Source organism: Periplaneta americana, chromosome 9, assembly GCF_040183065.1.
Source record: "Periplaneta americana isolate PAMFEO1 chromosome 9, P.americana_PAMFEO1_priV1, whole genome shotgun sequence".
NCBI classification, from domain to species: Eukaryota; Metazoa; Arthropoda; class Insecta; order Blattodea; family Blattidae; genus Periplaneta; species Periplaneta americana.
This window is the reverse complement of record NC_091125.1, coordinates 67638887-67927244: the sequence shown is the minus strand read 5'-3', so window position 1 is coordinate 67927244 and position 288358 is coordinate 67638887. Positions and strand designations below refer to the sequence as shown.

The window sequence follows — 288358 nt, the reverse complement described above, 5'->3', positions numbered from 1 at the left end:
CATTAGATTACTCGCTATCTTGTGAATGCGGGCGTGGCATGCGCAGTGGCTCATTTTGGGGACTTTGATTATGCCGTCGTTCCGTTTTCTTTTTTTTTTTTTGCCACTACTGTACACTGAGAATTAGAAAATGAAATACACATAAAGAGAAACAACTTACTATAGTCCCGTCGCTCTTATTTCCGGCAGCCAATCACGTTGCAGGTCGGCTACATTTAAACGTGTGAGTCTTGTCATTCGCTATTGATGATGTAATGAATTTCCTATGGCTCGATAAATACCGCCATTTTGGCTCTTTCGTTGGCATTCGCAGAAATCACACGAGGACGTTATTTGCCGTTCAATTATTTGCTCAATTACAGTGCGTTTGATTTATTATCATAGGAGCTACAACATGATAATGTTTAACGGTGAAGCAAATAGATTCCTCATCTGGTAACTCGGCAACAAAGAACAAAAATGGCGAACGATACTACCTACCTAGACTTTATAGAGCCTTCACTTCCTAAGACGTAAGCAAAGGGGAGGAGTCACACCGGAAATAACAGCGACACGACTATAGAAATATATTTTAAGGATTTAGTTTTGTCAGAAGAAAAACTACTTTTTCTCAGAAGTAATATTTTTTACTTAATGTGTTTTGCATGTAAACCGACGATATCATCTAAACTTGATCCCAGATATTTGATCGACTGCGATAACTACGTTTTCCCTATAGACGTGATAATTGAGAAAGCCGTCTAGTTTTCTTCAATTTGTAAATATCGTCGTTGTTCCTGCAACAACTTCTATGTGCAAAATATAAAATTTGTCAGTAGGAAGGAAAAACACATTTATTCATCCTATGGCAGCCGTACATAGGAGACTGTGAATTCTTACATTTTTGAAACAAAGAAATATAATTACATATAGGAGATATGTCCACACCTGTGGAGTAACGGTTAGCGCGTCTGGCCGCGAAACCAGGTGGCCTGGGTTCGATTCCCGGTCGGGGCAAGTTACCTGGTTGAGGTTTTTTTCCGTGGTTTTCCCTCAACCCAATATGAGCAAATGCTGGGTAACTTTCGGTGCTGGACCCCGGACTCATTTCACCGGCATTATCACCTTCATCTCATTCAGACGCTAAATAACGTAAGCTGTTGATAAAGTGTCGTAAAATAACCTAAAATAATAATATAGGAGATTTTATTATTTGCTGTATCACTATTTAAGTTATTTAATAGAGCAAAAATCTGAAAATCGGTAAATATGTCACATAGAAGTTATTGCAGGAACAATGACGATATGTTCAAGCCCGTCAGGATTTACTGACAAATATGTTGTGATGACGCTTTACATAAAGAGAAACCTACCGTGAGATGAATTGCAGATAATGTCACATTAACTAGACTATTAGCCTACATTCCTAAGTGTTGATAGTAGACAGACTAGTCAAAAACTTGCTGACTGAAGTGAACGTACCTGTGATCATGGCTTGCACACTGATAGTCTCCGAGTCACCACAGAATATGCTACTATGCTCCACATCTATCTCCCAGGGACCACGAGCATCATCTGCACTATGATCCACACGTACCTAGAAAACAATAAAAATTACTGTGTTAGACCAGTTTAATTTAACTTAAGGAAAATGGGATGAATAAAATCTAAGTCGTACGTACAGTACCTATGATTTTCGCGTACTCACAACGAACCTTGCGAATGATTATATGTGCTCAAAAGATGTAGGTTACTTGCCTCACTTCATATTGTACTCTATTACTGAGGAGGAGACTTGAATTTAGAAAAGAAAAGGCCGGAAATACGTAGTCTATCATAACTTGTGAGAGATGAGATCTATTTATAAGAAATACGATATATTAAGCAAAATTAATAATGGAATGACATTATCGATACTATTCGAATTTTTGTTTGTTTGTGTAATTATAAACTTCTCGAAAAAGATGATACATTACAATTGGTCTACAATAGCTCCATCATTCTAATGTCATTGTTTAGATATGCATCTACGATCTAGTGTTTGAACTTTGAATCAATTTCCAACAGAAGAATGAAAGGTCACAGACGACTTGACTCCTTCTGTCCTCTTATATAAGATCGCTGATTCTCCACCACAAAACCAGGTATGCATTTAAACCTCAGTGCTGCTCTGTGCTTCCCTTGCTTGGTCATTTCTACCGAAAATGACAATGAATACATTGTAAGTACTGTATTTCAAAACAAAATTCTGCGAACAATATAAGAAATACCTGTGATTGAGGATCTGGCTGATATGTACGTATATTATCAGTCAGTAGTCCTACATCTCACTTGATGATATGTCTGATTGGTGTAATATGTATCTAGTCAGCGATGTATGCATGGAGAGAGGAGGAACTGGCCAATATATTCGCATTATCTCCTGGCTTAGTTGTCTCATGAGTGATGCCTAATTGGTGTCACTTATGAGATTCAAACCCGTTTTCGCAGTTGACTAAACAACAATACAAGAAAGAGGATGGAAAACATGAACACCTCAACTTCACGGTTGCCTGAAAATTGATACAATTCCCAATTTTACTTATTAGTATAAGATGTAACATTTTTGACGTGAGCCACTGTACTCGTATGTGCCATTTGCATGGAAATGTAATACATTCACCTCTGCAATCCAGTGGCCCGTATCATTACGGCGGCTGATGAGAGTGAATTTGCCCCCGTTCGAGCGCGTGCATTGCGCCGACTCTTGAACCGCTGCCCTGCACACCAACGCGCTGCACAGCGCCACTAACAAGTGCCACGAGGAAATTTGTCTGGTGACCATCTTCATTTCTGAAATCGGTTACAACTGATTTTATTTCGTAACAGTGCGAAATACACAAAAAGTACAAGAAAAGTAAAAGAGATAAACTTGCGAATTCTAAATGAGGCAGTAGAGCAAGTGGACAGCTCCAAATACGTGGGGTGTACTATAAGCAGTAACATGAGCTGCTGCCAGGAAGTCTAAAGGAGAATAACAATGGCAAAGAAAGCTTTTAAGAGAAAAAGGAGCATCTTCTGCGGACCCCTGGAGAAAGAATTAAGGAAGAGACTGGCGAAGTGATTGGCGTGGAGTGTAGCATTGTATGGGGGCATAAACATAGACATTATGACAAAGTGAAGAGAAGCGACTAGAAGCATTCGAAATGTGAATAAGGAGAAGGATGGAGCGTGTGAAATGGACAGAGTATAAGAAACGAAGCTGGGATGAAAATAGTGGATGAAGAAAGAATGATGCTGAAACTTATGAGGAAAAGGAAAAGGAATTAGCTGAGTCACTGGTTGAGAAGAAACTGCCTTCTGAAGGATGCGCTGGAAGGAATGGTGGGTGACTGGGAGAAGAGTTCGGGGCAGAAGAATATATCAGATGATAGACGACATTAAGATGTATGGATCATATGCGGAGACAGAGAAATGCAGAAAATAGGAAAGACTAGAGAATGGTGGGTTTGCAGTGAAAGACTTGCCCATGGACAGAACACTATGAATGAATGAATGAATCCTTTCCTACGTGTGCCCTCCAGGATCGGTTTCATTTGTCTTACACTTTAGCATTCTACGGATGGACACAAAGCGAGATTCCTGTATTGTGGAGTTCAGAACTATAAAATTCAAGATATTTCTAGCTATGAAAGATTTAAGTCTAAATGTTTTGTATGTTTATATGTATTATGTATGTATGTATACTTGTGTATGTTTGTGTGTATATAATGTGTGTGCGTGCATGTGCATGTAATGTGTGTATGCCTATGTATGTACTGTATATATGTATAGCTGTATGAATGATTTAATTACTATAAAATACCTCTCGAAATGAGGTGATGTTAGATTTTGGAATATGTGAAACAACCAGAGAGATGCTATGAAGCAAGTTTTTTTTTTTTTTTTAGTGCTTCGGTTTCCCTTACGACTATTCGTTCCAACACTGCACCATTATGGTCATTTATTATCTCAATGGCTCAGAAAAGTATTTCTAGTTTAAGAATGGCGTTACAAAATTATTGTAATCACAAAATTGGTACCGTTACTTACAGGACGAGATGCGAGACACTCCCCGTAGCGTGTTGTAACTTGCACACAGGCCTCTGCATTGCGTTGTCACATGTACTTAAATAGTTGTCAGGAGTGCAAAAAGTTGGGCATCTGTTCTGTATCAACCAGTCTGGATCTGGGATTACCCGAGGATTGGCTCCTGTAATAGCCATGCTGCAAGACTGTAAGCACATGAAGAAGACACTTTCAAAAACCACTACTGTAGAAAATGTCAATATTTTCAGAGTTTAATTTTCGCATGGAAAAGGGGAAATCCCGTGTGTTTTTGTAGTGATGTCGTACGGTAACGCATGCTCTTGCACACATGGAAGTTTTTTATTACGTTGAATTGCATTATTATTCGAGGGTCACTAAGGTGAAACGGGCAGATTTTCTCGTAACATTGACGCAACTGCGCCTTTGAATGCTAATAACTTAATACCTCTATTATTTATTCCGAAAATAAAGATGTACATTGTTTGAACAATAACCCAGAAACATGTAATAGTTTTCCTAAACTTGCAGCTTTCAACTGCTTTGCGACAACACCGTAAAAGATTGATCGGATAGGATTGCAAGTGAAATACGTAAATAAATGACGTTTTCTTTTGTCCGTCTCTTACAGTTTAGGATTTGGAGCTATTTCTGTTTGGGTAAGCAACTGCTTTGTTGAGATCATGATGCAGCAACCTCAGCAATCGCAAGCATGTGACGTCTGGTTCAAATAAACATGTTTACACGATGATATATGAAACTTATAGGAAAAAAATATGAAGAGAAAAATAATTGTCATTCTAGTAATAATGTACCCAAAGTAAGAACTATTAATGCCGAATATTTTCTAAATCCTGCCATTTATCTCGAATAGAGTACTTGAAGAAAGAGTCACATCTGAACAAACGTACATACATTTAAACTAAAAATAATGACGAATTGAATGTTTCCTGGATAATTTTATAACGTTTGAAGAGTGTAATATTTACATGTAATTTTATAAGGAACATAATTTTTAACCACACCAGATGAAAATTATATAGTCAAATTAATTAATGGAACTGATTAATTTTAAAATACTCGTAGTCTTCTTGCTTTCGAAATCTAAAAGTAGGCCTATATATATATATATATATATATATATATATATATATATATATATAGTCGACCTGGTTGGCAAGTTGGTATAGCGCTGGCCTTCTATGCCCAAGGTTGCGGGTTCGATCCCGGGCCAGGTCGATGGCATTTAAGTGTGCTTAAATGTGACAGGGTCATGTCAGTAGATTTACTGGCATGTAAAAGAACTCCTGCGGGACAAAATTCCGGCACATCCGGCGACGCTGATATAACCTCTGCAGTTGCGAGCGTCGTTAAATAAAACATAACATTTAACATATATATAGGCCTATATATATGCCTATATTTCTAAATTATAGAAATCAGCTCAAAGAATTTGAGTGACCACAAGGGTCCTGAATACAATAAACATGTATAAATAATGTGATGTGGTACATTAAAGAAAAAAGAAAGTTAATTGTTGAAGGCAAATAATATAAGTGGATTAATTGAAATAGAGATTATGATGTAATATTTGAAGAGAATCCTTGATAATGTATATAAGAATAGACATTACATAATCAAAAGGAATGAGAAGTTCCTTAAGATAATTCCATGTGAATTTTGTAATCGAACCTCTACTGCCAAACAGCAAACCAATGACAGACCATTGTTTAAGAGGGACGTTTTACTTTTGAGAAAGATACGGCAGACAAGGTTCATATATAGACTTCTTCTCAATATCAACTTCGGTGGCCTGATTTAGGTTTCTTTCGAAACGGATAGTAGGGTCAAGAACAAGAGCCCGTTTTAAGCGTCCGTTAATAGCAACAATGTCTCCCCGTCTAAAAGAACCATCTGATGATACACAATGTACTTCCTCATGAATCTCCCAATTTAAAGTTTTTAACGCTGTCGCCAAAGCATGTCGTACACGATGATGTCTAGCATTGATCAGAAGCTCGCCTTTAGGGCATTGTCCAAACACGTGCCCAGGTGTTTCAAGCTCACTACAGTCTGGATGACGGCAGCGGGTTGTGCTTAGAGTTCTGCCCGGTATTGCGCGAACCGCCGAAATATTGCTTGACATTTTTAAAGCATTGGTCCATTCTGAGGAAGATAGGCCCTTTCGATTATAATACTTAAGCACAAAAACTCACAAATTCCTCATTAATAGCTTTTTCCCTTGAAAACACGGCTTACACGACCATTTACGCTCACAAACTGTGGAAAGGATGTACTATATATTTTATTTAATTTGCGGACATGTCCTTCGTCAAAATAACCACTCGAAGTTAGCTGGAAGTTTGCAATTGGTAGCTGGTTCGGTTAATGATCCGATTAATGTTATTCCTTGGAATTCAATACTTCTGTTTCGTCCACATGTACCTGACTCTGTTCATTACTTGTTCATGAAATTATCAAAGTTCAGCTTTCGGTGGCTCTAGATTAATTATCATCAGTTCATTTTCAAAAATTGTGCGTGATGAGGTCAGTGTATTCAGTGTTGTATATTTGTGAACTTTAGTTACAAATAATGGTTTATGAATCTTTGCGTGGAAAACTTGATGGAAGTTTCGGATTTAAATTAAACGATTGTGGAAAGGTGACGAATAGAAATCAGTGTTTGGTAAGAAATAAGGAAAATCGTTCAACTATGGCGAAAGCACAAGTAGTCACCAATATAATCTTTTCCAAGATGGATCTACGTCTACTAACATTGTTGATTCAGTTCACCTTCTCAAAAGTTGAAGCACCTAACAGTACTTAAAGCGTGTATCATCTGTTAAAAACTGAAATAACGAATAAACTTGTGAAGTATGGAAGTATGATCAACGTACTGACGTGTTTGACAAAGAGATGTGACTAAATCAGTGTAAACTGGATTTTTTTTACTTTTTATATAAATATAATCAGTGTCACTGCTTTTTAATAATTATTTTCAATATACAGTGAAACCTCTCCAACCTGGAAACGTATGGTTCAATCTAAATTTGTCCAACCTAACGGGGTGTCCAAGGTAAGGAACGTATAAATTCTTTAGCATGCAATAGAAAGGAAATTACTGTGCATAATGTTAAGGAATTACAGTATTCAAACATTTTGTCATTTAGTTCATCATTAATAGTTTTGCGAACTCTTTTCCTTTCCCCGCTGCAATTCTGTTACCTTGCATTTACAGTAATATTGAGAACTTATTGTTCCAAATGTTTGAAACTGTTGATTCAGAATTTCCAATCTATTCTGCAATTTTCCTACAACTAACACCATAACGCAAACGATCAATAACTTCTTTCTTCCTTTCAGTGGTTAATTCCACCAACTTATAGGCCTACTTACTCATGTTGAGGCATTATACAAACTGCACAAACTGACTCTCAGAGGTAAACATCTCAACAGAGAATGATTTCTATACTGCGGGCCTACTAAAATAATTTCGCATCATGAAGTTTACTGTTATGAAAAATAATGCCCCTTCACTCCACACTCAAATTTAGCCACAGTACAGTTACAAAAAAGACGAAGTGAGTAATGCCAGGAATGTAGAAAGAGGTTCACAGTTGCTGTACTGTACAAGGAAAACACCTTCTCATTCCACTGTGCTAATGGTCCTTGTAAAACACAAGGATTCAATGAAACTCTCTAAACAGATAGCAGAAATACACAATACAACAAGAGATTCGTCCAAGAAAGAATTATAAGAAGTGTCCAGGTTCCAGGATTGAAGGGTGTCCAACATAAAGGATATATTGGACACGTAAAAGCATAAAAATTTGTCCGCTCCAAGAAAATATGTCCAATATAGTGAGGTGTCTAGTTAAGTCTAGGAAAACAGAAAGGGTTTGGAATTGAACGGGTTACATCAACTGCTTGTTTATGCAGACGACGTGAGTATTTTAGGAGAAAATGCACAAACGATTAGGGAAAACACGGGAATTTTACTTGAAGCAAGTAAGGAGATAGAATTGGAAGTAAATTCCGAAAAGACAAAGCATATGATTATGTCTCGTGACCAGAACATAGAAATTTATCGTTTGAAAAGGTGGAAAAATTCAAGTATCTTGTAGCAACAGTAACAAATATAAATGACACTCGAGAGGAAATTAAACGCAGAATAAATATGGGAAATGCCTGTTATTATTCGGTTGAGAAACTTTTATCATCCAGTCTGCTCTCGAAAAATCTGAAAGTTAGAATTCATGAAACAGTTATATTACCGATTGTTCTATATGGTTGTGAAACTTGGACTCTCACTTTGAGAGAAAAACAGAAGTTAAGAGTGTTCGAGAATAAGGTGCTTAGGAAAATATTTGGGGCTAAGAGGGATGAAGTTACAGGAGAATGGAGAAAACCACACAACGCAGAACTGCACGCATTGTATTCTTCACTTAACATGAGGAACATCAAATTCAAACGTTTGAGATGAGCAGAGCATGTAGCACGTATGGGTGAATCTAGAAATGCATATAGAGTGTTAGTTGGAAGACCTGAGGGGAAAAGACCTTTGGGGAGGCCAAGACGTAGATGGGAGAATAATATTAAAATAGATTTTATAGAAGTGGGATATGATGCTAGGGACTGGATTAATCTTGCTCAGGGTAGGTACCGATGGCGGCTTGTGTGAGGGCGGCAATGAATCTGCGAGTTCCTTAAAAGCCATTTGTAAGTAAGCAAATTGTTGTCTATTTTACGTTAATAATTAAGGTTGTAGTTACCGGTAGCTATAAAATTGACAGAATCTATTATGTTATTGTGTACCGTATAGTGGAATGTGTGTCTATTTAACATTGGAATTTGAATCTGTTAGTTTGTTATTTGTGTTGAAATCTTTATTATTGTCCTCTTTGAAAGATTTTATTAAAGCTAGTGATGGATCGTTCGCGAATGAACTGACTCTTTTGAACGACTCTTTCCTTTGATATGGTAACGAGCTAGGTCGCCCATTGAGAGCTGGTCGTTTGTGAGCCACTTTCAACTTTGTCATTCATTGCATGATCATGTGACTTCTGAATTGTGTAGAAGACAGAGAATGAATAGCTTTGGAGAGACCACGCCGTATGCCAATAGCGGACAGATGTGGAACCAATATCACGCGGCTTTCGATCAGCTGAATTATACTATATAACGTCTTTGGCTGAATTGTGGCAAAACATATGAGCCGTTCAGAGCAGAAGTGGTGTAAGTCAAAAATGGGTAATGAGGGTTAAAGTAAACATTCTGTAAAATACAGCGCAAAGTAGCAATTAATATTCAATTTATTTAAACTATTAGTAGTCAGTGGATAGCAAGAAGGACATATTAATTGCTACTTCGCGCTGTATTTTACAGAATTTTTATTTTAAACCTCATTACCCAATTCTGACTTACACCACTTTTGCTCTGAACGGCTCATATATACAGGGACATCATTTTATTTTTACTTCAATTTTTATTATACCTGAGTTTTTTAATGTACTTCACTCCCACCCCTTCTATTAATGAAGTTCAACCGTCCTCCACACAGATCCAAGACCGCATATACAGTCATAGTAGCCTTACGGTCATAGTAAACAGTACGTTCCAAAAATATGTTTGCGTTTTCCAGTGACGAAAGAGCTTTCAATATTGAATCATTTTCGCACAGGTACTGTCGTCCATTTGCCTACGTCGTATCCCGGCTTCCCCCACCAGCCTTTATTCGCCAGCTAGTGGCTGGGCTGTCTTAGCTCTTTTCTGAGAACATTAATTTCTGTTAGGAATTGGACGTCTACTTAATATTATACAACTGTTTAAAATAACTTAAATAAAAGGGCCTCGTTAAGTAATTAACTGTCACGTGATTTCCTCCCTTTCTACTACCCTACGACATAACCACTTGGACGGACAGTAGATAGTATATCTGAGTAATTTTATCTTTTCGAATCGGGCATAATGAAGATTGAATTTACAGTACGTAAGGTACTCTTTTATAGAGTAGGTACAGAATTATTTCAACGTGAGTTACTAGCACGAAGAACGAAACTGGTAATTGGAATTAGATGCAATAGTCTATAGTGCGATAATATGCACATTAGAACTGAAGGCTGTATCGAAATGAACGGCCACCATTTTAAAAAATGTGTTTAAATATCCATGTTATGATTATTTTTCAATTTAACTTAATCCTCTACATTGTACGCTGTAGACAGTATATAATATACACTACATAATGAATACGTTCACATGGACAGCTCAGTTCGTGAGTAAAAACACTCATTGTTAATACTGCATTGTATTTTGATTAAACAAAAACCTAATGAAAATGATCAAACTCAAAAGCGCAATATTTCCTAGTTTACGTAAATGGATGAACTACTTTTCTTCCCTCTTATACCTAGTAAAGTGATTTGTTTGTATATTACGCCAGTATCATCGAACTCCAGTCATGGAAGGGGGTAGCAAACGGCGTTGATCCAGAGGTATAGGCAAGTTAGTATTAAACATGTTAGTAAAAATAAAATGATGTCCCCTGTATATATATATATATATACAACACGAGTATATAAAGTTTAAGTTGCAGGCTTTGTGTTTTCAACTATTTTTTAACTTCATGCGATTGTATCTGATATCCTTCTGATTCCTAATGTCATTAGACTATTATTGAAACATGTGACATACCCACCTCAACCAGCTCGCAATCGACCTGACTCTTTTGAACAACCGATGAGCGCTCGTGCCGAAGATTCGGTTGGACCCATTGGCCATTACTAATAAATTAATGCAAAGGATAACTCATTCATTCAGTGTTCTGCCCAAAAGCAGGTCCTTCACTGCAAACCCAGCTTCTTCCAATATTTCCTATTTTCTGCCTTCCTCTTTGTCTCCTCATATGATCTATATATCTTTATGTCGTCTATCATCTGATATCTTCTTCTGTCCTGAACTCTTCTCCCGTCCATCATTGCATCGAGTGCGTCCTTCAGTAGGCAATTTATTCTCAACCAGTGACTCAACCAATTCCTTTCCCTCTTCCTCAGTTTCATTATTATTTGTTCTCCACTCTTTTCAACACAACTTCATTTCTTATTCTGTCTGTCCATTCCATTCCATTCTTCTCCATATCCACATTTCAAATGCTTCTAGTCGTCGTAATGTCCATGTTTCTGCCCCATAAATTCCACACGCCATACAAAGTACTTCACTAGTCTCTTCCTTAATTCTTTTCCAGACGTCCACAGAATATGCTTCTTTTTCTATTAAAAGCTTCCTTTGCCATTGCTATCCTCCTTTTGACGTCCTGGCAGCAGGTCATGTTATTGCTTATACTGCGTGTTCAGTTCAAAGTGTGTCATGGCTCGTTGTATGACGTCATGTGGCTAGCCGATGAGCCTAGACAATTCAATCTTCCTACACTTCCGCAGAGCCATATTACCTATGTGCCAGAGAAGTTGCCTAGCAAGTACGGCGTTCATTCTGAAGAGTACTTACCGATACGTAGTAGTGGCAGGGATGTGAACTGTTTGGAAACACGTACTGGGGTGAGTTTTTTTCTTACTGTCGGGATATGTGGAGAGGGTTAAGACGATTACTTACGTATTTGTTGACATTAACTTCGACGGTCAGCATGGACACAGAGCATTTGATTTCTGTTGTGGAATGTTGCCGTACGCAACCGATGATAACAAATACCCTGCGTACGACTTGCCCGCGCAAAACACAGTTCGAAAGAGGCTATGGTAGCACACAGACCGTACAGACCGCCATCTGTTACTACGACGTTCAAGTCATGCCGTACATGTTCTCAAGTTCAGATTGAACGCCTTGATTAATAGGCAACTTCTCTGGCATAAAAGCTGAAACTCGCATCAAATCGCTGACTCACAACAGTGACGTCATGGCACACTTTGAAATGAACACCCAGTAGTATACTCCAAATGTTTTGAGCTGTCCACTTGCTCTACCGCCTCATTTCGAATTTGCAAGTTTAACTCCTTTATTTTTCGTCCTATGGGCATGGTCTTCGTCTTATTTGCATTTATTTTCACCCCATACTGCTCACAGCTGACATTTAGCTCCAGTAGCATATCCCTTAGTATCACGCCTCTTCTGTAACAACGCCATATCATCAGCAAATCTTACGCACGCCATTCTTCTTCCTCCTACTATCATTACTCCCATACGAAAAACCCACTGATCGTCCTAACATTGTTACTTCTGTTTTCGCATTGAAACTCAAGAACTTAAGATGGATAGATTCAAGAAAAAGTATTTGGCATAAAAAAACATTCAGATGGAGCATGTTTCATTATTATGGAAGCAAATAAGTTTCAAAATAGCTGGTACCTATCCTTCATTGAAAGATGAAAAGAAATTGGCTGAGTCACTGGTTGAGAAGAAACTGCCTACTGAAGGATGCACTGGATAGAATGGTGAACGGGAGAGTAATTTGTGGCAGAAGAAGATATCAGATGATAGACGACATTAAGATATATGATATGGATCATATGCGGATACAAAGAGGAAGGCAGGAAATAGGAAGTACTGGAGAATGCTGGGTTTGCAGTGAAAGACATGCCCTTGGGCAGAGCACTATGAATGAATAAATGTTCTTCATTGAAAAAAATCTGAAAAATTGTACAACTGTAACGTATCACTATTTCTTCAGTGATTTCAACATACAGCTCTATGTCTTTACCTTGCAGTCTTCTGCCACCTGTTGAGCAATTTTTGAAGTGCTTGACAAACATGGATTTTTGTTCTTTTTAAGATTGTAATTATTTGTGATGAAGAAAAATATTGAAATTTCAGTGCTGAGTTGAACAGCTTAGTGTTATGGCTTACCTTTCTTTGGTACATTTTTAAGAACTAGGTTACTAATTTCATCTGGCCCAGGAGACTTTGAAGATTTTAAAGTTGTGATATTTTTTTTTAAGAATAGTTTTTCTGAAGAATTACCAATTTATGACTCCTGTGAGATGAATATAGTGATTAACAGTGGTTTTAGTTTGCAGCCGCAAACACTTTCAACATAAAAATCGTTCGTTAGTTAGCTACAGCGTAGTGTTATATTCTAATGCCCTGTTGTAGTCCTTCTGTCCTCTATTTGTTTCAGATGTAACACTCTAGAGGTCCATGAAAGCAATACTAGGGAAACGACCATTTTTCTATTAATTCGTCCTGGACCTCTCGCAGGTTATGTTGGTAATTAGCGGATCAGCGGGGCTTTAAAAATGTTATGGTGGCTCACCAGTGAGACAAAAATTTCACTAGTCACATGGTGGAATTACAGAAGCGCAATTAAAAAGTAGGAATTTTTTCATTACATTAATTAGGCCTAGTAACAAGAAGGAGGTCACCGGCATAGCTCAGGCGGTAGCGCGTTTGCCTGCTGATCCGGAGTTGCGCTCGAGCGTGGGTTCGATTCTCGCTTGGGCTGATTACTTGGTTTGATTTTTTTCATCCGTAAGGCGAATGTCAGGTAACTTATGGAGAATCCTAGACTTTATCTCACCAAATACCATCTCATCACCAATTTCATCGACACTAAATAACCAAGTAGTTGATACAGCGTCGTTAAATAACCAAAAGAAGGGAGTCTACAACAGTGCATTAGAATATACTGGCAAACATCAAAAGATTTTTATTTTGAAATTATTTGTACTTGCAAACTAAAGCCACGTGTCCATCATTATATACATGTCACAGAAGCCAGTTAAGCTAAAGAAAATGTTGCTTTTTGTATGTAGCTTTCCTGGAGAATTACCACCAATATTTACCATTATTGTAGTAGTTTAACCATATTAAATAACTGTGGAACGTGTGAATATAATGAATGCTGAGGCTAGGATTATTAAGATTAATGTGACAATGCAGACCTACAAATATCACTTGTTCAACCACACTTATCCCTTACCACCTGCAAAATAAAAATTACATAATACCAGTATTTTAAGTTAAATATTTTATTTTTAAATTCCACAAACAATCTCAACTAATATGTCAAATTTCATCATAAAAGATTTTTTCCTGAGTTCTGTTTTTCTCTGCACTGTCAATGCACCCATAATATCTTATGCCTTTCATTATTTTAACTTCAATGCATCTACGATCACATTCTTCAATTGATTCAAAACAGTTGATTGCTTGCACTCGTAGGGAAAAATCACTCCCAATAACTAGGTCATTGCTATACTAGTGATTAGTCGATCCAAAACCGTTCTATAGCGCTGATGGATCATTTATTAATATCACCGTGATCGTAAATGAGTTGTCCAGTGTTGCCAGGTTTTTACGAAAGAAAATCCCTCAGATGGGTTGAAAAATCCCCCAACATTAGAAAAAAATCCCTCTTTGGGTGGTATGGTCTAAACTCCAAAATACACATTTTAAAAACGAATTAAAATAATAAATTAGAACAAGACAATGTTCCTAATAAATATCACAGTGCAACAGAGCACTCACCCTCAGATCGGCATATTATTGATGATCCTGTTCACATTCTTCTTCTCCAGTAGATTTACTGGCATGTAAAAGAACTCCTGCGGGACAAAATTCCGGCACATCCGGTGACGCTGATATAACCTCTGCAGTTGCGAGCGTCGTTAAATAAACCACGATTTAATTTTCTTCTTCTGCAACCAGCAGCCCAACTATTTTGTTGTCTCTTGAATCCTTGTTGTAGGCTACATATTTTCATTGAACAGTTTCGTCATTTCGTCGGTGATTGGATAGTTGTAATACTTTTTGTTCATGTTGCTCATGTCAAGTTTCACCCGCACTAGAGACGACACTGTTTTTGCTGATAGTTTATTTCTTTTCTTCGTTTTTATACCACTAACCATTGAAAATATGCGCTCTACAGCTGAATTAGAATGGGGCAAAGAAAGGCAAATTTTGGCTAGTTTTTCTACATTTTTTAACAAAAATTCAGAATTGAAATTGACATTCTTCTCTTCGCTTCCAAAATTTAGATAAGCAGTTTTCTCTTCAGAAGAAAAGTAATTGGGTAAAAGACTCCATTCATTTAATACTGATTAACAAGTTACTTGTTACTAGCTTTTTCCTTTTTTACCTTCTTTTATTTTCTATCGAGGTATCATAACACTTGTTCACATTTTTTTAGTTCCCCGCCCCCTCCTTTTGTGTGTCTTTCATCAATTTTATAACCACTTCACGCCCATCTTTTTTATTCCGTTTGGTTTAGTGCCAACATACTGCTAATGACTTCGGGTTTTTCTTAATTAGAATCTCCACCGAAGCCAGGAATCAATCGATCAGTCATACAGAATAGCTGTACGCAACGATCCCAACAGTAAGTTTTTTCCTTGCTTTCCTTCCTTCCACCTGAAGACGAAGGGAGAACCACCCTTCGAAACGTTGTCTTAATTTTTTTATTGTGACAACCAGCAATGGAAAAAGTCCAAACCCCTCACCTAAACATTAATGATCCACCATTGCTTTCCAACCCCTCATTTAGATAATCATAATCTGAACTATTACTTTGTCATCAGATGGCTTTCTTGTAAAAACACAGGTAATTCTGGGGACATTTTTCAACTGTAATGCATTTTTTATGCGAGGGCGTGGAGCTGTGTCTTTCTAATTCACTCTTACCGGCCGATAGTTCCTTTTTGTAACACAAACATTTTACTTTATAAGGATCATTAGATTTAGCCAACCAACCTTTAAAATGAGGTTCCTCCAACCATGATTCAACGTATCACGAATGATTGTTTCCGCCAAGATTTCTCACGTTTAGATAACTCTTTTCTGATTTCACTTTTTTTTTTTGTCGTGGACAGTCCTTGAGGATCACTCATTGTACCAATAAAATAAACACACGCTTAAAAATGTCAGTAATTTAAAACTAAGAAAATAAACACAGACACTTAAAACTGAACTGAAACTACAGTATATTCCTAACGTACTCATGTTCGCAACAATCTACTCTCTACTGAAGTATTGATTACTGAATCGATTTGAAATATAAAGCGGGAAGACGTAAACGACAATGGTAAATGGCAGCCAACAAGCAGTAAAATTAAAAAAGAAAAACGTAAATCTCATTGGTCGTTTCTATTTGAATCACATAACTATCTGAATTAAAATTATATGTTAGAACAACCCATTGTTGACAAACCATATTATATTAAGCATATAATAGAGTTTTCAGTGTTAAATCACTTGTGTCTGCTTTTAACAAAAATTGAGGAACTCATTTTATATCTCAAAAATAAAAATATTTAAAAAGTGGAATATTGGAGTGGTGTGAAAATCCCTACATTCTGTTTCATTCTATCAAAAATCCCTCAATTTGGCAATACTGGAGTTGTCGCATGTCCCTGCTTCACAGAAAACGAAGTGATAAACCAATTTTCATCCCAATTTTTTATTAAAATATTAATGAGTGGAAATTAACATTCCCCCCCAAAAATTAATCAACTACATGGCTAATAAGCCATATATGGTTATCAGGGTTCGAATGTTCTCATTTCCTATTTAAGAACTCTACTCTTTCTTTCATTATAGAGAGATAGTTTTGTTATACTGAAAATGTAAATTAAAAAGATTTGTAGTATTTAAAACATTAAAACAGTTCGAATATAAATATTTAATTAGTTACTTGTTTGTTGGGTGCAAATAGTTTGTAGTAACAGAAATTCTTTATAAATGGTCATTTTTATTTGTCAATTTTGATTTTGTATGACGTCGACATCTACTGAGCAATTTTTCTCATATAATATGAGTCTTCGCGTGTCGTAGTATCGATACGCGTTGTATTTTTCTGCCATCTACGGACAGAGTGAAGAACTAGGTGCGATGGTAGCAACGAGTTAGAGATTACTCTGGCAATCACAGTAGAGTGTTGCCAACTCTGTCATTTTATGCTTAAATCTTCTAAAGAGTGTCCCAACAATAACGCCGGATTTAATAGTGTGAATAAATGCAACAAAAACAGATAACAGAACAGATAATAGTGTCGCCAACCTAATGACAAAACATTTTGTTGAATTCGTTCTTGTTGGGACATCCTTCATTTGTCTATGGTTAAACTATAAAACGCAACGAGTTAGAAAGAGAACTTTCTAACGCGTTGATAAAACGTCTTTGGACGTAAGTATTCGCTGTGCTCTCTCTATGGCAGGAGCATTGCGAGTGCTTCCTGTCCTTCGAAAGTCAACGAGTTAGTAAGATAACTCGTTTATTAAATTCAACTCGTTCATTAAAGTACTTTTATGTTCGAAGTTTCAGTCAGAATATACAGGGCTGCCAACACTCAAAGATTTCTAAATTATAAATATCACTAAGGCATCACTACAATCGCCTGCAGAAGTGAAAGCACGGGAGCCGGGAACCGATATAACTACGTCGTCTTTGCCGGGAACTTAGCTTGACAGTGAATTTATTTTTTTTTTCTATTTACTGGAAATATACAGTAAAAATCAGGTTCTGAGGATGGGGAGGTTTGAGCCCCCTTAGCCTCCCTCCCTCCCTCACGTAGATGCTCGACTGAACATAAAATTACACCGAACTGAGTGTATTGCAGTGCAATGCACATTCGGTAAATTAATCGTGACTATTATACTTTTACTACGTCATACTACTTTTGACTAATAAAACGAAAAGGAACGATGTGTTTCAACCAATCATGGCTGCTTATCCTACAATTATTATCATCTCCCTAGCATTTGTTTGTTTTTATCATCTCCCTAGCATTTGTTTCTTTGTTTGATAACATTGTACTTTCAATCAGTGTAACTTTTAAAACGATTCATGTTTATTTCATCATCCTTAATTAAAACTGTTCTACAATTTATATTGTTTATATTATTTAGGTTATGTTACAGCTTCTGCTGTATGAGATTATGAATAGTCACGTATTAGAGATTGTTTAATATATTGATAATTGAAGTGGAACTGAATCAACAAAGCCCTCTTGACTAGTAATCGTCCATAGAGTTCAATGAAGATTGTATAGGTCTAGTCGGTACAACTGGTATCAAGAGAACAGCTCATCATAACACATTACTGCTATCTAGCGGAATGTTTGTAATGATGAGATGGTACAATAATAGTCTACATTTGAAGACAGTTTGATGTTTTCGTAAATCAATTAATATTTTATCGTACTAGTATTAGAGTGCTTTATTTCTTCTAATCTTTATATACTTTCTTCTAATCCTGTAATAATTAAATCCCACTCGAGTTTTGAGTTTCTCTGAATAGACTTAAATCAAAACCTCTAGTGAGCAGCAGCGGCTCGTCGTAAAGAAAATAGGTGAAGTGCTGTTCACATACAGAAATGCATGAACAGTTTTGCTAATATAATGAGAAGGCCTACTATTCGTAAACTACGTACAGATTTACTAGTTCTAGAACACATGCAAACAGGAAAACTAATTTATTTCAGGACTCACCCAATTTCTTGCATACAAAATGAATCCTCCTATCTTTTAAAGCAGCAAACCTGTCGATGATGTCTTCATAAAATGTCTGACTTTAACTGAGGGTGGGCAGTATATCTCTATGCAAAGCTATGAGGCTAATGATGAAAGTCCCTCCTGTGATGTAGCATTCCGAGTGAAATTTTCAATCCTTTCAAAGAGGAAAGCTTCTTTCATCGGAATAATTTAAGTTATTTTATACAACTCCTCTATTTTTAGGACTTTTTAAAACAAAGTACAAATGGAACTGTAGGACGTCCAGAATTTAAAACATCTTTTCCATCCTCATGTTTATGTCTGCAAAACGGCATTTCCAATATATTACATATATGTATCCGTGCCATTTTCAGGATACATATTTCGTACTCATTTATTAATATTTTCTATGTACTGATACCTAAGTATTTGCATAATAGCACTATAGTGATTAAACATACAATATACATTACGATGTAGGATTAATACACTATACTAATATACTCTAAATACATTAACTAATAAGTTAATAAGTACTAAACTACATGTGTACATTTACGCGCGCGTTAAACTTTCAAGAGCTGGAACAAAACTGGCAAACTCATGAGAAGAAATAATACACGCGGCGAAAAACAAATTTTAAACTTTACGAATGTATGTGGCGTGCATTCCTGATAAAATAACATATATCCAGCTAATTTACCGCTGCATGGGTGGCTGCTTAGACACAAGGAATGAGGATACTTTTCTCGAGTCAGGTAGTAGGCCTACATACTGTAAAATTTCACAGCCCTTCAATAGCCCCCGGTCTTGGAGACCAGCTTCAACCCTTCTGTAACGTTAGGTCTGCAAACTGGTTACTCCACCTACAACAAGTCTGACAGTTCTCCGTAACTGAAAGACTCAGAAACGCACTTCACTCATACAATCTTTCTTTAGTGCGTGATGTCACGTTACCATGGAAACCAAGTGGTGTATGAGACTGGGAGCCCAAATATTTTCACCTCTACATTATTATAGGTTCCAATAGACACAGCTCGGCGCTCGTAGCAGTGGACATGAATCTATTCAGCGGACGGTTACAGGTACTATTTATATAACTAAATACTGTTCATAACGACTGAAAATAAAACTTTTTTTATTTTAGAAATACGGAACCGGTAATAACTAGAATTAATTATTAATATCAGATAAAATTGTGTTTTACACGTAAATAGGTGAAATGGTACTTCACCTACTTCACCTGAATAACCGCCCCTGCTAGTGAGATTACTGTAGATAATCATAGTAGGCTATTTTTAAGATGGCAATTTTGCAAATTCTAACTTATTTCAGCACTAATGCAGCCTAATTTGCGTCTGCAATTTTTTGGTATATTCTTGCATTTTTAGGAATGTAATTTGATTTCGATTCAGTTTTTCGATGGAAACTTTTTTTTTACACTTAAAAGCTTATTTTCTACTCACGTATACGAATTACACAATAAAAAAATATTGAGGTAAACAAATATTTGATGCAAAATATATTACGCCGCTGTGATACGTAACGTGATATATCAGCGCGCGCGCGAACTCTCCACGTGCTTTCGGTATAGACTGTTAATATAGAAATTTGGAAATTAGTTTCCGTTATTATGAAGAAAGGCATTCAATTCTATAAAGTAACGCATTTTTAATACGAGTATATTGATGATTAGTCCGATTTTTCCATACAAGAACTATGTGGAGGTAAACATTTGATATTATTATATGAAAACTGTATTACGCAGTGGTCTTATGCTGCTGCCTGTGCAATTCACCACGCTACAGCACAGATTTCGATCTCTGTAATGACAAGTGTTTCTGTTCATTGTTTTTGTTCAGGATAATATTAATAAAATAATGTTAATGTTTTTATGCTTAGACACGTATAGGAGAGATAATTTTGTAGGGCTACGAAAGAGCGAAACAAATATCGGCATTACACACGAAATTGTATAGGTATGTTAGGTTATTACGCAGGTTCTATTTGCATGAAACGCGACAGTATGGCCTAGCCTAAAGGAAGCCCGCCTACTTTAGACAGTAATATCAATTTTGTGAGAATTGCTTTGTGATAACTTATAACTGTATCCTGAACGTATCACGAATCTCAGTTCATGATTTTATTATATTTCACTTCTGTCTAAATTATCATAAACGATCAACATCTCGATAAGAATTGCGAACTATTTTCTAGCACTTACATCAAAGCTAGCAAATAGGAGAACATGTATTATTTGGTACAATGGTATGGCAGGTGGTAAAACTCCACCTTTTTCTTTATCTCAATATTTTTCCTATTTGGAATTCGGTATAGCATATCTTTTTCACGATGAGTTGGCAGCGCTGATCATGTTCTATTTCCCATATTTGGAACAAGGTTGAGGATTTTATAAATCATCTTATGTGATTTCGTTACGAACCTTGACGTATATAGTGTATCCAAATGGATGCAGATAATATTGGAGGATTTCATACGTGGAATAGAGAGACATCTAGCGCGTCTGCAAATCATTACTTCAATATTCCTCATTTAGTGGCAAACAAATCGGATTCTGCTGCAAACATGAGCGATCGTATTTCCATTAGAAATTCATATTTCAACGTTCGAATTCACAGATAACAGTTTGAGTAGGCTATACTGTTTACGTCTTTTGTCGTGTGTTATGCGTGTTCTTTTACTTTATTCAACATATTATCAGGTAAGGAGTTGATACTTACTTATTGACTTTATAAATGCAAATGTATTTACTGAAATTGTAAATATAAATGGAGCATAATGAGAATTATTGCGATGCAGTTTTCACATATGTAGGTACAGTATTATGACTGACAATGAGCTTATTGTAAGGTGGAATAATTGATACGCTTCAAGCGAACAAATGCAAATTAATTAAATATACAATAGGCCTATGTGTTGTCTATTAGGGATGTAAGAAAAATCACGACAATTTTGTCTTATCATTCCAGCTGTCATTAAGCTCCAGTAGCACAACCATTAGTATCGTCTCCTCTTCTGCTAACAAGGCCATATCATCAGCAAATCTTACGCACTTTATTCTTCTTCCTCCTAGTATCACGCCTCCAAGTTCTGAAAACAGTTCTTCACCAAATCCTCCAAATAGATGTTGGACTTCTTTTTGATATTCCTTTTCCTATCTTGACTTTAACTCGTTTCATATAAAGATTACTGAACAGCTTCCTCTGTTTCCAATCCACATCAATTTTTCTTCAGGATCCCCATCAGTTTATTGCAGTCCACTCTGTCAAATGCCTTTTCTAAGTCCATAAATATTAAATTACATTTCTTTATTCTTCTGTAGGTGTCTTTCGCCGATTGTTCACAGCAGTCCAATTGCATCTCTCGTACCTTTTCCCTTCCTGAAGTCAAACTGCTCTTTCAACTGTCCTTCCATCTTAGAATATAAACATCGATTCAATACTCGCAAGAGAATTCGCCGAGTGCGATATCAGGCTGATAGTAGGAGTGTGGTCGTGACAGGACGTCGCCTCGGTACTTTTTTCTGCAACCTGGCAGCGCCCTGCTACTTTATTTTTACTTCGTAAAATAATAATGGTCTTACTTGCGTCTTGTTCAACTTTTAAGTCTAATGACAAACGTTGCACAATGTTATTGTATGAAGTCGTATTTTACTGGACTCATTAATATACTAAACTTATACACATTTTATTTTAGTAATAAAGAACCCGATTGTTGTAAAATGAATACAGTAAAAATACCGGAAATTGTTTTTAAAACATTAGCTAAAACCAACTCTTAAATATGTAAATCACGCATTGAAAGAAAAAAAAATTGCACAGACTGTACGCATAGGCCAAACAATAGCACTTGCAGTCATAAAAGGTTTAGGTTTTGCCCGCCGATCACCATCCTTGCCATACCTGCAGTAATCCGTATGTTTTCCGTTATATTTGGTAGTGTGCGTAATAGACTTGATAGAAGGGAAATGGCTAAGTTTGAATACGGTGTGGGCCATTGCTTTGTCTCCAATTGTAGCCAGTACACGTTTTTTTAATGTATTCTTCTATGGGCGTTGAAGAAGTGAGGGTGATTAGTTATTACTTATTAGTGATCGAAAGTGAAAACGAGCTCCGCAAACAAGGGCACGAACTACTTTTCTAAAATACAAAAATCAAATTAAATCAAACTTACAATGTGCCAGTAAATTGTGGAAATGACTGCGACCCGGAAGTTTGTAAGATGTGTTAGATGAACTGACAATTTGTCTTGCAACTTCAGGAAAGGGACTTGAAATAACTCGGGCTGACAAATTAGTCAGAACAATGCTTCGAGTTGTTGAAAACCCTGGAGAAAAAAAAATAAGCGAAAAAGGCTTAGGAGAGCATGACATACTTAGGGCTTTATTTAACAAATAATAAACAAAATAACTAGTGTAAACAGATTGCAGTTCATTACAAGTGTTGTCAATAACTTAAGTGCCGGTTGCTTAACCACTACTGTGTCACATAGAAGCCAAATTGAGGCGGGTGAAAAAGAACGTAAAACATATAATAAATAATAATTAATCTATTGACAGACTTTGAAATGTTAAATCCCAACACATGCTCTGAAAACATAGAAAATAAAGTGAGATATGGTGAAAAAAGTATCGTTAAACTGTGTCCACAATTTTGACTTGCAAACATAAGAACAATACTAAATGATTTTAGTGAGTACTTAGATTAAGTGGACAAGAAGCTTCCTAACACTTTGATCCCCTTAATAAATGCAGTTAGGTCCATTCCGTGCAGCACAGCTGAGTGTGAACGTGGATTCAGTGCTATGAACATAATCGTTAATAAACTCAGAACAAAACTTTTGATAGTTAATGTTCCGTCTGTTCATAAAACTCAACGGATCACCATTTCCTAAATGGAACACCGCACCATACGTTAGATCACGGTTATTGTATCACTGTTAAACAGACGATCCCGATCACGGTAAACAGAAAAGACGAACAAGAGGAGGAGAGGGAAATATGGAAGTTCTTTTGATTGGGTATGTGAACAGAACGATTTAAACAGCCATTATTTAATTTATCTGTATGTCATAACTATTGATCAGTACGAACGAAGAGGAAAGAAGAAAATTTGAAGCAAAGCAAATTTTCAAGAGAGCCGCTACATTGTAATCCACGTCTGGGAATAGTAATGAGTACTGGACTCATTTAAAAAGCTGTGTGCAGATAACAGGAAGAAATAATGGGATACAGAGAAGATGTGAGAATTAAGAAATCTTGGGCCACAGATGAAATGTGGAGAAGATGGAGGAAAGGAGAAAATGGAAAAACATCAACACAAAAGAAGGTAAAAGAAATTACAGGAAACTAAACAACGAACTATAAAGAGAATCTGATAAGGCGAAGGAAGACTGGATGATATCGCGAAGTAAAATGTTTGGACGTAAGAACATGGAATGGATGTGGTTGATAGAAGACGAAATCTGAAATTAAACAGACAAACAAGGAACACTGAATAGATGGACGAAATATGTAGAACAGCTATATGAGGCAAGGAGTTAGAAAAGGCGTTTGACAGAGTGGACTGGAATAAACTGATGGGGATCCTAAAGAAAATTGGCGCGGATTGGAAAGAGAGGAGGCTGTTCAGTAATCTTTATATGAAATAACGTGTCAAAGTCAGGAGAGGAGAAGAAATGTCAGAAGGAAGTGAAATTTGGAGAGTATGACTAGGTTGCCCTTTATTACCTACCCTGTTCAACATCTACTTGGAGGATTTAGTGAAGAACTTGAGAGGAGTGATAGTAGAAGGAAGAAGAATGAAGTGTATAAGATTTGTTGATATGGCGTTGTTAGCAGAAGAGGAAATGATACTGAGGGATATGCTACTGGAGCTAAATGACAGCTGTGAACAGTATGGGATGAAAATAAATGCAAATAAGACGAAGACCATGCTCATAGGAAGAAAATAAAGAAGATAAATTTGCGAATTCTAAATAAGACAATAGAGCAAGTGGACAGCTTCAAATACTTGGGGTGTACTATAAGCAGTAACAAGAGCTGCTCCAGAAAGTCAAAAGGAGGATAGCAATGGCCAAGGAAAATTTCAATAGAAAAAAAGAGCATCTTCTGCGGATCTCTGGAAAAAGAACTAAGGAAAAAACTAATGAAGTGTTTTGTGTAGAGTGCAGCATTGTATGGGGCAGAAACATGGACATTAACGACGAAGTGAAAAGAAACGTTTAGAAGCATTTGAAATGTGAATATGGAGAGGAATGGAGCATGTAAAATGGTTAGACAGAAAAAGAAATGAAGCGGTGTTGGGAAAAGTGGGTGAAGAAAAATTGATGCTGATCAGGAAGAGGAAAGGAATTGGTTGGGTCACTGGCTGAGAAGAAACTGCTTACTTAAGGATGCACTGGAAGGAATGGTGAACGGGAAAAGAATTCAGGGCAGAAGAAAATATCAGATGATAGACGACATTAAAATATGTGGATTATATGAGGAGACAAGGGGGAAGGTGGAGAATGGTGGGTTTGCAGTGAAAGACTCGCCCTTGGGCGGAATACTATGAATGAATTCAAAGTAAGTAAAAAAAATGTGCTCTGGTATTGAAACTCATGCATTTTACTTAGATGTTTCTGCAGTCATCGTAACCTGTAACTACAGCCAACTTTCAAGTGAACTAACACAAGTAAAATTAGTTTGAATGTTTTTTTTAGAATTTATTTTGTTTATTTACTTAGTTCACCCAACTTTCAAAATGACAGAGCAATATCAAATACAGAAAATATAGAATGATTTAACAAAACAAAACTAAGAACAAGAGATATAATAAACTGACAAATAGGAAAACTGAAATAGCAAATGGAATATCACAACATTAAGTTTAACTTTTTTTATAATTCAGATAATTGTGTAAAAAATCAAACAAAAATCGATAGCACTACCAATACTTCTGCAGAGTCCCAACAGAGATGTGATCACAGTGATGAGACTGATGGCTATTATGAATAGCATACCTAGAATTAGACTTGCCAGAAAGATGTTTGAATAAATTTCAGTAGACAAAAACAGTAAGTCGGTAATTTTATATGTGTGTGCCTCTGTTAGTTACATTTATTACTTGACACTTGTATACGTAAGTATGTATTAAATTACTTCAGTTTTGTCTCATGAAATAACTCATTGGTTAATTTTTAAATCTTAATGGGATTTTGTAATAATCTAATAAAACTCTCATTTTTTCTTTTCCTCCATTTGATGACTTACACTGATTGGCTTCTGAATCGTCCATATATTGTACCCTTTCAAGTCATCATCGTTTATGTAGCGCAGACGAGGAAAGATTGGAGAATGCTGTTTTTGCAGTGAAAGACCTGCCATTTGGCGGAACACTGTGTATGTATGTATGATTAGTTGTGTCATAGATTTGTTTTTCTTGCATATAATTAGGAGAGTGCCTTGCGGGGTGGCTATGCGGTCTGAGACGCGCTCTTAAGTTTCGTGAGTTCAAGTTATGGATGGTTGTCCTTCGTTAATGTTCTGTCCTGTATATGTCTTAGTGGTGGTCTCTAAGCTCTGGTGATCATAGGCTAGGGAGGCCCACATGTTTGCTGATGTCTAGTGTGTGCTTCCATATTGACTGTAATTAGAATAAATCTCCTGCTCTAGTATAGACATTGATAAAGGAAACAACAGAGGAAGCTAAACAAGCAATAAAGAAGAATAATAGTAATGTCAATGTGGAAAGAAAAATGTGTAAGCAAACGATATACATTACTAATAAATATAGATAAATTATGTAAAAGAACGAATCAGATTATCAAAAGAGTTGGAAAAATATTCCACTCCAAAAATTTGTATCAACTACATGGCTAATGAGCCACTTTAGGTTAATCTGCAACCCGCAACACGTCAATGCCTATTTAAGAATTCACCTGCTTCTTTCAGTATAGAGAGATAGTTTCGTTGTACTGAAAAAGTAAATTAAAAAGAAATGTACCATTAAACTACTAAAACAATGCAAATAAAAGCATTTAATTAATCACTTATAAATGTTTATTGTATGTAAATGGCTATAGATTAACGAGATTTGTTTTTAAAAAGTTATTTTTTTATTGGTCAATTGTAATTTTTTATGGTGTCGACATCTACTGAGCAGTTTTTCTCTTGTAATTTGTACCTCTGCGTGTCAGATGACACTCGCGTTACGAGACAAGTATTTTTCTGCCATCTACGGACGGAGTGGAGAACTACGTGCGATAGCAATCATACGAATCGTGGTCTGCATTCGATATTTTGAAACAATATTGAGTAAGGCTTTTAAAAATAATGTCTGTGATTTCGTAATCAATCTTAACATTTTATATCGACGGGCCAGTTGAAAAGGAAAACAACTCAAAATATAAAGCTTTGATAAAGCTGCATTTTAGGAAAATCCAAGGATAATTGAAATTACTCCGAATTCTGTTAACGATGTTTTATATATTCTATAATTTCCAAATTAGAGAGTGTGAACTGGATTTTTCACAGCAACGTGGAGCTTTGAAATGCAGTGTTTTTAAAACTTTAAACTTTGAGTTGGTTCGCTTTTGGACTGGATTAAGTACAAAGTGCATATATAACCGATAATGTCCCATCGCCAATTATTTAAACAGACATTAGAAGTTAGAAGTTTCACAGCAATTTCCACTCTTCAATTCGAAGACTGTAGAGATACTATTTGTAATGATTAAAGTTTAACAAATTTATTACATATAGGCCTGTTAAACTTGTATTAGCGTTTTAATATTTGAATCAGTTGGTGAAGAAAGGAACGAAGTCCAATTTTACATTTTTGCAGGTGGCAAAAAATTGCATTATTTTAAAATTATATTTATTTTGGTAAAATTATATCGTTTATATCGATTACCTAAGCCTTTCTCTATAATAATAAGACAGAAGTGCATACAAACGTGCAATCATTGTAATTACTGCAGTGTAGAATCAGTTTACATACACTAGAACGATTACGAATTCTAAAGTACTGTTGTCTGCTTAAGCGTCCTCTTGATGCAAACACAAACAAAGGTATGTTGTGTAATACCCTAGATCTAGGGTAATACCACAGTCTAATATATACAGTCACGAAGCTCAGTACTTACTAAATATGCAAACATAGATAATTGCTCACCACCAGGATCGCTACTATCGCCTCATCAAAGAGACTTTCCCTAGCAGACCATAAAATGTATTGTACTTTGGATATCGTGTTCTTTTGAAAAAATTAACACCTTCATTCCACTATTGAAATATGAAATACACAAGGTTTATATATTATTTTCATAAAATATATATTATATTCTATAAACTCACCTTCCTGGATCTTTCGTAAGAATAATAACTTTAACCTATTTTTCTTACAAAGTACTACAAACGTCTCCTTGTCCCATATTATTATTCAAATTATTGTATTTTAGCCATTTCACAGTTTACATAGCTTTTCAGAAAAATGCGAAATACGGCACAGCCAATGCTTTTTCGATCTAGACCAGGCCGTAATGTTTGTTCGGGTTTTCTATTTCAGTGTATGGAGCTCAGTAAAATATTATATTATACCTTTATTGCTTATCATTGCTAAGCTTTATTTAGTGCAATTTGTCCATAAGTTCCATTTACTTCTTGTTGCATAATATGTTGCAGAAATAATTACAAAACTGTGTTATTTTAATGTGAAGAGAATTTTACATGTTAACATAATCTGTTCGCGTCAACATTTCAAGTTTAGAATGGAAGCTATTTTGAGGTTCAATAAAAACGACTTTATATTGTAATTTTAATTTAGCACATCTACCTTCCTTAATTGTAGACAGAAAATTTACCATACTACTCCTAAGAAATTAGTGTACGTACGATTGCGTTACTTTGTCTCTTAAGTAGTAGATAAATACAATAATTCAGTACTCAATTGTATTAAAATACAGACAAATAGAATGTGACGGGTGTCATACACGACGAATATAAGTTAAATATAACCTATAATTTTCATATGACATAACATACATATGTAGTGACAGGGCATTGGAGACCACTAAAATTAGACAGAAAGGGGCAACTGGTACAGTAAACATAACCTATAATTTCAACATATCTAAATATTCGTGCGGTGCAACTGAAAATTATTGAATCGTGCATAAATGAATGTACAAGAATTTCGCAATATTTAATCGAAATAAAGGCAGGTATTACACATACGAACAACGTAATTTTCACACCAAGAATAATATTACACCTTAACTAGCAAGGAATTATGTCTGAAGTGTCCCCTAACCATTGTTTTAAATTTTATTAATGCAATTGCACTACATTTTAGAGAAATATATGTTACTCTTTATGCATTCCAATTAATTTATATGGTTGAAACGCCGCCCTTCGTGATCGGGTTAAGCGAGTCACATGGTCTGCCTTACGGCCTGTATTAGATCACGATGGCAGTGACACAGTCTATTGTTCCTAATACTCACAGCGCTCCAAGCGGCTAGCAACTATCGCGAGAAATGCAACTCGTTGGCAAAAAATCATCCCAAGCTTCGTGACTGTATAGTAGACTGTGGTAATACACAGTAACAAACGGCTGCATTCTGTTTCCTCAATTGTTTCTTGCCAAAGAGCTCACAGTATAAGAGATATTCTGCTCTTAGAGTGATGGTATAGGTCGCCAGTCATCTGGATTATGCTCAACCCTTAGTTCACGCATTAAACCATTAACGTCTACAGAGAAACACATATTTTCATATAAGTTACATCATGTTTTATGCAGGAAATAATATTACATTGCAACCCCATTAGAAGTGCCAGACCGGTCTCTACCTGGGATTATCTCGTTATCGTGTCTAATTCTAGAAGAAAAGATAGATTTATTACCGGTATCTTGATAACTGACAAAGACTTGGTTAGATGGTATAACAAATAACACATTTGCATCTCTACATCTTGTAAGTATGTAAGTAATCGTCAAAGACGTTATAATAGTATGTAATCGTGTGGGACAAGGGTAGCCAACATATGGCACGCGTGCTACCAGGTGGCAGGCGAACTCATTTTCGATGTAGGATATCTAAAATATGTAAAAATTGTGACGTGATGTGTCATTTTAAGCATTGTTTTCAGAATCTACGCGTGAAAATGGACTCAAACATGTATTATTTTCACTGAGATAAATTTCATGTTGGTAGTGTTATTTGTTAAAATCAAGACATAAGTTTAACCTAAATATTCATTCTTATTATTACTTAAAATCTGACTCATATTGATCAGCATGATGATGATGGGAGCCATGATCCATCAGAAAATTTCATTTGTCATGTCAGTAGATACAGGTACTTTGACAAATCTGTATGACTTGAGACTTGACAAATCTTATTCTATTAGCGCGAGAATAACATGGCGAAGGAGTAGAGTTCTACCAGATCCACTTTTATTATGCTACAAATTAGTTGAAGTGGTCACATCCCCATTTGCAAATTGTAGAGTGGAAAATCATAAGGGGCTAAGTATCAAATTAATAATTTTGAAGTAATAGAAAAAACTGTTTAACTTTATTCCTTATTCATAAATTGAAACCAAAAACCAATACATGTATACCTCCAAACTTACAAGAAGATTAAATGAAACCATGAACACATTTGGAACATTAAACATATTTAAAAAAAAAATAAATGAATTCATTATTTAGGGAAAGAGCTAAGTTGAGTACCATTTTCCTATAATAAGCCTAGGGACTAAGTTCTGCAATTGAAACACCAGTAGCCTATATCACATTTTATGAACACAGTTCTTCATAAAAGTCATGATACTGTTCCTCTAAATATGGCAGCATTGCTAATAAGTATTTTTTTCTCAGTACTAATCTTATTTACGAAATGTTGTCCATGAAATAAGGCACTCCGAATATCATTCATCATCACTCCTTTCTTGGAAACGCGGATGCGTCCCCAGACCTCCATATCAGAATGTGTGTTCTTCATTAACACAATGCCTTGGTCTTCTGACGAAACTCTTAGCCATGATCCTTGTATATTTTCAGTTGATTTGTATTGATAAACATGTCTGCTGTTTGCTGTATGTTCTAGAAGTCAGAGTCTTGCATTTCAACTAATCGAAATGGCTACGAAGGCCTTGCAGACAGGACAATCTTATTAATATATTGGTATATATGCAGACATTACTTTTTTTTTTCTTCTTTTTTCTATTTGGGCAAAATCGTGGCCACACGCCAGAAAGCTATGACCACTCACCAAAAATTTCAAGTCATTGATTTCAAACATTCTTACTGTTACAAGAAAAATCATTCTTATTCTGATCTGCACAGTCGTCACGCCAGATTATGAGGTTCTTTTTGTGTGTTATACCTCTATTGATCAGCCGCAACAAACATGATGCAATCTCATTTCCTCCGCGACCTGCTACTCCCTCATGCCACATACACTTAAGCCCGGTTCAGACGGTGCTAGTTTCTGTGATGGATTCCAAGGTGGCTGCGCTGATGGCTACCCTGCGTGCTCACTTGCTGGCTCCCATGTTGGCTACGGTGATGGTGGCTCATGGAGCTGGCTCTTTTCACAGTTCAAATTGGAAAATCATCTGCTGTTTCATCTGATGCCAACACTCATGGTCAAAAAGAAACTAAACCGTGAGTGGAAAACAACTAAAGTCCTACATTAACAATAATAAATGTCGTAATAAGGTAATTAAGCCATAAGTGTACAATAGCTAAAGTCCGATATTTAATTGTTGTTTCTTAGAAACTAAAGAATATAGAACAAAACAGGTTTACTTGGAAAACAACGAACATGGCAACATGGTTTCAGTGGTGATACTAATATCATAATCTTTGGTTCCAGCCTGCAAACCAACACGAAAAATAGCAAGGAACCTACCCTCGAAATCCAGCAAGCTAGCCACCAAAGCAGCCACCAGAGCGCATTACTTCCAGCATATGAGCATGCAAGGTAGCCATCAGCGCAGCCATCTTGGAATCCATCAGGGAAACAAGCACCGTCTGAACCGGCTTTCTACGCGTCTTTTGTATCAGCCACATGCACACAAAAGTTGTAGCACGAGAGTTGTCGCTGATAAAACATTTCACTGTGGGTGAGCGATGGTACAAATAAAACTTTCTTCAAATCCATGACAATCGTACATGTATCATTACCTGGCATTAGGGACTGAGTACTGTCATGTTTCATGTTCAGTATGGCCTCCTCAGTTTTTCTGTGATGACTTTCCAACTGATGAACGAATACATTATCACTTTTTGCATTGGAACGTTTTATATCACAGTTCAATCGAACACACACTTTGCATGTGTGTCTGTTCTCGGTCGTTGAAAGGAGAGGTTAGGAAAGTCTTCAACAAAAACCTCCCTGTAGTACTTACGTCACACGAGTATTTGGACGTTGTTTTTTGAAAGCAGAGTGCAATCTGTAAATATTTAAGTCAAGGCTCAAGTATTCTTTTTGTGATTTTTACTCTGTTATAGTGATTTATGCACCGTGGGATTGACTGAATATGATTTCTGACTTCATTACATTCTTCATCAGTGTATTTTGATGGAGTTGGGTGGTTTCGTCTTTTATCGTTGTAAATAGTGGCTCCTAGCTTGTTTCCTGCAATAGAACTTCAATCTTTTTCTTTGTAATACCAAACACGTTCATGAAATACCTGCATACCTGAATAGTGCTCCCTTTCCCATCCGGTAACGAGTAAAATACAGTGCTTTGTCTGCAACTTTGTGTGGGATCGTCCCTGGGGTAAGTTTCATGGCATCTCCTCCCAACCTCTGTTATGTGCATGAGCCCCAGAAGATATGTGCTCTGGGATTTGAAATACTCCATATAAAATTTATCGAAAAGGTCCTCTCTATGATTGTATGATAAATTCTTACATTGATAATGGCATTTGCATGTTACCTAAAACGAAAAACATGTTTGTAATCTAATGTGTAATGTGAATAAATTATAATTTATACATAGCCCCTTATGATTTTCCACTCTACAATTAACACCAATGAGTTATTTTCGTCTTCACTTAAAGTTTTTACAACTCCTTCCAAATGCGTGTAATCCTATAGTCCAATGTATTCTGTAACTTTATCTTAGCAGAAGTATCGGTAGCATCATATGACCCGTTGTGCAAATAGCAATCCAATTTTGCCTTCTGTAACACACTGTAGCTAGGATATAAGCTTAACTTTTTATTAGTTCCTATTATTTCATATTGTATTCTTGAAAGACCAGTTTCAACAAACATGCCAAGTTCTTAATTTCACGTGGGTAGCATATTTAAGTCAATACTTCCGTATCTGTACTTGTAGATAAATCTTCTTTTGCTTCTCTCACTCAAATCCTGAAATTTCTTCGTTGCCGTTCCGGTTGATTTATTACTTTAGGAATTGCGAATATTTCTTTCACTCAATCACTGTTTTTGTTAAAGAATGTATTCCATTTTTTGTGTGCTGTGATCCAACTTCATTTCAATTCAGACTTAATATGTGAACATTTACGCTTTATTTCTTTTATTTGTTCGTCTCAGTAATTTTCATAGGCTAGTAGGTAATTTTTCACAAATTCTCTCATTTTTCGTTAATGTTTCGTAAACTTTGCCGCTGCATCATGTTGCACAACTTCCTTCGAGTCATTGTATTGACGTCCGATTGCCTTAAAAATTCGAATAATATAAAACAGAAATAAACATTGGGTCGAAAAATCTACATTTCTACTAACAGATCTAGTTTACTTTTCACTAATCCCTACTTCATCCCTTCAAATCTGAATTTTCGTTTTTACATAATATTTTTTCTCCTCCATATTTTTACATGTGGAACTCTAAAGGTTATTTCTCGCAAAATTGAAATTTTCAAAATCTGAAAACTGATTTTAGCTTCCCCTCCGTTTTTTCTTAAACACGTATACATATTTTTACAAAGTAATTTATATATTACTATTTCAACATCCTAAAATAAACACAGTTTTATAAAATCTGTGCACTTATTGCAGAAAAAAAAAACAGAAATTTTGGTGATGTACATAATTATGCACACAGGGTCGGAAAGGGTTAATGAACCTATATCTTGGAAATCTGCGCGATTCTGCAGCTGATTTTTACGAAATCGTGAAGCAAAAACATTAACCTTTCTATTACAGTAAAAAACAGTAACGGGAAATACTCGAAAGTGAACTAATACACTTGATTTTGCTAAAATTAGTCTATGAAAATAATGAAAAAAAAACTACATTTGTTCAGAGCGCTTGTTTTCGTAAAAATAATTACAATATCGATTAAAATATTTAAAATGTATTCACACTTGCCGGCCTCATCGGAATCTGCAACTATTCACTTCAAACTATACACCGAATAAATAATAGTATTTGTAGAATGTAAGCTTACACAATACACAGACAATGCAGAGAAAATGTATGTGCATTAAAAGAGATGATGAAATTTCGACTGTTACACAGCTTCAAGGTTTGCGCGAAGCGGTGGAAGTAGGGTAATTTAATGTTTCCTGACTATTCAGCTTTGTCATGTATTGTGGTATTTTTTTTCCTACCTAGAATGAGTTTTAGAAAACCGGTTTTTGGCCGCCCAAAATTGACTAAATATCCCACTGTGCAGCGTTTCGAAATTCGAAACATTTTATTGAGTCGTTCCAAATGTGTCTCTAATTCTCTATTCCTAAGCCTACAGTCTCAATTAACACATATCTCAAAATAACGTTTAACCTTCAATAAAATATAGAGCTTACAGTAGAAAATAGTAGAAAATACTGATAGTTCCTTGTTATGCACTAGCGATGGGCCGCTCATGAGCGAGTCGTTTCGAATGAACGACTCCCGCTCTGGAGCGGCTCTCCGCTCGCTCCTTACAAAAGAGCGAGTCGTTCATTACATTTCGCTCCCTACTCTTGGGAGAGCAAGGCAACTTCACCTCGCTCTCTTGCTTATGGCTCTCTCCCAAAGCTCCGCTCCCTCCACAACAGCACAGCGCTCCACAGCTCCATTACAGCTGTGTACAATCCCTGATCACAACGATGCGCAGCACGTCTGTCAGTGTGGTCATGTGCAATGACAAAGAGACGTGCGATGTTTAAATTACACTACAATAGACACGTTTAAACGTTGCATACTGTCATGTTTCTGTTCTTATTGCTAAATAGATCATGTTTGCACATTAGCCGTTTTTATGTAGCATTGTACACTTTCATAATTGCTATTTATACTACTTTACCAACATTTTCAGAACTGTTTTTAATTGATCTGTTTATTCTACATACTGGTACTTCACGATTGTTACTGGTTCGTAAAATAGCGTAAGTAATGTAAATAGGCTCTGTACATAAAGCTTTTCTCCTCATTCACAGACCGATTCGAATGTGTATTGCAATGGCATCTGTTGAGAAGCATGTGTACTACAGTTAACACCCGCTCTGCAGTTATCGTAGAAGAGTCGGAGCGGGTGCGGTGGTGAAGCGTGGGGTGAGTGATCGCTAGGAGCGAGCTGGTTGAGAAAGAGGGAGGGCTAGAGATGGCCGATATTTTGTCACAGGTATTTTTTGTCACAGATAAACCTGTGACTGATGACGCGAAATATCTGTGACAAAATATCGCTATCGAAATCTGCTCCGTATTCAGTATTCTGTGACTGGTATTTTCTCCTCTACGTCTTGAGTTTGCGCATGCGCATGATACAATAACAGCAATCGGGCGGTACGATTTAAATAATAATAATAATAATAATAATAATAATAATAATAATAATACTATTGGTTACCAGTACTTATGTAAAATCCTGTCTGATCAACTGTTTTGTAATTATTTTCCAATATTTTTTCGAGTACTTAACAGTATGTTTCGTTAATTTTTATTCTATGACTCAATATTATAATGTTAATGCACGACTTAAAATAATTTATCCATTATATATACAATAAAAAGGATTAATTTTTAAAACGATTAGAATAATCACATAACCTCAATTTCTCCATACCCAATTACATTTAAAAATTATCGACTGATTCACTATCTACAATATAACCTCTTGCTATATGAGGTTAACTTTCGACATGTTACTGTTTAGTTAGGTAGGTATTTATTTGTTAATGGTGCATGTACATAATTTATTTGTTGGATTTTCCCATATAAATCACTGATGTGTGGTGTGTATAGAGAAATCGTATTCACATTTCATTGCTCTTTAATATTTCCCGCTAGTTTTTATCGGTGTAATTCATGCATATAGTGCTTACATATCGATATAAAATATCGGTGTGACAAAATCACCGATAAAAGTCACAGATACTTAATTGTCACAGATACTTGAAAATATCGTTTAAGTTCATCTCTAGGGAGGGCACTATACGACTCCTCAAAAGGAGCGGGAGTCAAAGAGCTAGCTCGCATCAATGAACGACACCGACCCATCTCTATTATGCACTGCTGTGAAAGGAAAACCTCGCTGACGAACTTCTGCAAAGACTAAGCTACAAATCTTATGCACATTCTATTCATTCTGAACTTTAGCCACATTATCTAACACTAGAGATGGCCGATATTTCACAAACCGATATTTTGTCACAGGTATTTTTTTGTCACAGATAAACCTGTGACTAATGACGCGAAATATCTGTGACAAAATATCGTTATCGAAATCTGCTCCGTATTCAGTACTCTGTGACTGTTGCAACGTCTGCGACTGATATTTTCTCCTCTACGTCTTGGGTTTGCGCATGCGCATGATACAATAACAGCAATCGGGCGATGGTATTTGATTATTTTTTCGTGATATTTTATTTATTATTTTTTTTTCAAAGTGATGATGTGTTGCAAAGTTATTAGCGGCATTATAATAATATAATCATGAATCTGACATTTTGTTTTCATATTAAGTCTGAATATATGTTTTATAAATATTTTATGTATTCCCCCGAGATCTTCACATTTTCATATTACTGTGAATATATATTAATGTGTAAGTATTTTCCACTCAATTTTTACGCAGTAACAATATTTTTTTTTAGTTATACTATTAATTACAAACAGAATAGTTACAGGAGCCTATATTATTTTAATAACTTTACATGTACTTCTCTCATTTATGTATGATCCAGTTTTAATGTATAGCTCTAACACGAACAGTGCAGGGTAGTATTAATTAAAATAATTAAACTTAAAATAAAATTATTTGTAATAAGTTCATTACCGGTATGTTGTTTATGGTTATTAACTCTTAGGAAATCGCACAGTGCTTACTAACATTGGTACTCGTGTGGGGTGTTATTTCACCCAATTAATAGGCCTAATCAATGTTCTAAACTTGATATTTAGTGATATTTATTTAGATATTGTTAAAATCATCAACTTGCAAGTAATTTTCAACTTTTAAATATAATAATATGGGGTAGTTAGCAAAAATTGTCAATTTTATAAATTCCAAAAAGATCTGACATCTAGCAGACACTGCTCCAACAAATCGTTCTCATTGCCCTTGCACACTTTTAAAATAGACCTACACTTACACATAAATGGGATAATTAATTGCATTTGAAAATAAGGGGTATCAAACGTTCACTCCGTGTCATTGAACGTTATGCTCTTCCGAACTTTCGAAGCATTTCTCACAAGCCGACAACAGCACCTATAGAATTAAAACCGAACGAGATAAAACTTATTTGGCTAAACTAACCTTGAGGTAGTTTCCTTCGTATTCCCCTTATACACCTTGCATACACGAATCTGTGACAGGTTAGGTTTGGTTAGTTTAGGCTTTGTTATGCCTTGGATATACGATCAACTGCATCTCCACAAACAATCAAATTCAAAGATTTTCACTTCCGAAATCACCGAAACTACCTCAGCACTAGTTTAACCTGAGCAACTGTCTCTCCACAAAAAAATTCCTTATAAATGCAATGATTTTCACATCCGAAATTGCCGAAACTACTTCAGCGCTAGTTTCACCATCTTATTATAAATGATATAGTGATTACACGATTTAAATAATAATAATAATAATAATAATAATAATAATAATAATAATAATAATAATAATAATACCATTGGTTACCAATACTTTATCTTGTGTAATATCCTATCTGAACTACTGTCTTGTTCTGTAATTATTTTCTATTGTTTTTCCGAATACTTATGTTTCGTTAATTTTTATTTTGACTCAATATTATAATGTTAATGCACGACTTGAAATAATTTATCGATTATATTATATACAATAAAAAGGATCAATTTTTAAAACGATTAAGATAATCATATAACCTCAATTTCTCCGTACCCAACTACATTAAAAATTATCAACTGATTCCATATCTACAATCAACTACGATATAACCTCTTGGTATACTTGGTTAACTTTTTACATGTTACTGTTCAGTTAGCTTAGTATTTATTTGTTGGATTTTCCCATATAAACCACTGAAGTGTGGCGTGTATAGAGAAATCGTATTCACATTGCACTGCTCTTCAATATTTCCTGTTAATTTTTATCGGTGTGACAAAATATCGGTGTAATTCATGCATATTGTGCTTACTTAGCGATATAAAATATAGAGATGGAAAAAAAATCACTAGCAGCGATTTCTCACCGGTGATTAATAAATCACTTTCACTCCAGTGAGTGAGCTGTTCATTAACCAGTGAAACAGTGATTTCACTGCAACATGAAACTACTGTCACGTATACTGTACATACAGTGATTAAACTCTCTCCTTGTTCTCAAAATATAGCAACCAACGAGTTAGAAAGAGAAGACAACTCGTTGATAGCAACAGACTGTGATATAGCCACAGTCTAATATATATATACATATATATATATATATATATATATATATATATATATATATATATATATATATATATATATCTATTAGACTGTGATATAGCTGAATCTCTTCCTTTGCAGTCTTCTTCCATCTGTTGCACAAGTTTTGAACTGCTTGGCAAAATCCTTTACTGGCACCCTAGATCATATATATGATCTAGGCTGGCACCCAAGTTCATTGATCTAGGCTGGCACCTAGTGGCCAAGAAAATAGACTTCCCTTCACCTTGAATGACGTCATTAGCGGAAAATTTCAATACCCGCGAATTCAAAAGAACCAATATTTAGCCACTGGCGACAGTTTTGATTTGGTGAAGTAAAGGACGCTAATTTGTATATCACATGATCGTAATTCTATTGGATTTTCATTAGTTAATATGTATTAATACCATGCAAAACATATTAAAATATGCTAATTGTATGCTGTCATTACGTTAATATAAGCAAACTAATGTTAAAATATGCCAATATTCTGAAATAAAACTCGCTCATCCAAAACAAATTTCTGAAATGTCCACTCAAATTTCACTCACATATTTATGACAAATATAGCCTATGCAATTGCATTAACTTCAAATCTATGGTAATTGTTGACTTACAAAGTTAATTTTGTGAAAAGAAATGTTATTGTAGTAATTTCACTTAGTTAATTTTGTAAATATATGTTATTGTAGAGATTTCACCAAGTTCATTTTGTAAAGAAATGTTACTGTAGTAATTTCTCCATAATTCTCCAGATTAACTGTACCACAGATAGATAGATTTTTTAACGTTTATATACAAATAGTATGGAAAACAAATTAAAATATGCTTATATTATGATATTATAGTATGCAAAACATTGCTCGAATATGTCAATATAATGAAATAAAATTCACTCATCCAAAACAAAAATTCTTGAAATGTCTACTCAATAAATTTCACTTACGACATTTACATACAGATAAGTAATTGCATGAATTTCTATCTCTGGTAATTATTTATGTAAGTAAATTTTTTAAATAAATGTTGTTACAGTGATTTAACCGTAGTAATTATTATTGATTTCATGTTAATTTATGGTATGTTCTCCAGAAGAACTACACTCTCTTTACTATTTGCAACATAACCTGCAAGCGGTCCAGGATAATTACTAGAGAAATAGTTTCCTAGTATTGCGTCTTGGACCTGTCGAGTGTTATATTGGTAAGCAGTGGGAGGGAGGGCTACAACAGTGCATTAGAATATACAGGTAAGTATGAAACGATTTTTATGTTGAATGTATTGCTACATAGGTCTACACGATAGCTGTTGTATTTATGGGAGCTAACTAAACACGTGTACATCACAATATACATCTCACAGAAGCCAGTGAAGTCAAGGAAAATTGAGCCTTATTGAGTGTAGCTTTTCTGGAGAATTACTAATATTATTTGCAGTTTATTGTAGTAGTTTAACGATACTGTGGAATGTGGAAAAAATAAAAAGGACTGAGGCGAGGTTCGTTAAGGTTAATATGAGAAAGTAAGCCTACTTTGTTCACTCACTCTTACCAGTTTATTTTAATCCTACCAAATGAAAATTACATATTTAATTTAAGTTAAATATTTTTTAAATTCCGCAAATATTTTCAACTAATATGTCTGATTTCACTGTAACATTTTTTCTAGACCACTTTCGCTAAACTAGTGCTGAGGTAGTTCCCCTTTGTACTCCACTTGTACACCTTGCATAGCCCTATACTAATCTATGATGGGTTAGGTTAGGTGAAACTTTTATTATTCCTTGCATATACGATTAACTGTATCTCCACAAACATACTCCCTCATAAATTCAATAATTTTCGCTTCCAAAATCACCTCAGCGCTAGTTTCATCTCAGCTAACACAACTTAATTTATACATTCAGGGCCAACCCAGCGAGAAAAGTCTTTTCTCTCCACTGAATGTATCCATTTCTTATCCCTTCATTATTTTGAATTTGACACCAACGCATTTCACGATCATAATCACATTCACCAACAATTTCATTAAAAACAGTTGGAGTACTGGCATTTCGTAGTGAGAAATCACTCCATTTCCAATCGCCGAATCACCACCACTCACTAGATCACTGCACCAGTGATCAGCTGTTGCAAGACAGCTCGTCGTAATCACAGGCAGTTGAAAATCGCTTCAAATCACTGGATCACTACTTTAAATCACCGTGATTGAAAAAGAACTATCACTGCTTCACCGGTGAGTGAAAAATCACGTTTTACCCCATCACTAATAAAATATCGGTGTGACAAAATCACAGATAAAAGTCACAGATATTTAATTGTCACAGTCACAGGTACTTGAAAATATCGTTTAAGCTCAACTCTATCTAACACAAATTATCATGTTAATAACCTACATTTTATTAAATAAGATCAATGGGTAAGTTGTTGTGTTTTATAATGGTGGGAATAAAATTCCTCGCCCAAAAATTTGTATCAACTACAGCTAAAATTTTGCTGTTTTGATGATTCGCCGAAGTTACAAACGTGTCCATACCCTTTTAAGAATGCAACTCTTTGTATCAACCTGGAGAAATAATTTCATCATACTGAAAATATAAATGAATAACAAAGTTTTATTCAAACGTTAAAGTAATAACAGTAAGAATATTTCATTATCCAGTTATAAATGTTTATTTAATGAAAATAATGCTATAATAACGATAATTATTTTTAAAAACTTATATTTATATTCGTCAATTGTGATTTTGTATGGTGTTGCCATCTACTGATTAGTTCCTGTTATGCACGTTACGCTACGCGGTGTGTTTCTCTGCCATCTATGGGCACAGATGGGAACTATTTGTTATAGCCAGTGTTGCCGACTCAGAATTTCATTTGCCGCTGCAAAAGCTTAAAAAAAACCGCTAAACTATAGTTAAAAAAAACTCCAGATTTTTCTTAACACATTATTTCCAAATTTGAAATACAAACTATATAGTTTTAGGAACTGGAGAATTTTAGGTTTCAAATTAAAATAAATTCTAATATTTATAATACTCTGGAAATTGAAATAACACTCACCTCTATCCAGAAGCTTGTTGTGAATGGCAATATTACGTTGTTGAACAACAGAAAAACACTCGCTACTCTTTTTATGTGTATAATTATCAGCATGGGTAATTAAATCTGAATATTTTGCATTCAGTATCACCTTACACCATTTACACCAAGCTTTCGAACTATCACCGGTAACTTCTTCCACCCAATCTTTCAACATATATATATATATTTTTTTTTTTTTCACACATCTCAAAACTTTTGTACTTATGTAGTTTTACGCGGGATATTTCTTCAAAATTGAATGAAGTAGATCAAGAATATACTGGACATTCGGAAATAATCACGTTCACAGCCACACCAGTCGGTTCGAAATTTGATTTCACACTGAGCTGGAGACATGCCTGCCAACAATGAGTCTGGTTTTAAGTCTGTGTTACATAAACTATAATGCGGAATGATAAATTATATCATATTATATCATAAATGGAAAATAATAATAATTCAGTTCATTAACTATTCTTTGTGATTAAATACATCAATTCATTTATAAAAACAATGCATACATTAGATTAAGAGGTTAACGAATGCAGAATACCTTATTTGTACAACAACAATTGATGAGGCAGGAAATGGACGTAGTTGCACCAAATCGAGTTCACATAAAACGTTGATATTGTATACTCGCACAATGAAAAAGTGTGTTAATACCATACTAAACTCTGATTTATGATTAACTAAGATTGTTCGCAAGTAGGCTACATATAAAAAAAATTATAACATCTTTACAGAAAAAATAAAAATATCATCTCTCTCTGCCTGGAATCATAAAAAAAAAACGCCAAATAAATAGCTAGCCGCTGACGGTAAAATTCTATAGCTGACCATAGTCCTAAAAACACCAGATTTAGCTACAAAACCGCTGACGTGGCAACACTGATTATAGCTATCTTATGAAGTGTGTTCTGTATTCGGTAAGGTTGAAGATTTAAAAAATAATCTTGCGTTTTCGTTACGAATGTAATGACAAAATGACACCATTTAAGTACAGAGTGTACGGATGACCGATAAATTTCCACCGCCAATTATTTCAACAGGCATTAGAAGTTTCATAGCAATTTCCAGTCTTCAGTGATCAATTCATTCCAAATTCGGCCTACATATATTAACGTTTTAGTATTGGTTTCCGCTCGTTATTGTTACAATTTCATTATTAAGTATATTTTGCTCGTTCTACAGTTGGATTTTAGATTTTAACGGACATCCCTATTTTTATCGTTATTAATGTAAAAAGAGAAATACAATTTTATTGGCTTTTGCTATTGATACAGGAGAAAACAAATTGCGTGCTGATTTTATCTAATTCTCTTTTAATTTTTTCCTTTAAAAATCATCATTAAACATTTAGGATCTGAAACGACAGAAATATAATTTTCTCCCCCTTTCTCCCTTAAAAAAGACAGTTTATTTAGCGCTAAAAAGCTCTCACATAAAGAAGAAGAACAATGTTACAGTTACTCAGTGCTTTTTTTCTGGAAAAAAGTTTACCGGAACTCTATCACTTGATCACATTATATAACAAAAACGTAGGTGTAAAAATATTAGGTCTACATACATTATATTACAATAAGTTCCAAACAGAGCTCATCGATTTTAAGCATAATTCGATTTCGAGCTATAGTTTCAGGATCAATAACGGAAGATGGCAGCACTATATTTTTGTACCAAAGAGAATAATGAGAAAATGTAATCTCTTGGACTCCGCAGTGGCGGCAATTTTAATTTTCAATTTCGCTTATAAAATATATCTCGTTGGAATTTGTAATGGCAAAAAGTTTACCGGAACGCGTTCCGGACCGTTCCGGCTGAAAAAAAGCGTTGCTGTTACTTAATGTTCATCTAATATAATGGAGAAAATGGTATATGCCTAATTTCCTAAATACTTCTAGTTCAGATACATAATTGCTAAATGTTAATATGCCTACAAAAGTGTCAGTGTGCGAATCTACAGTACAGTACTGGATGTTTCAGACCATCCGTATCAGCCTTTATTTTTCAATAACTATATGATACTGGTTGTTCATAAAAATGTTTGATAACTAAAACTTATGTAAAGAATCGATTGGTGGTAGCACCATTTCCCGTAACAAACCGCAAGTGGAGGTACGTGTGGTCAACTTCGAAATTTCAAATTAGAACATAGGTCATTGAGGATACCATTGGAAATTAGTTTTAAAAAGAAACAACTTTTACTGAAACCTTTTTTTTTCTGACTTTTATTCTTTACTCACAAAGCAAAAAAAAAAAAAAAAAATTGTACCTTCTGAGAGATGCTGTACGTTTTTTATGTACGTACTGTAGGTCTACCAGTAATAGGTACATGATAATAAATTGTAAACACTGCAGGTCTTGAAACGAAGTCACTTTCCATAGCAACAGTGAATTTTGTTTATTCGTCCATATCACATCGTCTCACTGTGGATTTTGTATTTTAAAAATGCCTTACTTAACCCGCGATTACTCGCGCTTTGTTGTATAAAAGTACGTACCGTTGCACAGTGGTCTAGAATGCAAATTTAGCGGGACATATTAATAACTTTTCAGCTACCTAACAGATTTTTATGAAATTTTACACAGTAGTTACAGGTAGCATATATGTTTTGTATGCAAGCTCTCGTTACGTTGGTATAAGGGGAACTACCCCTTATAGGGGGGCGCATTTAGACAAAATTATGAACTTTCTTCTATCTGACAGATTTTTTATGACATTTTACAAAACAATTACAAGTAGCATATATGTTTTGTATACAAGCTCTGATTACGTTGGTATAAGGGGAACTACCCCTTATAGGGGGCGCAATTAGACAAAATTAGTAACTTTTCTCCTATTTAACAGATTTGTATGAGATTTTACACAGCAGTTACAGGTAGCAAATATGTTTTGTATACAAGCTCTCGTTACGTTGGTATAAGGGGAACCACCCCTTATAGGGGGGCGCAATTAGACAAAATTAGTAACTTTTCTCCTATTTAACAGATTTTTATGAAATTTTACAAAGCAGTTAGAAGTAGCATATATGTTTTGTATACAAGCTCTGATTACGTTCGTATAAGGGGAACTACCCCTTATAGGGGGCGCAATTAGACAAAATTAGTAACTTTTTTCCTATTTAACAGATTTTTATATAATTTTACAAAGTAGTTACAGATAGCATGTATGTTTTATATACAAGCTCTCGTTACGTTGGTATAAGGGGAACTACCCTTTATAGGGGGGCGCAATTAAACAAAATTAGTAACTTTTCTCCTATTTGATAGATTTGTATGAAATTTTACAAAACAGTTACAAAGAACATATATGTTTTGTATACAAGCTCTGATTACGTTGGTATAAGGAGAACTACCCCTTTTAGGGGGCACAATTAGACAAAATTAGTAACTTTTCTCCTATTTAACAGATTTTTATGAAATTTTACAAAGTAGTTACAGGTAGCATGTATGTTTTGTATACAAGTTCTCATTACGTTGGTCTAAGTGTAACTACCCCTTATAGGGGGGCGCAATTAGACAAAATTATTAACTTTTGTCCTATCTAACAGATTTTTATGAAATTTTATACAGTAGTTACACTAAACTTAATACATTTGTTTTGTATACAAACTCTGTTTACGTTGGTATGAGCAGAAGTGTCCCTTACAGGGGGATGCATGTAGACAAAATCATATGGGGGGGGGGGAATGTAACATTTTAGGTACTATTGCACCTTTTGGACACTCGGAAAGCTTATTTGGTACATAATTAACAAGCTGTCATCTTGAATTCCATGAATTATACTGCGAAACCAGATTCGGTTCACAGATATTGAAATAACTGCAACCGAGAAAAATTGCACTACTGCACCTCGAAAGAATAGTGCTCATAAAATATTACTTCCGCAGATCTGCGCACCTTAAGACTAGATTTAAAATAGAGGTAAATAGTGGAGGAAGTGAAAAAAATCATTTTTGGACGAACCAAAGGGTTTTTTTTTTCTCTACCTTAGCAAATTCTGCACTCAATGGTTATATTTATATTTTGTCCCGTGTCCATTCATGCTAATTTTACATACTATAATAACATTAAATGTAACACAAACAAACAGTGTTACATACCTAAAGAACTACTTGACACGTTGGTATCAAATATGAATGGAATCGACCACTTACAACAGAGTTACAGCACAAGGAAAACGGCAGACTCGCGGCGCTTGCTGAGTAAGAATGCTGGGTGGCGAAATGTGGCATGTTATCGGCTTATCTCGCTATGCAGCCACCTCCGTGATTAAGATTATCAATTCAGTGTTACTCAGTTATATAGGAAAAATAAGTTAAGGGTTTAATTTCATTTTTTTACATGTCATTTTTCTGCATTTGTCCTCCTAAATATGGATTTTAGACCATTGTGCGTTGGGGCAACGATAAACGATAAAAGAAACGACCTAGCGACGCTTTGGTATTATCACAGTCTAGTATATACAGTCACGAAGCTCAATACGTAGTAAATATGCATCCATAGATAGTTGCTAACCACTAGGATCGCTACTATCGCCTCATTACAGACAATGCGAAATAGTACCTACACAGTCTATTGTTTCTAATACATCAAAAACTCAAGCTTCGCGACTGTGTATACTAGACTGTGGTATTATCGAAGAATCAAGTGTTCATATCGGAGCAACGAGGTCGCGGAAAGCGAACATTTTATCAGTAGAAGATATTCTATACATCACTTAATGAAAGAAAATATATAGAAAATATCAGCTGCAGGTTCAAGGTGTCCACGCCTGTGGAGTAACGGTTAGCACGTCTAGCCGCGAAACCAGGTGGCCCGGGTTCGATTCCCGGTCGGGACAAGCTACCTGGTTGAGGTTTTTTCCGGGGTTTTCCCTCAACCCAATATGAGCAAATGCTGGGTAACTTTCGGTGTTGGACCCCGGATTCATTTCACCGGCATTATCACCTTCATCTCATTCAGACGCTAAATAACCAAAGCTGTTGATAAAGCGTCGTAAAATAACCTACTAAAATAAATAAATAAAAGGTTCAAGGTTAATATAACTTAAATACGTACAGAATTGAACCCGTTTCTCATCCCAAAGATAGTATAAATTCAGTGTGATGTGATTGGTCCTTGTGATCACATAACGTATCACGAATAAGTACACAACTGATCAATTTGTCAATATCCATGATAATTAATTTAATATGCTGAAATAATAATAAATCGATTAATACTCGGATATATTGATAATCACCGGTCATTATACAGATTAATATTATCTTAATCAGAGATCATATGAACGACAAGAGCGAAGAAAATGGAATTTTTCTTTTTCGTCGCTTTTATCGTTACTCCAATATGCACACCTCAATAACAATGCATGCTTCAATTCTCTCTGATATAGCATCACTGCTCTGTTATCGTTTATTGTCGCTCCAACGTGTACGTACCCTAACACGATCATTCGTGTTGTTAGGTGGTACCTAACAACTGATAATAATTTTTATAAATCATAAAATTCATAATGTAGCCTATTATTTTTTATTGTTTTAATTGTGTAATATTATTAATTTTCTTTATTTTATTGAATACACAAGTGTCATAACTCTGCACTCAAAATTGTTATTTATAAAACAACAACATCATCATCATCATCATCATCATCATCATCTAACAAACAAAACATGGACTTAATGTAACTAGTGCCACTATAAATGACATTTACTGTTCTTGGTCTCCCAGCTCAAACATTCCCATTAGACATTTCAGTATCACTTTCATGTGACTGTTCCGAAGCCATATCTTGTTCGCTGTATTCAGTATCTCCATCTGAGTCAGAAATTAGAGCTGGTATAGAGTGCTGACCATCGTCCGATTCCTCTTCTAACCAACTAATGATTTTCGTTTGACTCATGATGTCAAGAATAACAATGAGACTCAATTAAATTAAATCATAACGTTAAATTCACACTTGTATTGTAATATATCACACACGTGATCACTTGCGCAATTAGATTTCTCCTCACAGTACCCCAGATCACATATATAACAGATAGCTCATCCCTATGTTAAAATCGGTAGCACTTTGAAGAGAACAACCGCCAGGATCGCCACTCGTCCTCCGTAAACAAATACGAGATGGCATTGCAGCCGCTAATGCAATTCAAATGGGTGTTATGACGTAACAACTAGATGTCAGCATTGTGAGCCTGACGAAAGTTGTTAGCGTCAAAGCCTATAAGGCCGAACAATCTGGGTATATATATAATCTAGGACAGTAGACACACCTGACCGCTCGCGCTGTGAGACAGGAACTAACACGACGCGTCGCCCGATACTTCCATCACTTCTTTCTAAGCTCCCAAATATCATATCTGCTTGACAAAGACACCACAGGAAGGCCAAATAATCGAACTAGGCACTTTTAAAAGGACAACAATTCAAAATTAAAAACAAATAAATTATAGCAAAAGTATAAAAATGTTAGATTGAACCTCATAGTGCGAGTGATCGCGGGTTAATTACATTTACCTGAATATAGTGTTGAATTGGAATCACAACGCAACACAACTGAATTATGAATATTAATACCGATATTACTAATTAATTATTAATTACGTTCAAATTTCATAAGCTAGTTACTTTCATTTCATCCGTTTCCTTTACTTCAAACGAAAATTATTGCTGCCAACATAACAGAAAATAACTGCCATTTGTTATATTTGTCAGTACTCGAAATTTGAAACAAAGTTGGTAAAATAAAATTCAACCTGACATAGAAAACCACTATAATCCACTAGCATGCAGTAATAGCGGAAAAATGGTGAAGTTCCACCCTTAGGGTATTAAGTAAGCTGATCCGGACTATACACTGTGGGGACCGTCGCCTTAATGCTTGAATGGATTATTTGCTAAGCCCAACTATCTGCGCCTGTATACGTGTAGGCTATATTGTCTGCATATAATCATATTATGGCATGATGATAAAGGCAGTTATTCAGTAGAAGTCTTGAGTATTTATTTCATTTGAAGGTTCCCTTTACATATAGTATTTTAAATAACTACATTTTCGGTACCAGTACATTTATGTGAAAATCTCGAATTATAAGTCTATCTATGTTTGCAGTATTATAATAATTGCTCTGTATACTTCGTACAACAAGGAACTAAAACCAAAGAGTTTGTAATACTTATGAGAGACACATACCCGTGAGTGGCAGGCAAGAAAAATGTCACAAATTGAATCGGCTAGTATCCGCCATTAAAGGGAGTGTTTGCGGCGCGAAATTCGAAAACAGTACCACAATACATTGATGTAGCCTGGTGATGGACACTGTTTTAAACATCTTTTACAAAGGATGAGTCGTGATGAAATAAACATGAATGGCAGAGGAGCGCTATATTTATTAAAGTATTATAATGATTCATCTTTGGCGATATTTTAAAAAATAAATGAAATCACCCATATACACTCGGGATAAGTATGTGAAATATTGAACAATGGCAATGTCAACATTAATTTTCAGTATTACTAGTATTGTTTTAAGGACATAATAATGGATATTTACTGTAATATTTAAAATGATCTATATTTCAGTCCTTTCGTGCAAAGGAAGAAGAAAGTATATGGTGCTTAGAAAATATTTAGTGGTGAAATATGAGGTCATAAAAATTCTGGAAACTGATTTAAAATATAATGAAAATAAATTTTATCATAAAACAATTTATTCATTGTGTAGTTGATGACCACCAAGTTAGAAGTCAGTACAGACTTTTTAATACAATTAGTAGCGGTAATAGTAGGCCTAGGAGTAGTGGTAATAGTAGGCCTAGTAGTAGTGGTAATAGTAGGCCCAGTAGTAGTGGTAATAGGTCTAGTAGTAATGGTAATAGGAGGCCTAATTTTGGTAGTATTAGTAGGCCTAGTAGTAGTGGTAATAGGAGTAGTAGTAGTGGTAATAGTAGGACTAGTAGTAGTGGCAATAGTAGGCCTAGTAGTAGTGGTAATAGTAGGCCTAGTAGTAGTGGTAATAGTAGGCCTAGTAGTAGTGGTAATAGTAGGCCTAGTATTAGTGGTAGTAATAGGCCTAGTTTTGTGGTAATAGTAGGCCAAGTAGCAGCGGTAATAGTAGGCCTAGTATTAGTGCTAATAGTAGGCCTAGTTTTTGTGGTAATAGTAGGCCTAGTAGTAGTGGTAATAATAGGCCTAGTAGTAGTGGTAATAGTAGACCTAGTTTTGGTGGTATTAGTAGGCCTAGTAGTAGTGAGACCTAATTAGTAGTAATGGTAATAATAGACCTAGTAATAGTAGTCATAGTAGACCTAGTAGTAGTGGTAATAATAGACCTAGCTAGGCCATCAGCTATATTTTCACTAATTTCTTTGCATTTAATACAACCAATGTATATACTATACAATACGGAAATTACATGATTAATTCATTTATTGTGAAACAAAACAGTTTTAGACAGATATAGTCTGAGGATTTTCTTATGCACTCTGCTATTATAATCCACTGTAATATGATGGTACCTAACCCTGACATACATTGTTGAAACCAAACTTATAAACCTGATTAATGTGTTTCTGGAAAAAAATTTATCCAAGAAATATTCCGACTTTCTATAAACACATTCAAAGGAGGAACTGCATTTGGAACATTCTTCCAAATATTAAGATATGCATGCTTTCCTGAGCATCCTACAATAGTAGCTATGTTCGAACAATTATTTGCGGCGCAGTATTTCACCATTTTTTTTTTATTATTTCCCTTCAAGTGTACTTATATTTATTCATACTCCTCAATAAGCATGAACTGCTCGCACTCCTGGCGAACCATCAACTCCCTTTAATGGCGGCAGAACAGTGGTTCAATTTTGTACGCGAAACTAGCGCCGTTGGTGTCTCTAGAGTATATATTACAAACTCTTTGACTAAAACTGACGTCATGGCTAGGGTTGCCAAACGTCTCGTAAAGTACGGGAACGTCTCTTTTTTGGTTAATGTGTCCCATTGTCCACGAAGAGGTTTTCGGGACATGTTTTTTTATCCCGTATTTGAAAATTAGCGACTGAAAAAGAAACAGAGCTATGAATATCAACTGGTATTTCATCATAAATATCATTCTTTATCGCAGTTGGTGATATTGGAATTCGCTATTTTGGAAACATTTGAAATGACACTGAATATGTACAATGTTCTTAAAACGAGTCACACTATGAAGGAAACTGTTACCAGGTCAAACATTTTTTAATTTCACTTGTTTGATGAGATCATGGCAATGGATTCCAAAGAAGATACCGGTAGTAAATCGAAAGAAATTCTTAAATCATAATATTTACATGAAGTCTTGGTGGATCTCTTCAAAAGTGTTGCAGATGTTGAACGATTTTTCTTTCGTATAAACTCACTGTGAACTAAAAATGGGCAAAGTTGTTATTTTATCGTAACAGTTTCAACTGTTTCATTTCTTTGAAAATACTACCTTCTAAATGGCAGTTTGAAAATAACAGCACCATATATATAACTACACAGGTGCACAATGGAACAGTAGTATGTACAAAAGACTAGTATGTAGCAACATGCACGTACGATTAGTATGTAATGTAACAGTTGTGCTTGAACGCTAAATGACCACATACTTCCCTGTATGCCACGTGATGCAGTATGATGTCACAATGAGCTGAGATGTGAGTTCCTGGAAAAGAAATGTTTTCTAATGCCAAGCTGAATTCGTAGATCAGATTTGTTCGAAGAAGAAAATTTAATCTAATTTTAAATTATTTGTAATTTGGTCCCAATGATAAATAAAACCTAACCTGGTCTTCCTCTTCTGCCCAGATTAAGTTCACATTGGTGTTCAATTTATAGAAAAAATAGTAATAAAAGCTATAATCATTTCGTCCGTGCTAAAATTAATAATTCATAAATGTCATGAAGAGTAATAATCTCATTGCAATGAAACAGGAAAATTTCGCCCTACAGTGCATATATTGTGGAATCTCGGCCACCAAGTCACTCAATTGAGTGCGCTCCTTGTATAATGATAGTTGACTGAATATATAATGTCAACAGATATGTCTAACATGGAGTAAGGCCACAAAGGGAAATACACTGGAGGAGAGGGATTCGATCCGGTGCTGTGGATTGACCTTCGGCGTAGCTCAGTGGTTAGAGCGCTTGGTATGTAGAACCAAGGACCCGGGTTCGATCCCCGGCGCCAGAGCGAGTTTTCTCCTCTAATAACAATTGTTACCATAACAGATAAATTCTGTAGGACGAACAACTAATCTTTACGGAAACAAGTATTTTGTACCAGCTCAGAACAACACTGTTATTTCGGAACGTAGTATTCTAAGATGCAGTTCCTTGCTAGGAACTGTTCCAAAATAACTGTTACGTTATTTTTTCCCCACCTCTTGTGTGAACTGATGAGAAAAACAATTTACTAAAAAGACAGTAAGATCAATAGGCCTACTTATTGTGAAATGATTTTTTTAAGGAAGGATTATGTTGCATTTCATGACCTAATGCTTCACAACAAACAATATTGTTACAAGAAACTTCATTCTTCAGAAAAATATTATACTTGTGACTATTATATACAGGGTGATTCACGAGGATTTACCGCCACTTACGGAGCTTATTTCCGAAGACATTCTGAGCAAAAAATATCATATAAACATATTGTGTTCTAATCTCAATATTTTCAGAGTTACACTAATTTGGATTTGTTTGTAAAATACCATTATTCTTTAATTAGCTAGTACTCTGAAGCTAAAAACTGTTGTGAATTTCATAGTTGCTTCGTACAGATTTTTTTTTTCGATTTTTAAGTACACAATTAAGTTTTTCTTACGCATTTATCATAACAGTTGTTACAAATCACATCATTCTTGTAAATTCTTCGACAATGTACATTAGGATGCATAATTAACCTGTAAAGATTCAAGTTGCTAAAGTCGTATGATTTGTAACAATTTTTGTGATAAGTGCGTAAGAATAATGCAATTTTTAGTTTAAAATTGAAAAAAAAAAAATTCTACATAGCAATTGACAACACATTTTTGGCTTCAGAACACTAGCCAATTAAAGAAATGATACTCGTACTTCTGAATAGTTCAGTCCCTATTTGTAATATTCTTTTACTCTTAAAACCAAAGAAAAAAGGTATTTTATTAACAACTTCAAATTAGTGTAACTCTGAAAATATTAAGATTAGGACACATGTTTATATGAATGTTTTGCTCACAATGTCTTCGGAAATAAGCTCTGTAAGTGGCGGTAAATCCTTGTGAATCACCCTGTATAACAGAATATTCTGAAGTGAACCTATTTCGTAAGGAGTACATTTTCAATTCATTTAGTTCAATTTATTCTTTAAGTACTTTATTTCCAAAAATAGGCTAGTATTTAATTTGATTTAATTGTATTGTTTTAATTTGTTGAAAGACGTCGTGAATAAGCGCAATACACCAAAGCTCAATTTAAAATCAGTTCTGAGTGACCCGTTTTTTTTTCGCCTGGTGTTTCTGGGAACCTAGTCAAAGGTCGTTACATCTAAGGGACAGGCAGTCAACAGTAGGCTACATTGGTATTTTATACTGCTTATAATTAGATTTTGAATGAATAGGAAATATATAATTGGAAACCATGAGAAAATTCTCATTACTCATTGCTAGACCGTGGAACCTTATGCAATTGTGCATTTTTATTGATTTGGTTATTGAAGAAAGCATTTCATATCTTTGTCGAGTGTTATTATTATGTTCGAATAAAGCCAACTTTATTTTGCACAAAAGCATTTTTCGAGGGATTTTCGTCATGAATGCATATTAATTTTTATTTTGCATGTTTAATTGCATATATTCACGTTTCCTTTGTTACTTGATTTACAATATAAATTGCTATATTAGGCCCTATGTGAAAAAATATTTTTTTTTTCTGTTTTGTGGAATTTTAATGAAGATAATGTGTATAGTCAGTTAATTGTATTGTGAGCTTGTCTTTTTACTTTCACAGTCGATAACCGGTAGATATTTTATCGGAATAATTTCAGCCGTACAGTACATATTTTATATGTAACGCTACATCAAAAAGACTTTGTCGGTATATACATGCTTCCAATAATCCGGACTATAAACAAATGTGCGAAATTACTAACGTCCTCAATGGAAAATTCGATACAGTTACCGCAATAGGCTACGGAATATTCCTGTGTCCAATTATCCGTCCCGATTATTTCATGTGATATCGAAGAGAGATCATTCTCGACGTTTAAATTAATTTTGATAGATAAAAGGAGACGTCCCACCGTACAAAACTTGGAGAAGGTGGTTTATTGGCACAGTGATATGGTATAATTACTTTAAAATAAAAAATAAAGAAAACGTATTAAATTAATTTTCTTTTATAAAGTGTGTAAATATTTAATTAAAATATGTACCATAATTTCCCATAACTGTGGTCCTGGAACACAACTATGGTCCATTCAAATTTTGTACTCCATAACGTAATGCCTTGTTTATCTATATTTTTGCCGTACTATAGTTTGAAGTCAATGTTCTGAAATGTTCTTTAAATAGTTGTATCGTGGACCATGGTTGTGTTCCAGGACCATAGTTATGGGAAATGACGGTATTGCAATTTAGAATAAACTCAGTATTACAGTAAATTAATCTCTAGTATTAATTTAACGAAATGTTATTTTATACTGCAGATACTTTAATTTTTATGGCATATTTCAGCAATTTTAACTGCATATTTGCGAGATTTTTTTAGTGCTTAAAGTTCCGCGGTCTATTCATTACGGTTATGCACATATTTTTTACATGTGTTTGGTATGAATGGCTGTGTATCACTAAACAAACTAATCATCAATATTTCAAGGCAAAAATGTTTATAATTTTATATGATCTTTGGCCATGGTTATGGGCTTGCATTTCTTCTAGGACATCGTTGTTTATATATTAGTGTTGTCTTAAGGCACAGACTTTGAGTAAAAAAGCATAAAGCCCGTAGCTGTATAAAGCCCTTGTAAGACATATATTTGATTTTCATTTCTGATGTTGGCACTTCTATCTGCATCATACTGTTCACTAAGAGATGTATCGATTTGCGAACACCGATAGAGACGATTTCGTTGTGTAGGTTTACGGCAAACGAAAAACTTCGTCCTTGAATGAGAGCGTTTCAAAATTCAATCCTGCTATAGGCTTCATCCTTGCCTGTCACTTTATTCTAGCGTTAATTAATGCTGCGTTATAGATGCCGCACATAAGTGGAATTCCCATTGCCACACTAGCAAATATTGATTAAGCCAGAATTATCTTATCTGAAGAGTTCTGATGGATAATGATGCTTCTCATGTAAATTCTCCTATCCATCTCTGTCTCGTATTCCCATTGTACAGTCTGTTTAAAATGACGAGGCAGTGGAAACAAAATTACACTGAGATATGTGTTACATCATGAATATAAGTCATTCGTATTAAAATAAGTTTAGAAAGTTCCACTGGAATATGCAGCCTATCGTGAAGGAAACACTTCTTTAAAATTACAGTCCATAGTATGGCGGACAGTTCTAATATTCGTGAAAGCTGTGATGATGACGATCATATACGAAAACTTTGCGAATGATAATGAACATCATAAAGTGTTCTGGCTTCTGTCAGATTTATTAACTGAATGAAATTTCACAGTTTTATTACACTAACTACAATTTTATTGTAGCCTATACATTAGGAATCGTACAGTGATATTGCCGAGATCTCGATTTCAACGACACGTAGCAGTATAGGATACTGTTGATAACGGGCGTACGCCTGGAAACAGGTCTCGCTTAGTACGGCATCTTTAGAAAAGTAACATATGCAAGTAACAGCCCACTTAGAAGTGATTCAGTGCTTCAGTTTCGGCAATAAAATTTCGTGACATAGGCCTTATACATTTAATTCCAGATGTGATAAATTTATTGGCTTACGCTGTATTATTATTATTATTATTATTATTATTATTATTATTATTATTATTATTATTATTACTATTCGGTTTCGTACAGTGATGGGTTGTTAGTTCTTTGCCCAACCCCCAAGGTGGAGGACCACCCCTTATCGGCTGTCCGCGACTGCTTATTCAATATATTCGAAGCTGCGCCTGTTATTATTCGGTTGAGAAGCTATTGTCATACAGTCTGATTTTAAAAAACTGAAAGTTAGAATTCATAAAACACTTATATTATCGGTTGTTCTGTATGGTTGTGAAACTTGGACTGTCACTTTAAGAGTCGATGTAGACGGCTGCGGTGACATCACAGTCTACTATATACAGGCACGAAGCTTTGGATGATTTTTTGCCAACGAGTTCCATTTCTCGCGATAATTGCTAGCCGCTTGGAGCGCTGTGAGTACTAGGAACAATAGACTGTGTCACTGCCGTCGTGACTCGCTTAACCCGATCACGAAGGGCGGCGTTTCAACTATATAAATTAATTGGAATGCATAAAGAGTAACATATATTTCTCTAAAATGTAGTGTAATTGCATTAATAAAATTTAAAACAATGATTAGGAGACACTTCAGACATAATTCCTTCCGAGTTAAGGTGTAATATTATTTTTGGTGTGAAAATTACGTTGTTCGTATGTGTAATACCTGCTTTTATTTCGATTAAATTTGGCAAAATTCTTGTACATTCATTTATGCACGATTCAATAATTTTCAGTTGCACCGCACGAATATTTAGATATGTTGAAATTATAGGTTATGTTTACTGTACCAGTTGCCCCTTTCTGTCTAATTTTAGTGGTCTCCAATGTCCTGCCACTACATATGTATGTTATGTCATATGGAAATTATAGGTTATGTTTAACTTATATTCCTATATTCGCAATTATACATTATAATTAAGCATAATGTCATGTACGACACCCGTCACATTCTATTTGTCTGTATTTTAATACTACAATTGAGTACTGAATTATTGTATTTATCTACTACCTAAGAGACGAAGTAACACAATCGTACGTACACTAATTTCATAGGAGTGGTATGGTAAATATTCTGTCTACAATTAAGGAAGATAGATGTGCTAAATTAAAATTACAATATAAATTCGTTTTTATTGAACCTCAAAATAGTTTCCATTCTAAACTTAAAATGTTGATGCGAACAGATTATGTTAACACGTAAAATTCTCTTCATATTAAAATAACACAGTTTTGTAATTATTTCTGCAACATATTATCCAACAAGAAGTAAACGGAACTTATGGACACATTACACTAAATAAAGCTTAGCAATGATACGCAATAAAGTTATAATATAATATTTCACTGAGCTCCATACACTGAAATAGAAAACCCGATTACGGCCTGGTCTAGATCGAAAAGCCATTGACTGTGCCGTATTTCGCTTTGTTGTGAAAAGTTGTGTAAACTGTGAAATGCTCGTTATCGGTTGTAATAACTGTAAATGGCTAAAATACAATAATTTGAATAATAATATGGGATCAGGAGACGTTTGTGATTCTATAAATATTGTAAGAAAAAGAGGTCAGAGTTATCCTTCTTCCGAAAGATCCAGGAAGGTGAGTTTATAAAACATAATATATACTTTATGAAAATAATATATAAACCTTATGTATTTCATATTTCAATAGTGGAAGGTAGGTGTTAACTTTTTCAAAAAAATATGATATCGAAAGTACAATACATTTTATCGTCTGCTGGGGAAAGGGTCTGTGCTGAGGCGATAGTAGCGATCCTGGTGGTTAGCAACTATCTATGGTGCGCATTTCAACTGTCTATGTTTGTATATTTAGTAAGTATTGAGCTTCGTGACTATATAATAGACTGTGGTAACATGTCTCGCCGTTCTACAGCCACGGAGTTCTCGCAACTCGTATGTGCCATTCTCTTGTGCTCTCTCTGCCGTCTTTTGTACTCCACAGTGGTGGTCTTCGGCTTGTTTGATTCGACTTGGGCTGCCCATTTCTTCTTGTAGCCACTTTTGTATTCTTTCAACATTTGAACTTCGAGGCGTTTGAAAGTTCACAAATTTTCACGACTACTTTTTGAAAGTTGAGGGTCGCGTTTATTTAGCCGATCTCGTTGCGCTTGATCGATCGACACCTTAGAAGTCCCGATCAGTTTAGATCTCGCAGAGTTATGCATATAAATAGCCACCGAAAAACAGTTTTTCAGGCATGTTTTTCTCTACCCGTCTCGTCGATCTTGAGAGTCCGATCGTTTTCTTGCGGATGTTCACGGTTGCGGGACTCCTTTGTCTACACGGGGGCATACTTTTCGTTTCGCTATGTTTATTTGTTCGAAACTTATAACCAGGGAAAGGATTTATATGTAAATACATATTTACTTATAAAGCTAATATAATTTATATTTTGCATTATCTTTATGTTTCACAATGTGTAGGGTTGAAAAATCCTACTTTTATTTTCCATATTTTTCCATATTTTAGAGTTTAGTACATATTTTCGTTAATTTCCATATATTTTCCATATTTCATATAAAACAGTCCATATTATATTAGGTTTAACAATAAAACAAAACAAAATTCCATTAACTTTTAAAAATACATTTCAACAATAGAGATTTAAACATATGTTCAGTAATCCCTTTAACATCAGAGTTATTTGAAAATTAGCAGTCCTATCAACAATGGGAAAGTAAGTTACAAAACTGTATTAATTTAATTTAAAATTTTTAACAGACTTCAGTTGTGCAGCTCAACAGTTAAATGCCAGTCAGAGTACACATAGGTTCAGTTTTGTAAATCATACTATAAAGACGGTAAATATGCCAAAAGTACGTCATTCAGTCAATTTAAAATCAAAACTAACAAGTTACATTTCAGAATTTAAAGAAGATGGTTTATCAACTGACAATAAAATATTATTTTGTAATTTGTGTCAGTGTGCAGTATCATCTACACAAAAGTTCCTGGTGCAACAACACATTACAACTAGTAAACATCAGGCCAACAAACAACTAAATTCCAAGCAGAGACAATTGTTTTTAACACAACCAACAACATCGAATGTAAGATCTGAGTTTAACATCGACCTGTGCCGTTCTCTCATCTCTGCTGATATTCCTCTCTACAAACTAAAGAATAAGGTCTTCAGGGAATTCCTTGAAAAATATACTCAACATACAATCCCGGATGAGTCAACACTTAGGAAGACGTATGCTCCATCCATCTACGATGAGACAATACAGAAGATAAGAGATGAAATTAAAGATAGTTCAATTTGGGTTTCCATTGATGAGACTCCCGACAAAGAAGGTAGACTTGTTGGTAATGTAGTTATCGGTTTGTTAAGTGAACAATATTCTGAACGAATTCTTTTACATTGTGATGTTCTAGAAAAGTGCAATAAAAAAACTATAGTTAAACTGTTCAACGAAGCTATGGGTATCCTGTGGCCAAAGGGTATTATGTACGATAATGTGTTATTCTTTATTAGCGATGCTGCCCCTTATATGGTCAAAGCTGGACAAGCATTATCTGTTGTATATCCTAAATTGACTCATTTTACTTGTGTGGCGCATGCATTTCATCGTGTGGCAGAAGTGGTCAGAGACAATTTCCCTAAAGTAGATTTGTTGATTTCATCAGTGAAAAAAGTATTTCTCAAAGCTCCCAGTAGAGTTAACGTGTTGAAAGAAATGTACCCTGAAATTCCATTGCCACCAAAGCCAATTTTAACTAGATGGGGTACATGGCTAGAAGCAGTTGAATATTATGCCGAACATATAGACTCTATTAACAATGTTCTCCTTGCATTGGACTCTGAAGATGCAGTCTCAATTGATACTGCGAAAACAGTTACCTGTGACATAAGTGTGAAGAATGACTTAGCTCACATTCAGCATACATTTTCATGCATCATAAAAACGCTCAAAAGTCTCCAAAATAGGCACCTTTCACTATCTGAAAGTTTTGAAATTATAAATAGTACTGTGGAACAACTGAATCGTGGTAGAGGTAAAGTTGCAGATGCAGTAAGAGCTAAGGTGGACACTGTACTTTCAAAAAACCCTGGATATGAAGAACTACAAAAGGTTGTTGCTGTGATGAGTGGTGAATCAACAGTGAAGATTAACTTGGACTTATCCCCAGCAGACATTGTGAAATTGAATTATGTACCAGTTACTTCTTGTGACGTCGAACGCTCTTTTAGTCAGTATAAATCTATCCTCAGAGACAATAGAAGAAGATTCACTTTTCAGCACTTGAAAGAAATGTTTGTAACCTATTGTTATGGTAACAGACAATAAAAATTGTGTTTTGTTGAAACTACATTGGAAGATAAGGTACGTCCATTATATTTTTTGTTTAGTTTGATTAAAATGTACCAATATTTAACGTACATAGTCATTTTTTTATAATTTTAAGTCCATATTTAATTCCATATTTTGGTAAAAATCCATATTTAATTCCATATTTTGGTAAAAATAACTACATATATATTTACATATTTCATATATTTTTAGTCCATATAAATCCGTTCCCTGCTTATAACTGTTACAGCGATTCTAATGTAGCACTTTTTTGGACATTGTTACCAAGCAGCCACCGCGTAGTTCAGTCGGCTGAGGCGTTTGCCTGCCGATCCGGAGTTTAGCTCGGGCGTAAGTTCGATTCCCGCTTGAGCTGATTACTTGCCTGGGTTTTCTCGGAGGTTTTCCTCAACCGTAAGGCGAATATCGGGCAATCTATGCCTCACTTCGCCAAATACCATCTCGCTATAACCAACCCCATCGACGTTAAATAATCTCGTAGTTGATAGAGCGTCGTCAAATAATCAACTAAAACAGTTACCAAGCAGTTTGCGACCTATTGTGCCGAATACAAAGACAAGTTCTGCGTCAAAATCCCCGTCCACTGAGGTGCAAGATGGTCGTTCGTCAGGAAGCAGTGTGTGTGTGATTATCATCTTGCAGCGCTGTAACCTGCTACTGTAATACGGCCTTAACATTTGATTTTGTGGTAGACAAAGAGTTGAAGAAATAAATTATTTTTAACTTAGTATTTAACGACGCTGTATCAACTACTAGGTTATTTAGCGTCGATGGAATTGGTGATAGCGAGATGATATTTGGCGAGATGAGGCCGAGGATTCACCATAGATTACTTGATATTTGCTTTACGATTGGGGAAAAGCCTTGGAAAAAACCCAACCAGGTAATCTACCCAAGCGGGAATCGAAGAAGTAAAGTTAAGAATAACTTCGCTAACAAATAGTTGCATTGGAAATCAACTTTGGTGTGAACTCAATGTGAAGAAGGAAATATAAGCATGATGATGGTGATAGTGACAGTGGTGGTGATGATAATGATGATGATGATGATGATGATGAAATGTTAAATGTTATGTTTTATTTAACGACGCTCACAACTGCCGAGGTTATATCAGCGTCGCCGGTGTGCCGGAATTTTTTGTCCCCCAGGATTTCTTTTACATGCCAGTAAATCTACTGACATGAGCCTGTCGCATTTAAGCACACTTAAAATGCCATCGACCTGGCCCGAGATCGAACCCGCAACCTCGGGGATAGAAGGCCAGCGCTATACCAACTACGCCAACCAGCTCGAATGATGATGATGATGATGATGATGATGATGATGATGATGATGATGATGATGATGATGATGATGAAGTTTTGAACATAATAAGTCTCATCATTATTACTTGTGTCACAGACCTTTGATTCTAAGAATCTCATTCTGTTCTCAGAAGCCAAACTCACTGTGAGATGGTATGAAAAAGACTATCCATAATAAAGAAAAGAAGAGGTGGAAGTGAATTGTTATAGATGTTTCAATGGGCTCGTTTCCTCTGCTGGAACCTAGCTGCTCGGAATACATCCCACACATGAAATTCCACGAAATCGATGGGTTTCATGAATGGAGTGGCGGCGCGTAGATGGCTAGGTCTACTATCGTGCCGTCACATTGTGAACAGAAACGAGCGCAGTCTGATTCGACGCGCTTACGTTGAGGGCGAAAGTATGAGAAAACAAAGCTCTTGGCCCGGCTCCTAACTCTCCTCTCTGGCTAAGCAAAAGCTCGACTCGAGCCGAGCTCTCTTCAGCGTCCAGGCTCCAGCCTTATGTTTACCAGATTGCTTTGCGGTAGGTGTTATCCTCGAGAGTACTTTCGACTTACTAACCTGTATCCTGGTAGTGAAACAAAGAAATAGAAATGACAACCTTAAATTTTACGAAGAATATTTACCTTTATTTAAGCGTGCAGGAAAAAAAATTGCCTTCCAAATCAAAATAATATATATGCTTGTCTTGTACTTGTATATTTATTTCTTTTCTTAAATCTATAATAGCTTTTAATGAAAGTCACGAAATAAAATAAATTAATCTTGTAGAATATTTATGTACAGTAGACAAATCCTTCCAGTATGACAAACATCTGAAAGGAAATAAATTATTTTCACAGACTAACGCACTGAAAGTTTCATTCTTCTAAAAGAAACTCTCAACTGAACTTTTTTGTGGAAATGTTTTCAACTTAAAGTTTCATTCAATAAATAATATCTGTCATGTTCTCAAATGCAACAAAAATTCGAACTGCTATAACAAAATGTTGACTCTCTTATTAAACTTAAATAAAAGCTTGTTACAATCTTAACTATAATTATTGCAAAGGATTATTTCATTATATCTGTAGCAATGAATAACATATAACCTTGACAATGCAGGAACCATATGTCGACTCCCAAGGAATAGAAAGGTTGTTGTAAAGGAAAACCAAATCATTCACATTATCAGGGTACAAACTTGAATGTCTCTCATTGAGTACAAACCCTGCTATACTGAAAACGCGTTCGCTGAGTGTACTTGTGGCTAGCATACACAGAAATTTTCTTATAGCCACACGTGCTAGGTTGGGAAATGCCGTTTCGTGAGTCTTTCACCAGGCGAGGATATTATCTTTATGCAACGACTCATCCAAATTTGCAGCTACCAAACGGTAAAGATTAATGTCCCTGTCGATTATGGAGGACGTTTCTTTACCATTTTTAGCATAATTTGCCCATTTAAAGATCGACCCTTTTTTTAAGGAAAGGGAAACATTAGCATCAATAGGCCTATCCGCTGCTGCTCCATTTTGTATACCTGTAGACAGATAATAACAAGTAGCTGTGTGTATATAGGGTAATTCATAACCAACCTTTAATAATTTATATTGGCTTTGTAGTGTTATTATTACTTTTAGTTACCTGTGTTAGGGCATATATGAAACAATACTTGTCGAATAGAAGAATATAGGGCTTCTTTTTTCTCTTCATCCCCTTCGTATACAAGCATTTCACAGAATTCTGATTGGAAGAACAAAGCCATATGATGACAAGCCTCCATAACAAATTTATCATTCAAAAACTGCAGCCCTCGCGCCTTTATAGCTTGCAGTTCAATGGAGTTTGTTTCGGAGATACGCTCATTGAGAGTTTTTTTTCCCCAAAGAAGCACTTTATGAATTGTGGGTTGCTGATCTCCTTCGAGATCATCAATGGCTATTTTAAAGGGTCCAAAAAACCTATTAATTCTTGAAGTTGATTTCTATCAATGATCTGAAATGTTTCCAAAGCTGTAACTTTGCTCTTGCTCTCACTATGCGAAGGTGATAAAGCTTCTTTGATACTCTCATAGGCCCTAATTGTTTTCGACTGACGTCAGAGAAATGAATTTTGAGCAAAAGCTTGTTTCTACATTAGTGTGCAAAGTGCCATGTATCGTACTGACTAAACCACTCCTTTTCATGTGAGTTATAAAAGCATTAACGGCTGCTAGTACACTCTGAACACCCGCAGCATTGTCTCGTAAAAAATGGTCCTGAAAACTGTCTCAAGATCGTGTTTAACATACAGGGTGATTCACGAGGATTTACCGTCCTTTACGAAGCTTATTTCTGAAGACATTTTGAGCAAAAAATGTCATATAAACATAGTTCCTATTCTCAATATTTTCAGAGTTACACTAATTTAAAGTTGTTTGTAAAATACGTTTTTTCTTTAGTTTGACGGTACAATAATAATACAAATAGAGAATGAACCATTCAGAAGTATCATTTCTTTAATTGGAAAGTATTATGAAGCTAAAAATGTGCTGTGAACTCCTTAGTTGCTTCTTACAGACATATTTTTTCTATTTTTAACTAGAAAATTACATTATTCTTACGCACTTATCACAACAATTATTACAAATCATACCACTTCCAGCGACTTAATTATTCGCAGTTCAATTTTGCGTCCTAATTTACAGTCTTGGAGAGTTTACAACACATTTTAAAAATGTCGCCGTCCGCTTGAGTACACTTGGCCGCACGCTTGTGAACGGCACTCGTCGCTCTACGTAACTGCATACGGCTATCCTTGATTTCCGTAGCGCTCGCGCTGGCTGCTGACTGCACGCTGACCAAGATCACGCGTTCACAGCAATGCGTTCCAATAACGAAACGTAACTCTGTAAATATTGAGAATAGGACCCATGTTTTTATGACATTTTTTGCAATGAATGTCTTCGGAAATAAGCTCCGTAAAGGACGGTAAATCTCGTGAATCATCCTGTATGTGCTGAACATCCCAGGCATTTATAATTTATTCTCTTCGAGTGCACACACTACATTAGCACCTTGATGTTGTCCACTTCAATCCCCAGAGCTGCTAATTGTTCCAATACTTCCGTTTCGATATTCAATCCTGTTTTTGGAACGTCAGGAAAAATAGATGTTATGATTGTTTTTCCGTGTAAACACCAATCTTTATCTATATAGTGAACAGTGACGGCAGTGAAGTGGTTTTTGCTGTAATAATCTGTCCACATATCTGTTGTTCCGGCAGCTAAGTGAAGTTTCAAACTTTCTTGGAACTGGGGTATAATTTAGGTTATTTAGCGTCTGAATGAGATGAAGGTGATAATGCACGTCCATATTATGCTCCAAATATCAATAAGAATTTGAGCCACATGTCGAAAACCTTTCCCGCTAACTATGCTAAATGATCTAAGATTCAAAGCACACATCTGAGGCAGAGCATTTGTAACCTCCGATGAAACATTACTTCCCTTCGCAATACTCGGCCGGACATTTGATCCTGTAATCCCACTCTTTTCTGACATACTTTGACAGTTATGTCTTTTGAGATGTGAAGTGAAGTACGGTATCGAAGAATACAACTCCCGTTTTTACACGAACATATCCCACACTGTTTCCTTGGTCATCTGCCACAATTAAAAATTTTTCCCATACAGCACTGCTCACTCCTTTCAAAGTTTTACCAATTTGAATTTGTTTATTTGTGGGTTATGCATAACGTCCCTTATAGGCAATGATGTAATTTTATTATAAATTACGACACACGTTTAGATGTCAATAATCATGAACAGCAACTCAGAGCCATGCAATGCAGGTAGAGCTGCGAGACTGAGAGTTAAACCCCGGCCCATCAGCTCCTGTAAGCTTGTGATCCTAGCTCCTCATGGTGGGGAAATGAAGAACTGACTTGTGTATTGCCGGTTGCCTAGTAAGCGAGGAAAGCTGGAGCCGTTTTCATCTCTGCCGGAATGCTGCTCATCTGTAGCAATTTGTAGAAAAAGTGATGGAATGATCTTCGTATTTTAAGTACCAGTACGGAGTTTTCGAAAAGACTGAAACAAATTGAAATTTCACTTCATCATTTATTATTTTATTTAAACCCTTCTTCTAAGGGTAAATCATATATATAATAAATAATAATGTAAAGGAGTAATTTAATAGTGTATGAAGTGTGAAAAAAGTGTGATTTGCTTGTGTAAGATTCGTATGATGGTCAGCTATAGAAGAAAGATTGAACAAGGCGAACTGTGGAACTTGGGAAACAGGGATTCACAGGATTATGAGTTTGGAAGGACGTTTATTGTAGGATTGAACGAAGTTGAATCATGTGATCAGGAAAGTAATATAAGTAGTATATAGGATAATAATTGTATGGTAGCATAATAAAAGAACAGAGAGAGAGAGAGTAGATGAAGGAACTGAGAAAAGTGAAGGGACGATAATAAGGACCATAGAAATTTATAAAAGCAGTATAAGCGATTGTAGTAAGGGCTATTTTGGTAAGACAGTAGGATATACTGATAGACTGAAAAATATAACTGTGAAGGTCCACTATGTCTAATATCAATATGTAATATTGATTGACATTAAATATGAAGGAACCATTCACAATAACATTAATCAACATTATCACAGTATTTCTGAAGTCTGATTAGTGTGATATGTAGCTAGTCAGCGATGTATATAATGGAGGGAGAAACGAACTGGCCATCCTATCCCATTATCTCCTATCTTAGTTGTCTTATAAGTGGTGCCTTGTTGGTATCACTTGTGAGATTCAGAGCTGTCTTCGGACAGTTGCCTATACAGTCACAGTATTTTTCACAATATGCGCTTCGCATAATATATACTATACTTCAAACTTCCTCGAACTTTATAACTTGGCGCGGCGTACAATATTTTAGCTTATCAGAATCAAGAACACAAGTGTCGATAATTCTCTTTCGACGATGATGTTGATAACAATCTAAGTTCTAATATTTTTGTAACATGCACCCGTCCTTCACGAATTCCTAAAAGATTAAGGTCAGGTGATGGCCATATCTACTGGTCCTCTCCTTCCACTTCGTCGATCAGGAGACTTGATTGCATAATAGGCAGAAGCACCGTCCTGTCTGGATTAATTCGAACTGTGGTACTATTTCTTATCCTATATGTTCACACATCACGCATTTTTAACATCGACTGTTGTTTAGAAGATGAATGATCTCCCATAAGTCACTCACTATTGATCTATACACTTGCTGTTTTTGTTATTAGAAAGAACTGGAGATTTCTGCTTACTACTCGTAGTATCAGGAAAGTCTACTTATTCACTCAGAGAATAATATACCTACTTACGAAAATTCGTCTGCATCAGTTTTTCTCAGAACCCATTTATCCGTTTACTTCAAGTCGGCGATCAGGATCATTCTTGGTCAGACATTCAAGATTTACAGCTCCTATTTTTCCATAATACGCAAGGGTCTTCAACACTCCAATTTCAGCTCTGCTACATCTGGTTTATTTATCTGAGCTGGCACGAAAGATATAAATCACGCCAGCTATAGTATAGCCTATTCACACCGAGATTTGTCACCGAAACTTTTTTTTTCACAAATTTCTTCACCAATTTTTCAAAACGCTGTGTAGGGGAGACTGTTGAACCTCTAAACACTTTTCACATTTTATTTTTTTTTTTTAATTTTGGGAAATGAAATTTTTTAAAATAAAAAAATGCTTAAATAATTATTGAAGATTCATTTACAACTTCCTGTATGTATTTTCCTGTTTTACAGATCTAGTAAGGATGGAAAAAATAAAATGAAGTAATATGTAATGTGTTCGAAGGTACAATAGGTTCATGTACCTTCGAACATAGCCTCTTGTAAGTTGGAACACATGGAATATAGGTGGGAATATAGCTATAAAAACTGACAATCATATTTAAAATGTATTTGCCATCATAAACCAGAGCAGGCTTCTCTGATTGAGATTTTATTTCCTTGAGGAGCAATAACTGCTTCAACAGCTTTCTTCAAGGCATCCGGATCAACTGGGGGGGCCTCTTAAATCCAGACTTACTTCGTGACATGATCTTAAAATAAAACAAAAACAAAAACCGATAGTATCGTGTACTTTGGAACATGTTCCATGGTACAAGATGTTTTGTGTTCAAAGGTACAAGAGGGTGCACTTTTAAACAAATATGGCTCCCAAAATTAGAGATTCGAATAAATGATGGAAATTAAAATATGTTATTACTCACCAGATGATAGGGAACACACCGTACTTGAAAGATATTAACAAATACAATCTGGTTTTGTATTAGAAAACATATATTAATGAACGAAATGTTTACTTTTGGTACTAAAAAAACTTATTTTGTCCACGGAGCTCACATTTTGCAGCAAATCAAACTGAAACTATGACCAGAGCTATTTAGGGGCTTTCTCCTACAATCTACTTCAGTTTGAGACCTCTAGGTAGCAGCAAAAATAAAAAAAAAATGTTCAAAGGTACACTATGCTAAAGGTACAACAGTCTCCCCTACTACATTGCATTTTTTTTTTACTGAATGTCGTACGCTAAATTCGTACACCACTTCTTCCAAATCCAATCCTGCGGTCAACTTACGAAAATTATCTTCATTATCTCATCTATTTAAATGACATTTTGAGTTATAAAACACAGCTCTATTTTTTATCTGCAGGGTGTTCCGGACATTTTGCACACGTTGAACTAATACTTTTTTCTAAGTATCTCACTTTGCTTACCTATTAGTCATTCTTTTGGGGAGGGGCACGGGATGGGGACTGCCCTCGCACGTAGGCCGCTTTGGTGGACCCTTTGTATTACCCAGAATGGAATGGTGTGCAGGCCATAAGGCCCCCCGCGCTACAGACTCCCCTGCGGGTCGCCTCCCAACTCTCCGGCCTACAGAATCCCTTTATCTTCCCGCGTATACATCACCCATGAGTACTTTGAGTCCATAGGGGAGCCCACGGTACATAGCACTACTACCAGCAACTAATGACCATATGTCACAGCAGTGGCGGTTCGCAGCCGACTGTACATCAGAGTAAGCCCGAAATATGGGGAAGAAACGGAGATGAACGATTAAAGATGGAAAGTGTAATTATATTGACCAGAAGTGTAATTATATTGGCCAGATGAGTCCGAAGTCCAACGTCGAAAGTGCCCAGCAATTCTGTTTCAGTTGGTTGAGGGTAAACCTTGGAAAAAACCAACCAGGTAACTTGTCCCAACCAAGATTTGAACCTGGGTCCACTCGTTTCACGGTCAGACATGCTAACCGGTGGACTCTCTTTAGTATGGGGGGCAGGAGTTCGTACGACTCAGCACTTAGACCTAGTAGGTCTATTGTGCTTACTTCCTAGCTAGACGCAAAACGTACACCAGCTGACCACACAAAGTTTCTCTGAATGTCCAGATTTAGAGCAGGCGCCCCCACTCGTCTCTAGACCAGCACCCTCCGCGCGCGTCGCTAGCCGGCGTTCGGGGAATACTATGGAATGGGGATCGGACGGAATGATGTTGATGCTCAACATGGGAAAACGGGAGAACCTCGAGAAAAATCCCAACTGCGACCTTGTCCGCGGAAAAATTCCAAATATGACATGGACTCGAACCTGGACCGCTTATGTGACAGGCCGAAGGTCTAGACCACTAAGCCACCGCAGAGTTAAAGTACCTCGCAGTTCAAAGAAATGTATCATAAAATAATTTAATAAAAAAATTTCCATTCCTCGAAGTGGCTGTGCATGCAATAGAAACTGTCTCGACAGAAAAAATTAGCAGTGTCATTTAATTACATTCATCAGAGTTTTATGCTTCTTTACGTAATTGTATAACAGATTATCCACGATCATGTTCTTACAGATGTCTTCTTGGCAAGGTCATAGCATTATCATTGCCAACATTCTTTATCTACTCTAAGTTTTACACGGAAACCTACAACGCACATAACATTTTCAACAATATAAAGCATTCTTCTCCAGCAGCAACTGTCATTAACAAGCTTGCTCATTGCTAAGCTCGAAAGTTGAAGAACCTTGTCGACTTGCTGATTTTTTCTTTAAAACCTTGCCAATTTGTCCCTATGTGAATGAAGTTGTAGAAAGCTGGCAATGTCCCTGTGATCGTGTTGTCGAGTGTATTACAGCGCCCTTCTCTAGCTCTCTGGTATCCAGATCAATGACCTCTTCATTTCTATGAGAACATAAGTACCAGAGTGCCCTGTGACACTGTTCCCAACCCTAGAATAGATGGAACCATTAGCAAGTAGGCAATATTGTTCTTTCTTAATAAAGAAATGTTGTGACGTTGCAAAATATCGATGTCGAGATTTTTGCGGAAATACACGTTTCCAGCATACGTTGTGTCAAAGAAATGGTTTCGGGTATCCCGACTGTCTGTTTCTCTTTCTAGTGTACGGGGATTCCTGTTGAACGGATTTTGTTCATATTCAGGAACTACGAGTCTTTTTACTTTCGGAAATGATGCACATAAAATATAATTTTTACTGAAACTTGACGGTCCTTTATTGGAACCAAGAAAATACAATGTTAATGCACTTCAAATCAAATCCAAATATTCTCTTCGTAATTTTATACACTTAGAGTAAACTGACAAATTCGTGTCATGAAAAGCATTTTCCTAAGATATAAGAGATTTAAATTATTATATACAGAATTAATTTAATTTAATTACAAACTGCCCCCATTGAGGGTAGCCCTTACGGACTCAGTATATCCTCAGAAAAATAAATATACATATGTAAACTGTACGTTGCAATTTTCATGTTATGTTTTCACTCTCTCTACTGGGTGTTCAGTTCAAAATGTGTCTTGGCTCGCTGTATGCCGTCATGTGGCTAGCTGATGAGCCTAGAGAATTCAATCTTCCTACACTTCCGCAGCTCAGGTGTATAATCTAAGAGGCAGAGAAGTTGGCTAGCAAGTACGGCGTTCATTCTGAAGAGTACGTGCCGATACGTACGGTAACGCCGGTAGTGGCAGGAATGTGAACTGTTTGGAAATACGTACTGTCGGGATATGGGGAGAGGGTTAAGACGATTACTTACGTATTTGTTGACATTAACTTCGACGGTCAACATGGACACGGAGCATTTGATTTGTGTTGTGGAATGTTACCGTACGCAACCGATGATAACAAATACCCTCCGTACGACTTGCCGGCGCAAAACACAGTTCGAAAGAGGTTATGGTAGCACACAGACTGTACAGACCGCCATCTGTTGCTACGACGTTCAAGTTATACCGTACACGTTCTCAAGTTCAGATTGAAGAACGCCTTAAATAATAGGCAACTTCTCTAACATATAAGTTGAAACTCGCTTCAAATCGGTGATCCAACAACAGTGACGTCATGACACACTTTGAAATGAACACCCAGTAGTTGACTAAACAGATTAAGGATGAACCTCTTTCTTCCCCTCATTTCATCTATCATTTGCAGTATTAAAAATAGACCGAGGTGAATTCTTGGAGGTAGTACGGGTTTCCTTTGATGATATGGGAAAGGTTTGGGGCTTCGTGCCCCTGGGGCTTATCAGGCTACTCGTGTGCGAATGGGACCTTGCTCTAACAGGGTCCATCTGTCAGCCAAGGATGACAGGAAAAGCTTGGGGCCAAAACGTGCCTAAATTTACGAACCCGTCTAAGGTCTAGCTCTCGTAAAGTCAAGTAGTAATAGTAATGGTGGTAGTGGTGGTGTCGGTATCGGTAGCAGTAGCAGTATCAGTATCAGTAGTACCTAGTAATAGTAGTAGTATTGGTACTGGTGGTGGCGGTAGCAGTAGCAGTATCAGTAGTACCTAGTAATAGTAGTAGTATTGGTACTGGTGGTAGCGGTAGCAGTAGCAGTATCAGTAGTACCTAGTAATAGTAGTAGTATTGGTACTGGTGGTAGCGGTAGCAGTAGCAGTATCAGTAGTAGTAATAGTAGTACTGTGCTCAAACCACAAGAAAGTCTCCGCCGGATGAGACGAAAGAGGGTAATGCTGTGAATGAATGTTTATGTCATAAGATGTCATAAGGTCACACACGTGGGTACTCTTATCTCTATTGGCTAGCTCTCACAGCACAAACCATAACATTGATACAGACATATTGATACTACCCTAGTTACAAAATTAGATCACAGTTAATCTCCTGGTCTTTTAATCTCTTCATACAGGAAATAACATATGCAGGAGAGCGCATGGTTTTTAAACTGGCGTTATAACGGTAATATTATTTATCTACTTCGTTCTAATAGATGAGGCAATAGTAAGCACATTCCTTTCACGGTTGATCTCCTGGTTGGAGAACAGTAGTATTGGTAGTGGTGATAGCGGTAGCAGGAGCAGCAGTAGCAGCAACAGTAGTATATTTAATGACCCTTTCAACTACAGAGATTGTTCTTCATCTAAAATCAATGTGGTTGATAAATGGACGACAAATTTTGAATGTACCTGATATAGTGCAGAATTTCTTTCATAAAAGACAATATACTGTAGAAATACCTCGCCTCTATAATTCGTTACCTAATGACGTCAGTGACTGCCGGACTTTATCACAATTCAAAATTAAATTGGAAAATGTTGTCTTATTTAATGGTTTTTAGGTATTGCTAGAACTGTTGATTTGTGTTTTTTTACTCCAGATTAAAATTGCAAGTTTCTTGTTTATGTTCGTTAATTAGTTAGGATAAAATTAATTATGATACTTAATCACCCATCTTAAGTTTGTGTGACTGCAACCTGTGCATATTTTTGTGTGGCTTTACTTTGTTTATAATGTGATTTTTCTTTTTATTTGTATTATTATATTTGTATTTCTGGTGATATGGAAGAGAAGACCTAATGGCCATAGGCCTTAACTACACCAGATAAATAAATAAATAAATAATAAAAATAAACAAAAAACAAACAAATAAGTACATACATAAATAAATACATACATAAATATGCATAACATGTGAAAAGGAAAATTTGGCCTTACTCCAATGTATAGTCCAAGCGTTCATTTTATACCCAGGCGGTGTCAAAGAGGGCGCTTTCTTTTGAGAGATAAGATAAGAGTTTGTTTATTGATTAGGCCTTCTCAGATGCCGCTCCAATCACAAGAAGCGGTAAGATGTCTACCAATGGTGCGTTAGCAATTGTAATTGACGTTCTCATATCTCTGTTCCGGAGAAACAACGACGAAAGTGAAACTATTTTTTTTTAGGAGAAGGAAAAAACAGAATCTTATTTATGTATAAATACATACATAAATAATAAATATTTGAAAAACATTTATGACAATCGAACTAAAGCAAAATATTATAACCTTTTGTTACTTTTAAATAGCAGACTACTAGTCAGGTAGGGGAGTTTTAATATTCGCCCCAATTTTGCAGTTGCGTCATTGTTTTTCCGCAACAGCAATATCTACTCCACGTGCAGTAAAACCCAGTGTTGTCGTATCTGGAATTTGTCGACGACCACAAAAAGGATTAGTAATTTTAATTAAAAATAACCTTATAACTTGAAATTTATTCACTATGAATGATGGTGGTAGAAATTAATGTATTTATGTCTATATAAAAATAATTGTAACCAGGAATAATATTTGCAACGAAAATGTGACAAACCCGCTTGACATTACAAGCAAAATATATATACCCAACACAAAACCTTCCGCCTGGGTATTAACTGGACGCTCGGACTATATTATGAGTCTAATCATTACTAGGATCATTGGTCATCAGCAATGTATTTAAACTAGGAATCGAAACGTACGGTACTGTGAGTGTGTTTTATTTTATTTTTATTTAAATTCACAACCAACAGAAGCAAGCTTCCAATTTATAGGTGACTTACATTGATACCTATACAAAATACATAATAAGAAAAAAACAAAACAAATCAAAGAAAGAAAATACATGCCAGTAATAGATGCTAGAATATAATATTGCAGTTAATATAGTGCCAAATGTCAATATAATAATGCAAAATTATTTAAAAACTAGAATAAAAAACATTATAATGCACTTATTCATAATTTAAATATCTAAGGAAATACAATTCTTTTTAATAATGTATGAAATTCTTTAACTGTTAAACTTAAATCTAATTGAGAATCACAGTTTAAAGGCAGAGAGTTGTATTACACATAACAAACAATGGAGAGTTCTTGAAGAAAACAGTTCTAGGAATTGGAATAACAAAAGGTTGCCTATGACGTAATTCTGTTCTTTTTACATTGAACTGAAGGAATTTAAGAAAATCAAAGTTATTCAGTATACCATTAACAGTCTTACAGAGTAAATTTTGGCTATTTATTAATCGTCTAGATTTTAAAGTCTTATACAATAAAATCCCTCGTATCCAGCACCCAAATAACCGGCAATATCAAAACAACGGCACTTTTGGCTAGGCCAAAAAAAAGTCATTCATACGAAGGGGAAGAGTCAGACAAAGATGCGAGTGGTTTTCGTAGATCACACATGCCACATATCGTTAAAAGTCTCATAGAGTAAAATTTGACTATTTATTAATCGTCTAGATTTTAAATTAAATTCAAAAAGTAACCTGATTATATGAAATTTGCTTTTCATAAAACGACACGTGATGTTTTTTTAAAATATAAATAACGTAGAAATCTTTTCTGTATCCTTTCTATTTGCCTATGTAAGTAATTATTGTTAACATTAAGTTCCGAGTAAATTCAATAAGCGACTTTGGAATGGAATTTCTGTAGGGGGCCACTACGACCCATCACTGCGATATTTCAAGATCTATTGTGCTAACTATCAAGATAGGAGCATTCCCAAACCCACGCCAGCTGACTACACTGAAGTTCGCTGCGTACCCAGGTGTCGAGTAGGCAATCCTACTCGTCCCTCCGTGCGTCGCCAGTCGGCGTTCGAGAAATGCTATGGAATGTTGACGGAATGATGTAGATGCCTAATATGGGGAAACGGGAGAACCTCGAGTAAAACTCCAACTACAACCTTGTCCGCCACAAGTGTCACTATGGATAGCCTATTTCATTTGCCCAAGCTTGAACTCGGACTTTCTACGTGACAGGCTGAAGGTCTGATCACTCAGCTATCGCAGGAGATAATAAGCGACATTAGTTCGTATCGAGATATGATATGGTATTGCAGCATTAGTTATTTACAAATGGCTTTTAAGGAACCCGCAGGTTCATTGGCGCCCTCACATAAGCCCGCCATAGGTCCCTATCCTGAGCAAGATTAACCAAGTCTCTATCATCATATCCCACCTCCCTCAAATCCATTTTAATATTATCCTCCCATCTACGTCTCGGCCTCCCCAAAAGTCTTTTTCCCTCCGGTCTCCCAACTAACACTGTATATGCATTTCTGGATTCGCCCATACGTGCTATATGCCCAGCCCATCTCAAACGTCTGGATTTAATGTTCCTAATTATGTCAGATGAAGAATACAATGCGTGCGGCTCTGCGCTGTGTAACTTTCTCCATTTTCCTGTAACTTCATCCCTCTTAGCCCCAAATATTTTCCTAAGAACCTTATTCTCAAACAGCCCTAATCTCTGTTCCTCTCTCAAAGTGAGAGTCCAAGTCTCCCAACCATACAGAACAACCGGTAATATAACTGTTTTATAAATATTCTAACTTTCAGATTTTTTGACAGCAGACTAGATGACAAGGCTTCTCAACTGAATAATAACAGGCATTTCCCATATTTGTTCTCCGTTTAATTTCCTCCCGAGTACCATTTATATTTGTTGCTGTTGCTCCAAGATACTTGAATTTTTCCACCTCTTCGAAGAATAAATCTCCAATTTTTAATTGCAGGATTACAGTATAATACTGTAATTACTGCTTCTTTTACTGAAATTCTGGAATAAAGCAAGCATGTTCAAGAAAAGTTCCAAAGGGAATTGTAAAGGTCTCACATTATTAAACACCCTGTATTTTCGTGTGTTTGGTTGGCACGTTAAACAACAATATTATCACCACAACGAAACGGGCACCACTGCCTGGGAGAGAAACCTGGTCTGGACTATATCGCCGTCTTGAAGTTTAACTATTGTTTATCTCCATCTTTTCAGAGCATGAGTTATGGTTACGCAGGAGCTGCGCCGCCCTAGTGTGAAAGGGCCTCACTCTGCTGCTATTGATCAGGCAAGCGACTGTAGTGAGTGAGGAGTGATCGGAGTTGCATCCACTTCAGTGCCGGCGTCCGAAGGGAGCGGTCACCAAGTCGTCCGTCCGCGGCGCAGTCAGAAGAGTCTACGACCGAATTCATACAGCGATATAATCAAATTCACAGCGTTCAACTGGTCACCATTTTGCATTCGTGTGATATGTGACTTCAACAGTCATTTTTTAACAAGACTACATTGTTGCAAATGTAATTAAGCAAAATAATCGTGTACGGCATAAACATGTCAGTGTACGTCATTGGTCGTGTGCAAAATGTATGAAACTATTAGTCCGAAGAGAAACAATCGCATTCTGTCAATTGTGTTGTGATACTGTGGTCATTCGCGTATTTTGACTGCAAGAGCTTACAGACATTCGGAACACATGATCATTCAGGACAACACCATGGTATCCTCCGAGGATAGCTCTCTCAAAGACATCGAAGATCAAGAGGTAATGTAGTTCTACTAATGTCTATACTCAGGTTGATAAAAACTCAGTACCAGAGGACAAACAAGATTTTTGTAACTATCATTATTATCCTCTTCTTCCTCTCCATCCCCTCCTCTTCGTTTTCTTCATTATTTTTCTTTTTTCCTTTCCATTTCCCCCTTTTTTCCTTCTGTCTTTAAGTGAAGAGAATAGTTGGATGATAAAAATCATAGTTATGGTTTCCGTCCTTGGAATTAATTTTTTTGTAATTTAAAAATAGTCTATTTTTACTATTATTTGGACATCCTAAAATTGAATTTTAATACATCGCGTGTCTACCTAAATGCCAAATAAGAAATTATACATTACCCATACATTTTCTTTATCTAACATTTCTTTAAACGTATGTCCCATTTTCTCAGACATGGTTGAAGCTATAGTTCTGAAATTTTGCAAACACCTCATAATACAATGGCTTAAATAGACCGAAACGTACTGGAACACCATTCCGGCAACCAAAAACGTGTGCACGTCGTAAACATGAGAATACCCAACTTCACACCCCGTACGAGTGGACTTAACGATTGATAAATTGATAAGGTGAGCTCCTGTAAATATTTTTTCCCAACTAAATCATTACCGGTACGTACTCATAAGTACTGTAGTACATATTAGCGACTTAAACGGCTTTAATTAATGCTTATATTCAGTTAGTAGTTCCAATACTGGTTGGAACCTCATAAGTGACACCAATAAGTCATCATTCATGAGACAACAAAGTCAAGAGATAATGAGATAGAGTGCCCAGTTCCTTTCCTCCGCCATTGTATACATTGGAAACTAGTAACATATGATATGATATGATATGATATGATATGATATGATATGATATGATATGATATGATATGATATGATATGATATGTGATGTGATGTGATGTGATGTGATGTGATGTGATGTGATGTGATGTGATGTGATGTGATGTGATGTGATGTGATGTGATGTGATATGATATGATATGATATGATATGATATGATATGATATGATATCGATGGTGTTCAGATAAAAGGGCTTATCCCACAAAAGATTTTTTTTTTCAGAAACAACTATAATTAAATTTTGACACATTAGTTTGTTTATATGAAGGAATGTAAGCATAATTGTCAAGAAACTTATCTTCACGTTTTGTAATTAAATTTTAACTAATTACACTAGTTACAATAAAAACAAATCACATTTAAAAATGAGGATTAAGCCCTTTTACCCAAACACCGTCGATATGATATATGATGTTGTTTAGTCAACTGCCCGAAGACAGATCTGAACCTCGTAAGTGATACCAAGAAGGCATCACTTATGAAGCAACTAGGCCAGGAGATAACGGGGTATGGTGGCCAGTTCCTTTCCCCCTCCATATGATATGATTTATGATATGATATATGATATGATATATATGATATAAATGATATATGATATATGATATGATATGATATGATATGATATGATATGATATGATATGATATGATATGATATGATATGATATGATATGATATGATATATGATATGATATGATATGATATGATATGATATATGATATGATATGATATGATATGATATGATATGATATGATATGATATATGGGATTAAATTATTTTGAAAAGTTTACCTTAGTTAATTACCAAGGTAAATTACCAGCATAGGTTCAAATTGACCAGGAAAATTATTTAAGTAACAAATTTACAAAGTCTTACGTGATAAAAGTGTTAAAAGTGTGTAAGATTTTAAGTGTGCCTATCTTACAAATACATATTTTGTTTTACTCTTCATGGTTTTGTATTAAAACTACCCGTACTTAATAAAAATAAGCAAAAACTTCATAGATGGCGATAGAAACATTGGAAGAATGTATGTAAAGCTGACAAAAAAAAGTGGCCGCACTCATGAACAGCGAATATTTTCTAAGTCAACTTCAGATAACGGTGATGTTACATGATGCAGGCGCTTATGGGAGGAGTTTCGGAACTAAGTTTTTAAGCAGAAATTATTCACATCTGTGTCTCGTAGAGCAGCGGTAGTGTGTTCGCTTATTGATTCGAAGGTTGTGAATTCGAGCCTTGTTCAAGTTATTATATTTTTTTATAGTTCTTTAGCGATATAAATAATATTCAAGTTATCATTTGTATTCTGTTATCGTTCTTTGTCGATGTAAGTAATACAAATTTAATGTTAGATTTGAAACAATACAGTTGCACAATACTAGTGTCAGTTTTTTCTTATTATATTATTACACTAGCCGTACCCGTGCGCTCCGCTGCACCCTTTAGAAATAAATATAAAGTAATTACATAATTAAAATAGGACATTTGATCCAGGGAACATTTGTGTTTGATAAAAGGATAAATCGTTTATTATATTACTTGATTTAAATTGTATTAACAAATTAAAATGCGATCATTTTGATCCAGAGACCACTCGTTTGGTCATAAAAATTATTTTAGGAAATACAGGAAACGAATGCCTATCAAGTTTTCTGTGCATAAGAAGCTATTTTAATCTTACCTGTCCTCGATTCACTCAGAAGTTACTGTAATAACATTATAGCATTATGTCCATCTAGAGAAACTACACTTTCCAGTGGTGAATTAATAATTAATTATACAAATCGGTTAATTTAGCTTCCGATATTACTTCATACAAACACAGAAACATTCTCTGTAAGCTACCGTATGTTTCATAGCTTTCGATTGTTGTACTCCAAGGCCCCTTATAGACGAAGTCATCTATTTTTTATTTCATTACACCGCCTTAGATGGCGTTGTTATTGTAATTTTGAAACTCATTTATCTCATTAAATATCAGTCCTATCAAAATTTTGCATGGAATAAAACTTATCGGAAATTATTTTTAAAGAAACTTTTGGTATGTAATATTTTTCATGATAATTAATAATAAGGAAGATATTTCGATTTATTTAATTCAAGCCCCCTTATAACCCCCTTTTAAATAAAATATTTTGAATACCATATAGCCTAAATTCTAAGTTATAACGAACTTAATTTATATTCCAATTTTCATATAAATCGGTTCAGCCATTATCGCGTGAAAAGGTAACAAACATCCAGACAGACAGACACAAACAAAAATTTCAAAAAAGCGATTTTCGGTTTCAGGGCGGTTAATTATATATGTTAGGACCAATAATTTTTGGAAAATCGAAAATTACCAGAAAAATTTCGGCTACAGATTTATTATTAGTATAGATTATACTATCTCGTTACACAATAAAATGAAAAGAAGTAACGAAGATTTGAACCTGAGACGTTGACATCTAAATTCCTGCGTTCTTCCGACTGAGCCGCGGGGACACAAGTAAAGAAGCATATGCGAAAAAAATTGGCCCAATCCCCCTCCAACACGTCGTGATGATTTGCTTGGGATGCCGTGGCTGAGAAATGAAAGGACTAGCCGATTCCATGTCAACTCGACTGCAAGATGTGATCGAGATGGAAGATGGACTAAATATTGAATCGTGGCTTTTTGTTTTACTTTTTGAACTTTTAATTGTTTTAATTTTCTAAAACAGACGCAGTAAGTTTGTTTTGTTTATGCCACGAAAGATAATTCGGTTGAGAATATAATCTTTCTTTCTTTCCATTTGCAGCCATAATGTCATAATAAATAATGATAAACTCATGGCATAATACATTCATGAACCTGATGTTAATTACTAAAACAGTCATAAAAGAGACAGGAGCAATTATATTCTCTCTCTCTCTCTCTCTCCCTCCCTCCCTCCCTCTCTTAAAAAAAAAAAGAAAAAATTAAAAAGCACTCGGTTGTGTTCGAACGTACAATTTCACGAATACCAGCCCGAAACGCTATCATTACGCTATCACAGTTACACGGAGAACACTTTAATTATAACTGTAGATATCAGGCAATGTGGTCCAACAACATGTAACATCGCCTGTCTCCAAATTGTAACGGAGATATCCGTAGGGAACTTGGTTTCTAGAGAGCGGCCACTTTTTCTTTTGACAGCTGTACAACATTTTAATTCTGAACTATTGATAGTTTCTACGAAAAAAGGGTAAGCCTATTCCGTAATCATTTTGTTTAATTTGTCATATTATTTTTTTAATTGAACCCTATCAAGTAGAAACTAAAAATTTTGAATACTTAATTTGTTTACTCGTGGGACCAAGTGCAGAAATTATGAAGGTCAGAGAGGCGTTGATTGTTTATGTTACATAAATCGGTCTGACTATGTTTCATACCAACCGGTTTCTTTAACAGTTAGCAATCTCCACCTGTTTTGGCCTGGATTCCATTGTTTTTCTATGTTAACTTTGTTTATATTCTATAAGTAATTTAAATACTTGCATTTCTCCTAAATAATCTCTCCACATTTGTCTGTATATTAATATATTTTTATTTATGTAAAGTATTACTAACTCCTTCCTAATTTAATTGTTTTATAGTACATCCATTCTTTACTGCTTGCAGGTTTGTTTTTGTCAACATAATAACCTTTTAAACACTTAGTGCAACGATCATCAAGCAATTCTAATCCTTTAAAGAGGCTGTTTGTCTTGTTCTGCAAATAACTCTTCCAGCCTTGTCTTGTTCTGCAAATAACTCTTCCAGCCTTGTCTTGTTCTGCAAATAACTCTTCCAACCTATTTACTACTTCATTCGATGAAGTTCCAAAATGTAGGTGATAGTCTGTGGGGGAGGGGGAGGAGAAGGTGTAAAATCTGCGAATCAATTTTCTGTAACGCAAGCAGGGACTTGTTAGTGGGGTGCACTGTCTTTCAAGAACACACTTTCGGAAATTTTACCACAACGTTTCTCCACAATTTTTTCCCGAAGCTTGGTTACTAAGAAGAAAAACAATAGGCCCCCGTCACATTTCGTCTAGTTCTAAGGAATCTTTCGTAATTTTATTGTTCCATCTCTGCCCTCAAAATCTGATGTCATTATTTTTTCTGCCGATATTTGAATGCGAAATTTCTTTGGCTGGGAAAACCAGAGTGTTTCCATTCTTTTGATTGTTCTTCTGCTTCTAGATCATAATGGTGATCAATACTATGTCCATAGTTACAATACAATCCAAAAAGCTAGAAGAATCCTTTTAAAAACGGCGGCAAAGCGACTTGGAAATTGTCACACTTAAGTCGTTTTCTATCAGCGTTCAGGCATTCGTCAGATATTTTCTCATACCCAAGTCATGAAGTATGATGTGAAAATCACGTCCATAGGAAATATTCAGTCTCTAATACAATTTAAGCTCTTGTCGATCCTCCAAAATCATGCCGTGCACGGCATCTATATTTTTGGGGAGGTCACAGAAATATGTTCTCCAACACGCTGTTCAATTTTTTGTCCTCCGCTCTTCCTCTCTTAAATTTCGCCATTAATTTTTTATATTTTACAAGAATATTAATCTAAATTTTTCTGAGCAAATGTACAGGGCGAAAGGGGTATAACTGCATTAATTTTAAGAACATAATCTTTAGGTTCTAAGTAACCGAAATGTCAAATGTGAATTTGGTGTTTGAATAAAAGTTTAGTCGAAAAAAAAATGTGCCTGAAGTTTGACTCCCATTTATGGTAAAACTATTGGGTATTGAGATGTATGAGTGATAAGATATCAACGCGATGAACAAGCCGAAAAAATATATATATTCCTTTGTTATTTCTTCGAAAAATGCTTCACTTGTGTAATAACTTACAAAAACAACTGATTAAATTTCCGTCACACTGTAAGTGAATTTTTAATCACTCAATTTTGTACGTTATTACATAAATGAAGCGTTTTTCCGAAGAAATGAGAAAGGAATATTTTTTCGCCTTCTTCTTCGCATTGATAACTTACAAATCATACGTCTCAATACCCAATAGTTTTGCCTTAAATGGAGTTCGAACTTCAGACACAATTTTTTTTTTTTTTTTTTTTCGCTAAACCGTTAGTCAGATACCAAAATGACATTTGACTTTTTGATTGCTTACAACCTAAAGATTCTGTTCTTAAAATTAATGCAGTTACACCCCTTTCACTCTGTACGGGTCCATAACAATGAAAGCCGTTGCTGGAAAAAATAAATAAATAAATGGCGGGATATTGAAGGAAATCAAAATTATTGTGTGAAACGTCTATATTAGAATTGAAGTATGAAATATAGCCTAATATGTGCTTTCTTTAACACTGTAGCGTATTTTGATACTCTTGTGTTTACAAAACCCATTACACTCAATATTTCCATGATTATTGTCAATATCAATGGCGGAAATGGGATGAGAAATATTTAAAAGGCATGTACGCGAAAACGAGTGCTTGCAAGGGAGTTTGGGGCTGAGTAAAACTGAGTATGTGATCTGCAAGCCTGTAGGCCATTTGTCTCACTCCGAGCTTCGCCGTTCCAATGAAGGAACGTTAGAGAATTTTGAATGGTAAAACCGAAAATGGAATAATAAACCTCAAGACACATTAAATAGATAATGGAGCAAGACGGACCACATACTAAACCTCGACGCACGAAGTTCATCTTACCGCGAGTGACGTCAGAGTAAATATTTTATGTAATGTGCTTTTGCGTTTGCTTTTTTCATAATTGTACTAACATTTCAATAATATTCTATTACCTCTTTAAGTTTCAGGAAGTTCTCTTTAATCTATCCTGAAGCAATTATAATATGAAAGGTTCCAATTGTATTATATGGACTGTGGATATCGTAACTCGGACCTTTCGATTTACTAGGCTATCAGTGTGACTTCAGTTTGTATGTGGAGCATGTGTACGATGGAATTCATAATTCATATGTTGAATAATATACGTGGAAGATGATTAGCGGAGTTAATTTTATGAGAAATGGCTAGCAATTATTTTTCAGGACCTCCGTTATTTATCTCGTGAATATATATAGTCCTCCACTTCGCTCTCTCTCCGATTTGTGTTGATAAGGGTAATTTTCGTCCATAGTTCGAACGTGGAGAACATGGCAACCACTCCACAATCGAAGAGGTTGATTAAATTAGGTACACAGATTGTTCAGTAAATGTCCAAGAACAGCACTGCAGGATAGTGGACATACTGTAGTACCAATTAATATAGGAGTCATCACTTCACAGTCATCCGTTGCAAATATATCGTTGTGGTGTCAAGTGAGGCACATTGTTGAAACACTTGCTTGTCTAACGAAGGAGAACAGAAACAATAGCTAACGAAATACAATACGAAGTAGCGGGAAATGCGGGAGTGGACTGCTGGTAAAGCAGTGAAGGAGATACTGTATTACATAATATTATATTGGACTGGGTGAAGATTGGCCCGCCTGCCGCCAGAGTAGCGCTGTAGCCTAATGTTAGTAGAGTAGTTAGTGTTTCGTACCCATGACTTGCCGGTCGTTCACGTTTACGTTTACCCAGTTCAAGGCCGCCGCGGAACGGTCCGGCCGAGCTACGAACGCACTGTATATTGCACATGCACAGAAGTATCATTATCAATATTATCATCTACATTGAAAAAGACTATTCTACTGTCTCTAATTCTACCCCACTTCGATTATTGTGATGTTTTATTCAGTGATCTCAGGGTTGATTCCTCCTAGAATCTACAGGGTGTTCATAAAGCGTTCCTCCGTTTAATTTGTGATGTTCGATACTATAATCATATTATCTCACCTTCTTTGGAGAAGTTATCATGGGTTAAGTTATGTTATGTGAGAGGAGAAATTTGCACTCGCATTCTCTCTCATCGAATTATTCACACTTGAACCCCGTCTTATTTTTTCGTCCGTTTCCATATTCTTTCTCGCTAACATATCATCAATATTTGATCACAACGCGATAACACGCTAGAAATTCCACTCCACACATTATCTCTGCATTCCTCATCGTCATTATGACTACTTCTGGCCACTGGAACTCTCTGCCGCCTGAAGTCAGTGACTGCCGAACCTTGAAATCTTTTAAATCTAAGTTAGAAAATTATCTCATGACGAGTTGCCAAACTGTAATGACAACTGTTGTATGTTTGCATGTACCCTTTATATTTATGTATTTAAGTGATTTTGATTTGTTTTGCTTGTTTTTTGTTTCATTATTTTCCTTATAATGCCTATCATGTGAGAACTTGTGTTATTTATTATACAGAGTGAATCAAAATCTGGAACCATATAAATATCTTTCATATGCTTGAATTTCTATTATTATAGGTGTTACCAGAATTTGTAAGACCAAATGATCTACCAGTGACATATTCGATTCTAGCCCTTAGCTTCTCAAAAGCCGCCATTTTGGATGCAACTTTGAAATTTTAAATGGAAAAAGGTTCATGTAGGTACTCAGAATTATGAGAAATTTTCTGTAAAATCAATGGTGCAATCCGTTTTGAGATATCTCTAATCGTTTTCCAGTTATTTAAAGATAACTGTCATAATGACACAAACTTTAGTTACTGCATTTACAGATATTTTGTAACATGTTACAGTACTAAGTAGGCTTTGGAAAAGGTATTTTTTATGCAATTCTGGTAATTAACTTTTTCTGCTTTACTGTTTGGTTAACCTGTAACAGTTTCAATGCATTGTTATGATTATTTGAAGTTTTCCTATAACAAATTTCTTGATTTTTGTGATGGCATTAAGCCCTATCGAAAGAGGAAAGAATTGATATCATTCTTCATTCTGGTAGATTAAGCCACAGAAATGTTGCAGCAGACTAGACGAACAGTTCCCTCGACATTGGATTGGTCGGCGTGGACCAATATAATGGCCGATCAGGTTTCCAGATTTAACATGAACAAACTTGATGGCCATACTCAGTCTTATGATACTTGAATTTGCCTTTGTTTTTTAATTGTAAATGCAGCGTGCGTTATATATGTAGGTTAAGTGCGCGCTCTACAAAGTATTGAATGCAAAATAATAAAAACCGTCTTATTGTACCTACAAAAAATGAGAAACAGGCAGATAACGTGCAAAGGAACATGAAATCGTATGTATTACTCTCCTGATCACATATAACAGATTCCTCAGCATAATGGACTTTCAAGACAACCACTTTTAACAATTTCAGTATGCTGCCATCTAGCGATAGCAAACGAAGTCACGTTATAACCCTTATGGAATTGCATGGAGTAACTATACTTCCATCTAGCTATCGTTACCAAAATGCTTTTTCAACAGTGGAGTCTCTGATGGTTGTTTTCATTTTATGTTGCTATTTCATAACATAGGAATGGCCAATCTGATATACATAAGTTATAAGTGATCAAGAGTATTACCACAGTCTAGTATATACAGTCACGAAGCTGGAGTTGTGAGGGTGCTAGGAACAATAGACTGTGCCGGTACTATTTCGCATTGTATGTAATGAGGCGATATTAGCGATCCTAGTGGTTAGCAACTATTCATGGATGCTTATTTACTACGTATAGAGCTTCGTGACTGTGTATACTAGACTGTGGTATTACTGAAAATAACTAAAACAGTTTTTTTTGCAGCTTATCGTTGCTTCTTGTGCATTTCTCATAATGAGAAAATGAAATAGCTCTGAGTCTAAGATGGAATCCACTCCGTTTCACTGTTCGGTGGAAATCTTAATACATTAAACCATATTCTCTCATTTGTCAACACAGATAGTACGGTTGCTTGTCAGACAAGATTGTTTGTTTCTCTCAGCTTCTATAATCCTGGTTCCATTGCGATAATAATTTTATGAAGACTCATCGCCGCGCTTATACTGGATTGTGAACATACAAACCCGAGGTATTCAGACATCTTTACAGCAGTTGTATCTAGATCGCGTGCGTAAGAATGCTAAGCCCATAGCAATAATTAGCTGTATGGCGGAATGTGAGATAAAATCTATTAGTCTTCCACATTTGAAGCTATCCAAATTAGAGGCTACTTTTAATAAACTTTAATTTTGCTCTACATCCCCTAATGGACTTTAATCATCTCGATATATGAGCTTTTTCTTAACTTATAAACACACTGTGAATCAAATTTGAATTTTAAGTATTTCGTAACATTAAATCCTTGGTAAAGTTTTTCATTCTTGAAAACAGCGTTTCGTTATTTCCAAATGAAATAAATAAATACAATTAGATAAAATGATTAGCTCAGTTCCAACGTGGGAGAATTACCAACCTTTCGTTCAGCCTCCAGTCTGGAAGGTTAGAGTTATATTTCGGGCTTTTCCTTCTCGTAAATCGATAGTCTTCTCTACAGTTAAATTTCAACAGGTTTCTAATTTGTTATGAAATTAATTCATGGTTTATTTAACGACGCTCGCAGCTGCAGAGGTTATATCAGCGTTGCCGGTGTGCCGGAATTTTGTCTCGCAGGAGTTCTTTTACATGCCAGTAAATCTACCGACATGATCCTGTCGCATTTAAACACACTTAAATGCCATCGACCTGAGCCGGGACCGAACCCGCAACCTCGAGCACAGAAGGCCAACGCTATACCGACTACGCTACCCAGACAGACAATTTTTTTATATCTTGACCGTGACATTAACAATAAACTTACAAAATAACAACTCGTATGCGACGGAATTAAAATAACGTTAAATAAAAAGATACAAGTGGAAATACGAGGTAGTGGCTACATCGATGCTTTTATATAAATGTAAGAGTTGGGTTCTAAGCAAGAAAGAAAGAAAGTACAGACAGCGGAAATGATGTTCCTGAAAAGTGTGTATATCTAGTCAGAAAATGATAAAGTTAGAAATGTCTACATGGAAAGCTGGTGTCATGCAAATGATGAAGGACCGACATATGCAGGAGGAGGATTGGCGGGATCGAGAAGGATGGCGGAAGGGAATTCAGGGCAACCGCTGAAGAGTGGGGAAGCCCACAAAAGTAAAGTAAGTAAGAAATATCTATATACGAGACCAGCTACATTATATTCAATAATTATGATAAAATTTCAGAATTCCCCCCAAAAAAATGGTACGAACACTTATCAAAATGGACGCTGATAAACAACCTCATTCAGCGTTGCTATTTAAGCCAAAAGAAAAAGAAATGCAGGAAGACCCAGAATAATATAGGGCTTTGATTTTGCTGGAACAGGCTAAGGGCCTGCACTTTGAAGAAAAAGAAGAAGACGAAGAAGGAGAAGGAGGAGGAGAATGGCTAACAATAATAATATAACAATAACCAGTACTTTTCTTCTGAGAGAAAGGTGGTGAAACTCTGTGTAGAATATTTTGTAGCGGTCGGGGAGATGATTACTGTTCACTGCACGGAAATTTTGTTGTTTTTGACCTCCTTTTCGTCCAACTGAGACTTTCAAGATGTGAGCGGAATTCAAAGAAAAATTATATTAAAAAAAAAACTTCGTTATTCACATGTATTTTGGTTCCACAATGAAAAATGTAACAAAAAGGTGCCAGAACGCCGTTCCAGCGCGTTCTGCCAGAAACAAAGCACTGATAACAACTTTTATGTAGTGTCGGACATCCAGTGTTGTAGATAGGTTGATGTTAACACGTAATAGAAAGTTCTAAAAGAACAAGCAGCAACTTGAGTGACATTAGAAAAAAACAAAGGTATGTGTAAAATATTCCAAACCTATCTATGTTGAATGTCCGATAAAAGATTTTTATTATCGTTTCTGAAAACTCGCCTATTTAAATTAATGTGAAGTCTGCGCTTGGTTGATTGCAAAGAGTGGCCTTATGGTTGAAGAATTGAACTGAACATTGTTGCAGGTGTTCACGTTTCAATGGTAAAATCTGTCTCAAAATAAAATGTACCATATCAAAGACTTCGTTGCAAATGAAAAACGTGTTGTAAAGATATTTTCTGGATGGCATAAAATTTATTTTTCAATTCCAAAATTTCGCGACACATTCCATGGAGCTGTCATTCTGATCGAAAATTTACTAATTTGACTTGCCAAGTTTTACAGTGTTAAAAAGTGTCTAATATTTTGAAAACAGGTAGGCCTAGTAATCATCAGAGCAATAGAAAAAACTTAGAATAAACATGGCCCTAAAACACATACTTTAAGAGATATCAATATTTGTTCATCATCAGTATAAGAGGTGTTCAATGTGATGTTCATTCAATGTAATGCATCCTTAGAGCTCTACGTCTTAGGAATGCACGTACCCTTTGAAATAGTCGTGGTTGATCTTGGATGTGCTGACAGCAGGAATTGACGCCTTGCAGTGTTTCTACATCATTGGTGGGGATTGCATGCACCAAGGCCACTAGGTGTCTGCCCGATATGGATAATCACAGACAAAATAATATTTACTGCATTGCAGACACAAATGACTACACGCCTGTTTACCCTTTGGTTCACTAAATTGCAATAAGAAACGAGCAAAGAGCTCACGTTAGAAGTTACACAGCACTTGTTTCTTAAAATATATTAATTTTAGGACATAGGCTATATTTATTAGACTTTTTTTCTTGTTTTGATGAATATTATCTCCTCTTAAAATATTAGATCCCTCTTTTTTTAACACCTTGTATATTTCAAAGGAGCAACCTTCAATATAGTAAATTTATTTATTTATTTAAGCTGGTAGAGATAAGGCTATGAGGCCTTCTCTTCCCCTCTACCAAGGGATTAAGAATACAATTACAATTATAATTCAATTAATATTAAATTTACAAATGCAATAAAAATCGAAGTACTAAAAGGTTAACTGATTAATAATAGCTAGACAGTTTATTGTAAAAGTTAAGAAGAGAGAAAAAAAATCATTAATTAAATAAAAAGTAAACCTACTCTACGCAGTAAGAAAATATTTAATAAGTTTGCTTTTGAACGCTACTAAATTCCGATAGTCTCTGATGTCACTGGGTAGGGTATTCCACAAGCGCGAGAGCGAGATTGTGTATCATGATGAATACGATGATGTATATGTTGGTATGGCTAGTATGCGGCTATTTTGCGTGCGTGTGAAGAGATTATGATATGATGACAGGTAACTGAAACGGGAGGCAAGGTAGGTAGGTAGGTAGGTGTAGAGGTGTGAAGGACTTGGAAAAGGAGAACAAGAGAATGAAAATTTCTACGTTCGTTAAGTCGTAGCCAGTTTAGAGTTTGGAAGGATGGGGTAATGTGGTCAGCGCGACGGACATCGCAGACGAAGCGAACACAAGAATTATGAACATGTTGTAAATGTATGTTTTTATCCTCGAAATTTGATACGTTAACTTTGACGTTTTCAACCTCAATTTCAGGTCAACAAAATCCCATTACTCTACGAATTCGTCATAATAGAATGTCATTAATTTTATTTTACCATCAAATACGAAGGCGGCCCGAATCGAAGTTGTTACATCGGTATAACGTCTGATATTCTCTGCAGACAACTCAAAGGAATGAAATACTATGTTTTCACATGGATATTACAATGGATATTCTATAGTTATTTCAATGCCCAAAAATTGATTAAAGCAGAATGAATGGCGAAATCACGTGACTGTACATGCGTGGAAGCGTCCTCACTCGGTCCGCCTTCGTACCTGGCGACCAATGTAACAAAACAGATTTCAGTGTGGGAATGAGTGGGCAAATGAGTTGGTACGAGAAACAATGGATGAGAAGGTGAATATAGTAGGCTATATATGCTTGTAGAATGTATTTAACATTAGCGCGTCTGGCTAAGAAAGCAGGTGGCCCGGGTTCGATTCCCGGTCGGGACAAGTTACCTAGTTGAGGTTTTACCCGGGGTTTCCCTTAACCCAATATGAGGAAATGCTGGGTAACTATCGGTGTTGGACCCCGGACTCATTTCACCGGCATTATCACCTTCATCTCATTCAGACGCTAAATAACCTAAGATGTTGATAAAACGTCATAAAATAACCTACTAAAATTAAAAAAAAAATGTATTTAACACGTGACCTGGCTGGTCGCTATACTATTAGATTTAAGGTATTTGTTCTCGATGCAAGTCATATTGTGTGTAATTTTTAATTGCGGAACAATAGTTGCGCCTCATGTTTACATTTTATTAAACACATCAGATACACATAAGAGAGAAGTTAATCATCAACAATATATTCTCCTTCACTATTTACAACAGTCTACCAACGCTGGAGTAGTTTTCCGATTCCACGCCTATAGAAATCGCGTGGTTTTGAGTTAAAGAAGTCGTCAAGCCTTATTCGAAGCGCAGTTTCATTCGGAAAGGAAGTTCCTTGAAGGTTGTTCCATAGAGAATGGAAAAGGTGAAAATCTGAGGGCGCAAAATCGGATGAATAAGGTGGATGTGGAATGACTACCCAACCCAACTCCTGGATAATGTTTTGTGTCAGGTTAGCAAAGTGCTGACGGGCGTTGTCGTGGAGTGGCATCACTTCACGCAGTTTTGTTAGTCGTTTTTCTTGGATTGCTTGTGCAAGACGTCTCGGTTGGTGGCAATAAATGTCGGCAGTGATGGTTACACCTCGGGGAAGCAATTTGTAGTACAGCACACCCTCGCAGTTCCACCAGATGCATAACATTATCTTTTGTGGTTGCGCGTTGGCCTTTTTAAGGGGAGTTGCTTTTTTGTTCGGGCTCAATCATTTCTTTCTTTTCTTTATGTTAGCATAAAGACACCATTTCTCGTCACTAATAACGATATTGGATAGGAATGTTCGAAGCTGTTCACGAGGCAATTGATTATGAGCAAGCAAAGATACACATATGGCTTTGGCTTAGAGCATGCGGTATCCATACACCTGATTTTTTAACCTTGCCCATTGAATGCAAACATCGCAGGATGGTGGAATGGCCACAGTTTATCACATTTGCCAGTTCTCAGATACACTGACGTAGATCATTGTGGATTAATGTGCTTAAATAGTCATCAAATCCCGAAGGTCTTCTTGAACGTGGAGTGTCACTAATGTCAAAACAACCCCTCTTAAAACTATAAAACTATTTTATTGCCGTGCTCTCTCCGATAGCATTGTCCCCATACACGGCGCAAATGTTTCTGGTCGCCTCCGCTGCTTTCGCCCCTCTATTGAACTCAAAAAGAATATGTCGGAAATGTTCCACTTTCTCCACTTAACACTCCATTTTCTAGCGTTCACGGCTCCACTCACTATCTGCAAAAATTAAAACTTCAATATGTAAACTCAAGCACAACAATTGAACTTCAAATAAAAATTAACACTCCATAAATAAACCCATAGTAACCAAAGTACCAACACGCGAAACAAAAACGCTACAAACCTATTCAACAACCCAATAGCACGGAATTCGTAATATTCTTAGTTGGCGCAACTTGAAAACTGGCACGACTACAAAAAAAAATTGCATTTGATGTTCACACAACACGACATTTATGTGTGCAACTTCTTTTTTCATAGTTCTTGATCAGCTGTTGAGCTTCTGTTGCAAAGACTTCGAGAATGTATGGGAAATAATTTTTTATAGAAATGTTAGGGAATGACTTCGATTATGGGAAAATAAAACATCGTTAATATGAAAAGAAAGTCCATATCACAAACAGAATATCTTACTGTAACATTGAGATATTTAACAATTGGTAGGTTGGTATGCAGTAGTGGAATATATAAAAATAAATACTTGTATTTTTTCATTAATGTAACGAATGTGAATTGTTCTTTAAGTAACAGTTACAGACATATCTATTTTGTATATAAAGTACACTATTTCACGTATAATATCTCTAATTGTATGAAGCTATTTATGAATTTTGAAATGAAACTACTTAAAATTAATACAAATTTATATATGACTCGTGCATGTTAGACATCGAAGAGCTTTCATTGATATTATGTAGGATGATTTGTTTGGGAAGACAAAAAAAATGTGATAAAATGAGAACTGTTGCTATTTATTGTTAAATAATTTGTACATGCATTCTAGAAGAATGGAAGTTTTGTCCAAATTAGACCTCAACGTCTTCACCATTGCGAACACGACGCAGTTCACATCTTGAGGCTAATTCATCCCAACATCTTAGAGGTAACTTTCTCAAAAAAGCTGAGAAAATCTTTGCTCTGAGGTCATGAATATCCATGAGTCGCTGTGTATTACATATCATTCTTCACAAAACCCCAGAGAAAGAAATCGGGTGGTGTCAGATCTGGGGAATTTGGAGGCCACATAATTGGTCCTCCTCGACCACACCAGTTGTTACCAAATGTGTCATCTAGATAATCACGGACGTCTGTTTCCCAATAAGGTGGTGCATCATGTTGTTTTCCTGTTGCAGTTGTAGTTCGAAAAAGTTTTTCAACATGTCCAGGTATGGTCCTGATCGAACTGTTTCCTCTGCGAAGGTAAACGGCCCATACAGATTATAGCGACTTACTGCGTACCATACATTAACTTTAGTTCATATGAGACATGCGGATTTTCACGTCCCCATATGATTGCATTATGGATATACAGTCGCCCACTGACATGAAAGACACATTTCGCTCGTTGTTGTGGAGTAAACGGCATTTTGTTTATCCTGTCGTTTCTGAATAACTTCTTTTGTTTCTTATGCAATAACAATGATGATACAAAACTCCCGTTCTTTAGTATTACACTGAAACTGAAATGAATTCTACAGACCCCCATTATAAATTTTATAGTCATTTTATTTTGTCTTCCCAAAAGGAATCAGATTATATTTGTCTTATGTGCTGTTTTCTGATTTTGTGGACTAAATTTTATTAATTTTGGTGAATGTGAACCTAACTTGCTTATTTTTTGTTTAATACCCATGTTCTGGTTACATCAATTTGAGTCCAATTCCGTTAATATAATTTTCTATTTTTTGTTTATCACGGTGATCCGATGATTCACCTTTCCACAACCATTCTTTCGACTCCATATAAAAATCAATCTCTTTTGTGATATCTCATGTCCATTGTGCTTTGTCCATCATAAATATATATCCTGTGAAATATACATATGGATTGTTAGTGCACAATGAAAACATCATAAAGATGTAACAAAATAATGTTGTTGAAAAAGTACATAACCTACGAAATATATGAAACTATTAGGACATAATGAAAATATCATATAAGATATAATAAGTGCTGTTGAAAATAAAATAACCTAGAATGTAAACCCAATCAAAATAGTCTTTATCAAGCTCTTTTATCAAAGCTTCTTGCGCAACTCAACATTGCACGCAATTTAAGTTGAGTCATGGATGAGTACCTTTTAGTCAAAATCATAATGACAATGCGAGGTAACTTAAATATCTCTATTTTCATTTCGAATGGAGAGACTAACTGAACGCCGGCAAGTGCGTGTTTACAAAGATAACAGTACCGTAATCATAATAAATAACATTTGGGACGAGGTGTTTGGTCTGTGACACCTCACACACCCCACACTGAAGTTCAAACACAGTACACAGCGCAAATCTTCAATGTGAGAGTATGGTTGAGCTGCGTGAAAGTGGTTGTGTGGACAGAAATATGAGTTGGCATACGTGTATATGGATGACTGGATATAGAGAGATGACAGCGGATGGTTAAGTTAAAGAGTGGTGGGACGAGTGGACAAATGAATTAGTGTGAGAATGGTTAGATAAATGTCTGGATTAGTTAGTGAAAGTTTGCTTGGATAAGAGGGCGGGTGAGTTAGTAATTATGAGATTAGTAGAGTGAACTGATGAGTTAGTGTGAATAGTGTATGAGTATGTGAAAGAGTTAGTATGGGAATGATTGGATGATTGTGTATGTGAAAGAGTTAGTATGGGAATGGTTGGATGATTATGTATGTGAAAGAGTTAGTATGAGATTAATTGGATGATTGTGTATGTGAAAGAGTTAGCATGGGAATGCTTAGATGATTGTGTATGTGAAAGAGTTAGTTTGAGAATGGTTGGATGATTGTGTATGTTAAAGAGTTAGTATGAGAATGGTTGGATGATTGTGTATGTGAAAGAGTTAGTATGATAACGGTTGGATGATTGTATATGTGAAAGAGTTAGTATGGGAATGGTTGGATGATTGTGTATATGAAAGAGTTAGTATGAGAATGGTTGAATGGTTGTGTATATGAAAAAGTTAGTGTGGGAATGGTTGGATGATTGTGTATGTGAAAGAGTTAGTATGGGAATGATTGGATTATTGTTTATGTGAAAGAGTTAGTATGAGAATGGTTGAATGATTGTGTATGTGAAAGAGTCAGTGTGGGAATGGTTGGATCATTGTGTATGTGAGTTAGTATGAGAACGGTTGAATGGTTGTGTATGTGAAAGAGTTAGTGTGGAAATGGTTGGATCATTGTGTATGTGAAAGAGTTAGTATGAGAACGGTTGAATGGTTGTGTATGTGAAAGAATTAGTATGGGAATGGTTGGATCATTGTGTATGTGAAAGAGTTAGTATGAGAACGGTTGAATGGTTGTGTATGTGAAAGAGTGTGGGAATGGTTGGATCATTGTGTATTTGAAAGAGTTAGTATAGGAATGGTTGGATGATTGTGTATGTGAAAGAGTTGGCGTGGGAATGGTTGGACCATTGTGTATGTGAAAGAGTTAGTATGAGAACGGTTGAATGGTTGTGTATGTGAAAGGGTTAGTATGGATGGTTAGATCATTGTGTATGTGAAAGAGTTAGTATGAGAACGGTTGGATGGTTGTGTATGTGAAAGAGTTAGTGTGGGAATGGTTGAATCATTGTGTATGTGAAAGAGTTAGTATGGGAACGGTTGGATGATTGTGTATGTGAAAGAGTTAGTATGGGAACGGTTGGATGATTGTGTATGTGAAAGAGTTAGTATGGGAACGGTTGGATGATTGTGTATGTGAAAGAGTTAGTATGGGAACGTTTGGATGATTGTGTATGTGAAAGAGTTAGTGTGAGAATGGTTGGATGATTGTGTATGTGAAAGAGTTAGTATGAAAATGGTTGGATGATTGTGTATGTGAAAGAGTATAGGAATGGTTTGATGATTGTTAGTGTGAAGGATTGGTGACGACTAAGTGTGTTAATGCAAGAATGAAAAAGTAGGTGACTAAATTAGTCTGTTTTTATTAGTGTTAGTGATAGAGTGGGTGGTAAGAGAATGGTACAAGTGAATTAATGCATATATAATTGAGTATATTTGTGTGAAAGATTTCAATTAAAACACATTACAAATTTATTGTAAAGTCTTTAATGACTCAAATTAGACTTAATAATCGTGAACATTTAGATCTCCACAAACACTGTATGATACTGTAATGATTACATATTAGGCACCGGCGTAATTATTCTGCTGGCCCGTAAGCCGAAGTCGGATAATCTATAGCGAATTCTTGGCCTCATATCGCTAAATACCATCTCGCTATCATCAGTTCCATCGACTCTAAATAACCTAGTAATTGTAGAGTGTCATTAAATAACCATTTAATAATTATTGCTTAATGATACTTTTCGTTGTCCTTCAATCCAATTTTATTAAGTTCTTTCATCCCTACATTCCATACAAGAGTGACAGTTTATTCAGTTTTCGCCTTCTTTCTATGAGTCTTACAGGTTTCGAAACACCCTTAATCTCCTATCTCAACTTTTTCGACTATTGCATACTTTTAAATTGACACATTACATTATGGGGAATTAACACCAACCCAGACCACTATCTAAGGCGCTTTTACACCTACGTAACATTGTTGGAAACATGGGTTGACAAAAAATGGTTTTCAGTTAGTGACTTTGAAATGTTTGAAACATTCGTTAACAACATTGTTAAGACGCATTACACAGCCAAAACATTGCAGTCTACATAGTTACGACGTTATGGCATTTAATCTTGCTTGAAACTCAAGGGTGCAATTATACAGCCGCAACATTGTTGTCAGCTTAGTTATGTTATGACGTTATGAGCATTTAATTTCTTTTGGGACTCAGGGGTTTGTGAGTCTTGTGTATTCGATTTCTTCATTACTACTTGTCTTATATTCCAATATGGACTGGAATCGAGAAAATATAGTTACTTTAATAGAAATGTGCAGAGATGAGCCGGTTTTGTGGTATATTACATATGAGGACTATAACAATGCAAACAAGAAACATTATGCAAGGCAAGAAATATTTTCAGAAGCTTTAAATATGAAAAGAGTTGAGATGGAAAAAATTAAGGGTGTAACAGCACAGTTTTGTCGTGAATTAAAAAGGTAAATGTAGAAATATTAGGAAACAGAGCTGAAGAAGTGTATTGCTCGAATGGTTGAATCCTGAACTTAACTAAATTCTGACAACAGTGTTGATTAGGCTCAAACACCTTGTTGCAGAAAAAAATTGTCAACATTTAGGCCTGTACCATATATTGCAAACTTATGTTTCTAACAGTGTTAAGCCAGTGTAAACGCTTCTTAAAATAAAACAATTTTATTATATTTTCAATTAATAAACACACTTTTTTTGGACAGAATTCACACCAAAACCATGACTTGTACGCGTGGATTAATCATTAAATATTACCTTATGCAAATACAATGTTAATTTGTATGTGTATATATTAATTAATTTATCTATTTATATTTATGTTTGTGTATCCTTTGATAGCATCAGGAATTCCGCGATTATTTCTTTGAAACTCTTGACCTTCGCATCAAACCTAATCATTCCTTAGGCAGAGACTTTAGAACTGCCCGTGGTCGAAGTCCAGCCCTGCTACATGCTAAACAGCGATTAGAGCTGGCGACCTTGTTGACATTAATTATTATTCTCCTTAGATACATTGCAACACGCGCTTTTATCTTGGTGGTGTTAATAGTAAATTCATTAAGAGTGATCAAGTGTATGTACAATTCCTGGAATGCGCATTACAGACACAAATTTTGCATATATACAAATGTAATATTATTATTCACTGTCATGCCGTAATTGACTATTTTGCATGCATTTAACTGTGCGTATTTGCACAAGTAAATTATTTTTTTAAATAATTTTCTTTTGAAATCCAAACTTAATGCGAAAGGAAAGAGGATCGTTATGATGCCAATACTTGAAGCTCACGTAGGTTTGGTAACTCTATTCTTTCCGTTTATGTAGTCTATGGATACCGACAACGTCACGACTAGGACCCCAATTCATAGGTTTTCACATATTTTATCTCTTGTTATTAAAGTTGAATATTTCAAATATTTTATAGGCTACATTTCATGCACAATGGAATAAATATGTGAATTTGTTGACCTAAATATTTCTAAAAGTATGTCATGGTCTAAGGTGACATAAATAATAATAAAATTGCTTTTAACGTTGGAACAAATTATCTCAATTTTATTGGACCGGAAATGCCTAAAATGCTTAAAATAAGGTAAAAAAAAGTCAAGGTATCCCCGTCACATGCCATGAAGGCACTTGGAGGACATGGAGGTAGAACCCCATGCTTTCCATGATCTCGGCACTAGAATGAGGTGGTGTGGTCGGCATCATGCTCTGACCGCCTTTTACCCCCGGGAAAGACCCGGTACTCAATTTTATAGGAGGCTGAGTGAACCTCGGGGCCGTCCTGAAACTTTGGCAACGAGAAAAATCCCGTCACCACTCGGGATCGAACCCCGGACCTTCCAGTCCGTAGCCAGCTGCTCTACCAACTGAGCTACCCGAAAATGCTCAAAATTATTATTTAAATCATTTATTTGGCGTAAGGGATTCGGCTACTGTGAAGTTCGAGCTCTTGTACGATGGTAATATACTATATATACTATTTTTATGTTTGAACCTAGGTTTAGACACAAATATTGTAATTTTTAGCATTTTAATATGTAATCACAATTTATTTAGATATTGTAATCACACGTCTGAGTATGCCGTACGGCGAAAACGTTCACGTGTATATTAGCTTTAATAAAAACAAATAGTATAAAGTAACGCATTTATTTGTTTTAATATTAAAGTTGATAAGTCATATAGACAGAAACAACAGTGCATTAATATTAAGTTTTCTTCAGCAGCGGACCAAAAAAGAAGATAGTCACATGGGGATAAATCCAGGTTGTATGGAGAGTGTGACTGTACTTCCCAGCGAAATTCAGTAATTGTGTCATTTTTGCGCAGTAAGAACGGTCATTATCATGGAGGAGAATCGTATCTTTTGTTAGTTGACAGAAGTCGCAGGACGTGCAACATGTGGCATTTTGTAAATTAATATATTCCGTCCATCTTTAAATGATTTGCATCACTCGAAGACTAACGAATTAGACAGTTTTCCTGGAATTGTATTATAGGTTATTCTTTGTGTTTGTATAAATTGTCATTTAGGCCTATCATAAAGTAGAATTAGGATATGAATTGTTAATCAATTATGTGTCATGTTTAGTCAATATTTCATTAAATGTAAGCTTGTTAATGTGCATTAAAATGAATTTTATACAATAAGTATTATTAATTAATAATACTATTTTTGAGTCGGCCTGGTTGGCGCAGTTGGTATAGCGCTGGCCTTCTACGCCAAAGCTTGCGGGTTCGATCCCGGGCCAGGTCGATGGCATTTAAATGTGCTTAAATGCGACATGTCAGTAGATTTACTGACATGTGAAAGAACTCCTGCGGGACAAAATTGCGGCACACTGGCGACGCTGATATAACCTCGGCAGTTGCGAGCGTCGTTAAATAAAACATAACATTTATAACATTTTACTATTTTTGTCATTGTTTTATTGTGTATTTCACTTCTGGCACTGTGGAAGAGAAGGTCTCATGGCCTTAACTCTAAATAAATGAATGAATGAATGAATGAATGAATGAATGAATGAATGAATAAAGAAATGAATAAATAAATAAACAAACAGACAGACAGACAAGCAAAGAAAGAAATATTAGGAGCCTTCTGTAAATTTCTGCATTACTGGTTTCTTCCGCACTGAGAAACTTGATAATTCGCGTGCAACAGCATTCGATGTACAGATATGGTTCATGATTATTTCTCTTGGTAATTATTATTTTGGACAGAAGAAAAACTACTGGTAATAAAAATTTAAAGCTTATAACTTGTAGTAGACTATGCCCGCCTAGAATTATTATGAATAAATATTTTTTTTAATTCAGGGGAAAAAAATAATCCAGATGAAATTTGAAACACTGACGTATTTGTTGGCGACAGTCTGAATTGCTGTATCTTTTGTAAGTTACAGTTCAAGAGTGTAAATGACCAACGGCAATATTATTGGCAATATGAACTGAATTGTTGCAAATCGCGTAAAACGTATAATTAAAAAATAATGCTATGTTATATTGACTGAGATTTTGTGTATAGGCCGTTCTGAAGTTCTTTGCAACTATATGTAAGTTAAATGCAGTATATTTTTTTTCTCCGTGTTCTTCCTTATACAGAGTGCTCTAAAATTCCCCTTACAAACTTCTAGGACTTGTTAAGGGGACTGAGTAGATAATATTTTGAATTGGAACCCATGTCCGGAAACGTACCGTTTCCGTGCTACAGCCGTTTGAAAACATGTTTTTAACGCGACCACTTTTACAAGTAATTTATTTTATTATAAGGCGTGACCCAGTACATCACTTGTTTTACAATTAAACTCATTAATAACCAAAGAAAGAAAATGGAAACTGAATAATTTGTCACAAACACTTTTGTTTACAGTTCAACTTAAACCGTTTTTGTCCTTTTCAAATGATGGTTAACATTCAAATCCACTACAAATGCGGTTCGATGTGGCGACCACCAACTTCGTTGCACGCATTGTACCTACGAATGGTGTTTTGGTAAACGCGCTCTATCACACCTGATGTATCTGCAATCTCTCCTGCAGCAACCACAACTCGTGCCACCAGATCTTCTGCTGTCTCTATAGTAGTCTCATAAACCAAACTCTTCATACGACCCCAGAGGAAAAAGTCCAATGGAGTTAAATCCGGTGATCGTGGAGGCCATGGAGGATCTGACGTAAGCACCCCTCATCATGTAACGCTGCAGGCGGACGAATCGCGAAGCTATTATTTGTTGAGACACGTGACGTACTTTCAGGCAGTGCTTGCTTTCAAACGGCTGTAGCACGGAAACGGTACGTTTCCGGACGTGGGTTCCAATTCAAAATATTATCTACTCAGTCCCCTTAACAAGTCCTAGAATTTGTAAGGGGAATTTTAGAGCACCCTGTATAGAAATATCAGCTGGTTACCAGTCCATCTAATATAATTATATTTAATGCAATTATATATCTTAGTCAATTTTGTGAACATCTGCATTGTGATTTTTTTATTTCTGTACGCTAATTTTGGATTGTATTAATATAGACGCAGTTTACGACGACTCTGAGAGGCTAAGAACACAAATGATGTAACTCCATGTAGGATAATTATGTGAAAAATTAACATTTCTAAAGTGACTACATCTAGAGAACATTCAGTAAACAAAGTGCTGACATCTGAGCACTGTGATAATTTGTGCAAGTATTTCCTTGTAACATTAAAAAATAAGAACATTCCTGCTACAAACTATGTCAATAATTCTATTTGCATGACCAGTGCAGTTGCACCATTTGTACTCTTCAGTCCATATGACAACGTTGTTCCATCGACTGGTCGTAACCGATGTTATCATGCTTTACGTAGTTACTTCGATTGACTCTAGTTCCTAGAACATTAGTAGCTATATATAGCGATGAAATTGCGTCGATATTTACGTTATAGTGCGTATAGTCCACGGTATACTTTGTCGGACAATTCCGTATGTATAAAAATGTGTCAGTTTGTGCCTTCTTCAGCAAGGAATCACAAGACCCATCCTGCAACTTTATAAGGAAATATATTGCAGAATTTCGTTGGCTTGCTTTGCTACATGCACCGTATAGTTTTAATCTTTCTCCAAGGGACTTCGATCTATTTTGTTTAAGAAAAAAATACATCTAGGGAAGATCTCTGACACTGGTGCTCTAATGAAGTGGCTCTTCCAATTTAGTGGTGGGTTATGATTTGAAGATGTCATTTTCACACTGTGACAGGTTTGTCGCTAGTTCCGACTGTGACAAAATCACAGCTGCGATAAGTCTCCATCTCCGACCAATATGTGTCTCATAGCGATGGTACTGATGTAATGTGACAGCTCCGGAGTGCAGACAACTGCAAGCTAGAAGATTACCTTTAAGGACAACGTAATTGGGATCTAATTAATTTTCTTTCCACTCGAAAGGTTAACGTCGGCAACTCTTCTTACTCAAGTGACAGTGCACTTACTTCATTCTTCTAAGAATGATTCACTCAATCATTCATAACATTTTTGGGCGAATATACGCGCCAACACATTGCGATAACACAGACGAGTGCGTATTTGTTATAGTCGTCACGTTAGTTAGTTTTGTTGATATAAATATGACACGCACCTGTAAAAGTTGTGTATAAAGTGCAAATTAAAATTAAGGTGACATTAATTTTTAAGGCGACATGTATTTATTTGGCCTGACGAGTTACTCCCTTCGTTTGAATGGTAAATTATTTTAAAATAGCATGTAAGAGGGTCTTAGACTAGAAATATTTAGCTTAAATGTAGTTCTGTTTATAAGTATGCATAAGGGTTTAATTATTTGTCTTATTTTGAACTGTTGTATCAATGAAGCGAGGTGATTCAGTGAAGTTATGGTTTTACAGTGCAGTGAATAGTTCCGATCAGTGATAATTTATACCGTCAATGAAATGTGTTCTATAGTGTCAGTGAAATGTGTCTTAAAGTGTCAGTGAAATGCGTCATAGTGCCACTACAGTGAGTGAGATGAGAATAAAGTGAAAGACTATTGAAACTTATGCAGGGTCTATACATATGTAGGTTGTATTGTAAAATTAGGTTATTTTATGTTTTATTATTAATTGTAATTTTTGTGTTAAATTGTATTGTGTATTCTTATTGTATTGTGTATATAATTGTATTGTGTATTGCAATTTTATTGTGTATTGTTTATATTGTGTGTACCACTGCCACCGGGTGTTTGCCCACTTGCAGTGTAAATAAATACATCAACTCACAGAAGAGCGATAAACGTAAACATTTGTTGGCTAGTGATGAGAAACGTTCACAATCGTCAAGAATCACCCGAACGCAAAAAAACACATTGTGACAAAATCGCTATTGTCTGTCACAGCGATTTCTACTGTAATTATGACACATTAAATCTTAAATTTCGTTTTCATAACTTTTACAATTATGTACCACTATGAAGTAGTAGTTTGCGTGTCTGATTATAAAACAAACTGGTTTGAGTTCAAATTCAAGATGGGAAAAATTATCTGATTGAGATTTGATTTTTCCGAAGTTTTTTCTCAACCCACTCAGAACAAGTTTTAGGTGATTGATTCTCGCATTTATTTCGCCGTTATTATGGTCATCTTCAACATCATATCAAGAAATATAATGAGTACCGGTATATTTTGTATTCTACCTACAGTACAATGAAACTTCCATGAAAGGTTCAACTCAAACAAAGCATTCATTCCTTCAACAGCAGAGTGGGCCACAATAACATTATATACAACTTTATACACGCATATCTTGAATCTTGTGAAACAGATCTCCTCATACTAATTTGGGCTCTTCCTTTTCTTTCATGCTTAGGTTTTAACGCATAACGTCTATGACGCAATCCTTACTATGTGTGCAGTACTACACCCTTTGCATAGCGTCACGAACAGTGTCTCCGTTGCCACCTTTTAAAAGTTCAATTATTTCAGAAAGTATGAGGTTTAGAAAAATGAAATCAATTCTGTTATCACTAATTGTATCTCTGGTTTTCAATTCGGTAGAAAAACATACATGTTCCATTTAAAAAAGGCAAATTTGAGTTGAAAGTGATATTGTTTTAACTTTTTGGATTGTGCATACCCTCCCATTGTGTGAGCCCCTGACATGGGTACATGCCTGCACAAGTAGATTTTTCACATCTTGTTTCATTTCGAAGATTTAGGTGAGACACTCTGTATATAATCTGCTTGGAAGAGTTCATCATAATCCATGGGGGCAGGACTGCAATACATTAAAAAAAAATAATGTTATTCAGTTGTGCTTTGGTATGGATGCGAAACAGGCATTGCAAAATACATGAGTTACTATAGAAAGTTAACACAAGCTTGCCATTACTCAGAGACCGATGTATAAATAACAATAACAATATACGGGATATTCTCATGTACTTACAATACATACAGTACCGTATATCATTTTGTTAATTGTCTGACTAAAAACAGTTCTTTACTTGTCCTTTTGATAGTATATTATGTTTAATGCATTATTATTATTATTATTATTATTATTATTATTATTATTATTATTTTATTATTGGATTAACTCCTTATTCATATCTTATTTCAGTGTTTTCATTAGACACACTTAAATCTTACAACAAATTGTACTTATTTATCCTAAATCCCTTGTCCTAATTCCTGCATAGACAGCCGTTGCACACAATCAAAGGGGTTTCATCAGAACCCCTATTACATTTTTTATAAATTGGGGATGAGCTACTGCTCTTGTACAGATGCCTGCCTTAGGGATTGAGGCAGCCTCCTCCACGTCGAGAGTGTTCTCTCTCTCTCTCTCTCTCTCTCTCTCTCAATGTATCGATATTCTCTCAAAATAAAAAAAAATAAAATATAACGCAATAAATACAGGATAACGCTTATCAACAATAATTTAGGTCTTGTAGATACTAAGTTCCAATTGAGGTTTTTTTAGCTTCAACAGAATTCACTTATACGACTCCTACGATCATGATTCAGAAAAGTATTGAAGAAATTAGAGTTCAGAAGCAAGGAAAAAATAGGTAAAAACCTACAAATCCGCTCTCTAGATGACCGAACACCGCTACACTTCGCAGTCGCTGTTAGGGAACACTTTGATGCAACATTTGGTCAAATGCAGATGGGTAGTGGTAGTACCGTGGCCAGCTCGGTCACCAGATGTATCCCTGATAGACTTTTTCTTCTGAGGACATGTTAAGACCTTAGTTTATGAGACGCCAGTCGATCCTCCCATGGGTCTGGTCACTAGAATCATCACAGTCCTTGACGAAGTGCGCTATCTCCTGGGATTTTAGAGCGTTCGCGACAGTCCATGATGCGTCGCTGTAAAGAAACAGTATCCAACAATAAATATGAGCATAGCTGAACAGTAATTTGTTTGGGGTTATTTCACTATTTCTTAATTCTGTCAGTTATTAATTCCTTATTTTGTTAATCATGAGATAATGACATGGAGATGAATTTTGATTAAATTCTTTGCAGTGTATCACATGTATTATTGGATTATTAGTTGGAATTTTTATATGAAATTGGATTTATATTGTAATTTTTTATTGGAGATTATAAAGATGATTTTAGTCCACAGTCTTACGGAGATAATACAATCTACCACGTTAATAAATTACTCAGTAATGAGGCATTAAACACTCGACAAACATCCTTGAACAACTTCTGGAAGTTTGTCGCTAGAGTTCGTATCCACTCTGTATAATTGAATAACATGTGTTGTTCGTAAATATTGATAACTGGGTTCGCTTAAAGCGAGACAAATGACGTTTAGAATACTTTATTCAGACGAAATATTACTTCAAAATGTAGGTCGTAGATGTCCAATTGTAACTCGTACGAGGTAACCCCTGGCGTAAGCAACCCGCAGCGCATATTCTTTAAGGTCGTTTTTCCTATTTTATATGGAAAGTTATTGACCTTAACAGAACATGCTTGACGTGCAATATCTCTTGGTTCTATAGGCGTTTGGACACCCATGATCTAGGGTCTTGTCCGTGGCCGAGTTGTTACTCTCTCGGCCTATGTGTAGCTAACGGTAAATTCATAAAAATTAATTTAACACTAAAAAAGTTTTGAAAATCTTGGGGCTTCTAGCGAGCGAATCATTCATTCTGTATGTCATTCGTGAAAAATGCGTAATGTAGCTTTCAGCGCGACCCGCATTACAACAATAAAATACAGTATTCAAATTTTGATATTGACGCAACTGTCATATATTAGCAACTCTGGTCTAGAGACGTCACGACCGAAGGGAGAACGGAAATTTATTTATGTCTGCCATGTCACGTGTTGCGAAGGTCGCAGAGCTGTGGTGGCCAGGTAGTGTTATCAGTTCTGTGCTAATCCCATTGCACACACGAGTGTGGAAATAATCACCTTGGATTATAAGATATCCGTCTGGAGACTGGAATCGCAATGTCAGGGTCAGGGAAAATGGAGAACATTTCACGGCCTTTGGTGACAGCAATTGTTATTAGCGATGTATTTTATTTTCCAGTTATGCAAGGGACAGAGATCATATCTTAATGCTGCTAAGCATTATTTCAATGCTGTAATAATAAACGGAAATACCATGTTCCCAGAGTTCTTTTGCACTAGTAAATTTCTTATCGATATAGACCTACTGTCTAACCCGTATGTGTGTTATCGGATCAAGAAGAAGCACATGACTCCTACTGTGTGCTCAAAATACTTTTCGCAACATTATCTCATATTCAATCTCTTTCATGTACTACCATAACAAAAAAATGCCGGTTGGAGTTTTCTGAACAGTTTTGCGTATGAAAACTTTTCTGAACATCGTGAAAATAATAAAGTAACTTTTTTGGACGATCGTACGTTTTTTGTTACTTACCGTTAGTGTTGCCATGGCACTGAGCTTCAAATTCTCACATGATTCCCTGTAACTGTAGCAACAAAGAAAAAACAATAGTGTTATGAAATTTTTCCGCACGTCATGCGGGAAGTAAAATCATACTTTCTCCGGTATTACTGTGGCACAACTTACTTTCCACGCCTCTTCTACAGGGTGATTCAGACCACCCGTAGCAGTCATTTATTTCGGAAACTTTTGCATTAAAATTTTCGAGACAAAAATATTTGTAACTAAAGCACATGTGAACTTTAACTTGAACTTGATTTCATCAATTTCAAATGAGAGTCGGGGTCAAATAAGGTACCATTTGATAGAGTTCTTCAAAACAAACAACTTTCATAGGAAACGTTTTTATCAATTCCTATGCTTTCAATGAGAAAACGTACGAAAATACAATGCCATTAATATTGAGAAGAAAATGTAAACAATATACTGTAAGCGCATTTATTGTTGACATAGTACACACGCACAATTACCTGGCTGAGTGTAGACCTGGTGGCCGGCAGCCGGCAGCACCGTCGAGGGGTGAATACAAGTAAACTACACTTCCCCTTTGATCGCTTAACAGCGTTTCCATGGATAAATATATAATAGGATGCGAAACTGCGGTCAGCACCATCTGGCCGGGGGGGGGGGCTGAAATAAGATGATCAGCGCCCAACGTCGTAGGTGGTGAACATTAGAACTACGTGTTGAGTACATTACCCAGAGTTCTCTATTTATCCATTCGAGATATTGTTCGAGGAGACAAGATGGCAGACAGAAACTTGTTAATAAGTGAACATAAAGTGATACTACGTGTGGTAATAGTAATATAATAAATTGAACTATTTAAGTAGTTCTTGCAGACTTTTCCATTGCGCTGTACAATAAATACCCAAAGAATACAATCCCAATTATCTAATCTTTTGCTTTATTTTTTGTCTCTGTCTGGTTATATTTTAATTGGGTAGTGTAAAATAGATCGTCTCTTTTATCTTCCTGTTGGCGCCGGTAAGAATTTTCAGTAGAAGATGCTGTGAGGAATAAAAATGTAAATGTTTTATTTTAAATTGGGTTAGTTTTGAATATCGATGAGGGTGGGAGGGAATACTTTCTGCACAGTTTAACGTTTTCGTCACCAGGTGCACTGCTAAATGCATGGAGTGATTAGTTACTCTTTTCGCTACTTGGTGCGCTGCTAGATGTAATAACGCCCCTCCTCCCAACAGGTGGCAGCAAGATCAATTTCTACAACAGCGCCTCTAGTATGTGTTACGGGAAACTCAGTAAGTTTCGCATCCTATTATATATTCATCCATGGCGTTTCCTTTAGTCACCGCAATGCAGTACCTACAGTACGTACGGCCAGGTTTACATGTACACTGCACTTAGTCAGGTAATAAGCTCAGATGACCTTGCCCAACAATGTACAATAAGAAGGAAGTGATTTGTTTTCTCTGTACCTATGTATGCACATTTTTCAAGTTTTGCAGTTACGTTTGTGACTAATAAAATAAATACCTAGAAGTTCAGAGCGATTACAAATACCTCCTACGTACTACAAACAGTGATGGTTTACACAAATCAGAAAGGTTTTGATATTATGTTGATGATATTGGGCGAATCTCGTAGAAACTTCGGGGCTGCCGAGAATCTGTACACAGAGATGCCCGCAACATGCTCGTCAATCTTGCAATATTTTCAGGCGTCTTGCTGCTCGTGTACAAGCAACTGGACAGCTGCAGCCTAACCATAATCAAATAATACGTATCAGACGACCTTTGCAAGACGAGAGATCAGCTGATGTCATTGCTGCCGTTTTTGTCAATCCTCACGATTCGACCAAGAGAATTGCTAGGGAATCTGGCATTAATCCGACAACGGTGTGGAGAGTTCTGAATGGCGGTCAATACCATCCTTACCAGATCAATATGCACCAGCAGCTTGAAGGAGAAGATTTTCAGAGTCGTGTGGTTTTCTGCAATTGGTTGTCAGGCAAAAACCGTCGGTTTCATCGCAGTATTCTCTGGACAGATGAAGCGACATTCAAAAGCAGTGGGGATGTCAATAGCCATAATGCTCAGTACTAGTCTCAAGTCAATTCTCTCTGGCTGAGATAAGTGGACAACCAGCATAGGTGGAGTGTCAATGTCTGGTGTGTCATCTTCGGACATCGAATCATTGGAACTTATTTCTTTGAAGGTGCTCTGAATGGTGTCATGTATGCTGACTTCCTGAAGAACATCCTCAGCCAGGTTTTGGAAGACTTGCCACTGGCAACACGAGTAGTAATGTGACTTCAGCAGGATGGTTGCCCAGCCCATTTCTCTTTGATGGCACGTCACGCAGCCAATCAGCTCTTCCCTGGGCGATGGATTGGGAGATGTGGTCCTGTGGCATGGCCAGCACGATCTCCTGACTTGAATCCTTGGAATTTCTATCTTTGGGAACGGTTAAAAACATCGTCTATCAAGATCGTCCCACAACAAGAGATTAAATGAAACAGCGAATCCGAGAGACCTGCCAGTCACTTGACTACACCGAAGTGTTAGGCCTAGTAGTTACTGACAGTGTTAGAAGAAGAGTATGAGTGTGTGCTGCTCAGAACATCAGACAGTTTGGACATTTGTAAAAATTAATGACTTTGTCCAGTCTTTCAGTAACATCTGTCAAAGCCACCGGCGTGGCTTAGTCGGTTAAGGCGCTTGTCTGTCGGTCTGAAGTTGCGCTCGGGCGCGAGTTCGATCCCCGCTTGGGCTGATTACCTGGTTGGGTTTTTTCCGAGGTTTTTCCCAACAGTAAGTTGAATGCCAGGTAATCTATGGCGAATCCTCGGCCTCATCTCGCCAAATACCATCTCACTATCACCAAGTCGACCTGGTTGGCGAGTTGGTATAGCGCAGTAGATTTACTGGCATGTAAAAGAACTCCTGCGGGACAAAATTCCGGCACATCCGGCGACGCTGATATAACCTCTGCAGTTGCGAGCGTCGTTAAATAAACCATAACATTAACTATCACCAATCTCATCGACGCTAAATAACCTCGTAGTTGATACAGCGTCGTTAAATAACCAACAAAAAATCTGTCAAAATTAATTGTCTTGTTTACATTTTCATCTTGTAACATTTCTCAATATTAATGGCATTGTCTTTTCGTACGTTTTCTTATTGAAAGAGTAGGAATTGATAGAAACGTTTCCTATGAAAGTTGTTTGTTTTAAAGATATTCTATCAAATGGTACCATATTTGACCCCGACTCCTGTTTCAAATTTTAAAGTGATACGCCACTGATCCTACTTCCTGTTAGGGTTGATTGATGAAATCAAGCTCAAGTGAAAGTTCACATGTGTTTTAGTTACAAATACTTTTGTCTCGAAAATTTTAATCCACTAGTTTCCGAAATGAATGACTTACGGGTGGGTTGAATCACCGTGTATATCACTACATTCCATCGCATCAGCACAATCGTTATCTACAATAATTTCTGCCGTAAGTTCTATGATTAATATCGAAACTGGCAGAAAATTACAATTTACGCAAAAAGACAAAACACAATAATGAAATTGTAAGTAGGCCTACATAACAACAGTAACCTGCTATCCCAGCAACAAAATCCGAAACCCCGTTGAAATGTAAATGAGAAAAAACAAAATTAATCTTTATCTAAAATCAATATAGCATTAAAACGTATTATTTGTTTGTTTATTTATTTATTTATCTGTTTATTTATTTATTTAGTTATTTATTTAGTTATTTATTTGAGGGCGGAAATGAACCTCCGGGTTCCTTAAAGCCATGTTGTTATTATTATTATTATTATTATTATTATTATTATTATTATTATTATTATTATTAGCGACAGTAACCGATCTATCCCTTCAATATCTTTGCTATGTATATTGTCAAAAGTGATTAGTAGCGAGCTAATAGTTAAAAAGCACTTAGTGAAGTCTCGGAGATAGTACGGATCTCCGATGTTAGTATAGGACTTGCCAGGTACTCGTCTGGGGATGTGACAAGGATCTGTCAGGACTGAAGCAGGATGGTCCGTCTGTCAACATCAGATTCACCTGTCGGACTTGAACAATCATCCCAGGTAGGCGTACAATGGACCAATATAAGCCTAAGAGCATGATTCCGGGTCCAGCCAGTCAATCGGCCAGCCAACCAATATCTCAAGTTTTTGCCAACAAATAGGCCCACCTTCCTGGAATGTGCTTGTCTGAAATAGCAGGAAAGTTCATTTCTTAGTTGAAAGGACGTGTAATGCTAAATTAAATAAACAACTTAAGAATGAAGTGAAGTTACAGTGCAACGGAGTACAGATGGAGTGAGGTGGCGCATTGAGTTTTATTTACCTGTGCGTTAGTGTACAATCCGGTTCGTGATCAGAGGTACAGTATTCTTCTGTCTCTCCCTACGAATCGAATTCAGGCCATCATAGTACATTTTCAATTCATAGTGAATATTTTTTCGAACTAGTTGCAAGTATGTACATGTAACGCTAACGCCTTCAGGTCGCCGAGGGACATGAAAACTTGTGAGGTATGTATCCTACTTCATTTTCCACCGTCAATAGATTGTACTATTAACAGTAGGATATAACGCAGCACATTGACGTCGTTGTTTACATCCACAGTTTGTCTGTCTACTATGTATAAGGAATTCTATAGTCAAGTTGTGCGTACATTGGTTGCTAAAGTTTCCCAGATCCTAAGCCTGTTTATCATTCAGTAACAGAATTAACTGTCGCTGCTTAATTTCCCTTCCGATGGAAGCATTCGAAGGATTTTTATGGTTCTTAAGAATTCATCTCTATCGATGGGTTGTGCCTTCCAATCTCTGACCTAATACCAATCATGCTAACTACGAGGATACGCAGTAAGCTTATCTACACAGTCGGCATTTATGTGTAATTATAGCAAGAATGTGGGAATTCTGTTATAATCAGATAAAATAGCGCATTATGTTGTCTGTGCCTGATAAAGTCGTATATCAGTGTGATAACTAATTTGTTAAAACGGAATATTCTATTATGATTAAATTATGTTACGAAATACATTGATAGATTCAGAGGTCAGTTCATAGCGCCTGATAAATACAAACATTACGAACAAAGTGTCAGGTGAGCCGTAAATTACGCGCGACATGACTGTCCGATACTGACAGTTTTATTGTTATCGAAACAAGATTATCTCCATCAAACGACGAAGAATTCCTACATCAGAAACATTTAAAATTTATCTGGACATTTTAAAATAATTTTTTCTGTCTGTGGAACGTTGTATACAAACTTTATGATGGAAACAATATACATTTCAAAGAGCCATCCCTGAATCGCTACATCAGCTGTTTTGCCAAAGAAACTTGTAGTAAAACCGTGGCATTCTGAGAGTTTGCGTAATACTCGTTTTATCGCAGAGCTAAGATTCATATGTAGTAAAAGCTAATATTTTTAGTCGGTATAGTTTATAAACATGCAAGCCATGCCCCCTATTCCTTATACTTGCCATTCTTGTCATTCAGTACTTCCATTAGTTAGCGCTAAGGGCCTTTAATCCTCTTAACCCTCACTTACAAAACAGCGGGGGGTTTAAAAGCTGCATTGTCTAGTTCTTGTGACTTTTCTTGCATTTCGAGTCTTGTCAACCAGGCTTAAAACCTTCTTAACCGGCATCACATCGACTCAGCTATACTCGGCGTCATTCTTAACTCTTACTATATATAAATCCTAGCTCTACGTGAGTGATAATTTGTCAATACTTAGTTATCTTCTCTCCCAACTTACAATATTATTCTATCAAGTCTTTAGTTCGATTATCACATCTCCTCATCGTTGTGGAGATGGTAGTAGCAATAATAATAATAATAATAATAATAATAATAATAATAATAATAATAATAATAATGATACGCATAATAACAATAGTACGCATAATAATAGTACGCATAATAATAATAATAATAATAATAATAATAATAATAATAATAATAATGATAATAATAATAATAATAATAATAATAATAATAATATAATAATAATAACGGTAACCAAGTTAATTTAATATTTAAATAAATAGAACCTGCTCGTAGGCCTACAATCGAAATATTGGATGAATAATTTCAAGAGGAAAATTGTTCCGGAGACAGGTATCGATCCCGGGATTCATCGCTTAGCGTACGAATGCTCTACCGACTGAGCTACCCAGGAACTACACCCGACACAGTCCCTATTTTTCCCTCTATATATCCACATAACTCAAGTGGGCTGACAAGGAGCCAGAAACCCAACTTTGAATGCACACAAATCCTGTGTGACTAGAATTGTGGTTTTCTGTCAACGTACCTATAGTGACGTATATATTATGTAAATCTGGCTTTCAGGTAAAGCTCCCTGTGAAGCAGACTTGAATAATTTCAAGGGAAAATAGTTCTTGGTAGCTCAGTTGGTAGAGCATTTGTGCGCTAAGCGAAGGGTTCCGGGATCGAGACCCGGCCTCGGAATAATTTTTCCCTTGAAATTGTTCAAGTCTGCTTCACAGGGAGCTTTACCTGAACGCCAGAATTGTAGATTTGATACATTTCGATTTTAGGAAAGCTTTCGTTGTCGTTCGACATAACGTTTCATATCGTAAGTTTGGAAACATTGCTACTTCTATAAGTTATTATAACTGGTTCATAAACAATTTCATATTCTTTTTCTTCTATGGCACTATGGTCCTTTCAATATAACCTTGGGACTCACTAATGACTGGTTTCCAATCAAACCGATCCTGTGCTTTTATAAACCATTTTAGTGAAGTTTAGTTCAAAAGTAGTCATATAAATCCATTTAATTCATACTATCACGTATAAAGTGTCACAAGACTTACGAGACCTCTTCTGTGAATAATTTTCATAGAATATATATCCTATAATAATGAGTTCTGACTGTCTGCTATTCCCTTTAAAATCTTTTTTACTGTAAAAAGTGTTACTAACTGCCAATATCTCCAGCGAGACATAGCTTCTTCACTGAGAACTGATGAGAATGGTATTATGTACAGCAGTGGCAAAAAAAATCGGACTGACTCTTGTAGCTGATTTCAGAGCCTTGTTCACTCCAGAGCACGATAGACTGATAACTAAGACTTTCGTGGTTCGAATCCTGCCTGGGAAGGAAACTTTTTTTAATTCCTTATTCACATTTATTCCCAATACATTTCGATTGCAGCAATATTTTACTACTTAATTAACTTATTATTCCCAGAACATGAATTTTACCAGAAATCGAAAAGTAATGGGAATAAATTTGAATAAGGAACAAAAAAAGTTTCCTTCCCAGGCAGGATTCGAACCACGAAAGTTTTAGTTACCAGTCTATCATGCTCTGGAATGAACAAGGCTCTGAAATCAGCTACAAGGGTCGGTCCGGTTTTTTTTTGCCACTACTGTACAGTATATCGTCGTTGTTCCTGCAAGAACTCCTGTGTGACAAATTAATCGATTTTCAGATTTTTCTCTATTAAATGACTTAAATAGTGATACGGCAAATAATAAAATCTCCTATATGTAATTATATTTCCTTGTTTCAAAAATGTAAGAATTCGCAGTCTCCTATGTACGGCTGACATAGGATGAATAAATGTGTTTTTTCTTCCTACTGAAAAATGTTATATTTTGCACATAGGAGTTATTGCAGGAACAACGACGATATGAATCCTCTAGATTCAAAACCCACTAAAGACCATTTTATTGAGAATTGAGTTATGCCCACATATTGATTGCTAAGAATGAATTCTAATGATTAATATAGTTTCAATTAAAAAAGCCACTAAATTTGAAGCAAAAGGTTTGTTAAAAGTCATTATTAGGTTGAAAATTCCCTCTATTTTACACCAGTTACTGTCAAAATCCTTTAATTTGTGAAAGTGGATATAGGGGATTTTGAATCTATAGGATTCATATGTATATTTACTGTTATCAGAATTATATATAATTTGTGTATCAATTTTTCAATTATGGTTCTGTTACGCAACGGTATGTGTAAGTTTGTAAGCAAATGTTATATCTTTCAACAATGAATCTAACTTCTTGAAATCCGACTTTAGTTTAAATCGAAGCTAAATAAGGAGAACTGATCGTCTCAAAGATCTTGATGTGATCGTTGACAGTAAACTTTATTTTCACTGTGTCGTTGATTTCATTTTTGTAACCATGCAGTTAGGATGTTATGCTTAATATAACCAAAACGTATATTTTATAGCTGATTCAGTTATTATTTCTAATACTTTACTTTGCGCTAGTGAGACAGAATCTGAATTGTGCACATGCAATATAAAATTCTTTAGAACTGACTGGAAAAAATGGAATATATTAAATGAAAATGCATGTCTTTATAGTAGTAGATGTTCCTTCTTGCTTCTTTTTATTGAAATTTCTTGAAGATAATATAATCTGAGAATTATTTGTATTAGTTTACTTGTTCCAATTATAGGCATGCGAAGTCACAATCTTTTCTACAACAAAAATTATAAATATCTTTTTCCGGGTGTACAAATACATTATTACAAGTATTACCAACTTACACAGTAATTTAAATATTACAGAAATAGCATAATCTTTTTAACTAACTGCTTAAATATAGGCATATATATTAAATATAATTTTGTATAATATTGTGGTTATTGTTATGCCTATTACTGTCATCCACTAACATTTATTATTGGTTACTCGTTGTTGGTTGGCATGTTAGTAGTAATAAATAATAATTATAGTAATAATAATAATAATAATAATAATAATAATAATAGTTAATATTATTAAAAATTTATCATTTGTTTTTTTTCTTTTTTCCGCTTTTCCTTGCTTTTCTCCTTGTTTTTCCTTCCTATTTTCGTTTCTCATTAATTTATTACCGTTCCTCATCTTCCTCCTCTTTTCTTATCATAGTTCATTTGATTTATGTATGAGTGTTTATTTCCTGATTTTATTTCATTGCTTATTCTATTCATTGCTTCCATATACCTTAATTTCTTCTCTATCTCCGTTTGTCTTCCTTTTTTATCTTTTTGATATGCATATTTTCGTTTGTTCTATGATTAACGCATATTTTCACATATGCCTATGCATAAAGAATTATGTTTTTATTTTAATTAATTCTTCTAATTATTCGTTCACCTCTTGCACAATGTTGTTTTCACGAAGTTCCCTCTCGCAGACACGCCTGAATGCACATTTGAGAAATAAAGCGATGGGACTTTGCACGTCACTCCAAAGCTGTTCTCTCGTTCCAGGAGGAAGGGGCGTCGCGACGCACGGAAAGGCTTGACGAGGCCGTTGCTCCCTCTGCCGAGACAGCTCTGCCAGCCATGGACCAGGTCAGTGCAGGCCACGCCCGCTAGCGACTTCAAAGTATCTCAACTCACATATAAAAGCAATTTTGTTACTATTTTAGGACTGCACAATTTACTACCTACTCTGAATGTTTGCATGCCACACAAAGTTATTAAGGAATGAAATATTGATTATAAGTGTTATTCAGTTAGGGAATGCTTGGAGGCTAAGACCTATAACACTTAAGGTATTTGTGTTTGTTGAATTAGTCTGCTTTTATATTAATTATACACATCGGTCGTCAATATTTATGAATTAAAATATGCCGATACATCGTGATGGTTTTTTTCTTATTATAGGAAATAATTATGTCCTTCCAATGTTATTATTATTAGAACTTGCTTTATTTAAAGGCTGCCAAGACTAACAAAAGTGTATCAAATATTCATGAACTTGTATAGATATAAACAAGAAACATGTAACTGAAGAAAAGAAAGAAACCTGTGTTATAAAATAGTTCTTTGATACAAGACTAATATCATAACGTAATTATTTTATAGACTTGAATGCTTTCACCGGTATTGTTGTATTATGTCTTACTTTACAGACTGCTAGTCATACCCGTGCGCTTTGCTGCACTCGTTATAAATAAATATCATTGATTTAAATCGATTATATTTTTTTAAATGCAGCTTTGTTATTATTAGTCAATAATTTAGTTTATTATAAATTATAAGTCGTTCGCTCCTAAATTACTTTCAAAGTTGTATTTAGAACTATGAATGTAACTGTTATCTCTATGCAATACTTTCTGGAGTTCAATTAATTCTACAGATTGAGAATGCCTGATGTACAGTTTGTAGAGATCATGGAGGTCGACATTTTGAACAGCTGCTTTAAACGAAGTGAAGAGTACACAGTGTACTGTACAGTTAAGTGTTTAACAAACAAGTATGAATTTTGTTCTAAGATTTGTTTCTTTACTCATGTAATTTTTGTATTGTTTGTATTACAGTTTATGATATTACAGTACCTACTTCAGAACTTAGTTGATTACTTTTTAATTTTTTCATGTAATATATCAGAACCCATCTTATCACCGTCCAAACGACATTCCACAAGTAAGCACATCAACAATACATTGCTCAGTAATAAGTCCCCGGAGATCATAGGTTCGTTATATCAAACACTCAGCCAACTTCCCTGAACAACCTGTGAAAGTTTGTCGGTAGAGTTCTGGTTCACCCTGTATTATAGGCGTGTTGCACAAGGGTTTAGAATTTCCCCGTAAATCTTGTTGTATTAGCACTTGTATAAGAGACTAGAGCGCCCTTATAAATCGTGTTGCATTATTAGTTGTTTTGGAGATTAGATTTTCCTAGACCATTAAGGACGACGAAGCTGGCACTAGTAACCAGGGGGGCTTAACTCTTATGATACAAGGTGTATCATCATAGAAGTTCTTAGTTTGCCGCCTTGGGGCAGGAAAGTTGCTAGTTGTGTTCCGACGGAGTCTGTGGATCCATGGATTATGGATATACATTCACGGACTCTTGTGTTCCGATGGGAATGATTGGAAAAAGCTGGAACAGATATTATGAATAACCATTATTTAGAGGATTTGCCAGTTTCATAAAAGTGATATTATTATTGAATTATATAATCGTCATTTTGTATAGCCAATTTACAATTACAGTCTGAAACAAAGCAGTTACATTAACCACTTTTGTTCAGTTAGTCATTGATTAAATGTTGGCGATCCTGTTACGTTTGAATCAAATAAACGCACAGGCCGTTGTCGTGAACAGATCGGGTAAGAGAGGAAATATGTTGTCAAAGGTTTTCAGTTTAATGTTCGACCATTATGTTCATGTGAATACTTACTTACAAATGGCTTTTAAGGAACCCGCAGGTTCATTGCCGCCCTCACATAAGCCCGCCATCAGTCCCTATCCTGTGCACGATCAATCCAGTCTCCATCATCACATCCCACATCCCTCAAATTCATTTTAATATTATCCTCCCATCTACGTCTCGTCCTCCCCAAAGGTCTCTTTCCCTCCAGTCTCCCAACTAACGCTCTATATGCATTTCTGGCTTCGCCCATACGTGCTACATGCCCTGCCCATCTCAACGTCTGGATTTAATGTTCCAAATTATGTCAGGTGAAGAACACAATGCGTGCAGTTCTGCGTTGTGTAACTTTCTCCATTTTCCTGTAACTTCATCCCTCTTAGCCCCAAATATTTTCCTAAGAACCTTATTCTCAAACACTCTTAATCTCTCAAAGTGAGAGTTCAAGTTTCACAACCATGCAGAACAACCGGTAATATAACTGTTTTATAAATTCTAACTTTCAGATTTTTTAATAGCAGACTAGATGGCAAAAGCTTCTCAACCGAATAATAACAAGCATTTCCCATATTTTATTCTGTGTTTAATTTCCTCCCGAGTGTCATTTATATTTGTTAGCGGTATTGTTGCTCCAAGATATTTGAATTTTTCCACCTCTTCGAAAGATATATCTCCAATTTTTATGTGTCCATTTCGCACAATATGTTAACAAAAATTCATTATGTGGTATGCATATTGGGGTTAAACATTTCATTGAAATTGATACGAGTAAATCATAGTACGCTGTACCTTTGCGGAGATATGAAAAATACTAATAATGTTGGCATAAGGGATACCTGCAATACCGATTGGGCTGTGCTATATGAGATGTTGTTCCTATTTTTCCACCAGTGCAGTGGCTTTAATATTCGCTCATAAATTTTAATAGTATTTCTAACGTATACATTGAATTGAAGGTCTAATTTATTCGTCTAGAAATTTTTTAAAAATTGTTTTATTTAACGACGTTCGTAACTGCCAAGGTTATTTTGTAGAACCTTAAGCTATAATTGATAAATGAGCTCTATTCAGTCAATACTTGACATAAAAACACAATAAAACATGTTATAACAAGATTTAAACAGATTAAGAACAAATGTTTTCGCCAATTTTGATTGGCATCTTCAGGTCGTGTAGGTCGAGTAGAACATGTTATAATAAGTGAACACTTGGTATATAAAGTTAAAAACAGAAGTTAAAACTATAATATAACTTAAAAACAGTGAATAAAACTTAGCAAAAAGCTACCACGATGTATGCATAAGCACTATGTTAAAAGAGGCTTCTACATACATCGTGGTTGCTTTTTGCTAAGTTCTATTCTCTCTTTTTAAGTTGTATATAATACAACAACTTCTGTTTTTAACTTTATATACCAAGTGTTCACTTATTATAACATGTTCTACTCGACCTACACGACCTGAAGATGCCAATCAAAATTGGCGAAAACGTTTGTCTGTAATCTGTTTAAATGTTATTATAACATGTTTTATTGTGTTTTTATGTTAAGTATTGACTGAATAGAACTCATTTATCAATTAACATTTAACTTAACGGAACCAATATGCCTTTAAAATTACTTAAGCTATAAGCTTAAAGAATAATTCTTTTTTTTTTTTTTTTTTTTTTTTTTGCTTATTCTGGAAAAAATATATATTATTGCTCTAAGGGAGAAACTTCGGAACCTAATCTACAATTTATTCTGCTGAAATATTTGCTGTTTTATGTTAAAACAACTAAATAAAGTAGAGTCGAATTCAAGTTAATCCTTATTTTGTTCTGTTTTCTTTCATATACTTAAAATAAACTGTCTTCACACTGGATTGAATTCCTCATTTTCTTGTACATCTTTTTTTTTACGTCTCTATTAAAAAAATAAATTTATTGATCTTGGAGTTCATTTTATTTTAACTGTTTCTTTTAATATTCGAGACCTAGTATCTTGTAAAAACTATGGAAAATTTCGAAACCATGCTAAGAACTAGTTTTTCTTTTCTCTTTTTTATTTGATCGTCAGAAACCACTATCTAGTCTTAAGGCGCTTGAAGAGAAATGGCAAAGAACAATTTAAAGGAGAAAATGACCGTGAGCTTTTGTCTGGGAACCTCTCATTAAAGGACAGGCATAAATTTGATTTGAAGCTTTTACAGTGATCACGTGGTGCGAAGTTTTTTTTTTCTTTTGGTGGGGGGCTGTTTTAGATGGATCTGTATGTCGGCTCCATCATCAAGGAAGGTAGGAAAAGGAGTTGAGAGCTGTTCTACAGAAAGGAAAGAATGGTACTGATTCTTAAGAGCCGTTACGGTAATAAAATCTAAATTAAAGTTTACACGTACTTCCTCAACGAAGTTACAACTGATTAAAATGGTAAAAGTTTATATGAAATGCTCTTTCTTTCTCCTAGCAGTCCACTTGTCTTTATCATTTATATACCAACTTTGCTATATACTACTGTGTTAAATTCCCCTGTAGTGAATAAATAGTAAATTAAAAAAAATAGCACTTATAATCCAGAAAGGAGAAATTCAGCCCACTCACATTCCAAGAGAATTTCTTCCAATATAAGGAATTGTGTCACAGTCTCTACATGACATCGTATAGCGTGACAAAACACCATTTGCTTCCTAGAAATGAGGGCTAGCTTGCTATTGTCCTCGATAAGAAGCGATATTGTTAGAGGACCGTAGGATCGATCCTGTTACTGCTTCATGCTAGACAGTAGTTCACGTCGTGTTCTAAATTCTCAGCCTCGTTCTAGTGCTTGCTCATTATCATTTCGTTACATCGTACACCTTACTTTCCATCAACGAGAAAATTTTAAAGATTTTTGTATACGTTGATGACAGTATCTGCTTTTACGACATAGGCCTAAATCAAGAATTCAGATCTTGGCCAGTTCGAGCGGAATTTTGTTAGGTTTTCGCATGGAATTCTCGTTTCTCATGACAATATTAAATTTTTATTCATAATTCTTAATTATTATCATCTGTACAAAAGCAACATGGAACTGTTGGGTTGTATCACATTGAAGCGGTGTCAACTACGTAGGAGTTTGTGGCGAGATTTCCACTTGAAAAGCAACCGTACGAAATCTTCGGAGATGTGGATGAAATCTGAACCCTCAGTTAGATAACAATACGGTAAACTATAGTCAAGTCGCTCTTATTTCCGGCAGCCAATCACGTTGCAGGTCGGCTACATTTGAGCCGTTCAGAGCAGAAATGGTGTAAGTCAGAATTGGGTAATGAGGTTTAAAGTAAAAATTCTGTAAAATACAGCGCAAAGTAACAATTAATATTCAATTTATTTAAACTATTAGTAGTCAGTGGATAGCACGAAAGGCATATTAATTGCTACTTTGTGCTCTATTTTACATAATTTTTACTTTAAACCTCATTGCCCAATTTTGACTTACACCACTTCTGCTCTGAACGGCTCATTTCAACGTGTGTGTCTTGTCATTCGCTGCTGATGACCTAAGGCTCGATAAATAATGAATATACTCGCCCGCCATTTTGGTTCTTTCGTTGGCGTTAAATATTAAAAGAATGCACACGAGGACGTTAAACATCATGTCGTAGCTCCTGTGAGAGTCGATTTATTATCATACGGTAAATCGACTCTCATAGGAGCTACGACATGATAATGTTTGACGGTGCGGCAAATAGATTCTCGTCTGGTAGCTCAGTAACGAAAGAACAAAAATGGCGAATGATAATACCTACCTAGACTTTACAGAACCTTTATTTTCTAAGGTGTAAACAAAGAGGAAGAGTCACTCCGGAAATAACAGCGACTCGACTATAACTAATTTTTTTTTAGTAAGGACATTTTATCATAAAATTTTCGTAACACCATCCTGTACAGCAAAAAATCTGTATATTCTACAAACAAAAACTTCCATGAAAGCTTTGACGTTAACAAAAAAATATGTAAATAGATTACAGGCAACCGAATGAGATTCATAAGACATGTACTGTGAGTTACAGATAGAAGACTATGTCTTCTGTGTATATAAAACTGAAGTTTAATGCCATTCATTCATTCATTCATTCATTCATTCATTCATTCATTCATTCATTCATTTTATTCCATAGATCTTACATGAGCAATGAAGCTTTAAGATGTAGAACAAGTCAAAATTTTACAGTATTACAATTACAATTTTTACAAATTTTTACAGTTTTACAATTTAGTAATTTTCTACAATTTTTACAGTTTTGTGCAATTTTTATAATATTTTGGCGAGATGTAGTGAGATGAGGTGAGGTCCGAGGATTCGCCAAAATATTACCCGGAATTTGCCTTTTGGTTGGGGAAAACCTCGGAAAAACCCAACCAGGTAATCAAATCAAAGGGGTTGATGCCGAGGACTCTCCATAGACCATCCGGCTTCAGTCCCATGGCTGTGTATGGATACTGGAATTTAATATCCTCCATGGGTAACATGCCATTGCCTTCTTATATTGTTTTCAAATGGACCTCGACGACAACGCAATTTTAGACACAAGGCACAGGATTTTTAGTTGTTAAATGTCTGAAGCAAACACTATAAGTTGTAGTTTTTGTTAATATATTTAATTTGTATTTTTATGGAATTAATATTAACGGATAAAATCGTGAGACGTGATAGTTTCCAAAATAACAATAGTGTTATTTTAGACAAAACGATTTGGTGTCTCGGAAGGATAGATGCGATTGTGGAAGTAAGAAATTCGGTACTGTTGTCCTGTTCTGTGTTCGCAGGGAACTTTACTGTCGATGTCGGGTGCTGGTCCGGAGTGCAGGGTCGTGATCCCGACATGGTCACATCCTCTCACAGATCCGCATGGCTGTAGCGCACTCGTACGCTCAGATAAAAGATCACAGACCTTCGTAGTGGCATAGATGGCCGCGCACTCAGAAGTAGGGTGATACATGTTATCAGATTACATTCGTCAGCAGTTATTATGCAATAAAGGTTTACATTTTAAAGAGATCATTACTGGTACGTTTCATGCAGTGTCTCCTAAAAATACATGTGATATTAGCATTCGTCTACTATGTGTACGTGCATGCGTGCCGATATGTATTAGGTTAATGCATAAGTTCGTACCATTTTTCTTCATCACAACATTACGTTATTTGCCATTTGTTTGCCATTTGTTATTTGGAGTGTTGTGCTAGTAAATACGGATTTGAAGAACATTTGTGCTATTTGTAGGCCAAAGAACATGGAGTGTCAAATGTAAAAAATAACACTTCCAACATATTGTTTGTTCTGTTTGAGTTAAATAGAGGAGCAAAAGCAGTGGAAGCGACTCGAAACATTTGTGTCGTATATGGGGAGAATGCCATCAGAAAAAGCACTAGAAGAAACTGGTTCTGTCGTTCCAACACACAACATCCTGTATAAAAGTTAGTGTCCGTCCACAGAAGATGATATTAAACTTACTGCTTAAGACTCGTTACATTAGCACAATTCTTCCACTGCGACACCAAATGACTGGCACCGTCTTCAGAAAATCCCTGTGGCCTGGAGGTGAACCAATGTTTAACAGCATTTCGCACCGCTTCGTCCTTGTAAATGTGGTTCCCTTCACGTTTTTCTTCATATCTCCAAGAATATGAAAATCGCATGGGCATAAGTCTGGGCTGTAAGGAGTATGTGTTAATGCTTCCTAGAAAAACCTTTGCAATTCGTTTCTTGTTGATTTGGCATTGTGAGCGCTAGAATTGTCATGGTGTAAAATCACTCTTCTTGTCAAAAATATCAGGCGTTTATTCTTGATGTTTTATCTAACATGCATAAGAGTGTCTGTATAGTGCTGGGCAGTGATAATTTGTCTACGCTCTAGAAATTCCACTATCAATGAACTGCGACAGTAGAAAAAAAGAATAACATGTCTTCCCTGCATTTCATCGCAACTTAATTTTTTTAGGGCGAGTCAATTCTATTAACGTTAGTAACTCGTGTACACATTGTTGTTATTGTTTCTGGTGTATCATTATTATCGTATCAAGTTTATTGAAGTTTTGTTAAGGACTTAAGAAATGACAGTGATAAAACAATATGTTCGTGTCACGGAGTGTTTTGGATGAAGTTAGAGATGTTCTATCAAATTCACTGTCCGAAAAAACCAAAACCACATATGAAAAGTATATGACGTGTTTTCTAAATGGACGAGATTAAAAAAAATTAGAGGCGTGAATGAGGATGTTTTATTAGTCTATTTTTAGGAGAAATCTATAAAGGTAAGCTTACTGTCGTCCTATTCTGAGCTAAAAGCGACAAAAATGTGAACATATTATCTAAGTTTCCTAAATTTTTAGCGTTGTTAAATAGGTAGATCGTAATTCTCAGTTGAATGTGTTAAGTCTTTTCGAATTTCTTTAAAAACGTTGAAACTTATTACATTAGAAATAATGAAATATTCTGTTCTGATTTTACGAAATCATCTGTACACTTAAATTACTTTATATTGTAACTGATATTATTAATTATTGAATAAATTAACTTAACATGGGTACTGGTACCTTCATTTAAATAACAATGATAATACAATTTTTATCTGTTTAATAAGGGAACTATTACCGAAGGGCAGCTATCCTCGTGGGATTTTATATATATAGGCCTATATCGTCGGTTTCTTGGTAAAAGTGACCAAGTCACATTCCAAGGCTTCCAAGCATTATGAAAATTTAAGACATAATTTTATATTAAAAACTAACAATATAGCACATTTATCTTCAAAATAACTTATTACTAACATCTAAAGAAGTACAGTTATCTTTGGATGGGTCATTAAACCTTTAAATGCCTTTTCCAAACAATTTTGCATTTTGGACTTGGTCAATTAATTTCAGGGAGTTACTCTTCGAGATATTTCAAACAAATATATTTAATACAATTTTGTTTGCTTCCTTTTGTAGATAAAAATTGTTTTATATCAAACATTTCATAGCATATTTTGAGAAAGCCATTGATTGCTCAGTCAGCTTAAGAGATCACTGTATTATGGTACAGGATTTTAGTTTTGTCCTTTAAGTGTGCAGAAATTTGATCCGAATAAATGTAACATTGTAAAATTTCTCTGTAGATCGAAAAGTATAAAAGGAACGCGTGTTTTCGGACACTTTCGTTTGAAACGTCGCTTCATTTTCTTAAAAGTTACCTATAACTCTTCTTTCTGACGTTCCCACAATAAAATGTCTGTGTTGTAGTGAAAGCCATTTTACTTTCTTTTCTTGCGACACTAACACTCACTGACGAATAATGTTACAATGAACACAACATTCGACCGATACAGCTGCACTTCACTAACGTACTCGTAGTTGTTGACTGCTGGTAGGATTTTCCGTCACACCTTTCTACAACACTCACGATCTTTTGTGCTCATCTGGGAGCTCCACCGCTCGTTGGATCTCACGGTATATGACATTGAATAAAAAAATGACAACTCAGTGAGAATGACTAACTAAAACGTGAAAACAAAACTTGGGAATGCTAATACTTATGCAGGTAGAAAACTGTGTAGACATTTAAGGATTCGAAACAGAGAGGAGGGTCCTAATTTATGATGTTTGATATCGTCGATGATAATTTTGATGTATTGACTTGTTACATTATGTGAATTTGCAGAGATTCAGAAATAGGTTTTTTATAATAACTCATTTCATAAAAATTACCTAATGTAAAACAGCTTGTTATGACCTGAGTAGTATGAGGTTATGTAAAATGTTAAGTTTATTTCTCCATTTACTGAGTATTCATTATTTGAATACGTTTTAACCTCCTTTTGGCCTGTCAGTGCTGTCAACGTGCCGTCAAGTGAAGAACAACTACTCAAAATGCATTTTGTCCACTTGAGGATAAAATAAAGATTAGAGCGAAATAAGTACCGGTAGCTACGTTTCATTTGCTCTACAATACTTCTTTTTCTTACTTTAAAAACCTAGGATATCTTTCTGTTCAGCTCACTGTGTACTCTGTACCTACCTTGTTCTGAATGGGCACTACTCCTCTTCTCCTTCGGGGGATTTATCTCGAGCAATTCGAACACGTCTCTCGGTTTCCATTATTATCGTCGTCTGAGTAGCCATTGTCCTACAGGTTCATATATGTATATAATAATAATAATAATAATAATAATAACGATAATAATAATAATAATAAAAACGATAATAATAATAATAATAAAAACGATAATAATAATAATAATAATAATAATAAAAACGATAATAATAATAATAATAATAATAATAATAATAATAATCGGAATTTAATGCTATATTAAGGGAAGAAGATAGGTCTACTAAAAATTTGAAATTCCTTGTTTTCTTACTGAAATTTAAATTTTTTTTGTGTACTGAACAACCATATGTATAAAATCTGAAATTGGGTATTAGCTTTTAAAAAAAGCCAAAGGGGGCCAAAGTTGCGAACTAGGCTCATATTTGTAACTATTTACAAAAATTGATATAACTCAGTCATTTTTTTTAATATTTGAAAAAATCTTTTACAATTAAATTCACAAGTCGATATACTACAATATGGATCCACTTGACTTTTAATATGCTCTACAGAAACATTATAACCGAGTTTAGAGTGTCATGGATTTCAGTTTTCGAGTGCACTTCTTTCCATATTATTGATTATTTTCATATTCAATTTTAACATCAAAATTCTAATGAAGCCAAATCTTTTTAAATAGTTTGTTTTAGATCTGTACAACATTTGAGCTTCCTATCATTGCTAGTTTCTGAGTTATGTCAATTTTGTAGTGAGAACGGTGACCAAAAAGCAGTTTACGGAAAAACACAACTAAAGAGTCACTTGATTATAAACTTTCATTTTCCTAAGAAGTAAATATAATTGATTTAGGCCATACACTTCAGCATGTAAAGATTTAATACGTCTTAAAAATGTTAATTTTATGTTGCAAAATACGTTTCGATTAGTTACTGTTGGTGGCGTGGTGGGGAGTTGGTAGCTCGTTGTGTTTACATCACTTGATTACTCGTTACTTCACACGGCTTCCTGCGAAATCGTTCTGGCGTCTAGTAAATACCTTAACTGCGCCCAGCTTAATGGCTGCATCTAAACGTGCTTCCTCAAGCCTGACAAGACTAAAACACCATTCGATAATTCCAGTGACTACACTTCTCGTGTCTTATTTTTCCTTATACGAAATCTGAGGACAAAATATTACTATGTCGCAAAAATTAGATTTCGAGATTATCATAGGTTTTTGAGGTTAGCAATAAATTTACGAGAGACATTTTGCAGAACTCAAATCTAGGGTGGTATTTATTAGGACTATTACACAAATAAAACGAAGAAATTAATAAAACCAAACATGTGCTAACAAAATATAGACTACTATATCAGTGAGTTTAGTTAAGAACTTGGTTATTGCAACCAGATGATATCATCGTTATTACTTGACCTAACTTTCCTATTTTGCTGAGACAAGATCATTCTAGAACACTACAAATTTAAAAGTGTTATAACTTATAAAAATATTACAATATTTGAGGAAGAAAAGAAAAAAAAAACATTACTGCCTCGGAAAAATAGTGCGATTTTTTATTTGTTACTTTGCATTTCCACATTAATGATATTTTGAATTTTCAAGCCATGGTTGTAGCATTATTATTAATAGCTGGTCCAGTGCTATTATGAAAGCAATAACAGTCTTTCTCAAGGCCTGAGGAAGATTAGAACTCACAACAATAATTAAGAAGAGAAGACCCATGTTCCATTCGTAATTAAGGGGATTTAATTAGGAGATTTGAGGATTTTTTTTACCGAAATTTAGTTAATAACGAAGAAGAATAATACGCTCCCATCACAGTTTTATTGGGTTGCCAACTCTTGAAGATGGAAATTCAAGACACATTAAAAAAATTAAAAAGTACATAAACTTATAATTAATTTCAGTGTCAATACACTTGTATGTTGACGCTCAATTAATCAGTTAGAATTGCCTTAGTGTTATTATTTGGTTGTAGCGGTGTAGCCCTATATTAAAGGACATGCCGTAAGTCTGTACAGATTGAAAAGGACATTAACATTGTTTGGAAGAATACTTGTTGCTCCCTTTGTCTTTGTTTATTAGCTCTTTGTTTGTTGAAATATACTCAAAAAATTCTCTACATGACATTAATTAAAGTTCGTTTTTAGTAAGAGTTCTGATTTTACAAGTTCCGGCCTCATCCGGTTCCTCTCGCCAGTTCAGAGATTCTTCATTAAAAAAAACTCGCTCCACATGAGCATTGATAATGCATGTACAATATGTGTTCAGCAATTTTCTTTACGTTTGACATACTACGTGTCTACAGAATAGTGTCCCAGCATTCTTGAGGAGTTGGTAGATCTTTCAGTATCGGCATCATCTATTTCAATAGGCATTACTCTTGGTAAAATGCATCACCATTTTTGAAGTTCAGTTCTATATTAACAAGCAATATATTCACAATTTCAATAAGGACACTGAATGTGAAAGTGTCATTAATGCTTAGAAAAGTTATTTTCTTAAGAAGTGAAGAATAGTAATCAAACCATTTTTGCAAATAGTCATTCAGTGCTTCCTTCCTAAAGAGATACACCCAGAATCACTAAAGTTATTAAAATGTTGATTTACTACCAAGCCATGTCTCCAATGAGCGTCACGAACTCGCTTCTGTGTTCTATTCATCAAAAAGTATATCGTATAATTATAAAATGTCTTTGGTAACCATTGTAAACTACGTTGAATCTCTAATAATGAAATATCAATATGGAATTTCAGAATATAATATTGCAATGAACAAAATTCCGGACATTAAGCATCCTGAAAACAATAAGGGACTGATTTCCTGACAATCCGGAAAACTTCCGGACGGTTGGCAACTCTACAGTTTTAACTTATTCTACATTGTCTATAACAACTGAAGCGCCGGTTGGAACAACGTTGTAAGTTACAAAATTTTCATTCGGCGTGTTTCCGTGTAATAATGTTGTATGTCATGTTACCTTGCTATACTCCTTGGCTTGCAACTGTGCATCAATGCAGTACGTGAAATTTGTCCACTCAAAAGTTTGCTACCCTCATAAGAACAACGTTGTACGCGTACACATTTTTGCAGCTCCTGTAAATTTTACCAAATGTAACTTATAACGTTGTTCCAGCCGACGCTTCAATTATTCAGTCTTTATTGAAAAAAAAGATAAAACTAATGCGAGGATCTTTCCTGCTTCTTTTTGAACGCGGATTTTCTTATAGTGGACAGAACCAGAGTGTTTCCGCTATATTATGAGGGAGAGTTGGGTAGTATCGGACATCGGGTAATAACGGACAGTGCGTTTCTTTCATCTACCAACAGATTGTAGTACCTGAATGACATGGTTACGTTTCTGTATGCGATATCACTGAAACGTAACCATGTCATTCAAGTACTATTATCTGGTGGAAGATGAAAGAAACTCATATTACCCGATGTCCAATACTACCCAACTCTCCCCCCGATTTCCTGTCGAACAATCCTTCCAAAAAAAAAATGCACTATGCAGTGGAACTTTAGTAACGAAAGGATTAAGTTAGAACACGACCGGTTATTCAGAATCGCTCATATGTTTGATAATGATGATGAAAGGGACTTTTTTCTGTCAGTGATCATGATAACACACATCCAAATCAATTTTTTCGGCATTAGTATGCTTAATTTCAGAGATAGCAACGGAAACAAATCTCTTCAATAAAAAAATAAAATAAATGTAGGAAAAAACATGGATGAACGCACATAAGATATAGGTGTGAACATACGTCTTAAGTTAAGAACCAGTTACCAAAATGTACCAACACTTAGGGCCGTATTCATAGCATTCTTAGCGCGGGCTTTCGGTGGATGATCAGCGAACTAACGTTTTTCGTATTCATAAACCAGTGTCAGCGATATGATATGATATGAATCCTGTTTAGCTCGCTCGTAGCGCGGGCTAGCGAAATATCTATGAATAGCACCCTTGGAGTTTATTTCAGTATTAAATAAAAACGAATTATGAGAATGCGAATCTCATTTCGAAATTGTTACGTACCGTATCGATAGTTATTTTCCATTTTGCTAAGTATATCACTGTGAATGAGAGATTATGGAAAGTGGTTGCATCCTGCATTATTATCGATGTTTTTTTTTTTTTTTTTGTATGAAGCGGCAGCCACTCCTAATCCTTCTTCCCGCACGTGCGATGCCAACGCATTTCCGACTGCTCCAATTCCGTGTTGGGTCATTCCTCTCTCATCCATTCATCCTCTTTCTCTGTTCTCTTCCACAAATCCTCCATTTTGTCACATTTTATGTCCTCTTTTGTAGTTGTTTTCTCATCTGTGGCACTATAGGACACTCACTAAACACTCATTATACAGTTTTGAAAGAAAGTAGTAATATAATAATAATAATAATAATAATAATAATAATAATAATAATAATATAAATGAATAAATAAATAAATAAGTAAATATGTAAATAGATCAAAGTAAATAAATGAGTAGATAAATAAGTAAATAAATAGATAAAATAATTAAATAAATGAAAAAATAAATAAATTGATTAATACATTTAATAAACGAATAAATAAATTAAAAGAAAGAATAAATAAATTAAATGAACGAATAAATAAATGAACGAATTAATTAAATGAATATGTGAATTAAGTAATAAATGGAAAAATAAATTAAATGAATTAAAGAATTAAATGAATAAATAAATAAATAAATTGAATAAATGAAGAAATTAATTGAATAAATGAATAAATACTTCAATTGAATAAATAAATTAATTCAATAACTACATTTAATTAATTAATATACATATAGGCTACAGTAGCCTATATTTATTTATTTATAAAATAAAACTACAACTATAAGATTAAAATTTAAAACTATGAAGACTGTGAAGGAGCAAATACAGGGTGATCCAAGAAGATTATACAGTATTGTAGGATGTGATTTCTGGCATCATTCTGATGAAAAAAGTTCATGTAAACATATGTCATATTTTTTTAATTGAGTGAGTTACGCCCTCCTGAATGTTAAACATAAACGTAGATATTATGAAGGTTTAAGCATTTACATTATTTACAACAATGATACTGGGTGTATTATAAATTCATTAAAGAATATTCACGTTATCTGTATTAAAGCCAGTTTTCACAGACCCCACCTTCTGCAGCAATACACGTAGCCGCCCGAGTGTGAAATGCGCGCGCCGCATTCCCTAACTACCGTTGTTCGCAACAAGTTAGGACTCGTTGGTTGTTCGCCACGAATCTCCTCGGATGCTAGGTGGATACGTTGCACCAATTCTTCTCGCGTGTTCACTCTCACATTGTACACAATGACTTTAAACCCTCCCCACAAACAATAGTCTGATGGGATCAAATCAGGAGATTTAGCTGGCCAAGGAAAAGGACCGCCACGACCTACCCAATGGCCTGGGAATCTGTCGTTTAAATAATTCACCACTTCCCATGAAAAATGAGGGGGCGCGGCATCATGCTGGAAATATATTAGTTCTCGTGTATGCAATAATAATAATAATAATAATAATAATAATAATAATAATAATAATAATAATAATAATAATGTTTTATTTTAGCTGGCAGAGTTAAGGTCATAAGGCCTTCTCTTCCACTCAACCAGCCTTAATCAATACAATACATATTTAAATTACAAATATTTACACTACACTTAAAAGGTTCTCCAGCAATATTCTTCAATTTTAACGACTAGTAGACTACATATGTATTTATTTAAATTTAGATAAACCTATAAGGTAAAGTAGTAACTTAATTTATGAGCTAATTTAATTCAATCAATTATAATTAATTTAATATTTGAGATAGCTAGCAAAATGCAATGGTATGGAGGTAATTCCTCTCGCAAAAATTGCAAGTATTTTTGCCCCGTAAGACGACCAATTAAATTAATGTTAATCAAACCATACCACACGTTGCAACTGAAGCGATCCTGGAAATTACGTACCACGATATCGTGGGGATTTTCCTCCGACCAAACATGTGAATTATGCATATTGAAAACTCCACCGCGGGTAAACTGAGCTTCGTCACTAAACAAAATGAACCGATGCAACTCAAGATCACCATTTATCCATGCACAAAATGGCTAAAGATGTTGAACTCGCTGTAAATGATAGGGATACATTCCTTCATCATTCAGTGTTCTCCACACCCTACTTTGAGAAACACCTAGTCGTCTGAATTATGCTCCTGGTACTAGTACCTGAACTTTGTTGTACCATATGAAGAATATTTTCGCGTTCTACTTCATTCTCGGCAACCGACGCTCATATGCCTTCGCAACACAGGGGACTGAACAAGTGACTCAAACGTCCGAACGAAAACACCTCGTGACGGCGTTACGGTAGAAAGAAACGCGATTTTATCCAAAACTATTTAAAATCGGATGTATGTACAGTAGCCTATATATGAACTTTTTTCATCAGAATGATGTCAGAAATCACTTCCTAGAATATTGCACAATCTTCGTGAATCACCCTGTATATTGTGATATTAGTACCATCTGGACCACAGGAATGTAAAGAAAGGATTGAGAAATTATTCTAAACTTTTACCAGGAAAACATATAATAACTTCACTACAAAACTATAGCAAAATTAGGACAATGGAAATAGGAAGGAAGGAAAATAATAATAATATCAGACTTTAAGTCTGAGATGACACAATATTGTCTCATTGTACATTTTATCGTTTCGTAATAACTATAAAGTTCTTTTTGTTATCATTATCAATTTACCTGTTATATTTCTCTTTGCCTCAGTTACATAAACATCACTATCTGGAGTTCGATTTTAATCGAAGTTGAGAAATGAACAGAATTCTGTCTCTATTTATGTTATAAGATATTGATCTTATATTATGTAAACTTTTTTTAATGCTGATCAAAGATCACATAAATAAGAGTACCTACACATAACAAAGTGCAAAATGTGATGGAAAACGTGTTGATAGCGAGTTGGTAACACGCGTAACCGAAAAGATAATGATGGAAATCATAAACTGAAGAGATGTGTTTATTTAGATTATTGTTAAACTTAAATCTGTAATAGAGAATAGAAAACAGATTCTGATACCACCAAACAAAAGGAGGAAATTTGAAACTATTATTGCGAACTATAATTCTACGAATTTAATTCCAAAAGATTGAAAAATGATAAACTTGTGTTACCAAACATAAGGGTATATGTACGTGAACGACCACAAAATGTAGGCTTCAATTTCCAAAATTTTATAAGGAAATGAACTCACAATTGGACAAAAATTACAAGGTAGCACAACAAGATTTATTAGAGCTTAAATATCTGATAAAAATATAAAAAAGGTTACTAATAATATTTTTAAGAATTCACTTTTTACTTTAAATTAAATTTTCCAAACTTTGAATATATTCACACATATTATTTCATAACTACACAACCATTAGAGATAGAATTCTGAAATGTTGTACACTCATTTAACATGCATTTATGCAAAAGGTAGACTACAATAATGCCCATTTCTTTAAAAATAGAAAAATTAGGTCACAAAACATTATGAAAATGTTAATATATCTTATATAGGACAAATAAAAATTTAATTGTATTAAAATAAACATCTCTACATGTCTGAGAGTAGTCTTCTTTTCAGAAACAAGTGTTTATTACATGCAGAAAAAATATTAAAGATGTCAGGGAGACCATAACAATGTTATGGTTACCAAATGATGTAACTGCAGTTTTTTTCTACTCTGATAAAACTGGTTTGAAAAATATTATTAGTAACTTTTTACACTTTTATCAGATATTTATTTTTTATTTTATTTTACGACGCTTTATCAACAGCTTAGGTTATTTAGCGTCTGAATGAAATGAAGGTGATAATGCCGGTGAAATGAGTCCGGGGTCCAACACCGAAAGTTACCCAGCATTTGCTCATATTGGGTTGAGAGAAAACCTCGGGAAAAACCTCAACCAGGTAACTTGCCCCGACCGGGAATCGAACCCGGGCCACCTGGTTTCGCGGCTAGACTCACTAACCGTTACTCCACAGGTGTGGACTCATATATTTAAGTTCTAATAAGTCTTGTAGTGGTACCTTGTAATTTTTGTCCAATTGTGAGTTCATTTTCTTATAAAATTTTAGAAATTTAGAGCCTGCATTTTCTGATAATATTTGTGGCCGTTCACGTACATATACCCATAAAGGAACGTGAAATCTGGAAATAGTATAACCTACAACCCAACAACAATGTATTATGGCATTACACTTATAATTTTATTGCAGTATTAACCGAAATCTTCCCTACATACAATTAAAATAAATTTCACTCGCCATCTGACATGCAGAAAAAACATTTTACTCTTGGGTTGTTGTTTCAGGGCTTCAGCCGCTTCGTCTCGGTTGCTGAAGGTGACGGATCGACCCTCTTGCTGTTGTCTTCAGAGCTAGATTCACAGCTCTGAGAACGACCACAGCAAGAGGTCGAAACGTCTGGTCTAGGAACTGAGACGACGCGGCAGAAGCCCGGAAACAAAGCCATGGACACCGGCAGCGAAAACATACGCAAACATTTAATATTTACTCTTTTTTTTATTTCAATAAAAAATTATTTTGCTTCTGCTAAGTTAAGTTCAACTCGAACTGAGAAAAATCGCCAATTAGATTTTATCTTACGTCAAGACAAAATGATCTTGGATTAGTATTTATGCAAGTAGAAATGTTAAATTCAGCTTGACTGAAAGGTAATTTCATAGCCTAACCTCCGATTAAGTTTTTATTTATAACTGTCCCGTAATGGTTTATTTTCTTGGACATTCTGTAGACAGCATAAGTGAAATAATTTACCATGCATCCAAACGAAAAGATAATCACTTCACTTTCCACATTGCACACAAAAGACATTGTTATAATCCCAAGAAGTAGAATATATAATTATGTAAAAATGTAAAACCATCCCTGTTACAGACCAAGTCTACTCACAGGGTGACGGGAGATTAAGACTCCCACCTTGACAGACAACCAGGCATTTATGGCAGTAGGGATGCCAGTCACACGTGCCCGCTGCCTTTATCCCCCAAGGAATTGCCCCTAGTATTCTTTTCTGTTGGAGGCTGAGTAAGTCTAGTGCGGCCGCAAGGATTAAATTAATGGAAAAAATCCATGACTCCATTCGGAATCGAACCCACGACCTTCTGACTTGCAGCGTTGTGTCTTAACCGCGACGCTACCGCGCGCTCCTGTAGGCTTGTTTGCAATTATATTAATAAAATAGTTACTCGTATATTGTAATCGTTTCGAATATTACTAGGAATGATAAAAATATATTTATTCGTTCATTGCCCAATGGCAAATTTTTCACTGCAAATCCAGCATTCTCGAATCTTTCCTATTTTCTGCCCTCCTCTTTGCCTCCGCTTATGATTAATATATATTAATGTCGTCTGTAGTCTGATATCTTCTTCTGCCTCGAATTCTTCTCCCGTTAATCATTCCTTCCAGTGCATCCTTCAGTAGGCACTTTCTTCTCAGTCAGTGACTCAACCAATTCCTTTTTCTCTTCCTGATCAGTTTCAACATCATTCTTTGTTCACCCACTCTTTCCAACATAGCTTCATTTCTTATTCTGTCTGCCACTTCACACGTTCCATTCTTTTCCATATCCACATTTCAAATGCTTCTAGTTGCTTCTCTTCACTTCGTCGTAATGTCCATTTTCTGCCTCATACAATACCACATTCCATATAAAGGACTTAGTTATATTTCCAGAGGTTCGCAGAAGATGCTCCTTTCTCTATTAAAAGCTTCATTTGCCATTGCTATCCTTCTTTTGACTTCCTGGCAGCAACTCATGTTACTGCTTATCCGTAGTGCTCCACAAGTATTTGAAGCTGTCCACTTGCTGTACTGTCTCATTTAGAATTCGCACATTTACCTTCTTTATTTTTCTTTCGATAACCGTGGTCTTGTCTTGTTTGCATTTATCTTCATCCCACACTGCTCACAGCTGTCATTTAGCTCCAGTAGCATATCCCTTAGTATTGTCTCCTCTTCTGCTAACAACGCCATGTCATCAGCAAATCTTATGCCCTTTATTCTTCTTCCTCTTACTATCACCTCTCCCATGTTCTGAAAACAGTTCGTAATGGTGTGTATTGCGATGCTCATATTACTTATTTGACAAATAATAACAAACAGCAGGTTTACTGTGAAAGCGGATGGACATTAATTAGCCTGCGAACGAACGCAAAGAGATACTGTTTTAAAAGTTTCTGTATCGCTTTACAAAGAAACTGACCTCAGCCTACAATATCGATCCAGAAACACTACTGACACTCTTTTTTAAACATTCACTTCGTCACTGCTTGATCTAGTTTCAGAGTTGATAACATTTACGTAATTGCTCTAAAACAATTACTTCAGTAGCATACGGACAACGCCATTTCATTTTTCACTTAAATTGTGTAACAATATAGATGTTATGAAGGCGACACATACTTTCTCATTATACAGGGTGTTTCAAAAATACGGGGCATAATTTCAGGTATGTGTTTCCCACATGTAGACAATCAAAATAGTTCATTACAACATGTGTCCGGAAATGCTTCATTTCCGAGTTATGCCCTTCACAACATTGAAATTCACCGGAACGTTTTTCTTTCCGCAGGTCGTTGACATTACAGAAGATGTTCAAAATGTCCACCTCCTGCTTGAATACAGACCTCACATCGATGTCTCATTGACCTGCGAACACGATCCCAAACTCCACGAGTATTGCGTATGTCCTCAGAACATGCCACAATTCGATTCCGAAGGGATTCCAAATCAGGCACCGGAGACGAATAAACCAATGATTTTAAATGGCCCCACAAGTAGAAATCGAGAGGGTTCAGATCAGGTGAACGTGGAGGCCAAGCAATTGGGCCACCTCTACCTATCCATCGATCAGGAAACCTTCGATCCAAGTACCGGTGAGCCATACGACTGAAGTGTGCAGGAGCGCCATCATGCAAGAAGTGAATGTGTTGACGATTGATCAGTGGAGTGTCTTCTAAAACATGAGATATGGTGTTTTCCAGGAAGTTTGTGTACGTCTGCCCCGTAAGTCTGTTTACAAGTACATGGGGTCCAACTAATCGATCACCAATGATACCGGCCCACATGTTGAGGGAGAACCGCACCTGGTGATGAGATGGAACAGTTGCACGTGGGTTTTCATACGCCCATACATGCTGATTGTGGAAATTTGTTATGCCATCTCGTGTGAACTGTGCGTCATCTGTAAATAATACTAAGGCGGGAAAGTTCGGATTTACACCACACTGCTGCAAGAACCACTGACAGAACCTAACTCGTGCAGGGTAATCTGCTGGTGACAGGGCCTGTACACGTTGCAAATGATAAGGATACAATTGATACTCTTTCAACAGTCTCCAGACAGTCGTATGAGGAACATTGACTTGCAACGCTACCCTTCGTGTGCTGATAGAAGGAGTCATGTTCACAGCCTCCAGAATCTCCTCCTGTACTTCTGGAGTTGTAGATCTTGGTCGTCCCCTTCCCAAACCAGGAGAGTTAAATTTTCCATACTCGCACAGACGGTAATGGAGACGTACAAATGTCTTCCGATCTGGACATTGTCGCTGTGGGTACCTCTCCTGGTACAAACGACGAGCCAGCGCAGCATTGCCTTCCGCCTTACCGTATATGAAGTGTATCTCTGCCAGCTCTTGATTTGAATACATGTCGCACAGTCTAACTCCTACACAACACTGAATGTAACCTTCGCCTCGGAATGAACTGTCAGAGTGCCCTCTTAATGTCTCCTTTGACGGCAACGACCTGCGGAAAGAAACACGTTCCGGTGAATTTCAATGTTGTGAAGGCCATAACTCGGAAATAAAGCATTTCCGGACACATGTTGTAATGAACTATTTTGATTGTCTACATGTGGGAAATACATACCTGAAATTATGCCCCGTATTTTTAAACACCCTGTAGATATACGTGCGTGACAACAATTCAATCCTGTATCATACAGTCAATATTATTTCTCTTTATGGCTTAATCTTTTGAATTATTCAAAAGATTTACGGAAATGAAATGTTCACTGTACACCAAAATAACAAGCTTTGGATTTTTTTTTTTTGCATTCAATATATAGAACATTCGGGCGTGGGTTCGTTTCCCGTAAGCTTATTACTGTTTGGGTTTCTTCCGAAGTTTTATTATTATTATTATTATTATTATTATTATTATTATTATTATTATTATTATTATTGTTGTTGTTGTTATTATCCAAATATTAAACCCTATTTTACCCTTTGGTATATTAGGATTGTAGTTTGTTACATGTGAAATACATAATGTAGAGATAATATAAAATTTTAAAGAAGTAGTAGTAGGAATGAGTCATAGTTACAATATAAATATATTAATTAATAGACAGTAAAAATACTAAATACATAATACTAAAATTACGTTCGGTTAACAATTAAATACATAAATTAGAAATTATAAACGAAAGTGTAGAGATATTGCAAGAAAATGACATAAATTTGAAAATTTATACATAATTTTAAACAATAATAAATATGCACAAAATTGACTTAGTTACAAATTAAACACCTAAAATATAGGTAGTAAGTAACAATAAACAATAGGAAAGAATACGGAAATGACATTCAGTTATTTTTTATTATATATAATTACATTATGTAGCACATATGGACGAATCCATAAATGCATTATAGAGTGTTAGTTGGGAGACCGGAGGGAAAAAGACCTTCGGGGAGACCGAGAGACGCAGATGGGAGAATAATATTAAAATGGATTTGAGGGAGGTGGGATATGATAGAGACTGGATTAATCTTTCACAGAATAGGGACCGATGGCGGGCTTATGTGAGGGCGGCATTGAACCTGCGGGTTCCTTAAAAGCCATTTGTAAGTAAGTAAGTTATATATAATTATATTAATTAGAGACATTGAAGCAATAAACATCAGCAAAAAAGATAACAGAAGAAATAACTTAGTTACAATTTTCTATGCATGGTTTGCGATAGGAAAGAAATAAAAACAAAATTACTTACGGTTACAAACTATAGTATACCTGTCATAAAACACTGAACAATTTTTCCCGAACTATAAGGCGAATGTGAGATAAACAAATTAATATACAAACGCGGGAACTATTTGTGAGGTAGGGTAATAGATGAGACCAAAAGATACATGTTAAGGTAGCAAACCGTGGGCCTGAAAGGAGTAATTACTGTCCTAGGAGCGTAAATTCCTGTAGTGACATCATTGATTGTGTGGTAGGCTATTCTACCACTTTTATGGTACTGCGTTAGGTTGCAGCGAAACGATAAAAAAAAATACACCGACCTTGGCGGGTATCGTGAATGAGTTTCTCGTTAAGTGCTTACTTATTCCCACTAAGACTGAACGCACTAATTTATTAGATCTTCCTGGAAGAAATGCTACCAGAATACCTGGAGGACGTATCATTGCAGGTACGGAAGTTCCAACATGATACGGCTCATGCTCACTTTGCTGTGAGTTATATTTAACTGGTGATGAATCGGAAATGGAGGACTACGTTTCTCAACCTCCAAAGTCTCCAGACTTGTCACCTCTGGATTTATTTTCTGGGGGATAAATGAAAGAATTGATTTACTCCGAGCCAGGGTAATCTGAAGAAGATCTTATCGCTCGCATTGTTGAGGCTTGACAAACTATCAAAGATATCTCTGGAATTTTCGAGCTAATATGATAGTCTCTGAACCGGTACTCTTTGTCTGCAGTATCAAGGTACAAATGTTGAGCCCTTTTTGTAGATTTTTTTTATCCAAAACTTAAAAAGTTCCGACGTAAACGAATTACATATTTTTTTATTTTGCTACAATCTGTCACAATAGCTACCGTTAAGAGTGATAGGGTGGTACTCAAACACAACACTTTAAATAATGTCAAAGATGTTGGCTATTCTGTGGCTATTAATGTGATGAAACTTACGACAATAACGAAATAATTCTGCGACTACAAGGCAAAATATGATATGTCATTTCTTGCAGTTTTTCAGAAGAGAACATTAGAAGTTGGACTATAAAATCGTAATAATCATGTTTCATGACAACGGATTATAAAGAAAAAAAATTACAGATATGCATGTCATCTTTTGTTACAATAAAGGTAACTTACCATCAGGTTGCACAACATATATAGTAAAAACTCATTTTCGTCAAAAATTGACATCACAGAATTACGCATTTTCGACCATGGTTTCTTTTGGCCCAGTCTGTGGTCTCACAAATTGTTCAAAAGTATTTTTTTCCACACTCGTATAGGCTATGTATAATGAATAATAAAATGTTCTATTTTTCTGCCTCGCAAGCGTTATTCTATTTTAAAGAATAACAAATTTGAATATAACGCGTTAGAAATCATCCAGAGAAGCAGTACTTGTATCTGATATTCTTGTTAGGACAGGAGATACTGTACAGTAGTGCTTCATTGAAAAGTTCAGGAGCTTGCATCAGCCAAAAACAGACGTGTCCATGGCGGTGCAGGAGTTGGTGTCTCAAAAGTTCATCTATTAATATTGTTTTAAGTTGAATTGTGTTCAGTTTTACTGTAAATAACTTTTGTAATCTCTTTATATTAATCGGTTAACTAGCGTCGATGAAACTATTGCTAGTAGCACTGTTTCTGGCTAGGTGAATTCGAGGATTGGCCATGGATTTGCCTAACATTTGCCTTACAATTGAGGAACCTCGAAAGTAACCCAACCGGTAATCAGCACAGTCGGATTCGAACCTACGGTCTAGCGAAGGCTTACACTTTGTAATATACCGGTAGGAGTGTCATATATTTTTATATAAACTCCAATTCAAACACATAACTTACACCTAACAGATGTAGAAAAAAGAAATCATTTAACCTTAAGTGTAAGGTCATTATTTGTCAACAGAAGGCAAACAAGCATTACAAGCATAACGGCTTGCAAAACACAGCAACATACGATAGCAGAACAATTGTTTCTCTACTACGACGGAGGGTTGCGTGATGTCATGACGTGGCTTTTACTGAAGAATACTTGGAAAGCAACGAAATACCACAGATGAAAGCTCAATGCTTTGGTTAAGTTTTCGTAATATTATGTTACAGCCAGATGTTCAGAGGCGCTCAAATTACTAGAATTCTTCACAGGCGTCAATTACAGAGATACAGCGAAATTTATGTTCTACGTCATCCAGTTGCATATTTTTCCTTGTCGTTCCTAATTCGCTACAGTTTCCATTTACTGTACATTCCTTATGTAAAGTAGGTCGTTCAATATATTTCGAGATGTATTTCTGGCTACAAATTCATCGGATACCGCACCATTCTCGGGAGAGAAATGGAAATGCAGTGCCTTTGCGCCACGCTAAACATAAGAGCACTCATTCTGAACGTGTGAGTTTATATTGTTCTGGTCCAAAATATAATGTAGGCCTACAGGTTTTTCATGTGACTATTTATGTATTACTTAATAGTAGTAAATGATCCCATTTGCTTCACATCATGCTTATATATAATTTATATTTCAGTGTTTGAATGTCTTTGACATCTTCCGATTGCCCTTCTCCATTTTTCTCTATCGCGCCACGGATCATCTTCCAAAAATTTCTTGATGTCATCACTGCTGTTATCCAATCTCGCCAGGTAGTTCTTGGTTTTCCCCTCTTCCTTCTTCCTTCGAATACACTTTTGGGGAAGTCTGTCTCCATTCATTCTTTGAACGTGCTCATACCATCTCAGTTGATTTGTTTAGATGTCATCCAATATTGTGTCTTTGCTTACCATTTTTTGCCAAATAATTCACTTTAAATTTTTTATCTTCTTGAGATTCTGGAAGCTCAACGCCAAAAATCCATTTCTGTTGCCAATAATTTTGCTTTATTTGTTTCCTCCAATGGCCAAATTTCTTCTCCATAAAGGGTAACAACTATGTTATATTTTTTTTGTTTTGTTGATGCTATATTCTTATCCCACAACACTCCATTTAAAGTTGAAATATAGCAAATTTACCTTCATTATTCTTATATTTAATTTCTTCATCATAATTTCTATTTTTATTTATTTTTACTCTTAAGTATTCTATTTCGTCGTCATTAAGACGTTAAAATTTGCATGCATGATAATATTAATTTATTTTAGAAGTTAGTTAACTTTATTAATGCTTAAAGGATTGTTTTGTTTACTCCCATACTTCCCTTGCATCGTCAATTAAATTGTTACATATAATATGACGTCACTCCTTACTCGGCGGTCCTAAGCAATGAGAACAAGGACTTCAGATGTTGAAAGTCTTTAGAGTACCGTAATAAAATTATTATTATTATTATTATTATTATTATTATTATTATTATTATTATACCGCTGTTTTCTCTGCTGTCCACGCTGGTGCAGACGGTGATACCAATGTGTGTAGCCTATATAAACAATGTGACCAGATTCTCGAATGTCAAACGCATAAACGTTTCACGTTAAAACAACTGAATTTGTTGTTTGTTTAATCATCAGTCCGAAGACGGGTTGGAACCGCATAAGTGACACCAATAAGACAGCACTCATGAGGCAACTAAGCCAGGAGATAATTGGTTAAGGTGGCTAGTTCCTTTCCCCCTCCATCAGCTGGCTAGTAACATATTTCACTAAAATCAAACTTCAGATGTTGTACAAACAATAATAATTGTTTTGCCTCTGACACCTACGTCAAGTGAGCTGTACTGCCTGATAATAGATGTACGTATCAGCCAGAACCTCAATTAGAGGTGCAACTTAATTTAGGAGACACACATGTAAAATATTAATAAAAGCAAATTAAGTTATATTTTGGAATTTTATTTAGTTTCTCCGAATCTATAAAGAAAATAAAATAGTTGTTAGTACATTTCGATGTATTTTTAATCTTTTAACATTTTTCCTTATAAAATTTTCCTGTGAAGCATACAGCGAAGATAGTATTTACAGATAAAATTGATTTCCCGTGTGAAATTCTACAAATAAAATTGATTTCCCGTGTGAATTTCCATGTACGGTATACTGTGTTCCGATTCCTGTATGTTGTTAGCCATTGGCATTGTTACAGCGATGAAATTAATGACATCGTGCTGATCGTGATGGTAGCAGCAACATCAATACTACTGTTAATGCACTATGATGTTCAATTCCTAGTGCGCTCGAAGCTCCCTTCACTCTTTCGGCGTCCGATGATTAAAATCAATAACCTTGCAGTTCGGTCTGTCACTGTACTCGAATAGTGTCGCTGGGGTGACAAGGAATATGCATTAAACATGATGTTGTTCAAAGTTTGTGACTCATACGAAACCTTGTCCATAGTATCATGTTACTAAAGATAGGTTACTTCCTACTCTTAATAAAACACTGTCTGTAGATGCTTGTATGGATAGATCTATCCAATAAATGAGCTTCGTATGTTAATGGAAAAATAAATCAGTCGATATTTCTTAACGAATAATCGATTTGTTTCTTGGATATCTCGATTTTAAATAGTTATTATCTCTCCAAAATGTGCTAATATCAAAACGCGTGGTAGAGTGGAAGCATGTCAACAGCCAATTACCGAATGCCATAAATTTCACTTAAATGAGGAAGGTCAAAAATAATTACAGTACTTGGAGAGCAAAATTGTGACATATTTCCAGATTCTGCTAAGAAATTCTTGCCCATTAAAATTCCATTTACTTAAATTGAAACAACAGATGTTAGTCACAAATTACTCTTCCCACAAAAAAAAATCCAAGCTCAGAATTCTTAAGGATATACAGGCGTGCGAGACGTTTTATGCTAGAAAATGTAGCTGAATTGTCGGTTTCATCCTACAATAGCCTACACGTGATGAAATAAAGCGAAAATGGTACTTAAAATTCCATTAAACATGTTCTTAATAAATTATTATAAAAATCCTACAATTATTAAATTATTTGAATGATAATGATATCTAATTATCGGTAGAAACTCAATTACTTCGACGTTTTCTAAGGAAACTAGACCTGCCATAATTTTTTCAATTTTCTCATAATCACTCACTTTAGCACAATCATAGTAAGTTACATATAAGTCATTAGTATTTAATGGCATCTTACCAAACATGCAAGGTTGCGATCGCGAATGATTTTATGGCATTCGCTTTGGGCGATGGAGTTGTGGATAATAAATTCGGATCCGTTTCCCATTATTGTTGCGTCAGTCATTTGTCTCTCTCTCATTGTGTAACTATGTCTGTAGTTCTTTAGTTCTAGAAGTAGTTAAATAATTACAGTTGCCAATACCATCGTTATATCCACCGCTATGGATCAATGGATTGGGCATGCGCTCCCCACCCAAGCGGTACATGTTTCGATTCTCAGCGTGGGCAGAGATTTATCTTCATTCCAAACAGTGACGACAACTTGGCGACTTTGTCGTTATATCTAGCGGCTCTTGGCTGGTGTTGGGAAGAAGAATGTTTACTTTTGGAGCCTAGTGACAAAAATATAACGACTAACGACTTTTATAGCACAAATTTTTATTAATACTTATGTTGATTATATAGCATAAAATAACTTCTTTATAACATTTCTGCAGTGCTTGGGAAAAGTGGCATAAGTCAGTTTCCACAAACATTTTTTAATAATTTATTGACAACTTACGGAACATCTGCTCGCTTGGGAAAAGAGACATAAGTATTTCTCCCATTACAATAATTCATACAGAAGAAAATCAAATCGACATAAACCAGTGTGAAGATAGTTTTTTCCTTCTCCTGTAAAATTAACATTTTTGACTTGTGCCACTTTTCCCGAGCACTACAGATTTTATTACAATATTTCTTTGTCGCATTTTTCCTATTCTAAGATTCCTACTTCTCTTTGTTTTATCGTGCTATGCAATTCTGACAATAGAGCGAACGCAAATCCATGAATCCACGATACTTCAATTGGTAGGGCCGCGACTGTCGACTTCGCCTAGCAGGCGCCTGACCCTGACGATATGTTTTGATATCACTGTGCAACAGGGCATTTATTGTTACCATTAATATTATATTACGTTTTTTAGAGACATTTAGTGACTTTTGAGTATCAGTAATTTAGGGACAAAGTGTTATGAGGAGCTGACAGAACTGGATATTTTTGTCCCTTGTCTTGACGTCTTATACTTGACCTGTGACATCTCCGCGGTTGGCCTGCATTGTCTGACCACACGGCCAGGAAGACCCCCCTCCTCCAGGTGAAAGAATCTAATGCTGGTTCAGTGAAAGATCAAAACATTTAAATGATTCTGTAGCACCTTACGAAGAAAAAGAATCAGTATTCTAGGTAAGTCAAGAATTGAAACTCCTTAAAAGTTGCTAGTGAAATAATTAATATTTCTTCTAATCACTACTGTCGGTTTTAATCCATATTAAAAAATAATTATGCAGTAGAAATGTTCCACGTAATTTAAAATATCTCCATATTGATATTTTAAGGTGAAAGGTTTATGAACGATAGTCGATTGAAAAAAAAAAAAATACGGAAACTTCAACATCTGACGTCACTTGCTTAGTAATGGAAATGAGTTACTTCTCACTATCCTGACGTCACTTGATTAGCAACGATGGATCAGAGTCTTGCATTGATATGGTGTCTGCTAGAGTGATAGACTTAATTTCTTTCATGAGTTATATTTATTTCTCTTGTGATACATCAACGAATGGTTCTCCAGCATCCTACTGAGGTGAAATACAGTAATTCCATTCTAAATACTTATACAGATACAGGCATATATTCAATAAAGATGTATAGGAAAAACAATAATTAGTAATATAAGCATAAATTGCATTACATTTATTTCAGTTTATCATATTCACAATTCTTTAATGTGAATCAATCCCTTAAACATTTAAAATCACAGTAACACCCAACCGAGGGTATAAACGTTTCACTCAAATACAGAGATCGTACAATTCACTGTCACTTTTTCAATTCACAATATGAAATATGGATTCTTTTTCACTTAGTTATTGCTAGAATTATTATTACTAACTTTATTATCATCTTTATGTGGCCTTTTTTCTTAAGTATTCTGTCTACAAAGTATGTATATTTGTGATTTATGTGTTTTTCTGTGTACTCTTCTTAAGAATGTGATCCTAGTGTAAGAATTTTAAATTTTATTTTAGAAATAATGGAGATTTTTATTTTTGTGAATTACCGGTATGTATAAACTGTGTAATCAGAATCTTAAATTTTAATTCAGAAAAAATAGGTATGTTTGGTGAACAATGTAAAATTGTACGGTATGTCATTCTCGAGTCTTTCTATCAAAACGGAACTGTCCCCGAACACGAGCTTTGCTCTTTCGGGGTACTTTCATGTGGCGTTTTTTATGTATATGTTATTATTAAATAAATCTAATCTAATCTAAAAAAAAGTGACTGTTAGTAGCTCTGTAACAAATTTGAGATAATTGGTTAGAGCACAGCTTACTAAGAACAGTTATTATAGTGGTGCGTTAATGAAGCCACACCGGATTCCAATTCCCATGCCGGATTGAATCCTCTCAGTTGGATAGAGTGTCAGCACGTAGAGCTAAAAACCCGGGTTCGCATCCCAGTGCCGCAGAGAATTTTTCTCCGCTCCACCGATCCTTCATCATATAACTACTCTCTTGTTATTTACAGTCACCACCATTGTAAGTTTCATAATCAGTACTTAAAAATGGACGTTAAAATGATTGACAACACTGCGATTTTAGAAGCTAAATTTATTTAGAAAAAATTATTAACATCACAAAGTTTAATTGAGTCCACTATCGTGTCAAAGATTCATGGAAGACAGTATATTCTAGCTGCTCCACCATTTTCTATAGTTTTCTGACATTCTCTAAAACTGTTAGGATTTTCTCTCTTCTGTAAAACCGGATACTCTGTATAATATTCGAGAAAACATTGTAATCACATGAATTTCTGTCTGATGAATTCGGTGAATACTCGTAGACTTCACTATCGTATTAGGTCTAGCGGAAACTATGCTAGCCATTGTACCGAATTTCGCGTGTTCAAAACCGTCCGAGTGCGATGGATTTTAGAGAGCGATAAAGTCAGAGACTGTTTCCAGATAGAAGCCTTTCGAAAATGAAGAGAATGCAGCGGACACAAACATGGCGTTGATAGACCATACATTGTTGTAACAAACAATGTCCACGTTGTGGCATTTATTTACCACGAGAATTGTTTTACCCCGCTGACTCAAGATTTCACTCAATTGCGACATGTGTTGAGTAGTACTGATACAGAAAATACAGAATCGCAGATATCGGTGTGTACTGTGATTATTACATACGATTAGATACTGATACTGACGCAGAATTGCCGTAACACTAACAACCACACACCGCCATCTTTCGCAGGGTTGTCAATAGTCGGTGCATGAGAATTGGTTTACTCCAGCGGTCGTCAGCGCAGAGCACCCTGGGGGCTAGCGTCCATTACCCGCGGAGAGCACAGTGCACCATGGTGCACTCGTAGCTGCTAGCGGGTATGCTCTCTACCTCTCCCTGCTGCACGACGGGGCACACGGGACGGCTCCGCTTACCCTTTGCACATTTCAGCGAGTGCTGACGACTACTGGTTTACTCCATGTACATTTCACTCAGTCATGTATACGAGTAGTCGATGCATGAGAATTGAAATTGGAAATATATTTAAGTTGGGAACGAGACGGGTTCCTGGATTAACGAAACTTGTTTCAGTCGGGGACGAGACGGGTTGTTTATTTACAGATCGGGGACGAGAGTCGCTTCGCCGTTCTGTACAGCAAACTCAAATCGTTTGGATTTATCAGTTGAGTGGATAACATGTAACAACTGCAGTTTGTAACTCGTAAAACGGAGACGTTTCTTTAAAACTTTATGAACTGTAGTCTTCTTCAGGCCTAGATTTCGAGCACAGGTACGCATCGATTTCTTGGGGCTCCTTAGGTAGTTATCCCGTAACCGTATAGCTTCAACAAACTCGTCACTAACGGAAGGCCTCCAGAACGTTTTTGGTCCAACAAGATGCCAGTTTCCTTCAGCTGCTTATCCCACCGGTGAATGTTATTTCTATGTGGCGGCTCTTCATTGTACACGCGACGATATTCTCGACGAACACGCGTCGCGGATTCAAATTTTGCAAGTCACAGGACGCATTGAACTTTTCTTTGCACCGTCTACATCTTGACTAATAGCATGATTCCCTTCATTGTTGTGTTGCGTCATTACCTGCTCGCGGACAAAATTGAAGTTTATGCTTCAAAAGCTCTGACATACTCTTCAATGTATCGCAAATTTCATCTTTTGGTTTCGTTTCGTTTAGCCATTATAAGTGTTCAAAACTGCACTATGACTTTACAGTGTATTATACGTTAAAATCCCAATAAGAGCGCTTAATATTAAAGATGAATCTAGACGTATTTACGCCAACAGTTTTTTTTTATGCATTTGTATTCAATTTTCTTAATGGGCAACTATGTCACAGAGTTGTTAATTTACATTTCTCCAGTCGCTGTATTGTACAAAGATTGTTTCTTTATTTACCAGAGTTACAAGTGAAAGATGTCGAGATGAGTAGCCAGATTATTGATTTTCGCCATTAAAGAGTCGTCTGCAAATTATTGAAAAAGCATGTTTGTTGAAGTGAATAAGTCTTGTCAACATGTAGAAATAAATTTCCCCGTGTGCACAGTAAGAATTTTATGAGGATATGATCCACTTGTACTGGTGGCCCATTTACCCTCAACCTACAGGATTGTTTCCGACCTCTGATAACGAATTTGAATGACATCATGTGCGTCAGGAGTCACACGAAAGCTGAACTGTGGCGCGAGGTGACAGACCAGTAGTAAGTGATCTCATAGTCAGAGTGCAATAATTTTCTTCAAATCATATTCAAAATTTGCCCCTAAACCAGCTATAAACATTGTTAAACCAGAAATAAGTAAAATAAAAATGTTTAATCAATCACTAAAAGCAGCTCTAAAACGAATTAATAAAAAAACACCCGCAGTAACCAATGTTGAAGAATGAACTAAAGCAGACACCTCACAGCAGAAATTCCCAAGAAAATCGATTCTTTTTGGGAGGGGTACATTACGACCCTTTCCAATGCCAAGTACAATTAAGTGCAAATAAAAGAAGCTTGCAATAAACGAGGTTTCGTTATTTCCAAGAAATGCATCTTCTGTGTACTTAATAAGATTGGTAAAGCTCGAATGGAATTAATTTGTATCATCTCGTGGGGTGCGGCGACTTGCGAGTGTGGATTTCGTTGCTTTTCCACTCTGGAATTAGTTCCATTCGAGCTTTGCCAGTCTTATTAGGTACACACAAGATGCCTTTCTTGGAAATAACGAAACCACGTTTTTTGCAGGCTCCTATGATTTTCACGTAACTGCACTTGGCATCGGAAAGAGTTGTTATGTATCCCTCCCAAAAAGGCTCGATTTTCTTGGGCATTGCTACTGTGATACACCGTGCACTCTGATTATGAAATCACTCGCTACTGGTCTGTCACCTCTCGCCGTAATTCAGTTGTCGGTGTGATTCCTGACGCATATGACGTCATTCAAACTCGTTATCAGAGATCGTAAACAACCCTGTACTCTAATTTATCGGTATCAGACTCCGGTCCTTTGGGGAAAACCATCAGACGAATTATCCTACACTGGATTTTTTGTGACTTTTTTTTTTCAAATTGCAAAACAAGCCTACATTGCTTTCAATACCGGATGTATTAAAATATGAATCTCTGTTGAAATAGTATATTCTTGCAGTATAAGAATATTTATTTATTAGCAAGTAAGTAATTGTTATGTTCTTTGTGCTACTAATATACTATATATTTCAAAAGATCACTTTCGTTTGGAATAAAAGAAACTTGTTGATTTCATCAAATTAAAAATGTAACTAAAGTTCTCAATCATTCTCTAGTAACAATTACAGAATCATAAATATTACTTATAAATGAGCCCCACTTAATGTCATAATTTCATAATTAAGCAACAGGCGCTGAAACATAAGTACCTTACACCGCTCTTCCTCTCATTACACCTATTTCGTGGAGGTAATCTTGCTAGCCCACTTCTGTGCAAGGTTCACACGTTATCGAGCGGTCCGTGTCTGGCGTCGCCCTTCTAGGAAATGCGGTATCGGTTATTTCAGTATGTTGTTCACTCACACCCTCCCTATTTGCTGCATATAGAAAATGATTTAACTAATCAGTACCATTGGACAAAAAAGCACCGTCAATACTGGAGGTGGAATTTCACCATAACGTAAACAAAATATCTCTGATGGAAGTTATGGCTGATATATACATCTGTTATCAGGCAGTACATCTCACTCGACGATATGTGTCAGAGGAAGAACAATTGTTTGTGTGCATCTGAAGTGTGATTAGCAGGGAACGGATTTATATGGACTAAAAATATATGAAATATGTAAATATATATGTAGTTATTTTTACCAAAATATGGAATTAAATATGGATTTTTACCAAAATATGGAATTAAATATGGACTTAAAATTATAAAAAAATGACTATGTACGTTAAATATTGGTACATTTTAATCAAACTAAACAAAAAATATAATGGACGTACCTTATCTTCCAATGTAGTTTCAACAAAACACAATTTTTATTGTCTGTTACCATAACAATAGGTTACAAACATTTCTTTCAAGTGCTGAAAAGTGAATCTTCTTCTATTGTCTCTGAGGATAGATTTATACTGACTAAAAGAGCGTTCGACGTCACAAGAAGTAACTGATGTTTACTAGTTGTAATGTGTTGTTGCACCAGGAACTTTTGTGTAGATGATACTGCACACTGACACAAATTACAAAATAATATTTTATTGTCAGTTGATAAACCATCTTCTTTAAATTCTGAAATGTAACTTGTTAGTTTTGATTTTAAATTGACTGAATGACGTACTTTTGGCATATTTACCGTCTTTATAGTATGATTTACAAAACTGAACCTATGTGTACTCTGACTGGCATTTAACTGTTGAGCTGCACAACTGAAGTCTGTTAAAAATGTTAAATTAAATTAATACAGTTTTGTAACTTACTTTCCCATTGTTGATAGGACTGCTAATTTTCAAATAACTCTGATGTTAAAGGGATTACTGAACATGTGTTTAAATCTCTATTGTTGAAATGTATTTTTAAAAGTTAATGGAATTTTGTTTTGTTTTATTGTTAAACCTAATATAATATGGACTGTTTTATATGAAATATGGAAAATATATGGAAATTAACGAAAATATGTACTAAACTCTAAAATATGGAAAAATATGGAAAATAAAAGTAGGATTTTTCAACCCTACACATTGTGAAACATAAAGATAATGCAAAATATAAATTATATTAGCTTTATAAGTAAATATGTATTTACATATAAATCCTTTCCCTGGTGATTAGTGTAATATGTAGCTAATCGGCGATGTATGCAATGGAGGAGGAAAGGAAATTGCCATTTTATCCCATTATCTCCTGGCTTAGTTGCCTTATAAGTGGTGCCTTGTTGATGCCACTTGTGAGGTTCAGACCTGTCTTCGGACAGTTGACTAAACAACAACGTAAACAAAAGAAGGTCAAAATGACAGACGTATTTTCACATGATCATTAGTAGGCCTCAGTTTCCTTTTCACTCACCTCACTTCCTCTCCAAACACCAATTTCATGGACACTAAATACAGCGTCGTTAAATAACCAACTTGAGAATATTTTTACTTCTTCTAGTTCAAGGAAAATAACTTGGAAAAATATTTCATAAGAATGTTCCATTAAATCGCCATTTTGTGTTGCATTTAGGCCTACTTTCACACTACTGAAAATGTTGTAATGCCCTAAAGAAACCGATTTTGATTATTTTCGCGGACATACACGTTTTCAATATTCATGATATCGAAAAAGTTGTTTTAGGCACGCCATCTGTATGTCTCTTTGCCTGCCTGCCTGGCTGTAGACATAGATTTCTTCTATAGACTACTGTTGGACGAATGACTGTTCATGTTCAACACTTAAAAGTTAATTTACTCGGAACTAATAATTTCAGTAAATACAGTAGTTTGACAGGACTTTAATAAAATGTCAGTGACTGCATCAACTTCAGTCAAAAACTTTCTTAGTCGAAACTTATATTACTTAAAGGTATCAGCACAAATTAATTTAAATAAAAAATGGAACTCAAATAATACAAGGAAAAAACTCATGAATTAAGAGATTTGGGAGAATAGTACGTACTGTACATAACGAAGTCAGAATTCGTTACTTGTTACAAATATTAATTTAAAAGCCATGAAAGATCTCGCATAATAAGCAAAAACATAAAAACAGAAAAGGAGAGGAAGGAGATATGAAGAAAGTGGAGAAAGGAGGGAATTAGTAGTAAAATAAAATAAAAAAATAATTTTAATTTCATTTAGGCCTATTGTATTCCACAGATTGTGTCAGCATTGAAGCTGGTCAAAGCTGAACGCTGTAGTGTATTGTATTTGATATTGAGGCACATGGGATCATTCACGTTTCTTTCCCTTCGATCTTTTTTCTACTCTGTATATTGTCTTCTCTCCCTCTCCATTTTATTCAATTTATTTACAATATATTCTATTACATACATATACATATGTTTATTTATCTGTATCTGTCTATCTGTCCGTCTACCTATCTATCTATGTATTCATATCTGTATTTACATATACCGGTCTATCTTTCTCTTGTTTTATATGTTTTACTCGATCTTTTGTTGTCTTTTATTTTCTTTCTGTCCTTTGTCGTATCCATTCTATTTATTTTCTCTCTGCACATTTACTTAATTCTTTTTCTTTCATTATCTTTTTCTTCCCTTCTTTCTTTTCAGTCTAATCTTGTAGGCTACCGTACTATGTGGAATGCAGTATTTCATATTTCATCCCAACTAGATACACCCACTGTCGCGATGTCGCGTCGCTCATACGACACGCCAGAACTTGACAGTGAAAAACGTCCAGGGTCTTTGCTAGATCGAACCCATTATTGTGACCTTCACGTATTACGCCTAGTGTCGAAGTGCGCCTTAATCGATCCTTTGACTGTGCTTGGCACCATTTGCTTCTGGATATGGCTATTCAGCATGAAATTCTTATTTATTAGCGCAAAAATTCTACTTCTTCTTCTTCTTCTTCTTCTTCTTCTTCTTCTTCTTCTTCTTCTTCTTATCAAAGATGGGTAGATCCCGTTCCGAGACTAATGGAATTGCGAAGTCCATCTTGTTTGTGGTCGACCCCAATATCTCGTCTGCCTTGGGTTGATAAAAACATGCTTGCCGTGGAAAACGATTAGGGGACATCCGTTGTACAGTGTGGCAAAAAAAACCGGACCGACCCTTGTAGCTGATGTCAGAGCCTTGTTCACTCCAGAGCGTGCGTCGGTGCATATTCCTTGGACCCGAAACCACCTGTGCAGTTGAACAACAGCCACGCAGCTGGTTACTGTTTTCGTCTTCATTGACTGGCTCAGGTACTTAATTTATGATTCCCAGAACATGAATTTTACCAGCTTATTTTCTAATGGCTTTCGAAATGGACTACGTCAGCAGTCGAAACTACAACAATTTCAATGGATTACTCGCTATCTTGTGAATGCGGGCGTGGGATGCGCAGTGGCTCATTTCGGGGACTTTGATTATTCCGTCGGTCCGGTTTTTTTGCCACTACTGTACATGCATATACTATTGTTGTTGATATATTTGAATTTTTTCGACCATATTTATTGTTTTTAGTTCTTTCCGTATGTCTTCGCTTCTCAATCTCTCCCTTAATGTGACTCCCAGGATGTGTCTTAGGAACCTCATTTATGATGCTTCTATTCTTCTTCGATCTTGTTGTCTTAGCACCCATGTTTCACTTCCATAGCGAAGGGCCGATTTTGATATAATGTTATGCATCCTGATTTTTAGACCTTGTCTCATATTCTCTCCGAAATACCTGTTTATACATCCATTTAATTTATTGTATTTCTGGACATTTTCTTCTAGATCAGCATTAAATGTAAATGCTGAAATAGTACAGCCAAGATACTTAAATGCATAAACCTGTTCTATTATTTCTGAATCTATCATTGTTTTAACTCTTCGTTGATTCTTTCCATGCATGGCCATTGATTTTGTCTTTCTAGTAGAAATTTTCATTTTATACATCTGTAATATTCTATTTATTGTAGTAACATTTGTCTGTAGGCTGTCTTCAGAGTTTGCCATTAAGACCTGGTCACCTGCAAATAAGACTGTAGTTATGTAATTATTATTGCCCAAATATATGCCATTCGGATTCGTCATTTGCCAATCTTGTAGTATTTTATTGATGTGTAAATCAACAAGGGTGTCGTAGGCCTTGATTTATCACGAGGAGTTTTCCATTTTTTTAACATAATACTGGTTGAATCATATAGTGATTTAATAGCATTTACCAAGTTGGGAGGGGTAAATTATATGCATTCAAGATGTTCCATAGTTTTGTCTTAGGACTCCATCATACACCTTCTCAAAATCTAAGAACAATAAATAAGTCGGCAAATTAAATTCTTTCATCGTATGATGACGCAGAATATCTGCATGGTACATTAAAATAATATAAATTCTTTACGTTTTTCTACAATCTGTTTTATTGTAAAGACTGCAGCGGTGCAAGACCTCCCTTTCCTAACTCCACATTAGAGTTCTTGCAATATTGGTTCGACTAAAGGTTGCAATTTATTTTTGAGTGATGTTGCAAAAATTTTGTAAGCAGAGCTCATTAAAGGCTATACCTCTATAATTTTCGCATTTATTTCTTTCATCTTTCTTGTGGACATTAATAATTTTTGACACTTTCCTATCTTCTGGAATACGTCCCATGCTCCATATACCGTTTAAGAGTTGAATAAGTCTATTTTTGAGTTTTGTGCTTCCATATTTAAACAATTCTACATTCAATCCATCTATTTCTGGAGCCTTTCTGTTCCTTATCGTTGTCAATGTATTTTCTAATTCCATCTTAGTAATTGCATTCCATTGGGTTGTAACTGTTGTATCTGCGTTATAGGGATCTAGGGATCTCTTTGATTGTCTAAGAATGTTCGAAAAAATTATTTTTTTCCCACAAAGGTACGTTGTTTCATTCTTCATCGTGAACTTGCTTTAGCTTACATAGGGGAAATGATTTAATTAATTTTACACATCCTGCGGTTTTATTAAATTCGAATATGTTTTATTTTAACATATCCAACGTTTCCTAATTCCTTGATAATAATAATAATAATAATAATAATAATAATAATAATACTTACCCAATCCCTACTATCATATCCCACCTCCCTCAAATTTATTTTAATATTATCCTCCTATCTACGCCTTAGCCTCCCAAAAGGTCTTTTTCCCACAGGTCTTCCATCTAACACTCTATATGCATTTCTAGATTCGCCCATACGTGCTACATACCCTGCTCATCTCAAACTTCTGATTTAATGTTCCTAATTAGGTGGAGAATACAATGCGTGCAGTTCTGCGTTGTGTAACTTTCTCCATTCTCCTGTAACTTCATCCCTCTTAGCCCCAAATATTTTCCTAAACACCTTATTCTCGAACACTCTTAACTTCTGTTTCTCTTTCTCAAAGTGAGAGTCCAAGTTTCACAACCATACAGAACAACCGGTAATAGGCCTATAACTGCTTTATAAATTTTAACTTTCAGCTTTTTCGAGAGCAGATTGGATGAAAAAAACTTCTTAACCACATAATAACAGGCATTTCCCATATTTATTCTGCGTTTAATTTCCTCTCGAGTGTCATTTATATTTGCTATTGTTGCTCCAAGGTATAATAATAATAATAATAATAATAATAATAATAATAATAATAATAATAATAATAATAATAATAATAATAGTGATGTTGGAAATCAATTAATCCTTTTACGTTTCTCACCGTGAAGGCAGTATATTCTTTACTTAAAGCTAACGTTACGTTTATGATTGCGTTTGCTTACGAATGGACTGTTTTGACATATTTCTGTATGATGTTTATTTATCTTCAGCCAATTTACAGCAACAGATACTGTAGCCTATTGATTTATTGTACTGTCTTCTGATTTTCTATTTTGTTTTCTGCTTTGTCAGAATCCGCTCCGTTGTTACGAGAAATATTCCCGCAAAGCAAGGAATTTTAAATAGCTGTCCGGTAAATTTTGCTTGGGACTCTTTCAAATCAGAAAATAGTACTTTCACAGGCTGAAAATCTACGACAGAAGAACTCCGGTTTCACTGCCTTTCAGAGAAACCACCTTGTAATGTTGCATGAAAGTTTTTTCGTCATTTACAGTTTCTAAGCTAGACTATCATGAACATCTTCTATGACATGACCAGAACCCTGTCCTTCTGTTCACTCTTTGGAATAACATTTTATCGGAAACTATTGATAGATCGTAGGTGCTAATCTCAAGCAAGGCAATAATATTGAGTTTTGGTAAATAGCTCTGTTAAATGAAGTTATTTTAAATCTTTCTATAAACTTAGTGAAAAGTTTCAAATGAGTTGTGCATAAATGCAGCTCTGCAAGCTGTATGTTTAAAAATAAATAAATATAATAAGTTAATATAACAAAAACAAACATACAAAAATTGATATCAATTGTAAACAAAATATTTATGTTTCCACTTAAGCACTTATTTCATATTAAAATAAAATAACATGTGCAAATAAAATATAAAAATAATCATCATTCACCTTCAACGTGGACCCAAAATTCGTTCCAATCTAATAGAAATTTCAAAGTCGTCTATCCATCTTCTCGGGCACCCCACATCTCGATATCTAAAGCTCTGTACTGTATAAAGTAGGATAACAAAAATAAAGTTATTTTCTCTGCAAGAACAAATTGTGACTGATAATTGTTATACAGTATGTACTTCTTTCTGTTTTAATTTAACAAACATAAGATAGGACCTAAACTTATTACACGAAACTCAAGCGTTTATTTTCTTCCAGTAAATTTAAATATTGTTTCATTTTCTTTATAAGTAGTAAATGTAAACCGGTAACATTGACTGCATATAATAATGTTTTGCTAGAACAAAGATGCATATTGTTTTTTATATAATAATCACTCTAATATATAATCCAGTATATAATTCGTACTCATCAATAATTACGTGGACTGTCAAGAAAGATTGAGAATGATTTTTTTCCACAGATTCTTATTACTCTATTTCAATGTTTACATGATATTTTTCAAAGTAGTTCCTTCCTACTTTGAATGCACTTGTTATGGCGTTTCTTCCAGTCCTCGAACACATAATGCAGGCCCATTCTTTATCAGGTCCTTGAGAATCACCTCACATTTTTTGAGTGGTACTGCTTCAGATTGTTTACTAAGCTAATCTCCAATTGAACACAGCCGGTGGTCATTGTCCTTAGATGTGGATTTTTTGTATTATACTGGCCATTATCAAAATTTACTGCAAGATAAAAAGAAATTTGGCTTTCATTTGTAATTGTCCAATAATTTTCCGTAATAGGAAGAACTAATAATTTTATTGTTTCACTAATTAGGAGTAATATTATTGAAATATGTCATAATGTATCGCATTATAAACATTACCATAGACCCGTGTACGGAAAACGTTATTACCATTTTTATTTACTGTAGCAATAACTTGTTTATATATATATATATATATATATATATATATTTTTTTTTTTTTTTTTTCAGTGGGTGTTTTTGTAGTGTCGTAAAGGGCATTGGCTCGGTATATGCCCAGTAAGTAATTTATTTCGCTGTTTTCCTGCATTATTAGGTCAAAATCCACAAACAGCTGTTCATTCCGGAGTACTAAAGCATTACTGTTTATGTCCTTCGAATATGGCTTTCTTTAGTTCATTAGTGCGCGACGCTAATCGTTGTGGAATTGCTTCAGAATCAACAGCGATGAACATCGAAGACAGTGACCTAAGCCAGCGTTCGTCGTAAAATAAAACTATTTCTTTAATTGTAACTGATAGCAACCATTGACGATGGTTCCTGGCAGTGTTCATTTTGCGATCAGCACCGGAAATAAACTGAAGCTCAAGGATCTAGTACGTCTTAAAATCAGTTATTTTCTTCGGACTATTGACTTTGACTGCATTATTTGCGCAGGATTTGAGCGGCGACGCGGGCGAGCTGGCAGTGCGCACCACAGAGCTCACGTCTCTGGATGCAGATATCCGTGAGAGGGCACACAAACTGTGCCACGAGTACCTGCGCGGCGCTTGGAAGCGTATCTCTGCGCAGGAGCTCGTCATCAAGAAGGTCAGGTACGTGCGTCCATTGTTGACACGCTCACATGAATCTGTAATACAACAGGCAGCTGATGCCTTCTCGTTTAATGAGTCTAAGTTCGATAATCGGTAGAGTCGATAAGATTTGTGAGGGAGGGACCCGTGAATCCTGGTTGTCTCCGAGTCTCTTCAATTTTTTATTTCTCATTCCTCATTGGAAAATTTGTGTTCGCAAAAACAAAACAAAGAAACATATTATCTCATTACAAGTCGTGGCTGGATGTCAAGGCTCTCACCTCACGAGATAACGGGCATTGGGTGGCAATAGGGACTGTACCCCAAGAAGGAGAAAGTCTCAGCGGTCTGGTGATAACATTTGGTTGCTTAATAATTAGATAGAATTAGAAGATCTGCCACCTAAGGGCGCATGTTTTTTTATTGTCTGCTCCTTGTTCTCTTGATCTTTCGCTCCAGTAAATGACGTAATGCTCGGCAAATTCTTGCACTGCGTTTTCCCTTGGTTGGTGGACAGTCTGTTAAGTCCAACGTGCTGACCACTGTTGTCCCCAAAGAGACAGTTTAGTGCTCATTTCTGTTAGAGACTGAGTGACCCCCAACACCACAGTGCAGCCGGAAGAATTAAAGCAGTGGAAAAAGTCCATGACTTCATCGGTAATAGAACAGTCGACTTCCGACTTATAACTCAACACTTTAATCGCGACACTACCCATTTTGTTCTCACATTGACTATATTAGTTGAGAGAGAGGGGGGGAGGGGGGAGAGGGAGAGAGGGAGGGAGAGAGAGAGAGAGAAATTCCTTTATTGCATATTTGTTATTTATCACACACACTATAATTAATGCACGTATGCTGCCTATTAAGACCGTGTCCCCAAAGCTACATTTGCAGCTGAAGTGAACTACAGTGATAGATAGATACTTGATAGTTGAAGTGTAGATAGTTGATTGAATAACCGGATGTGACGTCAGAAGTCATGATCCAGAGCTACATAGTGTATAGCAATCAAGTCCATAGTAGCTAGTAAACGAAAATGTTTGCTTGATTGATGGCTTGTACACTAAACAAACATGGATACCTCATCAGGAATTGGAGCTCTGAAATCTGAAGATGGTTTGGAAGTGAAATAGTGTAAATGTAGGCTAATGTAGAGTAATGCTTTAACTTTGAACGTTGATATTGTTAATACCTTCTTTACATATTTAAAACTATTGTAATTAGGATCTTATCTATTCCACGTAACTCGTAATGAAACTGCATTGGAACACTGCATTCTAAATTCAGTGCTGCACCGTGATGGCATTGTTTTTTATAAAAATAGTCTAAGAAGAAGGCCGTGATTCAAGCATACATATCCAAAGTTCCATAGTGTGTAGTTCACTATCAGCTAGTAGCTAGCAACTAGTGTGTAATATATAGTAGACAGTATAGACTTAGCTTTGGGACACGGTCTGATCATATGTTGTTACTGAAACAGTAAGTTGTTCCTTCTGTGGTTGAGTGGTGTAAATATTGGGCCTGCCACGCAAGCAACCACAATTCGAGTCCCGGTCGCGGTTCGTACAAGGACAAAGTTAGGGCTTTTATCGGAGTTCTTTCGTTTCCCCATGTTACATATCAACATCCGATCTCCATTCCATTATTATTCCATAGCATTCCTCGATAGCCAACTGACGACTCACGGAGGTGGCTGATGAAGTTATACGAGTGGGGTTGCCTGCTCGAAACCTGGATAGCTAGTAAACCTTGGTGAAGTCAATTAGTGTGGAGAGTAATAGATTTACTAGGTTGCAGTGTTGGGTCGTAGTGACCTCCCAACAGTAAATTAAAGTAAAGCTCTTGAGTGAAGATGTATAGGTCTATATTTAGTTGTATAATATACGAAATATAAGTAATTATTGTATTAAATGAAGTTGGCCCTTATCTACCAACAGTGAATGATTTAGTCGGACTCATTTTCAGCCCAAACTCAGTCAACTGATGGCATCTCATCGAAGAGAGCAGGAATTCAATTTGGGACAATATCTGTGAGATTTTGGTAAACAAAGAGGATATAAGCCAGGTTTCTTCAGAGTACTTTGGTTTTCCCTGTTCCATTTTTACTGCGTCCTTAGCCTGTGTATTTGAATAGGAACCATTGCCATCACTGTTGTAGCGGCGGTCTCAGCAACCTTCTTTACTACTGCGCTCTGCCCGCCTGCCGTCCCACGATACACGGGGAGCCATCGAGAGTGCTGCTGCGTCTGTACGGACAGCTGCACGGAGAACGCGCCCTCGAGGGACTTGTCACCGAGGCCGTCATCTTCACCATGCTGTCAGAGAGCCAGCGTGGACCCCGCCTGCTGGGGGTGTTCCCAGGAGGACGCCTGGAAGAATACATTCCTGTGAGTAGTTGGTGCAGATTGTACCAAGGAACACGACGACGATAGTCTCTTTACAACGGTAAATTACAGTCAGTGTTCAATTTAGCTACGTTCTTAACTCTCCAAATATTAATTCGTTACTACCGTTGTCATCGACGCTAAATTACCTAGTAGTTCACACAGCGTTATGAACCGACTAAACCGGAAGCAACGTTCTGTTTCTCTCTTTCTGAGCTCTGTTGCCACATTAATGATGTAAGTTGTGTCCTCATTGAAGTTCTTCAGTTTGCCGCATTGGGTCGGAGTGTGGTAGCTGTGCTCCGATGGAATGATGGGACGAAATTGGTTATAAGTTTTGCTATTTTTAAATTTTTGAACTGATATTATGAATACGGTACCCATTATTTACAGGATTTGTCAGTTTTATAACATTAATATTATTGTTGAACTATGAAAACGTCTTTTTGTGTAGCCGATTTTCAGTCGGAAACAAAGTAGCTATATTAGCTATATTTGTTCAGTTGGTCAGTGATTAGATGTTGGCAAATCTGTTACGTTTGAATATTAAAGACACAATCCGTTGATGTGAACATATCGGGTAGGAGAGGGAATGTGTAGTCAGTAGTTCTAGTTTAATGTTCATTGTATTCATAGCCTTATATCAGATCAAAAACTAGCCTCTATGTAGAACGCATATTGTGGTTAAACATTTCATTTAAACTAATAAACCATTATGCTCTTTTGGGGAATAATATGAAAATTATATTGGAACTATAGTCCCGTCGCTCTAATTTCCGGCAGCCAATCGCGTTGCAGGTCGGCTACATTTAAACGTGTGCGTCTTGTGATTCGCTGATGAAGACGTTATTCAATTCTTAAGGCTCGATAGATACTTATTATAATCGCCCGCCATTTTGGCTCTTTCGTTGGCGTTCGCAGAAAGCAAACGAAGACGTTATTTGCTGAATTACAGTGCGTTTGATTTATTATCATAGGAGCTACGATATGATAATGTTTAACGGTGTGCAAATAGATTCCTCGTATGGTAGCTCGGCAACGAAAGAATAAAAATGGCGAACGATACTACCTACCTAGACTTTATAGAGTCTTCACTTCCTAAGACGTAAGCAAAGAGGAGGAGTCACGCCGGGAATAACAGCGTCGCGACTATAGTAATTTTCTTTGTACAATGGATACCTGTAATACCGATCGGGCTGCGTAACATGAGATGTAGTTCCGATTTTTGCCACCATTGGCTTGGGTTTAACATCGCTTCAATAACCTTTCGAAAGTATACATTAAGTTGAGATCTTTTTATGTTATCTATGGTTATGTCCATGTTAGACCACTTAAATATATACAAAAGGAAAATATGACAAACATAGTTTTTTTTTAACGAGGCCAGTGCTATCTCATCTATGTTACTTTTTCCCACGTCACCTATCCTACCTTCTGTTATATAATTTTGTAATCAAAGTAACTTCAGATTGACAGCCATGTATTAATTTGGTTTAGTTAACATCTATATTACTGACGTATTTGTCGTTACTATAGCCAAATTGGTATGATTCCAAAAAACGTGATTGCATTTTAATTTCCATTGTAGAAAGTGTTGCAGTTGATTTCAAGTTAGAATTCTAACCCTGGCCTTTAAATGTAGAAGATAAGTTTAAATGATCAACATGTCTGTAATTAGTGGCAGAGTGACGTCATGAATAACATACGCTGAACTTCAGTCCATGATAACGATGAAGTATGTGCTTGAATGTTCAATGGAAACGTTATAAACTTCTTATAGCCTATTAATTACATTCTTATCGAAAGTTTCCTCATTGCAGACAAACCTATTGTTGTTTACATGTACCTTACACTGACGTCAAAATACATAGGTAATCTTACTAAAGTCCATCCAAAATAAGACCAGCTCATAACATAAACAAATATGTACTGTATGTGCATAGCCCGTGTATGTGTTCTACTAACCCTATTCCAAACTGTTGTTATGTTGCAGCTTATTTATTTCAAATGTATTTTTGACATTTATACACCTCTCCGCGATATGGAATACTGTATCCAAATAAAAAACTGACGACACATATTAAACAAAATATTTAAGCTATTTATACATTTTTACAATTGCCAATTTATTCGACAAACTCAATGATTACTCGCCACCATATTTATTTTGCGTTGCCATAACAAATTTTTGTTTGTCAGTAATGCAGACCACTTTTATAGACAATTTTACATTATATGAGGCATTGTCTTTACAATAAATTTTAAATAATTCGTATACCCAGAAAACAATAAAGAACTCTTTCTTCCCTTCCACGCTGAGTATTTAGGGTAGTGTTTACAGCAAGGACGGTTCTTATTTTGGATAGACTACAGTGATATTTAACTTATATACGAGGGAGGATCGAAAAGTAATGCAGAACAATTTTTTGTGGCAATGTATTTAATAGGAAAGCAAAACGAAATAATGCAGAAAAAAGCCACAGGTTTTACCTATTTTTCAACACAGAAAACAAATCTCTCGACATATTTCCCCCATTGTGACATCAGATTCAGTACACGTTGTTCATAAAATTCCGTTTTCTGGGCGTATAACTACCTGGACACGACTGATTTCACTTCTTCATCCGAACCAAAGCATTGGTCTCCTAGGAATGTTTTCATTGGTCCGAAGAGGTGAAATTCAGATGGTACGAGGTCTGGACTGTAGAGTGGGTGACTGCCGCCTCATTGCCTCTGACATTGGGTGGAGTTGCAGCAATCACTGGTCGGCCGAAGCATGCTTCATTGGTAATATTTACTCAGCACTCTTCGAAGAATCTGCACCACCTGGGGCCTGTTTCTCAAAAATACTAGTTTAGTAGTTCACCAGTTACTAGTTACCAGAGTATATTTCACCAGCTCTAGTAGATTCTGTTTCTCAAACTATTTTACCAGTCTAGTAACTTGTGACAATTTTTCACTAGTTACATGATCTGTTTCACTAGTCAGCTGATTGAGTTCATTTGTTTATAGCCATTGGTAGGTATTGTTATTTGAGGTTAGAAGGCTAAGTTGTTTGTATTGTGGTTTCGATTTCTCTTTTCGGTTGAAATTCCATCAGTTGAAAGCAAATTAACTATACTCAATATGATTAATGAATCAAAGGATTATTATTCGGTGCTTTTTCAAGCATGTTAACAAAAAATGATGAAATAAACGAATGGACAAAAGTGTTGTAATGTGTGAGGCTATGGAACTGATACCTCAGAACAAAGATTATGCATACGTTAGGGACACTTACTGGCCCAACATTAAGAAAGCAATTTTGATAAGTAACAATTCAAGTTCACAGTATCGTAATTTGAACATATGATGTAGCTAGTGGATCTACTGCCGACATGAATGCCACTTATGACTTGATGAAAAATTCGCTAATTTTTTTTGTTTTACATTTTATCTATTCATAAATTATTGTCGTTATATATTTAATTTGTAGGTTAAAGTTGACAATGTCAGAAGAACTGGCAGTGGAGGAGGAAAGCTAGTAAAAATTAGTTGATGAATTGGTATTAGATTATTAGGAAAAAATTCTGCAAGTGTTGCTGGTCTAGGACAGAAAGACTAGATGGCATTGGAAAATAATCCCGATTTGTAGAGCAATTTGTATTTGAAGCTTTGCTGATAATGCAAGACTTCTATTTTTTTGTCTTGTTATGGCAGGTCCCACTATATTTAACAACTTTTCAAGCTTTTCAGTACTTTACCTAAACCGTTCATTATATTTAAACAATGCTCCCATAAAGGAATAATAATTGTTCTTTCTCGATACAGTTTTAGCTCTTCTCACAACTTCTTCATGACTTCATTCGGAATCACCAAACCAGATATTAAAAGAAAATAACTACAATATTTTGTTTTATCTGAGAAAGGTTGTCACTGGTAACTGATAATATAGAAATCACCAGTCTTTAGAGTCTTGTAGGAATATTCCTGTTGAATACTAGCGTAATCAACTAGATTAGCATTTTGAGAAACAGAATCACTTATGAACTGGTGAAATCGACCAATATTACTAGTCTGTGAACTGGTAACTACTACTTTACCCTTGTAGTTTCTAGAAACACAGACTTGTAAAATAAACTAATATTACTACTGTACAGACTAGTATTACTAGTCCATGAGTTTTGAGAAACAGGCCCCTGGAGATATTGCTACAGTCCAGACAATCAGCACCATATACCTCCAACATTTCTCTGTGGATTTCACTCGGACTTTTATCTTTTGCTCAGAAAAAACAAACTACACCTTGCTGCTTTTCACAAGTGGACGATGCTAGCATACGTTCCATCTTTACTCAATAGTTACCGCTCGTTCCGCCAGGGTGACACCTAATCGAGGCATTACTGTCTGTAGCGCAAGATTCAAAATAACTATCTGCCAAATTTGAACGTCATAACCAAAATAATATACTGTAAAGAAATATTGTTGTGCGTTATTTTCCTATCCTCCCTAGTAGGTACACCAAGGGCTGGTTGTATAAAGCGTTGGAACCAGTCCTAAGTGAATCCAGAGGCTTTATTTAGGAAAAAAGAGATTTAAAAAATTAGTAATTTAGTAGTACTTTTAAAGAAAAAAAAAATTTGAGAACAGTGCTCTTAATATTTAAATATTCCAGTGTTACAAATTCTTAAGCAATTAAACAAACAGTCTAGTTACTGCTCAAATGAAACCGAAGTGTTCCCTTTGCTACATTAATGGCTGTTACCTATTGTAAATAAAAGTACTTTTTTTGTTGTTAATTGAAATTTATATCTCTTTATGAATAAAATTGTGTGTGTTCATTTGTTCGCACCTATGTCATTTTAAGTAAGTTATAAGTAGGATAAGAAATTAAAACTAGGCCTATATGTGGAAACTGGAAATGTAGGCCTAATGTAAAGTGGAGTAAACTTGACCATAAAACAAAAATAAAATAAAAATGAAATAAATAACCATATTATATCAGCCATATTTGTAACTTAAAATAATAAAAAAAACACTTAAACGATGGAGGAAAAATAATGAACTTCAAAAATATACTCACTGTATCCTTCCTGTCATGCTGACTTCATATCACGGGAGTCGCGACGTCTCTGTTCTTCTTTGGAAATTTGCAGACCACCAGATACTTTCTCTTAAGTAATTATTATTTTACAATGTTTAAAAAGTAGTAATATTTATTTTCGAGAGTGGTGTCATACTTCCGGTGTTATGAAACAAACTTCCCTTGATTGTTTAAGGCCTTTCGTTTTTATGTCAGTTCGTTGTATTCTCTCTGTCTTTGTAAACATAATAATTTATACCTCTTAATACATACTATTTAACTCGTCATTGTACCTCAATTACCATCATTGACCACCTTAGATCTTGGTTTGAAAAATTCCAGTTATTTTTCATAATGTAACTTTAAATCCAAATTTGTGATGTACTAAATCCAATTAAAGCTCATAGAAGCTAATTTTACCTTACAAGTTGTCAGTATCCACTTTATTTACTCTATAATTCCGAAAGATTGTTTGCTATCTTTAATATACAGTAATTATATTTCATAACTTCTCCTGCCTACATCATTAGCACTGATGAGAGAATTCCCAGTGTATAAATCGGCCAAACTTGTAGATTCTTTATTCATTCCACAAGGAGATTTATTTCTCTGCATTTGAATAGACCAATGGCGTTAATAGTTTCTTTACATAAAGATTTTAGAGAATGATTTACCAAAGACAACTTAAATGATATGACACAACAATAAAAAAATAAAATCTTAAAATTTCTACAAAATAAAACAAAAATGATGGGCTTTGGCATCTCACAGTGTAAGAAAAATAAATCGAAATACAGTGTAAATAACAGCTATACAAGTCTCGAGGTTTAATTATTTAGGATATAGTATCATACATGAAAATTAGTGATGTAGAAAATGAATTTAAAAATTTAGGAAATTAATGGACAATCTTAAACGAACACGTCCTGAAATAAAGTTAAAATTTCATAAGTTTATAGTTATTCCAGTGCTAACATGTGGATCTGAAATGTGGACACTTATCATGAAACAAATTTGAAAAATATAAGCAGTAGACATAAAGTAGACATGATGTTACTCTGATCTTCAAGCATATACACCATGTTGGATCGCATAAGAAGTAGAGACTAGAAATGAGCTAGAATAGGTGGGTAATTCCATGCAAAACAGTATGACGAAAAACATTCATATCTCCAAATTTGTTAAAAATTGTACATTCAACTCTTTATTTGGTATATATTAATCATGTAAAAAATTATGTTTGCGACAGCTACCGTTTAAATGTAATGGACAGTTAAAATATATTTATTTGAGCACATAGCTCTATTTTAAATTTGTTTTCTGACCATAAGAATAATTACAAAAATTTTTTTAAAGATATCGTTAGATAGCTTACAAAATAGGTTATTAAGATCAGTGCAGCTCTGAAAATTGTGTTTAAAGAAATTCAAAAATATATTTTTAAAAACGCCATTACATAAAATTGAATACTTAAATTCGCATGAAAAAAATGAATGACAATTTACTGAGCATTTTCATTAGGCTGTCAAATTTTCATAATGGGATCTTCAAAAATAAGGAAGTTATAAATTAAAACAACTCGCCATGTAAAGGGTGATCTATGCCGCTGCGCCATGTACCAGCACTGCTGCTGGTCACTGCAAGAAGCGTTTCCGTGTTGACGATCAGTGCGCATCACATGTCTGATTTCAACTAGTTTCGGTACTTCTGATGGTTCAGAATAGGGTTTTATTGCTAACTTTCCATTAACTGGAACCACACAGTGAACACTTCTTGTTCCGGGAACAGTCTTGAGGCTGGCAAATCTTTGAGGATTTAGATTTTGTAACTACTTCTTCATGTTTTTCAATGGATGTGAATGACACAATGATTTCCTGTATATTGCATTTTGACCAATTCATACAGTCCTTTAGGAGTTGGAATTAGAGTTGCTGGCTTTTGCAGCGATTCGCTTGATTATACCCCTTACACTGTCACTGGGCCATTTACCGTGACTAGTTCCAAAAGAATGCCACTCTGCAGGTATTTGAAAATCGTGTTCATGATTGAGTAGATTAACGGATTATTTTCGTTCTTGTATTCGCTAGCTGCTCCATCACTGAAATCATATATTTTAGATATTTCGGTATGTGTTTGTTTCAGATGTTCTATCATTTTCCTTTAAAAATTATGAACTGTTGCATTATCGTGAACTAAGCATTCCGAAATTATTGAAAAACAAAGGTTCTCTAAAGTACCACCAACTGAATTTCTGTAATATACTGTGAATGGGTGTATTGTTGCTTGAGAAGTACTCCAGTGATGACCTTGTGTAGCATCCTGAATAATGAAACTGTAATTCTCTGAAAAATCACCAATGATAATGAACTCACCGGGCGTTATTTCATTTTTCAGCTACTTTAAATAATTTGCTTGGGACTTTGCAATGAAGTTGTGTACATTATCTTGAATTTTTTAAGCCAACCAATGAAGTTATTAATGAAATTTATACAGTCACTTTTCACTAAAATCATATTGGCCCTGTCAGTTGTCCATTCGTTGTACTATATTTCTACTAAATTTCTCTGTAACAATGACGTCAATATTTCTGACAGATTTCTCATAGGTACATTTGAGCCATTCAGAGCAGAAGTGGTGTAAGTCAATTTTGACTTACACCACTTTTGCTCTGAACGGCTCAAATAAATGATATACAAAATACAATTCCTACTTTCTCTTTGTTTTTTTTTCTCTCTCTCTCAATCTCTCTGTTCTTCGTATATACATTTACAGGCAAAATATATATTCATGTCATTTAAATTTATATAATAACGACCGAATCATTAGCCTAGTTTACTTCAGCTGTTCAGGAGGCTTCTTCACTCGTTGAATTTCCCGCCTCTGTTTGTAAACATTCTTTTTCGCTTGTTGATTTGTCGACCTTACTTTCAGTCCCAACAACTTCATTAATTATTTCAATGTTTGAAATCTTCTGGAAAAATCGTTCTCAAATAGCAATGCGGGACCTTTTTACACATGCTACTTGTCACTTTTCTTTTACAGACTTGTGACGAATGTTTTTAAAGCCCGAAAGTGTTGCAACACCACAGATGACGCCAAATTTTCGTCTTTAATTTAGGCATATTGAACACTTACAACTTATAATGACAGAACAGATCAATATCGCCATCTAAACTGAAGGGAAAAAGTTACAATGACAGAACAGAACAGAACAGAATCACCCTCTAAACTGAAGAGAAAAAGTTGCGCTGAGATTATAACAGGAAAAAAAAAAAAAAAAACTCTCACGTGAAATCTATTAGCGTACAGTTGAGCGGATGTCGCAACATCTAGCATTTGTCATATCGATCGCTAAGCACGCGTGTGGATGTCTGGTATGAGTGCGTGACGTAATACACTGCACGTGACTTTGATCCTTAATGGCAATATTTGCAATTCTGGTTTATTTAATATTTCCCAAAGTATTAGAGATCCCATCATAAAATTTTTGTAGTAGATTAAGAAATTGTTTATCTCACCGTAAAAAATAGAGCACGGTAAAAAAATATCCGATTTTAAAATATTAACATTTCTTTATTTTACTGTAAGTTTTAATACACGTTCGAAGTAAAAATCCATAATAACTCAGAAGTAAGTTTAAATATTACAGTCATCATTGTATTGACACAATTCTTACGTTGATACTATGAAGCATGTCATTTCAATAATATTTTTAACAATAGTCTACATATCATCTCCCCGAATATTTCATCCTTCATTACTTTTCAAGCATTGGTGAGATGAAGTTCATATTAGGCCATTTAACTATTTATTATTATGACATTCATTTACTAGAATATTGAAAAAATCCAGAACTTGACGTTACAAATTTTAAAATTTTGTATGGAATGACCCAGGTGGTTATAATTAAACTGACGGTGTCCAGCGTGTCACAGCACGGACAGTAATGATCGTAGGAATGTGAAACCTCGTAGATATGCTAATTAAGTAATGCGCTCGCGAATTATGAAAAAAATTAGTTCCAAGTCTTGCCACCAGATGAAAATATGGCGCTGTAAGCAGTCAGAACGTGGTATGGGCGCAGGAAAAAGGCAGGAAAGATCAAACACATGAACACCTCGCAGGCCTGTTACGTTTATAGGGACTTGCTTGTGTAACATTGATTCCAGCTTTACAAGAACGCAACTGTGACCACACCATTATTTTCATGCAAGATAGGGCAACACCACATGTCACTCGCCAGGTGAAAGATTTGCTGCGAGAAACTTTCAATAACGACATCATCTTTTGGCAATTTCCAGATGCGTGGCCTTCAAGATCTCCCGACCTAAATCCATGTGACTTCTGGTTGTGGGGATATTTGAAAGATCGTGTCTATCAGGGATATATCTGGCCTCTGCCTAATCTAAAGGCTTAGCATACAACGACATATCGCTCTGATTTAACCAGATATACTGCGAGCAACTGTCGACTATGTTATGGATGCAACATGTTGTTGAGGTGGGAGGCCATGTTGAACAGTGTTTGCAACCATAGTTCCTAATAAACGTGCCAGAACCACCGTTATCATGTGTTTGATCTTTCCTGCCTTTTTCCTGCGCACATACCACATTCTGACTCCAACATACACTGCTCTGGTTCTGACTACTTACAGCGTCATATTTTCACCTGGTGGTAAGACTTGGAACTAATTATTTTTTGTATAATTTGCGAGCGCATTGCTTAATTAGCATATCTACGAGGTTTTACACTCCTACGATCATTACAGTCCATGCTGTGCCATGCTGTGCCATGCTGAACACTGTCAGTTTAATTATAACCACCTGATATAATAAAAAAACATAATATAGAAACAATTTGTTTACACATTCTATGTTTAGAATGGAACCAGAGTACAATTTACAAATCTGCCTTCTATAATAAATTATTATAAAACTATTGGAAAACGAAATGTTGGCAGAACTAGAAAACGCTGGAGAGAACAATTTTAAAATAAAATGAAACATTGTGAAACCGGAATATACCAGGACATTTAACTCGTGCAATTGATATTTTCAGTCATACATGAACAATACAAATTTATTGTTTTCATATTAGTCTTTTTAGTAACCATACGGAGTATTTTTTGCTTTCCGTGATATTGTGTTTGACGAGAATATCTTTCAAAGAACGTAGAAGTGAATGAGTTATTTCCAGTTGACAGTATTGTTATTATTATTATTATTATTATTATTATTATTATTATTATTATTATTATTATTATTATTATTAACAACACGCTAAGCAATAGCGAATTGCCAATAGTAGGTTAGCTGTGAAATCAATTCAAATTTCAAATTTTCAAATTTCAAATTTATTCACAATTTACATTTTAAATGAAAACATTGAATAGATACCCGAAATGAGCATATGCTCGTGCTCGGGTACAGTCCAGTAGTCTACATAAATTTTACAGAGAGACAAGAAGAAATAAGAATACTGTTACATATAAATAATTAATTTTTTTTATTGCTGGTTTAACTTCCCGTCTTAGTCTTGCATGTCATGTCTGTAGATGAGAGGACGATACGATTCCCTAGCCTAGGGTTAGCAGAGCGTAGAGAACTCCACTCTGACGTACAAAGGATAGAACGTTAAGGAGAGGGACATCCATCCATGCCTAAGGCAGGATTGTACTTACGAATCTTTAGATCGCGCAGTGTAGGAGGAACGCGTCTTAGATCTTGTGGCCATAATAATTAATAAATATGCACATTATAAATTTCAAATGAAAAAGGGTGGTAATTTATTATTACTGTACACATTGGTGCTGCTGGAGGACGGGATGTGAGATTGAAAATTATTATTGTAAAAAGATCGTGAGTTCTCATACCTTTCATAGGACATTTACTCTAACATTGTCCGTGAAAGACTAAGCTGTGAGACTTGAAAATATCACAAATATGTTCTCTTAATCACAATAATTTTTCTAGTAACTATTAGCTACGTGATGAAAAGACACGAAATTTTCACGAAATTACTGTCACTTTTTTACCATAAGTAAAGATTTTTCATTCATTTTTCACGAAAAATTAGAAAAATTTTCAGCAAAAAACCTGATCCAGATTATATTATATTTATATTATATTATATTTTACATTGTGTTGTATGTTATGTGTTACGTGTGTTATGTTTTGTGTGTGTTTTTTTGTCTTATATGTTTTGTGTTATGTTATATTATATTACATATTATATCTTAGAATTATATTAGAATATTGACAATTCTAGTAATTATAGTATTAAAAATAATGAAAAATTGTAAATTTAGGTTTATATATTCTTACTGTGTAGTAGACATAAGACAAATTGTATTCTATACTTCTTAATTTAAATTGAGTAATCCCCCCCTGAGCACGAGTTCTAGTCTTTCAGGGATGAGTTAAAGTTTTATCTGTTTATATTATATTTTATGTTACAATTATTAGCAAAATAAATACAAATAACCTTCCACCATTAAAACAAGAAATGTTAGCTATTTTACCAGTAGAATGGTCTTTCAACATGAAGTTTTCTTACAGGATCTCCGGCATTTTACATAAGCTTAGTTTTGACATAATAATCTTCCCGTGTGTTCGTACAGGCACGACCATTGTTAACAAGGGAACTCAGTGACCCAGTTCTGAGTCAGCTGGTAGCTCAGAAACTGGCCCAGATACACATGATGGACGTGCCCATCAACAAGGAACCGAGATGGCTGTGGGACACTATGAACAGGTGAGGCGTGTTAGTGTGACTATATTCCTTCTAGTCTATAACATCAGGTCTCTGATAAATGAAGACTTAATAAATGCTATTTTTTACACTGACATAAACGGTTTCACTTTAAGATGGATTTGCTTTGTAGCTATTATATTATATGATTACAAAAAAAAAAGTAATAATGTTTAAAAGTAGCAGGAAGTAGAGGAACTAAACGAAAACGAAGACAAGTATTATTGTACATCTTGATTACACAACTTTTAACACTATATCACTTCGGAAAACGTATTATTTGTCTTTCTTGTATTAAATTTTATATTACCTCATTAACATGTTTCAGCCTGCTATCAGCCATCTTCAGAACTGGTTGTTGCTGGTCTTGGCGCCTTTTGTTTGCGTTTCCTGTGGGGTTATGTTTGTGTAGTGTAATGTGAAGTCAAAGAGTGTCAGAACACACACTCTTTGACTCCACATTACACTACACAAACACTCCACAGGAAACGCAAACAAAAGGCGCCAAGACCAGCAACAACCGTTCTGAAGATGGACGATAGCAGGCTGAAACATGTTAACGAGATAATATAAAATTTAACACAAGAAAGACAAATAATACGTTTTCCAAAGTATTATTGGTCTTCAACTATCGATTCAGTTTAAAAATAATGAAGTTGGATGTCCCATATCTGAAATTTATGACGTGTAATAAACTATGAATATGAAATTCATTGCGTGTCTGTGAGGAGTAAGATGCTAGTGATGGTTAAAATAAGAAATTTGTACAAAAAAATGAATTAATTATCCTCGAATCGCCGCAAAGATTTTCCACATTTGTTCCAAGACACAGAACCGGAACAAATATGTACAAAATGTTATCATAGGGTACGATGAACCTGAAGAACTGTACAAACTACAGAATTGGGTGAATGAATAGAAGATTCTAACGTATAATAGAATTCTTAAAATTGATACAATACATAGAAGAGTAATATCAATATATACATATATCGCACCCTTACAATAATACTGTTGTACCTACCAAAAGCTAGCCAAAAGTTAGTTTTGAGTAAATGCAAGATAAACATTCCTAAGTCGTATGCAAAATCAGAATTACCAAGTATCAGTATGAGTTCTGCAGACTTTGCACTTGAACTTAGAGATAAGTCACTTCTGCTGTTTGACAGACGATTGGATAAAGATTACAAAACTGTCTGTAAATCAAAATTCAATTTTTGGGAGTCACGACAGTAGTATTTTAGGGGTGCGATATACACAGGGTATAAATGATATAAACTTCCGATATTATACAGACTGTACATCTCGGTCTACCAAACATGATATGTATTGAAATTTTGTTTTTTTTTTTTTTTTAATTCCTGAAATACAGAGTAGTCCAAAAAAATATATATGCACTGTTTGCTCATCAATAACTTTGGAACAAATTTAGATAAAATTCTCTTTTTTTGGTAAATTGTAGCTTAATGTAGGTGTTCGAAGTGGCCACCATCAGCATCCAAACAATGCTGATGCCACCGAATTGCTCCATGAACTAAGTTCTGTAACATGTCCAGTGTGAGAGCTGCACATGACGTTAAATTTCGGTTCTTGTAGCGCATCCAGTATAGCTGACGTTTCCCGATAAACAACATCCTTTAAGGTTTCCCATAGGTAGAAATTGGTGTTAGGTCTGGCGACCCTGATAGGTACTCGACCTATCCATTGTCCAGGTAGAGTTTCATCCAGATACACCCTGACATCTCGATGATAGTGGGCTGGGGCTCCAACTTGTTGCAAATAAAATCTCTCGTCTCCATACAGCTCTCGGATGGAGGTACAATTGTTGTCTGAAGCATCTCGAGATATACCGCACTGGTAGCTGTGCCTTCAAAGAAGGACGGCCCAATCAAACCCAGAGGACAAACCATACCACACATAAAGTCCAGGTAAATTGATGGCTTTGTCCTGATGGATGTGCGGATTTTTGGGGGTCCAGTATATGTAATTATGACGGTTTACAGTACCATTCAGTTTGAATTGTACCTCATAAGACCAGACAATGTTCCCTGAAAACTTCCCATGTTGTCAAATCATTCACAGTACTCAATTCGTCGATCAGGGTCATCCTCATTCATTGCATGCAGTAGTCTCGAAATGTACACCTTCCACTTTGCAGTCTTGAAAATTTGCTGTACACTTGATCGACTAACTCCAGTTTCACATGCACACTGTTTCACAGACTTCTGTGGTGAACGTGTACATTGTTACTGCTGCGGAGGTAGCTGCAGTTGTTGCTGTTACAGGTCGTCCGAACATCCTTTCTGCACATCATTAACAGTATCACTGGCTCCGAATTTGTGCCGAATATGAGCAGTTGTTGGACGTATCAGTGGTATTGTTTGAAACTCATTCTGCCATTGTCGCCATACCTCGCTAATGTTTTCAAACATAAAATACCATTTCCAAATCGCCTTCTGTTGTTCGAACGACAACCTTGCATCCGTCATTTTGTTTTCACGCTACATCTGCTCGCTCACCTCTTCACTTCCAATTAACAATATTAAGCTACAATTTCCCCGAAAATGAGGATTTTATCTCAATTTGTTCCAAAGTTATTGATGAACAAACAGTGTACTGGTATACATTTTTTTGGGCTACTCTCTATCATGTTTCTAGAATTGATAGTCTAATAGTTACTGTTCGAGTAAATGTGAACATCATTTTCAATGAACTTCCTTTCAACACACGCTAACACCATCACAATAGAGAGACAACAGAGTACCCTGATTTGCAAACAAGGATATCACCACGGCTGCAATGTACGTGGCAGAGAAGTCAATAGTGACGGTCTACTATAATTTCCAAAAACATTATAATCACAGATAACATTCTTTCTAGGGAAACCACAAAAGTTACAGAAAACTTTTGTAAGGTCTTTTTTGTTCAGTAATTTATGCTCTATCACCAGTATTTTTGTTTGCAAGTTTGATATTATCATTAGTGCTATGATGCATAAAATTTGTAGGATGCACTAAATAGCAAAATAGTAAAACAAAAATAAAATCATATCACTTGTATGAATGTCTACAAGATTCTGCCATGGTGCAGAACTTGGTAGAAAATGCTATATTCAGAGGCATAGACGAAGCAAAGTTGTTACATATATGAGACATGCTTCTGTGCCGAAATTAATACATTTCAGAACCACCAGCTCGTAATATCTAAAATACATAATAGGCCTTACATATTCAAATATATTCCTGTCTTCTGGTGTCAAAATTATTCTGAAATTTAAAATCAGATGGAATAAATGCAATAGTAAAATTCGTATCCGAGATACACATGTTAGTAGGATTGCGATACTGTAATACAGTACCAAGATATAATACCAGTCAATAATTAGTTACATATTTGCTATATTACTTTGCCATACAAATTATAGGCTCGAATGCTCAACATAATAACCTCAGTCAAATTCTCCACGGTATAATGAGACAAGTAACTCAATCTAGTCGCATTAAGAGTACTCAGTGTAGTCACATTAAACCACTCAGGCTAGTCGCTTTAAGAGTACTCAGTATAGTCGCATTAAGAGTACTCAGTGTAGTCACATTAAACCACTCAGGCTAGTCGCTTTAAGAGTACTCAGTATAGTCGCATTAAGAGTACTCAGTGTAGTCACATTAAACCACTCAGGCTAGTCGCTTTAAGAGTACTCAGTATAGTCGCATTAAGAGTACTCAGTGTAGTCACATTAAACCACTCAGGCTAGTCGCTTTAAGAGTACTCAGTATAGTCGCATTAAACCACTCAGGCTAGTCACTTTAAGAGTACTCAGTATAGTCGCATTAAGAGTACTCAGTATAGTCGCATTAAGAGTACTCAGTGTAGTCACATTAAACCACTCAGGCTAGTCGCTTTAAGAGTACTCAGTATAGTCGCATTAAGAGTACTCAATGTAGTCACATTAAACCACTCAGGCTAGTCGCTTTAAGAGTACTAAGTATAGTCGCATTAAACCACTCAGGCTAGTCGCTTTAAGAGTACTCAGTATAGTCGCATTAAGAGTACTCAGTATAGTCGCATTAAGAGTACTCAGTGTAGTCACATTAAACCACTCAGGCTAGTCGCTTTAAGAGTACTCAGTGTAGTCGCATTAAGAGTACTCAGTATAGTCGCATTAAGAGTACTCAGTGTAGTCACATTAAACCACTCAGGCTAGTCGCTTTAAGAGTACTCCGTATAGTCGCATTAAGAGGACTCAGTGTAGTCACATTAAAAGTATTCTTAATGTCGTCTATCATCTGATATTTTCTTCTGCCCCGAACTCTTCTCCCGTTCACCATTCCTTACAGTGAATCCTTCAGTAGGCAGTTTCTTCTCAACCAGTGACCCAAGCAATTCCTTTTCCTTTTCCTGATGAGTTTCAGCATCATTCTTCCTTCACCGACTCTTTCCAACACAGCTTCATTTCTTATTCTATCTATCCATTTCACATGCTCCATTCTTCTCCATATCCACATTTCAGATGCTTCTAGTCGCTTCTCTTCACTTCGTAGTAATGTCACACTCCAACTCCACACAAAGATTTCACTAGACTCTTTCCTAGTTCTTTCTCCAAAAGTCTTCAGAAGAAACTCCTTTTTTTAGTAAAAGCTTCGTTTGCCATTGCTCTTCCCCTTTCGACTTCCTAGCAGCAGCTCATGTCACTGCTTATATCATACCTCAAGTATTTGAAGCTGTCCACTTGCTGTACTGCCTCATTCGCACGTTTATCTTCTTTATTTTTCATCAGACAAGCATGGTCTTCGTCTTGTTTATATTTATCTTCATTCCATAGGTACTGCTCACAGCTGTCATGTAGCTCGAGTAGCATATCCCTTAATGTCGTCTCCTCTTGTGCTAACAACGCCATATCATCAGAAAATCTTATGCACTTTATTCTTCTTCCTCCTGTTATCATTCCTCCCATATTTTGAAAACAGTTCTTCACTAAATCCTCCAAGTAGATGTTGAACAGGATAGGTGATAAAGGGCATCCTTGTTGTACTTCTCTCCCCATTTCACTTCCTTCAGACATTTCTTCTCCTATCATGACTTTGACTCGTTATTTCATATAGGTTACAATTTTATTATTGCTAACACAGGAATACTAGAAATGGGATTAAACGAAATATTAATATGACTAGATAGTACAATTTAAAACAGACTACATTGAATTCTATAAATCCGATTTCATGGAACAGTATAAATGCGACTAAATGGACTACTGTAAATGCGACTACCTTCATGGAATAATAAATTATAATTTCTTCTATTCTACTTTTCTGTTTTTTTTTTCTATTCTACAAAACTGTTTAATCTGTTTTATGTTCAAAATCTGTTAATTAATAGGCCTACACATATTTCCATTTCTCGTAATATTTACCATTCCAATTTTTACTGTATTTCAGGTGGCTGGACAGCATTCAGGATTTTACAAGTTTGAAGCACGAGGACCCTGTGTCAAAGACGAGGGCCAACAAGCTCATGAGCTACAGTCTGAGACTAGAATTGGATTGGCTCAAGTGAGTTTAGTACTGTTTGTTGTCCTACACAGAGACAAATCAAGAATGGTATGGGCCTCCAGCAAAAGTAGCAATTAGACCCCTTGAGCAAAACATAAAAATAAATAATTATAGCAATAATAATGGTAAGAATAATAATAATAATAATAATAATAACAAACCTTTTTGATGTTAAATGCAGGGACGAACTTAATTCATAGTCACACATTTATTAACGCTCGTCCCTAAAATGCTAATCTCTAGAGAGAATCTTTTCAGCACTTTGAGAAAGCAAAATAGTGAACTGTGTCTTCAAAATCAGTTTCCGACAAATTTCATATTCATTACACATAAAACTTAAATTATTTAACTCTGGTTGTCCCATGCAATTTCTTAATTCATCTTTGATTAAGTTTAGCTTGGAAAATGAACATTCTCCAAATGCATTGATCACAATATCAGAAAAATTCTCATAACAATTTTCATATTAGGGAATGCTGACAAAATATTCTCATTTGTCATGTAACCTGTCTGTACAGGTTATTAACATTAAGATATTTATTATCCTGATCATCTCCAGCAAATTCTACCAAAGATTTCATATTCACTTTCAGAAATGCAGCAAAGTGGTGACATTCAGATATCAGCTCTGCAGAAATAAATATATAAATCAACAGTTATATTACCGGTTCTGTATGGTTGTGAAACTTGTACTCTTACTTTGAGAGAGGAACAGAGGTTAAGGGTGTTTGAGAATAAAGTGCTTAGGAAAATATTTGGGACTAAGAGGGATGAAGTTACAGGAGAATGGAGAAAGTTAAACAACATAGAACTGCACGTATTGTATTCTTCACCTTACATAATTAGGAACATTAAATCCAGATGTTTGAGATGGGCAGGGCATGTAGCACATATGGGCGAATCCAGAAATGCATATAGAGTTTTAGTTGGGAGGCCAGAGGAAGAATGACCGTTGAGGAGGCCGAGACGTAGATGGGAGGGTAATATTAAAATGGATTTGAGGGAGGTGGGATGTGATGGTAGAGACTGGATTAATCTTGCTCAGGATAGGGTCCTATGGCGGGCTTATGTGAGGGTGGCAATGAACCTCCGGATTCCTTAAAAGTGTACTTATGTACACACACACATACACACACATAAATCAATATCTTTGGTATAATAAAATATAAAATATGCAAAAATGGTTATTGGAACATAAATTATTTGAATGGCTTCATTGTTACGTCAATTGTAATGATTCTAAGATGAGAGAGAGAGAAAAAGCATGCGAGAGAACTGAATGGTCGCAGACTTGACAAGACTAGACTTCCTAATTTATGTAGAGTCACTCTGATTGAAACATATTGACAGAGATGTTAGTACAGTACAGTATTGTCGAAGCAAGGAGGATATAGAGGAGCAACAAACAATATCTTTATTGTTGAATGAAATAAGTTTAGCTCCAAAAATGAATACTTGATTTGACACGCTTTTATTATTATTATTATTATTATTATTATTATTATTATTATTATTATTATTATTATTATTATTAAATGGGCTTCTTGTGGCTAATCACAATTATGAGAAGTACCGATAAAGGTAATGAGGTGGCTACACCCCGTGGTATATCAAGGCAATTGTAGATAGATAGATGGGTAAAGTAAAATTAAATTTCGCACCAGCTTTGTCATTGCGCGTTACATTCGCCATTAAACATTTTTTTTTTATTTCAAGCCTTTAAAAATCGAGGTGCGCATTAGATTCGAGTAAATACGATATATAAAAAATGTACGACTGAAATTTTTGGTAGAATAATTATATTTCATGATTCCTCTTATTCCACTCTTACTTATATTTTTATTTTCCATTCATTACTGTTAGCATTATTATTTATAAAAACTAAACCATGACCAAATGTCATGCTGCCATTCGAAAGATTCCACAGACTTGAAAATAAATGGCAAGTGCAACAAGTCCGAGAAGGAAAAGAGTGTTATCTCTATTTGATACGTTTTTCATAGAATGACAAATTTCTTATGTTTGACAGGGAATTCCTGGTGAGCATCAGGTCGCCTGTCGTGTTCTGTCACAATGACCTGCAAGAGGGAAACATCCTGCTTCGACTGGACGGGGAGGAATCGCAAGTCTCTCAGCCCGAGCTCGTTGTTATAGACTTCGAGTTTTGCTCCTACAATTATCGGGGTTTCGACTTTGCCAATCACATGTGCGAATGGGTATATGATTACAGCAATGAAGAGCCTCCCTACTTCTGGGCCTCTCATGAGAACTTCCCGTCGCTCAAAGAACAGGTAAACTTACTAGAATAACGTAATAACAATATACATTTTCTGTTTACTACAATGATGCGAGTAATATACTATACTCGTACTTCCTTTTATTGCACTGGAGGACAAAGGCTGATTGGGATTTTCCAGTCTCTGATTGGATCAAAAACCCTAATAAAACTAATATTCAACCCTTGCGGTGAATTTCGGCGAAGTCTGGAGGGCTTAATTAGTCAAATCCACTCTCCTCACCTTCATGCTAGAGTCCTCTGGGATCTTTTAAGATGCAAAAGAGAGAGTGGTATGCGGAAAGCAACAGGAAGCTCCGCATTTATCTTCCCAAAGAAAAACTGCAAACATGATGCGAAGACAAAAGGAAGGCAAAAAATAGGAAAGATTGAAGAATTCTGGAATTGCAGTGAAGGACCTTCCATTTGGCACAGCACTATGTATGTATATGTATACTGCACTATGCTGTATTTACTGTGTTGCACACGTATGCTGTGTATTGCCATATACGATACTGTTCTATATTGTACATTATACACTGAACTGTGTCTGTAGGCCTACTATATATTACACTGTAATATGTATTGTCTTGTGTATTAAATATAGTGTATTACAGTAGTACAACGTAGTTTGTATTATGTGTATTTTTTTTCTCTGTTCTGGATGAATTGCAGCCTAAAGGTTTATTGTACTCTGTAGTGTATATTTACTGTGTATTGTAGTGCTGTGTGTTGTAGTGTGTAGTTTATTGTTTATTACACTTTTTAAAATGTTGTGTACTGTAATGTGTGTAAACCTAAACACGTACAGTACTATGTGTATCTAGGGTTACCACTGCAGAAATTTTTATTACTGCACAAATCTGCACCAAAATTGCCGAATTACATTATTATCAATATTATTATTATTATTATTATTACTATTATTATTATTATTATTATTATTATTATTATTATTATTAAATGGGGATATTTAGATGAAACGCGATATTCAAGAAATAATAATAACGGCAACAATAAATAATTGTAGATTTCAACTGCGAATAACTGTTACTTAAAAATCGAGTAGCTAGTGAGCGCGTTAACAACGGGTCAGGGTTGTCAACTTGGTAAGTTAGCTAGCATCTATACAGAGTTTAATTCTGGTTGAGTACTTCAATGGTATATGTAGCTGTGTTGAGAAATGTCAAGAAGACAGCTCGCAGGAGGATAACGGCATAGCAGAGAATAATTTACGAAGTTCCAAGATACTGCTGACTCTTACAAAATAATTCTTCACATTACTTCTACATAATTCTGCTATAATTGTTTATGTTACTTTTATTTTGTAATTAAAATGAATTTGAGGGAGGTGGGATATGATGGTAGGGACTGGATTAATCTTGCTCAGGTTAGGGATCGATGTTGGGCTTATGTGAGGGTGGCAATGAAACTCCGGGTTCCTTAAAAGCCATAGTTAAGTAAGTAAAAGCCATAGTTAAATATCAAGTAACTTACACAATGTAAATTTTCATGAATATTAGACTATTGCCTTCACATATATTCGGTTGTATTTTTTAATAGATACTGCACAAAATTTGTTTTATTACTGCACATATTATTGTTTTATTACTGCAAACTAAAAAAATGATTACCAGATGTCCGGATTTCGCTGGACATATCCTGTTTTCTTTCCTTTCTCGCCATTTCTCAGTGGACTAAAGAGAAGAATCGTCTATGTTTGGAATCCATTGAGGAATTATGTTTGTAAAATTTAAATTAAGACATCCATCTCGTGTGGATTTCCACAAGTATTTACTACTTGGTGACAAACAACATTCCTTGCTCAAACAAATTGGGTTATCACTTATCAGAGAAGTACCAACAATTAGGGTAGTGTAAGAGCTTATATTTTATAGTCTGTATAGTTAAATAGTTAATTAAAAAAAGTAAACAACAATTTTATGGTAAGCTTTGTCATGTAGGCAGCCTTCACTTGGAGGAAGCTGAATAAAATTTATTCAAAATAATATTAATAGATCTGTATCAATTTTATTACATACTAAAACTAACAATTTACCTTATTGTATAAGATATTCAAAATAAGTGTCACGCCATGTTATAATGTCCTGATTTTTGTGGAAAATCCTGCTTTTTCAGATAAAATGTCCTACTTTTCATTTTTTCGTCTGACAATCCTATGTGTAGCATTGTATATATTGCCTATGCTGTAGGCCTACTAACATACTGTATTATACACAAGAAAATTAAAGAATGTACAGTATATCTACTGGCTAACTTAAATTTTTGACAGTGTCTACAATAATGAGCATACATTTTTTCAAGAAAAGTGACACATTTATTTATCACCAGGAGCATTTCCTGGAGAGCTACTTGCAGGTCATACACAAAGAGAAGCATGGCAGCACACAAGCCATCACGAGGAACGAGCTGGACCAGCTGCTTAGAGAGCTGCAGGCCTTCACACTCGCCTCGCATTTCTTTTGGGGACTGTGGAGCGTCTGCTATGCCAGCATCTCCACCATTCCTTTCGACTACTGGGTGAGTACTACGTCTTCAGAAGGATGGTAGGCATTTTTTGTTGTTAGCCTGATCAGGTAGGATACGACTCTGTCATAAGGCAAACAAGTGGCTGTTTCATTCATTTCAACAACAAAATATTTGTCAAAATTTAATTTGATAAAACTTAAGTACGAGCCACTACTATGTGTCAGGAGAAGTCACTAAGCTTGGTTTAAAAATTAGATTACTCCTCTGCTACAGATTAATTTAGTATCGCTCCTGATCACATGTTGTGTTTTAGATAGCATATAATTAAATATTGATTTTCCCCCCACCATAATGGAATCTTGTACCACTTTTATCAAATACTTCACATGTTATAGAGGCTCCTTTGAGGCTGTTTGCTAGAGCTACATACTTCTTTAAGTATTAATTTTTCTAAATATTATGATTCTGAGCTCTGATACACATGGTCCTTCGTTTGATTGCGGACTTGTGACAGGAAAATCCTTAGAGAAAACCCCATCCAGAAAATATTCACCTTAGCAGCTTGTTGTGAGTTTTAGACTCTCCTGCCATGCAATATTGGTATTACTCGGTAAGAAACTCATACCAAAATTACAACAATGCAGAACAGACTCCAAAGCTGTAGGGAAAATATTTCTTCTGAAGTTCAGGGAGGACAAGAATAGTGAGGCTATCAGTGAAAGTGTGAATGCAGAAGAAACCACAAAAAATAAAGAAGATTATAATTTAATATTACTTACAAAATTAACAAGAAATCTATTAAAATTCAAAATTATGATTTATAGGTAATATAATTTACGAGTTTAAAAATGTCGGGATGCACATGTTTCACAAAAATAGTTCCTGAAATTAAAGAGTGCTTGGTATTGCATCATTCTCCCAAACTTCCCCACATGCTATTCTAGCATTAAAATACGTAAAAAAAACTACCGGTATTATAAATTTACAAAATGTAATGTTATGACGTAGTAGAGACATGAATACTGGATATGACGTAATAATTATATTGGGTGGTTGCTAAGTAACCGTTTCTAAGATAATGTTCTTTTGTTGTTATTTTGAAGCTTTTTCTTACAGGTATGTTGTATAAAATAATGTTGTGAAGGTAGTGATGACGCCATGGAATATTAGTTGCTAGGTAACCTTTCCTGGCACCAGTGCCAGAATTAGGTCAATTTATAGCGTCATAACAAGCGTGTTTTAATGCTAGGATTGCATAAACAAGAATTTGTGGCGTGTAGAGTACCGGTACGATAAATGACCAATAGGTTGTAAAAAATTGCTACAGTATATTTATACTTAGCTGATTGTTTTTCTCAAAGGAACGGGGTTGTAGAGCATCCACTTTCTGTGAAATTTGCGATGAACGAAATAGCTGAGGCAGGCTTTCTTGCAGAGCTTCAGATTCTTCTGCCATTTTCATTCCAACTTTGTTTTATTACCTTCATAATATGACACATCACTCACTGAATATTATTTCTGCGATATTAGTGAACAGAGACTGTACTCTGTCGGTTGCAAATATGAAGACAGAACTGCCAGTGGAAAACTGAAAAATGATGTGGAAAGCAGTGGTGAAATAATTTGACACAGTATTGACGTTAATTTATGTTATCTGATTACGCAAAAGCTGTGGCAACCCAAGACCGTAATTCTCTCTCTGTCTGAATATTCCTCTCACTTATACATCTTCTCTTCCTACCCTCTCCCCTTAATCCTCGCGCCTCTCATTCCCGTTCTCCCTAATCCTCTCGTTCCCTTCCTCTCCCTAATCTTCACCTCCTATTGCTCCCCTCCACCCCCTAATCATCACCACCTCTCGCGTCCTTCCTCCCCCTAATCCTCACGCTCCTCTCCTCTCCCTAATCCTCACCTTCTCTCCCTAATACTCACCTTCTCTCGCTTCCCTCCTCCCCTAATCCTCACCTCCTCTTGCTTCTCTTCTCCCTCTAATCCTCACCTCCTCTCACTTCCCTCCTTCCCCTAATCCTCGCCTCCTCTCGCTTCCCTTCTCCCTCTAATCCTCACTTCCTCTCACTTCCCTCCTCCCCTAATCCTCGCCTCCTCTCGCTTCCCTTCTCTCTCTAATCCTCACCTCCTCTCACTTCCTTCCTCCCCTAATCCTCGCCTCCTCTCGCTTCCCTTCACCCTCTAATCCTCACCTCCTCTCACTTCCCTCCTCCCCTAATCCTCACCTCCTCTCGCTTCCCTTCTCCCTCTAATCCTCACCTCCTCTCACTTCCCTCCTCCCCTAATCCTCGCCTCCTCTCGCTTCCCTTCTCCCTCTAATCCTCACCTCCTCTCACTTCCCTCCTCCCCTAATCCTCACCTCCTCTCACTTCCCTCCTCCCCTAATCCTCGCCTCCTCTCGCTTCCCTTCTCCCGCTAATCCTCACCTCCTCTCACTTCCCTCCTTCCCCTAATCCTCGCCTCCTCTCGCTTCCCTTCTCCCTCTAATCCTCACCTCCTCTCACTTCCCTCCTCCCCTAATCCTCACCTCCTCTCACTTCCCTCCTCCCCTAATCCTCACCTCCTCTCACTTCCCTCCTCCTCTAATCCTCGCCTCCTCTCTCTTCCCTTCTCCCTCTAATCCTCACCTCCTCTCACTTCCCTCCTCCTCTAATCCTCGCCTCCTCTCGCTTCCCTTCTCCCTCTAATCCTCACCTCCTCTCACTTCCCTCCTCCCCTAATCCTCACCTCCTCTCACTTCCCTCCTCCCCTAATCCTCGCCTCCTCTGGCTTCCCTTCTCCCTCTAATCCTCACCTCCTCTCACTTCCCTCCTCCCCTAATCCTCACCTCCTCTCACTTCCCTCCTCCCCTAATCCTCGCCTCCTCTCGCTTCCCTTCTCCCTCTAATCCTCACCTCCTCTCACTTCCCTCCTCCCCTAATCCTCGCCTCCTCTCGCTTCCCTTCTCCCTCTAATCCTCACCTCCTCTCACTTCCTTCCTCCCCTAATCCTCGCCTCCTCTCGCTTCCCTCCTCCTCCATCCTCACTTCCTCTCACCACAGCACACTCATGGATGAACGTCTGTTTCAAGGCTCTATATGAAGTGGGGAGTTTACAGAAATAACGAAATTCGGAAATCACGGATCGCACACCATATTGTTTTACTCAGCCAACAATATCTAATTATTTTAAAACGATATGCATGCATCAGCCCCATGTGGAGCTAATAGATTAGATCAGTAAAGTTCTCAGAATAAAAATTCAATGCTTGTCAATATGAATATTATGCTAAACAAGTTTGGCAATGGCAACTACTTACGATCTGCGTTTGATAAGCTGGTGGCTAATGAGAATACTGAATAAGAAATACATGTGCAAATCTTGAGGTCGTTATCAAGGGAGCGAAGAAAGCATCAATTTGGTCAGGCGGAAAATTTTCCAATTCAAAAAACTTCTTCTCGCATCACTCTTCTGCAGTAGTAGTAGACAGGAATACCATACTGCAATTGATATCAGTTTTAATTTTTGAGAAATCTCAGCTGAAATGAGACCAAGTTCCAACCTGCTACTGTTTCCGCTGTTTGTAAGAGAAGGACTACATACCAGTTTCGATCAAATGACCAAAAACTGCGAATCATAACTTTTTCTGTTTTTTCTATTCTGCCTGTGTAAACGACACAAAAGCGAAAGTGGCACTTCTCTAGCCAAAACCATTGAAGAGCTGACGTACCTAATAAAGTTGTCTCGAAGATGATAATTTTGTAAAATTGATTGCATTTATAAATTGTTTCAGGAATATGGGGAAGTGAGATTTGAAGCCTACTTCAAACACAAAGCACACCTTCTTAATGCTGCAGACGAATCCTCAGCTTCCAAGAACATAACGGACCTCATGAAGTCCCTCTGAATCAACAGTGATTGTGGCACAAACAACCAGAGGCTGTGACCTATGCTTCTCGCTGGAAACAAACTGACAGGACTGTCTCTTGCCTATGCCGTTATCAAATTTTTCACAATGACAAAACGCTCAGGAGGTGTTGTACTCTTTCAGGAGTGTGCTGGTCAGTGTTGGGGATATATCTCAAAATGATAGTCTGACACTCCAATTAATAATAATAATAATAATAATAATAATAATAATAATAATAATAATGATAATAATAATAATCGAAATACTCAAATATTCGTTTAAAGTACAGGAGAAAAATACGGTATCCGAAAAATGTATTACATTTTTAAAAATAATAAAGTGATGAAAACTTAAAAATTTAAATTACAAATTTCAAAACTTGTAGTTAAAAAAAAACAGTCTTTCTCTCTGTACAAGTACATATTTATATATGACTATGTCGAGCAGTTTCTAAAATGCTATACATGAAAAATCGTCAATTAGCTGTCAAGGCTTATAGGCTAGTCAATTTCATTTGTTATATAACGGATAATATATTTGGTATTGATGTAATTTTAAGTTACTTGAAGCTTTCTTTCCTTAGCAGTACTGTACATGAAACAAATGCAACTGGCAGGTCATAAAGCTTTACAACACAAAAAGTAAATCATTACTGCAGTAATTGCACATTCACTGAATACCAGTGGGTACTTGCATTGTACAGTACATGTACAGATAAACAGACGGAATACTGAACAAGAAAACACGCTCTACTGTATCCCCAAGATCAAAGTGCGAATTAAGAATTCTGTTGGAGGGAGGGGGGATAGAATCCTAGATAGAGAATGCCATACATAAAATTATTATTATCCTCATTCAATATGGCTCAACACTTGGTCGCACTGAGTTGCTTGTCTTGCATCTTGATCATATTAATAATTATATATCCATGAGCAGGCTTAAGATAAGATGTGTAATTCCTAAGTTATTGATTGTTGTCAGCTTGCCAGTGATGATAATACATCAATATTATTTTCTTCGCTTACTTTATACTTTATAAAGTACATACAGTAGGCCTATAATCATATTAAAAAATTATATTTTGTAATGGGGGATAGGAGTTATCCTTGGCAGGAATGTTAATATGAATTTATGAGAGGGGGATAACTTTGCAACAAGGGGGAAACCCCCCGCATCCCCCCCCCCATTAATTCGCACTCTGCCCAAAATATGAAATTGCAATAATTAGGTAATATAAAGGACTAAAATGTTCACATTTTGCAGTGACGTGTTAAGAGTTTAGATAAAATGTAAACACATCATTAAATAATTATAGGTAATAATAATAATAATAATAATAATAATAATAATAATAATAATAATAATAATAATAATAATAATAATAATAATAATAATTTTTAATTTTGAAATTTACCGGTACCACCATAATTGCCTTAAATAATACACTCATTATGCTTTCAATCATATTATTTATAACAAGTATTATAATTTTCGGGAGAGGATGGTGTATCCAAACTGGTTTCCTGGATTCACCAAGCCAACTTTACAACTTTCATGATGTTTTAATCCAGCAGATACGTTACCAACCGAATTAAAAGACAATAGATTTCCCATGCTGAACATTCAGTTTCAAATCGCATAAAATTCAAGTTGGAATTACTGTTGTATAAAAATGTATAGTGTGAAGTTTCCTCTTGGTATCCTATTCGGAAATAATTACCTATGTGTTACTATCATTTCATCATTGCTGCATAATGAAGTGGATGGCAGTGAGAGCCAGTCATTCCATTTGGTCACATTATTATTATTATTATTATTATTATTATTATTATTATTATTATTATTATTATTATTATTATTATTATTATTATTATTGATAACACTTCGAGAAGAGAATTATATTTGGTAGTCTCGTCTTGAATACTGCACTGCACTGTTATCTTTAATATTGCAGGAGTGTATAATATTTATTGTCATTTACATAGAAAATAACATTATTTTTCAGCACAATCCCCTTGGACTGTAAGACACTTCTAACCTAACCTAAATTTCAGTACAGTTACATCATTTTTTTTTTTACTTTGGTCTGCTAAAAATATTCCACAAACATTACGACAGTCGTCTTTCTCATACTTCGTCCTTCTAAGTAAGATATACCGGTACTTTGAGTTTTGAAAACAAATAAAAGTAGGTAGGGGTAAGATTAGGGGGAGTAGAGGGGATGTTTAATAAGTTCAAATACAGTATTGTGAATTGCATTTATAGCAATGAGACAGTGTGCAGCAGCATTGTCTTGATGGAAGATAATTCCACGAGATGTATTTTCTCCTCGTTTTTCCTTTAACACAATAGTGTAGGCAAGTAATTAATGGTGCGCAATGTTGCCCAATAATCGTCTGTAATCTGTTAAAATAGTTAACAATTAAAATTTCTTCAGCATCGAAGAATATTGTGGCCATAATCTTTTCTGCTGAGGCCTGTGCACGAAATATTCGAGATGAGGAGAACCTCTATGCCACAACTCCAGCCTTTGAATTTTAGCTGGATGAAAGTGGTGCGCCTATATTTAATTTTTTGCGATTAATCGACCAAAAAATTTTCTGTATCTCGCCCAAATGAAGCCAAATTGAATCGGAGCAAAGCATTCTTCCATAGTGAAAGTTCTTGGCACCAATCAGGCAGGCTCTTTATCATTCCTCCAGCCTTTGAATTTTAGCTGGATGAAAGTGGTGCGCCTATGTTTAATTTACTGCCATTAATCGACTAAGAAAACTTTCTGTATCTCGCCCAAATGAAGCCAAATTGGCATCAGAGCAAAGCATTCTTCCATAGTGAACGTTCTTGACAGATCCTTTATCATTCAGAATAGATCCAACTGCGCCCTGTGAGAAGCCTTTTACTTTAAAAAATACGTCTAGTGTCAAACCCACGATCTCCCATGAATAAATCATTCACACGGTCACCATATTTTTTTAATACACACAGTCTGTACTCAACCTACACTCTTTGAGCGTTCACATGTTGCACCTCCACATCTAAACTTGCAGCACCAATTCTTCACCACTTCACATATTATGAAGAGGCAACATCTTCCAACACACTTGTCCTACTTTGATGGATTTCATTGGTCGTTAAACTTTTCACCAGAAGAATTTAACTACTGCATGAAGTTCATTTTTCTCCATTTCTCAAGAACATGACACTTTTTATTGGAATATCTTATAAACTGAAAGTGATAAAGCTATGAAATTATACATAAATACATTTCAATATTGAATATGTGAATTTCCATTTCAATGATAACATCAAGCCAACTGTGTTAGGGACAATAAATATTGTACAACATAGTAATAGTGAGTATTAAATTATTGGGGGCTGACTGAACCTCCCCATATAAATCCAGTTGCAGGCACACTATTGATTATATGCTTGTGATTAACAATACCAGTACTGTTGCAGTATGTTCCTGAAGGGTGTATGGCATCGTGTCCACTCCTCTGTAACTTGTAATTTCTAGGGCCTATAAATCTTCATTCCTATAGAGACTAACGAAACGTTTTAAATTAAAATTCTATATACTTGATATTCATACAATTATATATCAGTATTATTCTTGTGGAGAACTACACATCCCTAAAATCAACATAATTTATACAAAATCTTTATTCAATTAACCAATATTTGTTTCATTGTTGGATGTGAAACAATACTCCTCTTCTGTATAATGGTACATGCCAGAGGGAACTGATATAAAAACATTCGAAGCAATGTGACAATATATTGAAAGAAATCTGTAAAATATACAAATTTGTGAAGTAAAGTAAATGAAAAATAAAGGCAGTCGTACATTATAATTCTTGTACAGCTATTCCTACACATCTTCTCTTAAAAAGGTCCCTACAAATGAGGGGTTCACAACCAGAGTGGACCAAGTCCTTCTGCAATAATTTTGAGAAATTAAGTCTTAAAGTTCCTGGCTCACGCTTAGCAATCATCACCTTCCATAGGAAATGCCGCCCTCTGTGGAGTAACATAATGAGTTATGGACTTGGTTTGTTATGGCAATGAATAAATCTAAGTTTTCTTCATCCTAGATTGTATTAATCCACAAACTGACCACTGGTGGACTTGGTCCACTCTGGTTGTGAGCCCCTCAAATGTAGTCGATGTCACTGAACCCAAGGTGAAAGGGATATTAAAATGCATCAATTATAAATCAATAGAATCGAAGTATATTATTCACTTGGAAGGTAACCAACATGAGCCCAAGTTCAAGCACTTCTAAGGGAAGATGGATGGACGAACTAACAGACACATGGTCAGACGAAAGGAGAGACAGACAAGGTCAGAGAATGACAGTTAATTTGATCTATATAACCTAACCAAGTGGTTCCCAAACCTTTGGAAGGCACGACCGACTTTTGGGTGAGATTTTTGTTTATGATCCACTACTATTGTACTGGTACTCAATCCCATTCGAAAAGTACAGATTCCTGTAAAATTGGAAACAACGATAATTTTAGTCAAAACTAGTGGATACTGCCTAAAGAATGACCAGAATAGAAGTTAATGGTACAACAATGACACGAAATATTATATTAAGCTTGATTTCTAGTACTTCAGACTGTATTACCACAGTCTGTTATATATAGTCACGAAGCTCAATATGTAGGGAATATGCATCCATAGATAGTTGCTAACCACTAGGATTGCTACTATCGCCTCATCACAGACAATGCGAAATAGTCCGGCACAGTTTATTGTTCCTAGTAACTTCAACAACTCAAGCTTCGTGACTGTATATACTAGACTGTGGTATTACCACCTTGGCTCTGCGGTAATAATAAATCGAGAATGATGCTTGCAGTATATGTTTTATCTAACCAATTTATAAGGTCGACATCACTTGACAAAATGAAATTCGATTATTTATTACGTTGTTTTAAAGAACTCGTAGAAAATTTAGCTGTGTATGATGCGACAAATATCAAGTTTCTTTTTGTCGTCATGAAATAATTAAATGGAGATAAAGAGAATGAGCCAAGATCAAGAGGAGTGGATGAAATGGATAAAGCGAGGTGCCCCGATACTTAGCAGCATAAGGGGCTAATGATGACGAAGAAGAAGAAGAGATAATAATTAAGTTTTACCTATGATTGAGGTTCTGGCTGATATGTACAGTACATCTATCAGGCAGTACATCTCACTTGACGATATGTGTCAGAGGAAGAATATTGTTTGTATACATCTGAAGTCTGCTTAGTGTAATATTAATTATTACTAGTAAGCGATATATGCAATGGAGAGGGAAAGGAACTGACCACCCTACCCCATTATCTCCTGGATTAGTTGCCTCATAAGTGATGCCTTATTGGTGTCCCTTATCAGTTTCAAACCTGTCTTCGGACAGTTTGCTAAACAACAATAACAAATTAAGTTTGCACAATTTTAAATAACGACTTTTGAACTCAAAACAATTATGAGAATCACAGATGGATACTGAATCCATTTTTTAGACAATTGCGTTCAACTGACTGAAATAAAAAAAATATGTAGAAACAAGTCATTGAAATATGCACCTACTGGTACTGATGGAATGTTCAAACTAGATTTTTTTCGCAGAGTGTAGCCCAGATTTGGATCAAAAGAATGCAAGAATACCAGTACCTCAAACTTGCAAAAGAACTTAAATTTTTATAAAAATTACAACCTCGTATTTGTGCAAAATAAGTTTCTTGTCTATGATTGTCATCAAAACAAATGCGAGAAATCTCCTTGAACTTAAAATTGATAATATTGTAAGCGTAACGAATACACTAAAGTTCAGATGCGACAAGTTACTTTCTGAAAAGTTGGCACATTTATGGCATTAATTGTTTTTTACTTTATAACTATAGAAACATGCAGTATTTTGATTTTTATTGCACCATTATTTATGTTTCTGTTCATAAATACGAAATGAGTTAACAAGGAGCTTTTTTGTTATATTTTGTACATTATCTGGCAACCCCACTCAGCTCACCAACGGGTCACAATCCACACTTTGGAAACCACTGATTTAATCTAATATATACCAAATTTAACCTATTTAATCTAATGAAGCTATACACCGGTAATATAATATATATTACTGTGTGGATTTCAAAATACAACACATAGACATTTAGGCTAACATTAGGTACCGGTACCAGTACCATTAGAAACTTGTGTATAGTGTAGGCCTAGTATTATTTGCCGTTTTAATTGTTTATATGATTTTAAAAATAACTGATCCTATATTTTATCCGTAATTGCATTGTAAAAAAATACCTTTCCTCACATTTCTCTATTTAGTTCTTTCTGTACCGGCAGTAGTTAAATTTATATTGAATGATTTGAAAGCTGCTTTAATACCATAAAATTCGTAGATAGGCCAATGAGGTAACTGTAACCACCAATATGAATTGCCACCATGTAGTTTTATATAGGCCTAACTCATAGGCGGAGATACTGAGGCTTACCACTCATGTTCTGTGAATAATTTTTGTTGCCAAATGGTCGCGCCCTTGTACACACTGTACCGTGAACTTAACTCTGGCTGTGGTAATGATGACAATGACATTTGAATAAAAGATGGCGAAATGAGTCCAAAGTCGAATGCCGAAAGTTACCCAGCGATTCTACTTCAATTAGTTGAAGAAAGACTTCGGATAAAAAAATCCAATTAGATAACTTGTCCCAACAGGAATTTAAACCTGGGCTCGCTCGTTTCACAGTCGAACCTTTTACTCTACAGCAGTGAGAAATACGAGTACGTACACAATGAAAAATAAATATTCATTATGTCCTCTGAAACCTATAGAATAGTACAGTAAAATCCCTTGTAACCAGCACCCAAATAACCGGCAATACCAAAACAACGACACTTTCGGCTAGGCCAAAAAAAAATTAAATCTGCCACATTGCCACAGTCTAGGCTGTCAGTTTTGCCACATTAGGAAGACTGCACGAACTTTAATTTCCAGTGAATATTCGAACCTAGAATTAGTGTATTATTTGTGTTGTTTGATGTTTTTTTAATAACAAAAATCCACACAGTTTTTAGTTTATTCAATTATGAGCAAGTGATAGAGAAATAACCTTCACATTTCAACATTTACCACCATGAAATACGAACTTTTTTTTGTATATTCAATTATTCGGCAAAATCTTGTATCTGGAACTAACCTGGTCCCTTTGGTGCCGGTTAAGAGGAATTCTACTGTATAGATTGTTTAGCTGAGTACCAGTACAGAAAATGTCAATTACATCAAATAAATATTGTCAATTTTTGTTAACAAGATCGAAAGATCCTTGGGTGAAGAGAGAGCTATACCAACACTGATTCTGTAGGATGCTTCATATTTGTCCACTTCGCCAGTTATCACTTGTATGATTACTAGTTATAGGTTGAATTCTATTGCAAATTCACCAGTACATATTTACAAAGAATCTGCTAATACTGGTACTATGAAAATTTGCTGATCTACTCGCTTGATTATTATGAATTCTACAGTTATACTCATAAGCTCACTCATCGGCATCTTGCTGCCAATTGAGTAGTCCCACGGGAGAGTGAGTGTTCACGCAATAGCCCTATGAGCCCTTCTGACTCTGCCGTACGCAAAGGCGCATACTGGTTCGCGAAATATTCAAAATGGCTGTATATTCTCCAGTCAGACCTCGTATTTGCAGCTTCTTAGTTTTATCTTTTTACCTTCAACAGTTTCAACACTTGTTTCAAACTGAAAATTGGTCTTCAAAGACAGACACCGATATTTGTCTTTGCTAACAGGCTAAGCAACAACAGGTAGGTGCTTTAAGACTTCAAAAACACAATTCTCCAGGGATAGCCACCTTAGCCTATCTTAGGATGATTTATAACGAAATTGGAACAACAGAGAAAGAAATTCAAGAAAATCTTTCAATCGTCTATGAAGAAGCATAGTGTGCATTTTCACGTGAATCCTCACATAGGTATAGCTATAAAATTAATTAAATTATGATTGTATGATTTCAGTGGTTCATATACTGAACTAAAATTCGGTTTTGTAATGGTTTCAGCAGTCTGTATGATCACAGGTTTGTAAATCCAGAACTGATATTTTTTTCACTGAATATCGTGGCTTTATATATTGGAATGTGTAAATTCCCAAAACAATAGTTATTGGAATTCGGAAGCATTTCATTAAGGCTTTATACAACATCCATAATGTTCTTCATAACATCACACGAGAACAACTAGAGCTAGTGTTCAACAGTTATTTATTGATGCTTGTCAAAGAGCAGATGGTCATAATTTCGAACATTTATTGTAATTTAAAATAAGATAGAACTCTGTGCTAGCATTTAATTACACTCTTAATCCTGTAATTTAATCTTAAGCTTGAATAGCAGTCTCTATATATGCGCATTTCACGGTGGAAGCAGGTACGATACTTTATGACGAGTGAAGGGTTATCAACAGGCTGGAAATGAACTGTAAGCCTACATGTTGGGTGCGCTCGAGATTGGGAACCCTGTATTTGTCGTTACCCCATTCTAATGTCGGAGCATTGTTCTAATTGACATTAAACAGTAAAAATGAAAAATAAATTACATGCATGAAGGTTGAGTGCATACTTATCTAGCAAAACTGCTTTAAGCATAAACATTGTTACTGGTACTTAAATATGCTTAATCATGGTTTTTCAATTATTGTTATGCGGCACATTCATCTAGCATGATTACAAAAACGGTGTAAGGTTGTAGGCTACAGCATGTTAAGTAAGCTTGAGCATGACAGAACAAAAAGCAAAAATGTTGTACTGCACAATTAAGCAAGTTTAACCATTAGTGAGCAAAAAAAAAAGCAAAAACACTGCCCTGCACAATAAAGCAAATTTGAGCAGTGCTGGGACTACTCATAGTGTAAACACTGACCATTGTTTGAAGGAAAACATTTGGTTGTCCACATGTGCATGCAATATACAGGTGTTCCTATCGATTTGGTCTGCAATGGTGTGAGTTTGTTACAGCATGTGAAGTAGTTTTTTGAGTGAGTTCCGAGCAAATTTCGTGAATATGGTAATAGACACTGAAAAATTACTTGTCCACACACCGAGCTTTTATATCGACTACCATACATAATATTCAATGTATTTTGTTTAGAATTATTTGTGTTGATTTGTTTTAAAATTATTATTATTATTATTATTATTATTATTATTATTATTATTATTATTATTATTATTATCATCATCATCATTAAAACATTTATAGCACATGTTTATTGCAAATAATAAATTACCATTCCTTAAAAAACTTAAAGTATGGTAACAAACAGTTTTTGTGTTGGTGGAATTCTTTAATAACACCTACAGTCATGTTTTCTTGTTTTGTCACTAATTGCATTTAACACATGATCAAGTGTATTTATATATATTTTTGTAAAAATTACGGAATTTGTTATCCTCACTCCATAGTTCATTAATAAAGTTCTCCAAAGTGTTTTCTTTACTCTCTTTTTCATTTATTGGATGCATTCACAAACGTTTGTCTAGGTTTTCTGTACAAGCAATTTCCATCCAATATTATAACACTACACCCATATCATCCTCCACCGCCTTTGCAAAACTGATTTCTGTTTCTACTTCTTAGTCTCCCATGTCTCTAATGTTTTCGGAAAAATCACACGTTTTTGTTTTCAGTAAAAATATTAAAATACGGAACAAAAGTGCTGTTAAGCAAAACAAAATTGTTTTCGGTTGGAGCAAAAAAAATGCTTCTGCTTTAAAAAAATGATTCTGCTGAAAGCAGTTTTGCTAGACACTTTCACACGAATAAATGTGGAAGATCTGCTATATCCAGTTACGCAAAAAATGTTGCAGTTGTTTAATGAAAATATATGGAAAAAGAACCAGAACCGAAGAACAGATAACATGAGAGAAGAACAAGAAAGACGACAATCTAGACTTGGAACTTTTTAATGTGGATAAATATTACACCTGCAGAGCGGTTAGTAGCATATAAGGCCGTCAGAGTAGACTTATGGCTGTGAGAGTTCAGGCGTAACCGCAAAGTGAAATAGATACCAATAGGTGCTGAATTACGCCAATCAATTTGGTTTGGAGTTTATTAGTGAGTTGGCGTGTTACCGGTACTCAATTCTATGTTATGTTATCATTGTGCGTTTGGTTTAGAATTTGTTAGTGAGCTGAAGTGTTACTCAGTTCTGTGATAAAATTGTTATTCCGAGACTGGTTGGAACCTCATAAGTGGCATTAATAAAGCATCATTCATGAGGCAACTAAGCCAGCAGATAATGGGGTAGGGTGACCAATTTCTTTCCCCCTCCATTACATACATTGCTCACTAGTAACATATTTCATTAATCTGACTTGAGATGTACGCAAAAGTAATTGTTCTTTCTCTGACACATATCATCTGATAATAGTCAGCCAGAACCTCAATCAGAGGCAAATCTAGAACAAAGGGTTTTTTTGTACGATAAGTTTGTAAAAACGATCTCGTGAAGATGTGTGGCAAAGGATTCGCAAGAAAATATTCTATTACATTGCGCACAATTATTATTAGAGGTGACATAACGTGATTTACGAGTATATATATTATAACACAAGCATGGATTAGAGTTTTTGACGACGCCAAACACTATTAACAGCTCTGTAGTAGAAGTAGGCCTACAACATTGTGTCTGCCAAGTCACGGAGGCTTTAAATGATTAGATAAATGTAACGAAACACGATAGATGTGTGATACTCCAGGCTTATTTTCTTTGTTTTACCTCACTTCACCAAGATCAACGCAGGAGTTCTACTGTAGATTGTCCGCAAACTTAACATTAACTTTCTGGTAAAATTACGTACGTGCGGTGTGATTTCTGTATTTCGAGAAAACAATGTGTATGAACACGCCAAGTAACACATTTCAAAATAATTAATATAATTTGTCACATAAACAAATTTCAACTAACGCATGCACTCTAATCCTCTCTGTAAAACCACAGCTCCCCAGTATTTCCTCAGTATTTTACTATTATGATAAATACCTAAACTAAAGTCTCATTTTGCCAGTTTTCTCCAAATACAAAATTAGGAAAGTTGTTTTGTATTGTATTGCATTGTATTTATTAACATTCCAGGTATTCGTACATTGCTTCACAGCTGGATTATGGAACAAGTCAAAAAACTTAATATATACCGGTACTACTATACATAAAGTCTTAATTTATAGTCAAAGTCTAATTGAAATATATACAGAAGAGGTCTACAATATAGTCTACTAGTACAACACAAAGTTTTAGTACTGGTATCAATTTCATGAAGCACTGTTGAATGTCATGAATTCACCTACAGAATAGAAGGCGTGAGAAATTAAGTACTTCTGTAATTTGGCCCTAAATAATCTTATATTTCAAGTTTCATTTTTTATATCCATAGGGAGGCTATTAAAAATTTTTATTGCCATATAACACATTCCTTTTTGATAGCACGATAGACTTGCCGATGGAGTATGAAAATAATTTTTTTGACGTATATTTATGCTATGAACTGTTGAATTAGTTACAAAATTTTCACGATTACATACGAGGAAGATTATTTGGAAAATATACTGACACGCCATGGGCATTATTTGTAGTTTTTTTTAAATAGTCCTACATGATTCCCTATATTTGGCACCTATTATTATTCTAATTACTCTTTTTTGTAGTAGGGATATACTGTTACTATCTGTGGAATTTCCCCACAATATTATTCCAAAACTCATTACCGAGTGGAAGTATGCAAAGTATATTGTTTTTACGGTATTGCTATTTACTATCTTTCGTATAGATCTAATAGCAAAACATGCTGAATTTAGTTTGGGGGTAATTTCTTTAATATGATTTTTCCAATATAACACATAATCGATTTTTAAGCCAAGAAATTTCGTTGTTGTTGTTTATATTAGGGACTTATTGTTAATTTTTCTTGGGGCCTATTTCGTAAAACTTGACAATTATTGTAAATATGTCATTCTGACAAATAACAAATGACGACTATGCAAATTTTCAAATTTCTGTTTCATAAAACATTCCGCCTGTTAGAAAAAATCGTGACAATTTGTCAGATTCCTGTTTCAAAAAATGTTACCATGACAGGCAAAATTTTACAATTTGTCAAGACTTTTCTGACATATTTCATTTTATGAAACAGGAAAGGTCAAAGCATATTTGTAGAATTATCGTCAAATTCTGACCTTCATATTTCGTATATGATAGGATGTTGAAAATTTATTGTTGCAATAGTTGGGCTATATTGTAATAATTGAGGCTAGCGCTACGCGCCAGCTTGTATACGTCCTTCGCACGCACGCAGCCCATTAATGCAATCAAATTTCCGCGTTTGTCAATGGACGCAGATGATTGTGGAAGTACCAACTATGCAAAATAACAGTTTTGACCAAAAATTCAGTTACATGGTATTGTTTCTTAAGCGACGATATATTAATTAATATTTAATATTAAATATCAATCTTGTATGAATTGCTTCAATGCGTAAAGTTGAGAGAAAAGTTGAACCGTGTGTAGATACACCATTGGGCCTATCGGGTAAGAACTGTGAGCATTAAAGTATTTTATGTTCGAAGGGTATAGAAGGATGATGTATAATTTCAAGATTTCAGGAATTGGCAGCACTGATGATGTCATTTGACCACCATTGTTTTTGTTTTTGTTGGATTCAAAGATTGTAAAACAAGGGACTTTTATTCCGAATTTGTGGGTAAGTGATTTTTTTTACTATAAGAATATACATTGTTTAATCATTCTCACAAATAATGGAATATTTAGAGATGCCTATATAGGCTACATCAGTGATAACCAACGAATAGTTTCACTTCCTGATGCGGTCATAACCACAAAACATATCTTAAAGAATAAACACAGATGCAAAGCTGTAGTTCGGGTTTCCCATGGTACTCTTCCGTTGATATGCCAACTCTTACTAACTGGGCCGTGGGCTCCCGGTAGAAACTTAGGCTACCCCACATGTAGGCTACAGTGAATCTCTTCGATGCACTTCTCCACTCTTTTACACTAGGCCTAAACCTAAAATTCGTTTTTGCAAGATATACTAAAACCTTAAACTAACCTAACCTTACCTTTTCCGGTAATTTGCTAGGAGACTTCGTTGCATATAGACCACTTTTACACTAAACGTAAAATTTGTTTTTGCAAGATAATACTAAAACCTAAACTAACCTAACCTAACCTTTTCCTTAATCTGTGACAGGTTACGTTTGGTTAGGTTAGGTTAGTGTTTTAGTATACGTTGTAGACACTAAGGTTAGGTTTAGTGTAAATGACGTCTCCTAGCAAATTACCATGGTTTTGTTTCGCTGCCTAAAACTGCTTAATGGCAATAATGTATCTTGTACGCCAGTCTACAATGCGTGCTCTTTCAATGAGGAACTTCCTCTTGCTCTGACACTTATTCAACCCAAACCCCATTGTTTTTAACAGATTATGGATTGAAGAATAACGCCATACAGTTTTCTGCTCCAAAGCCAGAATTATCTTCCTAACCGTTGATACCACTTTCTTAACCAAATAGGCCTATAGATAGAATTCTTCAGTAGTATTCCGAATGACACGTTGATCGAACTCGTCCACTTCAATTTTACCATGAGTTCTATTTCTAGAATGAAACGCTTTTTTTTTTTTCTTTGCAGAACTAGCCTATAACAAAATAATAACTTACAATAAACTCATTATGCCGCTCATGGTAGACCTACATATTATTACCTAATATAAACATTATAACTGTACTTTCTAAACTTTGCATAGGCTTACCCATTCCTTTCAGGAGTAGTGTGGGATTAATTTGGTTGTAATTGAACCTTCTTCTTAATTCTTTTCACTAGCTAATACTTTTGCAAGAATATTTAGCCGCTCATATATTATTAAACTAACCTTTGAAATGACCTTAAAATTCAAAATATAGCTAGGCCTATCAATAAAACTAAATTCATTATGTTTCATGAGTTAAACACGTCACAATAACATGGTTAAAATTAATTTACATATACCTGTTACTTACATAAAAATTTAAAACTAAGTTACATATTCCTTGAAATTCATGTAACACTGTTATTTGTACACTTACTCCACGCACAGAGGGTAGCTACTTTAGATGCATAATAAACAAGCATGCAGTGTGTACAGGGTTGTCTTTCAGTGGAGGTCACTTGCTGTTAATCTATCATTGAGAATTATGTACAATGGAGCGTCGTAATGAGTTCAGTTCCGATTTAAAGAAAGTTATTGTTTCCCGGGCTATTCGTATAGGAAAAGAGGTAAAGTATTGCATAAAACACATTCTACAGTACACCACATTGTAGAAAAATTTCGAAATAATGGAACTTGGAATAACTTGGTAAGAAAAACCAAGCAAAAATTGCTAAATGCACGTGACGAGAGATTCATAGTTAATCAAGTTGTCAAAAATCCAAGAATAAGTGTTCCACAAATCCGTGTCATGATTGAAGAGTCTTCAAACATGAAGATCAGTAATCAAACTATCCGGCGTGTGTTGTGGAAAAATTATTACCATGGTAGAAGACACGAAAGAGGCCGTACATTAGTGAGACAAATCAAGGTCAAAGATTAGACTTCGATAAAGAACATGTTAGTAAACATGAGGAATTTTGGAACAGAGTGATTTGGGTCGTGCTTCCTAACAGGGGCAGCGGCATTTCCCCTAAGGTTAGAGCCCAGTTTAGGTGTGTGTGTGTATTAATCGGAAAAAATGTCATTATAAACATGCGTCATATTCTCAATATTTTCTAGCCCCTAATTTTCGATTAATATACACACACCTAAACTGAGCTCTAACCTTAGAGGAAATGCCGCTGCCCCTGTTCGGAAGCGTGCCCGTGATTTGGTCAGATGAGACGGAGATAAATTTTTATGATTGCGATGGCATTCGTAGGATATGGAGAAAACCCAACACAGATAACGACAGAAACAACACATTACCTACAGTGAAACATGGGGATGAATGCATACTATTGCGGGCTGTATGTCTGCAAATAGTGTGGGGAATATTGAGAGTTCAGAAGAGATGGGATTATGGATAAGTATGTGTAAAATAACATTATAAGGTCAAATGTTAAGGAGAGTGCACAAAAAATGGGGATGTCACTTGTGTATATGTTCCAACAAAACAATGGCAATAGACGTACTGCTCAAATCAATAAGGATTGGCTCATGTGGAACATATCTCAAGAACTGCGAACACCTCCTCAATCAGACTTAAACCTCATCGAAAATTTGTTGGATATTTTGAAAAAAGAGTGTGAGAAAGCAGAATTGTACAACCATAGACGATTTCAAACGTGTAGTGAGAGAAAAATGGATTAAAATCACACCAGAATAGTGTAAAAACTTGGTAAAGTGAATGAGAAGGAGATGCCAAGCAGTAATAAAGTCGAAAGATTATGCTACAAGATATTAATTGTAAATAATCAAAGTGTACAAACAAGACTGTTACATAGAAATTGGACATGTTTTTGTTTATTTTGTTTTGTTTAATGTACCGTATTCATAAGTTTATATTTAATTTGTTGACTTTAATATATTTCAAAGTCCATGTGTAATAATTGTCTCATATGAAAAGAAATTAAATTATATATTTTCATAAGATAAATTACCATTTTATTTTGAAAATAGAACTATACAAACAACACTTCTAGTGCCGAGGTCATGGAAAGCATGGGGCTCTACTTCCATGCCCCCCAAGTGCCTTCATGGCATGTTACGGGGATACCTTTACCTTTTTTTTTTTTTCAAACAACACTGTTATATACTGTATGTTTTCCCAAGAAGTTCTAGGAAACATTTATTCAATTTTTCCTCCTCACAACACTTAATAATATTTGCAAAAATTTCCTTTTTTCCACTGTGAATAATGGTTATTTTTTTCTTGTGGCTATGCTGTGGTTGCTGCTCCATATTCAATGTTAATGCTATCAGTAGGCCTACACAATGAAGACAAAAGTTCCATGTTTCTTGACATGTTTGTTTCATGCTGAGGAGCATGCACATAGTACCCTACTCTTTTGGCTGCACCCCTGTTATTTGCTTCCATCCTTCTGTCCCTGCTCAGGAAGTTCAAGTAAACAACAGTAGAATTATTATGATGATGTCTACATTTTTTAATAAGCTATATTATGTTTATTACAGATTTTTCAGTGGGAAAGTTAGGCCTATACCAGTAAAAGAAAAATAGAAAGGAGATTACATTTCACAGAAGAGAATCATCACACATCAGCATCCTAAAAGACAAATATACTGAGGTTAGTTGGGTGCACTCGAGTTTTGCAGGAGCCGTTCCCTGCCAAGAGACGGCATGATCACCAGGAATAGTGTGTCTGCATTCTCAGCACGAGCAAGCAGCAAGCAATGAGTGACACTGCAGTTTCACTGTAGTTGTGGTGTGAGTTGGCGGTGAAAGTTGTATTCTTAAAAGTTTAAATTAAGTTTAAAGTGCTCTGTGTAGGCTACTATTGTAATGACTTATTCATTACGTGAACGTACTTATATATACAATATATACATACGGAAACGAAAATCTTGTGCGGCGACAAGACGCAAATTTCGGGAAAAGTTTCCAGAGAGACCTGTTCCAGCTGCTAGTACAATAAGAAGACTTTATAAAAAGATCATCCGGACAGGTTCGGTAAATGATGAAAAACCGAAAAGAAAACGCCGTGTTCTGTCAGAAGACAAATTAGACGAGATTGGTGAAAGATTGGAAAACACCCCTCAGAAATCCCTCAGAAGTTTAGCACAGGAAACTGGAATAAGTAAAAGTTCTGCTCGTATAGCGACAAAATTACTTAAATTAAGGCCCTACGGAATTCCTGTAGCCCAGTGACTGCAAATTTCATGAAAAATGTCAAATGTGTGTTGCAGTAAATGGACATTTTGAGCAACGAATGTGAGCTTGATAAGTACTGTAACTTTTAAGCATTGTAACAGTAGGATTGTAGGCCTAAAAGTGCTGGAGATGCCTGTGTGTTCCTCGTGGTAACCAATACATTGCTAGCCGGGCTGGCTCTGTATGAAAACCCGAGCGCCCCCAATTAACCTCACTGTAGAAGAGGGAAAAGGCAAAATAGAAGTTGATTGTTTGATAGGTGTCAAGGAATGCACTTTAAGAAAAAGACTAAAGACAGTAAGTATTAACATTTGCTCATTTATATAAACTGCTAAACCCACATTTCCATATTTTTCTATCAACATGATGAACATTATGATTTATGAAATTATATTAAAGAGCATGATTGTTTTCTTACGTCTGGCTACAATGCCAACATCATTTAATATATTTAAGCCCGTTTTTAATGCAGTGCACTAGTACTTTCAATTGCTTATTATTGTATATGAGAAGGTGAATTCCAAAAAGTATTAAATCCAGTTTCAATAAATTTTGAGAAAAATGAATACTAATTTACATACCTATTTCTCTCATAAATCCAGCTCCATTCTTATTTTATTATTAAAAATTGTTGTATTTTGTTTGTAAAGAAAGTAAAGGATTATTCAGATTGTGTAATTTAATGTGAACAATATAAAATTACGAGAATGTTGATGTAGTATTTGTTGGAATGAAATGAGGATTTAGGATTTTCTGGAAGGAAATTGTACAGCCATAGCTGGCGTGAGTAATAAGCTTCACCAATGGGTGCTTTGAGAGGGGTTGATTTTGCAGGAGATTAAAATTTATTGTAATTGATTTCCGTGGACGCTTTAACTCTTCATAAAACTTCTTACTTCTTTTTATATTCACCATATGCTGAACAACGAGGACCTTTTTCTCCTCTTAATTATTTTCTGTCTGTCTTAGATGTTTGAACCTCATGTGTTCGCTACAAACATCTGTTTTAGCAGAACCAAACCCTAAGTTAAATACTACAGAATGTATTGTAATAGATTTTGCAAGAAAATTAGGGTCATATTCTTTAAACATTGTCCACATCTTCCTTATATTCAAGTCATTGCTTAGATATGAGCTCCCAGGACTATTATACACCTGCAACAACTTCTACATAAGACAGACAGGCAGATCATTTCAAACACGTTACAAAGAACACATGACAGCCATAACAAAATCATAAAACACTTCCACATATGCAGAACACATCACAAATGCTAACCACACCTACAGCAACATAAATAAGACATGGAAATTCTACACATTCAACCAAAAAACCAGAAACAAAAAACACAATAAAACAATACGAAATATATAGACACACAAAAACACACCATCATGAATTCTCAACACACAACTCAATTTTAGAACACACACACTATTTGACTCCACATTACACTACACAAACACACCCCCACAGGAAGCATAATCAGAAGGCGTGAAAACCAGGAACACCCAGTTCTGAAGATAACCTACATACTTACTTACTTACAAATGGCTTTTAAGGAACCCGAAGGTTCATTGCCGCCCTCACATAAGCCCGCCATCGGTCCCTATCCTGTGCAAGATTAATCCAGTCTCTGTCATCATACCCCACCTCCCTCAAATCCATTTTAATATTTTCCTCCCATCTACGTCTCGGCCTCCCTAAAGGTCTTTTTCCCTCCGGTCTCCCAACTAACACTCTATATGCATTTCTGGATTCGCCCATACGTGCTACATGCCCTGCCCATCTCAAACATCTGGATTTTAAGTTCCTAATTATGTCAGGTGAAGAATACAATGCGTGCAGTTCTGTGTTGTGTAACTTTCTCCATTCTCCTGTAACTTCATCCCGCTTAGCCCCAAATATTTTCCTAAGCACCTTATTCTCAAACACCCTTAACCTATGTTCCTCTCTCGGAGTGAGAGTCCAAGTTTCACAACCAAATTGAAGAACCGGTAATATAACTGTTTTATAAATTCTAACTTTCAGATTTTTGGATGATAAGAGCTTCTCAACCGAATAATAACACGCATTTCCCATATTTATTCTGCGTTTAATTTCCTCCCAAGTGTCATTTATATTTGTTACTGTTGCTCCAAGATATTTGAATTTTTCCACCTCTTCGAAGGATAAATCTCCAATTTTTATATTTCCATTTCGTACAATATTCTGGTCACGAGACATAATCATATACTTTGTCTTTTCGGGATTTACTTCCAACCTACAACAGGTTGAAACTAGTTAACAACAAGGTACCTAATTTTAACACGTGAAAGAAATACAGTAGGCCTATATATTTCGAAAGAATGATTAAATGTGAAATGTAGCTAATAGTATGTAGCTGTTATTAAAAAATTGTATTCCAGTAAAAGTTCTTAAGTTCACAGAGTTTTTAAACAGAAATGAAAAATAATTTTTCCATGTCCAATGACCATGTCCCACATGTGAAAGTTGAATTCCCTTCAGTATTTCATGTACCCATTGACATTTTAAAAATTCATTCCTCCACATAAACAGAGTTGTTTTAATACTCTTCAGCTGCGCACTAGGTGGTTGTTACATTTTGTCTATTAAGGCAGGATGATAAAAAAAAGTATTAATAAAATGTCCCACACATGATATGCTCCTACAACACGTTAAGTAAATTGTTGCAAATGCATAAGCTTACTTTGTACACATAATTTTAAAGAGTGAACAAATTAGAAAAATTAATAATTTTTTACTGTCATGTGTGGGACATTGCATGAGGTCTCATTCCTTTCTTGGGTTACCAAAGAAAATAAATACATAATATCAACTCATATGTTAATATTATATAATTGCAACATTGCAAATGTCCACAATTGCTAACTAATTGTCAATAAATTTATACAGTCCTCTGATGTTGGCAGTCGCTGGGCCAGGAATTATCTTCACAATTTGACCACGGCTGTAAGGTATCTTGTCCTGTTCTTTTGGTCATCTGAAGAAACGAGAAACCTTTGACTCATGCATGACATTAACTTCTACACTGTCCTGGTAAATTTCACTTATTTCTCTTCTGTAGTATACACCCTGATAATTAACAGTCACCTGCTGGTTAACAGCTAGATCCAACAAATCTGCCATAGCTTCAGCTCCAAAAGTAGTATTATCTGAAGAGGGAGTATTCTTTTTGCACCGTGTAACCAGTCCTTCTGATTTCATTATGTGAAATGATGAAATTTCAGGGATTGATATAAGATCCATCCAAATATTTTCTCGTTCAATTTTTTTGTTGATGAAGTCTTAACCAACATAGAAGATCCTGGTAATAGTTACACTTTTTGCAAGATCAACAAAGTCTTTTGCACTCTTAACAACTGGGGCACTTTCTCCTTGACTCATCATCTTCTCATAAACAACCTGTTTGATGTTACCCCCTACTCCATCAATTCCCTCTCGATGGGATATTGCGAATTATTTCGAAGAAAAAATTCTGAGAGAGCAAGTTTAGAACTTTGGCCATGTATCTGTTTTTAAACTCAGAGGCAGGACCATCACTTCGGAAGGTTTTTCACTGTTTAAAAATATTATTATACAAAAAAATCAATGAAAGTAAATAGGCCTATTATGTTTTTGTGTACTTATTCTTTGTGTTGAAACAAATAAGAAATGTTTGACATTTTCCTTTAAAGAACAACACTGCTATGAATAACGGTACACTCGTAATTTCGTTTTGGTGTTCACATGAGAAAGACATAGCAAAATCAGTCTGCAGAATGTAGATACCACTGGTTTCTTGTTTGTCATTCTCGAATTCTGCAGACTGTATTCACATGGGCATTGAAGGTTGACAGGTCTTGTATTGTTGCTTCAAATAAATCTCCAACGTTGCCTTCTTTAGTATAAAGTTTTATTCCATGGTCCGAGTTTTCCCAGCATTTCCAAGTAACTTTTATCATCACTGTTCACTGGCACTAGGAAAAGTTTATCATCACAGCAGGCTCCATAGCCTACCTGTTTTGCCAACAGGCAGAATTGATTTCCACATCACACAGTATTTTCTCCCAGAAAGAATTTGAATAGCTGTATTTTAAAGGCTTTAAGTTTGAGAATGAAATTCTCATGCACTCTGCACTTGCATTGATCAGATGGTTCTATGGTCGCAAGCTACAACAAAAAAAAAAAAAAAAAAAAAAGCTAAATACAAGCTCTTCTTCGAAAATTATTTAAAAAACTTCTTTCAAGAACATTGTCAAGTAAGTAGTACTTCTGTAACTTTTGCTTGATTCCATTCTCCCAGACAGTGATACAGTCATTCATTCCTGGGCATGTATATACAACATCTGGGGCCTGAAGTAGAAATCTCTCACTTTCGAATAATCCATTTTGGAATTTGCATTGGAACAATGTAATACTTCCAGGGCTGATGGTGATAAACCAGCACATTTCGCTAAGCATGTCAAAACAGCCATTTTCTTCCTTGGTGATTTGGGCAATGCAGACTGCAGACGATGATATGGACTCACAGATCCTTGTGAGAAGGTAGAAGTTGATTGCAGTAGCTTGTCACCCCCTTTTGTTTGCCCTCTGGAGTCTTTTTCGATCCCTCTCATACTTTCTGAGTTTCTCCATCTCAGCTTCTTCTTTTTCTTCTTGAATTCTGATATCCACTTGTTTTCCTGTTTTTTAAAATTTGAGTTTTCACGTTTTAGTCATTCATACATCTTTTGCATCTTACTTGCACTTGTACTAGTAATGTTTGACATTGTGTAGCCCTAGTAAGAGAGAAAATATTGTAATCAACATGGTAGTTGTTCCAGATGCTACTAATTAAATTCCAGAATGCACGTGTGGGACACACTTTAATACTTAACACAACCTATAATAGAAATATGGCAATGGCAAAAATCATTAAAAATTATGAGAGGTTTAGAACATAAAATTAACTTATAAAATAAAGCAGCAGCAGCACACCCAGGTACTTGGATGAACTCCATTCTCCTTCTTGCTTCCCAATATAATTTTTATTTTGATGCTGAAGTCAATTCTAATACAGCTAATGCTAGACATGTGTGAAGATGATCTGCTGTTATTGTGTTTTCCTCATTCCATAGGACGCACTTTGGTGATATGGAAATCCTGTGTAGGTGAGCTGCCAAGCAGTCATGTCCTGTTATAATACGAAACATCACCACTGCTTCTTGTCTGGGTGAATTGAGTACTGAGTATTTGTTAGACTAGACATGCCAGAAATGAGACATTGAATATGCAATATAAGTGCGCAGGATCACTTTTCTGTGCAGATTACCTCATTCACATGTTGCTCTTACCAGTTCTTAGTTGGAGGAATGAACAAGAATCTATTCTGCGCTTCTAGTGTTGGATTAAATTGACATTTGGACATTATAAACTCACTTAGCAGAAGGAGAAAAACACAGTTATTGTCAGTGCTATATTTGACAATTGAAGCATCGGCTGGAACAACGTTATAAGTTACATTTGGTAAAATTTACAGGAGCTGCAAAAATGTGTACACGTACAACGTTGTTCTTATAGGGAGCAAACTTTTGAGTGGACAAATTTCACGTACTGCATTGATGGACAGTTGCAAGCCAAAGAGTATAACAAGGTAACATGACATACAACATTATTACATGGAAACACGCCGAATGAAAATTTTGTAACTTACAACGTTGTTCCAGCCGACACTTCAATTGTAACATAAGAAACATTAGGCTTACTCACAAAGGAGGCCTAGTGGTTTGTAAAGCATAATTTATTAACATGATTTTTATACAGTATTTGAAGAAAATATAAATATTGCAGTAATTTCCAAACAACAAAAACGAACACAGTATTTAATTTTACGTAGTAGGCACTAATTATTATTTTAAAGTAATACCATACACTTTTATTGTTCGTCAAGCATTATTGGGGCCATTGGTACACAAATGTTAAAGAAAATATTATACTCCCAATTACATACAGTAGAACATTGTAAGGTTTTTACATAGAAATCATTTCCTTGCTGTATGTCAATATAAATTAACAATATTAATTATAAATTAAGCTTAGAATTTAAATTTACATAGTTTATTTGGAAAATTTTGAGGGAAAGCATCAACAAGTTGGGAGTGTTACTAAAAGAAATTTTAAACGTACTTCATAAGCTGTGAAGCAGCGGCATTCTCTTTATGCAGGTTTAAAGATTAATTAATGTAACCATTTTAATATAATATAGTACGTGAGATGGACAATTTGCCATTATAGCCTAGAGCTGCTTATGATTAGGTTTTCTCCGGAGCGGTTGTTTGCGCGCTTTCAATTGGAGACCTGCGGTTACCTTCTATTGATGCCGCGCAGGTTGTATATGTGCTGTGGCGCAGACATACACTTTCCGCTGAGCATTCCTTTAATCGGATCAGGTAGTGATTCGAGTCCGCTGATGTCCGCGTATCTTTTAAAATAAGTTGTAATTTGTTGTTGTTTATTCTCTCCTTTATGCTAATCTCTCTCTCTTTCTTCGGCTCTTTTTTTTTTCTTGTGTTTCTTAAAGTGCTATATTAGCTAACAGATTTTTTTCTAGTTTTGAAATTCATAGTATATGTGGAAAGACGTATTAGTTTTATGTCATTGATCAAATTAATAACATTCAATCTAACTGCAAAACTAACGCAGAAGTAAAGATTTCAGTAGCTAATGTAAACATTTATACTTTAATTCTCCTAGAAACTCTCGTTTAATCGCAAACAGATTTTGTCAATTATTATTCTAATCGGTTTAGTTTAACGTAAAATATATTAAGGAAGCGTCAGAATGGAACAAAAGAAACGTGGGCTATCAATGGGATAAAGTTTACTGTCCAACATAATTTATTCAGATTCTTCACCAGATCGGATTGTGATTATTGTGTTAAAGGGTGTCAGCATTTGAACTGCCTCTTCTAAAACGCGTCACTCTTGCTCTGTAATAAAAATATAAGTGGATATCAACTTAAGGATAATTGTAATTATATTATTACCACATGTTTCTTTAGTTTCATTCAGAAATATTTTAATCCAAACAGTAAAATATAACTCAAGTTGTCTAAACAGCAAAATATAACTCAAGTCGTCTTGTAAATATTTCATATATTTCTTATTGTCTCGAAAGTTACGTTTTAGAGAAACTTCAAGACTTTTTCCTAGACTGTGAGCCTTTGGAAACAATAGCACTAAAACAATTTAAAAAGAAATCCTATCAAATGTTTTGCGTAATTCTTTTCATCAAGTTAGCGATTGTACGATCGCTTCAAATGGCCTAACAAATTCGAAGTTCCACCACCCTTAGAGTAAATTCGCCCACAAAGTTTACAGTGTGCGACTTTATTATTACCTTCAACAAAATTAAAGAATTTCCATGCGACGGATATCCGATTTGGTGCCATTTTATTCCACTCACAACTACCGTCAGTCCGTATATGCCAGTCGTCCTTGAGCTAACTGTCGCTTCGCTTCGAACCACCGCATCCCTCCGTATGTCCCCTGTTCCACCTATGGTAGTACCGGAGATCACCGGTGGAGAGCTTTATTCGTAATCTCCGATTCCTCCACGGTAGTAGTCACTCCGATGAGCAGCACTGTTATAGCCTATACTATAATTATATATGTATATACTATAATTGCACAGTAGACATAAGACAAATTGTATTGTATAATTATTAATTTCAATTAAGGAATCCGCCCCTGAGCACGAGTTCTACTCTTTCAGGGGCAAGCTAAAGTTTTTCTGTATATATTATATTTTATGTTACAATTATTAGCAAAATAATAAATAAATATATTTTTCTAAAAGATTTTTCTGTCTTGCAAATAGCTGTTTCTTTGGTCCCTTAAAAGCCTCAAGAGCCTCACATGTATTTCTCACTCAGTATTCTCATCATTTGTCAGCTTATCAAATGGAAGTCGTAAGTCGTCTAACCTTTGATGGCTGTGTTAGTACAGACTCCTAAACAATGCTATTGTCACATTTCTTTTGCCGTGAGAGACTGATTAAGAAATAAGCGGTGGCGAATATCATATTTTAAGAACTTGACTGGTCTGATCTAGACTGTCACAACACTATTAGCTTCACATGGACTGATGAAAGCCTTTCATTTTAAAATAATTATTGTTGGCTGAGGAAAACAATTAGGTTATATGATTCGTGATTTCTCTTCTTCGGTATATCTGTGGACTCCTCACTTTGTTGAGCTCTAGAATAAAGAAACTAGTATGTCACATTCAAAGAGAAGAGTTCATGTACTTTCTACAAATATATAGCTATACATAGGTATTTATTTAAAAAGAAAAAGGGTTACAGGTTGACCATTTCATAAAATTGCTCAACTATAATCCCATCTTACCCATCGGGAACAATGTTTGTGAAATAATTATTTTAAGAAATTCCCAATTTATAGGTTTTTAATAGTCCATTTATAATCTACTTTTCCCATTAGAGTTGCGTGAACTCGAAAAAATAAATATATGTGAGTGAATTGTTACGTTTTTACCAAGAAATCCTTCAATTATTGTGAATATTTTTTTTATTATCATTATTTTACTTATCGTCCTGCTTCATTTCCGCACACTTCTCCACTACAGTCCTATTGTTATAGTAGTGTCTCATTCATCCCATACTGCATATGTGTTATAATCAGCAGCAATTAAAGCATCACTATCCATTTCACTTTCTCCTGTGCGTTGACAGTATAGAAAACAGATGTGAACAACCAGTGAGCAGAAATTAATGATTCATTATGGTAAACTTGTAGGCACTTGTTGGAAGTGTTGACAAGTACAAACCTGTGTCCTTTCTGTTCGGACCTCATTAGTTAACATGCAAACTTCTTGGCATTCTTAAGTGCGTGTCACTGCCGGCTGCCTGAAAGCGGGAAACCTACTTTCTTTTACCTGAAAGTGGGAAACCTACTTTCTTTGCATGCTTACTCCTAATATATATAAACAGTTGTTCTTCCTCTGACACATATCATCAAATGAGACATACTGTCTGATAATAGATGTACTTATTAGCCAGAACCTCAAGCAGAGGTGACTAATGGTTTATGATCAGTAAAAATATAACCTACACATACTGTACATATACAAAAAACTCTGCCATTCATCTTAAGCATGAAACATGTAATTAGAAAGTTTTATTAAGGTATGGTACCTGAATACAAATATGCATTTTTGTGTTAAACACTCATTAATAAGAATGACATTTGATAAATGACAGAATATCCAAAATTAATCTTTATAATTGAAGAGTCCACTGCAAGAATGATGGATGTCATTTGGAATACATTTTGCAGGAGAAGCAATTGAAAGTTTGAAATGCTTAGCGCTCAAAGCTTAACTGTGATTTTTTTATCATTACTGCACAATGACTATCAGCAGGGAAAGGATTTATATGTAAATACATATTTACTTATAAAGCTAATATAATTTATATTTTGCATTATCTTTATGTTTCACAATGTGTAGGGTTGAAAAATCCTACTTTTATTTTCCATATTTTTCCATATTTTATAGTTTAGTACATATTTTCGTTAATTTCCATATATTTTCCATATTTCATATAAAACAGTCCATATTATATTAGGTTTAACAATAAAACAAAACAAAATTCCATTAACTTTTAAAAATACATTTCAACAATAGAGATTTAAACACATGTTCAGTAATCCCTTTAACATCAGAGTTATTTGAAAATTAGCAGTCCTATCAACAATGGGAAAGTAAGTTACAAAACTGTATTAATTTAATTTAAAATTTTTAACAGACTTCAGTTGTGCAGCTCAACAGTTAAATGCCAGTCAGAGTACACATAGGTTCAGTTTTGTAAATCATACTATAAAGACGGTAAATATGCCAAAAGTACGTCATTCAGTCAATTTAAAATCAAAACTAACAAGTTACATTTCAGAATTTAAAGAAGATGGTTTATCAACTGACAATAAAATATTATTTTGTAATTTGTGTCAGTGTGCAGTATCATCTACACAAAAGTTCCTGGTGCAACAACACATTACAACTAGTAAACATCAGGCCAACAAACAACTAAATTCCAAGCAGAGACAATTGTTTTTAACACAACCAACAACATCGAATGTAAGATCTGAGTTTAACATCGACCTGTGCCGTTCTCTCATCTCTGCTGATATTCCTCTCTACAAACTAAAGAATAAGGTCTTCAGGGAATTCCTTGAAAAATATACTCAACATACAATCCCGGATGAGTCAACACTTAGGAAGACGTATGCTCCATCCATCTACGATGAGACAATACAGAAGATAAGAGATGAAATTAAAGATAGTTCAATTTGGGTTTCCATTGATGAGACTCCCGACAAAGAAGGTAGACTTGTTGGTAATGTAGTTATCGGTTTGTTAAGTGAACAATATTCTGAACGAATTCTTTTACATTGTGATGTTCTAGAAAAGTGCAATAACAAAACTATAGTTAAACTGTTCAACGAAGCTATGGGTATCCTGTGGCCAAAGGGTATTATGTACGATAATGTGTTATTCTTTATTAGCGATGCTGCCCCTTATATGGTCAAAGCTGGACAAGCATTATCTGTTGTATATCCTAAATTGACTCATTTTACTTGTGTGGCGCATGCATTTCATCGTGTGGCAGAAGTGGTCAGAGACAATTTCCCTAAAGTAGATTTGTTGATTTCATCAGTGAAAAAAGCATTTCTCAAAGCTCCCAGTAGAGTTAACGTGTTGAAAGAAATGTACCCTGAAATTCCATTGCCACCAAAGCCAATTTTAACTAGATGGGGTACATGGCTAGAAGCAGTTGAATATTATGCCGAACATATAGACTCTATTAACAATGTTCTCCTTGCATTGGACTCTGAAGATGCAGTCTCAATTGATACTGCGAAAACAGTTACCTGTGACATAAGTGTGAAGAATGACTTAGCTCACATTCAGCATACATTTTCATGCATCATAAAAACGCTCAAAAGTCTCCAAAATAGGCACCTTTCACTATCTGAAAGTTTTGAAATTATAAATAGTACTGTGGAACAACTGAATCGTGGTAGAGGTAAAGTTGCAGATGCAGTAAGAGCTAAGGTGGACACTGTACTTTCAAAAAACCCTGGATATGAAGAACTACAAAAGGTTGTTGCTGTGATGAGTGGTGAATCAACAGTGAAGATTAACTTGGACTTATCCCCAGCAGACATTGTGAAATTGAATTATGTACCAGTTACTTCTTGTGACGTCGAACGCTCTTTTAGTCAGTATAAATCTATCCTCAGAGACAATAGAAGAAGATTCACTTTTCAGCACTTGAAAGAAATGTTTGTAACCTATTGTTATGGTAACAGACAATAAAAATTGTGTTTTGTTGAAACTACATTGGAAGATAAGGTACGTCCATTATATTTTTTGTTTAGTTTGATTAAAATGTACCAATATTTAACGTACATAGTCATTTTTTTATAATTTTAAGTCCATATTTAATTCCATATTTTGGTAAAAATCCATATTTAATTCCATATTTTGGTAAAAATAACTACATATATATTTACATATTTCATATATTTTTAGTCCATATAAATCCGTTCCCTGACTATCAGTGTTAATGCCATATAACTCTCTATGTACATTCTATATGTCTTAAGCTATGCATTGACAGTCTTGGTTCATTTTCGGCAAGAAAGTAACATCCATCATTCTTGCAGTGGACTCTGTAATTGCAGTTGTCCAAAGATAGTGTTGACATTGCAAAGTAAAATTATTGAAAAAATTTATTGAAGTGCAAGAAATCGATTAAAATATAAGAATTCACTATAATAATGAAATAAAAAAATTCTTAGTAATGAATATCCAATTGTGCTTTTATCAATATTTCCCATGTAAGCTGATTAGAAGATAGTTTCAAATTAGTGATGTGTTGTATGATCTGTTTTATTGCAAGTAAAAGGAGTAATATGCTATATGCTGAAAGACTGCAGCTATTTTTACTTGTATGTACCATTATCTTTAATGGGCTGGGTGTCAGTTATGCATATAAACATATCTGGGGTTTGCAGGTTTGGACCTTGGCAAGACGACGGGTTTTGAAAGACATTAAATATCTGCATTGGAAAGGAAAGTAAATCTGAGATGCCCATGTCATAAATTATGGCATGTGAGAAGACTCCAGGTAAAATTTACCAGTAATTTCTCACCGCTATAAACATTCAACTCTTCTAGTTGTCATTCTATTGCCAGAAGTAATTAATTTCGCCTTACAGGTGCCCCCATCTCAGAAATGAAAACAATGCCAAACTAAGCAGAGTCCAGGAGGGTCTTCATATCTGGGTTAGCAACCAATCAACTACTCAACTCACTGCTTTGAATTACGGTGCTATGTGATACAGAAATGTTTTATTGTTTACATTTAATGTAACAAGAGGCTTTGGACCAGGAGAAGTTCCTAGAAATGTGCTTTCAGGACAGGAAAGAAACAGTTGCATTGAACATTGCTGTGAAAGCGTGTAGCTTAAATGTCACTATATCACTGTATTAACACAGAAAAGTGTAATAATTGAATCATTACAGTCTCTATTGCATAAAATACAGTTGACTCCTGATAATAAGTAACGTTGTAATTTCTGTTTTTACTCGATTTACGCTCTCTTCTCCTCTCCCCCATCACTCCAACATCTTTGGACCATGCTGCTTGTGTCTGGGCCAGTACCAGCTGAGAAGCATGACAATCAAGTCTGTGCCTATGCTGTGCATCTTATCCCGCTGCAGTATACTGTATAATATTATAATGTTTCAAAATGTTTTGCACTGTTTCACATTTGTTACTTTATTTGTTTGTTTACGTGATTATTTAATGATGCTTTAGCAACTATTGGGTTACTTAGCATCAATGGTATTTGGCGAAATGAGCTCAAGGATTCGTCATAGATTACCTGACTTTCATCAGATGATTAAGGAAAACCTCAGAAAAAATGCAAGCGGGATTCGAACCCATACCCGAGCACAACTCTGGATCAGCAGACAAACACACTAGTATTTTAGTAATTAAACCTGTCAGAGTCATTTTCACTGGACTACTTTAAGGGTCATTCCACAGTAAGAGTTTCGTTAGTCACAGGACATTCAGAATGTTATATATCTAAAACTAATAAATGTATTCATGTCCTGGTTTTTTAGCTTTATACAGCTCAAAATCTGCTACTAATTTCATATTAGTTCAATGCAGTAGTATTATTATTTACTGAGTAAACAATAATAAAATATAGTGTTAGTCATAGGACCAAGAAATGTTGACATAATATGAATCATTTTCAATCCTCTTATTCATAGCAGTCATAAGGAGGAGAGGATTGCAATCTTAATGTGCAAGAATACTGTCATCGCAAAACAAAATGAGACAGCATTCATTAATTTATTACTCTTTGTTAAAATACTAGGGGAGGAAATGTGGAATGAAGTCATGTTAGTTACAGGACATGGGCCATGTTAGTTATAGGACATATTCGTCCACCAATGTAAATGAAGCCACCAAATGATCTGTATACGTTTATTTACCGAATGAATATGACAACCTAGGGCTAATTATTTAATTTGTAACATCCAATTAAAAATTCAGATTTATAGTGACCACAGTTATCTCGGATGGAGATAGATATAGATCTCGTATTTTATCTCTGCCTCTGTGCACATCACATTTGCAGTGGGAACATGAGGCAATGGGACAAAAGATATAATGCTTTTCAATACGCTGACACCCACGTTGTAAGATAAGCCATTTGAAATTTAATGGCCACTGACTGGCAGAAATATAATCCGAGATCTGTACTTTCTTAATAACTGTGTCTATATCAACCACAATTCTGTCTTCGTACTCTGGAAGACAGAATATTTGTTTTTTTGCTCAGTCTGTCATTCAAGTTTTCCACCCTTGTGTCACATTTTTATGATTCGGCCAAGGTACAATTTCATGCCCCATGGTACTGAAACAAAACTCCCTATTGTGTAAGTTCCTCCACATTCGGATTCATTTCTTCTGCTTCCAAGTTACCTATCATTAACCACACTTTCCTGAAATGAAAATCAAAACTACAAATAATTAGTCAATTGCACTTACTAGGCCTGCTACTAGACTACCCGACTAGTTAAGAACTGAGCTGCAAGTTATGTTGGTTTCATTTCAAACTTACCTGATATCCTCAATTTTTTTTTACCTTGAAGTTCATATTGTGTCTTTTCAATGAATACTGAATTGTATGCAAATTCAAGAATAACAGGAGACTGCCCATGTCTGATGTAGCCTAATGGAGTGTCCGTGTACCTCGAACCATTCTTATTTCCATACTTTCCCATTGCCTTTCAAATACTTCCTTTTCCTTTTATGTGGTTTCTCCAGATACATTGATTCATTCATAGTTTTCTGCCCAAGGGCAGCTCTTTCATTGCAAACCCAGCATTCCTCAATCTTTCCTATTTTCTGCCTTCCTCTTAGTCTCTGCACATGATTCATATACAGTATCTTAATGTATCCAGATACAGATATACTCCAGAATATGACGGCCTCTCTTCCTGGAATTGGTAAACTATTATAAACCCCATCCTCTCCTCAATCCTTAGGCATGTGGCAGAAATACAATATGACAACGATCTCAACAACTGGCATCTCAGCTAACTGTGTTTATCATTTGCACGTTCCTACAGTTAAGTGGTGAAGGATGTGACCGTGTGAGGGAAGGCCATCATGTTTTGGAGCAAAATATAGTACTACAATTTTGGATTCCAAGTCTCCACCAGCCACTACAGCAAATTCTTTTGCAATATTTACTACAGCTTGCCCTCTCAAAACTTACAGCCACATCATCCTTTTCACTTTGCATCAACTCCATCTACTACGCCCTTGTCATGGGCAATCTCAAAGTAGCTCGAATCTGCTAGGAAGCCATAATGACCCACATGATGTAGTACATCATTGGCTTACTTAGGGTCACAATGAAACCTAACCAAAAATATGATACATATAAATTCAATTCTTTTAAATATTTCTCCCTGACATTTTATTTAAGGTATCTTTCCTGTGACTAACAACCTAGTGGATGAATTTTCAAAATAATTTTATATTTATAATTTTAAACTTATCTGAATACTAATTCAGCACCAAACAGCCATGTTGAAAGCCTATCATTGAATGCAGTATTGTCACCATAGGCAACTCCAAGGTTGCCAGATGCAAAGTTAAAATTTAAAAATGTTAGTTACAGGACACCATGGCTATTGGCAAACATAAAAGATAATTTATGATAGTGTGTGCAGATTTGAATACATTTTATATTATTCTATACCCTACAGCCATTATGCCAAATTATATTACTTGTGACTTTGAAAAACAGTAAAGACCTGAAAAAATATAAAGTATGTCCTGTGACTAACGTGAAATTGGTGACTGCCGTAAGTATAATCATGAAAAAAGTTGTGAACCGAAAGGAAACAGCTGTTATGATTCACATATCTTCAAACTACATGAAGTAAACTTTCAAGTGACATATAACAAGAAACTATAACGTTATTTTTTTTTTCACTGCAAAGTGATCACTTACTGTGGAATGACAAATAATAATAATAATAATAATAATAATAATAATAATAATAATAATAATAATAATATATAAGTAATTCGAAAATTAGTAGCAACAGTGGCAACACTGCTAGTATTCAGCTCTTCTAGCAGTGACTAATGTAAGCCGATAATATTAGGTGGTGTTGTTTCTGATATGTTATCTGTAAGTTATAAGGTAATATTCTCATTTATACTCTATATTAGTGATTATAATAATAAGACTGTTATCTGCAATGTCCTAAGGCCAGACAAACGTAAACAAGAACAGAACCTATTCAAAGTTATATTTATTGTTGTTGTTTATTATTATGAAGATATATAAATCACTCATTGTATTCCAATTAGAATATGCATGGATGCGGAATATTACAGTCACTTTTTGGAACACCATTTATGAATAGTAGTGCATCATAAATTCCGAAATCTCTTGAATACCCATCTCACTATGATTTACGATGCTACTCATTCTCATGTGGATCCTCAGGTTAGTTAATTTACTTAACAGGTGGAACTGGGAAATTCTAGAGCATCCTCATTTTCTGGATATGAGTCTCAGCGACTACAGCCTTTTCCCTAAGATGAAAGAACCACAGAGAGGGGTACACTTTAGAAATAGACAGATCATTGTAACAGCTGTAGAGTAATCAATTAGAAGCCTAGACCAAAGTGACACTGTGAATGGTATCTGTCACCTTCCAGAGGTGTGACGATGGATGCGTTATACTAGAGAAGATTACTTTTAAGAACTGTAACTATGCCAATTGTGAATAAATAAATTTTTGTTCTTAATTAAAGTGTTGCCACTAATTTTCGAATGACCCATGTAATAATGAGAATAAGAAATGTTGCAGATAATTGGCGATTTTCGATATTTCGCGGAAGCCCATGCATTAATTACCGCGAATTGTCGAGAATCGACTGTATAGTGAAACTGATATAGCACTGTTAAATAACAGATACAGTATATATGTTCAGAAGTTTGTGCTACTTTTCATTTATTAATAGGTCACTGTTTGTAAACAGGAATTTTTTTGTTTATATGCAGTGCGAATGTGCCACTTGTTTCCCTATCATTCCAACTACGGACTTGTCCTTTGTTTATGCCTGGTAGAATTCTAGTAACAAGCATAGTGTAAAGTACCTTACGTATTTTTTATGATTTATTTCTGTTTATGAATTTATCTCTTTATCTATTTATCCTTATCTGTTTATATCTTGATCTATTATCTATCTATTTATCTTTCTATATATTTATATAATTATCAATTATCTGTTTATTTCTGTTTATCTGTTTATTTCTTTACCTATTTATCTATTTATATATCTATTTATTTATTTATTTATTTATTACACAACATGTTTCATTACAAATGTAGGCCTAATACTACATGTTCTGGTTTTCATTTAACTATATACAATGTGTACGGTTTATCGTTACACAGGCTCACTATGCATGTAGATGACGGTCAGTGATGTGTTGACTACCCATGATATAAGTAGGTGGGGCATGCTGATATCAGTACTCAAAGGCCACATCACTTGTGCTGGTGAGTAATAGACATAGTCTTTCAAGTCATTGTGTATGTCATGAAGTACAGTGTGGAACACTGTGTTTCCATATATGAAACTTTCATAAAGTGTGAATCATGAAGGAGAGTGCATAGAAATTTCATCGAAAATATTCAGAATCTCCAATTCCATGTAGTAGTACAGTAATTGGTATCAAAATAATTCAGAAACACAAGTTCAGTTTTGGATAAGAAGAGGGAAAGAAAATGACATGTTAACTGAAGAAACATTAGACAACATAGGGAATAGGCTGGAAAATAGTCCAGTAAAATGTATATGTCGTTTAGCCCAACAAGTAGGGATATCACCAACATGTGTCACTCTAAATTTTTAAAACTAAATTCCTATAAAATAAGTGCAGTACACTGACTTCAAAAACCAGATAGCCAGGCAAGACTCAGTTATTGTACGTGTTTTCAACTATTGGTACATGATGATTAGCAGTGAACATGCGGGGATGCTGCAGTTAAAAGGGCAGGTATCTGAGCCCAATCATTCTCCTTGTGTAGTTAAAGTGTGTTTTGGAAGGTCAAAATTACCATTTTTTTTTAATTTGTTGGCCTCTATCGTCCATATGCCTGGGAGCATAGGGTTGCCCTTTACACTACAGGTAGACTTCGAGGTGCTCTATTCAACGGTACTATCGGCTTTCTTCTCCCTGTGCATACGGCGGACTTGTATGGACGTAAAATAAATTAAAACAGAAGGAAAGAAAATAATTTAAAAAATTCACATAAAATAAATTGAAATAAATAAAAATCAAATCAATTGAATTAAATTAAACTAAATTAATAAAGGACATAAAATAAAGTAGAATAAATGAAATGAAGTAAATTGAGTTAAATTGACATAAATTAAATTAAAATAAATTAAATTAAAATACGTTAAATTAAAGTCAATTAAATTAAATAAATTAAAATAATAGGAAATAATTAAAAATAAATTGAGTTAAAAACAGGTATCCTCAACTGACCGTAGCGATAGTTACGTACAGCGCCTTGCCTGCTGTGTAGCGATGTCTGTGCAGGTGCACGGACATAGTTCTTTCTCTGTAGTAGGCCTACACAGTGGCAGACCAGAAATGTCAGAAGAAGGGATGTCCGATAGGCCATTTACGCCATTGAATTTGTTATTATGGGAAGAGTCATTTCTATTTGCTGAAAAGTCGGGAGTGCCCACGTTTGGTTTGTGGTAAAGTTCTGAATAATAGAAGGAATTTCAACCTACAACAACATTATTCGTCCTGTCACTCAAATGATTATGAAAAATATAAGGGAGAAGAACGAACCACTCTCATCCAAAAATTACTAATAACTAATGTGTATTGTAATAATAATAATAATAATAAAGTAAACATTACACAGTAATTTTTGCAAGTTGTTATCTTAAAGTAAGTTTAATAAGCTCATTTGGCATTTACTATGTTTCTAAAAAGGAAAAATGTTTGTTAGATATACTGTATAGGAAAACAATTCTCTTATATAGGCTGTAGTTTGATGGAGAATAAGTATTGAATATAGTTTATTAATTTTTATTAGTTGTAGGCCTATGTATTTGTGGCCTTTATTTTCATGTAATAATTTAGTTCATGGTTGTTGAAGGAAGGAATAATTTATGTTAAACATAAAATTGAAGAAACTGTTTCTAGCTTTAGGAACAAAATGAGTCGTTAAACTCAGTATATTATTTGACAGATTTCAGCATATTTAATATGCTCAGTTTGTTAACTAATTTGCCAGAAGAAATTAATGATTGCATATTTCAAATTCTTTAAGTTATAGGATAAGTTTTATTACGTATATTTCAAATAGAAACACATGGAATGGTACATAACCAATAGGCTATAAGAGTACAAGGGATACTGACAACTAGGGAGCGGATTTTTATGTGCTAAAAATTTTAAATATATTTATTTTTTATGTGCTAAAAAGTACGAAAATATTTGCTAAAAACAAAAAAATATTTGTTTTAAATATGACAAAAATACCTTACTTAGCTTGGAAAAAAAAATGTTACTAGGTACTCACCAACCACACTTGAGTGCTAGTAGTTGGCCGAGAATTGCAGTGAACAACAAAGGTCATCTCCAAATTCTCCATCACAAATGCATGCCGATTATCTCTGAACAACGACTTATATTGTGAAAACTATCTTTCCGCATCACAGGATGTCAGACGTGCATATTTAAAGAGAGGAATGTCGCAAACACATACACCGTCAATTTCACCTACAGGCACATCCTCCAATACTTGAGCAACTTTACACATTTTTTTATATCCACTGTTTTTCCCAAACACATTCTGGAATTTGTCCCTTAGTAATTGTGCTTCTGAACCTGCTAGCGAGTCTAGTTTAATTTCCACGGCACGCACCTCCCTTTTTCAGTCAACAGGTTTTTGGATGTTTCGAATTTTTTTATGGTGTCACACAAAAAGCTTAAATTTGCTAATAGGAAAGCCATATCGTTTTTTAAATAACCATCTTTCAGTATATCTTGAAGGATATCGATTGACCAAGCCCGATAACAGGGAATCACAACAAGACATAGGTCTACTTACTTCATGGACATGAGTGAGAGGCGAGAGATTTGTTTAAATTAAAATTCATACCCGAGCTTTTATCTGTTGTGTTTCACAAACAAAGCGTGGAATGAAGTCATCTTCAACAACAATAAACATTCCTAATTATGTGTTGCAAGATCTCTCCTCCTTGTCCACGTTAATTTATTCTCTAATAATAACACATATGCTGCCTAGCAGTTCTCAGAACTTGAGGTGATACTATTACAAAAAATGGATCACGGATACACCACACAGCGCTTAGAAACTCGAAGCAACCAACAATTCTTAAAAAGATAACGTACTTCTGAGTGACATAATTGATTTAGTATTAAAATGTTTAAAAGTTCTTGTAAAAAAATTATTTAAGTAAAAAAACTCAAGATTTATGTGTTTATAATAGATTTCCTGAAAATATGTATTTACATAATTTTTTTGTGAAAATATGTGTTTTTATGTGAAATAAAATTCGGGTTTTAAACTTGAAACATCATGTTCGGAATTTTTAACTTTGTTAATTGTGTTTTATCACACGCAAAAATAATATTTAATTACATAGAAATCCGCTCCTTACTGACAACGCTTGAATGACTGTATTGGTAGAGCACCACTGAGCCGGTTTCAACTATCATCCCCTCCCATCTCCTGCACAGCAACTGATTCACGTGTAGACTTGTGCACTGTGCAGCACAACTGTGTGATCGGTTGACGACGCCTGAGTTAAAACATTATAAAGTAAAATAATTTAAAATACCAGTATATTAAAATAATATAAATTACATTAACTTAAATCATATTCATTTCATTTTAATTAAATTGAATTAAATTAAATCAAAATAAAATATGTAAAAATATATTAAATTGAAATTAATTGAATTAAAATAAACTAAAATAAAAAAAGTAGAAATACATTTAATTTAAATAAATAAAAGAAAATGAACTAAATTATAATAACAAATAAGATAAATTGAAATATATTAAATAAAGATCAGTTAAATTAAATTATATTGAAGTAAAATTAAAATGAAATAAATTTATATACTATAATTTAAATTGACTTGAAATAAAATGAAATGTATTAAAATTAAACTAAATTAAACAAAATAAATAAAAATGAATGAAATTAATTTAAAACAATGTGGAGTAAAAGAAATTAAACTAAATTAAAATAAAGCAAAATGAAATGAAGTAAATTGAATTGAATTCAAGTGAGGTGAGGTAAAGGTAAAATTTGGAGTTGGGAGTTGAGAGTTCCAAGTTCACAATTCCCCATTCCAGTTTCTGTGTACCAGGTCCATTGAATCAAGATACCAGGTTCAGGGTTTTGTGTTCAGTGTCCCGGGTTCAGGTTTCAGGGTTCCGAGTTCAGCATTCCATGTTCCGGGTTCAATGTTCCGTGTTGCTGGTTGTTGGCTCCTGTTCCAGGGGTCAGAGTTCCGGGTTTGCAGTTGCAGGTTCCAGTTCAATTAGTTCAGCATTCTGGGAATAGGGTTCCGGTAATAGAATTCGGAGTTTAGGGTTTCGGAATCCGGGTTCCGAGTTCAGGTTTCAAGGTTTAAGGTTTCAGATTCCATCTTCTGGGTTTAGCGTTCAACGCTCGTGATACAATCTTCTGGGTTCAGGTTTCTGTGTTCAGGCTAAATTTCTGGGTTCAGTGTTCCGGGTTCAGGGTTAAAGTTCCAAGGTTCCGGGCTCAGTGTTTTGCATTTCGGTTTCCAATTTCAGGGTTCCGGTTTCCATTAAATGTAATTAAACTGAAATACGTTAAATTGAAATCAATTAAAATTAATTAAACTGAAATAAAATAAATTAATTTAAAATGAATTAAATTAAAACATTATAAATTAAAATAAAATAAAATAATTTAAAATGATATCAAATAAATTATATTAAAATAAAATAAATTAAAATAAAATTAAGTAAGCTAAATTAAAATAAAATAAATTAAATTAAAATTATGTAAATTAAAATAAAGTAATTAAAATAAATGAAATGATAATGAAGTACATTATAGTAAAAAAATATGATGAATTGAAATAAATTAAATTAAATTTATATATATATATATATATATATATATATATATTCATACAATAACCTATAATTTAAATCAACTTAAAATAAAATTAAATATAATAAACTTAAATTAAATGAAACAAATTAAATTAAATTCAATCAATATTTAAAAAATTTAATTAAATCAATACAAATTAAAACGAAAGAAATGAAACTAAATTAAAATAAAGTAAACTCAGATCAACTAAATTGAATTGAAGTAAAGTGAAGTGATTTGAGGTAAAGGTAAAGGTATTTTTAAGTTGGAGTTGGAGTTGGAGTTGACAGTTCCGAGTTCAGAATTCCGAGTTCCGGTTTCGGATTTCGTGTTCGGGTTGCCGTGTCCCGGGTTCAGGTTTCAAGGTTCCGAGTCCCGGGTTCCAGGTTCAAAATTCCGTGTTCCTGCTTCAGAGTTCTGGGTTCCCGGTTGTGGATTCCCGGTTGCGGGTTTCGGTTTCAGGCTTCAGCATTCCGGTTTGAGGGTTCAAAATTCCGCGTCCATATTTCGTGGTTCCGTGTTCCGAGTATAGCGTTCCCGGCATAGGGTTGAGAGTTTAGGGTTCCAGGATCCGAGTTTCCAGTTCAGGTTTCAGGGTTCTAGTTTTCGTGGGTAATGTTCGGTGTTCCGGGTTCAGATTGAGCATTCCGGGTATAAGGTTCAATGTTCCGTATATAGGTTTCCGGGCTTAGTGTTTCGGGTTTATGATTCCGAGTTCGATGTTCAGGGTTGCGGGTTGCGTGTTTCGGGTTCAGGGTTTCGGGTCCAGTGTTCAGAGTTCCAGGTTCTGGGTTCCAGGTCCAAGCTTTCGGTTCCAGGGTTCAGCATTACGAGTTCCAGGATCAGATTTGATGGGTCTAGGTTCCGCATTCACGCTAAAGTTTCCAGCTTCAGTGTTCCTTGCTCCGGATTCAGGTTCAGGGGTTCCCGTTTCCGGGTTGTGTGTTCCAGGTTCCGGACCCATCTTTCATGTTTCCGGGTCCATTGTTACGATTTCAGGGTGTAGGGTTCAAGATTCCGGGTTCCGATTTGTCGGTTCCGAGTTCTGGGATGAGGTTTCCGGGCCCTAGTTTCAGTTTTCATGGTTCAAGGGTCCATGTTCTTGATTGCGGACTCAGGTTCAGGTTTAGGTTTCTGAGTGCAGGGTTCCGCGATCAGGTTACATTTTAAATGTTCCAGGTTAGTGTTTTCGGGTTCAGGGGTCGTCATTATTTCCGGAGATTAGAGACTGAAACCTTTTATGTGGGTCAAAAAATAAGACTAGAAAAAAGTGCAATGGATTTGCTCGATTTTACTGGTGATTAGTGAACATGCGGGGATGCTACAGTTAAAAGGGCGGGTGCCTGAGCCCAAACTTTCTCCTGCTGTAGAGTAAAGTGTGTTTTGGAAGGTCGAAATTATCATTTTTTGAAATTTTGCCTGCCTTTACACTCCATATGCCTGGGGGCAGAGGGTTGTCCTTTACACTACAGATAAACTTCGAGGGACTCTATTCAACAGTAGTATCGGCTTTCTTGTCCCAGCGCATACGGTGGAGTTATATGGAAGTATTTAAAACAGAAGGACATGAAATAAATTTACAAATTCACATAAAATAAATAGAAATAAATAAAAATCAAATAAATTCAATTAATTAAACTAAATTAATGAAGGACATATAATAAAGTAGAATAAATGAAATAAAGTAAATTGAATTAAATTGAAATAAATTAAATTAAAATCAATTAAAATAAATGAAATGAAATTAAAATACGTTAAATTAAAATCAATTAAATTAAATTAAAATAATAGAAAATAATTAAAAATAAATCGAGTTAAAACATTATAATGTGAAATAGTTTAAAATACCGGTATATTGAAATAATATAAAATAGATTAAATTGAAAAAAATTAATATAAATCAATTTTAAATGAAATAATTACATTAACTTAAATCAAATTCAATTTAATTAAATTGAATTAAATTAAGTTAAATTAAAGTGAATTGAAATAAAATAAAATAAGTTAAATTAAAATAAATTAAATTAAATTAAATAAGTAAAAACATATTAAATTAAAGTTAATTAAATTAAAATAAACTAAATTGAAGTAAAAAAATTAGTTTAATTAAAATGATATAAATTAAGATAATATAAGTATAAAAATTATTAAATTAAAATAAATTAAATTAAATTAAAGTGAAATAAATTAGAATAATAAATTAAAATAAAGTGAATACGGTAAATCAAAGAAAATGAACTAAATTATAATAATACATAAGATAAATTGAAATAGATTAAATTAAGATCAGTTAAATTAAATTGAAGTAAATTGACGTAAAAGTGTGTTTTGGAAGGTCAAAATTACAATTTTTTTTTTAAATTTTGCTGGTCCATATGCCTGGGAGCAGACGGTTGTTCTTTACACTACAGGTAGACTTCGAGGGGCTCTATTCAACGGTACTATCGGCTTTGTTGTCCCTGCGCATACGGCGGAGTTATATGGAAGTATTTAAAACAGAAGGAAATAAAATAAATTTACAAATTCACATAAAATGAATTGAAATAAATAAAAATCAAATAAATTGAATTAATTGAACTAAATTAATAAAGGACATATAATAAAGTAGAATAAGTGAAATAAAGTAAATGGAATTAAATTGAAATAAATTATAATTTTTTATTTGGGTTATTTTACGACGCTGTATCAACATCTCAGGTATTCAGTAGTCTGAATGAAATGAAGGTGATAATGCCGGTGAAATGAGTCCGATGTCCAGCACCGAAAGTTACCCAGCATTTACTCGTATTGGGTTGAGGGAAAACCCCGGAAAAACCTCAACCAGGTAACTTGTCCCGCCCGTGATTCGAACTCGGGCCAGATGGTTTCGCGGTCAGATGCACTAATATTTTCCTTATACTATCGCCCTATTTTTCTGCACTACCTTTCATCTATTTTTTTGGTATATTTTTCCTCTTTTCTCCCCTGTTAAATGTCTACTTTCTCCTCTATTCCATCTATTTTCCCCTCTGTTTTCTCCACTAATATCTCTTTATTTTCTGTCTTCCCTTTATTTCCTCTATTATCCTTCCATTTACTCTTTTCTCTCCTTTATTTACCCTCTATTTCTTTTGATTTTCTTCTCTGTTATCCCTCTATTTTCTCATTTACTTTCACTCTATTTTCTTCTCTGTTATCCATTTATATCCCTGTATTTCCCCCTATTTCTCATCTGTTGCTTTTCCACATTTTTCCTGTACTTTCTCATCCAGTTTGCCCTCTGTTTTTCTCATATATTCTCCTGTATATTCCCTCTGCTTTCTCTTCAGTTATCCCGCATTTAACCTCTATATACTGAATCCATTTTATCATTTCATCTCTCTATTGTCCCTCTATTTTCTCTTCTGTATTCTCTCTGTTTACGCTTCTATTTATCCTCAAATTTTCTTCTATTTTCTGTTCTACTGTCTCTCTATTTTCTTCTCTAATTTTTCTTCTATTTTACCTCGAAATTCTCTACTTTCCACCTATTTCACCTCCGTTCCTCCTCTATTTTCTCCATTAGTCTAGTTTACTTAATATTTTCCGTATACTGTGCCTCAATTTTCTACACTAATCCCCTTATATGTTCTCCCCTATTTAACATCTATTCTCATCTATTATCCTATCTATTTTTCTCTATTTTCTACTCTGTTATCCTTATATTTTTTCGTCTAATTTACCTGTATTTGCTCTAAATTTTCTCATCTATTTCCCTCAATTTTCCTATCTGTTTTCTTTAATTTCCTCCTATTTTCTGCTCTATTACTCTATTTACCCCCTATTTTCCTCATAATCCCTCTCTTTTGCACTGCAGTTTTCCATCTATTTTCTCCTTCATTATCCTTCCATTTACTACTCTATTTTCCATCTTCTCATTTTTCTTTTATTTATCTTTTCTTCTATTATCCCTCTATTTTCTGCTCTAATTTCCCACTATTTTCTCCCCTATTTTACCTCTAATTTTTCGTCCTTTATCCCTCCACTTTCCCCCTACTTTTTCCTCTAGTACTCCGCCATTTTCTCGATTAGATTTTCTCTGTTTTCGTTTCGATTATTCTTCTTTCCTCATATTCTCCACTAATTTCCCCCTATTTTGCCTTTATTTTCCTTTTATTTATCTCTTATATTCTTTATTTTTCTCTATTTCCACTCTATTATCTCTTTATTGTCCCGTCTATTTTATTCTCTGTTATCCCTATATTTACTCCTCAATTTTTCTATTTTCCCCTCTATTATCCTTCTATATTGTTTTATATTTTCTCTCTATTTCTCCTCTACTCTTCCTCTACTTCCTCTCTATTTTCTCCTTTATTTTTCCAATATTTTTTTCCTGTATTTTTTCAATATGTTCTACTCTATTAACCCTCTATTTCTCCCATCTTCACCCTCTATTTGATCCTTTAATTTTTTGTCTATTTTCTCCTCTATTTTCCTTATATTTTTCTCTATTATCTCCTCTATTTTCCCTGTATTTTTCTCTTTTCTTTTAATTATTCCCCTATTTTCTCCTTTATTTTCGATCTGCTTTGTCCTCTACTTTTTTCCTCCACTGTCCCTCTATCTTCTGCTCTATTATTCCTCTATTTTCTTCTATATTATCCCTCAATATTCTCCTCAGTTGTACATCTATTTACCTCTCTATTTCTCCTCTACTTTCTCTCTATTGTCCCTCTATTTTCTCACCTATGTTCCCACTATTTTCTCTCCAATTACATTGTATGTTCCTTCTTTTTTCTCCTCTATTTTCTCACTGATTTTTTGCCTCTATTTTCTCCTTTGTCTTCTCTCAATTTCTCTTCTATTTTCTCCGCTATTATCCCTCTATTTCCCCTCTATTTTCTCTACTACTCTTTTCCCTCCACTTTCTCTCCTACTATCCCTTTGTATTGTTCTCTATTTCCATGTTATTTTTTCTTCTAGTTTCCCTCTATTCTTTCCTTGCCTTCCTCCTAGTTTCTGCTCTGATCTCCTCGATTTTCCCCTCTATTTTCTCCTCTACTTATCCTCTAGTTTCTCTTTATACTTTCGTCTATTTTCACTCTATCGTCTCCTCTATTTTCCCTTTATTTTCTTGTCTATTTTTCCTCTATTATCCCCTCCGTTTTCTCTCTATTTTCTCCCCAGTTATCATTCTATAATCTCCTCTAATTTCCCTCTATTTTTCCTGTATTTGCTCGTTTATTTTCCCATATATTTTCTCCTCTATTATCTTTCTATTTTCCACTCTAATTTCGCATCCATTATTCCTCTATATTCTCCTCCACTTTCCCTATATTTTGTCATCTGTTATCCCCCATTTTCTCATCTATTTTTCCTTTATTTTCTCCTCTATTATCCCTCTAGTTTCTACTCTATAATCTCCTCTATTTTCCCTATTTATTCTTCGCTATTTTTTCCTCTAATATCCCTCTATTTTCTCTTCATTTTCCTTCTCTATTAAGCCTCTAGTGTCTCCTCCAGTTAATATTATAAGTTACCAATCTGTAGCTTTAAACAAGATTTTATAATTGGTTATTAAATAATCCTTTTTGCTCTGTTGGTGAGTTTTTTTTAACAAAGATTAGCATGGAGTTGTTTTTCAATAAATACATTTAATTACATTTAGTTACAATTAGTACATTAAGTGTGAAGTGATTTCATTAATTTTTGAAGTTTCAAAATATTTCGTGTTTATATTGTTTTAATTATGTTTGTGTTTGTGTTTTTCGAATGTATCGCATGTTTTTCAATGTATCTGTGACTAAGTCTATTACTGTATGTCTAATGGCCTAATAAATTGAATTAATGAAATATTGATGTTTTCCCCTTTATTTTCCCACTACTATTCCGCTATTTTCTCCAATACTTTCGTTCTATTTACTTGACTATATTGTCTTTATTTTCTCACTATTATCCTTCTATTTTCTCGTCTAATTTCCATGTATTTGCTCTGAATTTTGTCTATTTTCCCCAATTTTATTGTCTATTTTCTTGTCTAATTTCCATCTATTTTCTCCTCTATTATTTCTCTAATTTCCCCTTTATTTTCTCTTCCATTAGCTCTCTGTTTTGCTACTCCATTTTCCCTCTATTTTCTCCTCTATTATCCCTCTCTTTCACTCTATTTTCTCTATTTTGCATCCAATTTCTTCTAGATTTTGCATCCCCTCAGTTTTCCATACATTCCTCCTCTATTTTCTTATCTATTTTATCTCTATTTTCTACTCTATCATCCCTCCATTTATAGTCTATTTTCTCCTCCATTATCCCTCTATTTTATAATCTGATTTTCCTCCATTCTCCGTCTATTTTCTTCGCTATTTTACTTCAATTCTGCTTAACAATAATATCTGTTTCAAGTTTCTCAAAGTTTAATGGTTTTATATATATCACAGAATAAATATTTAACTTATCTCATATTATTATTATTATTATTATTATTATTATTATTATTATTATTATTATTATTATTTCTTACCAATGTTTATTATTGTCTCACTAATATTACTTATCTAACTTTCATTATTTACTTTTACTTTCATTCACTTTCATGTTGTTTGAATAATAATATAGAGAAATGTGCACTCAGATTTGAGTATTAGTTTTTAGTTTCACGTTTCAGTCATTGCTATAGTCCAGCAGTTCCCAAACTTTTTCACCCACGGAGCCCTTTTTGAAGCAAAAGTTTCTCGTGGAACCCAAAAAGTTTAGTGTTTAGTTCTATCTATGTTCTACGAAGCATACTACACACGAAACGTATACGGAAGTATGAATAATAAGGTACATATATTAATAAAAGAAAACAATAGTAAAAAAAGAACTGGAGACAATATTATTTAAATTTACAAAATGATATAACAACTAGTTAAGATATTAAAAAAAAATGTTACAATATTACATGTACACCCGAAGTTCCTGTTTCTTGCTGCAGAGTTTGTCAATGCCCGGTGTCACAGAAGTTAGTTGAAGACGCACATCGTCTTAAGCGTCCAAACGAGCTCGATATTTTGTTTTGTAGCCGTGTACCTCGAAAGGCCGTTTCACAGAGGTACGTAGTACCAAAAACTGTAAGAACAGTTTAGCTTTTGAACTTAATATCGAAAGATCCTCCCCTAACTGAGCCCAAAATTCAGAAAGTGCCTGACAGTGGCCGTCAGAAACCATGACTATAAGGGCCTCATATTCTGCCGCAGTGAGGGCTGCTGATTTTGACTTCACTGAAAATGGATCTACAATTCACTCATATTTATTTCGAATCGATGCCTGAGTGTCTCTAGGAAAGTATGAATTCATATTTTGAATTGAAGCAGTTTGTCAAGATTTTTTTTTTGTATGAATGAGTCATTTATGTTATTTTCTTCTATAAGCTTAAAGTTTGAAGTCAATGAGAAACATGTCAGATCATTATTCTCGACGCCTTCTATGTAGAACGCTTTCACTTTCTTCGCCGTGGCATTTATGTCATTGCTCATTAGCACTGAATATAGGCTAGTCTTCGTTTCCCGTGTATGCATGTGCTGAATTCGTTCATTTTTTAAAATATGTCTGCCAAGTAACATAATTTGCACAACCATTCCTGATCATTCAAATAATCTGCTAGCAAACTGTTTTGGTAATTCAAAAGTGAAGAAACGTTCGAATTTCAAGTAAACGAGACAAGCTTTACCACGCGACAACCATCGCACTTATGTGTCTAATAACAATGAGTAGCCTACACATCAAATGTCACACCTTAACAAAGTTTATAAATTTGACGGCCTTGTCTAGTACCTGCTTTAATAACGCTAACATTTTTTTTCGTTGCGTGGGCGTGCCGGTGTAGTACACAATGACTACTTGTGCAATTTTTGTGAAGCTTTCTTGATCCTTGTAACAGCGCCAGCAACAGTACTTACCATGGCCGTTGCGTCATCTGTGCATACTTCAATGAAATTATCTCACGGTATCGAGTTTTCAATGAAGAAGACATCTATCTGGGAAAAAAAATTCAGTACCGCTTGCATAAGATGACAGTGGCTTGCGGAACAAAATATCTTCATGAAAAGAACCTGAAAATTGGTACCGCATAAACGTCATTAACACAGCTTAATCCGGCAACTTCCGTGGATTCGTCAAATTGTAGCGAAAATTTCCTTTGACTGATACGGGAAATTACGGTATTTTTAACATCGCTTGATAGATCCTGGATTCGATTACGCACAGTGTTATTCGATAAGGCACACTGGAGATTAAGTTTGTAGTTTTTCCATCCAACATGCACTTCACTAATAGTGGTTTTATTAGCTTCAGCAAGGGTGTGAGGTTTACCAGCAAGAGCCAGGTCATGACTAACCAAGTACGACTCTTCCAGTGCATTCTCGTTATTTGTCTTTACATGAGGTAAAATTTGTCTGAACTGCATGGAGTTCGTCACTTTTTACATCTTCATAACTGCCGCGAACGGAGCCCCTGAGCACACTTTTAGAACCGCTGGTTTAAGGTTATACTTTTTCTGAAGTTAATTTTTTATGTACTATATTTTTAATGTTATTATATTTTAAGTTAATTTTTTTTACTTATATTTAATTTATTTTAATTTTTTAAATATATGTTATTATAATTTTTAGAACTTAAATTCATTTATTTTAAGTTACTTCAGTTTATTTTATTATAATTTATTTTAATTTAATTCATTTTAATTAATTTAGTTTAATTTAATTTAGTTCCATTTATTTAATGTTATTTAATTTTAATTTAATTTATTTTGTTATATTCCAGTTTATTTTAATTTATATATTTTTACTATATTTTAATTTATTTTCCTCCAATTTATTTTAATTTTATCTAATTTATTTTACTTTAATTTACTTTAATATAATTTATTTCAATTTAATTTATTTTATTTCAATTCATTTTAATTTTATCTAAGTTAATTTTATTTACCTTATTTTAATTTGTTCTTATGTTGTTTTACGGTCTAGGTATTAATGTAATAACTAGAGTGAGCCAATTGTATTAGATTAAAATTAGTCTGGCTGGGCGGAAGAGATTATTCTTATTATTATTATTATTATTATTATTATTATTATTATTATTATTATTCACCCCACTATTTTCCAGCACTTTCTCCTCTATTTGCTCTCTATTTTCTCTCCTATTATGTCTCTATTTTCCCATCTATTTTCTCTATTGTCTCTCTACTTTCTCCTCTATATTTCCTATATTTTCTTCTCTTTTGTCCCTATATATCCCCCTATTTTCTCCTTTATTTGTCTTCTATTTTCAAGTCTGTTGTCCCTCCATTTTCTCCTCTATATTCCCTCTATTTTAATCTCTATTTCCTCCTCTATTTTCTCCTCCATATTCCCTGTACTTTTTCTTCTATCTTTCCTCAAATTTCTGTTTTATTGCCTCTCTACTTACCTTTCATTTTATCCTCTATTTTCCCTCTATTTCCTCTATAATTCTTCTCTTTTCTGCTCTATTTTCCGTCTGTTGTTATTCTCATCTACTTTCTCTCCATTTCCCCCTGTATTTCTCTTTATTTTCTTTTTTATTTTATCTTTTTTATTTTATCTTTTTTTATCTAATATCCGTATGTTTTCTTATCTGTTTTCAACTCTATTTTCTGTCCATTTTCCTCCTATATTCTCCACTATTTTCCCTCTATTTTTTCACTTGTTTTCCCTCTATTATCCCCATCTTCCAATGTATTATCCGCTCTATTGTCCCTCTATTTTCCATTTTTCTCCTCTAATATCCTTCTACTTACCTCGTAAATTCCCTACATTTTTTCGTCTGTTTCCTCTTCATTTTCCCACTATTTTCTCCTTTATGCTCTCCTTTTTTTACTCTTGTTCCTCTACTTCCCACTCTACCTCTCTAATATCCCTCCTCTGTGTCGTCTATTTTTGCTCTATATTATCCTCTATTTTAACCTATATTTTCTCAATTTTCCTTCTATAGTCTCCTCCATAACACACCTATTTTCTCACCTATTTTTCATTCTATTATCCGTCTCTATTCTCCTCTACTTCTCTAATTTTCCTCTATTTGCCACCTATCTTCCCGTGTAATTTCACTTACTTTCCCTCCATTATCTCCAGTATTTTCCCCCCATTTTCTTCTCTATTATGATTCTATTTTCCCCTGTATTTTTCCCAAATTATTCCTCTATTTCGCCTATAGTTTTCTTTCTTTTTTCGCTGTTAAATTATCTCTATTTTCCCTCTAATTTCCACCTATTTTACTTGTATTTCCTTCACTACTTACACCTCTATTTCTCCTCTATTTTGTCTCTATTTTCATCTTTATTTTCTACCCTACTTTCTCCTCTATTTTCCCTGGATTGTCTTCGCTTAATCTCTCTATTTTCCCTATATTTTCACGTCTAACTTCTTTAAATTTTCTCCTCAATTTTCCTGTACTTTCCCTTCATTTTCTCCCCCTCTATTGTCTCGTCTCTGTTTTCTCCTCTGTTTTGCGTCTATTTGCTCCTCTATTTTCCCTATATTTTGTCTCCTGACGTCTCTATTCTTCCCTATAGTTTTCCCCTATTTTTCGTCCATATCCCCACTTTTTCTCCTTTACTTCCACCTATATTTTTCCTCTATTCCTTATCTATTTCCCTCTAGTTTCTCATCTACTTTCTATTCTATTTTCCTTCTAGTTATTCATTTATATTCTCTATTTTCTGCCTAACTTCTTTATTTTCTCTAATTTCACCTCTATTTTCTCTGTATATTCTCATTTTATCCTCCATTTTCACGCTACTTCCTCTCTATTTTCCCTTTATTTTCTCCAGTATTTTCTTCTCTCTTTTTCTCGATTTTCAACACTATTTTCTCCTCTATTTTCCCTCTATTTTCACCACTTATATCCTCTGTTCTCCCTCTACTTTTCTCTCTACTTTTCCTTTATTTTCTCCACTAGTTTCTCGTCTAATTTTGTCAATTCTTTGTCCTGGATTTTCCCCTCAAATTTTACTATATTTACCATCTATTCTCTTCTCTATTTTAGCTCTACTCTCTCCTCTATTTGGCCTCAATTTACTCCTCTCTTTCCCTCTATATTTCGTCATTTGTCCTGTATTTTCATTGCATTTTTCCAACTATCTTCCTTTCCTTCTCAAATTACACTCTATTTTCTCTATTTTCAAACCACTTTTTCCCTATCTTTCGTCTATTTTCTCATATTTTCACAATTTTCTCCTTCTCCTTCTCCATCTCCTTCTCCTCCCCCTCTTTCTCCATCTCCTTATCGTTATTCTTATAATTATCCTGCTCCGCCTCCTCCTTCTCCCTCTCCTCCTCCCCCTCGTCCTCCTTCTAAATCTCCTACTCCTCTCTTCCCCTCCTCATCCTCTTTCTCCTTCTTCTCCTCCTTCTCGTCTCCTTTTCTCTCTATTTTCTCCTCTATTTTCACCATTTCTATCCTCTATTCTCCCTCTATTTTCTCTCTATTTTTCCTTTATATTATACACTAGTTTCTCCTTTAATTTTGTCAAATCTTTGTCCTGAATTTTCCCCTCAAATTTTACTATATTTACCATCTATTCCCTTCTCTATTTTAGCTCTAATTTCTCCTCTATTTGGCCTCAATTTACTCCTCTTTTTTCCTCTACATTTCTTCTTTTGTCCTGTATTTCCATTGCAGTTTTCCTTCTATTTTCCTTTCCCTCTCAAATTACACTCTATTTCCTCTGTTTTCAAATCACTTTATCCCTATCTTTCGTCTATTTTCTCATATTTTCAGAATTTTCTCCTTTTCCTTCTCCTTCTCCTCCTCCTACTTCTACTTCTGCATCTCTATCTTATCCTTATTCTTATAATTATCAGCCCCTCATCCTCCTCCTTCTACTCATAATTCTCCTTCCCCTCCACCTCCTCCTCATCCTCCTTTTTCATCTCTTTCTCCTCCTCCTTCTCGTCTCCTTTTCTCTCTATTTTCAACAATATTTTCTCCTCTACTTTCCATCTACTTTCACCTTTTTATCCTCTATTCTTCTTCTATTTTTCTTTCTACTGTTCCTTTATTTTCTCCAATAGTTTCTCATCTAATTTTGTCAATTCTTTGTCCTGCATTTTCCTCTCACATTTTACTATATTTACCATATGTTCTGTTCTCTATTCCAGCTCTACTTTCTCCTCTTCCTCCTCTTTCTATCTATCCTAATCTATAGATTCTATTCTATCTATTCTATTCTATCTATTCTCTTCTATCAATTCTATTCCATTTCTCTTCTATTCCATCTATTCTATTCCATCTATTCTAATCTATCTATTCCATTTTATGTATTCCATTCTATCTATTCTATCCTATTCTATTCTATTTTCCTATTCTATTCTATCTAGCTTATTCTATTCTATCTATTTAATCTATCTATTCTATCCTATTCTATCTATCAAATCTATTCTAACTATTCTATTCAATCTCTATTCTATCTATTCTATTCTGTCTATTCTATTCTATTTATTCTATCTATCCTATGCAACCTAACCTATTCTATCTATCCTACCTATCTATCTATCTATCTATCTATCTATCTATCTATCTATCTATCTATCTATCTATCTATCTATCTATCTATCTATCTATCTATCTATCTATCTATCTATCTATCCATCTATCTATCTTATTTAACTATCTATCCATCCTATCCATCAATTCTATCTATCTATCTATCTATCTATCTATCTATTCTATCTAACTATTCTAATCTATTCTATCTATCTATTCTATCTATGCTGTCTAACTATCTTGTCTATCTATCTATCTATCTATCTATCTATCTATTCTATTCTATCCATTCTATATATATATTCTATCCATTCTATGCATTTTATTTTATTCTATCTATCTATTTTATTTTATTCTATCTATTTTCTTCTATCAATTCTATTCTATCTATTCTATTTCATTTATCTCTTCTATTCCATCTATTCTATTCTATCTTCTATTCCATCTAACTATTCTATTCTGTCTGTCCATTCTATCCTATCCATTTATTCTATTCTATCCATTCTATTCTATCTATCTGTTCTATTCTATTCTGTCTATTTTCTTCTATCTATTCTATTTAATTTATCTCTTCTATTCCATCTATTCTATTCTATCTCTTCTATTCCATGTATTCTATTCAATCTATTCTATTCTATCTATTCCATTCTGTATATATATTCTTTTCTATTCTATACTATTCTATCTAGTCTATTCTATCCATTCTATACTATATATTCTATTCTATTCTATTTTATTTATTGTGTATATCCTATTCTATTCTACCAATTCTATCTATTCTATTCCATCTATCCTATTCTATTCTAGTTATCCTATTCTATTTTATCTATTCTATTCTATATCCTATTCAATTCTATTTATTCTATCTATCCTATTCTATTCTATCTTTTCTATTATATCTATTCTATCCATCATATTCTATTCTATCTATTTTATTCTATTCTATTCTACTTATCTATTCTATTCTGTCTATCTATTGTATTCCATCTATTCTATTCCATGTATTATATTCCATCTATTCTATTCCGTCTACCTATTCTATTCCATCTATTGTATTCGATCTATCTATTCAACTCCATCTTTTCTATTTCATCCATCTATTCCATTCCATCTGTTCTATTCCACCTATTCTATTCTATCTAGACTATTCTATCTATTCTATTCTATTAATTATATTCTATCTATTTTATTCTATCTATTCTATACTATTCTATCCTATTCCACTCTGTCTATTCTATCCTATTCTATCTATTCTATTCTATTCTATTCCATCTATCCTATTCTATCTATTCTATATTCTATTCTTTCCTATTCTACTCTATCTATTCTATTCTGTCTATCCTATTCTATTCTATCTATGCTATTCTATCTATCCTATACTACCTATCCTATTCTATTCTATCTATTCTATCTATCTTATTCTATTCTGTATCTATCTATCTATCTATCTATCCATCCATCCATCCATCCATCCATCCATCTATCTATCTATCTATATATCTATTTATCTATCTATCTATCCATCCTGTCTATCTATCCATCCTGTCTATCTATCCATCCTATCTATCTATTCTACCTATCTATCCATCCTATCTATCAATTCTATTCTATCTGTCTATCTATCTATCTATCTATCTATCTACTATATCTATTCTGTTATATCTATCTATTCTACTATATGTATCTATACTATCTATTCTATCTTCTCCCTCTAACCTAATCTATATATTCTATTCTCTCTATTCTATTCATCTATCAATTTATTCTATCTATCTATTCTATCTATATATTTTATCTATCAATTCTATCTATCCTGTCTATCTTGTCTATCTATCTATCTATCTATATATCCATCTCTCTACCTATCTATCCTATCTATTCTGTTCTATCTATTCTATTCCATCTATTATATTCTATCTATTCCATTCTCTCTATTCCAATCTATCTATTGTATTCTATTGTATTCTATCTATCCATTCTATCTATCTGCTTATTCTATCTCTTCTATCTATCTATCATATTTATTCTATCAATCTATTCTATCTATCTAATCTATTTTATTCTATCTATACTATTCGATTCTATTCTATCTGTTCTATTTATTCTATTTTATTTCTATTCTATCCTATCTATTCTATTATATTCTATCTCTCTATTCTAACCATCTATTTTATTCTATCTATTATATCTACATATTCTAGTCTATTTATCTATTCTGTTTAATCTACTTATTCTATTCTATCTATCTTTTATATTCTATCTGTCTATACTCTATCTATCTATCTATTCTATTACTATATTTTCTATGTATCAATCCTATTCTATCTTTTGTATTTTATCTATGCCATTCTATCTATCAATTTTATCTATCTATTCTATTTTATTCTATTCTATTTATTTGATTCCATTATGTCTATTCTATTTATTCTATTCTATCCTATCTATCTATTATATCCATTCTATTCTATCTATTTTATTATATTATATCTACCTATTCTATTCTATTTATCTATTGTATGCTATCTATTCTATTCTATCTACCTATTCCATTCTATCAATATATAATATTCTATCTGTCAATTCTATCCTATATATCTATTCTATTCTGTGCTGTCTATTCTACTCTATATTCTATTCTATCTATTCTATTCCATCTATTCTATTCTACTTATCTCTTCTATTCTATCTATTTTACTCCATCTATCTATTCTATTGCATCTATTCTATTCTATACTATTTATGCTATTCTATTCTATCAATCTATTCCATTCTATGCTATTTTAAGTATCTATTCTATACTATCTATCTATTCTATTCTAATCTATCTACTCTATTCTATCTATTTTATTCTATCTATTCTATTTATATTATCTACCCTTCTATCTATACATATATATATATATTCCATCTATTCTATTATATCTATTCTATCTATTGTATTCTATCTGTATATCTTTCTATCTATCTATCTACTCTATTTTTCTACTCTATGCTATCTTTTCTATTCTATTCTTTCTATTCTATTCTATCTATTCTATTCTATCTATCCTATGTTATTCTATCTATTCTATGCTATCTATTCTATTCTATCTATCCTATGTTATTCTATCTATTCTATACTATCTATTCTATTTCATCTTCTATTAATTCTATTTTATTCTATCTATTCTATTGTATCCTATTCTATCTATTCTATTCTATCTCCTTATTCTATCTGTTCTGTTCTATCTATTCTATTCTATATATCCTATTCTATCTATTATATCTAATCTATCTATCAATCTATCTATCTGTCTGTATCTTCTATCTATCTATTTATCTAATCAATCTATCTATCCATCCAATCTATCAATTCTATTCTATCCTATTCTAATCTATCTATTCTATCTATATATCTATCTACTATATCTATCCTATTATATCTATCTATTCTATTCTATCTATTATATCTATTCTATTATATCTATTTATTCTATTCTAATCTTCTATTCTATTCCATCTATTCTATCTATTCTATTCTATTCCATCTATTCTATTCTATCCTATTGTATCTATTCTATTCAATCCTATTTCATCTATTCTAGCTATCCTATTCTATTCTACCTATTCTAATCTGTCTATCCTATTCTATTCCATCTATGCTATTCTACCTATCCTATTCTATATTTTCTATTTATCCTATTCTATTCTATCTATCCTATTCTGTTCTATTTATTCTATTCTGTATCCTATTCTATTCAATTTTTCCATTCTATCTATCCTATTCTATTCTATCTATTCTATATCATATTCTATCCTATTTATTGTCTATCCTATTCTATCTATTCTATTCTATATATCCTATTCTATTCTATCAATTCTATTCTATGCTATTTTTGCTCGTTTCTATCTATTCTATTGTATGCTATTTGTCCTATTCTATTCTATCTATTCCATTCTATTCTACTATTGTATTCTACCTATCCTATTCTACTTTATCTCTTCTATTCAATCTATCTATGCAATCTCTCCTATCTATCTATCTATCTATCTATCTATCTATCTATCTATCTATCTATCTATCTATCTATCTATTTGTGCAATCTATCTATCCAGAGTATCTATCTGTGCTATCTATCTATCTATCTATCTGTGCAATCTATCTATCCAAAGTATCTATCTATCTATTTATCTATCATCATTTTACTAGCTATCTCAAAAATTAAATTAATTATAATTCATTGAATTAAATTAGCTCATAAATTAAGTTACTACTTTACCTTATAGATTTATCTAAATTTAAATAAATGTGTAATGAAGATTATTGCTGGAGAACCTTTTAAGTGTAGTGAAAATATTTGTAATTTAAATTTATGTATTGTATTGATTAAGGCTGGTTGAGTGGAAAAGAAGGCCTTATGGCCTTAACTCTGCCAGCGAAAATAAAACATTATTATTATTATTATTATTATTATTATTATTATTATTATTATTATTATTATCTGTCTGTCTGTCTATCAATTCTATTCTAACTATTCCATTCTATCTATTCCATTCTATCGTATTCTATCTATTTTATCCTATATATTCTATTGCACATATCTATTCTATCTATCTATTCTAATCTATTCATTTATTCTATCCTATTATATTTATCTATTCTATCTATCTATCTATCTATCTATCTATCTATCTATTCTATCTGTTACATTCTATCTATTCCATTCTATCGTATTCTATCTATTCTATTGTATCTATCTATTATAACTATACTTTTCTATCTATCTACTTATCTATCTCTCTGTCTGTCTATCTATTCTAGTCTAACTATTCCATTCTATCTATTGTATTCTATCTATTCTATCCTATCTATTCTATTGCACATATTTATTCTATCTATTGGGTTCTATCTATTCTATTCTATCTATCTATTCTAATCTATTCATCTATTCTATCCTATTATATTTATCTATTCTATCTATTGTATGTAATCTATCTATGTATCTATCTATCTATTCTATCTGTTACATTCTATCTATTCTAACTATACTATTCTATCTATCTATCTACTGTATCTATCTATCTATCTATCTATCTACTTACCTATCTATCTATCTTCCTATCTATTCTATTTATCTTCCTATCTATTCTATCTATTTATCCTATTCTATATATCTATTTTATCCTATCTACACTCTCTATTCTATTTTATCTATTCAATTCTATCTATGCTATTCTATATATCTATTCTATTCTATTTAAACTATCTATCCTCTTCTATTCCATTTATCTGTTCTATTCTATTAATTCTATTCCATCTATCTATTCTATTCCATCTATTCTATCTATCCTATTCTACTATATTCTATCTATTCTATCTGTTCTATTCTGTGTATCTATTCTCTTCTATCTATCTATTCTGTCTATTCTATTCTATCTATCTTTTCTGTCTATGAATTCCATCTATCCTGTCTATTTATGTATTTTTCTATTCTACCTATTCCGTTCTATCTATTCTATTCTTTCTATTGTATTCTATCTATTCTATTCTATCTAACTACTTATTCCATCTCTTATATTCTGTCTGTCTATCTATTCTAATTAATCTATTCTACCTATTCTATTTATTCGATTCTATTCTATCTATTCCATTTATTTTATACTTTTTATCCCATCTACTCTATTCTATCATATTGTATCTATCTATTTTATCTATCTATTCTATTCTATTTATCTACTTTATTCTATCTATTCTATTCTATTCTATCTACCTATTCTATTCTATCTATTCTATTCTATCTATTCTATCCTATCTATCTATTCTATAGCCTAACTATTCTATTCTATCTACCTATTCTAGTCTATTCTATTGTATATCTATTCTATCCTATCTATTCTATTCTATCTATTATATGCTTTCTATTCTATCTATTCTATTCCATTTATATCTTCTATTCCATCAATCTATTCTATTCCGTCTATTCTCTTCTATCTATTCTATCTATTCTACGTATTTTATTGTATTCTATTCTGGTCTATCCGATTTTATCTATTCTATCTTTCCTATTCTATTCTACCTATTATAATCTATCTATCCTACTCTATTCTATCTATTCTATTCTATTCTATATATTCTATTATTCTATTCTAATCTATCCTATTCTATCTCTCGTATTCTATTCTATTTACTCTTTCTATCCTTTTCTCTCTATTCTATTCTATCCTATACTATTCTATTCTATGTTATTTGATGCTATTCTATTCTATCTATCCCATTCTATCTATTCTATTCTCTCTATTCTATTCGATTTCCTATTCTATTCTATTTTTCCTATTCTACTCTATCTATAATAAACTATTCTATGTATTCTATCCTATCTATCTAACCAAACTATATATCTATCTATCTATCTATCTATCTATCTATCTATCTATCTATCTATCTATCTATCTATCTATCTATCTATCTATCTATCTATCTATCTATCTATCTATCTTCAATCACTCTATCTACCTATCTAATTATCTATCTACCTATCTCTGTATTCTATTCTAACTATTCTATCTATTCCATTCTATCTATTCCATGTTATATATTGTATTCTATCTATTCTATCTATTCCATTGTATCTGTGTTGTATTCTATCTATTTGTCTATTCTATGTATTCTACATGTCTATTCTATTTATAATAATCTATCTATTCTCTCTATTCTATTCTACCTATCTTTTCTATCTATCTATTATATATATCTATTCTACCATATCTATCCTGGCTATCTGTATACCTCTATCTATCTTCATATCTAATCTATATATTCTATTCTATCTATTCCATTCTATCTATTCTATTCTATCTATTGTATTCTATCCATTCTATCTATCTACTTATTCTATCTCTTCTATCTATCATATTTATTCTGTCAATCTAATCTATCTTTCTAATCTAACTATTCTATTCTATCTCTTCTATTCTATTCTATCTACTCTATTCGATTCTATTCTATCCATTCTAATTATTCTATTTTGTTTTTTCTATTCTATTCTATCCTATCTATTCTATTATATTCTATCTTTTCTATCCATCTGTTTTATTCTATCTATTATATCTATATATTCTATTCTATTCATCTATTCTGTTTAATCTGTTTATTCTATTCTATCTATCTATTATATTCTATCTGTCTATACTCTTCTATCTATCTATCTATCTATCTATCTATCTATCTATCTATCTATCTATCTATCTATCTATCTATCTATCTATCTATCTATCTATCTATCTATCTATCTATCTATCTATCTATCTATCTATCTATCTATCTATTCTATTACTATATATTCTATCTATCAATTCTATTCTATCTGTTCTATTTTATCCATGCTATTCTATCAATTTTATCTATCTATTCTATCTATTCTATTTTATTCTATTCTATTTATTTGATTCCATTCTATCTATTCTATTTATTCTATTCTATCTATTCTACCCTATCTATTATGTGTTCTATTTATCTAGTCTATTATATTATATCTATCTATTCTATTTATGTATTGTATGCTATCTATTCTATTCTATCTACCTATTCCATTCTATCAATATATAATATTCTATCTATCAATTCCATCCTATCTATTCTACTCTGTGATGTCTATTCTACTCTATCATTATTCTATTCTATCTATTCTATTCCATCTATTCTATTCTACTTATCTCTTCTATTCTATCTATTCTATCCTATTCTATTCCATCTATTCTATTCTATACTATTTATGCTATTCTATTCTATCAATCTATTCCATTCTATCTATGCTATTCTAACTATCTATTCTATACTATCTATCTATTCTATTGTCTATTCAAATCTATCTATTCTATTCTAATCTATCTACTTTATTCTGTCTATTTTATTCTATCTATCAATTCTATTTATATTATCTATCCTATCTATCTATATATATTCTATCTATTCTATTCTATCTATCAATTCTTTTCTATCTATTGTATTCTGTCTGTATATCTTCCTATGTATCTACACTATTTTTCTACTCTATGCTATTTTTCTATTCTATTCCATGTATTCTATCTATACTATTCTATCTATTCTGTCTATCTATTCTATTCTATCTATTCAATCTCTCTATTCTGTTATTCTATATATTCTATGCTATCTATTCTATTCTATCTTTTGCTATTTATTCTACTTTATTCTATATATTCTATTCTATCTATTCTCTTCTAACTCCCTATTCTATCTATTCTGTTCTATCTAATCTATTCTATATATCCTATTCTATCTATGATATCTAATCTATCCTATCTATCTATCTATCTATCTATCTATCTATCTATCTATCTATCTATCTATCTATCTATCTATCTATCTATCTATCTATCTATCTATCTATCCTATCTATCCATCCTGTCTATCCATCCATCCTATCTATCTATCCTACCTATCTATCCATCCAATCTATCAATTCTATTCTATCTATTCTATTCTAATCTGTCTATTCTATCTCTATATATCTATCTACTATATCTATTTTATTCTATTATATCTATTTATTCTATTCTGTCTATTCTAATCTATCTATTCTATTCCATCTATTCTAACTATTCTATTATATATTATTCCATCCATTCTATTCTATCCTATCTATTCTATTCAATCCTATTTCATCTATTCTACCTATCCTATTCTACTCTACCTATTCTAATCTATCTATCCTATTCTATTCTATCTATGCTATTCTATCTATCCTATTCTATATATTCTATTTATCCTATTCTATTCTATCTCTCCTTTTCTCTTCTATTTATTCTATTCTGTCTACCCTATTCTATTCAATTTTTCCATTCTATCTATCCTGTTCTATTCTATATCTCCTATTCTATCCAATTTATTCGCTATCCTATTCTATCTATTCTATTCTATATATCCTATTCTATTCTATCTATTCTATTTTATTATTGCTATTCTATTCTATCTATTCTATTCGTCCTATTCTATTCTATCTATTCCATTATATTCTATCTATTGTATTTTACCTATCCTATTCTACTCTATCTCTTCTATTCAATCTATGCACTCTCCTATCTATCTATCTATATATCTATCTGTGCAATCTATCTATCCAGAGTATCGATATATCTATCTGTCTATCTATCTATCTATCTATCTATCTATCTATCTATCTATCTATCTATCTATCTATCTATCTATCTATCTATCTATTCTACACTAACTATTCCTTTCTATCTATTTCATTCTATCAATTCTATTCTATCTATTCTATTGCACATATCTATTCTATCTATTGAGTTCTATCTATCTATTCTATCTATATATTTATTCTATTCTATCTATCTATTCTAATCTATTCATCTATTCTATCCTATTATGTTTATCTATTCTATCTATCCTGTCTATCTATCTATCTATTCTACCTATCCTATTCTATCTGTTACATTCTATCTATTCCATTCTATCTATTGTATTCTATCTATTCTATTTTATCTTTCTATTCTAACTATACTATTCTATCTATCTATCTATCTATCTATCTATCTATCTATCTATCTATCTATCTATCTACCTATCTTCCTATCTATTCTATTTATCTTCCTATCTATTCTGTCTACTTATTCTATTCCATATATCTATTTTATCCTATCTACACTATCTATCTATTCTATTTTATCTATTCAATTGTATCTATCTATGCTATTCTATATATCTATTCTATCTATGCTATTCTATCTATTCTCTTCTATTTAACCTATCTATTCTCTTCTATTCCATTTATCTGTTCTATAACATTTATTCTATTCCATCTATCTATTCTATTACATCTATTCTAATCTATCCTATTCTACTATATTCTGTCTATCTATCTGTTCTATCTATTCCATTCTATCTAATGTATTCTTTCTATTCTATTGTATATATTCTATCTATCTATTCTATCTGCTCTATTCTGTGTATCTATTCTCTTCTATCTATCTATTCTGTCTATTCTATTCTATCTATCTTTTCTGTCTATGAATTCCATCTATCCTGTCTATTTATGTATCTATTCTATTCTATCTATCCCATTCTATCTATTCTATTCTTTCTATTGTATTCTATCTATTCTATCTATCTATTCTAACTATTCTATTCTATCTATTCTACCTATTCTATTTATTCCATTCTATTCCATTTATTCTATTGTTTTTATCCTATCTATTCTACTCCAACTATTCTATGCTATCCTATCTATTCTATCTGTCTATCTATCTATTCTTTTTATCTTTTTTATTCTATCTACCCATTCTATTCTATCCTATCTATCCTACCTATCTATTTTATTTTATCTATTCTATTCTATCTATTATATGCTATCTATTCTATTCTATCTATTCTATTCCATTTATATATTCTTATACATCTATTTTATTCCATCAATCTTTTCTATTCTATCTATTCTACCTATTTTATTGTATTCTATTCTATTCTATCCGATTTTATCTATTCTATCTATTCTATCCTACCTATTCTAATCTATCTATCCTACTCAATTCTATCTATGATATTCTATCTATCCTATTCTATATATTCTATTTATCCTATTCTAATCTATCCTATTTTATCTCTCGTATTCTATTCTATTTACTCTTTCTATCCTTTTCTCTCTATTATATTCTATCTATCCTATTGTATTCTATCTATTCTATTCTATGCTATTTGATGCTATTCTATTCTATCTATCCCATTCTATCTATTCTATTCGGTCTCCTATTCTACTCTATCTATAATAATCTATTCTATATATTCTATCATATCTAGCTATCTTCAATCACTCTATCTACCTATCTAATTATCTATCTACCTATCTCTCTATTCTATTCTAACTATTCTATTCTATCTATTCCATTGTATCTATCCCATTTTATATATTGTATTCTATCTATTCTATTGTATCTATCTATTGTATTCTATCTATCTATTCTATCTATACTAATCTATCTATTCTCTCTATTTTATACTATCTATCTTTTCTATCTATCTATTATATCTATCTATTCTATCCTATCTATCCTGGCTGTCTATATACCTGTATCTATCTTCCTATCTATTCTATCTATTCTATTCTATCTAGTGTATTGTATCTATTCTATTTATCTATTCTAATCTATCTATCTGTTTATTCTATATGTTCTATTATATCTATCTATTCTAACTTTTCTATCTGTCTATTCTATTCTATTTATTCGATTCTCTCTCCTCTATTTATTCTATTCTATTCTATCTATCTTTCTTTTCTATCCTATCTATCTATTCTATCTATTCCATCTATCTATTCTATTCTATTCTATCTGTTCTATTCCATTTATCTCTTCTATACCATCTATTCTATCTGTCCTGTCTATCTCTATCTATCTATCTATCTATCTATCTGTCTATGTATCTATCTATCCAATTTTTCTATCTATCCTATTTATCCAAACTATCTATCTATCTATCTATCTATTCTATTCTATCTATTCTATCCTATTTATTCTATTCTATTTATTCTATTCAATTCTTTCTATTCTAGCTATTCTATTCTACTTATTCTGTTCTATCTATTTATTCTGTTCTATCTGTCTATTCTATACTATTTATTTATTCTATTCTATCTATCTATTCTATTTATTCTATTCTATCTATTCTGTTCTATCTATCTGTTCTATCTATGCTATTCTATCTATGTATTCTATTCCATTTATTCAATTCGATCTATCTATTCAATTCTATCAGTGGCGTTTTCTCGGTGTAGGGAAGGGAGGACCGTCCTCCTCACATATTTCTTCATTTGAAAGTAAATACCAAATGAAATATATGCCTAGAAATTCAAGGAAGATTCGATAATTTTTAAGTTCATAGCTATAATAAAACCTCGGTTGATCGTGTTTTAAACTATGCGCACGCATGTGCTGCTAGGAAACTGTGAGAAATTTGCGAGATTGTTTGTGTGGAGGAAAGTCAATCCATTCCTCCTTTACTGCAGTTAACACATACAGAGTCCGTGGATATCCAGAGTACCGCAATTGTTTGAGCCGGCAAATGCCGACAAATCTGCCATTGTTAGTCCAGTGCGAGCTATGCAGTATACAGTTGTATAGGGAAAGAATGTAATTTAAATGCGAAAAAATGCAGTGCTGCTGTGTTCAGAACTGTTCACAGAGAACTGAAAAATGCGCACATTTGTTTTCTCTGTGACAAGGTGAAAGATATAAGGAAAAAGAAAAGAAGTGACTATAAATATAAAAAGGAACGATCCGCTACCTAAGCGAGCATACGTTGTGAGATTAATGAATGGCTGTATTTTGATATTTATTTTTTCAAAATTTGGGCCCCAAAATATGTTTATAAAATTAATTTAGAATTTAAGTTGTTTCAGCAATGATATGTCTACATAAAACAAATGAAAATCACGTACCAATTAGGATCAGGTCAAATTTTTACCATCTTCTCCTTTTCAAACCAAGCATTTCTGAATTTAATCCTATTCGTTATTTGCAAGAATGACATAATATATTTGTGAAGTTCTGAATTCATTCTTGAGACAAGATTGTATTGTCTGGCTCGATTGAAAAATACAAAGACCGTAGAAACTAGAAACCGTATTAAGGTTAGACTGATGTGTAATTTCAATTTTCTAAACTATTCTAAGTAGATCTATGAAATTTTGTACTTATAATTTGTAATTTTAAATTGCGTAAATTTAGGTTTTCAAAAATTGCTACTATTTTGGCCAGAATTTTTGTCTACATACGTGTCAGACCTTCAGAAATGAAACTTACTATACAATTTCCCTCTTTATTTTACTGAAAAAATAATTAAAAATATTCAATGCACTAAAAGTGTAAAAACAGAAAAAATTAAACTCGAGCGTAAAAAAATTAATATTAAAAATACCTCTTCTGGCTGATATGCATATATATATATATATATATATATATATATATATATATATATATAGGCAGTACATCTCACTTGACGATATGTGTCAGAGGAAGGACAATTGTTTGTAAGCATCTGAAGTCTGATTAGTGGAATATTAGCTAATCGGCGAAGTATGTATTGGAGGAGGAAAGAAACTTGCCACCCTACCCCATTATCTCCTGGCCTAGTTGTCTCATGAATGATGCCTTGTTGGTGGTACTTATGAGGTTCAAACCTGTCTTCGGACAGTTGACTAAACAACAACAAAAATGAGTGTTAGGTATAATACTGATAGTAAGTTTTGTTAAGAACATATTAAAAAAACTCTACAAAAAATCATGCATTTAGTACAGAATCTGTAGAACGAGTAGCATTTTTAGCAATGCAAAATTTAAGAAAATTAAAGTGGAGAAAATTGACTTCAAAAGTTTGGGATAATAATAATGAACCAGGCCTCTGTCTTTTTTATTTTATAGGCATTTTGAAACATATAGCACTAGCATATTATATACAGAACTTATCCTTATGTACACTACCACGCTGTTCACACCTAACCTACATTAGTAAATAAAGATGACTAAAAAAATTATGTAATCTTATAAAAGCATTATAATAGATAAATATTATTTACAAGTCACTATGGACTGTAGACACTATTATAACACTAACAATAAAACTGTTAGAAACTTGCAAATATTTATTGTATCACAAACAAAACCCAAGCATGGAAAACACGTTGTTATGGCTACTAGGAACAAGTGGAATTTTCCTTTAGATAAGAGTTGTGCTCTCCTTTGTAACTGAATATCTTTTAAAGGAAAGCAGCCTTTGAAGCAGGTCTAACACCTGTTGGATTCTATGAAGAAATATTTCGAGAAGTCGAGAAGATACACTGGCTCAATCGGAAATCTAATATAATAAATAATGTATGAAATAGAGCGTAATTTCCAAAATGGTCGCAGAATTCAGAGTGGAGGTCATGGACGGAGAATTTAAATTAACAGTCAGAGCCCGCAGCCTTTTAAAAATGGGACCCTAAACAGCTGATAGACCGGTCGTATGGTCATGAAAATTGGCACAGGGCATCTTTAGATCATAAATGAATTTTTAGAGATAAAAACAAAGAAGCGATTTTTTTTTTACCAAATATGACAAAATCTCACATCGGTGTATTCTTGGGGACATTATACTGAAATTACTAACTTCCATATTTTTAAAGCTAAACTCACAAAATGTTTATCACTAGTATATCTGGTTGATAACACATGTACAAAATTTCGTCTCTCTCTATGATAAGTGATTTGCATTTTATTAATAACTTAATTATATAGTGTATTGCTTAATGCAAAAAGTCCCTTGCGTCACAATTTACATTATTTTTCATTGATATTCACTTATAAGATTCTTTATATACATTGGAACAAACATTACTATTGGAATTTTCTGTACAGCGAATGGGTAAATTACTAGGAATTTTTATGACTATTAATTTTTTTTATTTTTTTATAATAAAAAATTCTAGTAATGTTTGTATTTCTTTTTTGTATTTATATGTGCTATCTGGTAAGATGGAAGAGAAGGCCTTATGGCCTTAATCCTGTCAGATTAAATAAATAAATTATTAAAATTAAAATAATAATTATTATTATTCTTAATTCACTTATTAATTTTACAGCAAAACCTTATAGTAAGCTTTGATTCCATGTATGTAAGGAGCCATATAAGTGAAAATCACTTAAGAATAATGTCAACTGTAGCACAAGCGACTTTTTATATAAAGCGGTTCAATATTTTAATAAAATAAAATTAATAAAATGCAAACCACGTATCATAGGCGGATGTAATTTTGTACACTTGTCACTATTAAGCAGATATACTAGTGATCAAAATGTGGTGAATCTAGCTTCGTAAGTATGGTAGTTTTGTGAACTCCTAAAACTAATGAACTTCGAGAAATTTCAGTATAGTGTCCACTTATATGCGGAAGTCGGAGAGTTTGCACGAGGAATGCAGTTGGAAATTTTTAGATTTATTGTTATTTTATTTGCAACATTGTTGTTTTCATTTGTTACTTGTAATTTATTAAATTCATGTTGCTGTAATACCTATAACTGTGACGTTTATGAAGGAGCGTATTGAACACTTAAATGTATATTTATGCTGTAATAATTATTAAATAAAGTTTTTATACATTAGTATGTTGACTGACAATAATGTTCTAAAATGTAAGAAGATCCTTTAGAAGTTTTTGCCCTTCAAATTAAAAATATCTGAGTTTTACTTTAAATATTCCTATCCCTAGCGTGTTGAAAAGGAATAACAATGGCGGCCGGCTCGGTGATTGCGCTACTCTGTTTATCCACGGACTCTGAACACACATAGACAACAGCGCACAAGCGGCGAGAGACATAAGCAGAGTTTTAAAGCAAGTAAATGAACGGAGAGGGAGGAGATCCTCCTCTGAACCAGCGAATGGGCGGGAAATATAGAAACCGACTGGTCGTGCTGCGTTCTAACGATGCTTCATTCGACCAGACTATAACACATCTAGGAGGAGGCACAATAAAAACTGTTTTAACGCAAAGCTATGAAAGACACCATATACACTTCTTTTTAAATTATAAAACAAAATATATTATGCATTACACTTTATATAAGCTACTAGTCATGGTTTGAAACTTTCGAGGATATCTGAAAGTAGAAGTTAGATTTATATAAAACAAAGAGGAAATAGTTCTACGTTAGTATCGCAGATCTTTTTGGCCCCTGAAATTCACTTCCATTCATTGTCTACTAGACAGGACAACAGCTAAGTTATCAGTTTTGTACAAATATATTTGCAATTGAAAGTACTCCAAACTACATTATTTTAACATAAAAAAATTAATCGGCCATCGGCAGCTTTGAACAATAATAGTAATATGACTTTACAAGAACTGACATTCTTCAAAAGCATGTGATACTGAACTTGGAAAATGTACATGTAGCAACACAGACCACGTGGGTGGGTGGGTGCAGTGTTCTCGCTTTCCTAACAGATTATTTCCCATTCCCACTTCCGTAAAACGGTTCTGGTTATATGTTAGTAGCTAGTCTCTTCCAACACGTGTGATGCTGTAGTGTGCGCGAAATATGCTGCGAGTTTGTGAATTTCCTTGTAATTGTTAATTTGTGCAATTATCCAACAATGAATGGAAGTGAAAACATATTTTGGACAATTTAGGAAACTCACTTTACAAGAACAGATTATTTCTATACAAAAGAGAAGGCCAACCCTAACACTATCTGGTCTAACATGTATACATGTAGGCAAAATTTGTAGCATGTTTCACCCAAGAATGTGTCATTTTGCGCTGTTAACTTCTTTCCTCCTCTTATGAAATATGCAGGAGCCGCCACTGAATTCTATCCATTCTATTACATTTATCTCTTCAATGCTATCTATTCTATTCCATCTATCTATTCTATTCCATTCTATGTATTCTATTCTATTTTGTGTATTCTAATCTATCTATTCTATTCTATCTAATCTATCTATCTATGCTATCTATTCTATTCAATCTATTCTTTTCTATCCATTCCATTCTGTTTAATATTTCCATTTATTATATTCACGCCTCTATTCTATTCTATCTATCTATTCTATTTATTCTATTCTATACTATTCTATTCTATTCTATCTAATCTATTGTATTCTATCTATTCTAATCATTGTATATTACCTATACCAATTATTCCATTTTATTCTATTCTACCTATTCTGTTTAGTCCATCTGTTCTATTTTTTCTATTCTATCTATTCTATTTTATATATTCTATCTATTCTCTTCTATCTATTCTATCTATCTATCTAATCTAACCTATTGTATTCTATCTATATATTCTATCCATTCTATTCTATTTTATCATATTCTATTCCTTGTACCTGTTCTATTCCATCTGTTCTATTCCCTATATCTATTCTATTCCATCTATTGTATTCCAACTATCTATTCAATTCCATCTATTATATTCCATCTATCTATACTCTTCTATATATTTTATTACATTCTATATATTAAATTCTATTTTATATATTCCATTCTATTCTATCCTATTCTATTCTATCTATCCTAATCTATCCTATTCTCTCCTAAACTATCTATCCTATTCTATTCTATATATCCTATTCTATCTATCTATACTATTCTATCTATCTATTTTATCTATTCTATTCTGTCAATTCAATACTATTCTATTCTATTTATCTATCTATTCTATACTATTGTATTCTATTCTATTATTCTATTCTATTCTATCTCCCTATTCTATTCTATCTCTCTATTCTATTCTATTCTATCTGTTCTTTTCTATCTATCTATTCTAATCTACTCTTTTCTATCTATCTATTCTATTCCATCTACCTATTCTATTCTATCTATTCTCTTCCATCTATTCTATTCCATCTATCTATTTTATTCCTCCTATTTTATTCCATCTATGTATTCAATTCTATCTATTGTATTACATCTATCTATTCTATTCTATTCCATCTATTCTATTCTATCTATTTTATTCTCTATATTCTATTCTGTCTATTCTATTATATCCTATTGTATTCTGTCCTAATCTAATGTATCCACTCTATTCTATCTATTCTTACTATCCTATCTATCTATTCCATTCTATCTATTCTATTTTATTCTATCTATCCTATGCTAGCTATTCTATTCTATTCTATCTATCCTCTTCTATCTATTCTATTCTACATATCCTATTCTATTCCATCTATCCTATTCTATTCTATCTAGTCTATCTTATCTATCTATCTATCTATCTATGTACCTATACATTCTATTGTATCTATTCTATCTTATCTATATATTCTATTCTACCTTTTCTATTATATCTATCCTATCTATCTATTCTCTTCTATCTATTATATTCTATCTATCTAATTTAACCTATCGTATTCTATCTTACTATTCTATTTCATCATATTCTATTCCTTCTACCTGTTGTATTCCATCTGTTCTATTCCCTATATCTATTCTATTCCATCTATTCCTGATTGGAAACTGCGGGTTACGGTTTCCAAAGTCTTATGTATTCCATCCATAATGAGATCACATATATAATCCACGAATTTGGATCTCATATGTAATCCTTCCATAATTGGATTACGTATGTAATCCACACAGATTTGGATTACGTATGTAATGCATCCATATTGGATTACACATGTAATCCATCCATAATTGGATTACATATGTAATCCACTCAGATTTGGATTACGTATGTAATCCATCCATAATTGCATCACATATGTAATTCACGTATATGTATCACATATGTAATCCATCCATATTTGAATTACATATGTAATCCATCCATATTAGGATTATATATGTAATCCACACAGGTTAGGATGTCATAACTAATCCAGCAATAATTGGATTACACATGTTTCCACACAGATTTGGATTACATACATAATCTATCCATAATTGGATTACACCTCTATTCGATACAGATTTTATTTACTTTTATTCTATTTTTTGATTCTATCTATTTGATTCTATTTATTCTATTCTATCCTATCTAATCTATTTTATATATCCTATTCTACCTATTTTATTCTATCTGTCCTATTCTAATCTATCTATCCTATTCTAACTATCATATTCTAATCCTACTATTCTGTTCTATCCATCCTATTCTATTCTATCTATCCTATTGTATTCTATCTATCCTATTCTATCTATATTATTCTATGCAACCTATCCTATTCTATCTATCCTACTCTATTCTATTCCATTCTATTCTATATATTGTATTCAATCTATCCTATTCTATTCTAGCTATTCTATTCTATCTATCCTATTCTATTCTATCTATCCCACCCTTTCCTATCTATCTATCTACCTATCTATCTACCTATCTATCTATCTGTATATCTATCTATCTATCTACCTACCTATCCTTTTGTATCTATTCTATCTTACCTATCTATTCTATTCTACCTGTTCTATTTAGTCCATCTGATCAATTTTTTTCTATTCTGTCTATCTATTCTATTTTATCTATCCTATCTATCTATTCTCTTCTATATATTCTATTCTATCTATCTAATCTAACCTATCGTATTCTATCTATATTTTCTATCCATTCTATTCTATATATCCATCTATTCTATTCTAACTATTCTATTTCATCATATTCTATTTTTTCTACCTGTTCTATTCCATTTGTTCTATTCCCTATATAAATTCTATTCTATCTATTGTATTCCAACTATCTATTCAATTCCATCTATTATATTCCATTTATCTATACTCTTCTATCTATTCTATTACATTCTATATATTAAATTCTATTTTATATATTCCATTCTATTCTATCCTATACTATTCTATCTATCCTAATTTATCCTATTCTCTCCTATTCTATCTATCCTATTCTATTCTATATAACTTATTCTATCTATCTATCTATCTATCTATCTATCTATCTATCTATCTATCTATCTATCTATCTATCTATCTATCTAACAACCCACCCATCCTCCAACCCACACACCCAACCACCCATCCACCCACCTACCCATCCACCCATCTACCAACCCACCCATCTATCTATCTATCTATCTATCTATCTATCTATCTATCTATCTATCTATCTATCTATCTATCTATCTATCTATCTATCTATGCCATCTATTCTTTTCAGTCTATTCTAATCAATCTATTCTTTTCTATCCATTCCATTTTATTTAATCTTTTCCATTTATTCTATTCACGCTTCTATTCTATTCTATCTATTCTATTTATTCTATTCTATGTAATCTATTGTATTCTATCTATTCTAATCTTACTACTCTATCTATAGCATTTATTCCATTCTATCTATCTATCTATCTATCTATCTATCTATCTATCTATCTATCTATCTATCTATCTATCTATCTATCTATCTATCTATCTATCTATCTATCTATCTATCTATCTATCTATCTATCTATCTACCTATCTCTCTATCTATCTATCTATCTATCTATCTATCTATCTATCTATCTATCTATCTATCTATCTATCTATCTATCTATCTATTCTATTCTATTCTATTTCTCTACTCTATTATATCATTCTATTCTGTTCTATTCTATCTATCTGATCTATTCTATCTATCTATTCTAAACTATTCTTTCCTATCTATCTATTATATTCTATCTATCTATTCTATTCCATCTACCTATTCTATTCCATCTATTATCTTCCGTCTATTCAATTCCATCTATCTATTCTATTCCACCTATTTTATTCCATCTATGTATTCAAATCTATCTATTTTATTACATCTCTCTATTCCCTTCTATTCCATCTATTCTATTGTATCTATTTTATTCTCTTTATTCTATTCTGTCTAGTATATTATATCCTATTCTATTCTGCCTAATCTATTCTATCCTTCCTATTCTATCTATTCTCACTATCCTATTCTATGTATTTCATTCTATCTATTCTATTTTATTCTATCTATCCTTTACTCTCTATTCTATTCTATCTATCCTATTCTATTCTATATATCCTATTCTATCTATATTATTCTAACCTATCTATCTATCTATCTATCTATCTATCTATCTATCTATCTATCTATCTACCTATCTATCTATCTATCTATCTATCTATCTATCTATCTATCTATCTAATCTATCTATATTATCTAATCTATCCATCTATCTTTTCTATCCATCTATATTATCTATCCATTTATCTTATCAATCTATCTATATTATCTATCCATCTATCTTATCCACCCATCCATCTATCTATCTATCTATTCTAGAGTATCTATTCTATCTTATCTATCAATTCTATTCTACCTATTCTATTTAGTCCATCTGTTCTATTTTTTTTCTATTCTGTTTATCTATTCTATTTTATCTATTCTATTCATCCATTCTCTTCTATCTATTCAATCTATCTATCTATCTATCTAATCTAACCTATCGTATTCTATCTATATATTCTATCCATTCTATTCTACATATCTATCTATTCAAATCTATCTAACTGTTCTATTTCATCATATTCCATTCTTTCTACCTGTTCTATTCCATCTGTTTTATTCCCCATATTTATTCTACTCCATCTATTGTATTCCAACTATCTATTCAATTCCATCTATTCTATTCCATCTATCTACACTCTTCTATCTATTCTATTACATTCTATATATTAAATTCTATTCTATATATTCCATTCTATTTTACCCTATTCTATTCTATCCTAATCTATTCTATTCTATTCTATATATCCTATTGTATCTATATTATTCTAACACTTATTCTATTCTATCTATTTATCTATCTATCTACCCACCCACCCTCCCATCCACACACCCACCCATCCATCCTATCTATCTATCTATCTATCTATTCAATCTATTTTAATCCATTTATTTTTTCTATTCATAGCATTCTATTTAATCTTTTCCATTTATTATATTCACGCTTCTATTCTATTCTATTCTATTCTACCTTTCTATTCAATTCTATCTATCTATTCTATTTATTCTATTCTATTCTATCTAACCTGTTGTATTCTATCTATTCCAATCGTTGTATACTACATTTACCATTTATTCCATTCTATTCTATCTATCAATCTATCTATGTATTCTATCTATTCTATTGTATCTATTATATCTTATCTATCACTTCTATTTTACCTATTCTATTTAGTGCATGTTCTGTTTCTTCTATTGTGTCTATCTATTCTATTTTATATATTCTATCTATCTATTTTCTTCTATCTATTCTATTCTATCTATCTATTTATGCTATCTATTCTATTCGATCTATTCTAATCAATCTATTCTTTTCAATCCATTTCATTCTATTTAATCTTATCCATTTATTCTATTCACGCTTCTATTCTATTCTATTCTATCTATCTATTCTATTTATTCTATTCTATCTATTCTATAGTATTCTATCTGTTCTAATCATAGTATAATACCTATACCATTTATTCCATTCTATCTATCTATCTATCTATCTATCTATCTATTTATCTATCTACATCTATCTATCTATCTATCTATCTATCCATCCAATCTATTCTATTGTATCTATTCTATCTGATCTATCTATTCTATTCTACTTATTCTGTTTAGTCCATATGTTCTATTTTTTTCTATTCTGTGTATCTATTCTATTTTATATATTCTATCTATCTATTCCCTTCTATCTATTCTATTCTATCTATCTAACCTATCGTATTCTATCTATCTATTCTATCCATTCCATTCTATAAATCTATCTACTCTATTCTATCTAACTATTCTATTTCATCATATTCTATTCCTTGTACCTGTTCTATTCCCTATATCTATTCTATTCCATCTATCGTATTCCAACTATCTATTCAATTCCATCTATTCTATTCCATCTATCTGTACTCGTCTATCTATTCTATTACATTCTATATTTTATATTCTATTCTATATATTACTTTCTATTCTATCCTATTCTATTCTATCTGTTCTACCTATCCTTATCTATCCTATTTTATCTATTCTATTCTATTCTACATATCCTATTTTATCTATATTATTCTAACTCTTATTCCATTCTATCTATCTATCTATCTATCTATCTATCTATCTATCTATCTATCTATCTATCTATCTATCTATCTATCTATCTATCTATCTATCTATCGATCTATCTATCTATCTATCTATCTATCTATCTATCTATCTATCTATCTATCTATCTATCTATCTATCTATCTATCTATCTATCTATCTACCTACCCTCCCACACTAACACCCACCCAACCATCCACCCACCCATCTATCTATCTATCTATCTATCTATCTATCTATCTATCTATCTATCTATCTATCTATCTATCTATCTATCTATCTATCTATCTATCTATCTATCTATCTATCTATCTATCTATCTATCTATCTATCTATCTATCAACCCCCCCACACACCCACCCGCCCTCCAATCTATCTATCTATCTATATCTATCTATCTATCTATCTATCTATCTATCTATCTATCTATCTATCTATCTATCTATCTATCTATCTATCTATCTATCTATCTATCTATCTATCTATCTATCTATCTATCTATCTATCTATCTATCTATCTATCTACCTATCTATTCTATTCTATTCTATTCTATTCTATTCTATTCTATTCCATTCTATCTATCTATCTATCTATTCTAACTGTTTTTTCTACCTATCTATTCTATTCTATCTATCTATCTATCTATCCATCTATCTATCTATCTATACTATTCTATCTATCTATTTTATCTATTCTATTCTGTCAATTTAATACTATTCTATTCTCTTCTATTATTCTATTCTATTCTATCTGTTCTATTCTATCTATCAATTCTAACCTACTCTTTTCTATCTATCTATTCTATTCCATCTACCTATTCTATTCCATCTATTCTCTTCCATCTATTCTCTTTCATCTATCTATTTTATTCCACCTATTTTATTCCATCTATGTATTCAATTCTATCTATTGTATTACATCTATATATTCTATTCTATTCCATCTATTCTATTCTATCTATTTTATTCTCTATATTCTATTATGTATATTCTATTATATCCTATCTATCTATTCCATTCTCTCTATTCTATTTTATTGTATCTATCCTATGCTATCTATTTTATTCCATTCTATCTATCCTCTTCTCTTCTATCTATTCTATTCTACCTATCCTATTCTATTCTATCTACTCTATCTTATCTATCTATCTATCTATGTATCCATACATTCTATTGTATCTATTCTATCTTATCTATATATTCTCTTCTACCTATTCTATTTAGTCCATCTATTCTATTTTTTCTATTCTGTCTATCTATTCTATTTTATCTATTCTATCCATCTATTCTCTTCTCTCCATTATATTCTATCTATTTATCTAATCTAACCTATCGTATTCTATCTATATATTCTATCCATTCCATTCTATATATATCTATTCTATTCTATCTTACTAATCTATTTCATCATAATCTTTTCCTTCTACCTGTTCTATTCCATCTGTTCTATTCCCTATATCTATTCTATTCCAACTATTGTATAGCAAATATCTCATCAATTCCATCTATTCTATTCCATCTATCTTTACTCTTCTATCTGTTCTATTATATTCTAGATATTATATTCTATTCTATACATACGATTCTATTCGATCCCATTCTATTCTATCTATCCTAATCTATCCTATTCTTTCTATCCGGGTACCGGATTCCAAACTCTGGGTTCCTGATTGGAAACTCCGGTTTCCGGTTTCCAAAGTCTTATGTATTCCATCCATAATGGGATCACATATATAATCCACGAATTTGGATCTCATATTTAATCCATCCATAATTGCATTACGTATGTAATCCACACAGATATGGGTTACGTATGTAATGCATCCATGTTGGATTACACATGTAATCCATCCATAGTTGGATTACATATGTAATCCACTCAGATTTGGATTACGTATGTAATCCATCCATAATTGCATCACATATGTAATTCACGTATACGTATCACATATGTAATCCATCCATATTTGGATTACATATGTAATCCACACAGATTAGGATGTCATAAGTAATCCATCAATAATTGGATTACACATGTTTCCACACAGATTTGGATTACATACTTAATCCATCCATAATTGGATTACAACTATATTCCATACGGGTTTTATTTATTTTTATTCTATCTATTTGATTCTATCTATTTCATTCTATCTATTCTATTCTATCATATCTAATCTATTTTCTGTATCCTATTCTACCTATTTTCTTCTACCAGTCCTATTCTGTTCTATCTATCCTATTCTAACTATCTTATTCTAATCCTATTCTGTTCTATCCATCCTATTCTATTATATCTATCCTATTGTATTCTATCTATCCTATTCTATCTATATTATTTTATACAACCTATCCTATTCTATCTATCTTATTCTGTTCTATCTATTCTATTCTACTCTATTGTATTCAATCTAACCAATTCTATTCTAGCTATTCTATTCTATCTTATTCTACTCTATCTATCCCACACTTTTCTATCTATCTATCTCTCCTATTGTATCTATTCTATCTTATCTATCTTCTATTCTACCTATTCTATTTAGTCCATCTGATCAATTTTTTCTATTCTGTCTATCTATTCTATTTTATCTATCCTATCTATTCTCTTCTATATATTCTATTCTATCTAATTTAACCTATCGTATTCTATCCATTCTATTCTATATATCTATCTATTCTATTCTATCTAACTATTCTGTTTCATCATATTCTATTTTTTCTACCTGTTCTATTCCCTATATCTATTCTATTCCATCTATTGTATTCCAACTATCTATTCAATTCCATCTATTCTATTACAACTATCTATACTCTTCTATCTATTCTATTACATTCTATATATTAAATTCTATTTTATATATTCCATTCTATTCTATCCTATTCTATCTACCCTAATCTATCCTATTCTCTCCCATTCTATCTATCCTATTCTATTCTATATATCCTATTCTATCTATCTACCTATCTATCTATCTAGCTATCTATCTATCTATCTGTCTACTCACCCACACATCCATCCTCCCACCCACACACCCAACCACCCACCCACACACCCACCCACCCATCCACCCATCTACCCACCCACCCATCTATCTATCTATCTATCTATCTATCTATCTATCTATCTATCTATCTATCTATCTATCTATCTATCTATCTATCTATCTATCTATCTATCTATCTATCTATCTATCTATCTATCTATCTATCTATATCTATCTATGTATCTATGTCTCTATACATTCTATTGTATCTATTCTATCTTTTTTATATATTCTATTCTACCTATTCTATTTAGTCCATCTGTTGTATTTTTTCTATTCTGTCTATCTATTCTATTTTATCTATTCTATCCATCTATTCTCTTCTATCTATTATATTCTATCTATCTAATCTAACTTATCGTATTCTATCTATATACCCTATCCATTCTATTCTATATATCTATCTATTCTATTCTATCTTACTAGTCTATTTCATCTGGTCTATTCCTTTTACCTGTTCTATTCCATCTCTTCTATTCCCTATGTCTATTCTATTCGGTCTATTGTATAACAACTATCTACTCAATTCCATCTATTCTATTCCATCTATCTATACTCTTCTATCTATTCTATTATATTCTAAATGTCATATTCTATTCTATACATTCCAAGCTATTTGATCACATTCTATTCTATCTATCCTATGCTTTCTATCCGTGTTCCGGATTCCAAACCCTGGGTTCCTGATTGGAAACTCCGGGTTCCGGTTTCCAAAGTCTTATGTATTCCATCCATAATGGATGCTATCTATAGTATTTTATCTATCTATCTATCTATCTATCTATCTATCTATCTATCTATCTATCTATCTATCTATACTATTCTATCTATCTATTTTATCTATTCTATTCTGTCAATTCAATACTATTCTATTCTATTCTGTTTATCTATCTATCTATTCTATTCTATTCTCTTCTATTATTCTATTCTATCTGTTCTATTCTATCTGTCAATTCTAATCTACTCTTTTCTATCTATCTATTCTATCCCATCTACCTATTCTATTCCATCTATTCTCTTCCATCTATTCTATTCCATCTATTTTATTCCATCTATATATTCAATTCTATCTATTGTATTACATCTATATATTCTATTCTATTCCATCTATTCTATTCTATATATTTTATTCTCTATATTCTATTAGGTGTATTCTATTATATCCTATCTATCTATTCCATTCCCTCTATTCTATTTTATTCTATCTATCCTATGCTATCTATTCTATTCTATTCTATCTATCCTCTTCTCTTCTATTCTAATCTACCTATCCTATTATATTCTATCAACTCTATCTTATCTATCTATCTGTCTATCTATGTATCTATAAATTCTATTGTATCTATTTTATCTCATCTATATATTCTATTCTACCTAATCTATTTAGTCCATCTATTCAATTTTTTCTATTCTGTCTATCTATTATATTTTATCTATTCTATCCATCTATTCTCTTCTCTCCATTATATTCTATCTATCTATCTAATCTAACCTGTCGTATTCTATCTATATATTCTATCCATTCTATTCTATATATCTATCTATTCTATTCTATTCTATCTTACTAATATATTTCATCATATTCTATTGCTTCTACCTGTTCTATTCCATCTGTTCTATTCCCTATATCTATTCTATTCCATCTATTGTATACCAACTATCTATTCAATTCCATCTATTCTATTCCATCTATCTATACTCTTCTATCTATTCTATTATATTCTAGATATTATATTCTATTCTATACATTCCATTCTATTCGATCCCATTCTATTCTATTTATCCTAATCTATCCTATTCTTTCTATCAGGGTTCCGGATTCCAAACCCTGGGTTCCTGATTGGAAACTCCGGTTTCCGGTTTCCAGAGTCTTATGTATTCCATCCATAATGGGATCACATATATAATCCACGAATTTGGATCTCATATATAATCCAACCATAATTGCATTACGTATGTAATCCTCACAGATTTGGATTACGTATGTAATGCATCCATATTGGATTACACATCTAATCCATCCATAATTGGATTACATATGTAATCCACTCAGATTTGGATTACGTATCTATTCCATCCATAATTGCATCACATATGTAATTCACGTATGTGTATCACATATGTAATCCATCCATATTTGGATTACATATGTAATCCACACAGATTAGGATGTCATAAGTAATCCATCAATAATTGGATTACACATGTTTCCACACAGATTTGGATTACATACTTAATCCATCCATAATTGGATTACACCTCTATTCCATACGGATTTTATTAATTTTTATTCAATGTTTTTGGTTCTATCTATTATATTCTATCTATTCTATTCTATCCTATCTAATCTATTTTGTATATCCTATTCTACCTATTTTATTCTACCTGTCCTATTCCATTCTATCATATTCTAATCCTTCTATTCTGTTCTATTCATCCTATTCTATTCTATCTATCCTATTGTATTCAATCCTATTCTATCTATATTATTTTATGCAACCTATGCCATTCTATCTATCCTATTCTATTCTATCTATTCTATTCTACTCTATCTATTGTTTTCAATCTATCTTATTCCATTCTAGCTATTCTATTCTATCTTATTCTATTCTATCTATCCACACTTTTCTATCTATCTATCTATCTATCTATCTATCTTTCTACCTATCTATCTATCTATCTATCTATCTATCTATCTATCTATCTATCTATCTATCTATCTATCTATCTATCTATCTATCTATCTATCCTATTGTATCTATTCTATCTTATCTATCTATTCTAAACTATTCTTTCCTATCTATCTATTATATTCTATCTATCTATTCTATTCCATCTACCTATTCTATTCCATCTATTATCTTCCGTCTATTCAATTCCATCTATCTATTCTATTCCACCTATTTTATTCCATCTATGTATTCAAATCTATCTATTTTATTACATCTCTCTATTCCCTTCTATTCCATCTATTCTATTGTATCTATTTTATTCTCTTTATTCTATTCTGTCTAGTATATTATATCCTATTCTATTCTGCCTAATGTATTCTATCCTTCCTATTCTATCTATTCTCACTATCCTATTCTATGTATTTCATTCTATCTATTCTATTTTATTCTATCTATCCTTTACTCTCTATTCTATTCTATCTATCCTATTCTATTCTATATATCCTATTCTATCTATATTATTCTAACCTATCTATCTATCTATCTATCTATCTATCTATCTATCTATCTATCTATCTATCTATCTATCTGTCTATCTATCTATCTATCTATCTAATCTATCTATATTATCTAATCTATCCATCTATCTTTTCTATCCATCTATATTATCTATCCATTTATCTTATCAATCTATCTATATTATCTATCCATCTATCTTATCCACCCATCCATCTATCTATCTATCTATTCTAGAGTATCTATTCTATCTTATCTATCAATTCTATTCTACCTATTCTATTTAGTCCATCTGTTCTATTTTTTTTCTATTCTGTTTATCTATTCTATTTTATCTATTCTATTCATCCATTCTCTTCTATCTATTCAATCTATCTATCTATCTATCTAATCTAACCTATCGTATTCTATCTATATATTCTATCCATTCTATTCTACATATCTATCTATTCAAATCTATCTAACTGTTCTATTTCATCATATTCCATTCTTTCTACCTGTTCTATTCCATCTGTTTTATTCCCCATATTTATTCTACTCCATCTATTGTATTCCAACTATCTATTCAATTCCATCTATTCTATTCCATCTATCTACACTCTTCTATCTATTCTATTACATTCTATATATTAAATTCTATTCTATATATTCCATTCTATTTTACCCTATTCTATTCTATCCTAATCTATTCTATTCTATTCTATATATCCTATTGTATCTATATTATTCTAACACTTATTCTATTCTATCTATTTATCTATCTATCTACCCACCCACCCTCCCATCCACACACCCACCCACCCATCCATCCTATCTATCTATCTATTCAATCTATTTTAATCCATTTATTTTTTCTATTCATACCATTCTATTTAATCTTTTCCATTTATTATATTCACGCTTCTATTCTATTCTATTCTATTCTACCCTTTCTATTCAATTCTATCTATCTATTCTATTTATTCTATTCTATTCTATCTAACCTGTTGTATTCTATCTATTCCAATCGTTGTATACTACATTTACCATTTATTCCATTCTATTCTATCTATCAATCTATCTATGTATTCTATCTATTCTATTGTATCTATTCTATCTTATCTATCACTTCTATTTTACCTATTCTATTTAGTGCATCTGTTCTGTTTCTTCTATTGTGTCTATCTATTCTATTTTATATATTCTATCTATCTATTTTCTTCTATCTATTCTATTCTATCTATCTATTTATGCTATCTATTCTATTCGATCTATTCTAATCAATCTATTCTTTTCAATCCATTCCATTCTATTTAATCTTATCCATTTATTCTATTCACGCTTCTATTCTATTCTATTCTATTCTATCTATCTATTCTATTTATTCTATTCTATCTATTCTATAGTATTCTATCTGTTCTAATCATAGTATAATACCTATACCATTTATTCCATTCTATTCTATCTATCTATCTATCTATTTATCTATCTACATCTATCTATCTATCTATCTATCTATCTATCTATCTATCTATCTATCCATCCAATCTATTCTATTGTATCTATTCTATCTGATCTATCTATTCTATTCTACTTATTCTGTTTAGTCCATATGTTCTATTTTTTCTATTCTGTGTATCTATTCTATTTTATATATTCTATCTATCTATTCCCTTCTATCTATTCTATTCTATCTATCTAATCTAACCTATCGTATTCTATCTATCTATTCTATCCATTCCATTCTATAAATCTATCTACTCTATTCTATCTAACTATTCTATTTCATCATATTCTATTCCTTGTACCTGTTCTATTCCCTATATCTATTCTATTCCATCTATCGTATTCCAACTATCTATTCAATTCCATCTATTCTATTCCATCTATCTGTACTCGTCTATCTATTCTATTACATTCTATATTTTATATTCTATTCTATATATTACTTTCTATTCTATCCTATTCTATTCTATCTGTTCTACCTATCCTTATCTATCCTATTTTATCTATTCTATTCTATTCTACATATCCTATTTTATCTATATTATTCTAACTCTTATTCCATTCTATCTATCTATCTATCTATCTATCTATCTATCTATCTATCTATCTATCTATCTATCTATCTATCTATCTATCGATCTATCTATCTATCTATATATCTATCTATCTATCTATCTATCTATCTATCTATCTATCTATCTATCTATCTATCTATCTATCTATCTATCTATCTATCTATCTATCTATCTATCTATCTATCTACCTACCCTCCCACACTAACACCCACCCAAACATTCACCCACCCATCTATCTATCTATCTATCTATCTATCTATCTATCTATCTATCTATCTATCTATCTATCTATCTATCTATCTATCTATCTATCTATCTATCTATCTATCTATCTATCTATCTATCTATCTATCAACCCCCCCACACACCCACCCGCCCTCCAATCTATCTATCTATCTATCTATCTATCTATCTATCTATCTATCTATCTATCTATCTATCTATCTATCTATCTATCTATCTATCTATCTATCTATCTATCTATCTACCTATCTATTCTATTCTATTCTATTCTATTCTATTCTATTATATTCTATTCCATTCTATCTATCTATCTATTCTAACTGTTTTTTCTACCTATCTATTCTATTCTATCTATCTATCTATCTATCTATCCATCTATCTATCTATCTATACTATTCTATCTATCTATTTTATCTATTCTATTCTGTCAATTTAATACTATTCTATTCTCTTCTATTATTCTATTCTATTCTATCTGTTCTATTCTATCTATCAATTCTAATCTACTCTTTTCTATCTATCTATTCTATTCCATCTACCTATTCTATTCCATCTATTCTCTTCCATCTATCTATTTTATTCCACCTATTTTATTCCATCTATGTATTCAATTCTATCTATTGTATTACATCTATATATTCTATTCTATTCCATCTATTCTATTCTATCTATTTTATTCTCTATATTCTATTATGTATATTCTATTATATCCTATCTATCTATTCCATTCTCTCTATTCTATTTTATTGTATCTATCCTATGCTATCTATTTTATTCCATTCTATCTATCCTCTTCTCTTCTATCTATTCTATTCTACCTATCCTATTCTATTCTATCTACTCTATCTTATCTATCTATCTATCTATGTATCCATACATTCTATTGTATCTATTCTATCTTATCTATATATTCTCTTCTACCTATTCTATTTAGTCCATCTATTCTATTTTTTCTATTCTGTCTATCTATTCTATTTTATCTATTCTATCCATCTATTCTCTTCTCTCCATTATATTCTATCTATTTATCTAATCTAACCTATCGTATTCTATCTATATATTCTATCCATTCCATTCTATATATATCTATTCTATTCTATCTTACTAATCTATTTCATCATAATCTTTTCCTTCTACCTGTTCTATTCCATCTGTTCTATTCCCTATATCTATTCTATTCCAACTATTGTATAGCAAATATCTCATCAATTCCATCTATTCTATTCCATCTATCTTTACTCTTCTATCTGTTCTATTATATTCTAGATATTATATTCTATTCTATACATACGATTCTATTCGATCCCATTCTATTCTATCTATCCTAATCTATCCTATTCTTTCTATCCGGGTACCGGATTCCAAACTCTGGGTTCCTGATTGGAAACTCCGGTTTCCGGTTTCCAAAGTCTTATGTATTCCATCCATAATGGGATCACATATATAATCCACGAATTTGGATCTCATATTTAATCCATCCATAATTGCATTACGTATGTAATCCACACAGATATGGGTTACGTATGTAATGCATCCATGTTGGATTACACATGTAATCCATCCATAGTTGGATTACATATGTAATCCACTCAGATTTGGATTACGTATGTAATCCATCCATAATTGCATCACATATGTAATTCACGTATACGTATCACATATGTAATCCATCCATATTTGGATTACATATGTAATCCACACAGATTAGGATGTCATAAGTAATCCATCAATAATTGGATTACACATGTTTCCACACAGATTTGGATTACATACTTAATCCATCCATAATTGGATTACAACTATATTCCATACGGGTTTTATTTATTTTTATTCTATCTATTTGATTCTATCTATTTCATTCTATCTATTCTATTCTATCATATCTAATCTATTTTCTATATCCTATTCTACCTATTTTCTTCTACCAGTCCTATTCTGTTCTATCTATCCTATTCTAACTATCTTATTCTAATCCTTCTATTCTGTTCTATCCATCCTATTCTATTCTATCTATCCTATTGTATTCTATCTATCCTATTCTATCTATATTATTTTATACAACCTATCCTATTCTATCTATCTTATTCTGTTCTATCTATTCTATTCTACTCTATTGTATTCAATCTAACCAATTCTATTCTAGCTATTCTATTCTATCTTATTCTACTCTATCTATCCCACACTTTTCTATCTATCTATCTCTCCTATTGTATCTATTCTATCTTATCTATCTTCTATTCTACCTATTCTATTTAGTCCATCTGATCAATTTTTTCTATTCTGTCTATCTATTCTATTTTATCTATCCTATCTATTCTCTTCTATATATTCTATTCTATCTAATTTAACCTATCGTATTCTATCCATTCTATTCTATATATCTATCTATTCTATTCTATCTAACTATTCTGTTTCATCATATTCTATTTTTTCTACCTGTTCTATTCCCTATATCTATTCTATTCCATCTATTGTATTCCAACAATCTATTCAATTCCATCTATTCTATTACAACTATCTATACTCTTCTATCTATTCTATTACATTCTATATATTAAATCTATTTTATATATTCCATTCTATTCTATCCTATTCTATCTACCCTAATCTATCCTATTCTCTCCCATTCTATCTATCCTATTCTATTCTATATATCCTATTCTATCTATCTACCTATCTATCTATCTAGCTATCTATCTATCTATCTGTCTACTCACCCACACATCCATCCTCCCACCCACACACCCAACCACCCACCCACACACCCACCCACCCATCCACCCATCTACCCACCCACCCATCTATCTATCTATCTATCTATCTATCTATCTATCTATCTATCTATCTATCTATCTATCTATCTATCTATCTATCTATCTATATCTATCTATGAATCTATGTCTCTATACATTCTATTGTATCTATTCTATCTTTTTTATATATTCTATTCTACCTATTCTATTTAGTCCATCTCTTGTATTTTTTCTATTCTGTCTATCTATTCTATTTTATCTATTCTATCCATCTATTCTCTTCTATCTATTATATTCTATCTATCTAATCTAACTTATCGTATTCTATCTATATACCCTATCCATTCTATTCTATATATCTATCTATTCTATTCTATCTTACTAGTCTATTTCATCTGGTCTATTCCTTTTACCTGTTCTATTCCATCTCTTCTATTCCCTATGTCTATTCTATTCGGTCTATTGTATAACAACTATCTACTCAATTCCATCTATTCTATTCCATCTATCTATACTCTTCTATCTATTCTATTATATTCTAAATGTCATATTCTATTCTATACATTCCAAGCTATTTGATCACATTCTATTCTATCTATCCTATGCTTTCTATCCGTGTTCCGGATTCCAAACCCTGGGTTCCTGATAGGAAACTCCGGGTTCCGGTTTCCAAAGTCTTATGTATTCCATCCATAATGGATGCTATCTATAGCATTTTATCTATCTATCTATCTATCTATCTATCTATCTATCTATCTATCTATCTATCTATCTATCTATCTATCTATCTATCTATCTATCTATCTATCTATCTATCTATCTATCTATCTATTTTATCTATTCTATTCTGTCAATTCAATACTATTCTATTCTATTCTGTTTATCTATCTATCTATTCTATTCTATTCTCTTCTATTATTCTATTCTATCTGTTCTATTCTATCTGTCAATTCTAATCTACTCTTTTCTATCTATCTATTCTATCCCATCTACCTATTCTATTCCATCTATTCTCTTCCATCTATTCTATTCCATCTATCTATTTTATTCCATCTATATATTCAATTCTATCTATTGTATTACATCTATATATTCTATTCTATTCCATCTATTCTATTCTATATATTTTATTCTCTATATTCTATTAGGTGTATTCTATTATATCCTATCTATCTATTCCATTCCCTCTATTCTATTTTATTCTATCTATCCTATGCTATCTATTCTATTCTATTCTATCTATCCTCTTCTCTTCTATTCTAATCTACCTATCCTATTATATTCTATCAACTCTATCTTATCTATCTATCTGTCTATCTATGTATCTATAAATTCTATTGTATCTATTTTATCTCATCTATATATTCTATTCTACCTAATCTATTTAGTCCATCTATTCAATTTTTTCTATTCTGTCTATCTATTATATTTTATCTATTCTATCCATCTATTCTCTTCTCTCCATTATATTCTATCTATCTATCTAATCTAACCTGTCGTATTCTATCTATATATTCTATCCATTCTATTCTATATATCTATCTATTCTATTCTATTCTATCTTACTAATATATTTCATCATATTCTATTGCTTCTACCTGTTCTATTCCATCTGTTCTATTCCCTATATCTATTCTATTCCATCTATTGTATACCAACTATCTATTCAATTCCATCTATTCTATTCCATCTATCTATACTCTTCTATCTATTCTATTATATTCTAGATATTATATTCTATTCTATACATTCCATTCTATTCGATCCCATTCTATTCTATTTATCCTAATCTATCCTATTCTTTCTATCAGGGTTCCGGATTCCAAACCCTGGGTTCCTGATTGGAAACTCCGGGTTCCTTTTTCCAGAGTCTTATGTATTCCATCCATAATGGGATCACATATATAATCCACGAATTTGGATCTCATATATAATCCAACCATAATTGCATTACGTATGTAATCCTCACAGATTTGGATTACGTATGTAATGCATCCATATTGGATTACACATCTAATCCATCCATAATTGGATTACATATGTAATCCACTCAGATTTGGATTACGTATCTATTCCATCCATAATTGCATCACATATGTAATTCACGTATGTGTATCACATATGTAATCCATCCATATTTGGATTACATATGTAATCCACACAGATTAGGATGTCATAAGTAATCCATCAATAATTGGATTACACATGTTTCCACACAGATTTGGATTACATACTTAATCCATCCATAATTGGATTACACCTCTATTCCATACGGATTTTATTAATTTTTATTCAATGTTTTTGATTCTATCTATTATATTCTATCTATTCTATTCTATCCTATCTAATCTATTTTGTATATCCTATACTACCTATTTTATTCTACCTGTCCTATTCCATTCTATCATATTCTAATCCTTCTATTCTGTTCTATTCATCCTATTCTATTCTATCTATCCTATTGTATTCAATCCTATTCTATCTATATTATTTTATGCAACCTATGCCATTCTATCTATCCTATTCTATTCTATCTATTCTATTCTACTCTATCTATTGTTTTCAATCTATCTTATTCCATTCTAGCTATTCTATTATATCTTATTCTATTCTATCTATCCACACTTTTCTATCTATCTATCTATCTATCTATCTATCTATCTATCTATCTATCTATCTATCTATCTATCTATCTATCTATCTATCTATCTATCTATCTATCTATCTATCTATCTATCTTTCTACCTATCTATCTATCTATCTATCTATCTATCCTATTGTATCTATTCTATCTTATCTATCTATTCTACCTATTCTATTTAGTCCATCTGATCAATTTTTTCTATTCTGTCTATCTATTCTATTTCATCTATCCTATATATTCTATTCTATCTATCTAATTTAACCTATCGTATTCTATCTATATTTTCTATCCATTCTATTCTATATATCTATATATTCTATTCTATCTAACTATTCTATTTCATCATATTCTATTTTTTCTACCTGTTCTATTCCCTATATCTATTCTATTCCATCTATTGTATTCCAACTCTCTATTCAATTCCATCTATTCTATTACAACTATCTATACTCTTCTATCTATTCTATTGCATTCTATATATTAAATTCTATTTTATATATTCCATTCTATTCTATCCTATCCTATTCTATCTATCCTATACCCTATTCTCTCCTATTCTGCATATCATATTCTATCTATCTATCTATCTATCTATCTATCTATATATCTATCTATCAATCTATTTATCTAACAACCAACCCATCCTCCCATCCACACAACCAACCACCCATCCAACCACCTACCCTCTCATCCACCCATCTATCTATCTATCTATCTATCTATCTATCTATCTATCTATCTATCTATCTATCTATCTATCTATCTATCTATCTATCTATCTATCTATCTATCTATCTATTCATCTATCTATCTATTTATCTATACTTTCCTATCTATCTATTGTATTTATTCTATTCTGTCAATACAACTCTATTCTATTCTATTCTCTTCTATCTATATATCTATCTATCTATCTATCTATCTATCTATCTATCTATCTATTCTATTCTACCTCTCTACTCTATTATATCTCTCTATTGTGTTCTATTCTATCTATCTGTTCTATTCTATCTATCTATTCTAAACTATTCTTTCCTATCTATCTGTTATATTCTATCTATCTATTCCATTCCATCTACCTATTCTATTCCATCTATTCTCTTCCATCTATTCTATTCCATCTATCTATTCTATTCCACCTATTTTATTCCATCTATGTATTCAATTTTATCTATTGTATTACGTCTATTTATTCTATTCTATTCCATCTATTCTATCTATTTTATTCTCTATATTCTATTATGTATATTCTATTATATCCTATTCTATTCTGTCCTAATCTATTGTATCAACTCTAGTCTATCTATTCTTACTATCCTATCTTTCTGTTCCATTCTATCTCTTCTATTTTATTCTATCTATCCTATGCTATCTATTCTATTCTATTCTATCTATCCTCTTCCCTTCTATCTATTCTATTCTACCTATCCCATTCTATTCTATCTACTCTATCTTATCTATCTATCTATGTATCTATACATTCTATTGTATCTATTCTATCTTTTTATATATTCTATTCTACCTATTCTATTTAGTCCATCTGTTTTATTTTTTCTATTCTGTTTATCTATTCTATTTTTTTCTTTTCTATCCATCTATTCTCTTCTATCTATTATATTCTATCTATCTGTCTAATCTAACCTATCTTATTCTATCTATATATTCTATTCTATATATCTATCTATTCTATTCTATTCTAACTTACTAATCTATTTCATCACATTCTATTCCTCCTACCTGTTCTATTCCATTTCTTCTATTCCCTATATCTATTCTATTCCGTCTATTTTATATCAACTATCTATTCAATTCCATCTATTCTATTCCATCTATCTATACACTTCTATCTATTTTCTTATATTCTAGATATTATATTCTATTCTATACATTCCAAGCTATTCGATCCCATTCTATTCTATCTATTCTATCTATCCTAATTTATCCTATTCTTTCTATCCGTGTTCCGGATTCCAAACTCCGGGTTCCTGATTGGAAACTCCGGATTCCGGTTTCCACAGTCTTATGTATTCCATCCATAATGGGATCACATATATAATCCACGGATTTGGATCTCATATATAATCCATCCATAATTGGATTACGTAGGTAATCCACACAGATTTGGATTACGTATGTAATCCACACAGATTTGGATTACGTATGTAATCCACACAGATTTGGATTACGTATGTAATCCACACAGATTTGGATTACGTATGTAATGCATCCATATTGGATTACACATATAATCCATCCATTATTGGATTACATATGTAATCTACTCAGATTTGGATTACGTATGTAATCCATCCATAATTGCATCATATACGTAATTCACGTATATGTATCACATATGTAATCCATCCATATTTGGATTACATATGTAATCCACACAGATTAGGATGTCATAAGTAATCCATCAATAATTGGATTACACATGTTTCCACACAGATTTTGATTACATACTTAATCCATCCATAATTGGATTACACCTCTGTTCCATGCAGATTTTATTTATTTTTATTCTATCTATTTGATTCTATCTATTCTATTCTATCCTATCTAACCTATTTTATATATCCTATTCTACCTATTTTATACTACCTGTCCTATTCTATTCTATCTATCCTATTCTATCTTATTCTAATCTTTCTATTCTGTTCTATACATCCTATTCTATCTATATTATTCTATGCAACCTTTCCTATTATGTATATCCTATTCTATTCTATCTATTCTATTCTTGTCTATTCTATCTATTGTATTCAATCTATCCTATTCTACTCTAGCTATTCTATTCTATATATCCTATTCTATTCTATCTATCCCACATTTTTCTATCTATCTATTCTATTGTATCTATTCTATCTTACGGTATCTATCTATTCTATGCTACCTATTCTGTTTAGTCCATCTGATTAATTTTTTCTATTCTGTCTATCCTATTTTATATATCCTATCTATCTATTCTCTTCTATATATTCTATTCTATCTATCTACTGTAACCTATCGTATTCTATCTATATTTTCTATCCATTCTATTCTATATATCTATTCTATTCTATTTAACTATTCTATTTCATCATATTCTATTTTTTCTACCTGTTCTATTCCATCTGTTCTATTCCCTATATCTATTTTATTCCATCTATTGTATTCCAACTATCGAATTCCATCTATTCTATTACAACGATCTATACTCTTCTATCTATTCTATTACATTCTATATATTTAATTCTATTTTATATATCCCATTCTATTCTATCTTATTCTTTCCTATCTATCCCAATTTATCCTATTCTCTCCTATTCTATCTATTCTATTCTATTCTATTCTGTATATTCTAATCTATCTACATATCTATTTAAACACCCACACAACCATCCTCCCACCCACACACCCAATCCCCCACCCACACACCTACCCACCCATCCAGCCACCTACCCACCCATCCACCCATCTACCCACCCACCCATCTATCTATCTATCTATCTATCTATCTATCTATCTATCTATCTATCTATCTATCTATCTATCTATCTATCTATGCCGTCTATTCTTTTCAATCTATTCTAATCAATCAATTCTTCTCTATCCATTCCATTCTATTTAATATCTTCCATTTATTCTATTCACGCTTCTATTCTATTCTATCTATTCTATTTATTATATTCTATTCTATGTTATCTATTGTTATCTATCTATTCTAATTATTCTATGCTATCTATAGCATTTATTCCATTCTATCTGTCTATTTATCTATCTCTCTATCTATCCATCTATTCTATTCTATCTCCCTCCTCTATTCTTTTGTACTCTATCGGCTCTATTCTACCTATCTATTCTAAACTATTCTTTCCTATCTATCTATTATATTCTATCTATTCTATTCCATCTACCTATTCTATTCCATCTATTCTCTTCCATCTATTCTATTCCACCTATTTTATTCCATCTATGTTTTCAAATCTATCTATTATATTACATCTCTCTATTCCATTCTATTCCATCTATTCTATTCTATTTATTTTATTCTCTATATTTTATACTGTCTATTTTATTATATCCTATACTATTCTGTCCTAATCTATTCTATCCACTGTAATCTATCTATTTTCACTATCCTATTCTATCTATTTCATTCTATCTATTCTATTTTATTCTATCTATCCTACGCCATCTATTCTATTCTATCTATCCTATTCTATTCTAGTCTATATATCCTATTCTATCTATATTATTCTAACTCTTATTCTATTCTATCTATCTTCTTCTCTTCTATCTATTCTATTCTACCTGTCCTATTCTATTCTATCTACTCTATCTTATCTATCTATCTATCTATCTATCTATCTATCTATCTATCTATCTATCTATCTATCTATCTATCTATCTATCTATCAATCTATCTATCTATCTATCTATCTATCTATCTATCTATCTATCTATCTATCTATCTATCTATCTATCTATCTATCTATCTATCTATCTATCTATCTATCTATCTATCTATCTATCTATCTATCTATGTATCTATCTGTCTATCTATGTATCTATATATTCTATTCTATCCTATCTATCCCAATCTATCTATTTTATTCTAATTATATTCTATTCTATCTATTCTATTCTATCTATCTATTCAATTCTGTCTATGCTATTATATCTATTTATTCTATTCTATCTATTCTATTCCCCCTATTCTATCTATTCTATTCTATACTATTTTTCTATTCTATTCTAACTATTCTACTCTATCCTATTCTATTCTATTTGTTCTATTGAATCCTATTTCATCTCTTCCAGCTATCCTATTCTATTCTACCCATGCTAATCTATCATATTCTATTCTATATATGCTATTCTATCTATATTATTCTATATATTATATTTATCCTATTCTTTCTATATATCTTATTCACTTCTATCTATTCTATTCTATTTATACTCTTCTATCTATCCTATTCTATTCTATTTATTCTATCCCTCTTATTCTATTCTATTTATTCTCTCTATCCTATTCTATCTATTCTATTCTATATATCCTATTCTATTCTATACCATTCATGCTATTCTATCTATGCAATCTATCTATCTATCTATCTATCTATCTATCTATCTATCTATCTATCTATCTATCTATCTATCTATCTATCTATCAATCTATCTATCTATCTGTGTGTCTATCCTATCTATCTGTCTGTCTATCTATCTATTTATCTATCTCTCACTATCTATCTATTCTATTCTAACTATACCATTCTATCTATTGTATTCTATATATTCTATTCTATCTATTCTCTTGCACCTACCTATTATATCTATTCAGTTCTAACTATCTATGTATAAATATATTCTATCTATTCTATTATATTCATCTATTCTATCTATTATATCTCTTTTTGTATCTATTTTATCTATTCTGTCTACCAAACTGTCTATCTAAAATCTATCTATCTGTCTATCTATCTACCTACCTATCTATCTTCCTATCTTTTCTACTTATCTGTTCTATTCTAACTATTCTATTCTATCTGTTCCATTCTATCTATTCCATTCTATCTGTTGTATTCTATCTATTCTATATATCCTAATCTATCCTCTTCTTTCTATCCGTGTTCCGGATTCCAAACTCCGGGTTCCTGATTGGAAACTCCGGATTCAGCTTTCCAAAGTCTTATGTATTCCATCCATAATGGGATCACATATATAATCCACGAATTTGGATCTCATATGTAATCCATCCATAATTGGATTACGTATGTAATCCACACAGATTTGGATTACGTATGTAATCCACACAGATTTGGATTACGTATGTAATGCATCCATATTGGATTACACATGTAATCCATCCATAATTGGATTACATATGTAATTCACTCAGATTTGGATTACGTATGTAATCCATCCATAATTGCATCACATATGTAATTCACGTATATGTATCACATATGTAATCCATCCATATTTGGATTACATATGTAATCTATTCATATTTGGATTATATATGTAATCCACACAGATTAGGATGTCATAAGTAATCCATCAATAAAGGGATTACACATGTTTCCACACAGATTTTGATTACATACTTAATCCATCCATAATTGCATTACATCTCTATTCCATACAGATTTTATTTATTTTTATTCTATCTATTTGATTCTATTTCATTCTATCTATTCTATTCCATCCTATCTAATCTATTTTATATATCCATTTGTACCTATTTTATTCTACCTGTCCTATTCTATTCTATCTATCCTATTCTAACTATCTTATTCTAATCCTTCTGTTCTATACATCCTATTCTATTCTATCTATTCTAATGTATTCTATCTATCCTCTTCTATCCATAATATTATATGCAACCTATCCTATTATATAGATCCTATTGTATTCTATCTATTCGATTCCACTCTATTCTATCTATTGTATTCAATCTATCCTATTCTATTATAGCTATTCTATTCTATCTATCCTATTCTATTCTATCTATCCCACATTTTTCTATGTACCTATATATCTATCTATCTATCTATCTATCCTATTGTATATATTTTATCTTACGGTATCTATCTATTCTATTCTACCTATTCTATTTAGTCCATCAGATTAATTTCTTCTATTTTGTCTATCTACTCTATTTTATCTATCCTATCTATCTATTCTTTTCTATATATTCTATTCTATCTATCTAATCTAACCTATTGTATTTTATCTACATTTTCTCTCCATTCTATTCTATATATCTATCTATTCTATTCTAATAAACTATTCTATTTTATCATATTCTATTTTTTCTACCTGTGTTATTCCATCTGTTCTATTCCCTATATCTATTCTATTCCATCTATTGCATTCCAACTATCTATTCAATTCCATCTATTCTATTACAACTATCTATACTCTTCTATCTATTCTATTACATTCTATATATTAAATTCTATTTTATATATCCCATTCTATTCTATCTATCCTAATTTATCCTATTCTCTCCTATTCTATCTATCCTATACTATCTATCTATCTATCTATCTATCTACCCACCCACACATCCATCCTCCCACCTACACACCCAATCACCCACCCACCCATCCAGCCACCTACCCACCCATCCACCCATATACCCAACCACCCATCTATCTATCTATCTATCTATCTATCTATGCCGTCTATTATTTTCAATCTATTCTAATCTATCTATTCTTTTCTATCCATTCTATTCTATTTAATATTTTACATTTTTTCTATTCAGGCTTCTATTCTATTCTCTTCTATCTATTCTATTCTATCTATTCTATTTATTATATTATATTCTATGTAATCTATTGTTATCTATCTATTCTAATCATTCTATGCTATCTATAGCATCTTATCTATCTATCTGTCTATATATCTATCTATCTATACTATCCTATCTATATATTTTATCTATTCTATTCTGTCAATTCAATACTATTCTATTCTATTCTGTTTATCTATCCATTCTATTCTATTCTATTCTATTATTCTATTCTATTCTATCTGTTCTATTCTATCTATCAATTCTAATCTACTCTTTTCTATCTATCTATTCTATTCCATCTACCTATTCTATTCCATCCATTCTCTTCCATCTATTCTATTCCATCTATCTATTTTATTCCACCTATTTTATTCCATCTATGTATTCAATTCTATCTATTGTATTGCATCTATATATTCTATTCTATTCCATCTATTCTATTCTATATATTTTATTCTCTATATTATATTAGGTATATTCTATTATATCCTATCTATCTATTCCATTCTCTCTATTCTATTTTATTCTATCTATCCTATGCTATCAATTCTATTCTATCTATCCTCTTCTCTTCTATTCTAATCTAACCTATTATATTCTATCAACTCTATCTTATCTATCTATCTGTCTGTCTATCTATGTATCTATACATTCTATTGTATCTATTCTATCTTATCTATATATTCTATTCTACCTATTCTATTTAGTCCATCTATTCTATTTTTTCTATTCTGTCTATCTATTCTATTTTATCTATTCTATCCATCTATTCTCTTCTCTCCATTATATTCTATCTATCTATCTATCTATCTATCTAATCTAACCTATCGTATTCTATCTATATATTCTATCCATTCTATTCTATATATCTATTCTATTCTATTCTATCTTACTAATCTATTTCATCATATTCTATTGCTTTTACCTGTTCTATTCCATCTGTTCTATTCCCTATATCTATTCTATTCCATCTATTGTATACCAACTATCTATTCAATTCCATCTATTCTATTCCATCTATCTATACTCTTCTATCTATTCTATTATATTCTAGATATTATATTCTATTCTATACATTCCATTCTATTCGATCCCATTCTATTCTATCTATCCTAATCTATCCTATTCTTTCTATCCGGGTTCCGGTTTCCAAAGTCTTATGTATTCCATCTATAATGGGATCACATATATAATCCACGAATTTGGATCTCATATGTAATCCAACCATAATTGTATTACGTATGTAATCCTCACAGATTTGGATTACGTATGTAATGCATCCATATTGGATTACACATCTAATCCATCCAAAATTGGATTACATATGTAATCCACTCAGATTTTGGATTACGTATGTAATCCATCCATAATTGCATCACGTATGTGTATCAAATATGTAATCCATCCATATTTGGATTACATATGTAATCCATCCATATTTGGATTACATATGTAATCCACACAGATTAGGATATCATAAGTAATCCATCAATAATTGGATTACACATGTTTCCACACAGATTTGGATTATATACTTAATCCATCCATAATTGGATTACACCTCTATTCCATACGGATTTTATTTATTTTTATTCTATCTTTTTGATTCTATCTATTTTATTCTATCTATTCTATTCTATACAATCTAATCTATTTTGTATATCCTATTCTACCTATTTCATTCTACCTGTCCTATTCTATTCTATCTATACTATTCTATCATATTCTAGTCCTTCTATTCTGTTCTATCCATCCTATTCTATTCTATCTATTCTATTGTATTCTATCTATCCTATTCTATCTAGATTATTTTATGCACCCTATCCCATTCTATCTATCCTATTCTATTCTACTCTATTGTATTCAATCTATGTTATTCTATTCTATCTTATTCTATTCTATCTATCCACACTTTTCTATCTATTTATCTATCTATCTATCTATCTATCTATCTTTCTACCTATCTATCTATCTATCTCTCTATCTATCTATCTATCTATCTATCTATCTATCTATCTATCTATCCTATTGTATCTATTCTATCTTATCTATCTATTCTATTCTACCTATTCTATTTAGTCCATCTGATCAATTTTTTCTATTCTGTCTATCTATTCTATTTAACTATCCTATCTATTCTCTTCTATATATTCTATTCTATCTATCTAATTTAACCTATCGTATTCTATCTATATTTTCTATCCATTCTATTCTGTATATCTATCTATCTAACCATTCTATTTCATCATATTCTATTTCTTCTACCTGTTCTATTCCCTATATCTATTCTATTCCATATATTGTATTCCAACTCTCTATTCAATTCCATCTATACTATTACAACTATCTATACTCTTCTATCTATTCTATTTCATTTTATATATTAAATTCTATTTTATATATTCCATTCTATTCTATCCTATCCTATTCTATCTATCCTAATCTATCCTATTCTCTCATATTCTATCTATCCTATTCTATTCTGTATATCATATTCTATCTATCTATCTATCTATTTATCTAACATCCCACCCATCCTCCCATCCACACAAACAACCACCCGTCCACCCACCTACACACTCATCCACCCATCTATCTATCTATCTATCTATCTATCTATCTATCTATCTATCTATCTATCTATCTATCTATCTATCTATCTATCTATCAATTCATCTATCTATCTATCTATACTTTCCTATCTATCTATTGTATTTATTCTATTCTGTCAATACAATTCTAATCTATTCTATTCTATCTATCTATATATCTATCTATCTATCTATCTATCTATCTATCTATCTATCTATCGATCTATCTATCTATCTATCTATCTATCTATTCAATACTACCTCTCTACTCTATTATATCTCTCTATTCTGTTCTATTCTATCTATCTGTTCTATTCTATCTATCTATTCTAAACTATTCTTTCCTATCTATCTATTATATTGTATCTATCTATTCTATTCCATCTACCTATTCTAATCCATCTATTCTCTTCCATCTATTCTATTCCATCTATCTATTCTATTCCACCTATTTTATTCCATCTATGTATGCAATTTTATCTATTGTGTTACATCTATTTATTCTATTCTATTCCATCTATTCTATCTATTTTATTCTCTATATTCTATTATGTATATTCTATTATATCCTATTCTATTCTGTCCTAATCTATTCTATCAACTCTAGTCTATCTATTCTTACTATCCTATCTATCTATTCCATTCTATCTATTCTATTTTATTCTATCTATCCTATGCTATCTATTCTATTCTATTCTATCTATCCTCTTCTCTTCTATCTATTCTATTCTACCTATCCTATTCTATTCTATCTATTCTATCTTATCTATCTATCTATCTATCTATGTATCTATCTCTCTATCTATATATCTAACTATGTATCTATACATTCTAATGTATCTATTCTATCTTTTTTATATATTCTATTCTACCTATTCTATTTAGTCCATCTGTTCTATTTTTTATATTCTGTCTATCTATTCTATTTTATCTTTTCTATCCATCTATTCTCTTCTATCTATTATATTCTATCTATCTATCTAATCTAACCTATCTTATTCTATCTATATATTCTATCCATTCTATTCTATATATCTATCTATTCTATTCTATTGTATCTTACTAATCTATTTCATCATATTCTATTCCTCCTACATGTTCTATTCCATTTCTTCTATTCCCTATATCTATTCTATTCCGTCTAGTGTATACCAACTATCTATTCAATTCCATCTATTCTATTCCATCTATCTATACTCTTCTATCTATTCTGTTATATTCTAGATATTATATTCTATTCTATACATTCCAAGCTATTCGATCCCATTCTATTCTATCTATTCTATCTATCCTAATCTATCCTATTCTTTCTATCCGTGTTCCGGATTCCAAACTCCGGGTTCCTGATTGGAAACTCCGGATTCCGGTTTCCAAAGTCTTATGTATTCCATCCATAATGGGGTCACATATATAATCCACGGATTTGGATCTCATATGTAATCCATCCATAATTGGATTACGTATGTAATCCACACAGATTTGGATTACGTATGTAATCCACACAGATTTGGATTACGTATGTAATGCATCCATATTGGATTACACATGTAAACCATCCATAATTAGATTACATATGTAATCCAGTCAGATTTGGATTACGTATGTAATCCATCCATAATTGCATCATATACGTAATTCACGTATATGTATCACATATGTAATCCATCCATATTTGGATTACATATGTAATCCACACAGATTAGGATGTCATGAGTAATCCATCAATAATTGGATTACACATGTTTCCACACAGATTTTGATTACATACTTAATCCACCCATAATTGGATTACACCTCTATTGCATACAGATTTTATTTATTTTTATTCTATCTATTTGATTCTATCTATTCTATTCTATCCTATCTAATCTATTTTATATATCCTATTCTACCTATTTTATTCTATCTGTCCTATTCTATTCTATCTATCCTATTCTAACTATCTTATTCTAATCCTATTCTCTTCTATACATCCTATTCTATTCTATCTATCCTAATGTATTCTATCTCTCCTATTCTATCTATATTATTCTATGCAACCTAGCCTATTATGTATTTCCTCTTCTATTCTAGTCTATTCTATCTATTGTATTCAATCTATCCTATTCTACTCTAGCTATTCTATTCTATATATCCTATTCTATTCTATCTATCCCACATCTTTCTATCTATCTATCCTATTGTATCTATTCTATCTTACGGTATCTATCTATTCTATGCTACCTATTCTATTTAGTTCATCTGATTAATTTTTTTCTATTCTGTCTATCTATTCTATTTTATATATCCTATCTATCTATTCTCTTCTATATATTCTATTCTATCTATCTAATCTAACCTATCATATTCTATCTATATTTTCTATCAATTATATTCTATATATCTATCTATTCTATTCTATCTAACTATTCTATTTCATTATATTCTATTTTTTCTACCTGTTCTATTCCATCTGTTCTATTCCTTATATGTATTTTAATCCATCTATTGTATTCCAACTATCTATTGATTTCCATCTATTCTATTACAACGATCTATACTCTTCTATCTATTCTATTACATTCTAGATATTAAATTCTATTTTATATATCCCATTCTATTCTATCTTATTCTATTCTATCTATCCTAATTTATCCTATTCTCTCCTATTCTATCTATGCTATTCTATTCTATATATTCTATTCTATCTACCTATCTATCTATTTAACCACCCACACAACCATCATCCCACCCACACACCCACCCACACACCGACCCACCCATCCAGCCACCTACCCACCCATCCACCCATCTACCCACCCACCCATCTATCTATCTATCTACCTATCTATCTATGCCGTCTATTCTTTTCAATCTATTCTAATCAACCTATTATTTTCTATCCATTCCATTCTATTTAATATTATCCATTTATTCTATTCACGCTTCTATTCTTTTCTATTCTATCTATTCTATCTATTCTATTTATTATATTCTATTCTATGTAATCTATTGTTATCTATCTATTCTAATCATTCTATGCTATCTATAGCATTTATTCCATTCTATCTATCTATCTATCTATCTATCTATCTATCTATCCATCCATCTATTCTATTCTATCTCCCTACTCTATTCTATTGTACTCTATCGGCTCTATTCTACCTATCTATTCTAAACTATTCTCTCCTATCCATCTATTATATTCTATCTATTCTATTCCATCTACCTATTCTATTCCATCCATTCTCTTCCATCTATTCTATTCCATACTATCTATTTTATTCCACCTATTTTATTCCATCTATGTATTCAATTCTATCTATTGTATTACATCTATATATTGTATTCTATTCCATCTATTCTATTCTATATATTTTATTCTCTATATTCTATTAGGTATATCCTATTATATCCTATCTATCTATTCCATTCTCTCTATTCTATTTTATTCTATCTATCCTATGCTATCTATTCTATTCTATTCCATCTTTCCTCTTCTCTTCTATTCTAATCTACTCTATCCTATCATATTCTATCAACTCTATCTTATCTATCTATCTGTCTATCTATGTATCTATACATTCTATTGTATCTATTCTATCTTATCTATATATTCTATTCTACCTATTCTATTTAGTCCATCTATTCTATTTTCCTATTGTGTCTATCTATTCTATTTTATCTACTCTATCCATCTATTCTCTTCTCTCCATTATATTCTATCTATCTAATCTAACCTATCGTATTCTATCTATATATTCTATCCATTCTATTCTATATATCTATCTATTCTATTCTATCTTACTAATCTATTTCATCATATTCTATTGCATCTACCTGTTCTATTCCATCTGTTCTATTCCCTATATCTATTCTATTCCATCTATTGTATACCAACTATCTATTCAATTCCATCTATCTATACTCTTCTATCTATTCTATTCTATTCTAGATGTAATATTCTATTCTATACATTCCATTCTATTCGATCCCATTCTATTCTATCTATCCTATTCTTTCTATCCGTGTTCCGGATTCCAAACCCTGGGTTCCTGATTGGAAACTGCGGGTTCCGGTTTCCAAAGTCTTATGTATTCCATCCATAATGGGATCACATATATAATCCACGAATTTGGATCTCATATGTAATCCAACCATAATTGCATTACGTATGTAATCCTCTCAGATTTGGATTAATTATGTAATGCATCCATATTGGATTACACATGTAATCCATCCATAATTGGACTACAAATGTAATCCACTCAAATTTGGATTACGTATGTAATCCGTCCATAATTGCATCACGTATGTGTATCACATATGCAATCCATCCATATTTGGATTACAAGTGTAATCCATCCATATTTGGATTACATATGTAATCCACACAGATTAGGATGTCATAAGTAATCCATCAATAATTGGATTACACATGTTTCCACACAGATTTGGATTACATACTTAATCCATCCATAATTGGATTACACCTCTATTCCATACGGATTTTATTTATTTTTATTCTATCTTTTTGATCCTATCTATTTCATTCTATCCATTCTATTCTATCCTATCTAATCTATTTTGTATATCCTATTCTAGCTATTTTATTCTACCTGTCCTATTCTATTCTATCTATTCTATCATATTCTAATCCTTCTATTCTGTTCTATCCATCCTATTTTATTCTATCTATCCTATTGTATTCTATCTATCCTATTCTATCTATATTATTTTATGCAAGCTATCCCATTCTATCTATCCTATTCTATTCTATCTATTCTATTCTAATCTATCTATTGTATTCAATCTATCTTATTCCATTCTAGCTATTCTATTCTATCTTATTCTATTCTATCTATCCACACTTTTCTATCTATCTATCTATCTATCTATCTATCTATCTTATTGTATCTATTCTATCTTATCTATCTATTCTATTCTATTCCATCTATCCTATCTATTTTATTCTCTATATTCTATTATGTATATTCTATTATATCCTATTCTATTCTGTCCTAATCTATTGTATCGACTCTAGTCTATCTATTCTTACTACCCTATCTATCTATTCCATTCTATCCTATTTTATTCTATCTATCCTATGCTATCTATTCTATTCTATTCTATCTATCCTCTTCTCTTCTATCTATTCTATTCTACCTATCCTATTCTATTCTATCTACTCTATCTATCTATCTATCTATACATTCTATTGTATCTATTCTATCTTTTTATATATTCTATTCTACCTATTCTATTTAGTCCATCTGTTCTATTTTTTATATTCTGTCCGTCTATTCTATTTTATCTTTTCTATCCATCTATTCTCTACTATCTATTATATTCTATCTATCTAATCTAACCTATCTTATTCTATCTATATATTCTATCCATTCTATTCCATATATCTATCTATTCTATTCTATCTTACTAATCTATTTCATCACATTCTATTCCTCCTACATGTTCTATTCCATTTCTTCTATTCCCTATATCTATTCTATTCCGTCTA

The 288358-nt window shown here is 33.8% G+C and overlaps 2 protein-coding genes and 1 long non-coding RNA gene across 7 annotated transcripts in view; 2 read left to right on the top strand and 1 right to left on the bottom strand.

The window, feature by feature from the left end:
- Nucleotides 1-4190, bottom strand: part of LOC138706050 (hemolymph lipopolysaccharide-binding protein-like) — a 13406-nt gene extending 9216 nt beyond the window's left edge. The window contains exons 1-3 of the mRNA XM_069834954.1: nucleotides 4051-4190; nucleotides 2642-2811; nucleotides 1462-1576 (exon numbers count right to left, since the gene is read on the bottom strand). Coding sequence (XP_069691055.1) covers nucleotides 1462-1576; nucleotides 2642-2809 — 283 coding nt within the window. The 5' untranslated portion in view covers nucleotides 2810-2811; nucleotides 4051-4190. The remainder of the gene's footprint in view (nucleotides 1-1461; nucleotides 1577-2641; nucleotides 2812-4050) is intronic.
- A 70991-nt stretch (nucleotides 4191-75181) lies between these two features.
- On the top strand, nucleotides 75182-185497 carry LOC138706049 (choline/ethanolamine kinase-like). The gene is made up of 9 exons (XM_069834952.1): nucleotides 75182-75678; nucleotides 114482-114565; nucleotides 156672-156829; nucleotides 158967-159195; nucleotides 170874-171007; nucleotides 176440-176553; nucleotides 178583-178844; nucleotides 181181-181369; nucleotides 185100-185497. The coding sequence occupies exons 1-9, from the start codon at nucleotides 75610-75612 to the stop codon at nucleotides 185211-185213; spliced, it is 1353 nt and encodes a 450-aa protein (XP_069691053.1). The 5' UTR covers nucleotides 75182-75609; the 3' UTR covers nucleotides 185214-185497.
- A 12178-nt stretch (nucleotides 185498-197675) lies between these two features.
- On the top strand, nucleotides 197676-214782 carry LOC138706048 (uncharacterized). Of its 5 annotated transcripts, none has more exons than XR_011333885.1 (5): nucleotides 197842-197995; nucleotides 201457-202450; nucleotides 207275-207307; nucleotides 214234-214346; nucleotides 214438-214782. It is a non-coding gene; the product is annotated as an uncharacterized lncRNA (long non-coding RNA). The 5 variants fall into 5 exon arrangements; XR_011333884.1 differs by having other exon boundaries at nucleotides 207275-207369; XR_011333883.1 differs by having other exon boundaries at nucleotides 207275-207378.
- The last annotated feature ends 73576 nt before the right edge of the window (nucleotides 214783-288358 follow it).

Excerpts from the sequence above, each read along its gene's own strand:
- LOC138706049 (XM_069834952.1), top strand. The coding sequence starts at position 75,610 with ATGATCATTCAGGACAACACCATGGTATCCTCCGAGGATAGCTCTCTC. Across the intron at positions 159,196-170,873 it reads GCCTGGAAGAATACATTCCT|GCACGACCATTGTTAACAAG; the intron begins GTGAGTAGTTGG and ends GTGTTCGTACAG. Across the intron at positions 181,370-185,099 it reads CCATTCCTTTCGACTACTGG|GAATATGGGGAAGTGAGATT; the intron begins GTGAGTACTACG and ends AAATTGTTTCAG.